Source organism: Ranitomeya imitator, chromosome 4, assembly GCF_032444005.1.
Source record: "Ranitomeya imitator isolate aRanImi1 chromosome 4, aRanImi1.pri, whole genome shotgun sequence".
In the NCBI taxonomy this organism is placed as follows: domain Eukaryota; kingdom Metazoa; phylum Chordata; class Amphibia; order Anura; family Dendrobatidae; genus Ranitomeya; species Ranitomeya imitator.
The window spans coordinates 669,263,380-669,551,737 of record NC_091285.1 but is presented as its reverse complement, the minus strand read 5'-3'; the positions used below and the strand labels follow the sequence as shown (position 1 = coordinate 669,551,737).

Below are 288,358 nucleotides of genomic sequence, written 5' to 3'. Positions count from 1 at the left end.
TGAGGATTCACACGTCTGCAGGCACTGTGTGCTGTGAGGAGTCACAAGTCTGCAGGCACTGTGTGCTGTGAGGATTCACACATCTGCAGACACTGTGTGCTGTGAGGATTCACACGTCTGCAGGCACTGTGAGGATTCACATGTCTGCAGACACTGTGTGCTGTGAGGAGTCACACATCTGCAGACACTGTGTGCTGTGAGGAGTTACGTCTGCAGGCACTGTGCACTGTGAGGATTCACACTGCTGCAGGCACTATGTGCTGTGAGGATTCACACGTCTGCAGACACTGTGCTGTGAGGATTCACACGTCTGCAGGCACTGTGCGCTGTGACTATTCACACTTCTGCAGGCACTGTGCGCTGTGAGCACTCACACGTCTGCAGGCACTGTGCGCTGTGAGGATTCACACGTCTGCAGGCACTGTGCGCTGTGAGGAATCACAAGTCTGCAGGAGCTGCGCGCTGTGAGGATTCACACGTCTGCAGGCACTGCGTGCTGTGAGGATTCACACTTCTGCAGGCACTGTGCGCTGATGATTCACACGTCTGCAGGCACTGTGCGCTGTGAGGATTCACATGTCTGCAGGCACTGTGCGCTGTGAGGATTCACACGTCTGCAGGCATTGTGTACTGTGAGGAGTCACACGTCTGCAGACACTGTGTGCTTTGAGGATTCACACGTCTGCAGGCACTGTGTGCTGTGAGGAGTCACACGTCTGCAGGCACTGTGTGCTGTGAGGATTCACACGTCTGCAGGCACTGTGTGCTGTGAGGAGTCACACGTCTCCAGATACTGTGTGCTGTGAGGATTAACACGTCTGCAGGCACTGTGTGCTGTGAGGAGTCACACGTCTGCAGATACTGTGTGCTGTGAGGATTCACACGTCTGCAGGCACTGTGCACTGTGAGGATTCACACGTCTGCAGGCACTGTGTGCTGTGAGGATTCACACGTCTGCAGACACTGTGTCCTGTGAGGATTCACACGTCTGCAGGCACTGTGCGCTGAGGATTCACACTTCTGCAGGCAATGTGCGCTGTGAGGATTCACACGTCTGCAGACACTGTGTCCTGTGAGGATTCACACTTCTGCAGGCAATGTGCGCTGTGAGGATTCACACGTCTGCAGACACTGTGTGCTGTGAGGATTCACACGTCTGCAGGCACTGTGTGCTGTGAGGAGTCACAAGTCTGCAGGCACTGTGTGCTGTGAGGAGAAAAACGTCTGCAGGCACTGTGCGCTGAGGATTCACATGTCTGCAGACACTGTGTGCTGTGAGGATTCACACGTCTGCAGACACTGTGTCCTGTGAGGATTCACACGTCTGCAGGCACGGTGCGCTGAGGATTCACACTTCTGCAGGCAATGTGCGCTGTGAGGATTCACACGTCTGCAGGCACTGTGCGCTGTGAGGATTCACACATCTGCAGGCACTGTGCGCTGTGAGGATTCACACATCTGCAGGCACTGTGCGCTGTGAGGATTCACACGTCTGCAGACACTGTGTGCTGTAAGGATTCACACGTCTGCAGGCACTGTGTGCTGTGAGGAGTCACAAGTCTGCAGGCACTGTGTGCTGTGAGGATTCACACATCTGCAGACACTGTGTGCTGTGAGGATTCACACATCTGCAGGCACTGTGCGCTGTGAGGAGTCACACCTCTGCAGGCACTGTGCGCTGTGAGGATTCACACGTCTGCAGGCACTGTGTGCTGTGATGAGTCACACGTCTGCAGGCACTGTGTGCTGTGAGGAATCACACGTCTGCAGGCACTGTGCTCTGAGGATTCACACGTCTGCAGACACTGTGTGCTGTGAGGATTCACACTTCTGCAGACACTCTGTCCTGTGAGGATTCACACGTCTGCAGGCACTGTGCGCTGAGGATTCACACTTCTGCAGGCAATGTGCGCTGTGAGGATTCACACGTCTGCAGGCACTGTGCGCTGTGAGGATTCACATGTCTGCAGGCACTGTGCGCTGTGAGGATTCACACGTCTGCAGGCACTGTGCACTGTGAGGATTCACACGTCTGCAGGCACTGCGCGCTGTGAGGATTCACACTTCTGCAGGCACTGTGCGCTGAGAATTCACACGTCTGCAGGCACTGTGCGCTGTGAGGATTCACACATCTGCAGGCACTGTGTACTGTGAGGAGTCACACGTCTGCAGACACTGTGTGCTGTGAGGATTCACACGTCTGCAGGCACTGTGTGCTGTGAGGATTCACATGTCTGCAGGCACTGTGCGCTGTGAGGATTCACACGTCTGCAGGCACTGTGTGCTGTGAGGAGTCACACGTCTGCAGATACTGTGCGCTGTGAGGATTCACACGTCTGCAGGCACTGTGCGCTGTGAGGATTCACACGTCTGCAGGCACTGTGCGCTGAGGATTCACACATCTGCAGACACTGTGTGCTGTGAGGATTTACACGTCTGCAGACACTGTGTCCTGTGAGGATTCACACGTCTGCAGGCACTGTGCGCTGAGGATTCACACTTCTGCAGGCAATGTGCGCTGTGAGGATTCACATGTCTGCAGGCACTGTGCGCTGTGAGGATTTATACGTCTGCAGGCACTGTGCGCTGTGAGGATTCACACGTCTGCAGACACTGTGTGCTGTGAGGATTCACACGTCTGCAGGCACCGTGTGCTGTGAGGACTCACACGTCTGTAGGCACTGTGTGCTGTGAGGATTCACACGTCTGCAGACAGTGTGCTGTGAGGATTCACACGTCTGCAGGCACTGTGTGCTGTGAGGAGTCACACGTCTGCAGACACTGTGTGCTGTGAGGATTCACACGTCTGCAGGCACTGTGCGCTGTGAGGATTCACGTGTCTGCAGGCACTGTGCGCTGTGAGGATTCACACGTCTGCAGGCACTGTGCGCTGTGAGGATTCACACGTCTGCAGGCACTGCGCGCTGTGAGGATTCACACTTCTGCAGGCACTGTGCGCTGAGGATTCACACGTCTGCAGGCACTGTGCGCTGTGAGGATTCACACGTCTGCAGGCACTGTGTACTGTGAGGAGTCACACATCTGCAGACACTGTGTGCTGTGAGGATTCACACGTCTGCAGGCACTCTGTGCTGTCAGGATTCACATGTCTGCAGGCACTGTGCGCTGTGAGGATTCACACGTCTGCAGGCACTGTGTGCTGTGAGGAGTCACACGTCTGCAGATACTGTGTGCTGTGAAGATTCACACGTCTGCAGGCACTGTGCGCTGTGAGGATTCACACGTCTGCAGGCACTGTGCGCTGAGGATTCACACGTCTGCAGACACTGTGTGCTGTGAGGATTCACACGTCTGCAGACACTGTGTCCTGTGAGGATTCACACGTCTGCAGGCACTGTGCGCTGAGGATTCACACTTCTGCAGGCAATGTGCGCTGTGAGGATTCACACGTCTGCAGGCACTGTGCGCTGTGAGGATTCATACGTCTGCAGGCACTGTGCGCTGTGAGGATTCACATGACTGCAGACACTGTGTGCTGTGAGGATTCACACGTCTGCAGGCACCGTGTGCTGTGAGGAGTCACACGTCTGCAGGCACTGTGTGCTGTGAGGATTCACACGTCTGCAGACAGTGTGCTGTGAGGATTCACACGTCTGCAGGCACTGTGTGCTGTGAGGAGTCACACGTCTGCAGACACTGTGTGCTGTGAGGATTCACACGTCTGCAGGCACTGTGAGCTGTGAGGATTCACACGTCTGCAGACACTGTGTCCTGTGAGGATTCACACGTCTGCAGGCACTGTGCGCTGAGGATTCACACTTCTGCAGGCAATGTGCGCTGTGAGGATTCACACGTCTGCAGGCAATGTGCGCTGTGAGGATTCACACGTCTGCAGGCACTGTGCGCTGTGAGGATTCACACGTCTGCAGGCACTGTGCGCTGTGAGGATTCACACGTCTGCAGGCACTGTGTGCTGTGAGGAGTCACACGTCTGCAGGCATTGTGTGCTGTGAGGATTCACACATCTGCAGACACTGTGTGCTGTGAGGATTCACACGTCTGCAGGCACTGTGCGCTGTGAGGAGTCACACTTCTGCAGGCACTGTGCGCTGTGAGGATTCACACGTCTGCAGGCACTGTGCGCTGTGAGGATTCACACGTCTGCAGGCACTGTGTGCTGTGATGAGTCACACGTCTGCAGGCACTGTGTGCTGTGAGGAGTCACACGTCTGCAGGCACTGTGCGCTGAGGATTCACACGTCTGCAGACACTGTGTGCTGTGAGGATTCACACGTCTGCAGACACTCTGTCCCGTGAGGATTCACACGTCTGCAATCACTGTGTGCTGTGAGGAGTCACACGTCTGCAGATACTGTGTGCTGTGAGGATTCACACGTCTGCAGGCACTGTGCGCTGTGAGGATTCACACGTTTGCAGGCACTGTGCGCTGAGGATTCACACGTCTGCAGACACTGTGTGCTGTGAGGATTCACACGTCTGCAGACACTGTGTCCTGTGAGGATTCACACGTCTGCAGGCACTGTGCGCTGAGGATTCACACTTCTGCAGGCAATGTGCGCAGTGAGGATTCACACGTCTGCAGGCACTGTGCGCTGTGAGGATTGATACGTCTGCAGGCACTGTGCGCTGTGAGGATTCACACGTCTGCAGACACTGTGTGCTGTGAGGATTCACACGTCTGCAGGCACCGTGTGCTGTGAGGAGTCACACGTCTGCAGGCACTGTGTGCTGTGAGGATTCACACGTCTGCAGACAGTGTGCTGTGAGAATTCACACGTCTGCAGGCACTGTGCTGTGAGGAGTCACACGTCTGCAGACACTGTGTGCTGTGAGGATTCACACGTCTGCAGGCACTGTGAGCTGTGAGGATTCACACGTCTGCAGACACTGTGTCCTGTGAGGATTCACACGTCTGCAGGCACTGTGCGCTGAGGATTCACACTTCTGCAGGCAATGTGCGCTGTGAGGATTCACACGTCTGCAGGCACTGTGCGCTGTGAGGATTCACACGTCTGCAGGCACTGTGCGCTGTGAGGATTCACACGTCTGCAGGCACTGTGCGCTGTGAGGATTCACACGTCTGCAGGCACTGTGCGCTGTGAGGATTCACACGTCTGCAGACACTGTGTGCTGCGAGGATTCACACGTCTGCAGGCACTGTGTGCTGTGAGGAGTCACACGTCTGCAGGCACTGTGTGCTGTGAGGATTCACACATCTGCAGACACGGTGTGCTGTGAGGATTCACACGTCTGCAGGCACTGTAAGCTGTGAGGAGTCACACGTCTGCAGGCACTGTGTGCTGTGATGAGTCACACGTCTGCAGACACTGTGTGCTGTGATGAGTCACACGTCTGCAGGCACTGTGCGCTGAGGATTCACACGTCTGCAGACACTGTGTGCTGTGAGGATTCACACGTCTGCAGACACTCTGTCCTGTGAGGATTCACACGTTTGCAGGCACTGTGCGCTGAGGATTCACACGTCTGCAGGCACTGTGCGCTGTGAGGATTCACATGTCTGCAGGCACTGTGCGCTGTGAGGATTCACATGTCTGCAGGCACTGTGCGCTGTGAGGATTCACACGTCTGCAGGCACTGTGCGCTGTGAGGATTCACACGTCTGCAGGCACTGCGCGCTGTGAGGATTCACACTTCTGCAGGCACTGTGCGCTGAGGATTCACACGTCTGCAGGCACTGTGCGCTGTGAGGATTCACAAGTCTGCAGGCACTGTGTACTGTGAGGAGTCACACGTCTGCAGACACTGTGTGCTGTGAGGTTTCACACGTCTGCAGGCACTGTGCTGTGAGGATTCACATGTCTGCAGGCACTGTGCGCTGTGAGGATTCACACGTCTGCAGGCACTGTGTGCTGTGAGGAGTCACACGTCTGCAGACACTGTGTCCTGTGAGGATTCACACGTCTGCAGGCACTGTGCGCTGAGGATTCACACTTCTGCAGGCAATGTGCGCTGTGAGGATTCACACGTCTGCAGGCACTGTGCGCTGTGAGGATTCATACGTCTGCAGGCACTGTGCGCTGTGAGGATTCACATGACTGCAGACACTGTGTGCTGTGAGGATTCACACGTCTGCAGGCACCGTGTGCTGTGAGGAGTCACACGTCTGCAGGCACTGTGTGCTGTGAGGATTCACACGTCTGCAGACAGTGTGCTGTGAGGATTCACACGTCTGCAGGCACTGTGTGCTGTGAGGAGTCACACGTCTGCAGACACTGTGTGCTGTGAGGATTCACACGTCTGCAGGCACTGTGAGCTGTGAGGATTCACACGTCTGCAGACACTGTGTCCTGTGAGGATTCACACGTCTGCAGGCACTGTGCGCTGAGGATTCACACTTCTGCAGGCAATGTGCGCTGTGAGGATTCACACGTCTGCAGGCACTGTGCGCTGTGAGGATTCACACGTCTGCAGGCACTGTGCGCTGTGAGGATTCACACGTCTGCAGGCACTGTGCGCTGTGAGGATTCACACGTCTGCAGACACTGTGTGCTGTGAGGATTCACACGTCTGCAGGCACTGTGTGCTGTGAGGAGTCACACGTCTGCAGGCATTGTGTGCTGTGAGGATTCACACATCTGCAGACACTGTGTGCTGTGAGGATTCACACGTCTGCAGGCACTGTGCGCTGTGAGGAGTCACACTTCTGCAGGCACTGTGCGCTGTGAGGATTCACACGTCTGCAGGCACTGTGCGCTGTGAGGATTCACACGTCTGCAGGCACTGTGTGCTGTGATGAGTCACACGTCTGCAGGCACTGTGTGCTGTGAGGAGTCACACGTCTGCAGGCACTGTGCGCTGAGGATTCACACGTCTGCAGACACTGTGTGCTGTGAGGATTCACACGTCTGCAGACACTCTGTCCCGTGAGGATTCACACGTCTGCAATCACTGTGTGCTGTGAGGAGTCACACGTCTGCAGATACTGTGTGCTGTGAGGATTCACACGTCTGCAGGCACTGTGCGCTGTGAGGATTCACACGTCTGCAGGCACTGTGCGCTGAGGATTCACACGTCTGCAGACACTGTGTGCTGTGAGGATTCACACGTCTGCAGACACTGTGTCCTGTGAGGATTCACACGTCTGCAGGCACTGTGCGCTGAGGATTCACACTTCTGCAGGCAATGTGCGCAGTGAGGATTCACACGTCTGCAGGCACTGTGCGCTGTGAGGATTGATACGTCTGCAGGCACTGTGCGCTGTGAGGATTCACACGTCTGCAGACACTGTGTGCTGTGAGGATTCACACGTCTGCAGGCACCGTGTGCTGTGAGGAGTCACACGTCTGCAGGCACTGTGTGCTGTGAGGATTCACACGTCTGCAGACAGTGTGCTGTGAGAATTCACACGTCTGCAGGCACTGTGCTGTGAGGAGTCACACGTCTGCAGACACTGTGTGCTGTGAGGATTCACACGTCTGCAGGCACTGTGAGCTGTGAGGATTCACACGTCTGCAGACACTGTGTCCTGTGAGGATTCACACGTCTGCAGGCACTGTGCGCTGAGGATTCACACTTCTGCAGGCAATGTGCGCTGTGAGGATTCACACGTCTGCAGGCACTGTGCGCTGTGAGGATTCACACGTCTGCAGGCACTGTGCGCTGTGAGGATTCACACGTCTGCAGGCACTGTGCGCTGTGAGGATTCACACGTCTGCAGGCACTGTGCGCTGTGAGGATTCACACGTCTGCAGACACTGTGTGCTGTGAGGATTCACAAGTCTGCAGGCACTGTGTGCTGTGAGGAGTCACACGTCTGCAGGCACTGTGTGCTGTGAGGATTCACACATCTGCAGACACGGTGTGCTGTGAGGATTCACACGTCTGCAGGCACTGTAAGCTGTGAGGAGTCACACGTCTGCAGGCACTGTGTGCTGTGATGAGTCACACGTCTGCAGACACTGTGTGCTGTGAGGAGTCACACGTCTGCAGGCACTGTGCGCTGAGGATTCACACGTCTGCAGACACTGTGTGCTGTGAGGATTCACACGTCTGCAGACACTCTGTCCTGTGAGGATTCACACGTTTGCAGGCACTGTGCGCTGAGGATTCACACGTCTGCAGGCACTGTGCGCTGTGAGGATTCACATGTCTGCAGGCACTGTGCGCTGTGAGGATTCACATGTCTGCAGGCACTGTGCGCTGTGAGGATTCACACGTCTGCAGGCACTGCGCGCTGTGAGGATTCACACTTCTGCAGGCACTGTGCGCTGAGGATTCACACGTCTGCAGGCACTGTGCGCTGTGAGGATTCACAAGTCTGCAGGCACTGTGTACTGTGAGGAGTCACACGTCTGCAGACACTGTGTGCTGTGAGGTTTCACACGTCTGCAGGCACTGTGTGCTGTGAGGATTCACATGTCTGCAGGCACTGTGCGCTGTGAGGATTCACACGTCTGCAGGCACTGTGTGCTGTGAGGAGTCACACGTCTGCAGACACTGTGTGCTGTGAGGATTCACACGTCTGCAGGCACTGTGTGCTGTGAGGAGTCACAAGTCTGCAGGCACTGTGTGCTGTGAGGAGAAAAACGTCTGCAGGCACTGTGCGCTGAGGATTCACATGTCTGCAGACACTGTGTGCTGTGAGGATTCACACGTCTGCAGACACTGTGTCCTGTGAGGATTCACACGTCTGCAGGCACGGTGCGCTGAGGATTCACACTTCTGCAGGCAATGTGCGCTGTGAGGATTCACACGTCTGCAGGCACTGTGCGCTGTGAGGATTCACACGTCTGCAGGCACTGTGCGCTGTGAGGATTCACACATCTGCAGGCACTGTGCGCTGTGAGGATTCACACGTCTGCAGACACTGTGTGCTGTAAGGATTCACACGTCTGCAGGCACTGTGTGCTGTGAGGAGTCACAAGTCTGCAGGCACTGTGTGCTGTGAGGATTCACACATCTGCAGACACTGTGTGCTGTGAGGATTCACACATCTGCAGGCACTGTGCGATGTGAGGAGTCACACCTCTGCAGGCACTGTGCGCTGTGAGGATTCACACGTCTGCAGGCACTGTGTGCTGTGATGAGTCACACGTCTGCAGGCACTGTGTGCTGTGAGGAATCACACGTCTGCAGGCACTGTGCTCTGAGGAATCACACGTCTGCAGACACTGTGTGCTGTGAGGATTCACACTTCTGCAGACACTCTGTCCTGTGAGGATTCACACGTCTGCAGGCACTGTGCGCTGAGGATTCACACTTCTGCAGGCAATGTGCGCTGTGAGGATTCACACGTCTGCAGGCACTGTGCGCTGTGAGGATTCACATGTCTGCAGGCACTGTGCGCTGTGAGGATTCACACGTCTGCAGGCACTGTGCACTGTGAGGATTCACACGTCTGCAGGCACTGCGCGCTGTGAGGATTCACACTTCTGCAGGCCCTGTGCGCTGAGGATTCACACGTCTGCAGGCACTGTGCGCTGTGAGGATTCACACATCTGCAGGCACTGTGTACTGTGAGGAGTCACACGTCTGCAGACACTGTGTGCTGTGAGGATTCACACGTCTGCAGGCACTGTGTGCTGTGAGGATTCACATGTCTGCAGGCACTGTGCGCTGTGAGGATTCAAACGTCTGCAGGCACTGTGTGCTGTGAGGATTCACATGTCTGCAGGCACTGTGCGCTGTGAGGATTCACATGTCTGCAGGCACTGTGCGCTGTGAGGATTCACACGTCTGCAGGCACTGTGTGCTGTGAGGAGTCACACGTCTGCAAGCACTGTGTGCTGTGAGGATTCACACGTCTGCAGGCACTGTGTGCTGTGAGGAGTCACACGTCTGCAGGCACTGTGTGCTGTGAGGAGTCACACGTCTGCAGGCACTGTGCGCTGAGGATTCACATGTCTGCAGACACTGTGTGCTGTGAGGATTCACACGTCTGCAGACACTGTGTCCTGCGAGGATTCACACGTCTGCAGGCACTGTGCGCTGAGGATTCACACTTCTGCAGGCAATGTGCGCTGTGAGGATTCACACGTCTGCAGGCACTGTGCGCTGTGAGAATTGACACGTCTGCAGGCACTGTGCGCTGTGAGGATTCACACGTCTGCAGGCACTGTGCGCTGTGAGGATTCACACGTCTGCAGACACTGTGTGCTGTGAGGATTCACACGTCTGCAGGCACTGTGTGCTGTGAGGAGTCACAAGTCTGCAGGCACTGTGTGCTGTGAGGATTCACACATCTGCAGACACTGTGTGCTGTGAGGATTCACACGTCTGCAGGCACTGTGAGGATTCACATGTCTGCAGACACTGTGTGCTGTGAGGAGTCACACATCTGCAGACACTGTGTGCTGTGAGGAGTTACGTCTGCAGGCACTGTGCACTGTGAGGATTCACACTGCTGCAGGCACTATGTGCTGTGAGGATTCACACGTCTGCAGACACTGTGCTGTGAGGATTCACACGTCTGCAGGCACTGTGCGCTGTGAGGATTCACACTTCTGCAGGCACTGTGCGCTGTGAGCACTCACACGTCTGCAGGCACTGTGCGCTGTGAGGATTCACACGTCTGCAGGCACTGTGCGCTGTGAGGAATCACACGTCTGCAGGAGCTGCGCGCTGTGAGGATTCACACGTCTGCAGGCACTGCGTGCTGTGAGGATTCACACTTCTGCAGGCACTGTGCGCTGATGATTCACACGTCTGCAGGCACTGTGCGCTGTGAGGATTCACATGTCTGCAGGCACTGTGCGCTGTGAGGATTCACACGTCTGCAGACACTGTGTGCTTTGAGGATTCACACGTCTGCAGGCACTGTGTGCTGTGAGGAGTCACACGTCTGCAGGCACTGTGTGCTGTGAGGATTCACACGTCTGCAGGCACTGTGTGCTGTGAGGAGTCACACGTCTGCAGATACTGTGTGCTGTGAGGATTCACACGTCTGCAGGCACTGTGTGCTGTGAGGAGTCACACGTCTGCAGATACTGTGTGCTGTGAGGATTCACACGTCTGCAGGCACTGTGCACTGTGAGGATTCACACGTCTGCAGGCACTGTGTGCTGTGAGGATTCACACGTCTGCAGACACTGTGTCCTGTGAGGATTCACACGTCTGCAGGCACTGTGCGCTGAGGATTCACACTTCTGCAGGCAATGTGCGCTGTGAGGATTCACACGTCTGCAGACACTGTGTCCTGTGAGGATTCACACTTCTGCAGGCAATGTGCGCTGTGAGGATTCACACGTCTGCAGACACTGTGTGCTGTGAGGATTCACACGTCTGCAGGCACTGTGTGCTGTGAGGAGTCACAAGTCTGCAGGCACTGTGTGCTGTGAGGAGAAAAACGTCTGCAGGCACTGTGCGCTGAGGATTCACATGTCTGCAGACACTGTGTGCTGTGAGGATTCACACGTCTGCAGACACTGTGTCCTGTGAGGATTCACACGTCTGCAGGCACGGTGCGCTGAGGATTCACACTTCTGCAGGCAATGTGCGCTGTGAGGATTCACACGTCTGCAGGCACTGTGCGCTGTGAGGATTCACACATCTGCAGGCACTGTGCGCTGTGAGGATTCACACATCTGCAGGCACTGTGCGCTGTGAGGATTCACACGTCTGCAGACACTGTGTGCTGTAAGGATTCACACGTCTGCAGGCACTGTGTGCTGTGAGGAGTCACAAGTCTGCAGGCACTGTGTGCTGTGAGGATTCACACATCTGCAGACACTGTGTGCTGTGAGGATTCACACATCTGCAGGCACTGTGCGCTGTGAGGAGTCACACCTCTGCAGGCACTGTGCGCTGTGAGGATTCACACGTCTGCAGGCACTGTGTGCTGTGATGAGTCACACGTCTGCAGGCACTGTGTGCTGTGAGGAATCACACGTCTGCAGGCACTGTGCTCTGAGGATTCACACGTCTGCAGACACTGTGTGCTGTGAGGATTCACACTTCTGCAGACACTCTGTCCTGTGAGGATTCACACGTCTGCAGGCACTGTGCGCTGAGGATTCACACTTCTGCAGGCAATGTGCGCTGTGAGGATTCACACGTCTGCAGGCACTGTGCGCTGTGAGGATTCACATGTCTGCAGGCACTGTGCGCTGTGAGGATTCACACGTCTGCAGGCACTGTGCACTGTGAGGATTCACACGTCTGCAGGCACTGCGCGCTGTGAGGATTCACACTTCTGCAGGCACTGTGCGCTGAGGATTCACACGTCTGCAGGCACTGTGCGCTGTGAGGATTCACACATCTGCAGGCACTGTGTACTGTGAGGAGTCACACGTCTGCAGACACTGTGTGCTGTGAGGATTCACACGTCTGCAGGCACTGTGTGCTGTGAGGATTCACATGTCTGCAGGCACTGTGCGCTGTGAGGATTCACACGTCTGCAGGCACTGTGTGCTGTGAGGAGTCACACGTCTGCAGATACTGTGCGCTGTGAGGATTCACACGTCTGCAGGCACTGTGCGCTGTGAGGATTCACACGTCTGCAGGCACTGTGCGCTGAGGATTCACACATCTGCAGACACTGTGTGCTGTGAGGATTTACACGTCTGCAGACACTGTGTCCTGTGAGGATTCACACGTCTGCAGGCACTGTGCGCTGAGGATTCACACTTCTGCAGGCAATGTGCGCTGTGAGGATTCACATGTCTGCAGGCACTGTGCGCTGTGAGGATTTATACGTCTGCAGGCACTGTGCGCTGTGAGGATTCACACGTCTGCAGACACTGTGTGCTGTGAGGATTCACACGTCTGCAGGCACCGTGTGCTGTGAGGAGTCACACGTCTGTAGGCACTGTGTGCTGTGAGGATTCACACGTCTGCAGACAGTGTGCTGTGAGGATTCACACGTCTGCAGGCACTGTGTGCTGTGAGGAGTCACACGTCTGCAGACACTGTGTGCTGTGAGGATTCACACGTCTGCAGGCACTGTGCGCTGTGAGGATTCACGTGTCTGCAGGCACTGTGCGCTGTGAGGATTCACACGTCTGCAGGCACTGTGCGCTGTGAGGATTCACACGTCTGCAGGCACTGCGCGCTGTGAGGATTCACACTTCTGCAGGCACTGTGCGCTGAGGATTCACACGTCTGCAGGCACTGTGCGCTGTGAGGATTCACACGTCTGCAGGCACTGTGTACTGTGAGGAGTCACACATCTGCAGACACTGTGTGCTGTGAGGATTCACACGTCTGCAGGCACTCTGTGCTGTCAGGATTCACATGTCTGCAGGCACTGTGCGCTGTGAGGATTCACACGTCTGCAGGCACTGTGTGCTGTGAGGAGTCACACGTCTGCAGATACTGTGTGCTGTGAAGATTCACACGTCTGCAGGCACTGTGCGCTGTGAGGATTCACACGTCTGCAGGCACTGTGCGCTGAGGATTCACACGTCTGCAGACACTGTGTGCTGTGAGGATTCACACGTCTGCAGACACTGTGTCCTGTGAGGATTCACACGTCTGCAGGCACTGTGCGCTGAGGATTCACACTTCTGCTGGCAATGTGCGCTGTGAGGATTCACACGTCTGCAGGCACTGTGCGCTGTGAGGATTCATACGTCTGCAGGCACTGTGCGCTGTGAGGATTCACATGACTGCAGACACTGTGTGCTGTGAGGATTCACACGTCTGCAGGCACCGTGTGCTGTGAGGAGTCACACGTCTGCAGGCACTGTGTGCTGTGAGGATTCACACGTCTGCAGACAGTGTGCTGTGAGGATTCACACGTCTGCAGGCACTGTGTGCTGTGAGGAGTCACACGTCTGCAGACACTGTGTGCTGTGAGGATTCACACGTCTGCAGGCACTGTGAGCTGTGAGGATTCACACGTCTGCAGACACTGTGTCCTGTGAGGATTCACACGTCTGCAGGCACTGTGTGCTGTGAGGAGTCACACGTCTGCAGGCATTGTGTGCTGTGAGGATTCACACATCTGCAGACACTGTGTGCTGTGAGGATTCACACGTCTGCAGGCACTGTGCGCTGTGAGGAGTCACACTTCTGCAGGCACTGTGCGCTGTGAGGATTCACACGTCTGCAGGCACTGTGCGCTGTGAGGATTCACACGTCTGCAGACAGTGTGCTGTGAGGATTCACACTTCTGCAGGCAATGTGCGCTGTGAGGATTCACACGTCTGCAGGCAATGTGCGCTGTGAGGATTCACACGTCTGCAGGCACTGTGCGCTGTGAGGATTCACACGTCTGCAGGCACTGTGCGCTGTGAGGATTCACACGTCTGCAGGCACTGTGTGCTGTGAGGAGTCACACGTCTGCAGGCACTGTGCGCTGAGGATTCACACGTCTGCAGACACTGTGTGCTGTGAGGATTCACACGTCTGCAGACAGTGTGCTGTGAGGATTCACACTTCTGCAGGCAATGTGCGCTGTGAGGATTCACACGTCTGCAGGCACTGTGTGCTGTGAGGATTCACACGTCTGCAGACAGTGTGCTGTGAGGATTCACACGTCTGCAGGCACTGTGTGCTGTGAGGAGTCACACGTCTGCAGACACTGTGTGCTGTGAGGATTCACACGTCTGCAGGCACTGTGAGCTGTGAGGATTCACACGTCTGCAGACACTGTGTCCTGTGAGGATTCACACGTCTGCAGGCACTGTGTGCTGTGAGGATTCACACGTCTGCAGGCACTGTGTGCTGTGAGGAGTCACACGTCTGCAGGCATTGTGTGCTGTGAGGATTCACACATCTGCAGACACTGTGTGCTGTGAGGATTCACACGTCTGCAGGCACTGTGCGCTGTGAGGAGTCACACTTCTGCAGGCACTGTGCGCTGTGAGGATTCACACGTCTGCAGGCACTGTGCGCTGTGAGGATTCACACGTCTGCAGACAGTGTGCTGTGAGGATTCACACTTCTGCAGGCAATGTGCGCTGTGAGGATTCACACGTCTGCAGGCAATGTGCGCTGTGAGGATTCACACGTCTGCAGGCACTGTGCGCTGTGAGGATTCACACGTCTGCAGGCACTGTGCGCTGTGAGGATTCACACGTCTGCAGGCACTGTGTGCTGTGAGGAGTCACACGTCTGCAGGCACTGTGCGCTGAGGATTCACACGTCTGCAGACACTGTGTGCTGTGAGGATTCACACGTCTGCAGACAGTGTGCTGTGAGGATTCACACTTCTGCAGGCAATGTGCGCTGTGAGGATTCACACGTCTGCAGGCAATGTGCGCTGTGAGGATTCACACGTCTGCAGGCACTGTGCGCTGTGAGGATTCACACGTCTGCAGGCACTGTGCGCTGTGAGGATTCACACGTCTGCAGACACTGTGTGCTGTGAGGATTCACACGTCTGCAGGCACTGTGTGCTGTGAGGAGTCACACGTCTGCAGGCATTGTGTGCTGTGAGGATTCACACATCTGCAGACACTGTGTGCTGTGAGGATTCACACGTCTGCAGGCACTGTGCGCTGTGAGGAGTCACACTTCTGCAGGCACTGTGCGCTGTGAGGATTCACACGTCTGCAGGCACTGTGCGCTGTGAGGATTCACACGTCTGCAGGCACTGTGTGCTGTGATGAGTCACACGTCTGCAGGCACTGTGTGCTGTGAGGAGTCACACGTCTGCAGGCACTGTGCGCTGAGGATTCACACGTCTGCAGACACTGTGTGCTGTGAGGATTCACACGTCTGCAGACACTCTGTCCCGTGAGGATTCACACGTCTGCAATCACTGTGTGCTGTGAGGAGTCACACGTCTGCAGATACTGTGTGCTGTGAGGATTCACACGTCTGCAGGCACTGTGCGCTGTGAGGATTCACACGTCTGCAGGCACTGTGCGCTGAGGATTCACACGTCTGCAGACACTGTGTGCTGTGAGGATTCACACGTCTGCAGACACTGTGTCCTGTGAGGATTCACACGTCTGCAGGCACTGTGCGCTGAGGATTCACACTTCTGCAGGCAATGTGCGCAGTGAGGATTCACACGTCTGCAGGCACTGTGCGCTGTGAGGATTGATACGTCTGCAGGCACTGTGCGCTGTGAGGATTCACACGTCTGCAGACACTGTGTGCTGTGAGGATTCACACGTCTGCAGGCACCGTGTGCTGTGAGGAGTCACACGTCTGCAGGCACTGTGTGCTGTGAGGATTCACACGTCTGCAGACAGTGTGCTGTGAGAATTCACACGTCTGCAGGCACTGTGCTGTGAGGAGTCACACGTCTGCAGACACTGTGTGCTGTGAGGATTCACACGTCTGCAGGCACTGTGAGCTGTGAGGATTCACACGTCTGCAGACACTGTGTCCTGTGAGGATTCACACGTCTGCAGGCACTGTGCGCTGAGGATTCACACTTCTGCAGGCAATGTGCGCTGTGAGGATTCACACGTCTGCAGGCACTGTGCGCTGTGAGGATTCACACGTCTGCAGGCACTGTGCGCTGTGAGGATTCACACGTCTGCAGGCACTGTGCGCTGTGAGGATTCACACGTCTGCAGGCACTGTGCGCTGTGAGGATTCACACGTCTGCAGACACTGTGTGCTGTGAGGATTCACACGTCTGCAGGCACTGTGTGCTGTGAGGAGTCACACGTCTGCAGGCACTGTGTGCTGTGAGGATTCACACATCTGCAGACACGGTGTGCTGTGAGGATTCACACGTCTGCAGGCACTGTAAGCTGTGAGGAGTCACACGTCTGCAGGCACTGTGTGCTGTGATGAGTCACACGTCTGCAGACACTGTGTGCTGTGATGAGTCACACGTCTGCAGGCACTGTGCGCTGAGGATTCACACGTCTGCAGACACTGTGTGCTGTGAGGATTCACACGTCTGCAGACACTCTGTCCTGTGAGGATTCACACGTTTGCAGGCACTGTGCGCTGAGGATTCACACGTCTGCAGGCACTGTGCGCTGTGAGGATTCACATGTCTGCAGGCACTGTGCGCTGTGAGGATTCACATGTCTGCAGGCACTGTGCGCTGTGAGGATTCACACGTCTGCAGGCACTGTGCGCTGTGAGGATTCACACGTCTGCAGGCACTGCGCGCTGTGAGGATTCACACTTCTGCAGGCACTGTGCGCTGAGGATTCACACGTCTGCAGGCACTGTGCGCTGTGAGGATTCACAAGTCTGCAGGCACTGTGTACTGTGAGGAGTCACACGTCTGCAGACACTGTGTGCTGTGAGGTTTCACACGTCTGCAGGCACTGTGCTGTGAGGATTCACATGTCTGCAGGCACTGTGCGCTGTGAGGATTCACACGTCTGCAGGCACTGTGTGCTGTGAGGAGTCACACGTCTGCAGACACTGTGTCCTGTGAGGATTCACACGTCTGCAGGCACTGTGCGCTGAGGATTCACACTTCTGCAGGCAATGTGCGCTGTGAGGATTCACACGTCTGCAGGCACTGTGCGCTGTGAGGATTCATACGTCTGCAGGCACTGTGCGCTGTGAGGATTCACATGACTGCAGACACTGTGTGCTGTGAGGATTCACACGTCTGCAGGCACCGTGTGCTGTGAGGAGTCACACGTCTGCAGGCACTGTGTGCTGTGAGGATTCACACGTCTGCAGACAGTGTGCTGTGAGGATTCACACGTCTGCAGGCACTGTGTGCTGTGAGGAGTCACACGTCTGCAGACACTGTGTGCTGTGAGGATTCACACGTCTGCAGGCACTGTGAGCTGTGAGGATTCACACGTCTGCAGACACTGTGTCCTGTGAGGATTCACACGTCTGCAGGCACTGTGCGCTGAGGATTCACACTTCTACAGGCAATGTGCGCTGTGAGGATTCACACGTCTGCAGGCACTGTGCGCTGTGAGGATTCACACGTCTGCAGGCACTGTGCGCTGTGAGGATTCACACGTCTGCAGGCACTGTGCGCTGTGAGGATTCACACGTCTGCAGACACTGTGTGCTGTGAGGATTCACACGTCTGCAGGCACTGTGTGCTGTGAGGAGTCACACGTCTGCAGGCATTGTGTGCTGTGAGGATTCACACATCTGCAGACACTGTGTGCTGTGAGGATTCACACGTCTGCAGGCACTGTGCGCTGTGAGGAGTCACACTTCTGCAGGCACTGTGCGCTGTGAGGATTCACACGTCTGCAGGCACTGTGCGCTGTGAGGATTCACACGTCTGCAGGCACTGTGTGCTGTGATGAGTCACACGTCTGCAGGCACTGTGTGCTGTGAGGAGTCACACGTCTGCAGGCACTGTGCGCTGAGGATTCACACGTCTGCAGACACTGTGTGCTGTGAGGATTCACACGTCTGCAGACACTCTGTCCCGTGAGGATTCACACGTCTGCAATCACTGTGTGCTGTGAGGAGTCACACGTCTGCAGATACTGTGTGCTGTGAGGATTCACACGTCTGCAGGCACTGTGCGCTGTGAGGATTCACACGTCTGCAGGCACTGTGCGCTGAGGATTCACACGTCTGCAGACACTGTGTGCTGTGAGGATTCACACGTCTGCAGACACTGTGTCCTGTGAGGATTCACACGTCTGCAGGCACTGTGCGCTGAGGATTCACACTTCTGCAGGCAATGTGCGCAGTGAGGATTCACACGTCTGCAGGCACTGTGCGCTGTGAGGATTGATACGTCTGCAGGCACTGTGCGCTGTGAGGATTCACACGTCTGCAGACACTGTGTGCTGTGAGGATTCACACGTCTGCAGGCACCGTGTGCTGTGAGGAGTCACACGTCTGCAGGCACTGTGTGCTGTGAGGATTCACACGTCTGCAGACAGTGTGCTGTGAGAATTCACACGTCTGCAGGCACTGTGCTGTGAGGAGTCACACGTCTGCAGACACTGTGTGCTGTGAGGATTCACACGTCTGCAGGCACTGTGAGCTGTGAGGATTCACACGTCTGCAGACACTGTGTCCTGTGAGGATTCACACGTCTGCAGGCACTGTGCGCTGAGGATTCACACTTCTGCAGGCAATGTGCGCTGTGAGGATTCACACGTCTGCAGGCACTGTGCGCTGTGAGGATTCACACGTCTGCAGGCACTGTGCGCTGTGAGGATTCACACGTCTGCAGGCACTGTGCGCTGTGAGGATTCACACGTCTGCAGGCACTGTGCGCTGTGAGGATTCACACGTCTGCAGACACTGTGTGCTGTGAGGATTCACACGTCTGCAGGCACTGTGTGCTGTGAGGAGTCACACGTCTGCAGGCACTGTGTGCTGTGAGGATTCACACATCTGCAGACACGGTGTGCTGTGAGGATTCACACGTCTGCAGGCACTGTAAGCTGTGAGGAGTCACACGTCTGCAGGCACTGTGTGCTGTGATGAGTCACACGTCTGCAGACACTGTGTGCTGTGAGGAGTCACACGTCTGCAGGCACTGTGCGCTGAGGATTCACACGTCTGCAGACACTGTGTGCTGTGAGGATTCACACGTCTGCAGACACTCTGTCCTGTGAGGATTCACACGTTTGCAGGCACTGTGCGCTGAGGATTCACACGTCTGCAGGCACTGTGCGCTGTGAGGATTCACATGTCTGCAGGCACTGTGCGCTGTGAGGATTCACATGTCTGCAGGCACTGTGCGCTGTGAGGATTCACACGTCTGCAGGCACTGCGCGCTGTGAGGATTCACACTTCTGCAGGCACTGTGCGCTGAGGATTCACACGTCTGCAGGCACTGTGCGCTGTGAGGATTCACAAGTCTGCAGGCACTGTGTACTGTGAGGAGTCACACGTCTGCAGACACTGTGTGCTGTGAGGTTTCACACGTCTGCAGGCACTGTGTGCTGTGAGGATTCACATGTCTGCAGGCACTGTGCGCTGTGAGGATTCACACGTCTGCAGGCACTGTGTGCTGTGAGGAGTCACACGTCTGCAGACACTGTGTGCTGTGAGGATTCACACGTCTGCAGGCACTCTGCGCTGTGAGGATTCACACGTCTGCAGGCACTGTGTGCTGTGAGGAGTCACACGTCTGCAGGCACTGTGTGCTCTGAGGAGTCACACGTCTGCAGGCACTGTGCGCTGACGATTCACACTTCTGCAGGCAATGTGCGCTGTGAGGATTCACACGTCTGCAGGCACTGTGTGCTGTGATGAGTCACACGTCTGCAGGCACTGTGTGCTGTGAGGAGTCACACGTCTGCAGGCACTGTGCGCTGAGGATTCACACGTCTGCAGACACTGTGTGCTGTGAGGATTCACACGTCTGCAGACACTCTATCCTGTGAGGATTCACACGTCTGCAGGCACTGTGCGCTGAGGATTCACACGTCTGCAGACACTGTGTGCTGTGAGGATTCACACGTCTGCAGACACTCTATCCTGTGAGGATTCACACGTCTGCAGGCACGGTGCGCTGAGGATTCACACTTCTGCAGGCAATGTGCGCTGTGAGGATGTTAAAAATCGTTATTGCGCAAAAATATCTAATCAAGACTTAACCAGGTGCGTTATTCTTAAAAGAAAAATGTCATGATATTCTGACGAAAGTATAGTGGTTTATTGAGTTATCCACCATCGCAGCAAAAACATAAAAGGTAGATGAAACAATTACAAACAGAGTGTCCATGTGTAGATATCAGCGCTTCTCCTGTTACTCATCTTTCCAGGGTCCTGAATGGTAGAAGTCATCTGTCTGTGTGAAAGTCTGAAGTCATCATGGCATGGAGTAGCTAACAGCTGTTGTTCCTCGTGTCTTGTCTCATGTCCATGGAGAATGATGGTGAAGGAAGGGAGGTGACCGTCCCACGTGACAAAAAGCCCCCACACCCTCCTAAGAGACGTTTATATATGTTCAACACTGATCACGTGTCTTCTGTATATGGAGTTAACTTATACTCTGAGCTACATACACAGAAATAGCTTTTGATAGTGTCAGCAAGAAACCATGTGCTCGGTACAGAATAAAAATAAGAATAATTAATATTTAACAATTCCCCCTTTTGAGGGTGACAGACATTGATTGGAACCCTCAAATTAAAATATTAATAAAATCTTCTTTCTTCTTTGGCAAAATGATGTAATAAATAATATCAATAATAATAATGTTATATGTTCTCAATAATATAATGATATGTAACTTCATGTTATGGTAAGCCGTGATTAATATTTATATAAAATATATATTATTATACTTCCCTATGTCTACTTGAAGCATCTCAGGTCTGATGTCATCTGATCTTCATATTGATGTTTTCTTGGTTCTTTTAAACCAATTTTTAATATAAGTCTTTTGAAATAGATGATAGCATGTAGATATGTAGAGACTGTGTGTCATGTGTCAATCAAAGTCCATAAAATCAAATGTTGATAAGAAAACAAAGTTCATAGATGAAATGTAGCTTTAATATCTGTGCAGTGTCACTTTTAGAGACCTGGACTTACATTGGCTCGCCTTGGAAATCATCTGGAATCCTCATATCATCCGCACTGGTCTTGGGACAGGTGTGACGTCTTTGGTCAGCACAGCAAGGGTTACATTGACTCTTCCTTGCCAAACATAGCACCATAACCAGTCCTTAGTGCACAGGACACATGTCAGGGTTGTAGCGTCCTGACAATTACCTGAGTGTTCACCAGCTTTCATGGAAGTCTTATAGGTGATAGGAAACCACTGGATCGTGATAAGAACGTAATAACACAGTTCATCTTTGATACTGTACTCAGTTGTCAGTGATGGATGCTGTAGTTGTGAATGGTGACATGAATTGTATTTGACACAGTCTATTATTACTCAGAAATCATAGCATTGTTACCTTGTGGAACTTCTGGATAACGGCTTTTCTTCTTGCAACTTTTAAGAATCAATTGAATTTAGAAAAATATAAAATCTTTATTAACATCTTTAGTATCTTGATTGAAGTCTTCATTCCCTATTCTATACCAAATCTGGTAATTTCCCTAACTTATAATATCACAGCGTACCATAGCAATCAATAATATCCATATAATTATTAAATGATATTAATATGAAATTTATATTTAGAAAATAAAATAATAATAATAATAATAATAATAATAATAATAATAATAATAATAAATGATATATTATTTACCATATTCTTCATGTGATTGGACATTTTTATGTCGTAGGTGTAATTTCTTCTTGAACCCATAGATGTCAGTGTGTCTTTTATGTAACAAGTGCTGATATTTATTATTAAAACTTTATTAATTTATGTTCAGTAAACCAATAATATGTAAGTATGTATAGTCATGAACCAAAATAAGAATATATATATATGAATAAATAAATGAATGAATGAATGAATGAATGAATTGTTGTATTTAACTCAGAATTGAAACATTTCTTATATAATGAAACCATATGATCACTATATTTGATAAAGCAATATGCTTGTAGACATTACTCTATTAAATATTGATTTTTCCTTGATGAAAAATACGAATGAAAAATAAAAATTGAAAGAAAAGTGGAAAAAAATGAAAAATAAAAATGAGAATAAAAAATAAAAATAAGGCCTTTATATGTTGATGACAAATGCTGAGATTATGTCTTAGTAACACATTCCCTTAATATTTTCCTCATGTAGATGTTGTCATAACCTTGGATCACCAAAATATTGAAATTATGCAGCTTTGCATATAATACCCTTCATTAGAGAAAAAAATGATATTTATAATATTTATTGTTATTGTACCCAATAATACCTTATTAATATTTCTTCTTTATTAAAATGTGTGAAGAAGAGGTATTGATGAAATGTGATGATGTGATCAGGATCAAAAACACATTTCCCCCTTAATATCAAAAAATATTATTTTATGAAAAAATTAATTTGTAAAAACCCAAGTGAAAAATCATTATTTTTAGAACTGTCATATCAGCTTGTGCCATATATTTGTTTGAAGATGTGTACTCATCTATGTAACTATAAAAAAAAACACTGAATATCATAAAATTATAATTTGGAAAAATTATTCTAAATGTAGGTTTTCTAGAAAAATCATATTGATGTATTATTGTACTTATTAAATAATAATCACCAAAGAAATATATGTTGCATAATAATATTTAAATATATCTTAATATTCTAATAATTTAACTGAATGCTATTATTAAATTAAACACAAAGTTGTTTTTTTTTTTTTTTTTTTTTTTTTTTTTTTTTTTGACATACCATGAATCATGAGGCCTCAGTCAAACTGTGCATCCACATTCCACATTCCACATACCACGCTCTGGTCACTCTTACATCACATCTCATGTCAAATTCACTCAGCAGCTGCTCATATGTTCTCTCACCTGTCACATGTGACTCACATAGACGTTCACAATACATTTCACATACAAAGAATAAAAAACATGTATATTAACCCAAAATATTGTATCCTAATTATCAATCAATGCGCATTGTAATCTATTAAATTTAGTATTCTAATATTTCTTTGAATATTCCCCAAATATTATCTAACAGTAACAGTATGTTTTAAACTATAGAAAGGACTCCTCCATTTACAAGAAACCCGAGTTGAATGTTCCAACGCTATTTCGGTACAGGAATCCATTTGCAAGTAAAGGCTGAGGAAAATTCCTAAAATTAAAAAACAAGGCTATATGATATTTCTTAACTCACATATGTCACACCATGCACCATGCAGTGGGAGGAAAAAAAAACATAATGTTACAGAAAAACATGTAGTACACACATTTTTAGGTTATTAGATATATTATTTTAAGTGTTAAATATATATATATATATAAATCATGCAGTTAATATAGCTTCCTGTGTGAATAAGACATAAATTCATGAAACAGGTATTTTTTGTTCAATCCTCGCTTTGAAAGTAAAATTCTAAGGGAAAATAAAAGATAAAGGTTAATTTCATATTTATTTCAAAACAAAATAATTTAGATATCTTATACATATGTATATATTTAATAAATGTATTTAATTGTAATTCTAAATATTTTTTTACTGGAGTAAATTTTAATTATTTCACTATATATATAAAAATACAGTTAATATAATCTCTATTTATACAAATATGCTACAGTATTTACTGTATACTATATTAATATATAACTGCAGAATTATATTGAATAAAATAATTACATATTAATAAATAATACATTGTATAACTCATCATATAATATAATTACATGTTTAGCCAATTCCTATCCCAAAATGTAACTCTCTGTCGATTATCTGAAATGCTTTATTTAGTAAGGTCAGATTTAACCCTATGGACTCTTTGAAGAGCTGCTGTGATAATGGAGTGTTCAGCTGAGCTCCCCCTGGGATACTCACCTGCTTCCGTCTGTCAGTTTCCGCCATCTTTAGAGACAGATCTGAGCCTTCAGATTTTAAATCTTTCAGAGAAATTTCTTTAATAGACTCCTGAATCTTTTCATACGGTTTGTAACAAATATGTAATTTTCTTCGTAATCATAGATTTGATTTTGGATCAGATTTGAAGATTTTGATTTTGGCTTTTGATAAGATTGAATTCTGACTGGTTTCAAAAACTTAGTAAAATGTGTTTTCCTTTCAAGATTCTCGTGTTTTCTAGAAAAATCAAGGGATTGGGCGCATTCGTATAAAGAATTTTTCTGTGTAGCAATTATACGAGATACAGGATTTAAGAATTTAAACTTGTTTACAAAACAATTTATCATGGATTGTTGATTCAAATTCGTACAGACCAATTTATAAATCCTTTCAAAAATGGACATGAATGTAAAAGTACATTCTTTCTGGCCAATCTTCAATTTTAGAAGAATATCAAGATCTGGATAATTTTCTTTTAATCCACAGAAAATCAAAATTCTTAATCTTTCTACATCAGTCATATTTTCATACTCCTCATTCTGCATTTCTAATGAATATCTTCTCATAAAAGTTACTGGCAGCCAAATTTTAAACAAATTATTTTTCTCCTGATTAGTCAAATCAAACTTATCAGCAAAACTTTCAAATATCTCTGAATTTCTGCACACATGGATTTTGTCATCATATGCAGGAATGATTTTGCATAATTTTAGCAGGATTTTCCTAGATTTAGGTTGGAGCTGTTGGGCCTCTAAGTCGTCTATTTTTAAGGGCAATGGTACATCTGTCCCTCGTAGATCATCTTTGTCAATTGTCATGTCTCCTTCACTTCCTCCATCTTGTTTTTCATCTTGTGTCACAAAGTCAATGTCACTTTGGGTGGTCATCGTCATCACAGATACGTGCGTCACATCTTTCTCACTCTTCTCATTACAATCAATCTTGGGAACATCATTCGTTTCCTTAGAAATTCTTTCTACACTGTCTTTTTTGGACTTCTCTGTCACAAACTCGTTAAATACATACACCATATGTAAAATATTTTTAAGTTGCTCTTTTTCTTTTTTCTTAGACATTAGCTTAGAATCTAACTTCAAATTCAAATTCACTATTCTGCATTCTGCAAATAAATTAGACCAAAATATTTCTAAGCTAGATCCGTACAAACTTACAAATTCTATCTGACTTGATTTAGCATATGAATTTATCAAATCCATTTGTCTTACCTTGAAATCTCAGCTTGTAATCCCTTTGCTTTTACAACGCTGGGCGCCGGACTTCAGCACGGCGATTTTTAGCACATCTATCTTCAGCACTACCAGTGCTTGCTGTCAATCCGTCTGACACCTGTTAAAGTCTTCGTAATTCGTAGGTTCTTGTATGAGTTCTTTGTGACTTGAAGTTTTGAAGTGGAATTCCTGAATACTTGCACAATCTAGCAGAACTCTTCTGTCTTCCCCCGTGTGCAAGAAGAAGGAAATTCACGCAAAAATAGCACAAAAAATCAAAACTGGCTGGCTAGGCCAAATGTTAAAAATCGTTATTGCGCAAAAATATCTAATCAAGACTTAACCAGGTGCGTTATTCTTAAAAGAAAAATGTCATGATATTCTGACGAAAGTATAGTGGTTTATTGAGTTATCCACCATCGCAGCAAAAACATAAAAGGTAGATGAAACAATTACAAACAGAGTGTCCATGTGTAGATATCAGCGCTTCTCCTGTTACTCATCTTTAAAAGGTAGAATGGTAGAAGTCATCTGTCTGTGTGAAAGTCTGAAGTCATCATGGCATGGAGTAGCTAACAGCTGTTGTTCCTCGTGTCTTGTCTCATGTCCATGGAGAATGATGGTGAAGGAAGGGAGGTGACCGTCCCACGTGACAAAAAGCCCCCACACCCTCCTAAGAGACGTTTATATATGTTCAACACTGATCACGTGTCTTCTGTATATGGAGTTAACTTATACTCTGAGCTACATACACAGAAATAGCTTTTGATAGTGTCAGCAAGAAACCATGTGCTCGGTACAGAATAAAAATAAGAATAATTAATATTTAACAGAGGATTCACACGTCTGCAGGCACTGTGCGCTGTGAGGATTCACATGTCTGCAGGCACTGTGCGCTGTGAGGATTCACACGTCTGCAGGCACTGTGCGCTGTGAGGATTCACACGTCTGCAGGCACTGTGCGCTGTGAGGATTCACACGTCTGCAGGCACTGTGCGCTGTGAGGATTCACACGTCTGCAGACACTGTGTGCTGTGAGGATTCACACGTCTGCAGACACTGTGACCTGTGAGGATTCACACGTCTGCAGGCACTGTGCGCTGAGGATTCACACTTCTGCAGGCAATGTGCGCTGTGAGGATTCACCCGTCTGCAGGCACTGTGCGCTGTGAGGATTCATACGTCTGCAGGCACTGTGCGCTGTGAGGATTCACACGTCTGCAGACACTGTGTGCTGTGAGGATTCACACGTCTGCAGGCACCGTGTGCTGTGAGGAGTCACACGTCTGCAGGCACTGTGTGCTGTGAGGATTCACACGTCTGCAGACAGTGTGCTGTGAGGATTCACACGTCTGCAGGCACTGTGTGCTGTGAGGAGTCACACGTCTGCAGACACTGTGTGCTGTGAGGATTCACACGTCTGCAGGCACTGTGAGCTGTGAGGATTCACACGTCTGCAGACACTGTGTCCTGTGAGGATTCACACGTCTGCAGGCACTGTGCGCTGAGGATTCACACTTCTCCAGGCAATGTGCGCTGTGAGGATTCACACGTCTGCAGGCACTGTGCGCTGTGAGGATTCACACGTCTGCAGGCACTGTGCGCTGTGAGGATTCACACGTCTGCAGGCACTGTGCGCTGTGAGGATTCACACGTCTGCAGACACTGTGTGCTGTGAGGATTCACACGTCTGCAAGCACTGTGTGCTGTGAGGAGTCACACGTCTGCAGGCACTGTGTGCTGTGAGGATTCACACATCTGCAGACACTGTGTGCTGTGAGGATTCACACGTCTGCAGGCACTGTGCGCTGTGAGGAGTCACACTTCTGCAGGCACTGTGCGCTGTGAGGATTCACACGTCTGCAGGCACTGTGCGCTGTGAGGATTCACACGTCTGCATGCACTGTGTGCTGTGATGAGTCACACGTCTGCAGGCACTGTGTGCTGTGAGGAGTTACACGTCTGCAGGCACTGTGCGCTGAGGATTCACACGTCTGCAGACACTGTGTGCTGTGAGGATTCACACGTCTGCAGACACTCTGTCCTGTGAGGATTCACACGTCTGCAGGCACTGTGCGCTGAGGATTCACACTTCTACAGGCAATGTGCGCTGTGAGGATTCACACGTCTGCAGGCACTGTGCGCTGTGAGGATTCACACGTCTGCAGGCACTGTGCGCTGTGAGGATTCACACGTCTGCAGGCACTGTGCGCTGTGAGGATTCACACGTCTGCAGGCACTGCGCGCTGTGAGGATTCACACTTCTGCAGGCACTGTGCGCTGAGGATTCACACGTCTGCAGGCACTGTGCGCTGTGAGGATTCACAAGTCTGCAGGCACTGTGTACTGTGAAGAGTCACACGTCTGCAGACACTGTGTGCTGTGAGGTTTCACACGTCTGCAGGCACTGTGTGCTGTGAGGATTCACATGTCTGCAGGCACTGTGCGCTGTGAGGATTCACACGTCTGCAGGCACTGTGTGCTGTGAGGAGTCACACGTCTGCACTGTGTGCTGTGAGGATTCACACGTCTGCAGGCACTGTGCGCTGTGAGGATTCACACGTCTGCAGGCACTGTGTGCTGTGAGGAGTCACACGTCTGCAGGCACTGTGTGCTGTGAGGAGTCACACGTCTGCAGGCACTGTGCGCTGAGGATTCACACGTCTGCCGGCACTGTGCGCTGTCAGGATTCACACGTCTGCAGGCACTGTGCGATGAGGATTCACACGTCTGCAGGCACTGTGTGCTGTGAGGATTCACACGTCTGCAGGCACTGTGTGCTGTGAGGAGTCACACGTCTGCAGACACTGTGTGCTGTGAGGATTCACACGTCTGCAGGCACTGTGTGCTGTGAGGATTCACGTCTGCAGGCACTGTGCGTTGTGAGGATTCACACGTCTGCAGGCACTGTGTGCTGTGAGGAGTCACACGTCTGCAGACACTGTGTGCTGTGAGGATTCACACGTCTGCAGGCAATGTGTGCTGTGAGGATTCACGTCTGCAGGCACTGTGCGCTGTGAGGAGTCACACGTCTGCAGACACTGTGTGCTGTGAGGATTCACACGTCTGCAGGCACTGTGCGTTTTGAGGATTCACACGTCTGCAGGCACTGTGTGCTGTGAGGAGTCACACGTCTGCAAGCACTGTGTGCTGTGAGGAGTCACACGTCTGCAGGCACTGTGCGCTGAGGATTCACACGTCTGCAGGCACTGCGTGCTGTGAGGATTCACACTTCTGCAGGCACTGTGCGCTGAGGATTCACACGTCTGCAGGCACTGTGCGCTGTGAGGATTCACACGTCTGCAGGCACTGTGCGCTGTGAGGATTCACACGTCTGCAGGCACTGAGTACTGTGAGGAGTCACACGTCTGCAGACACTGTGTGCTGTGAGGATTCACACGTCTGCAGGCACTGTGTGCTGTGAGGATTCACATGTCTGCAGGCACTGTGTGCTGTAAGGAGTCACACGTCTGCAGGCACTGTGCGCTGTGAGGATTCACACTTCTGCAGGCACTGTGTGCTGTGAGGAGTAACACGTCTGCAGGCACTGTGTGCTGTGAGGATTCACACGTCTGCAGGCACTGTGCGCTGTGAGGATTCACACTTCTGCAGGCACTGTGCGCTGTGAGCACTCACACGTCTGCAGGAACTGTGCGCTGTGAGGATTCACACGTCTGCAGGCACTGTGCGCTGTGAGGATTCACACGTCTGCAGGCACTGCGTGCTGTGAGGATTCACACTTCTGCAGGCACTGTGCGCTGAGGATTCACACGTCTGCAGGCACTGTGCGCTGTGAGGATTCAGGGTATGTGTCCACGTTCAGGATTGCATCAGGATTTGGTCAGTATTTTACATCAGTATTTGTAGCCAAAACCAGGAGTGGGTGATAAATACAGAAGTTGTGCATACGTTTCTATTATACTTTTCCTCTAATTTTTCCACTCCTGGTTTTGGCTACAAATACTGATGTAAAATACTGACCAAATCCTGATGCAATCCTGAACGTGGACACATACCCTCACACGTCTGCAGGCACTGTGCGCTGTGAGGATTTACACGTCTGCAGGCACTGTGTGCTGTGAGGAGTCACACGTCTGCAGGCACTGTGTTCTGTGAGGATTCACACGTCTGCAGGCACTGTGTCCTGTGAGGATTCACACGTCTGCAGGCACTGTGCGCTGTGAGGATTCACACTTCTGCAGACACTGTGTCCTGTGAGGATTCACACGTCTGCAGGCACTGTGCGCTGTGAGGATTCACACGTCTGCAGGCACTGTGCGCTGTGAGGATTCACACGTCTGCAGGCACTGCGCGCTGTGAGGATTCACACTTCTGCAGGCACTGTGCGCTGAGGATTCACACGTCTGCAGGCACTGTGCGCTGTGAGGATTCACAAGTCTGCAGGCACTGTGTACTGTGAGGAGTCACAAGTCTGCAGACACTGTGTGCTGTGAGGTTTCACACGTCTGCAGGCACTGTGTGCTGTGAGGATTCACATGTCTGCAGGCACTGTGCGCTGTGAGGATTCACACGTCTGCAGGCACTATGTGCTGTGAGGAGTCACACGTCTGCAGACACTGTGTGCTGTGAGGATTCACACGTCTGCAGGCACTGTGCGCTGTGAGGATTCACACGTCTGCAGGCACTGTGTGCTGTGAGGAGTCACACGTCTGCAGGCACTGTGTGCTGTGAGGAGTCACACGTCTGCAGGCACTGTGCGCTGAGGATTCACACGTCTGCAGGCACTGTGCGCTGTCAGGATTCACAAGTCTGCAGGCACTGTGCGATGAGGATTCACACGTCTGCAGGCACTGTGTGCTGTGAGGATTCACACGTCTGCAGGCACTGTGTGCTGTGAGGAGTCACACGTCTGCAGACACTGTGTGCTGTGAGGATTCACGTCTGCAGGCACTGTGCGCTGTGAGGATTCACACGTCTGCAGGCACTGTGTGCTGTGAGGAGTCACACGTCTGCAGACACTGTGTGCTGTGAGGATTCACACGTCTGCAGGCACTGTGTGCTGTGAGGATTCACGTCTGCAGGCACTGTGCGCTGTGAGGAGTCACACGTCTGCAGACACTGTGTGCTGTGAGGATTCACACGTCTGCAGGCACTGTGCGTTTTGAGGATTCACACGTCTGCAGGCACTGTGCGTTTTGAGGATTCACACGTCTGCAGGCACTGTGTGCTGTGAGGAGTCACACGTCTGCAAGCACTGTGTGCTGTGAGGAGTCACACGTCTGCAGGCACTGTGCGCTGAGGATTCACACGTCTGCAGGCACTGTGCGCTGTCAGGATTCACACGTCAGCAGGCACTGTGAGCTGTTCACACGTCTGCAGGCACTGTGTGCTGTGATGATTCACACGTCTGCAGGCACTGTGCGCTGAGGATTCACACGTCTACAGGCACTGTGTACTGTGAGGATTCACACGTCTGCAGGCACTGTGTGCTGTGAGGAGTCATACGTCTGCAGGCACTGTGAGGATTCACACGTCTGCAGACACTGTGTGCTGTGAGGATTCACACATCTGCAGACACTGTGTGCTGTGAGGAGTCACACGTCTGCAGGCACTGTGCGCTGTGAGGATTCACACTGCCGCAGGCACTATGTGCTGTGAGGATTCACACGTCTGCAGACACTGTGTGCTGTGAGGATTCACACGTCTGCAGGCACTGTGCGCTGTGAGGATTCACACTTCTGCAGGCACTGTGCGCTGTGAGCACTCACACGTCTGCAGGCACTGTGCGCTGTGAGGATTCACACGTCTGCAGGCACTGTGCGCTGTGAGGATTCACACGTCTGCAGGCACTGTGCTCTGTGAGGATTCACACGTCTGCAGGCACTGCGTGCTGTGAGGATTCACACTTCTGCAGGCACTGTGCGCTGAGGATTCACACGTCTGCAGGCACTGTGCGCTGTGAGGATTCACACGTCTGCAAGCAATGTGCGCTGTGAGTATTCACACGTCTGCAGGCACTGAGTACTGTGAGGAGTCACACGTCTGCAGACACTGTGTGCTGTGAGGATTCACACGTCTGCAGGCACTGTGTGCTGTGAGGATTCACATGTCTGCAGGCACTGTGTGCTCTGAGGAGTCACACGTCTGCAGGCACTGTGCGCTGTGAGGAGTCACACGTCTGCAGGCACTGTGTGCTGTGAGGAGTAACACGTCTGCAGGCACTGTGTGCTGTGAGGATTCACACGTCTGTAGGCACTGTGCGCTGTGAGGATTCACACTTCTGCAGGCACTGTGCGCTGTGAGCACTCACACGTCTGCAGGCACTGTGCGCTGTGAGGATTCACACGTCTGCAGGCACTGTGCGCTGTGAGGATTCACACGTCTGCAGGCACTGTGCGCTGTGAGGATTCACACGTCTGCAGGCACTGTGCGCTGTGAGGATTCACACGTCTGCAGGCACTGCGTGCTGTGAGGATTCACACTTCTGCAGGCCCTGTGCGCTGAGGATTCACACGTCTGCAGGCACTGTGCGCTGTGAGGATTCACACGTCTGCAGGCACTGTGCGCTGTGAGGATTCACACGTCTGCAGGCACTGAGTACTGTGAGGAGTCACACGTCTGCAGACACTGTGTGCTGTGAGGATTCACACGTCTGCAGGCACTGTGTGCTGTGAGGATTCACATGTCTGCAGGCACTGTGTGCTGTGAGGAGTCACACGTCTGCAGGCACTGTGCGCTGTGAGGATTCACACTTCTGCAGGCACTGTGTGCTGTGAGGAGTAACACGTCTGCAGGCACTGTGTGCTGTGAGGATTCACACGTCTGCAGGCACTGTGCGCTGTGAGGATTCACACTTCTGCAGGCACTGTGCGCTGTGAGCACTCACACGTCTGCAGGCACTGTGCGCTGTGAGGATTCACACGTCTGCAGGCACTGTGCGCTGTGAGGATTCACACGTCTGCAGGCACTGTGCTCTGTGAGGAGTCATACGTCTGCAGGCACTGTGAGGATTCACACGTCTGCAGACACTGTGTGCTGTGAGGATTCACACATCTGCAGACACTGTGTGCTGTGAGGAGTCACACGTCTGCAGGCACTGTGCGCTGTGAGGATTCACACTGCTGCAGGCACTGTGTGCTGTGAGGATTCACACGTCTGCAGGCACTGTGCGCTGTGAGGATTCACACTTCTGCAGGCACTGTGCGCTGTGAGCACTCACACGTCTGCAGGCACTGTGCGCTGTGAGGATTCACACGTCTGCAGGCACTGTGCGCTGTGAGGATTCACACGTCTGCAGGCACTGTGCTCTGTGAGGATTCAGATGTCTGCAGGCACTGCGTGCTGTGAGGATTCACATTTCTGCAGGCACTGTGCGCTGAGGATTCACACGTCTACAGGCACTGTGCGCTGTGAGGATTCACACGTCTGCAGGCACTGTGCGCTGTGAGGATTCACACGTCTGCAGGCACTGAGTACTGTGAGGAGTCACACGTCTGCAGACACTGTGTGCTGTGAGGATTCACACGTCTGCAGGCACTGTGTGCTGTGAGGATTCACATGTCTGCAGGCACTGTGTGCTGTGAGGAGTCACACGTCTGCAGGCACTGTGTGCTGTGAGGAGTAACACGTCTGCAGGCACTGTGTGCTGTGAGGATTCACACGTCTGCAGGCACTGTGCGCTGTGAGGATTCACACTTCTGCAGGCACTGTGCGCTGTGAGCACTCACACGTCTGCAGGCACTGTGCGCTGTGAGGATTCACATGTCTGCAGGCACTGTGGGCTGAGGATTCACACGTCTGCAGGCACTGTGCGCTGTGAGGATTCACACGTCTGCAGGCACTGTGCGCTGTGAGGATTCACACGTCTGCAGGCACTGAGTACTGTGAGGAGTCACACGTCTGCAGACACTGTGTGGTGTGAGGATTTACACGTCTGCAGGCACTGTGTGCTGTGAGGATTCACATGTCTGCAGGCACTGTGTGCTGTGAGGAGTCACACGTCTGCAGGCACTGTGCGCTGTGAGGATTCACACTTCTGCAGGCACTGTGTGCTGTGAGGAGTAACACGTCTGCAGGCACTGTGTGCTGTGAGGATTCACACGTCTGCAGGCACTGTGCGCTGTGAGGATTCACACTTCTGCAGGCACTGTGCGCTGTGAGCACTCACACGTCTGCAGGAACTGTGCGCTGTGAGGATTCACACGTCTGCAGGCACTGTGCGCTGTGAGGATTCACACGTCTGCAGGCACTGCGTGCTGTGAGGATTCACACTTCTGCAGGCACTGTGCGCTGAGGATTCACACGTCTGCAGGCACTGTGCGCTGTGAGGATTCACAAGTCTGCAGGCACTGTGTACTGTGAGGAGTCACAAGTCTGCAGACACTGTGTGCTGTGAGGTTTCACACGTCTGCAGGCACTGTGTGCTGTGAGGATTCACATGTCTGCAGGCACTGTGCGCTGTGAGGATTCACACGTCTGCAGGCACTGTGTGCTGTGAGGAGTCACACGTCTGCAGACACTGTGTGCTGTGAGGATTCACACGTCTGCAGGCACTGTGCGCTGTGAGGATTCACACGTCTGCAGGCACTGTGTGCTGTGAGGAGTCACACGTCTGCAGGCACTGTGTGCTGTGAGGAGTCACACGTCTGCAGGCACTGTGCGCTGAGGATTCACACGTCTGCAGGCACTGTGCGCTGTCAGGATTCACAAGTCTGCAGGCACTGTGCGATGAGGATTCACACGTCTGCAGGCACTGTGTGCTGTGAGGATTCACACGTCTGCAGGCACTGTGTGCTGTGAGGAGTCACACGTCTGCAGACACTGTGTGCTGTGAGGATTCACGTCTGCAGGCACTGTGCGCTGTGAGGATTCACACGTCTGCAGGCACTGTGTGCTGTGAGGAGTCACACGTCTGCAGACACTGTGTGCTGTGAGGATTCACACGTCTGCAGGCACTGTGTGCTGTGAGGATTCACGTCTGCAGGCACTGTGTGCTGTGAGGAGTAACACGTCTGCAGGCACTGTGTGCTGTGAGGATTCACACGTCTGCAGGCACTGTGCGCTGTGAGGATTCACACGTCTGCAGGCACTGCGCGCTGTGAGGATTCACACTTCTGCAGGCACTGTGCGCTGAGGATTCACACGTCTGCAGGCACTGTGCGCTGTGAGGATTCACAAGTCTGCAGGCACTGTGTACTGTGAGGAGTCACACGTCTGCAGACACTGTGTGCTGTGAGGTTTCACACGTCTGCAGGCACTGTGTGCTGTGAGGATTCACATGTCTGCAGGCACTGTGCGCTGTGAGGATTCACACGTCTGCAGGCACTGTGTGCTGTGAGGAGTCACACGTCTGCAGACACTGTGTGCTGTGAGGATTCACACGTCTGCAGGCACTCTGCGCTGTGAGGATTCACACGTCTGCAGGCACTGTGTGCTGTGAGGAGTCACACGTCTGCAGGCACTGTGTGCTCTGAGGAGTCACACGTCTGCAGGCACTGTGCGCTGACGATTCACACTTCTGCAGGCAATGTGCGCTGTGAGGATTCACACGTCTGCAGGCACTGTGTGCTGTGATGAGTCACACGTCTGCAGGCACTGTGTGCTGTGAGGAGTCACACGTCTGCAGGCACTGTGCGCTGAGGATTCACACGTCTGCAGACACTGTGTGCTGTGAGGATTCACACGTCTGCAGACACTCTATCCTGTGAGGATTCACACGTCTGCAGGCACTGTGCGCTGAGGATTCACACGTCTGCAGACACTGTGTGCTGTGAGGATTCACACGTCTGCAGACACTCTATCCTGTGAGGATTCACACGTCTGCAGGCACGGTGCGCTGAGGATTCACACTTCTGCAGGCAATGTGCGCTGTGAGGATGTTAAAAATCGTTATTGCGCAAAAATATCTAATCAAGACTTAACCAGGTGCGTTATTCTTAAAAGAAAAATGTCATGATATTCTGACGAAAGTATAGTGGTTTATTGAGTTATCCACCATCGCAGCAAAAACATAAAAGGTAGATGAAACAATTACAAACAGAGTGTCCATGTGTAGATATCAGCGCTTCTCCTGTTACTCATCTTTAAAAGGTAGAATGGTAGAAGTCATCTGTCTGTGTGAAAGTCTGAAGTCATCATGGCATGGAGTAGCTAACAGCTGTTGTTCCTCGTGTCTTGTCTCATGTCCATGGAGAATGATGGTGAAGGAAGGGAGGTGACCGTCCCACGTGACAAAAAGCCCCCACACCCTCCTAAGAGACGTTTATATATGTTCAACACTGATCACGTGTCTTCTGTATATGGAGTTAACTTATACTCTGAGCTACATACACAGAAATAGCTTTTGATAGTGTCAGCAAGAAACCATGTGCTCGGTACAGAATAAAAATAAGAATAATTAATATTTAACAATTCCCCCTTTTGAGGGTGACAGACATTGATTGGAACCCTCAAATTAAAATATTAATAAAATCTTCTTTCTTCTTTGGCAAAATGATGTAATAAATAATATCAATAATAATAATGTTATATGTTCTCAATAATATAATGATATGTAACTTCATGTTATGGTAAGCCGTGATTAATATTTATATAAAATATATATTATTATACTTCCCTATGTCTACTTGAAGCATCTCAGGTCTGATGTCATCTGATCTTCATATTGATGTTTTCTTGGTTCTTTTAAACCAATTTTTAATATAAGTCTTTTGAAATAGATGATAGCATGTAGATATGTAGAGACTGTGTGTCATGTGTCAATCAAAGTCCATAAAATCAAATGTTGATAAGAAAACAAAGTTCATAGATGAAATGTAGCTTTAATATCTGTGCAGTGTCACTTTTAGAGACCTGGACTTACATTGGCTCGCCTTGGAAATCATCTGGAATCCTCATATCATCCGCACTGGTCTTGGGACAGGTGTGACGTCTTTGGTCAGCACAGCAAGGGTTACATTGACTCTTCCTTGCCAAACATAGCACCATAACCAGTCCTTAGTGCACAGGACACATGTCAGGGTTGTAGCGTCCTGACAATTACCTGAGTGTTCACCAGCTTTCATGGAAGTCTTATAGGTGATAGGAAACCACTGGATCGTGATAAGAACGTAATAACACAGTTCATCTTTGATACTGTACTCAGTTGTCAGTGATGGATGCTGTAGTTGTGAATGGTGACATGAATTGTATTTGACACAGTCTATTATTACTCAGAAATCATAGCATTGTTACCTTGTGGAACTTCTGGATAACGGCTTTTCTTCTTGCAACTTTTAAGAATCAATTGAATTTAGAAAAATATAAAATCTTTATTAACATCTTTAGTATCTTGATTGAAGTCTTCATTCCCTATTCTATACCAAATCTGGTAATTTCCCTAACTTATAATATCACAGCGTACCATAGCAATCAATAATATCCATATAATTATTAAATGATATTAATATGAAATTTATATTTAGAAAATAAAATAATAATAATAATAATAATAATAAATGATATATTATTTACCATATTCTTCATGTGATTGGACATTTTTATGTCGTAGGTGTAATTTCTTCTTGAACCCATAGATGTCAGTGTGTCTTTTATGTAACAAGTGCTGATATTTATTATTAAAACTTTATTAATTTATGTTCAGTAAACCAATAATATGTAAGTATGTATAGTCATGAACCAAAATAAGAATATATATATATGAATAAATAAATGAATGAATGAATGAATGAATTGTTGTATTTAACTCAGAATTGAAACATTTCTTATATAATGAAACCATATGATCACTATATTTGATAAAGCAATATGCTTGTAGACATTACTCTATTAAATATTGATTTTTCCTTGATGAAAAATACGAATGAAAAATAAAAATTGAAAGAAAAGTGGAAAAAAATGAAAAATAAAAATGAGAATAAAAAATAAAAATAAGGCCTTTATATGTTGATGACAAATGCTGAGATTATGTCTTAGTAACACATTCCCTTAATATTTTCCTCATGTAGATGTTGTCATAACCTTGGATCACCAAAATATTGAAATTATGCAGCTTTGCATATAATACCCTTCATTAGAGAAAAAAATGATATTTATAATATTTATTGTTATTGTACCCAATAATACCTTATTAATATTTCTTCTTTATTAAAATGTGTGAAGAAGAGGTATTGATGAAATGTGATGATGTGATCAGGATCAAAAACACATTTCCCCCTTAATATCAAAAAATATTATTTTATGAAAAAATTAATTTGTAAAAACCCAAGTGAAAAATCATTATTTTTAGAACTGTCATATCAGCTTGTGCCATATATTTGTTTGAAGATGTGTACTCATCTATGTAACTATAAAAAAAAACACTGAATATCATAAAATTATAATTTGGAAAAATTATTCTAAATGTAGGTTTTCTAGAAAAATCATATTGATGTATTATTGTACTTATTAAATAATAATAACTAAAGAAATATATGTTGCATAATAATATTTAAATATATCTTAATATTCTAATAATTTAACTGAATGCTATTATTAAATTAAACACAAAGTTGTTGTTTTTTTTTTTTTTTTTTTGACATACCATGAATCATGAGGCCTCAGTCAAACTGTGCATCCACATTCCACATTCCACATACCACGCTCTGGTCACTCTTACATCACATCTCATGTCAAATTCACTCAGCAGCTGCTCATATGTTCTCTCACCTGTCACATGTGACTCACATAGACGTTCACAATACATTTCACATACAAAGAATAAAAAACATGTATATTAACCCAAAATATTGTATCCTAATTATCAATCAATGCGCATTGTGATCTATTAAATTTAGTATTCTAATATTTCTTTGAATATTCCCCAAATATTATCTAACAGTAACAGTATGTTTTAAACTATAGAAAGGACTCCTCCATTTACAAGAAACCCGAGTTGAATGTTCCAACGCTATTTCGGTACAGGAATCCATTTGCAAGTAAAGGCTGAGGAAAATTCCTAAAATTAAAAAACAAGGCTATATGATATTTCTTAACTCACATATGTCACACCATGCACCATGCAGTGGGAGGAAAAAAAAACATAATGTTACAGAAAAACATGTAGTACACACATTTTTAGGTTATTAGATATATTATTTTAAGTGTTAAATATATATATATATATAAATCATGCAGTTAATATAGCTTCCTGTGTGAATAAGACATAAATTCATGAAACAGGTATTTTTTGTTCAATCCTCGCTTTGAAAGTAAAATTCTAAGGGAAAATAAAAGATAAAGGTTAATTTCATATTTATTTCAAAACAAAATAATTTAGATATCTTATACATATGTATATATTTAATAAATGTATTTAATTGTAATTCTAAATATTTTTTTACTGGAGTAAATTTTAATTATTTCACTATATATATAAAAATACAGTTAATATAATCTCTATTTATACAAATATGCTACAGTATTTACTGTATACTATATTAATATATAACTGCAGAATTATATTGAATAAAATAATTACATATTAATAAATAATACATTGTATAACTCATCATATAATATAATTACATGTTTAGCCAATTCCTATCCCAAAATGTAACTCTCTGTCGATTATCTGAAATGCTTTATTTAGTAAGGTCAGATTTAACCCTATGGACTCTTTGAAGAGCTGCTGTGATAATGGAGTGTTCAGCTGAGCTCCCCCTGGGATACTCACCTGCTTCCGTCTGTCAGTTTCCGCCATCTTTAGAGACAGATCTGAGCCTTCAGATTTTAAATCTTTCAGAGAAATTTCTTTAATAGACTCCTGAATCTTTTCATACGGTTTGTAACAAATATGTAATTTTCTTCGTAATCATAGATTTGATTTTGGATCAGATTTGAAGATTTTGATTTTGGCTTTTGATAAGATTGAATTCTGACTGGTTTCAAAAACTTAGTAAAATGTGTTTTCCTTTCAAGATTCTCGTGTTTTCTAGAAAAATCAAGGGATTGGGCGCATTCGTATAAAGAATTTTTCTGTGTAGCAATTATACGAGATACAGGATTTAAGAATTTAAACTTGTTTACAAAACAATTTATCATGGATTGTTGATTCAAATTCGTACAGACCAATTTATAAATCCTTTCAAAAATGGACATGAATGTAAAAGTACATTCTTTCTGGCCAATCTTCAATTTTAGAAGAATATCAAGATCTGGATAATTTTCTTTTAATCCACAGAAAATCAAAATTCTTAATCTTTCTACATCAGTCATATTTTCATACTCCTCATTCTGCATTTCTAATGAATATCTTCTCATAAAAGTTACTGGCAGCCAAATTTTAAACAAATTATTTTTCTCCTGATTAGTCAAATCAAACTTATCAGCAAAACTTTCAAATATCTCTGAATTTCTGCACACATGGATTTTGTCATCATATGCAGGAATGATTTTGCATAATTTTAGCAGGATTTTCCTAGATTTAGGTTGGAGCTGTTGGGCCTCTAAGTCGTCTATTTTTAAGGGCAATGGTACATCTGTCCCTCGTAGATCATCTTTGTCAATTGTCATGTCTCCTTCACTTCCTCCATCTTGTTTTTCATCTTGTGTCACAAAGTCAATGTCACTTTGGGTGGTCATCGTCATCACAGATACGTGCGTCACATCTTTCTCACTCTTCTCATTACAATCAATCTTGGGAACATCATTCGTTTCCTTAGAAATTCTTTCTACACTGTCTTTTTTGGACTTCTCTGTCACAAACTCGTTAAATACATACACCATATGTAAAATATTTTTAAGTTGCTCTTTTTCTTTTTTCTTAGACATTAGCTTAGAATCTAACTTCAAATTCAAATTCACTATTCTGCATTCTGCAAATAAATTAGACCAAAATATTTCTAAGCTAGATCCGTACAAACTTACAAATTCTATCTGACTTGATTTAGCATATGAATTTATCAAATCCATTTGTCTTACCTTGAAATCTCAGCTTGTAATCCCTTTGCTTTTACAACGCTGGGCTCCGGACTTCAGCACGGCGATTTTTAGCACATCTATCTTCAGCACTACCAGTGCTTGCTGTCAATCCGTCTGACACCTGTTAAAGTCTTCGTAATTCGTAGGTTCTTGTATGAGTTCTTTGTGACTTGAAGTTTTGAAGTGGAATTCCTGAATACTTGCACAATCTAGCAGAACTCTTCTGTCTTCCCCCGTGTGCAAGAAGAAGGAAATTCACGCAAAAATAGCACAAAAAATCAAAACTGGCTGGCTAGGCCAAATGTTAAAAATCGTTATTGCGCAAAAATATCTAATCAAGACTTAACCAGGTGCGTTATTCTTAAAAGAAAAATGTCATGATATTCTGACGAAAGTATAGTGGTTTATTGAGTTATCCACCATCGCAGCAAAAACATAAAAGGTAGATGAAACAATTACAAACAGAGTGTCCATGTGTAGATATCAGCGCTTCTCCTGTTACTCATCTTTAAAAGGTAGAATGGTAGAAGTCATCTGTCTGTGTGAAAGTCTGAAGTCATCATGGCATGGAGTAGCTAACAGCTGTTGTTCCTCGTGTCTTGTCTCATGTCCATGGAGAATGATGGTGAAGGAAGGGAGGTGACCGTCCCACGTGACAAAAAGCCCCCACACCCTCCTAAGAGACGTTTATATATGTTCAACACTGATCACGTGTCTTCTGTATATGGAGTTAACTTATACTCTGAGCTACATACACAGAAATAGCTTTTGATAGTGTCAGCAAGAAACCATGTGCTCGGTACAGAATAAAAATAAGAATAATTAATATTTAACAGAGGATTCACACGTCTGCAGGCACTGTGCGCTGTGAGGATTCACATGTCTGCAGGCACTGTGCGCTGTGAGGATTCACACGTCTGCAGGCACTGTGCGCTGTGAGGATTCACACGTCTGCAGGCACTGTGCGCTGTGAGGATTCACACGTCTGCAGGCACTGTGCGCTGTGAGGATTCACACGTCTGCAGACACTGTGTGCTGTGAGGATTCACACGTCTGCAGACACTGTGACCTGTGAGGATTCACACGTCTGCAGGCACTGTGCGCTGAGGATTCACACTTCTGCAGGCAATGTGCGCTGTGAGGATTCACCCGTCTGCAGGCACTGTGCGCTGTGAGGATTCATACGTCTGCAGGCACTGTGCGCTGTGAGGATTCACACGTCTGCAGACACTGTGTGCTGTGAGGATTCACACGTCTGCAGGCACCGTGTGCTGTGAGGAGTCACACGTCTGCAGGCACTGTGTGCTGTGAGGATTCACACGTCTGCAGACAGTGTGCTGTGAGGATTCACAAGTCTGCAGGCACTGTGTGCTGTGAGGAGTCACACGTCTGCAGACACTGTGTGCTGTGAGGATTCACACGTCTGCAGGCACTGTGAGCTGTGAGGATTCACACGTCTGCAGACACTGTGTCCTGTGAGGATTCACACGTCTGCAGGCACTGTGCGCTGAGGATTCACACTTCTCCAGGCAATGTGCGCTGTGAGGATTCACACGTCTGCAGGCACTGTGCGCTGTGAGGATTCACACGTCTGCAGGCACTGTGCGCTGTGAGGATTCACACGTCTGCAGGCACTGTGCGCTGTGAGGATTCACACGTCTGCAGACACTGTGTGCTGTGAGGATTCACACGTCTGCAAGCACTGTGTGCTGTGAGGAGTCACACGTCTGCAGGCACTGTGTGCTGTGAGGATTCACACATCTGCAGACACTGTGTGCTGTGAGGATTCACACGTCTGCAGGCACTGTGCGCTGTGAGGAGTCACACTTCTGCAGGCACTGTGCGCTGTGAGGATTCACACGTCTGCAGGCACTGTGCGCTGTGAGGATTCACACGTCTGCATGCACTGTGTGCTGTGATGAGTCACACGTCTGCAGGCACTGTGTGCTGTGAGGAGTTACACGTCTGCAGGCACTGTGCGCTGAGGATTCACACGTCTGCAGACACTGTGTGCTGTGAGGATTCACACGTCTGCAGACACTCTGTCCTGTGAGGATTCACACGTCTGCAGGCACTGTGCGCTGAGGATTCACACTTCTACAGGCAATGTGCGCTGTGAGGATTCACACGTCTGCAGGCACTGTGCGCTGTGAGGATTCACACGTCTGCAGGCACTGTGCGCTGTGAGGATTCACACGTCTGCAGGCACTGTGCGCTGTGAGGATTCACACGTCTGCAGGCACTGCGCGCTGTGAGGATTCACACTTCTGCAGGCACTGTGCGCTGAGGATTCACACGTCTGCAGGCACTGTGCGCTGTGAGGATTCACAAGTCTGCAGGCACTGTGTACTGTGAAGAGTCACACGTCTGCAGACACTGTGTGCTGTGAGGTTTCACACGTCTGCAGGCACTGTGCGCTGTGAGGATTCACACGTCTGCAGACACTGTGTGCTGTGAGGATTCACACGTCTGCAGGCACCGTGTGCTGTGAGGAGTCACACGTCTGCAGGCACTGTGTGCTGTGAGGATTCACACGTCTGCAGACAGTGTGCTGTGAGGATTCACACGTCTGCAGGCACTGTGTGCTGTGAGGAGTCACACGTCTGCAGACACTGTGTGCTGTGAGGATTCACACGTCTGCAGGCACTGTGAGCTGTGAGGATTCACACGTCTGCAGACACTGTGTCCTGTGAGGATTCACACGTCTGCAGGCACTGTGCGCTGAGGATTCACACTTCTCCAGGCAATGTGCGCTGTGAGGATTCACACGTCTGCAGGCACTGTGCGCTGTGAGGATTCACACGTCTGCAGGCACTGTGCGCTGTGAGGATTCACACGTCTGCAGGCACTGTGCGCTGTGAGGATTCACACGTCTGCAGACACTGTGTGCTGTGAGGATTCACACGTCTGCAAGCACTGTGTGCTGTGAGGAGTCACACGTCTGCAGGCACTGTGTGCTGTGAGGATTCACACATCTGCAGACACTGTGTGCTGTGAGGATTCACACGTCTGCAGGCACTGTGCGCTGTGAGGAGTCACACTTCTGCAGGCACTGTGCGCTGTGAGGATTCACACGTCTGCAGGCACTGTGCGCTGTGAGGATTCACACGTCTGCATGCACTGTGTGCTGTGATGAGTCACACGTCTGCAGGCACTGTGTGCTGTGAGGAGTTACACGTCTGCAGGCACTGTGCGCTGAGGATTCACACGTCTGCAGACACTGTGTGCTGTGAGGATTCACACGTCTGCAGACACTCTGTCCTGTGAGGATTCACACGTCTGCAGGCACTGTGCGCTGAGGATTCACACTTCTACAGGCAATGTGCGCTGTGAGGATTCACACGTCTGCAGGCACTGTGCGCTGTGAGGATTCACACGTCTGCAGGCACTGTGCGCTGTGAGGATTCACACGTCTGCAGGCACTGTGCGCTGTGAGGATTCACACGTCTGCAGGCACTGCGCGCTGTGAGGATTCACACTTCTGCAGGCACTGTGCGCTGAGGATTCACACGTCTGCAGGCACTGTGCGCTGTGAGGATTCACAAGTCTGCAGGCACTGTGTACTGTGAAGAGTCACACGTCTGCAGACACTGTGTGCTGTGAGGTTTCACACGTCTGCAGGCACTGTGTGCTGTGAGGATTCACATGTCTGCAGGCACTGTGCGCTGTGAGGATTCACACGTCTGCAGGCACTGTGTGCTGTGAGGAGTCACACGTCTGCACTGTGTGCTGTGAGGATTCACACGTCTGCAGGCACTGTGCGCTGTGAGGATTCACACGTCTGCAGGCACTGTGTGCTGTGAGGAGTCACACGTCTGCAGGCACTGTGTGCTGTGAGGAGTCACACGTCTGCAGGCACTGTGCGCTGAGGATTCACACGTCTGCCGGCACTGTGCGCTGTCAGGATTCACACGTCTGCAGGCACTGTGCGATGAGGATTCACACGTCTGCAGGCACTGTGTGCTGTGAGGATTCACACGTCTGCAGGCACTGTGTGCTGTGAGGAGTCACACGTCTGCAGACACTGTGTGCTGTGAGGATTCACACGTCTGCAGGCACTGTGTGCTGTGAGGATTCACGTCTGCAGGCACTGTGCGTTGTGAGGATTCACACGTCTGCAGGCACTGTGTGCTGTGAGGAGTCACACGTCTGCAGACACTGTGTGCTGTGAGGATTCACACGTCTGCAGGCAATGTGTGCTGTGAGGATTCACGTCTGCAGGCACTGTGCGCTGTGAGGAGTCACACGTCTGCAGACACTGTGTGCTGTGAGGATTCACACGTCTGCAGGCACTGTGCGTTTTGAGGATTCACACGTCTGCAGGCACTGTGTGCTGTGAGGAGTCACACGTCTGCAAGCACTGTGTGCTGTGAGGAGTCACACGTCTGCAGGCACTGTGCGCTGAGGATTCACACGTCTGAAGGCACTGTGTGCTGTCAGTATTCACACGTCAGCAGGCACTGTGAGCTGTTCACACGTCTGCAGGCACTGTGTGCTGTGATGATTCACACGTCTGCAGGCACTGTGCGCTGAGGATTCACACGTCTACAGGCACTGTGTACTGTGAGGATTCACACGTCTGCAGGCACTGTGTGCTGTGAGGAGTCATACGTCTGCAGGCACTGTGAGGATTCACACGTCTGCAGACACTGTGTGCTGTGAGGATTCACACATCTGCAGACACTGTGTGCTGTGAGGAGTCACACGTCTGCAGGCACTGTGCGCTGTGAGGATTCACACTGCTGCAGGCACTATGTGCTGTGAGGATTCACACGTCTGCAGACACTGTGTGCTGTGAGGATTCACACGTCTTCAGGCACTGTGCTCTGTGAGGATTCACACTTCTGCAGGCACTGTGCGCTGTGAGCACTCACACGTCTGCAGGCACTGTGCGCTGTGAGGATTCACACGTCTGCAGACACTGTGTGCTGTGAGGATTCACACGTCTGCAGGCACTGTGTGCTGTGAGGATTCACATGTCTGCAGGCACTGTGTGCTGTGAGGAGTCACACGTCTGCAGGCACTGTGCGCTGTGAGGATTCACACTTCTGCAGGCACTGTGTGCTGTGAGGAGTAACACGTCTGCAGGCACTGTGTGCTGTGAGGATTCACACGTCTGCAGGCACTGTTCGCTGTGAGGATTCACACTTCTGCAGGCACTGTGCGCTGTGAGCACTCACACGTCTGCAGGCACTGTGCGCTGTGAGGATTCACACGTCTGCAGGCACTGTGCGCTGTGAGGATTCACACGTCTGCAGGCACTGTGCGCTGTGAGGATTCACATGTCTGCAGGCACTGCGCGCTGTGAGGATTCACACGTCTGCAGGCACTGCGTGCTGTGAGGATTCACACTTCTGCAGGCACTGTGCGCTGAGGATTCACACGTCTGCAGGCACTGTGCGCTGTGAGGATTCACACGTCTGCAGGCACTGTGCGCTGTGAGGATTCACACGTCTGCAGGCACTGAGTACTGTGAGGAGTCACACGTCTGCAGACACTGTGTGCTGTGAGGATTCACACGTCTGCAGGCACTGTGTGCTGTGAGGATTCACATGTCTGCAGGCACTGTGTGCTGTAAGGAGTCACACGTCTGCAGGCACTGTGCGCTGTGAGGATTCACACTTCTGCAGGCACTGTGTGCTGTGAGGAGTAACACGTCTGCAGGCACTGTGTGCTGTGAGGATTCACACGTCTGCAGGCACTGTGCGCTGTGAGGATTCACACTTCTGCAGGCACTGTGCGCTGTGAGCACTCACACGTCTGCAGGAACTGTGCGCTGTGAGGATTCACACGTCTGCAGGCACTGTGCGCTGTGAGGATTCACACGTCTGCAGGCACTGCGTGCTGTGAGGATTCACACTTCTGCAGGCACTGTGCGCTGAGGATTCACACGTCTGCAGGCACTGTGCGCTGTGAGGATTCAGGGTATGTGTCCACGTTCAGGATTGCATCAGGATTTGGTCAGTATTTTACATCAGTATTTGTAGCCAAAACCAGGAGTGGGTGATAAATACAGAAGTTGTGCATACGTTTCTATTATACTTTTCCTCTCATTTTTCCACTCCTGGTTTTGGCTACAAATACTGATGTAAAATACTGACCAAATCCTGATGCAATCCTGAACGTGGACACATACCCTCACACGTCTGCAGGCACTGTGCGCTGTGAGGATTTACACGTCTGCAGGCACTGTTTGCTGTGAGGAGTCACACGTCTGCAGGCACTGTGTCCTGTGAGGATTCACACGTCTGCAGGCACTGTGTCCTGTGAGGATTCACACGTCTGCAGGCACTGTGTCCTGTGAGGATTCACACGTCTGCAGGCACTGTGCGCTGTGAGGATTCACACGTCTGCAGGCACTGTGCGCTGTGAGGATTCACACGTCTGCAGGCACTGCGCGCTGTGAGGATTCACACTTCTGCAGGCACTGTGCGCTGAGGATTCACACGTCTGCAGGCACTGTGCGCTGTGAGGATTCACAAGTCTGCAGGCACTGTGTACTGTGAGGAGTCACAAGTCTGCAGACACTGTGTGCTGTGAGGTTTCACACGTCTGCAGGCACTGTGTGCTGTGAGGATTCACATGTCTGCAGGCACTGTGCGCTGTGAGGATTCACACGTCTGCAGGCACTGTGTGCTGTGAGGAGTCACACGTCTGCAGACACTGTGTGCTGTGAGGATTCACACGTCTGCAGGCACTGTGCGCTGTGAGGATTCACACGTCTGCAGGCACTGTGTGCTGTGAGGAGTCACACGTCTGCAGGCACTGTGTGCTGTGAGGAGTCACACGTCTGCAGGCACTGTGCGCTGAGGATTCACACGTCTGCAGGCACTGTGCGCTGTCAGGATTCACAAGTCTGCAGGCACTGTGCGATGAGGATTCACACGTCTGCAGGCACTGTGTGCTGTGAGGATTCACACGTCTGCAGGCACTGTGTGCTGTGAGGAGTCACACGTCTGCAGACACTGTGTGCTGTGAGGATTCACGTCTGCAGGCACTGTGCGCTGTGAGGATTCACACGTCTGCAGGCACTGTATGCTGTGAGGAGTCACACGTCTGCAGACACTGTGTGCTGTGAGGATTCACACGTCTGCAGGCACTGTGTGCTGTGAGGATTCACGTCTGCAGGCACTGTGCGCTGTGAGGAGTCACACGTCTGCAGACACTGTGTGCTGTGAGGATTCACACGTCTGCAGGCACTGTGCGTTTTGAGGATTCACACGTCTGCAGGCACTGTGCGTTTTGAGGATTCACACGTCTGCAGGCACTGTGTGCTGTGAGGAGTCACACGTCTGCAAGCACTGTGTGCTGTGAGGAGTCACACGTCTGCAGGCACTGTGCGCTGAGGATTCACACGTCTGCAGGCACTGTGCGCTGTCAGGATTCACACGTCAGCAGGCACTGTGAGCTGTTCACACGTCTGCAGGCACTGTGTGCTGTGATGATTCACACGTCTGCAGGCACTGTGCGCTGAGGATTCACACGTCTACAGGCACTGTGTACTGTGAGGATTCACACGTCTGCAGGCACTGTGTGCTGTGAGGAGTCATACGTCTGCAGGCACTGTGAGGATTCACACGTCTGCAGACACTGTGTGCTGTGAGGATTCACACATCTGCAGACACTGTGTGCTGTGAGGAGTCACACGTCTGCAGGCACTGTGCGCTGTGAGGATTCACACTGCCGCAGGCACTATGTGCTGTGAGGATTCACACGTCTGCAGACACTGTGTGCTGTGAGGATTCACACGTCTGCAGGCACTGTGCGCTGTGAGGATTCACACTTCTGCAGGCACTGTGCGCTGTGAGCACTCACACGTCTGCAGGCACTGTGCGCTGTGAGGATTCACACGTCTGCAGGCACTGTGCGCTGTGAGGATTCACACGTCTGCAGGCACTGTGCTCTGTGAGGATTCACACGTCTGCAGGCACTGCGTGCTGTGAGGATTCACACTTCTGCAGGCACTGTGCGCTGAGGATTCACACGTCTGCAGGCACTGTGCGCTGTGAGGATTCACACGTCTGCAAGCAATGTGCGCTGTGAGTATTCACACGTCTGCAGGCACTGAGTACTGTGAGGAGTCACACGTCTGCAGACACTGTGTGCTGTGAGGATTCACACGTCTGCAGGCACTGTGTGCTGTGAGGATTCACATGTCTGCAGGCACTGTGTGCTCTGAGGAGTCACACGTCTGCAGGCACTGTGCGCTGTGAGGAGTCACACGTCTGCAGGCACTGTGTGCTGTGAGGAGTAACACGTCTGCAGGCACTGTGTGCTGTGAGGATTCACACGTCTGTAGGCACTGTGCGCTGTGAGGATTCACACTTCTGCAGGCACTGTGCGCTGTGAGCACTCACACGTCTGCAGGCACTGTGCGCTGTGAGGATTCACACGTCTGCAGGCACTGTGCGCTGTGAGGATTCACACGTCTGCAGGCACTGTGCGCTGTGAGGATTCACACGTCTGCAGGCACTGTGCGCTGTGAGGATTCACACGTCTGCAGGCACTGCGTGCTGTGAGGATTCACACTTCTGCAGGCCCTGTGCGCTGAGGATTCACACGTCTGCAGGCACTGTGCGCTGTGAGGATTCACACGTCTGCAGGCACTGTGCGCTGTGAGGATTCACACGTCTGCAGGCACTGAGTACTGTGAGGAGTCACACGTCTGCAGACACTGTGTGCTGTGAGGATTCACACGTCTGCAGGCACTGTGTGCTGTGAGGATTCACATGTCTGCAGGCACTGTGTGCTGTGAGGAGTCACACGTCTGCAGGCACTGTGCGCTGTGAGGATTCACACTTCTGCAGGCACTGTGTGCTGTGAGGAGTAACACGTCTGCAGGCACTGTGTGCTGTGAGGATTCACACGTCTGCAGGCACTGTGCGCTGTGAGGATTCACACTTCTGCAGGCACTGTGCGCTGTGAGCACTCACACGTCTGCAGGCACTGTGCGCTGTGAGGATTCACACGTCTGCAGGCACTGTGCGCTGTGAGGATTCACACGTCTGCAGGCACTGTGCTCTGTGAGGAGTCATACGTCTGCAGGCACTGTGAGGATTCACACGTCTGCAGACACTGTGTGCTGTGAGGATTCACACATCTGCAGACACTGTGTGCTGTGAGGAGTCACACGTCTGCAGGCACTGTGCGCTGTGAGGATTCACACTGCTGCAGGCACTGTGTGCTGTGAGGATTCACACGTCTGCAGGCACTGTGCGCTGTGAGGATTCACACTTCTGCAGGCACTGTGCGCTGTGAGCACTCACACGTCTGCAGGCACTGTGCGCTGTGAGGATTCACACGTCTGCAGGCACTGTGCGCTGTGAGGATTCACACGTCTGCAGGCACTGTGCTCTGTGAGGATTCAGATGTCTGCAGGCACTGCGTGCTGTGAGGATTCACATTTCTGCAGGCACTGTGCGCTGAGGATTCACACGTCTACAGGCACTGTGCGCTGTGAGGATTCACACGTCTGCAGGCACTGTGCGCTGTGAGGATTCACACGTCTGCAGGCACTGAGTACTGTGAGGAGTCACACGTCTGCAGACACTGTGTGCTGTGAGGATTCACACGTCTGCAGGCACTGTGTGCTGTGAGGATTCACATGTCTGCAGGCACTGTGTGCTGTGAGGAGTCACACGTCTGCAGGCACTGTGTGCTGTGAGGAGTAACACGTCTGCAGGCACTGTGTGCTGTGAGGATTCACACGTCTGCAGGCACTGTGCGCTGTGAGGATTCACACTTCTGCAGGCACTGTGCGCTGTGAGCACTCACACGTCTGCAGGCACTGTGCGCTGTGAGGATTCACATGTCTGCAGGCACTGTGGGCTGAGGATTCACACGTCTGCAGGCACTGTGCGTTGTGAGGATTCACACGTCTGCAGGCACTGTGCGCTGTGAGGATTCACACGTCTGCAGGCACTGAGTACTGTGAGGAGTCACACGTCTGCAGACACTGTGTGGTGTGAGGATTTACACGTCTGCAGGCACTGTGTGCTGTGAGGATTCACATGTCTGCAGGCACTGTGTGCTGTGAGGAGTCACACGTCTGCAGGCACTGTGCGCTGTGAGGATTCACACTTCTGCAGGCACTGTGTGCTGTGAGGAGTAACACGTCTGCAGGCACTGTGTGCTGTGAGGATTCACACGTCTGCAGGCACTGTGCGCTGTGAGGATTCACACTTCTGCAGGCACTGTGCGCTGTGAGCACTCACACGTCTGCAGGAACTGTGCGCTGTGAGGATTCACACGTCTGCAGGCACTGTGCGCTGTGAGGATTCACACGTCTGCAGGCACTGCGTGCTGTGAGGATTCACACTTCTGCAGGCACTGTGCGCTGAGGATTCACACGTCTGCAGGCACTGTGCGCTGTGAGGATTCACAAGTCTGCAGGCACTGTGTACTGTGAGGAGTCACAAGTCTGCAGACACTGTGTGCTGTGAGGTTTCACACGTCTGCAGGCACTGTGTGCTGTGAGGATTCACATGTCTGCAGGCACTGTGCGCTGTGAGGATTCACACGTCTGCAGGCACTGTGTGCTGTGAGGAGTCACACGTCTGCAGACACTGTGTGCTGTGAGGATTCACACGTCTGCAGGCACTGTGCGCTGTGAGGATTCACACGTCTGCAGGCACTGTGTGCTGTGAGGAGTCACACGTCTGCAGGCACTGTGTGCTGTGAGGAGTCACACGTCTGCAGGCACTGTGCGCTGAGGATTCACACGTCTGCAGGCACTGTGCGCTGTCAGGATTCACAAGTCTGCAGGCACTGTGCGATGAGGATTCACACGTCTGCAGGCACTGTGTGCTGTGAGGATTCACACGTCTGCAGGCACTGTGTGCTGTGAGGAGTCACACGTCTGCAGACACTGTGTGCTGTGAGGATTCACGTCTGCAGGCACTGTGCGCTGTGAGGATTCACACGTCTGCAGGCACTGTGTGCTGTGAAGAGTCACACGTCTGCAGACACTGTGTGCTGTGAGGATTCACACGTCTGCAGGCACTGTGTGCTGTGAGGATTCACGTCTGCAGGCACTGTGCGCTGTGAGGAGTCACACGTCTGCAGACACTGTGTGCTGTGAGGATTCACACGTCTGCAGGCACTGTGCGTTTTGAGGATTCACACGTCTGCAGGCACTGTGCGTTTTGAGGATTCACACGTCTGCAGGCACTGTGTGCTGTGAGGAGTCACACGTCTGCAAGCACTGTGTGCTGTGAGGAGTCACACGTCTGCAGGCACTGTGCGCTGAGGATTCACACGTCTGCAGGCACTGTGCGCTGTCAGGATTCACACGTCAGCAGGCACTGTGAGCTGTTCACACGTCTGCAGGCACTGTGTGCTGTGATGATTCACACGTCTGCAGGCACTGTGCGCTGAGGATTCACACGTCTACAGGCACTGTGTACTGTGAGGATTCACACGTCTGCAGGCACTGTGTGCTGTGAGGAGTCATACGTCTGCAGGCACTGTGAGGATTCACACGTCTGCAGACACTGTGTGCTGTGAGGATTCACACATCTGCAGACACTGTGTGCTGTGAGGAGTCACACGTCTGCAGGCACTGTGCGCTGTGAGGATTCACACTGCTGCAGGCACTATGTGCTGTGAGGATTCACACGTCTGCAGACACTGTGTGCTGTGAGGATTCACACGTCTGCAGGCACTGTGCGCTGTGAGGATTCACACTTCTGCAGGCACTGTGCGCTGTGAGCACTCACACGTCTGCAGGCACTGTGCGCTGTGAGGATTCACACGTCTGCAGGCACTGTGCGCTGTGAGGATTCACACGTCTGCAGGCACTGTGCTCTGTGAGGATTCACACGTCTGCAGGCACTGCGTGCTGTGAGGATTCACACTTCTGCAGGCACTGTGCGCTGAGGATTCACACGTCTGCAGGCACTGTGCGCTGTGAGGATTCACACGTCTGCAGGCAATGTGCGCTGTGAGGATTCACACGTCTGCAGGCACTGAGTACTGTGAGGAGTCACACGTCTGCAGACACTGTGTGCTGTGAGGATTCACACGTCTGCAGGCACTGTGTGCTGTGAGGATTCACATGTCTGCAGGCACTGTGTGCTCTGAGGAGTCACACGTCTGCAGGCACTGTGCGCTGTGAGGAGTCACACGTCTGCAGGCACTGTGTGCTGTGAGGAGTAACACGTCTGCAGGCACTGTGTGCTGTGAGGATTCACACGTCTGTAGGCACTGTGCGCTGTGAGGATTCACACTTCTGCAGGCACTGTGCGCTGTGAGCACTCACACGTCTGCAGGCACTGTGCGCTGTGAGGATTCACACGTCTGCAGGCACTGTGCGCTGTGAGGATTCACACGTCTGCAGGCACTGTGCGCTGTGAGGATTCACACGTCTGCAGGCACTGTGCGCTGTGAGGATTCACACGTCTGCAGGCACTGCGTGCTGTGAGGATTCACACTTCTGCAGGCCCTGTGCGCTGAGGATTCACACGTCTGCAGGCACTGTGCTCTGTGAGGATTCACACGTCTGCAGGCACTGCGTGCTGTGAGGATTCACACTTCTGCAGGCCCTGTGCGCTGAGGATTCACACGTCTGCAGGCACTGTGCGCTGTGAGAATTCACACGTCTGCAGGCACTGAGTACTGTGAGGAGTCACACGTCTGCAGACACTGTGTGCTGTGAGGATTCACACGTCTGCAGGCACTGTGTGCTGTGAGGATTCACATGTCTGCAGGCACTGTGTGCTGTGAGGAGTCACACGTCTGCAGGCACTGTGCGCTGTGAGGATTCACACTTCTGCAGGCACTGTGTGCTGTGAGGAGTAACACGTCTGCAGGCACTGTGTGCTGTGAGGATTCACACGTCTGCAGGCACTGTGCGCTGTGAGGATTCACACTTCTGCAGGCACTGTGCGCTGTGAGCACTCACACGTCTGCAGGCACTGTGCGCTGTGAGGATTCACACTTCTGCAGGCACTGTGCGCTGTGAGCACTCACACGTCTGCAGGCACTGTGCGCTGTGAGGATTCACACGTCTGCAGGCACTGTGTGCTCTGAGGATTCACACGTCTGCAGGCACTGTGCGCTGTGAGGATTCACACGTCTGCAGGCACTGTGCGCTGTGAGGATTCACACGTCTGCAGGCACTGTGTGCTGTGAGGATTCACATGTCTGCAGGCACTGTGTGCTCTGAGGAGTCACACGTCTGCAGGCACTGTGCGCTGTGAGGAGTCACACGTCTGCAGGCACTGTGTGCTGTGAGGAGTAACACGTCTGCAGGCACTGTGTGCTGTGAGGATTCACACGTCTGTAGGCACTGTGCGCTGTGAGGATTCACACTTCTGCAGGCACTGTGCGCTGTGAGCACTCACACGTCTGCAGGCACTGTGCGCTGTGAGGATTCACACGTCTGCAGGCACTGTGCGCTGTGAGGATTCACACGTCTGCAGGCACTGTGCGCTGTGAGGATTCACACGTCTGCAGGCACTGTGCGCTGTGAGGATTCACACGTCTGCAGGCACTGCGTGCTGTGAGGATTCACACTTCTGCAGGCCCTGTGCGCTGAGGATTCACACGTCTGCAGGCACTGTGCGCTGTGAGGATTCACACGTCTGCAGGCACTGTGCGCTGTGAGGATTCACACGTCTGCAGGCACTGAGTACTGTGAGGAGTCACACGTCTGCAGACACTGTGTGCTGTGAGGATTCACACGTCTGCAGGCACTGTGTGCTGTGAGGATTCACATGTCTGCAGGCACTGTGTGCTGTGAGGAGTCACACGTCTGCAGGCACTGTGCGCTGTGAGGATTCACACTTCTGCAGGCACTGTGTGCTGTGAGGAGTAACACGTCTGCAGGCACTGTGTGCTGTGAGGATTCACACGTCTGCAGGCACTGTGCGCTGTGAGGATTCACACTTCTGCAGGCACTGTGCGCTGTGAGCACTCACACGTCTGCAGGCACTGTGCGCTGTGAGGATTCACACGTCTGCAGGCACTGTGCGCTGTGAGGATTCACACGTCTGCAGGCACTGTGCTCTGTGAGGAGTCATACGTCTGCAGGCACTGTGAGGATTCACACGTCTGCAGACACTGTGTGCTGTGAGGATTCACACATCTGCAGACACTGTGTGCTGTGAGGAGTCACACGTCTGCAGGCACTGTGCGCTGTGAGGATTCACACTGCTGCAGGCACTGTGTGCTGTGAGGATTCACACGTCTGCAGGCACTGTGCGCTGTGAGGATTCACACTTCTGCAGGCACTGTGCGCTGTGAGCACTCACACGTCTGCAGGCACTGTGCGCTGTGAGGATTCACACGTCTGCAGGCACTGTGCGCTGTGAGGATTCACACGTCTGCAGGCACTGTGCTCTGTGAGGATTCAGATGTCTGCAGGCACTGCGTGCTGTGAGGATTCACATTTCTGCAGGCACTGTGCGCTGAGGATTCACACGTCTACAGGCACTGTGCGCTGTGAGGATTCACACGTCTGCAGGCACTGTGCGTTGTGAGGATTCACACGTCTGCAGGCACTGAGTACTGTGAGGAGTCACACGTCTGCAGACACTGTGTGCTGTGAGGATTCACACGTCTGCAGGCACTGTGTGCTGTGAGGATTCACATGTCTGCAGGCACTGTGTGCTGTGAGGAGTCACACGTCTGCAGGCACTGTGTGCTGTGAGGAGTAACACGTCTGCAGGCACTGTGTGCTGTGAGGATTCACACGTCTGCAGGCACTGTGCGCTGTGAGGATTCACACTTCTGCAGGCACTGTGCGCTGTGAGCACTCACACGTCTGCAGGCACTGTGCGCTGTGAGGATTCACATGTCTGCAGGCACTGTGCGCTGAGGATTCACACGTCTGCAGGCACTGTGCGCTGTGAGGATTCACACGTCTGCAGGCACTGTGCGCTGTGAGGATTCACACGTCTGCAGGCACTGACTACTGTGAGGAGTCACACGTCTGCAGACACTGTGTGGTGTGAGGATTCACACGTCTGCAGGCACTGTGTGCTGTGAGGATTCACATGTCTGCAGGCACTGTGTGCTGTGAGGAGTCACACGTCTGCAGGCACTGTGCGCTGTGAGGATTCACACTTCTGCAGGCACTGTGTGCTGTGAGGAGTAACACGTCTGCAGGCACTGTGTGCTGTGAGGATTCACACGTCTGCAGGCACTGTGCGCTGTGAGGATTCACACTTCTGCAGGCACTGTGCGCTGTGAGCACTCACACGTCTGCAGGCACTGTGCGCTGTGAGGATTCACACGTCTGCAGGCACTGTGCGCTGTGAGGATTCACACGTCTGCAGGCACTGTGCGCTGTGAGGATTCACACGTCTGCAGGCACTGTGCGCTGTGAGGATTCACACGTCTGCAGGCACTGCGTGCTGTGAGGATTCACACTTCTGCAGGCACTGTGCGCTGAGGATTCACACGTCTGCAGGCACTGTGCGCTGTGAGGATTCAGGGTATGTGTCCACGTTCAGGATTGCATCAGGATTTGGTCAGTATTTTACATCAGTATTTGTAGCCAAAACCAGGAGTGGGTGATAAATACAGAAGTTGTGCATACGTTTCTATTATACTTTTCCTCTAATTTTTCCACTCCTGGTTTTGGCTACAAATACTGATGTAAAATACTGACCAAATCCTGATGCAATCCTGAACGTGGACACATACCCTCACACGTCTGCAGGCACTGTGCGCTGTGAGGATTCACACGTCTGCAGGCACTGTGTGCTGTGAGGAGTCACACGTCTGCAGGCACTGTGTCCTGTGAGGATTCACACGTCTGCAGGCACTGTGTCCTGTGAGGATTCACACGTCTGCAGGCACTGTGTCCTGTGAGGATTCACACGTCTGCAGGCACTGTGCGCTGTGAGGATTCACACGTCTGCAGGCACTGCGCGCTGTGAGGATTCACACTTCTGCAGGCACTGTGCGCTGAGGATTCACACGTCTGCAGGCACTGTGCGCTGTGAGGATTCACAAGGCTGCAGGCACTGTGTACTGTGAGGAGTCACACGTCTGCAGACACTGTGTGCTGTGAGGAGTCACACGTCTGCAGGCACTGTGCGCTGTGAGGATTCACACTGCTGCAGGCACTATGTGCTGTGAGGATTCACACGTCTGCAGACACTGTGTGCTGTGAGGATTCACACGTCTGCAGGCACTGTGCGCTGTGAGGATTCACACTTCTGCAGGCACTGTGCGCTGTGAGCACTCACACGTCTGCAGGCACTGTGCGCTGTGAGGATTCACACGTCTGCAGGCACTGTGCGCTGTGAGGATTCACACGTCTGCAGGCACTGTGCTCTGTGAGGATTCACACGTCTGCAGGCACTGCGTGCTGTGAGGATTCACACTTCTGCAGGCACTGTTATATTTGCTAATGACAGGTGTTATGAAGGCAATCCAGAAACACAGTGTGCTTAGCGATCAGAGCGCACACAGTGATCTGACAAATACCCAAAAATACAAGAACGAGCTCTGAGACGTGGAAACTCTGTAGACTGCACACCTGATCCTATCCTAAACACAACTAAAAGCGGATGTGGATTGCGCCTAACAACTACCTAGGCAACTCGGCACAGCCTAAGAAACTAGCTAGCCTGAAGATAGAAAAATAGGCCTGACTTGCCCCAGAGAAATTCCCCAAAGGAAAAGGCAGCCCCCCACATATAATGACTGTGAGTAAGATGAAAAGACAAAACGTAGGAATGAAATAGATTCAGCAAAGTGGGGCCCGATATTCTAGGACAGAGCGAGGACAGTAAAGCGAACTTTGCAGTCTACAAAAAACCCTAAAGCAAAACCACGCAAAGGGGGCAAAAAAAAAACACCGTGCCGAACTAACGGCACGGCGGTACACCCTTTGCGTCTCAGAGCTTCCAGCAAAACAAAAGCCAAGCTGGACAGAAAAAAAGCAACAAAAAAGCAAAAAGCACTTAGCTATACAGAGCAGCAGGTCACAGGAACAATCAGGAGAAGCTCAGATCCAACACTGAAACATTGACAAGGAGCAAGGATAGCAGCATCAGGCGGAGTTAAGTAATGAAGCAGTTAACGAGCTCACCAGAACACCTGAGGGAGGAAGCTCAGAAGCTGCAGTACCACTTGTGACCACAGGAGTGAATTCAGCCACAGAATTCACAACAGTACCCCCCCCCCTTGAGGAGGGGTCACCGAACCCTCACCAGAGCCCCCAGGCCGACCAGGATGAGCCGCATGAAAGGCACGAACAAGATCGGAAGCATGAACATCAGAGGCAAAAACCCAGGAATTATCTTCCTGAGCATAACCCTTCCATTTAACCAGATACTGGAGTTTCCGTCTAGAAACACGAGAATCCAAAATCTTCTCCACAATATACTCCAATTCCCCCTCCACCAAAACCGGGGCAGGAGGCTCAACAGATGGAACCATAGGTGCCACGTATCTCCGCAACAACGACCTATGGAATACATTATGTATGGAAAAGGAGTCTGGGAGGGTCAAACGAAAAGACACAGGATTGAGAACCTCAGAAATCCTATACGGACCAATAAAACGAGGTTTAAATTTAGGAGAGGAAACCTTCATAGGAATATGACGAGAAGATAACCAAACCAGATCCCCAACACGAAGTCGGGGACCCACACGGCGTCTGCGATTAGCGAAAAGTTGAGCTTTCTCCTGGGACAAGATCAAATTGTCCACTACCTGAGTCCAGATCTGCTGCAACCTATCCACCACAGAATCCACACCAGGACAGTCCGAAGACTCAACCTGTCCTGAAGAGAAACGAGGATGGAACCCAGAATTGCAAAAAAATGGAGAAACCAAGGTAGCCGAGCTGGCCCGATTATTAAGGGCGAACTCAGCCAACGGCAAAAAGGACACCCAATCATCCTGGTCTGCAGAAACAAAACATCTCAGATATGTTTCCAAGGTCTGATTGGTTCGTTCGGTCTGGCCATTAGTCTGAGGATGGAAAGCCGAGGAAAAGGATAGGTCAGACTGTGGAGACCTGGGTGTCGTAACCAGTGCCTTCCCCCCTCCCATCAATCCCGTAATGAAACACACACAGTCCTAGGTGGGTTGAACAGGTCGGTCACAGTTTATTAATTAAATAATCGGAGAAAGGGCAATTACATATCGTAACGAGCGGCTCGCGCCGAGCTCCTGTCAGTGATCGACAGGGGAATTGGCCCAACGAGCGGTTACGACCTTTGCCCTCCTCCGCTTTTTCCGCTGTGACTTAATAAAGGTTACCAGGGTTAGTTATAACACCATACGTAATAAAAAATTTTTTTTTTTTTTTTAAATCTTATAACATAATTCACACATTTACATTCTCCTGGGGGTTAGTTTAATCATTAGCCTTTAAAAGGGAGGGTGGGTGGGACAAAAGCTTCCAGGTGTCCTGCCGAGAGTGAAAGAGAAAGTTCCTGGCCGGACACCTGGATTTAACCCCTGTAGGAGTGGCCGTAGGACCCCTCCCCTCTAGTGCCCACTGGCCGGCTGGGGGTCTTCCAATTAGTGCATCACTAAGGGGGAGTGATGCTAGTCACTAAGGGGGAGTGATGCTAGGGGGGAACTGGCACTGACAACCTTTTCGTGCAGCTCTCTGTGTGCTCCCCAGTCAGAGACGCGTACCTTAATCAGTACCGCGTCTGCCAGACTGTGGAGACCTGGGTGTCGTAACCAGTGCCTTCCCCCCTCCCATCAATCCCGTAATGAAACACACACAGTCCTAGGTGGGTTGAACAGGTCGGTCACAGTTTATTAATTAAATAATCGGAGAAAGGGCAATTACATATCGTAACGAGCGGCTCGCGCCGAGCTCCTGTCAGTGATCGACAGGGGAATTGGCCCAACGAGCGGTTACGACCTTTGCCCTCCTCCGCTTTTTCCGCCACGGAGGATCCCGTGTATTAACTACGCGGGACTCCGACCCCACCCCTCGATGTTAGGGCCTGTTCAACCCCATCCTGTAAACCAGACAGAAAAATATCGAGGCCAATGTCCGTTAGGTGAACTCCGTCCGGTCTTAATTGTGGCGTGTTATCCCCTTGTAGCGGGTGGTGACGGATCACGATACCGCCTCTTCCTCTCACATATTTTCCAATCCGCGCGTTGAATTTCCTTCTTGTCCGCTCCATGGCTTTTTTATCTCTTACTCCTCGCCAAACGGCCCGTGGTGTTATATCCGACCACACCAGTATCATGTTCCTGAATAGACAGCTGAACCTTTCCATATCAGTTGTCACCCATTTGTACAATTCGGCCACCTTTTGTTTGCCCAGGTCATTGCCACCCGCGTGTACCACCATTATTACCGGGTGTTCCGCCATCCTTGCTATGCCAACCATCTCCTTGAACACCTGTTTCCACTGGAGGCCTCTGACACCCCTCCATTTAACTTTTATGCCCGGGAGGTAAAGATTTGTTCCTCCTGGCCGCAGTTTGGCCCTCTTTTCGGCCCAGTAAACGTAGGAATCTCCTACAACCCAAACATCAACCCCTGAAAGAGACAACACATGTCAATTAAGCAAGTCGGGTCTTATGTATCTGGCGAAGCATGCGGACTTCCAACGACCCATTCTCTGCACTTCGGCCTCTGACACTCCTGCCCTAGCTGCTTCTGTGGCAGCCCCTATGCGGAACGAATGTGTTCCGTACTCTTTTGGATTTGCGCCGGTTTTTTCCAAGCATAGCTTGAACATCGCCTGGAATTGGTACTTGGTCAGAGGGGACCCGTCTGTATGAGTGAAGAAAAATCTACCAGCGTGTCTTATCCCGGCGTATCTTCTAACCATTTTTAGCGGGCAAGCTGGGCCATCTGTGGAGTTAACCAGTACCCATGTGCCCCTACCAGTGGGATCGCATTTGGATTTTCTAACCCTGATGCGCAGGGCGTCACTGCATATAACTATGTCCTCATTAATTAGGCCTCCTTCCGACGCGTTTTTTGACCGCGGTAGCAATTCGCTGATACGCAGCGCTCCGAAAAAGACGGTCGCAAAAGTTGCTGATATGAGGGCCGCCTCATATTGCGATAAGCAGACCGACGGGGATATCGCAATCAGGTCCTGCAATAGTCTCAGAGAAATGGGCGGCGACATTCTTGGCTTGGCTGAAGCCTTTTCCAAACCTTTTATGGCTTGTCTTATGCAAATGGACATAGTTACGTGTACCCAACCCAATAATTGAAAGAAAAATGCTAGCCCCGATAATTACCGTTGTGCCGAGGTGCCCGACGCCCCACTTTCCCTCATCCGTAATAAGAAATCGGTTGTCACCGCGCTTCGTGCTCGGTCGCATTTATCGACTGGCCTACCCCGAATTAGTGAGCACCACTCCTCCCAAGCCTTACCATACACGTGCCAGGTAGCTGGCGAAACGGAGGCCCGGATTAAGGGCATCAATGATTGGCCACTGTGTCCCACAGGGACTGTGGACACCGAATACCCCGGGGGTTGCGCGTTGGGCTGCTGGATTCTGAAAGCCTGCCAATTGGAAAATAACAATGGTTAATGATATTCTCGTCAACCTCCGCCACCACGGTGGCTCTACACCAAATATTGTTTTCAAGGCATATCAGTGCAAGCCGTCGCAAGAGAGCGAGTATGGGCAAGGATGAAGAAGACATGTGATTTAAACTCTTCGCTGTTTTCACATTTTTAGTTTGGAAACGAATGTTCATGTTCCTCAACTGATCGGCCCATATCTCCAACGCTGCTACAACCACAAACAATTCCCATAGGGCCGGGTCTTGCCCCCACATTGTTGTCGTCCATTTCTCTGGCCAACCAGATTTGCACCATTGGTTTTTATAGATTGCTGCGAAACCCTCTTTTTTGTTCCACCCTATTGTCAGCCCTAATTCCTCACATGCGATCTCTCTAGCCATGACGCACGTGTGACCGTTGTACGATTGTAGGAACGTCTGCCATACCAGCAGATCTATGGCCGGGCTGAGAAGCACCTTTTGTTGCCAGCGATATTCTGCGCGAGAATGCTCTGCCGACCGGCATTACCCGGCAGGCGAATGTCAGTAGACCCAATAACGCCTGCATTTGCTGTAGGGTTACCTTGTTAACTTCGAGGAAGCTTTTCAACCTTTGCAGGGTTTTTTGTATTTTATCCTCTGGTAATCAGAAAACCATCATCTTGGTATCTATTTCAATGCCCAGAAAGGGCAATACATTACATGGTCCCTCCGTTTTCTCCGGTGACAAGGGCACGCCGAATTTCAGTGAGATAGATTTGAATTTTTCTAGTAGATTGGTGCAGAGTTTAGGATTTCTGGGGCCGACAAACAGGAAATCGTCGAGGTAGTGAATAAGGGATTTACTGCCCATTTCGTACCGAACTACGTGCTGAATAGCTCGAAATAGTGACATGAGATGGAACATCCCATTGGGAGGCACATGTCGAAGTAATAGTATTGGTCCACTTTGCAGCCCAGAAAGTGGAAACATTCGGGGTGCACGGGTAGTAAACGGAATGCCGATTCTATGTCGGATTTGGCTAGTAGGGCGCCGGGTCCGGCTGCCCGTACTAATTCTACCGCTTTATCGAACGACGCGTATGAGACGGAAGCTTCTTCTGGGAAAATTGCGTTGTTAACCGAATCGCCCTTTGGGTGAGATAAATGATGGATTAGGCGGTATTTACCGGGTTCCTTTTTTGGTATGATGCCTAATGTAGATATTTTAATGTTTTTGAAGGGGAGCGACTTAAAGGGGGCTGCTACCCTACCCATTTCCACCTCCTTGATGATTTTTTGTCTAAGATTTTGGGGGATTCGCGAGCCGATTTTAGGTTATCAGATAGGGTTGGCGTTCTTGTTAACCTAAAGGGAAGAAAGAACCCGTCAGAGAATCCTGCCTGCAACTGCTGAGCCGCTTCCTTATTGGGGTAGAGATTTAGCCAGGGGGCCATCGCGGTTGCGCTCACTGGGGTTCTGCCTTGTAGGCCCTTTGTATGCCTGACAAATGCACCTTGACGCTGGGTGTCCCCCCCCGCAAGCGGAACAGTCATGTCTGAATTTGCATAAATTGTGGAAACGGCAGTTTCCCTCGTTATATAGCCAGCAGGCCCCGGGTTTTCGCACGACCACTGAGTTCTGACCTGCAGTTGTGGACTAATACTGCAAAGGCCTGGAGCCAATTATTCATGGTTAACCCGATTTTTGATCTCCCTCTATCGAAACCCCTTTCGTTAGCTCTATCAACCGTTTGTTGGTCCGTTGATAACAGCGACCAAATATCAATATAATCGTTGTCCCAGATTTTCTGTCTCGTTTCCTGGTCTATATGAGCGCCTAGCGGGTTGATCCCGCAGCAGAAGGCGTCTTTGTGTAGATTAGTGGGCTGTGGTGTTGAATTGTTCACCACATTTCCCCTTGCATGAGTTAATTGTAGGATTATCTCCTTTAACGCTGAAGTTATCTCCATTTCCTTTACATTAACCCCGTAGCGTAACGTTTCCTCGCTATCCTTGGAACACTCAGCGCTGTGTGACTCTGGACGAGTGTACACCGATCCTGGAGGAACCCCCGCAGATGTTGACGGGGGGATGTCGCAGGACGGGGAAACTCTGGCTCCCGCTACAGCGAGGGATTGGCCGATGCACTGATTATCGTGCGTTGGAGCCCGATTACTACCACGTGGTGGTGGATTGATGGCTCTGTCTTCCGTGACTGCGTGGTGGTTGTTGTGGCTGGAAGCCGCGGGGGATTGTTCTCCCCGGCTGAAAGCCTTAGAGGGTAACCGTGATTTAGAGGACTTGCCGCGTGCATGATGACTCCTATCCGGACTTAGCGATACATCGGACCCCTCGGATGTTGCTGATGACAGCCATCCTGTGGCCGGGATCTGCGGCGGCTCCTATGGGAGCTGCGTCTGCGACGGTAGTGGCGTTTAGAGGAGTAGCGGGAACGGCGAAGGGAGTTATCGGAGGAAGATTGGGAGGACGTGCGGCGTCTACGCCTTCGTCCGCCGTTATAATGCGGTGTAATGGGGGGGATTCTATGAGTAGACAGAGGGGGATTATTGGCCGTAGATGGTCCTGCAGTGCTAATTAGAAGGGGGGGGGGGGGCGTAAGGAGGTAACTGTATTCTTCCCTATTGCTGGGATTTGACGGGGCGGTGGTTAACGGAAGATTTTTATTAAGGTTTTGGGCAGTGGGGGGAGGTGAGAATGTGTCTGTGCTTGGTGCGTTTACTGAGATGTCGCCGTGATTCCCGCTTTGCGGCTGTTGAGTGCCTTGCTCGGTCCTAAGGGACCGAACAACGCGCTCTTCAGCCGCCCTATGACCTCTCTGGCCTGACCCCTGATACCCCCGTGCAGGCATCAGTGCTGCGCCTGCCGGGGGTAGGCTAGAGGTCACGCCCGGTGACAAATCAGAACGCTGTTCGGTCGAGTTCGACCGAACAGCGCGCTCTGGGGAACGTGAGGGGTTAAAACCAGACTCCAGGTTACCCCCTGCGGGCAGCGTACATGTGCCATCAGGGAAGGTAATGGAGGACTGGCTAGCGCTGTTCTCCTCGCTGGGATCCGATGACCGGAAGTGGGTGGGCGGAGACAGGAAGTTGGTGGGTGGAGCTTTTCCCCGGTGCCGGACTAAGCCCGAGGAGAGAGCCGGAAGATGCCGGCAGTTGCGAGGCGGTGAGGCCGCCCCCTCCCCGACCTGGAGCCGCTCTGGGGCGCGGAGTAAGCGGACAGACCGCCTTTCCCCCTGTATCGCCCGCAGCGGCCCTGGAGCGGCCGGGGGTTGGGGCGATACCTCTAACCGCCCGGCGCTGCACACCACCGCTGCTGCCCCCGGAGCTGCAGGAGGGGAAAGTGGCGGCGCCGCGGGCAGAACGGCGCGACCGGGGATTGGGGCGAGGGCTCTAACCGCCCGGGGCTGCACGCCGACACACCGCCTGCAGCCGGAGCTGCAGGCGGGGAAAGTGGCGGTGCCGCGGGCGGAACGGCGCGACCCGCCGCCCCCTCTGACAGGGGACTGCAAACATTTCTACGGCGGGTGCGTCGCCCGGCCCTACTCCGCCGCCTATGCCCGCCCCCGGACAGCTGCGGACCAGAGAGGGGCGCAGGCGCAGGTATCCAGGCAGCTCCACCCTCCGTACCCCCGGCACCCATCGCAGAACGACCCGTAGCCGGCGTGCCGATCCGCGGCTAAGGAGAGCCGGACATGGAGCAACCTGAGGGCCCAGGGGAGACGACTCTAGCCGGACCACCAGGTGAGGGGATTGTGAGCAGGGGGGAGGAGAGGGGACAGAAAGCTGAGCCCTGACCCCGGTAAAAATGGCCTGAAGCCAGTGCTCACCTTTCTGTGCCGCTCCCCTCAACAGGGCCGCAACCAGGGGGTCCGACATCACTGCAGGAGTACAGACAAAAGCTTCCAGGTGTCCTGCCGAGAGTGAAAGAGAAAGTTCCTGGCCGGACACCTGGATTTAACCCCTGTAGGAGTGGCCGTAGGACCCCTCCCCTCTAGTGCCCACTGGCCGGCTGGGGGTCTTCCAATTAGTGCATCACTAAGGGGGAGTGATGCTAGTCACTAAGGGGGAGTGATGCTAGGGGGGAACTGGCACTGACAACCTTTTCGTGCAGCTCTCTGTGTGCTCCCCAGAGACGCGTACCTTAATCAGTACCGCGTCTGCCAATGCCCATCCTACCACAAAAGGCTCGCCAAAACCTTGAAACAAACTGGGAACCTCTGTCAGAAACAATATTCTCAGGAATGCCATGCAACCGAACCACATGCTGAAAGAACAAAGGTACCAAATCAGAGGAGGAAGGCAATTTAGCCAAGGGCACCAGATGGACCATTTTAGAAAAGCGATCACAGACCACCCAAATGACTGACATCTTTTGAGAAACGGGAAGGTCAGAAATTAAATCCATAGAAATATGTGTCAAAGGCCTCTTTGGGACCGGCAAGGGCAAAAGCAACCCACTGGCACGAGAACAGCAGGGCTTAGCCCTAGCACAAATCCCACAGGACTGCACAAAAGTACGTACATCCCGTGACAGAGATGGCCACCAGAAGGATCTAGCCACTAACTCTCTGGTACCAAAGATTCCAGGATGACCAGCCAACACCGAACAATGAAGTTCAGAGATAAGTTTATTAGTCCACCTATCAGGGACGAACAGTTTCTCTGCTGGACAACGATCAGGTTTATTCGCCTGAAATTTTTGCAGCACCCGCCGCAAATCAGGGGAGATGGCAGACACAATGACTCCTTCCTTGAGGATACCCGCTGGCTCAGATAAACCCGGAGAGTCGGGCACAAAACTCCTAGACAGAGCATCCGCCTTCACATTTTTAGAGCCCGGAAGGTACGAAATCACAAAGTCGAAGCGGGCAAAAAATAACGACCAACGGGCCTGTCTAGGATTCAAGCGCTTGGCAGACTCGAGATAAGTCAAGTTCTTATGATCAGTCAATACCACCACGCGATGCTTAGCTCCTTCAAGCCAATGACGCCACTCCTCGAATGCCCACTTCATGGCCAGCAACTCTCGATTGCCCACATCATAATTACGCTCAGCGGGCGAAAACTTCCTGGAAAAGAAAGCACATGGTTTCATCACTGAGCAATCAGAACCTCTCTGTGACAAAACCGCCCCTGCTCCAATCTCAGAAGCATCAACCTCGACCTGGAACGGAAGAGAAACATCTGGCTGACACAACACAGGGGCAGAACAAAAACGACGCTTCAACTCCTGAAAAGCTTCCACAGCAGCAGAAGACCAATTAACCAAATCAGCACCCTTCTTGGTCAAATCGGTCAATGGTTTGGCAATGCTAGAAAAATTACAGATGAAGCGACGATAAAAATTAGCAAAGCCCAGGAACTTTTGCAGACTTTTCAGAGATGTCGGCTGAATCCAATCCTGGATGGCTTGGACCTTAACTGGATCCATCTCGATAGTAGAAGGGGTAAAGATGAACCCCAAAAATGAAACTTTCTGCACACCGAAGAGACACTCCAAGAAAAACCCACAACGTTTAGCATAATCCAAATCCATCAGATTCAGGGCAGCGCCCGAATCCACAAACGCCATGACAGAAAACGACGACAAAGAGCATATCAAGGTAATGGACAGAAGGAATTTGGACTGTACAGTACCAATGACGGCAGACCTAGCGGACCGCTTAGTGCGCTTAGGACAATCAGAAATGGCATGAGTGGAATCACCACAGTAGAAACACAGACCATTCAGACGTCTGTATTCCTGCCGTTCAACTCTAGTCATAGTCCTATCGCACTGCATAGGCTCAGGTTTAACCTCAGGCAGTACCGCCAAATGGTGCACAGATTTACGCTCGCGCAAGCGTCGACCGATCTGAATGGCCAAAGACAAAGACTCATTCAAACCAGCAGGCATAGGAAATCCCACCATGACATCCTTAAGAGCCTCAGAGAGACCCTTTCTGAACAAAGCTGCCAGTGCAGATTCATTCCACAGAGTGAGTACTGACCACTTCCTACATTTCTGACAATATACTTCTATATCATCCTGACCCTGGCACAAAGCCAGCAAATTTTTCTCAGCCTGATCCACTGAATTAGGCTCATCTTACAGCAATCCGAGCGCCAGGAAAAACGCATCGACACTACTCAATGCAGGGTCTCCTGGCGCAAGAGAAAATGCCCAGTCTTGAGGGTCGCCGCGCAAAAAAGAAATAATAATCAAAACCTGTTGAATAGGATTACCAGAAGAATGAGGTTTCAAGGCCAGAAATAGCTTACAATTATTTTTGAAACTTAGAAACTTAGTTCTATCTCCAAAAAACAAATCAGGAATAGGAATTCTTGGTTCTAACATAGATTTCTGATCAATAGTATCTTGAATTTTTTGTACATTTATAACGAGATTATCCATTGAAGAGCACAGACCCTGAATATCCATGTCCACACCTGTGTCCAGAATCACCCAAATGTCTAGGGGGAAAAAAAAAGTGACCACAGAGCAGAAAAAAAAAAAAAAAAATGATGTCAGAACTTTTTCTTTCCCTCTATTGAGAATCATTAGTTGGGCTCCTTGTACTGTTATGTTTGCTAATGACAGGTGTTATGAAGGCAATCCAGAAACACAGTGTGCTTAGCGATCAGAGCGCACACAGTGATCTGACAAATACCCAAAAATACAAGAACGAGCTCTGAGACGTGGAAACTCTGTAGACTGCACACCTGATCCTATCCTAAACACAACTAAAAGCGGCTGTGGATTGCGCCTAACAACTACCTAGGCAACTCGGCACAGCCTAAGAAACTAGCTAGCCTGAAGATAGAAAAATAGGCCTGACTTGCCCCAGAGAAATTCCCCAAAGGAAAAGGCAGCCCCCCACATATAATGACTGTGAGTAAGATGAAAAGACAAAACGTAGGAATGAAATAGATTCAGCAAAGTGGGGCCCGATATTCTAGGACAGAGCGAGGACAGTAAAGCGAACTTTGCAGTATACAAAAAACCCTAAAGCAAAACCACGCAAAGGGGGCAAAAAAAACACACCGTGCCGAACTAACGGCACGGCGGTACACCCTTTGCGTCTCAGAGCTTCCAGCAAAACAAAAGCCAAGCTGGACAGAAAAAAAGCAACAAAAAAGCAAAAAGCACTTAGCTATACAGAGCAGCAGGTCACAGGAACAATCAGGAGAAGCTCAGATCCAACACTGAAACATTGACAAGGAGCAAGGATAGCAGCATCAGGCGGAGTTAAGTAATGAAGCAGTTAACGAGCTCACCAGAACACCTGAGGGAGGAAGCTCAGAAGCTGCAGTACCACTTGTGACCACAGAATTCACAACAAGGCACTGTGCGCTGAGGATTCACACGTCTGCAGGCAATGTGCGCTGTGAGGATTCACACGTCTGCAGGCAATGTGCGCTGTGAGGATTCACACGTCTGCAGGCACTGAGTACTGCGAGGAGTCACACGTCTGCAGACACTGTGTGCTGTGAGGATTCACACGTCTGCAGGCACTGTGTGCTGTGAGGATTCACATGTCTGCAGGCACTGTGTGCTGTGAGGAGTCACACGTCTGCAGGCACTGTGCGCTGTGAGGAGTCACACGTCTGCAGGCACTGTGTGCTGTGAGGAGTAACACGTCTGCAGGCACTGTGTGCTGTGAGGATTCACACGTCTGCAGGCACTGTGCGCTGTGAGGATTCACACTTCTGCAGGCACTGTGCGCTGTGAGCACTCACACGTCTGCAGGCACTGTGCGCTGTGAGGATTCACACGTCTGCAGGCACTGTGCGCTGTGAGGATTCACACGTCTGCAGGCACTGTGCGCTGTGAGGATTCACACGTCTGCAGGCACTGTGCGCTGTGAGGATTCACACGTCTGCAGGCACTGTGCGCTGTGAGGATTCACACGTCTGCAGGCACTGTGCGCTGTGAGGATTCACACTTCTGCAGGCACTGTGTGCTGTGAGGAGTAACACGTCTGCAGGCACTGTGTGCTGTGAGGATTCACACGTCTGCAGGCACTGTGCGCTGTGAGGATTCACACTTCTGCAGGCACTGTGCGCTGTGAGCACTCACACGTCTGCAGGCACTGTGCGCTGTGAGGATTCACACGTCTGCAGGCACTGTGCGCTGTGAGGATTCACACGTCTGCAGGCACTGTGCGCTGTGAGGATTCACACGTCTGCAGGCACTGCGTGCTGTGAGGATTCACACTTCTGCAGGCACTGTGTCCTGTGAGGATTCACACGTCTGCAGGCACTGCGTGCTGTGAGGATTCACACTTCTGCAGGCACTGTGCGCTGAGGATTCACACGTCTGCAGGCACTGTGCGCTGTGAGGATTCAGGGTATGTGTCCACGTTCAGGATTGCATCAGGATTTGGTCAGTATTTTACATCAGTATTTGTAGCCAAAACCAGGAGTGGGTGATAAATACAGAAGTTGTGCATACGTTTCTATTATACTTTTCCTCTAATTTTTCCACTCCTGGTTTTGGCTACAAATACTGATGTAAAATACTGACCAAATCCTGATGCAATCCTGAACGTGGACACATACCCTCACACGTCTGCAGGCACTGTGCGCTGTGAGGATTCACACGTCTGCAGGCACTGTGTGCTGTGAGGAGTCACACGTCTGCAGGCACTGTGTCCTGTGAGGATTCACACGTCTGCAGGCACTGTGTCCTGTGAGGATTCACACGTCTGCAGGCACTGTGTCCTGTGAGGATTCACACGTCTGCAGGCACTGTGTGCTGAGGATTCACACGTCTGCAGGCACTGTGTGCTGTGAGGATTCACACGTCTGCAGGCACTGTGTGCTGAGGATTCACACGTCTGCAATCACTGTGCGCTGTGAGGATTCACACGTCTGCAGGCACTGTGCGCTGTGAGGATTCACACGTCTGCAGGCACTGTGCGCTGAGGATTCACACGTCTGCAGGCACTGTGTGCTGTGAGGAGTCACACGTCTGCAGGCACTGTGTCCTGTGAGGATTCACACGTCTGCAGGCACTGTGTCCTGTGAGGATTCACACGTCTGCAGGCACTGTGTCCTGTGAGGATTCACACGTCTGCAGGCACTGTGTGCTGAGGATTCACACGTCTGCAGGCACTGTGCGCTGTGAGGATTCACACGTCTGCAGGCACTGCGTGCTGTGAGGATTCACACGTCTGCAGGCACTGTGTGCTGTGAGGAGTCACACGTCTGCAGACACTGTGTGCTGTGAGGATTCACACGTCTGCAGGCACTGTGTGCTGTGAGGATTCACGTCTGCAGGCACTGTGTGCTGTGAGGATTCACACGTCTGCAGACACTGTGTGCTGTGAGGATTCACACGTCTGCAGACACTGTGTGCTGTGAGGATTCACACGTCTGCAGGCACTGTGTGCTGTGAGGATTCACACGTCTGCAGGCACTGTGTGCTGTGAGGAGTCACACGTCTGCAGACACTGTGTGCTGTGAGGATTCACACGTCTGCAGACACTGTGTGCTGTGAGGATTCACACGTCTGCAGGCACTGTGTGCTGTGAGGATTCACGTCTGCAGACACTGTGTGCTGTGAGGAGTCACACGTCTGCAGACACTGTGTGCTGTGAGGATTCACACGTCTGCAGGCACTGTGTGCTGTGAGGATTCACGTCTGCAGGCACTGTGCGCTGTGAGGAGTCACACGTCTGCAGACACTGTGTGCTGTGAGGATTCACACGTCTGCAGGCACTGTGCGTTTTGAGGATTCACACGTCTGCAGGCACTGTGTGCTGTGGAGTCACACGTCTGCAGGCACTGTGTGCTGTGAGGAGTCACACGTCTGCAGGCACTGTGTGCTGTGAGGAGTCACACGTCTGCAGGCACTGTGCGCTGTGAGGAGTCACACGTCTGCAGACACTGTGTGCTGTGAGGAGTCACATGTCTGCAGATACTGTGTGCTGTGAGGAGTCACACGTCTGCAGGCACTGTGCGCTGTGAGGAGTCACATGTCTGCAGGCACTGTGCGCTGTGAGGAGTCACATGTCTGCAGGCACTGTGTGCTGTGAGGAGTCACATGTCTGCAGGCACTGTGTGCTGTGAGGAGTCACACGTCTGCAGGCACTGTGTGCTGTGAGGATTCACACATCTGCAGGCACTGTGTGCTGTGAGGAGTCACATGTCTGCAGGCACTGTGTGCTGTGAGGAGTCACATGTCTGCAGATACTGTGCGCTGTGAGGAGTCACATGTCTGCAGGCACTGTGTGCTGTGAGGAGTCACACGTCTGCAGGCACTGCGTGCTGTGAGGAGTCACACGTCTGCAGGCACAGATAGGGACACATAGAGAGACTGTAGCCCCAAGCCTGGACATCCCCTTTAAGGGCTCATTCAGATGAGACTCATTGGCCCGTTCGCTATCTGTGTGCAGCTCAGCCCGCACACGGAGCCCTCAGCCACATTATCGCCGGAGCCAGCGCCCAGGACCGGTTCTCCATGGCGACAGACCTGCGCCCTGCTGTACAGACCGGTATACTGGATCATGGATGGCGGCTCCGGCAGCGCCACACTGCAGCCTACAGTACGCTCACTGCGCAGCCGCTGTATCTGTCCTACTACTCCCTGCTTGTTAATAATAATAAATAAAGCTTGTTGAAACGCCCACACTTCTGATTGGTTGACGGCTAACGTCCTTTTGGCGCCAAACTGCGGTGTTGCCGGAAGTGGCGCAGCCGCAGTAACAGCGGAATGGATCTTGAGAAATATGAGCGGGACAATTCCCGGAGCTGCGTTCTGGCCTCTCCGGTACCGGATCAGTGCCGGCAGGAGCCCTGCTGCCTGGGGATAGATGAGGCCGGCCGGGGACCCGTCCTGGGTGAGACGCTGCTCATTACTTATAGGGGGACTACAATCCCCAGCCATCAGTGAGATATCCGAGGCAGGAACGGTCTCCTGCATCTCTAGCGGCAGTGAGCGCGGAGACTGCGCCTTTTGGGTCACCGCCATTAGTCATGTGACTTCTGCCCCCAATGAAGGTGGGGTGTAGGGATAGGAGGGTGGTAGTGGGGTTCAGGGAGGTATAGGAGGGTGGCGGTGGGGACACAGCCCCTGGTGGGGTGCAGAGAGGTATAGGAGGGTGGCGGTGGGGACACAGCCCCTGGTGGGGTTCAAGGAGGTATAGGAGGGCGGCGGTGGGGTCACATCCCCTGATGGGGTGCAGGAAGGTATAGGAGGGTGGCGGTGGGGACACAGCACCTGGTGGGGTGCAGGGAGGTATAGGAGGGTGGCGGTGGGGACACAGCCCCTGGTTGGGTGCAGGGAGGTATAGGAGGGTGGCGGTGGGGACACAGCCCCTGGTGGGGTTCAAGGAGGTATAGGAGGGTGGCGGTGGGGACACAGCCCCTGGTGGGGTTCAGGGAGGTATAGGAGGGTGGCGGTGGGGACACAGCCCCTGGTGGGGTGCAGGGAGGTATAGGAGGGCGGCGGTGGGGACACAGCACCTGGTGGGGTGCAGGGAGGTATAGGAGGGCGGCGGTGGGGACACAGCACCTGGTGGGGTGCAGGGAGGTATAGGAGGGCGGCGGTGGGGACACATCCCCTGGTGGGGTGCAGGGAGGTATAGGAGGGTGGCGGTGGGGACACATCCCCTGGTGGGGTGCAGGGAGGTATAGGAGGGTGGCGGTGGGGACACATCCCCTGGTGGGGTGCAGGGAGGTATAGGAGGTTGGCGGTGGGGACACAGCCCCTGGTGGGGTTCAGGGAGGTATAGGAGGGTGGCGGTGGGGACACAGCCCCTGGTGGGGTGCAGGGAGGTATAGGAGGGTGGCGGTGGGGACACAGCCCCTGGTGGGGTTCAGGGAGGTATAGGAGGGTGGCGGTGGGGACACATCCCCTGGTGGGGTGCAGGGAGGTATAGGAGGGTGGCGGTGGGGACACAGCCCCTGGTGGGGTGCAGGGAGGTATAGGAGGGCGGCGGTGGGGTCACATCCCCTGGTGGGGTGCAGGGAGGTATAGGAGGGTGGCGGTGGGGACACAGCCCCTGGTGGGGTGCAGAGAGGTATAGGAGGGCGGCGGTGGGGACACAGCCCCTGGTGGGGTGCAGGGAGGTATAGGAGGGCGGCGGTGGGGACACAGCCCCTGGTGGGGTGCAGAGAGGTATAGGAGGGCGGCGGTGGGGACACAGCCCCTGGTGGGGTGCAGAGAGGTATAGGAGGGCGGCGGTGGGGACACAGCCCCTGGTGGGGTGCAGAGAGGTATAGGAGGGCGGCGGTGGGGACACAGCCCCTGGTGGGGTGCAGAGAGGTATAGGAGGGCGGCGGTGGGGACACATCCCCTGGTGGGGTGCAGGGAGGTATAGGAGGGCGGCGGTGGGGACACAGCCCCTGGTTGGGTGCAGAGAGGTATAGGAGGGTGGCGGTGGGGACACAGCCCCTGGTGGGGTGCAGAGAGGTATAGGAGGGCGGCGGTGGGGACACATCCCCTGGTGGGGTGCAGGGAGGTATAGGAGGGTGGCGGTGTGGACACAGCCCCTGGTGGGGTGCAGGGAGGTATAGGAGGGCGGCGGTGGGGTCACATCCCCTGGTGGGGTGCAGGGAGGTATAGGAGGGCGGCGGTGGGGACACAGCCCCTGGTTGGGTGCAGGGAGGTATAGGAGGGTGGCGGTGGGGACACATCCCCTGGTGGGGTGCAGGGAGGTATAGGAGGGCGGCGATGGGGACACAGCCCCTGGTTGGGTGCAGGGAGGTATAGGAGGGCGGCGGTGGGGACACATCCCCTGGTGGGGTGCAGGGAGGTATAGGAGGGCGGCGGTGGGGTCACATCCCCTGGTGGGGTGCAGGGAGGTATAGGAGGGCGGCGGTGGGGTCACATCCCCTGGTGGGGTGCAGGGAGGTATAGGAGGGCGGCGGTGGGGTCACATCCCCTGGTGGGGTGCAGGGAGGTATAGGAGGGTGGCGGTGGGGACACATCCCCTGGTGGGGTGCAGAGAGGTATAGGAGGGCGGCGGTGGGGACACATCCCCTGGTGGGGTGCAGAGAGGTATAGGAGGGCGGCGGTGGGGACACAGCCCCTGGTGGGGTGCAGAGAGGTATAGGAGGGCGGCGGTGGGGACACATCCCCTGGTGGGGTGCAGAGAGGTATAGGAGGGCGGCGGTGGGGTCACATCCCCTGGTGGGGTGCAGGGAGGTATAGGAGGGCGGCGGTGGGGACACATCCCCTGGTGGGGTGCAGGGAGGTATAGGAGGGCGGCGGTGGGGACACCCCCTGGTGGGGTGCAGGGAGGTATAGGAGGGCGGCGGTGGGGACACATCCCCTGGTGAGGTGCAGGGAGGTATAGGAGGGCGGCGGTGGGGACACATCCCCTGGTGGGGTGCAGGGAGGTATAGGAGGGTGGCTGTGGGGACACATCCCCTGGTGGGGTGCAGGGAGGTATAGGAGGGCGGCGGTGGGGACACATCCCCTGGTGGGGTGCAGGGAGGTATAGGAGGGCGGCGGTGGGTGTCACATCCACTGGTGGGGTGCAGGGAGGTATAGGAGGGCGGCGGTGTGGACACATCCCCTGGTGGGGTGCAGGGAGGTATAGGAGGGTGGCGGTGGGGTCACATCCCCTGGTGGGGTGCAGGGATAGGAGGGCGGCAGTGGGGTCACAGCCCCTGGTTGGGTGTAGGCAGGGATAGGAGGGCGGCGGTGGGGTCACAGCCCCTGGTGGGGTGCAGGTATAGGAGGGCGGCGGTGGGGTCACATCCCCTGGTGTGGTGCAGGGATAGGGGGGCAGCGGTGGGGGAACGGCGTGGCGGGGTGCAGAGTAAGCAGGTATAGGAGGGTGGCGGTGGGGTCACAGCCCGGGTGGGGTGCAGGGATAGGAGGGCGGCTATGACCGTGTGGGTGAGGGAATGATTGTGAGACCAGCGTGGGCCGTATAATAATGTCCCTACGTGCCCCCGCTGCTGCTGTTATCAGGCAGGGGCTTAGATTTTGGAATTGTCACCGAGCCCCCCTTGATTCTCCAGCTGTGATATCCGGGGGCTGCTCTGCGTTTGAGGAGCCAGCATGAATATTTTGGCAGCGAGTGTCACGATTCCCACCGTGACAGTCACCCCCACGTCACAGATCGGGGTGACTTTAGGCCAACAGACGGCTATCACATGTGCAGGGGGGCTTATCTTAGTTATCCCTCCACTCCACAATGTGATGAAAAAAAAAACACAAGGCTATTGACCTCTTAGTCAAGGGGCTTATTTTAGGTATCCCACTGCTCTGCAATATACCACGAACTGCAGGGATTTATGTATATCCCGCTTACAGTTCCACTTAAAGGGCCACTGTCACCCCCCTCCAGCCGTTATAAACTAATAGAGCCACATTGTGCAGCAGTAATGCTGCAGTCTAACAAGGTGGCTCTTTTAGTTTTTGTTTCTGTTATTCCCACAATAAATGTCTTTATAATTTCGCTGAATTACCTGTCTTTGTCCATGGAGGCGGGTCTGAAGCCTCCTCTTAGAAGCGCCCAACTGCCGTCAGTCATCTCTTGTGTAGATTTTCGCCGCCCCCTCAGCGCTGTTATTGTGTGAATTCCGGCGCCTGCGCTCTGCTCTTCTGCCTTGCGCAGGTGCATAGAGCATTTGCCGTCCTAGCACTGGTGCCGGGTTCCGTTCTGCGCCTGTGTGGGCAGTGCGGCCACCCTGTTACTGAATCCCCGCCCCGCACAGTGTTATGCATTATGCACAGTGCGGGGCTGGGATTCCTGGGCATGCGCACTGTGGTTCTCAGACGCTCCCCAGGTCCCCCGCCTTTCAGCGTTGCCGGAATATACAGGTATCCTTGCCGGCGTTTGGAACAGCTGCACAGAACAACGCTGGAAGGCGGGGGACCTGTGGAGCGTCTGACAAGCGCAGTGCGCATGCCCAGGAATCCCAGCCCCGCACTGTGCATACTGCATAACGCGGGGCGGGAATTCAGTAACAGGCTGTCCGCACTGACCGCACAGGCGCAGAAAGGAACCCGGCACCAGCGCTCGGACGGATAATGCTCTATGCGCCTGCGCAAGGCAGAAGAGCAGAGCGCAGGCGCCGGATTTCACACAATAATAGCGCTGAGGGGGCGGCGAAAATCAACCCAACAGATGACTGACGGCAGTTGGGCGCTTCTAAGAGGAGGCTTCAGTCCCGCCTCCAGGTACAAAGACAGGTATTTCAGCAGATTTATAAATACATTTATTGTGGCAATAACAGAAACAAAAACTAAAAGAGCCACCTTGTTAGACTGCAGCATTACTGCTGCACAAGGTGGCTCTTTTAGTTTATAACGGCTGGAGGGGGGTGACGGTGGCCCTTTAAGACTTGCAGCTCTCTGGTGCCCCCCTTAATCTCAGGTCAGATTAGGTACTGCACCTAGGGTAATTAGTCGCCAGAAAGGCTGCCTGCTATGTACTGGCTATTGGGCACGCTGCAGCAACGCAATTAACTACTCCCACTCAGGCAGGAACAATAATTATCAACGCCGCAGTCGCTACGACACCCAAAGGCCTGCACACGTTAAGCTGCCACCAGCTTCGATTAAACGGGGCCAAAGCTAACCAAAAACAGTAGCGTAATTCCCTTCAGGAGAGAGGGTACATTTTAGAACAGGAGGAACGAATCTAGTATATTAAATATTATACTCCATAAATGATTTTCAGGCAGGGTTTATAAAAAGTTATATAAATATGTTACAATATGAGACAATTGTAAATATGTACAAGGTAATTATAAAAATAACAGGGGTTACATGAGAAATAACACATGTTCAGATCATGTGGGCAACCAGGCTAGTGGTGTTTCCATCGGTCCCAGTGCATCAGGACACTAGTTAGGAACAGCTCTTCAAGTCAGACGCACGTAGGCTCCAGCAGACAGACTCACTGCTGGGGTCTGGCCAAAAACTTATTAAATGCAGCCTGTGACATCACAGAAAGGGCTGGCTATCCCAGACCCTCCTACCTCTTCAGTCTAACTAAATTTAACCTAAATTTGTCTAATGCCTGTAACTCCGCTACAGAACATGTCATAGTCATAACAAACCCAGCATTCATCTCGTATTAACATTGGCATTCTAATGAGATCAAATATGTCCTATTTGTGATGCATAATTACCGAGGAATCCCTACTTTTTTACCTGATGGAGTTAGAAGCTCATGTTTACAGCGGGTGACAGATCTGCCGATGGCCGTTAAGAATAGGTATTCAATATTCTCGTAGCCCACGTCGTTGGCCCAATATCTTATCACATTAGAACAAAGACTCTCATGGATTCTGGAAGCTTCTCTACTAGTTTCAACTAGTGCAGTTGGGAGGGGTACGAGTAACTTTCTTGAGCCTGGAATTTATGGCTAGGGCAATAAAACCCCCTTCTACCATACATTCCGAAGCACACGGAGAAACAAAGAGAGCCAGAGAGAGAAGGGGGGTTTTAGCCCCCAGCATGAGCTGAAGCTACAACATCATATTATATTTCATACAATATTGTGACAGCGAGTGACACAAGTGAGCGCTTAAATTTGTGTTTTTTACAATGAGGAAGGTGACGAAACGTGCTGGAACATTACAGAACCGTGCTGCCTCTTCTACGTGATCTCCTCCTCTGTTAGGGGCAATTTGTCTCTAGTTTCTCCCCTGTGCTGCGCTCAGTGAATTGCTTTTAGGCTATGTGCACACATTCAGGATTTTTTTTTTTTTTTGGGGGGGGGGGGGGTTTCGGCCACTTTCCGCGAAAAAAAAAAAAAAAACCGCTTATATTAAGCATCCCATCATTTCAATGCATTCCGCAATTTTTGTGCACATGCTTCTTTTTTTCTGCAATAAAAACGCATTGCGGTAAACAGGGCAGCATGTTCATTAATTTTGCGGGGTTTTGCCGCTATATTATTGCATTGGGAAGCTCCGGGAAAAAACACAAAATCCGCAAAAAAAAAAACTATTAAAACACAAAAGACCACATGTGGATTTCATGCAGAAAAAGTCTGGTTTTGTTCTGGAAAATCCTGCAGACATTGCTGACTGTGTGCACATAGCCTTACAGGAGCGTGTCCTCACCTCATCACTCCCCTCACAATTGCATCCCACGGCCGACCGGCTACGTTGATGCCTATTTGGACCGGCTGACCGAACTTCCCACACTCCTAGTACGGACAGCATTGGATTGATCTGTGTGCACTGACTGTCATTGTTCTCGGCAGCACATGCTGGTTACATGGGACGATGTGCTGCTGGAGAGCAAGTTAAAAATCTTCCCCCAACGAACGAGTGATTTGTTAATTTGTAAGGTTTCCGCTGAGCGATTATCGGGCAAGCATCCTCTTCGGCATCCAATGTAAATTCACCGAGATGCTACAGGTGGCGCAGTATAAGTTCTTCATGTTATCGTCCTCCCTTGCGCAGCTCTGTTCTGTGACTGTGTCATCTAATTACCCCCTGTAACTAATTAGGACATTTATCGCCACTTTTTATATGCTCAATATGCGGATGAACTCTGCAGATCTGAGCTTTTGTGTAAACTTCTCTCCTTAGATCGGAGTGTGAAGAATTTTAGAGATGCAAATAATTGTCATGAAATGATATCTTATTTGGCCCAGGATAATAAAAACCCTTCTTTCCTTTGTCCAGCACTGACAAGAATTCAGGCTCAGGAGGAAGCCCGCTTTCTTAAAGCCTCAAGGAGAAAGCTAGCATCTAGCTCAGTAGGCCGGGGGGACATCAAACCTTGAACAGCTCAGGGCAGGAAGTCCTGTTGAAGCTAGAGACACCTTCTAGAACATTACAGAAACTGAATTCTATAAGGCATTATGGAGATACTATGTCCTAGACATACATCGTATATATTCCCAAGATCTCCAGAACATGGCGAACGCCTTCCAGGGGCTCTATCTGCTCTAAGACCCCAGGGAGGGGAGATATGTAGAATGTCTAATAGGAACCCGATAGCCAAGATGTGTGTAGTCTCAAAGCGTAGCAGGGGCCCGGCTTGATCCGATGGTGCCAAATCCACCACCCCAGGACTGTCCATTTGAAGAGTTATGACTCCTCTTAGATTTTGGAGTTCTCAGCTGCTAGAGGCAAGGAGAGGGGATTTGGGTTCATCCCAGACTGCATGAGGGGAGTGACCCAAATGGGATAAAGGCTAGTGTAAGGCTATGTGGTTGTCTGTTATACATGCGGTGCACTGTGGAAGGGGAAGTCACATCAAGTAACATGCTGTGAAGCACCTAGGAGCCAGCTGGCAGCCATGTTCCCCCTGCAGCCCAGCACAAACATGGTTGAACATCATCCTGGTAATTGACATGATCCATCTGCTTATCTTATGTCCTACCACTATTTGCATGTGTGACCATTGTATATTTATAACCATTGTGTATATAGTGTTATCTAGTGCGCCCTTAAGGCAGATTAAATATATAATTAAACCTTTTCCTGCTCTTTTATCTCCATCCTCGAATCTACGTGTCTGTTTCTCGGTTTAACCTTTCATGCTGCCGGGGCTGGTTTCTGTCCCTTTATAACGCTGTTAATGGATCAGGCTTATATCAAACGAGGAACCAGAGGCAGTCCTACCGGGCTGGTCGCGCTCTGTTTCACTGATGCTAGTGAAAGGGGCCTGTCAGGGTTATGAGCGAGTGTGGTGCCACATGCTCACTCCCCATGCCTCCCTGGGCTCATGTGGACAGGGGGTGTCTGTAAAACTGTACCAAGCTGACCTTACGTGTCCCCAGGTGGTGTGGAACGTCACGTGGGTGCAGGTGGGGAGGCCGCACTATGTGATCCTTCTGAAGTAATAGTGATGTCAGGCGGGTTCATCGCGTGGAGCGGGTTCATCGCGTGGAATGTTCTCATAAAATGTTAGGGCTGCAGGAAGGTGCTCAGAACTGTCACCTGCTGATTGGCCAAACAGTGCGTCAGGTTACATGTTATAATTACGTTATTTCTACATAATCAGACTTCGAGTGTAAAAATTGTTCTGGCAGCAAAAGGGTAAAAGCTCCAGACTGGTGCCAGATTATAAAATGCTGAATTACTAGAATAGTCCTGGTAATATTCACATTGTCTCTGGTCTCCATCACTGTGTGGTCCTGTTACTTCTCTGCAGGTCCCATGGTGTACGGCATTTGTTATTGTCCTGTTTCTCGGAAGAAAGATTTGGAAGACCTGAAAGTTGCAGGTGACCTTTATTTTATTTATTTTTTTCTTGGGTGTGGGGTCTGACTGCATCTCTTGTAGTAGTATTATTATTTATTGACCGTATGCCTTGGATAAATTTAAAGGGGTTGTCATAGATCAGAAAAAGAGGGCTTGCTTTTATACCCTCCATAAACAGCGCACCTTTGTCCCTGGCATTGTTAGTTATTGCAGCCCTACCTGTTTATTCATATTTCTCAGGAATGAGAGGGGCGCTGCTTCTGTTCGGGGGCGCTGCTTGTGTTCGGGGGCTCTCTTACTTCTCCTGACTGAGTTTAATTCACTTTTTTTTTTTCTTCTTCTCCTTTTAGACTCTAAAACATTGAGTGAAGCTGAGAGGGAGCGGCTGTTTAAGAAGTTGGATGGGGCGCCGGACTTCATTGGCTGGACTCTTCACATACTGTCGCCTAATGTCATCTCTACCAGCATGCAGCAGAGGTGTTGGCTCGGTGACCTGGATCAAATATAGATATTATACATGTCATTAATCACTCTCTCATTATTACACTGTAGTCTCCTTTTTTTTTTTTTTTTTTTTTTTTTTTTTTGAGGCATTCAAAAACTGAGCTTTCAAGCAGAAACGTCTTCAGGAAATTGTAATACTAATTGGAACAATAGAACAAGTCTATGTAGAGACATAACAGGCTGCTAGAAGGTATCCAAATTGTGAAGTGCTAAAATACACTGCTCAAAGAAAAATAAAGGGAACACTAAAATCCCACATCCTAGATGTCGCTGAATGAAATATTCCAGTTGTAAATCTTTATTCATGACATAGTGGAATGTGTTGAGAACAATAAAACCTAAAAATAATCAATGTAAATCACAACTAACATCCCACAGAGGTCTGGAGTTGGAATGATGCTCAAAATCAAAGTGGAAAATGAAGTTACAGGCTGATCCAACTTCGGTGGAAATGCCTCAAGACAAGGAAATGATGCTCAGTAGTGTGTGTGGCCTCCACGTGCCTGTATGATCTCCCTACAACACCTGGGCATGCTCCTGATGAGGCGGCAGATGGTCTCCTGAGGGATCTCCTCCCAGACCTGGACTAAAGCAACCGCCAACTCCTGGACAGTCTGTGGTGCAATGTGACGTTGGTGGATGGAGCGAGACATGATGTCCCAGATGTGTTCAATCGGATTCAGGTCTCGGGAACGGGCGGCCAGTCCATAGCTTCAATGCCTTTATCTTGCAGGAATTGCTGACACTCCAGCCACATGAGGTCTGGCATTGTCCTGCATTAGGAGGAACCGGGGGCCAACCGCACCAGCATATGGTCTCACAAGGGGTGTGAGGATCTCATCTCGGTACCTAATGGCAGTCAGGCTACCTCTGGCGAGCACATGGAGGGCTGTGCGGCCCTCCAAAGACATGCCACCCCACACCATTATTGACCCACTACCAAACCGGTCATGCTGAAGGATTTTGTAGGCAGCAGATCGCTCTCCACAGCATCTCCAGACTCTCTCACGTCTGTCACATGTGCTCAGTGTGAACCTGCTTTCATCTGTGAAGAGCACAGGGTGCCAGTGGCGAATTTGCCAATCCTGGTGTTCTGTGGCAAATGCCAAGCGTCCTGCACGGTGTTGGGCTGTGAGCATAACCCCCATCTGTGGACGTCGGGCACTCAGACCATCCTCATGGAGTCGGTTTCTAACCATTTGTGCAGACACATGCACATTTGTGGCCTGCTGGAGGTCATTTTGCAGGGCTCTGGTAGTGCTCCTCCTGTTCATCTTTCACAAAGGCTGAGGTAGCGGTCCTGCTGCTGGGTTGCTGCCCTCCTTCGGCCTCCTCCACATCTCCTGGTGTACTGGCCTGTCTCCTGGTAGCGCCTCCAGCCTCTGGACACTACGCTGACAGCAAACCTTCTTGCCACATCCTGCATTGATGTGCCATCCTGGATGAGCTGCACTACCTGAGCCACTTGTGTGGGTTGTAGAGTCCGTCTCATGCCACCACCTGTGTGAAAGCACAACCAACATTCATAAGTGACCAAAACATCAGCCAGAAAGCATTGGTACTGAGATGTGGTCTCCACCTGCAGAACCACTCCTTTATTGAGGGTGTCTTGATAATTACCAATAATTTCTATCTGTTGTCTATTCCATTTGCACAACAGCAGGTGAAATTGATTTTCACTCTATGTTGCTTCCTAAGTGGACAGTTTGATCTCACAGAAGTTTGATTTACTTGGGAGTTATATTCTGTTTGTGTTCTCTTATATATTTTTTTTGAGCAGTGTATTATCTATGGAGGCCACTAACCTTGTAGTCCGGCCAGTAAGGAATCTATCAAAATACTGCCACATCACTTCAAATGTGTGACATGAAAAAATGTGTGACAAAAAGGCTCAAAATTCTTCATTGAAATCTTCGTGGTGGAGCTGTCGCAAGAACGACGGCGAAGCCATTTTAGTAAAATTTCTTCCGATGTCTTCCTGAAGCATCTTCGCCTGGAAAACTCTGCTTCTAAAAGACTCTTTGCACATCGCTTTATTCTGATTTTAAAGTTGATAACAAGGCTTTTCCCTGGCTAATGGTTTATTACATTTATATTACATTTATATTCCAGGTTTTATCAGTCACTAAGATTTTCATACACTTTTGCGTTCTTTCAGGGCTAAATATAATCTCAATGCCTTATCCCACGACACTGCAATAGGACTCATTCAGCACGCTCTGGACCATGGCGTACAAGTAACAGAGGTTTGTACAAAAGGGGTCTGGTGTCACAGCAGTAAAGGCAACTGCATGGAAATGAATGACGTGTATAAATGATTGTGAGAATGGGGAAATATAGTTATATTCTTGTGTGTGTATATGTATATATGTGTGTGTGTATGTATATATGTATATATATATATATATATATATATATATATATATATATATATATGTGTGTGTATATATAATATATATGGGCACACACACGATGGTGGCCTGATTCTAACGCATCGGGTATTCTAGAATATGTATTTATGTATGTATATAGCAGTCACATACTATATAGCACAGGCCACCTCATAGTATATAGTACTGCCCACGTAGTACATAGTAGCCATGTAGCACATGCAGTATGTAGCAGTGTGGGCACCATATCCCTTTAAAAAAAAAAGGTTAAAATAAAATAGTTACATACTCACCCCCTGGGATCCAACGGCGCTGTGGCGATGGGCGCGCGGCTGCCACCATCTTCCGTTCCCAGGATGCATTGCAAAATTACCCAGAAGACTTAGCGGTCTCGCGAGACCGCTAAGTCTTCTAGTTAATTTCGCAAAGCATCGCCGGGAACGGAAGATGGTGGCAGGCGCGAGCGGCTCGGCGGACTATGGAGGGTGAGAATAGCAGGTTTTTGTTTTTGTTTTTTTAAATTAACATTACATTTTTTTACTATTGATGCCGCATAGGCAGCATCAATAGTAAAAAGTTGGGGACACACAGGGTTAATAGCGCCGGTAGCGGAGTGCGTTACCCACGGCATAACGTGGTCCGTTACCGCCGGCATTAACCCTGTGTGAGTGGTGACTGGAGGGGAGTATGCGGGTGCCGGGCAGTGACTGCGGGGAGGAAGGACCGGCTATTTTCTTCTGGACTGTGCCCGTCGCGGATTGGTCGTGACTGTTTTGCCGCGACCAATCAGCGACTTGGATTCCATGATAGACAGAGGCCGCAACCAATGAATATCCGTGACAGAAGGACAGAATGATGGAAGAGACCCTTAGACAATTATATAGTGTAGATATATATATAGATAGATACAGTATTATAGTAGTTATATTCCTCTCTCCTACTTTGGGGTTCTGATTTATGAAGCGTGTGTGCTGCCCCCTATAGGTATTTGTGGATACTGTGGGTCCTGCTGACAAATACCAAGAAAAGCTGAAAAAACTTTTCCCTGGAGTGGAAGTGACTGTGAAACCGAAAGCCGATTCTTTGTTTCCTGTGGTCAGTGCCGCGAGTATCTGCGCAAAGGTAAGCGACTGTCACGTCATTTAGGGGGGGGGGGGAATCTCCGTCATAAATGTAAGTAGATGGTTCTGTCTGTTCTCGTCATGGGAGAATTTACTAAATTACTTGAGGCTGTGGTCAAGGGTTTTCAGTTTTATTTATTTTTTTTCCCCATTTGTGGGTTGAACAATAATTTGATTTGTTACCATACAATTAAGGTGGTTTTCAGAAATGAAATCTGGAAAGTTAGCGATAAGATCTGAGAAATAACCTGCACTTTCTGTGCTGCCCAATAGGGGGAGACATCGCCTCTGTTATCTTGCACATAGGTGATTAGTCGTCAGCCTACATATTAAGGAAACACCATCCCCCGGCGGCCGGCTGACTGCTGCCTCGGGAGAGTCCATCATAGACGCAGAGCAGCACACATCACGTCAAAATTCCAGATCTATGTCCCAGCCTAAGTCCATTATTTTTCTGGCCATGCTGCCAAAACATCCTGGTGTTCACCTTAAAGGGGTTATGTCATGCAGGCAATCCCTTTTCAGCCCAATGATCAGTGGCCATGTTGTGATCTGCCAATTATTATGGTATTAAATGCCAGCGCCTGTACCCATCTAAAGAAGGGGGTCTCCTCCATGACCTGGTGCCCCTATCTGCTACTAACTGGAGAATTTTTAGAGATAAACTAACTTGAGTTTCCTTTCATGTTCCCTATTTTTTCAGGTTGCGAGGGACAGAGTGGTGAAGGGCTGGAAGTTCCTGGAGGATTTGGGTGAAATTGATGTAGATTACGGCTCTGGATACCCGAACGGTCAGTTACCCGGAGTGATAAATGTTCTTTACTGTTTATGGCTATAGTTTATCCTTCCATAGGGAAGATGGAGTAAGGAACTTGTCCTGGGTAATGGGCTAGAAGAGTCATCAGCGCTGTATGGAAGCTGTCAGCAATTTTATCCTATAAGTAGGCTGTGGATCCCCCCAGACACCACCGGATGTGGGGGGCACGATAGAGGGGGAAATAGGCTTGAAGCATGAATGCTTTTTTTATCCATTTTTTTTTTTTAACCAATAATCAAACCCCTTGATGTGATTAAAGGCTGTGAGTCAGCAGGTACATACGGCCCAAATCATGGGCATCATGAAGCATTGATGGCGCTGTGACTGGTCCCTGACTGTTTCTCTCCACCCTAAAGGGGAGCAGGCAGAGAGCAGCTGCTTGGGGTGGTCTCATACACTCTGCGGCGTTTCTGGTATAAAGCATCGATGTTTGTGATTCAGTCAGTGTGATGGCTTATATCTGGCCCATGCTGATAATAGCTGAGCAGTGGGGGGGGTGCCGGTGGTTGGACCCCCACCAATCTCGTACACATCACCTACCCTGCGTACAGGTCATCATTGCCGCTGCCCCCAGACAACCCCTTTTAAGAAAATACTAGGCAGCCACTGCTAAATACTTGACTAAGGGTACCGTCACAATATACGATTTACCTACGATCACGACCAGCGATATGACCTGGCCGTGATCGTAGGTAAATCGTAGTGTGGTCGCTGGGGAGCTGTCACACAGACAGCTCTCCAGCGACCAACGATGCCGAGGTACCCGGGTAACCAGGGTAAACATCGGGTAACTAAGCGCAGGACCGCGCTTAGTAACCCGATGTTTACCCTGGTTACAAGCGTAAAACTAAAAAAAAACAAACAGCACATACTTACATCTGGTGTCCGTCACGTCCCTTGCCGTCTGCTTCCCGCACTGTGACTGCCGGCCGTAAAGTGAAAGTGAAAGCACGTCACCGCTGTGCTCTGCTTTCACTTTACGGCCGGCAGTCACAGTGCGGGAAGCAGACGGCAAGGGACGTGACGGACACCAGATGTAAGTATGTGCTGTTTGTTTTTTTTTAGTTTTACGCTTGTAACCAGGGTAAACATCGGGTTACTAAGCGCTGCCCTGCGCTTAGTAACCCGATGTTTGCCCTGGTTACAAGCGAACGCATCGCTAGATCGCTAGATCGGTGTCACACACACCGATCTAGCGATGACAGCGGGAGATCCAGCGATGAAAGAAAGTTCCATACGATCTGCTACGACGTACGATTCTCAGCAGGATCCCTGATCGCTGCTGCGTGTCAGACACAGCGATATCGTAACGATATCGCTGGAACGTCACGAATCGTACCGTCGTAGCGATCGAAATGTTATAGTGTGACGGTACCCTAAATATGTGTAATAGGAAAGTAAAACCGCCATAAACTCCTTGACAGATAAAGATATAATTGTTTATTGACATCGGGGTCCACGTGTGCAGCCGTCTCTGTAACTCCACACGTGGCAAAATTCCCAACTTTTACCCACTATAATAATAATCCTATAAGTTTAGTGTCATCGTAACCATACAGACCAAGAGAATGGTGTTTCCAGGTAGTTTGTACTGCACAATGAACGCCTTAACAAAAGTAAAAAAAAAAAAACACCTGCTAAACATTGGTGGTATTTTATGCTTTTCACCATTTCACCGCACTTGGATTTTTTTCTCATTTTTCAGTACATTTTGTAGTAAAGTGAGTGATGTCATTCAAGACTACACAACTCGTTACTGCAAAAATCGATCAATCTTACATATGGTTCTTGGAAGAAGGGGACAAAAAGAAACCAAAAAAAATGAAAAATCGCCGTATCACTACTGGGGGGATAAAGGACCCCACTAGATAGCGATAGTCAGGTCCAAGCTTCCGTGTTGTGGGATTTGGGTATGCTGAGCGGACCCCACTTACTGGTGACTGCAGAGATGGAGAGTGACCCTCGGCGGGCAGTGCCAGCTCAGCGCTATTCCTCTATTATTATACTGTTTGTTTTTGTCGTCTTATCTTTCGGGATGGTTACATGATTCATCAGCACATTCTTATGTTATCGGAGACACTGACCCCGCAGTGTTTGTTGCATTTCTGTGTTATCGGGGTCCTCCTCCCCGTCGTTGTTGACAAGGGCACATTCGGTAACGTGACCATCACCTGCTATAGATCCTTGTCTTGTTCATTGTTATTATACATGAGATGCGGCTGGTATCATCCAGGAACATGACGCTCATCATTAAAGGGGTATTCCCATCTCAGACATTTATGGCAGACTTACGGGCTCCTAGAGATGATGCGAAAGATTTATGGGACCCTAAAACTCCTCAATTGCTTTATTTTTTTGGAACTCCCATAGGAGTAGAAAGCTTTGTATGCTCTCCGTCCATCTTCCTTTTTCCTGCTGGATCCTGCTCTGGAGACAGATGCAGGTCCCATCTCTATGACCCCCTCCTAATATATCGTAGCCTTAAAATATTCCTTTTAATCTGATGGAAACACCCCTTTAAGGTAATGGCTCTGTGGCAGCAAATCTCTGCATTATTGTAACCTCAATATTTTCCCTACAAGGAGGTAAATCGTATCTTTAAACGTTCTAGAATCTGTTCTCTTCCCCCAGATCCAAAGACTAAGGAGTGGCTGGCGAAACACCTGGACCCCGTGTTTGGATATCCTCAGTTTGTTCGGTTCAGCTGGAGCACGGCGCAGTCTATTCTAGAAAGCAAAGCTGCCCCCGTGCTGTGGTGAGCAATGGTGGAAGGGCAAGGGTGGGGTGTGGGGAGTGTGCATGCTGGCGAGCAAAACTAAGATGTGATGGGCATAAGACTGGAGCAAAAGAAAAGCATGTCGTGTCCTGGCGGAGAGCAGGTAGATCGGGTGGTGTAATAGACCAGGTGGAGGGTGAGGGACCTTCTGCCTCCACGTAGACCGTCTACTAGACTTCAGTGTAGACTTTAATCTGCAGATTTGTACGAGTCGCCAGATTTGCCCACTTTTTCTTTATTTTTTGATTTAGTAGAAGCCCCTGATGTTTTACAAGGCAACGTGACTAGCCATCCTAGGTGGTGTCACCCTTCCCTCCTTGTATCTGTGGCGGCCATGTCACTAGTCCTATGGCTACAGGACTAGCAGGGGGCAGCACAGAACGCGAGGTCCGTCACGGGACCAGCAGGGGGCAGCACAGAACGTGAGGTCCGTCACAGGACCAGCAGGGGGCAGCACAGAACGCGAGGTCCGTCACAGGACCAGCAGGGGGCAGCACAGAACGCGAGGTCCGTCACAGGACCAGCAGGGGGCAGCACAGAACGCGAGGTCCGTCACAGGACCAGCAGGGGGCAGCACAGAACGCGAGGTCCGTCACAGGACCAGCAGGGGGCAGCACAGAACGTGAGGTCCGCCACAGGACCAGCAGGGGGCAGCACAGAACGTGAGGTCCGTCACAGGACCAGCAGGGGGCAGCACAGAACACGAGGTCCGTCACAGGACCAGCAGGGGGCAGCACAGAACGTGAGGTCCGTCACAGGACCAGCAGGGGGCAGCACAGAACGTGAGGTCCGTCACAAGACCAGCAGGGGGCAGCACAGAACGTGAGGTCCGTCACGGGACCAGCAGGGGGCAGCACAGAACGCGAGGTCCGTCACGGGACCAGCAGGGGGCAGCACAGAACGCGAGGTCCGTCACGGGACCAGCAGGGGGCAGCACAGAACGCGAGGTCCGTCACGGGACCAGCAGGGGGCAGCACAGAACGCGAGGTCCGTCACGGGACCAGCAGGGGGCAGCACAGAACGTGAGGTCCGTCACAGGACCAGCAGGGGGCAGCACAGAACGTGAGGTCCGTCACAGGACCAGCAGGGGGCAGCACAGAACACGAGGTCCGTCACAAGACCAGCAGGGGCAGCGCAGGTCGCGCGGACTGTCACGGGGGCAGCACAGGACGTGATGGTTGTCACTTACAGGACCAGCTGGGGGCAGCACAGGACGCGTGGACTGTCGCGGGACCAGCAGGGGGCAGCGCAGGATGCGCGGACTGTCGCAGGACCATCTGCTCCTCTCCCTTTAACTGCGCACACGTGCTGTCACAGTGGGGCAGGAGTTTCCGGCTCAGCCAGCGATGGCCTTGCTTATTGGTAACATTTACGCTGATTAGCAGTGTCAGATTATGACTGACGGTGAAGAAAGACGAGGTCAGACAGACCTTGTGTGCTAGTAAAGAGGATTTAGGTGGACATCTTGTTCTCCCCTCCCCCGTGCTATCCACACGTCTAATTGCCTGTGAGACGAGAGCTGAGCCTTTTCTCCATGTCTGTATATAGCATTTCTAACGTATGTACGTGTTTTGTCTTTTGTGTAGGGGTGACGATGAAGAGGATGCAGGTAAATCTTCCTCACACTCGCTCCTATCCTTCTTTTCTGCATCAAGGGACGCGTCGAAGCCCCAAAGTCACCGGTTCTTCTTGGAGAGACAGCTGGAGCCTCTGGCTGATTTATAGGAAACCCTTGCCTCCAGTAGTCCAATTATTAGAGGGGGAAATCCACTGTAAGTGACTTGGGGTGCTTTCCCATTGCGTTTTTCTCTACAGTTGGGGGTCCCATTGGCGCTTACATCCAAACCTCCGCATAAAACTGGGTCCGGACGTACGCGCATACAAGGGCCGTAGACTATAATGGTGTCGGCAGAGCGAACGTGTGCTCAGACATGCATCATTTTCAACATATACACCTACATGAGGCGGACAGACATGCAGACTCCTCTTGGGCTTTTGGCTGTAGAGTCCATGGTGGTTGACTTTAAGGTGAAGATGAAACCATGTCGGAGAATGTGAGGCCGTCTGCTGTATATGGTGCGGACATGTCATACCTCTTGTGTTGCGTTATTGACTGATGCAAATTTTGGATAGATCTGAATAAATATTATATTATGTGAAACGTGGATTTTATATCTAAACTTCAGAACGCAGAAATCCCATCGAGCATCGGCTTCTGCATCCGGACAGTTGTCAGCAAACCCCGTCATGGCTAAGAAAACCGAAAACATATAATACTTGTGCAGAGGCTACATTTCCTTCTATGTTTGCACTTATGTAGTCACATCAGCTTACATATTTTAGGACGGACAAATTGTTAAACTTTTTTTTGGACATTGAAATAGTAATTTATTCGTTTATATGCTGTGATAAATATAATTTTTTTTTTCCCCCACATGCACTTCAAGAGATAACCAGTGATCTCTCTAGGATAGATATACATACACAGTTGTGTGAAAGTGTTCGCCCCCTTCTTGATTTCTTATTCTTTTGCATGTTTGTCATACTTATGTTTCAGATCACCAAACAAATGTAAATATTAGACAAAGATAGCGCAAGTAATAGCAACTAGGGTTGAGCGAAACTGATCAGACAAATTCCCAAATCGCCGACTTTCGGCAAAGTCGGGTTTCATGAAACCCGATCCTAGTGTGGGATCGGCCATGAGGTCGGCGATCTTCGCGCCAAAGTCGCGTTTCGTATGACGCTTTCAGTGCAATTTCTCACCCAATGAAGGAGGATGCAGAGTGTGGGCAGCGTGATGACATAGGTCTCGGTCCCCACCATCTTTTAGGCTACTTTCACACTAGCGTTTTCTGCAATCCGTCACAATGCGTCGTTTTGCAGAAAAAACGCATCCTGCAAAAGTGCTTGCAGGATGCATTTTTTCCCCCCATAGACTTGCATTGATGACGCATTTGCGATGGATTGCCACACGTCGCTACATGCAACGTTTTTTTTCTCCTGACGGACCGCTTTTTCCGACCGCGCATGCGCGGCCGGAACTCCGCCCCCACCTCCCCGCACCTTACAATGGGGCAGCGGATGCGCCGGAAAAATGCATCCGCTGCACCCATTGTGCAATGCAGCAAACACTAGCGTCGGAATCTCTCCCTGACGCATTGCGACGGGGAGATTCCGACGCTAGTGTGAAAGAAGCCTTAGAGAAGGGCATGACAGTGATTGGCTTGCTTTCTGTGGCGTCACAGGGGCTATAAAGAGGCGTGCACGCTGACCGCCATCTTACTTCTGCCGATTGTAGCATAGGGAGAGGTTGCTGCAGCTTCATCAGAAGAAGGGATATAGTTAGGGAGGGAAGATTAAGTCCCGAAACTGCTTGTGCTGTAGCGATTTCCACTGTCCAACGCCACCTTTTCTTTGCAGGGACAGTGGAGGCTACATTTTTGTGCATCATCTCTGTAGCTTATTAGGCTGCCTTATAAGGCTCACTGATAGCTGTATTGCTGTTTGCATGCCGCTGTGCAAACCAACTGCTTTTTTAAAAGCAAAAATCCTGTTGCTCCTTTCTGCACAGTTATTTTGTCCACACTTTTGTGTGCAGCAGTCCTTTTTATTGCTGCCTGCCATACTTGTCCTGAGATCATTGTAGGGAGATTGAAATTGTACTACAGCCCTTGTATTTTTTTCATATATCTTCAAGCCACTTTCTGCCACTTAGATTGCGTTGTTTTATGCACAGGGCTTGAGTTTTGGTTCAGTCTCCCAAAAAAAAAGGGAGATTTAAATTCTCCACAAGTTTATATACACCTTCTACCTTGTTTTACAGTACCATATAACGGTTGCTGTTTTGGTTATATTTTCCAAAAAATGAGGAAGTCTGGTGGAAAAGGCCGTGGGCGGGCGTTGCCAGCTGGTACTGATGGTAGTGGTAGTGGAGCATCTGGTGGTAGTGGCAAAAGCACAATAGCACCTACGGTAGAGGTGTTGAGCCAGTGTCATCGTCTGGCTACACAAGGCCTCGAAGGCTCCCTTATCTGGGAGTAGGAAAACTGCTTTTAAAGCCGGAGCAGCAGGAAAAAGTTTTGGCTTTCTTTGCTGACTCAGCCTCTAGCTCCTTCGCCTCCTCTTCAGAAAGTTCCAAATCTAAAAGCAGCGAGGAGTCAGTGGATGCTCCCGGTCAGGAACAAGACGTTTCCTTGTGTCCTTCACCCAAACCAAAAGTGAAGGATGCGGCAGGCGACACTACATGTTACTCCATGGAGCTCTTTACACATACCGTGCCTGGGTTAGAACGGGAAATTGTTAACTGCCCATTAAAAGATGAATCGGACATGGAGTGCACTGATGCACAGCCACAGCTAGATTATTATGCTGTTCCATTGACTCAGATCACTACATTGCCCTCGCAGTGTACTGAGCCAGAATCTGACCCTGATGAGACTATAGTGCCCCGTCCCGAACGCTATAGCACCTTACACGTTGACAATGAGGAAGGTGCACATGATATTGAAGAGGCGGTGATAGATGACCCAGTTGTTGACCAAGATTGGCAGCCATTGGGGGAAGAGGGTGCCGCTGCCAGTAGCTCAGAAGCGGAGGAGGAGGAGCCGCAGCAGCCATCTACATCGCAACAGGTTCCATCTGGCAGGCCCGTATCAGGCCAAAAACGTTTGTCAAAAACCGTTTTAGGACAGCGTGGCCATCCGGTGAAAGTAGCACAGCGTGCAATGCCTGAAAAGGTATTCCATAGTAGGAAGAGTGTAATGTGGCAATTTTTTAACCAAGATCCAAATGATCAGTCACAAGTTATCTGTAAGAAATGCTCAAAGACCTTTAGAGGGAAGAATCTTCAAAATCTAAATACAACGTGCATGCTTAGACATTTCACCAGCATGCACTTGCAAGCCTGGACTAGCTACCAAACGTCCAGTACCGTTAGTGCACCTGCTCGGAGTGAAGGTAGTCAGCAATGCTACATTGCTTCCCTCACTGTAAGCCCACCGATTAGGACACCATCAGCAGCAAATGTGGAGGTATCGTTGCAAGGCCAAAGCAGTCAGGGAATCACAAGGTTCTTGGTAGGAAACACTGTATGTAGGCCAACATCAAGAATACCATCACCAACCCTCTCTCAATCTGCCATGTCCACCGGCACCCCCACTAGTTCCACGATCTCCAGCTCTCCTGTCCAGCTCACCCTACAAGAGACTCTCATTAGGAAAAGGAAGTACTCATCCTCTCATCCGCGTACACAGGGTTTGAACGCCCACATTGCTAGACTAATCTCGTTAGAGATGATGCCCTACCGGTTGGTTGAAAGCGAAGCTTTCAAATCCCTGATGGCCTATGCAGTACCACGCTATGACCTACCCAGTCGCCACTTCTTTGCGAGAAAAGCCATCCCAGTCCTCCACCAGTATGTCAAAGACCGCATTGTCCATGCACTGAGGCAATCAGGCCTATGCAGTACCACGCTATGACCTACCCAGTCGCCACTTCTTTGCGAGAAAAGCCATCCCAGTCCTCCACCAGTATGTCAAAGACCGCATTGTCCATGCACTGAGGCAATCAGTCACTGGAAAGGTGCACCTCACAACACATGCATGGACCAGTAGCAATGGCCAGGGACGTTGTGTCCGTCACGGAGCACTGGGTTAATGTGGTGGATGCAGGGTCCACAGGGGACAGCCATAGTGGGACAGTTCTGCCTAGCCCACGGTCTAAGAAACAGTTGGCTGTAGGCGTTCGCCACCCCTCCTCCTCCTCCACCAGAAGGGAAGGCTCGTCCACAGAGCGCAGTCACACGACCACTCCATCCGCAGCTGCCAGTGTTGCACACGAGGTATCCCATTATCGAACAGCTAGTGGTAAGCATCAGCAGGCTGTGTTAGAAATGAAGTGTTTGGGCGACAACAGACACACCGCGGAAGTACTGGCTGAGTATTTGCAGCAACAAACTCAGTCATGGCTGGGCAGTGTACATCTTGAGGCAGGCAAGGTAGTCAGTGATAACGGAATGAATTTTATGGCTGCCATAGCCCTTTCAGAACTGAAACACATTCCTTGCCTGGCTCACACCTTGAACCTGATGGTGCAGTGCTTCCTCAAAAATTATCAGGAGTTACCAGCCCTGCTCCTGAAGATGCGAAGACTTTGCTCGCACATCCGCCGTTCGCCCGTACACTCCAGCCATATGCTGAACCATCAGCGATCGCTGAATCTTCCCCAGCACCACCTAATAATCGACGTTGCAACAAGGTGGAACTCCACACTGCACATGGTTCAGAGGCTGTGCGAACAGAGGCGTGCTGTCATTTATTTGTGATGATACACATACACGGGCAGGCAGTTGGATGGCAGACATGGAGTTGTCAGGTGTGCAGTGGTCGAAGCTCCAAGACCTGTGTCAAGTCCTTCAGTGTTCTGAGGAATGCACACGGCTGGTCAGTGCGGACGATGCCATCATAGGCATGAGCATCCCCCTAATGCGTCTGCTGATGCAAAGTTTGACGCACATTAAGGAGCAGGCGTCTGCAGCCGAGGAGGAGGGAAGCATTGATGACAGTCAGCCATTGTCTGCTCAGGGGACTCTCCAGGACGAGGTGGCGGACGAAGAGGAGGAGGATGATGGGGATGAATATTTATGGGAGCAGGATGCTTCTCGGGGCAATAGAAACTGGTGGCGTTGCAAGGTCAGGTACAGGGTTTTTGCGGGACACAAGTGATGTTGATTTGCAAGAAAGTGCTCCTCAACCCAGCACAAGCAGTGAATTGACACCTGGAACATTGGCCCACATGGCAGAGTATGCCTTGCGTATCCTAAAAAGGGACCCCCGCATTATCAAAATGATGCCCGATGACGATTACTGGTTGGCCTGCCTCCTGGATCCACGCTATAAGGGAAAATTACAAAATATTATGCCACATGAGAACCTTGAGCAAATATTGGCTACCAAACAAGCAACTCTTGTAGACCATTTGGTTCAGGCATTCCCAGCACACAGCGGCAGTGATGGTTCTCACACGAGCCGTAGGGGGCAACATGGCAGAGGTGTTAGAGGTGCACAAATCCGAAGTGGCGTTGGACAGAGGGGTTTTCTGACCAGGTTGTGGAGTGATTTCGCATTGACCGCTGACACGACAGGTAGTGCAGCATCAATTCAAAGTGACAGGAGACAACATTTGTCCAGTATAGTTACGAACTACTTTTCCTCCCTTATCGATGTTCTCCCTCACCCGTCATTCCCATTTGATTACTGGCCATCTAAAATAGACACCTGGCCTGAATTGGCAGAATATGCATTACAGGAGCTTGCTTGCCCGGCTGCTATCAGAAAGAGTATTCAGTGCTGCTGGTTCAATACTTACCGAAAAAAGGACATGTCTGGCTACCCGAAATGTTGATGATCTAACCTTCATTAAAATGAACCAATCATGGATTTCAAATTATTTTGCCCCACCTTCCCCTGCTGACAAGTAGCTTGCCGGAAAAAGTCTTGTTTTTGGCCTCCTCTTACTGACTAAACCAATTCCTCCATTTGCAGCTGCTGAATGTCCTCCATAGGCCATTTTTATACCTCCCTAATTGGGCTGACTCCCCCCACAGGGCTGTGGTCACCACCTGGCGCAAGCACCCATATGAGTGCTGTTTGCCTGGACAGGTGGGTGCGCCCACTCTTGGGAGACGGCACTGGCACAGGGTCCCTCATAGTACAATGAAGTGTCTCTGACGGTCTTGGTGCACAACCAACGTCAGACATTGTAATATGAGGGGCCCTGTGCCAGTACCGCCGGGCACGAGAGAGTGTTCCCCCCAGCTTGAACAGTGCTCTACCACTTGCAATACTTACCTCTCCCTGCTCCACCACTGTGTAGTCTGTGCTGTTAAATCCTTCAATGGCACTGCCAATACAAATTTGTTGAAATGATAGATGATAGTAAAAATATACAGGGGCCCTGCCCTCCATTTAGACCAGTTAATACTGTGTGCGAACTACCACTGTCTACTACTCAGTAGAGGAGCCCACCCCTGTACCTCGCTATGCCGCCTGTTTAGTCCTGTTACCAATTTTGAACTGCATTTAGCCTACTTTATTATTTGGGCCTATATCTGTGTTTCCTCCTCATCCTGCCCATTGCCCAGCCACTGCTAGATGAGTCTGCTGGTACATTGACCCAGACCACTGCATTCCCCTTGCACTCTACACAGCCACATACTATACCACCTTACACGGGGACAAAGAGGAAGGTGCAGATGAAAGTGCAGGTTCCTTCATCAGGTGGGGGGAGGAATACTCGTTGGCACTGGCACAGGGCCCCTCATAGTACGCAAAAGTGTCTCTGCCAGTGGGAGGCGCCACCCGCCGTCAAACACACCGCCGTACTATGAGGGGCCAGTGCCAATGCCAACGAGTGCACCCCCCTGCTTGCTCAGGATCACAGCACTTGCAAAGTTGAAATACCTCTCCCTGCTCCACCGCCGTGACGTATTCCGCGTTTCCTGGGCCCACGAAAATCTTGAGCCAGCCCTACCCCCCACAACTTTAGCCAAATGACCCCCAGTTTTCAATGCCTAACTATTATTATAAAGTAAATTAAGATTGACAAGCTTAAGAAATACGAATTGATGTTTTTGGCATTAAAATGGGCACTGTAGGTGTTTTCCTGTCCTCCACTCACTGCTGACTTTGATTCCCCATTGACTTGCATTGGGTTTCGTGTTTCGGTCGACCCCCGACTTTTTGCAGTAATCAGCCGATTTCACCCGACCCGACTTTTGGCAAAGAGAAACCCGACTCGATCCTAAAAAAAAAGTAAAAGTCGCTTAACTCTAATAGCAACATCACTGGAAAAATAATCCTGTGTAATCATGCTTTAATAAAATGTATTTTCTCATATTTGAAACTCATTCGTGGTGATCCTGGCCATTTTTTGTACACTTTTCTTTTTTCTTGAGTATTAATGGAAAAATAAAAAAGTTATTGCTCTCAGAATAAAGCGATGCAAAAATAATTTTTTTAATGTAAAATTGTGTTTTTTTTCTTGTATAATAGCGCCAAAACTTAAAAAAAATAAATAAGGTATCGCTGTAATCCTACTGACCCGAAGAATAAAACTGCTTTATCAATTTTACAACACGCAGAACAGTATAAACGCCTCCCCCCCCCCAAAAAAAAAAATTAATTAATGAATCGCTGGTTTTTGTTCATTCTGCCTCCAAAAAATCTGAATACAAGGCAATCAAAAAAAAAACACACTTGCCTGAAAATGGTACCAATAAAAATGTCAACTTGTCTCGCAAAAAACAAGACCGTACATGACTGGACCAAAATATGGAAAAATTATAGGTCTCAAAAAGTGGTGATACAAAAACTATTTTTTGCAATAAAATGCGTCTTTCAGTGTGTGACGGCTGTCAAACAAAAACCCGATATAAATAGTAAATCAAACCCCCCTTCATCACCCCCTTAGTTAGGGGAAAAATAAAATAAAAAAATGTATTTATTTCCATTTTCCCCAGTAGGGTTAGTGTTGGGGTTAGGGGTGTGTTGGGGTTAGGGTTGTAGTTAGAATTGGGGGGTTTCCACTGTTTAGGCACATCAGGGGGGCTCCAAACACGACATGGCATCCGATCTCAATTCCAGCCAATTCTGCATTGAAAAAGTCAAACGGTGCTCCTTCCCTTCCAAGCTCTGCCATGCGCCCAAACAGTGGTTTACCCCCACATATGGGGTATCGGTGTACTCAGGACAAATTGGACAACAACTTTTGTGGTCCAATTTCTCCTGTTACCCTTGGGAAAATAAAACAAATTGGCTCTGAAGTAAATTTTTTGTGAAAAAAGGTTAAATGTTCATTTTTATTTATACATTCTAAAAATTCCTGTGAAACACCTGAAGGGTTAATAAACTTATTGAATGTGGTTTTGAGCACCTTGAGGGGTGCAGTTTTTACAATGGTGTCACACTTGGGTATTTTCTATCATATAGACCCCTCAAAATGACTTCAAATAAGATGTCCCTAAAAAATATTGGTGTTGTAAAAATGAGAAATTGCTGGTCAACTTTTAACCCTTATAACTCCCTAACAAAAAAAAATTTTGGTTCCAAAATTGTGCTGATGTAAAATAAACAGGTGGGAAATGTTATTTATTAAGTATTTTGTGTGACATAGCTCTGTGAATTTAAGGGCATAAAAATTCAAAGTTGGAAAATTGCAAAATTTTCAAAATTTTCACCAAATTTCCATTGTTTTCACAAATAAGGGCAAGTCATATCCAAGATGTTTTACCGCTATCATGAAGTACAATATGTCACTAGAAAACATTGTCAGAATCACCAGGATCCGTTGAAGCGTTCCAGAGTTATAACCTCATAAAGGGACAGTGGCCAGAATTGTAAAAATTGGCCCGGTCATTAACGTGCAAACCACCCTTGCGGGTAAAGGGGTTAAGACTTTGGAGTGGCCTAGTCAAAGTCCTGACCTTAAGCCGACTGAGGTGCTGTGGCACGACCTTAAAAAGTCTGTTCATGCTTAAAAGCCCTCCAATGTGGCTGAATTATGACAATTCTGCAAAGATGAATGCTTAAAATTCCTCCAGAGCGTTGTAGAAGACCTAATGATTGATTGCAGTTGTTGCTGCTAAGGGTGACCCAACCAGTTATTAGGTGTAGGGCAATCACTTTCACACAGGGCCCTGCAGGTTTGGATTTCTTTTCCCCTTAATAATAAAGACCTAATTAATTAAAACTGACTTTTGTGAAGTGGAGTCTGACGCTACCTGCGCCTGCTGAGACTTCAGGAGCTATAACACTGCAGAGTTGAAGCTTAGGACAAGTGATGGGCCAAACCGAACAGTAAAGTTTGGGGTCCGTACCTAAAACCCAGTGTTATTGTATGGGCCCTGAACAAGGACTTCTCCTTTGTTCCGGCAGCCCGAACAAATTATATTGCAAGGCTGCCATTATCGCATTTTGGTCTCTGGTTTACATTTGCTGTAGATACTACATACCGGCCTATATAACTCGTGCGACCGCAACAGACAGCCTACTGTGGTCAGTGATGGACTGCAGCGGTCATTTTGGGATATATGACATCTATAGCATCAGCATCTAGACACGAGATCAATGGGGGACTTGAGGGTCTGATATTTTATCTGAGAGCTGTTAATTAAAAGTAAACTGGATAATCCCTTTAAATGATAAAATTCTAGATGCCAGTAGCCTCCACTAGGGGGAGCCCCGGAGCTTACTGAAAGTAGTTCATTCATAAAACTGTCATGGTCTCTCCCTGGTGGCTTTTAATCCAGGCGCAGCCTCCCCTTTAAGAGTTTATGGTGTCCGTGCCGGGATCCCTTCCTTTATTATGTGATATCTTCCACATTTTACTACTGCTTTTTGCATAAATAATACGTTAGACTGATAAATTCTGTTATATACTTATTTATTAATAATAGCTGTGTTGGAGGTATAGACTTCCCAACAAACATCTTCTTATAGGCCATCCCTGCCCGCTGGTGAAAACGGTAGGGTCTATGAGGAATATTTGGTAGGGTCGGGGGTCACACAGGACGGCGGTGGGTATGAGGTAAAGCTCTTTGGCTCAGATTGTGCTTGCAGAGATGTCTCTTGATTTTGCTGTCTGGTCAAGGCCGCCTTGTCTTCAACTTTGGTAACACTTTGGGGTAACGAGAAGCAAGTTTAGAGCGGCTGATAGAGTGATAGGGATGAAGGTGAGACTATATCAAAGCGTTGTTCCCATTAGACGCCATTACCGCTGCCGCTACCATCCAGATCGAGTTGGATACTTCTCTTGCGCAAAGCTCTTCTCTCACGCCTTCTCTTAATACTTTGAGGGTCCTGAAAACATAGCTCTGGATACCCTGATGACTCCTCGTGGGCGTGGCCTAGCTCTGCAGGGGTGGAGCCTTGCTGTGCAGCATCAGCGCCCTCTTCTGGTGGGGTGAAGCAGAAGCACTGCTCGCCCATTGTCACAAATGAATTTTTCCAGATGGTGTCGCACATTTTTACTCCTGATCCAAATTTCTAGAAGAAAATTTTAACAGGTTTGTTAGGGCACAATCACACGACTTTCTTGTGGCCAGATTCTCTCTACTAAGAGTTGTCGGCCGGTCTTCATCCTAAATTCCTACTCCCACGTACCCATTTATACTGAGTTCTGTCAACCCTTTAAGGCATATTTTCACATGGATCGGACATTTTGAAATCCAACACTTCTTTTCCCTGACCTATGCTAATAAGGGGAAAGCTGGGACACGACTATACGCATTAAATTAATAAAGATCATGCTGACTGCCTGCGGCCACCACTAGAGGGAGCATGGGAGCCTGTCTTATTGGGTTCACGGTGAGCTCCCTCTAGTGGTCGCTGGAGGCAGACAGATTATTTATCTAGATCTAAATGGGTTTTCTCACCTCTGTTCCGTGTCACAAAAGCCCAATTAAAAAAAGATTTAAAAAATGTTTTATGTTGTAACTAACACCTATGAACTCATGGCAAACTGGGAGCTGTATTTCCTATTCTGGTCAAATATGCAAAAACCTAAACAGCTGATCGGTCAGGGTGCCGGCCATCATAAACACATTAATCTGAGATGTGTGGCGTCATTAATAACTTAGTTGTGGAAAATCTATTTAAAGGGAATCTGCTTCCCACTGTCCAGAAGGTGAGGTGTGCGGTGACCTTTCACAAGGATGTGGATAGAAGGGGCTTTTGCAGAATATTCCAACATGGTATATTCTGGTATATAGGCAAACAGGATCATGGGGTGCATTAAAAGAGGTCTGGATACACATGATGAGAGCATTATACTGCCTCTGTACAAATCCCTAGTTAGACCGCACATGGAGTACTGTGTCCAGTTTTGGGCACCGGTGCTCAGGAAGGATATAATGGAACTAGAGAGAGTACAAAGGAGGGCAACAAAATTAATAAAGGGGATGGGAGAACTACAATACCCAGATAGATTAGCGAAATTAGGATTATTTAGTCTAGAAAAAAGACGACTGAGGGGCGATCTAATAACCATGTATAAGTATATAAGGGGACAATACAAATATCTCGCTGAGGATCTGTTTATAACAAGGAAGGTGACGGGCACAAGGGGGCATTCTTTGCGTCTGGAGGAGAGAAGGTTTTTCCACCAACATAGAAGAGGATTCTTTACTGTTAGGGCAGTGAGAATCTGGAATTGCTTGCCTGAGGAGGTGGTGATGGCGAACTCAGTCGAGGGGTTCAAGAGAGGCCTGGATGTCTTCCTGGAGCAGAACAATATTGTATCATACAATTATTAGGTTCTGTAGAAGGACGTAGATCTGGGGATTTATTATGATGGAATATAGGCTGAACTGGATGGACAAATGTCTTTTTTCGGCCTTACTAACTATGTTACTATGTTACTATGTTACTATGGTAAGAGGATCAGTGGTCCAGACCTCCCCCCCCCACAAAGGGATAAGTGCCACTCACAGAGGGGATTGGGTCAGGATGATGGGATAATTCGATCCTGTCATTCAGTGGGGTCAGGATTATTGTAAAAATTCCTATGGATGTGATGAGCAAGCTCCCTGCACACAGTAAAATCCTGAGATGGGGAAGCGGAGAGTACGGGTGGAATAGGATTACATATCTAGAGGAGGTACATGCACTCACCTGCTTGTATGTGACGCAGCCTTTGCTGCAATTTCTTTTAAGGTATGTAGTTTGTGAACATATTAAATCTTGTTTGCAAGCATCAAACCTGTATAGAGAATAGAGGTTATCCTACTTACGGTGATATTCCATAAAAACTATTTTCAGGGATTCAGAGAAATCGCATTCCTAACAAACTCTATAATACTCAAATGATGAAAAATAATATAACTACTATAATACTTCCCTTATGTGCATGAATATAACTACTATAATACTGCCCCTATGTACAATAATATAACTACTACAGGTCCTTCTCAAAAAATTAGCATATAGTGTTAAATTTCATTATTTACCATAATGTAATGATTACAATTAAACTTTCATATATTATAGATTCATTATCCACCAACTGAAATTTGTCAGGTCTTTTATTGTTTTAATACTGATGATTTTGGCATACAACTCCTGATAACCCAAAAAACCTGTCTCAATAAATTAGCATATTTCACCCATCCAATCAAATAAAAGTGTTTTTTAATAACAACCAAAAAAACCATCAAATAATAATGTTCAGTTATGCACTCAATACTTGGTCGGGAATCCTTTGGCAGAAATGACTGCTTCAATGCGGCGTGGCATGGAGGCAATCAGCCTGTGACACTGCTGAGATGTTATGGAGGCCCAGGATGCTTCAATATCGGCCTTAAGCTCATCCAGAGTGTTGGGTCTTGCGTCTCTCAACTTTCTCTTCACAATATCCCACAGATTCTCTATGGGGTTCAGGTCAGGAGAGTTGGCAGGCCAATTGAGCACAGTAATACCATGGTCAGTAAACCATTTACCAGTGGTTTTGGCACTGTGAGCAGGTGCCAGGTCGTGCTGAAAAATGAAATCTTCATCTCCATAAAGCATTTCAGCCGATGGAAGCATGAAGTGCTCCAAAATCTCCTGATAGCTAGCTGCATTGACCCTGCCCTTGATGAAACACAGTGGACCAACACCAGCAGCTGACATGGCACCCCACACCATCACTGACTGTGGGTACTTGACACTGGACTTCAGGCATTTTGGCATTTCCTTCTCCCCAGTCTTCCTCCAGACTCTGGCACCTTGATTTCCGAATGACATGCAAAATTTGCTTTCATCAGAAAAAAGTACTTGGGACCACTTAGCAACAGTCCAGTGCTGCTTCTCTGTAGCTCAAAAGTGGCTTTACCTGGGGAATGCGGCACCTGTAGCCCATTTCCTGCACACGCCTGTGCACGGTAGCTCTGGATGTTTCCACACCAGACTCAGTCCACTGCTTCCTCAGGTTCCCCAAGGTCTGGAATCGGTCCTTCTCCACAATCTTCCTCAGGGTCCGGTCTCCTCTTCTCGTTGTACAGCGTTTTCTGCCACATTGTTTCCTTCCAACAGACTTACCATTGAGGTGCCTTGATACAGCACTCTGGGAACAGCCTATTTGTTGAGAAATTTCTTTCTGGGTCTTACCCTCTTGCTTGAGGGTGTCAATGATGGCCTTCTTGACATCTGTCAGGTCGCTAGTCTTACCCATGATGGGGGTTTTGAGTAATGAACCAGGCAGGGAGTTTATAAAAGCCTCAGGTATCTTTTGCATGTGTTTAGAGTTAATTAGTTGATTCAGAAGATTAGGGTAATAGGTCGTTTAGAGAACCTTTTCTTGATATGCTAATTTATTGAGACAGGTTTTTTGGGTTATCAGGAGTTGTATGCCAAAATCATCAGTATTAAAACAATAAAAGACCTGACAAATTTCAGTTGGTGGATAATGAATCTATAATATATGAAAGTTTAATTGTAATCATTACATTATGGTAAATAATGAAATTTAACACTATATGCTAATTTTTTGAGAAGGACCTGTATAATACTGCCCTTATGTACAAGAATATAACTACTATAATACTGCCCCCTATGTGCAAGAATATAACTACTATATTACTGCCCCTATGTACAAGAATATAACTACTATAATACTGCCCCTATGTACAAGAATATAACTACTATAATACTGCCTCTGTGTAGAAGAATATAACTACTATAATACTGCCCCTATGTTCAAGAATATAACTACTATAATACTGCCCCTATGTTCAAGAATATAACTACTATAATACTGTCCCCTATGTACAAGAATATAACTACTATAATACTGCCCCCTATGTACAAGAATATACTATAATACTGTCCCTATGTACAAGAATATAACTACTATAATACTGCCCCATATGTACAGGAATATACTATAATACTGCCCCCTATGTACAAGAATATAACTACTATAATACTGCTCCCTATGTACAAGAATATAACTACTATAATACTGCTCCTATGTACAAGAATATAACTACTATAATACTGCTCCTATGTACAAGAATATACTATAATACTGTCCCTATGTACAAGAACATAACTACTATAATACTGCCCCTATGTACAAGAATATAACTACTATAATACTGTCCCTATGTACAAGAATATAACTACTATAATACTGTCCCTATGTACAAGAATATAACTACTATAATACTGCTCCTATGTACAAGAATATACTATAATACTGTCCCTATGTACAAGAATATAACTACTATAATACTGTCCCCTATGTACAAGAATATAACTACTATAATACTGTCCCCTATGTACAAGAATATACTATAATACTGTCCCTATGTACAAGAATATAACTACTATAATACTGCCCCCTATGTACAAGAATATACTATAATACTGTCCCTATATACAAGAATATAACTACTATAATACTGCTCCTATGTACAAGAATATAACTACTATAATACTGCCCCTATGTACAAGAATATAACTACTATAATATTGCCTCCTATGGACAAGAATATAACTACAATAATACTGCCCCCTATGTACAAGAATGTAACTACTATAATACTGCCCCTATGTACAAGAATATAACTACTATAATACTGCTGCCTATGGACAAGAATATAACTACTATAATACTGCCCAGTATGTACAAGAATATAACTACTATAATACTGCTCCTATGTACAAGAATATAACTACTATAATACTGCCCCTGTGTACAAGAATATAACTACTATAATACTGCCCCTGTGTACAAGAATATAACTACTATAATACTGCCCCTTTGTACAAGAATACAACTACTATAATACTGCCCCTACGTACAAGAATACAACTACTATAATACTGCCCAGTATGTACAAGAATATAACTACTATAATACTGCTCCTATGTACAAGAATATAACTACTATAATACTGCTCCTATGTACAAGAATATAACTACTATAATACTGCCCCTGTGTACAAGAATATAACTACTATAATACTGCCCCTATGTACAAGAATATAACTACTATAATACTGCTGCCTATGTACAAGAATATAACTACTATAATACTGCCCAGTATGTACAAGAATATAACTACTATAATACTGCTCCTATGTACAAGAATATAACTACTATAATACTGCCCCTGTGTACAAGAATATAACTACTATAATACTGCCCCTGTGTACAAGAATATAACTACTATAATACTGCCCCTTTGTACAAGAATACAACTACTATAATACTGCCCCTACGTACAAGAATACAACTACTATAATACTGCCCAGTATGTACAAGAATATAACTACTATAATACTGCTCCTATGTACAAGAATATAACTACTATAATACTGCCCCTGTGTACAAGAATATAACTACTATAATACTGCCCCCTATGTACAAGAATATAACTACTATAATACTGCCCCTATGTACAAGAATATAACTACTATAATACTGCCCCTGTGTACAAGAATATAACTACTATAATACTGCTCCTGTGTACAAGAATATAACTACTATAATACTGCCCCTGTGTACAAGAATATAACTACTATAATACTGCCCCTGTGTACAAGAATACAACTACTATAATACTGCCCCTTTGTACAAGAATACAACTACTATAATACTGCCCCTTTGTACAAGAATACAACTACTATAATACTGCCCCTTTGTACAAGAATACAACTACTATAATACTGCCCCTTTGTACAAGAATACAACTACTATAATACTGCCCCTTTGTACAAGAATACAACTACTATAATACTGCCCCTTTGTACAAGAATACAACTACTATAATACTGCCCCTTTGTACAAGAATACAACTACTATAATACTGCCCCTTTGTACAAGAATACAACTACTATAATACTGCCCCTTTGTACAAGAATACAACTACTATAATACTGCCCCTTTGTACAAGAATACAACTACTATAATACTGCCCCTTTGTACAAGAATACAACTACTATAATACTGCCCCTTTGTACAAGAATACAACTACTATAATACTGCCCCTTTGTACAAGAATACAACTACTATAATACTGCCCCTTTGTACAAGAATACAACTACTATAATACTGCCCCTTTGTACAAGAATACAACTACTATAATACTGCCCCTTTGTACAAGAATACAACTACTATAATACTGCCCCTTTGTACAAGAATACAACTACTATAATACTGCCCCTTTGTACAAGAATACAACTACTATAATACTGCCCCTTTGTACAAGAATACAACTACTATAATACTGCCCCTTTGTACAAGAATACAACTACTATAATACTGCCCCTTTGTACAAGAATACAACTACTATAATACTGCCCCTTTGTACAAGAATACAACTACTATAATACTGCCCCTACGTACAAGAATACAACTACTATAATACTGCCCAGTATGTACAAGAATACAACTACTATAATACTGCCCAGTATGTACAAGAATATAACTACTATAATACTGCTCCTGTGTACAAGAATATAACTACTATAATACTGCCCCTGTGTACAAGAATATAACTACTATAATACTGCCCCTGTGTACAAGAATACAACTACTATAATACTGCCCCTTTGTACAAGAATACAACTACTATAATACTGCCCCTACGTACAAGAATACAACTACTATAATACTGCCCCTACGTACAAGAATACAACTACTATAATACTGCCCCTACGTACAAGAATACAACTACTATAATACTGCCCAGTATGTACAAGAATACAACTACTATAATACTGCTCCTGTGTACAAGAATATAACTACTATAATACTGCCCCTGTGTACAAGAATATAACTACTATAATACTGCCCCTGTGTACAAGAATATAACTACTATAATACTGCCCCTTTGTACAAGAATACAACTACTATAATACTGCCCCTTTGTACAAGAATACAACTACTATAATACTGCCCCTTTGTACAAGAATACAACTACTATAATACTGCCCCTTTGTACAAGAATACAACTACTATAATACTGCCCCTTTGTACAAGAATACAACTACTATAATACTGCCCCTTTGTACAAGAATACAACTACTATAATACTGCCCCTACGTACAAGAATACAACTACTATAATACTGCCCAGTATGTACAAGAATACAACTACTATAATACTGCCCAGTATGTACAAGAATATAACTACTATAATACTGCTCCTGTGTACAAGAATATAACTACTATAATACTGCCCCTGTGTACAAGAATATAACTACTATAATACTGCCCCTGTGTACAAGAATACAACTACTATAATACTGCCCCTTTGTACAAGAATACAACTACTATAATACTGCCCCTACGTACAAGAATACAACTACTATAATACTGCCCCTACGTACAAGAATACAACTACTATAATACTGCCCCTACGTACAAGAATACAACTACTATAATACTGCCCAGTATGTACAAGAATACAACTACTATAATACTGCTCCTGTGTACAAGAATATAACTACTATAATACTGCCCCTGTGTACAAGAATATAACTACTATAATACTGCCCCTGTGTACAAGAATATAACTACTATAATACTGCCCCTTTGTACAAGAATACAACTACTATAATACTGCCCCTACGTACAAGAATACAACTACTATAATACTGCCCCTACGTACAAGAATACAACTACTATAATACTGCCCCTACGTACAAGAATACAACTACTATAATACTGCCCCTACGTACAAGAATACAACTACTATAATACTGCCCAGTATGTACAAGAATATAACTACTATAATACTGCTCCTATGTACAAGAATACAACTACTATAATACTGCCCCTTTGTACAAGAATACAACTACTATAATACTGCCCCTTTGTACAAGAATACAACTACTATAATACTGCCCCTACGTACAAGAATACAACTACTATAATACTGCCCCTTTGTACAAGAATACAACTACTATAATACTGCCCCTACGTACAAGAATACAACTACTATAATACTGCCCCTACGTACAAGAATACAACTACTATAATACTGCCCCTACGTACAAGAATACAACTACTATAATACTGCCCAGTATGTACAAGAATATAACTACTATAATACTGCTCCTATGTACAAGAATACAACTACTATAATACTGCCCCTTTGTACAAGAATACAACTACTATAATACTGCCCCTACGTACAAGAATACAACTACTATAATACTGCCCCTACGTACAAGAATACAACTACTATAATACTGCCCCTTTGTACAAGAATACAACTACTATAATACTGCCCCTACGTACAAGAATACAACTACTATAATACTGCCCCTACGTACAAGAATACAACTACTATAATACTGCCCCTACGTACAAGAATATAACTACTATAATACTGCCCCTACGTACAAGAATATAACTACTATAATACTGCCCCTGTGTACAAGAATATAACTACTATAATACTGCCCAGTATGTACAAGAATATAACTACTATAATACTGCTCCTATGTACAAGAATATAACTACTATAATACTGCCCCTGTGTACAAGAATATAACTACTATAATACTGCCTCCTGTGTAGAAGAATATCCCTACTATCATCCTAGACTATATGAGAGGAGCGGGTGGACATTGTAGTCTTACCATTCACTACAGAAGTTTTCACAGAGGGGGAGCATATGGATTCCAGCAACAGATCCCGGGAGAATCCTCTTAGAGATGTGCGGGGAGCAGAGATACATACACTGGACTCTGCTGACGTATTCCTCGCACCTGAGAGACATAACCAGTGAGCAATGCAGTAAATGACGCGGCCAGTCATTAGAAATGGCAGGAATCTGGTTACCTGGGACTGAGGGATCCACACCCTGCCCACGGGAAGGAGACTGAGGAAGCAGCGTCTATGAGATCCTGGGAACAGCAGGAATCTGAGAGGAAAATACAGAATGGTCACTATGGAGATATTTCGAGCCTTAGGTTCTCCGTAGTGCTGATGCTCATGGCGGGAAGAAAGAGGAGGAACAGGTGCGTATCAGACAAGATCAGGCGCCATTAATTCCGCGGCAGTTAACAGACATTTTCCCTGTCCCCGTTGGGGCTCACAATCTGAATTCCCGATCAGTATGAGCCCATTAACCTTGGACCTTCCCAGCCTGATAATATCAGCTGCCTGCTTTACCTTTGCTGGTTACTAAAAATGGGAGGGACCCACATAATTCTTTTCATTTATTTAATTATAAAAGGCTGTCCAATAAGATCCACAGGGGGTAATTTTGTTATAGTCGGGGGGTTGTGCAATGATATGTCTGTCTATATTATCTATCTCTATAGCATTCACTGCTGTGTGAAAACGCAGCAAATCTGCATGTTAGAGCATTTTTGATTGACCTCATTGAAGTCAATGGGCGACAAAACGCTGAAAGAATTGACATGCTGCAGAATCTGCAAGTCACAAATATCCAGCGTGTGTATGAGACTTCAGGACGCTGATTTTGTCAGAAATCCAAGTTGTCAAAAGCAAATTCCCAAAGTGCATATGGGTACCTCCTGTAGTTCTTTCAACTGAGTGCTGAGCTATGTATAACCCCGCCCACACCACTGATTGGCAGCTTTCTGTTTAAACTGTGCATAGGCAGAAAGCTGCCAATCAGTGGTTTTTTTTTGGGGGGGGGGGCGTGGCTGGATTAAGTGGCTGCAGGTTTACTAGTCCTCTAGTGATAATCTCCTGCTGATAAAATACTGATTTTATCAAAACTACAGCAAGCAGTCAAATAAATGACACATCACAGGAATCAGGGTCTCTGCCCCTACTTCATGCTGCTCTCAAATTAGGTGACAGATCACCTTTAAACTAAATGAAGTGGCCAGGGCTCCTCCAGCCTCTTAGATAAGCACTTTAAGATTTAGCCTGGTTGCACATTGTAAGGCCATGTTCAAACTGACTCTTTTTGCTGAGGTTTTCGGAGCAGAAACTCAGCGGAAAATCAACAGTTTGTGGAGTTTTGAAATCTGCAGTCTTTTTGCACCAAAAACTCATTAAAAAACTTAGTGTGCATCTAAACTATTGGAGATCTGATTCAGTAGAGCCGGAGGAGGGAATACAAAAGTTGTAAACCATTTCTGTCCCCACTACCGTTCCTCTTTATCCTGTCCCAACTACTGTTTCTCTTAATCCTGTCCCAACTACTGTTCCTCTTTATCCTGTCCCCACTACTGTTCCTCTTTATCCTGTCCCAACTACTGTTTCTCTTAATCCTGTCCCAACTACTGTTTCTCTTTATCCTGTCCCCACTACTGTTTCTCTTTATCCTGTCCCCACTACTGTTTCTCTTTATCCTGTCCCCACTACCGTTCCTCTTTATCCTGTCCCCACTACCGTTCCTCTTTATCCTGTCCCCACTACCGTTCCTCTTTATCCTGTCCCAACTACTGTTTCTCTTAATCCTGTCCCAACTACTGTTTCTCTTAATCCTGTCCCCACTACTGTTCCTCTTTATCCTGTCCCCACTACTGTTCCTCATTATCCTGTCCCCACTACCGTTCCTCTTTATCCTGTCCCCACTACCGTTCCTCTTTATCCTGTCCCCACTACTGTTCCTCTTAATCCTTTCCCCACCACTCTTCCTCTTTATCTTGTTACCCACCTTTTGGATGTAACTTGGGTATAACTAGTTCTAGCAGCTCTAAGGGATCAGCTCTACACATGATCAACGTGGCTCATAAGGGTTTTCACATGTAAGCTCTGACAACTGCACATGACAAGATAATGGAGGTCTGCAGTTGTCACCCAGTGGAAGCAACTATAGAGCTATGCAAGAGCCCCAGCAAATTCCTGCAGATAGCTGGAAGATGGTGCTTCTGCATGTCCACGCCAACTTCCAAGAACGTAGAAGACCACACAGCGAATATATGGTGATCAAGCAAATTATTCTGGACACAGCAGACCATAATCACTTGGAAAGATCAGAATAGTGCGAGAGGATGGCCAGTACCAAGACCGGTGGAAGCACTCATAAAATGGAACATGACACGGATGGAGGAGCTTAAAGGGAGTCTGTCAGCAGGTTTTTGCCATGTAATCTAAGAGCAGCTTGGTATAGGGGAAAATACACTGATTCCAGTTATGTATAACTTACTAGGCTGTTTTAATAAAACCAGTGTTTTATCGGCAGGAGATTATCACTAGAGGACTAGGTATCTAGTTACTCCTGGTCCAACCACGCCCCCATCACTGATTGGCTGCTTTCTGTGCACACTTTGCTGCCAATCAGTGGTGTGGGCGGGGTTATTCAGAGTTCCGCATTCTGAGCTCTGTAGCAGAGAGAACTGTGATTGTATCAAGATGACATCATGCAGACCAGCAAGTAACACATCGCTGGAATTAGGGTCTCAGCCCCTACATCATGCTGCTCTCCAATTACATAGCAAAAGCCTGGTGACAGATTCCCTTTAAAGATCAAACAACAGAAAATAAATTCTGGGAGGCTTCCACAAAACCATTGAGGTGGTCACGCTTGAGTAGACATCCCCTCAATATTGAACACTTGTTTAGGATGTCCAAAGGCTCTGGTCAGTGTTTCACTCCATGACCTCGGGCCTCTAAAGCCCATGTGAAAGCAGCACCAGCGATGGCAGCATACCCTGGAAGTTAGGGTAGGGGGTCACCAAGTGATCTACCACTGACTGCACCGTATTCGGGCTGCGATTAACAACTTGTCCAATTTGGTCAAACCAAGTACTTAAGTTGAGCTTGAAAAATTTCCCTCCCGGAACCCAAAAGTTGCAGTTCTGCTCACGGCTGGAGTACTGCTGGCACTTGGTCAGTCCCGGCTCAGGGCTGGCACTCAACTTCTGCTTCTTGTTTACTAGGCAAACGTCTGGAGATCCCGAGGACTGGGAGAATATCAGAAATGAGCCGACGAGGCAGAGGAACAATGGAGACATTCTGTCCTGCGGAAAGATAGAGCGAATAACAAGCACTGCTACAGTAACAGCATACAGTGAGTAACAGTATATCTGTATAACCAGGATACTCGCCCGACTACTACCACTGACAATGCTGAGCCTTGTAGGACACCTCCAACACCCTGAAAACCTGTATTACAGTAATCCTGTGCCGTTATCTCCCTTTGACCAATTTGGACGAAAACACGATATCGATACAACTGCCCTGCTGGAAAGAAGAATCCACCAAGATGAGCTGAACGGTCATTTCCACAATGTATTTCGGTGCTGGACTAGAGTCATTGATAAGTGAAAAAAAAAACAATTGCATCTTCTAATTCCAATAGTTTTTTTTTTTCACTTGTAAAATACGCTAGTCCGGCACTGAAACGCGCTGTGGAAATAAAAACCTTTCAACCCGACTCCTGATCCCCTTATTACCCTGTAACCTCTTATTACAGTAACCCGGCTCCTGATCCTCTTATTACCCCTGTAACCTCTTATTACAGTAACCCGGCTCCTGATCCTCTTATTACCCCTGTAACTTCTTATTACAGTACCCCGGCTCCTGATCCTCTTATTACCCCTGTAACTTCTTATACTCGTGCACTAGCTCCTGATCTTCTTATTACCCTGTAACCTCTTATTACAGTAACCCGGCTCCTGATCCTCTTATTACCCTGTAACCTCTTATTACAGTAACCCGGCTCCTGATCCTCCTATTACCCTGTAACCTCTTATTACAGTAACCCGGCTCCTGATCCTCTTATTACCCTGTAACCTCTTATTACAATAACCCGGCTCCTGATCCTCTTATTACCCCTGTAACCTCTTATTACAGTAACCCGGCTCCTGATCCTCTTATTACCCTGTAACCTCTTATTACAGTAACCCGGCTCCTGATCCTCTTATTACCCTGTAACCTCTTATTACAGTAACCCGGCTCCTGATCCTCTTATTACCCTGTAACCTCTTATTACAGTAACCCGGCTCCTGATCCTCTTATTACCCTGTAACCTCTTATTACAGTAACCCGGCTCCTGATCCTCTTATTACCCTGTAACCTCTTATTACAGTAACCCGGCTCCTGATCCTCCTATTACCCTGTAACCTCTTATTACAGTAACCCGGCTCCTGATCCTCTTATTACCCTGTAACCTCTTATTACAGTAACCCGGCTCCTGATCCTCCTATTACCCTGTAACCTCTTATTACAGTAACCCGGCTTCTGATCCTCCTATTACCCTGTAACCTCTTATTACAGTAACCCGGCTCCTGATCCTCTTATTACCCCTGTAACCTCTTATTACAGTAACCCGGCTCCTGATCCTCTTATTACACTGTAACCTCTTATTACAGTACCCCGGCTCCTGATCCTCTTATTACCCCTGTACCCTCTTATTACAGTAACCCGGCTCCTGATCCTCTTATTACCCTGTAACCTCTTATTACAGTAACCCGGCTCCTGATCCTCTTATTACCCTGTAACCTCTTATTACAGTAACCCGACTCCTGATCCTCTTATTACCCTGTAACCTCTAATTACAGTAACCCGGCTCCTGATCCCCTTATTACCCTGTAACCTCTTATCACAGTAACCCGGCTCCTGATCCTCTTATTACCCTGTAACCTCTTATTACAGTAACCCGGTTCCTGATCCTCTTATTACCCTGTAACCTCTTATTACAGTAACCCGGCTCCTGATCCTCTTATTACCCCTGTAACCTCTTATTACAGTAACCCGGCTCCTGATCCTCTTATTACCCTGTAACCTCTTATTACAGTAACCCGGCTCCTGATCCCCTTATTACCCCTGTATCCTCTTATTACAGTAACCCGGCTCCTGATCCTCTTATTACCCTGTAACCTCTAATTACAGTAACCCGGCTCCTGATCCTCTTATTACCCTGTAACCTCTTATTACAGTAACCCGGCTCCTGAGCCTCTTATTACCCCTGTAACCTCTTATTACAGTAACCCGGCTCCTGATCCTCTTATTACCCTGTAACCTCTTATTACAGTAACCCGGCTCCTGATCCTCTTATTACCCCTGTAACCTCTTATTACAGTAACCCGGCTCCTGATCCTCTTATTACCCCTGTAACCTCTTATTACAGTAACCCGGCTCCTGATCCTCTTATTACCCCTGTAACCTCTTATTACAGTAACCCGGCTCCTGATCCTCTTATTACCCCTGTAACCTCTTATTACAGTAACCCGGCTCCTGATCCTCTTATTACCCCTGTAACCTCTTATTACAGTAACCCGGCTCCTGATCCTCTTATTACCCCTGTAACCTCTTATTACAGTAACCCGGCTCCTGATCCTCTTATTACCCCTGTAACTTCTTATACTCGTGCACTAGCTCCTGATCTTCTCATGTGTCACCTTATTATAATAGTAACCCTTTTCCTCGTATTACAGTGGTCCAGCTTCTATCCTATCCTATGAAGTGTTTTTACAATAACCCTCTTCTTCTTTAGCTATATTTTATATTTTAATAGCCTTATCTCCCCTGTAACCTGTTATAATGGTGACCCGGCTCTGGACGGTCTCGGAAGTGTCACTGTGCGTAATTCCCTGAGTCACATATGACATCACTAATGCCGAACTCTGCCGATATCATCCCCTCAGGCTGTAAACACTTTGTCCTACAGATTAACCCTGGGATTTATTTATACACAGCCTCCCTGCCGTGCGCACATTGCACACTACCTGTCCTTCAGTTGCGCCCAATATGGCTCGAAATAGCACCCGCATATGGTGGCGAATGGGTGATTTTGGATGTCATGGTATAGCAGAATAGCACCTGTTGCTTTGATCCCCCCATCTGCAGTGACTGACGTTTCTCCGCACTCAGAGTATCCTTATATGCTGACTACTTTCCAGAATCCCCTGTCAGGACCCCCATCATCCCCAGTAAGGGTCTCACCTTGATGCGGTGTTGCAGGCTGGTACCTGGCGCAGTCACTGTTCTGTGTCTTCCCTATGCAGTGATTCTGCCTCCTGTATCTAAAGATTTCCTGCAACCTCCCCCTCCCTACATCATATCCCCTTATCTCCTCCCTCCTCCTCCCCTACTGGACCGGCCACTGGATGTCCCCTGCTCTACAGGGTCTCATCTATCCATGTCCCTGGTCAGAGGGTCGCCCAACTATCCGGTATTCTCCATCTGCGCTGTATATACAGTATGTGTGTGTGTGTGTGTGTATATATATATATATATATATATATATATATATATATATATATATATATATATGGATCTACAGTATATTGCTCATAAAATTATGGGAACACTTAAACCACACATGGGATTTTGATGAACAATATAATTAAAATATATATATTTTCTGATATAAATTGTGTGCTTCATTAGTGGCAACCAAAATCGTCAACCAATCGAGGTCCGGATTCAAAATTAGCCCAAAATTCAAAGTAAAGAATTGAAATCACAGAGGGATCTAATTTGCTTCCATTTCATGACTGCGGCTCATAATTTGACCCGTAGTGATGTTTGGCCCCCACATGTCTGTGTGCCCTCGTGATAATGTCTGGGCTCCTGATGAGATGACGGATGGTGTCCTGGGGGATCTCCTCATAGACCTGAATCAGGACATCAGTGATCCTCAGGATAGTTTCTGCCGATACTTGGTCATGTTGGATGCACTGATGCAGAAGTTATCAATCGAATTTAGGTCAAGGGAACGTGAGGACCAGTCACTGGCACCACTGTCTCCATTATCTAGGAACTGCCTACACACTATTTCCGTATGATGCCGGGCAGTGTTGGACTGGGGTGCCAAGGGCCCACCAGTTGCTCACTATCTGCCTGTTGTTCCCAGCACCGATCTCCGATGGCACAGATCGGACATAGATTCCTCCCACCGGCGATTCGCCATCTTTTGTTGATGTCATCTTGATAGAGCAGTGGCTTTTCATCCACTCTGCTCTGTTGATGGGGCGCAACTTCTTACGTCATGCTGATGGATAGCCAGCTCCCCACCGTCTAAATGGAAGTCAATCTAGCAGTCTCAGACCCTGCCAAGCTGTGATTGGCAGTGTTTGAGTGAGAGGAGTGAAAGCTCACAACCCGAAAAAAGACTCATCCAGTTGGACTGCAATTAGAAATTTTACATACTGCACTCTAAAAGCAACAAATGTGAATATCTCTGCAACGGATGGACGCAGCCCAAAATGGAAAACATCATTAGGAGAGCTGTCATGATATGTCAGTCTAAAGAAAGAGAGTGGGGCCTAAAAGTGACCATGGAACTGGGACCCCTTTCCCAGGGGTACTGTTTATGGTAGAGAGGCCTGGGTCTCCAACCTTACTATGCTCCTGTTAAACCCTAATCTGTTCCCTCCCCCACCCCATGTGACAGAGGAGAGAAATGTAAGGGAAACAAGACACAAAGACAGACAGGGGTAGCCAAAAACCACTATCATACAAAACACTCACCAAAAGTAGGGATAAGGAAAAGGAGGAATAAAGAAATGAAGTAGGAATAAGGATGAGGAGATAAGCACTCACGAAACTACTGCACACAGAACACTCCAATAACTACTCTCAACTGTGCAGCTCAACACGTCCAGGAAGAATATTCTTTCACTGGCAAGGAAGAAATGCCCAGAGCTAGAATATGTAGGGAGGGGAAATTATATCAGCAGCTCCAGCTGAGAGCAACTACTCTATATGTTCCCAGCCTTTAAACCTTTCAGCACTGATGGAAAGGAAATTCATTTAAAATAGGACACAAATCACACCGTCTCTAATGAGGACCTGCGATTCATTACCCAATGTGACCTTTTAACTCCAGGTCTTCCAGGGGGACGTGACACCGTCGAGACAGGTCCTCTTTAACAGCAGTCATGCCATTGGGTATTACTCTGACGTTTGTGCTAGCCTCCAAGGATATGCCTCCTAAGACCATTAGTGACCCACCACCATCATGTGGTCATGCTGCATGATGTTGCAAGAAGCATGAAGCTCACCACAATGTCTCCAAATTCTTTATCGCCGCCTGTCACGTGATCAGTGTGAACCTCTGACCTGTAAAGAGAAAGGGGCGTCAATGGTGGATCTGACAATTCTGGTCTTCTCTGTTCAATGCCAAACTACATGGTGCTGGGCTGTGAGCACCGATCCCAATATAGGACTTTAGGCCCTCATGAAGTCCGTTTCTGATAGTTTGGAGACATGCACACAAGTAGTTGAATGAAAGTCATTATGTAGGGCTTTGGCCATCTCCTCCTGTCCCTCCTCGCACAGACACTGGTCCTGCTGCTGGGCTGATGTTCTTCTATGGCCCTTTCCAGCTCTCCTCATGTAGTGACTGTGTCCTGGTATCTGCTCCATGTTGTGGAGACTTATGACAGCAAGTATGGATGTGCCATCCTGGTGCGGCCAGACCACCTGAATGGGCTGCAGGTACCACCTCATGTTACCAGTAATGACCAGAATATGAGGGAAAATCAAAACTAGAGAGGAGCCAGTCAGGAGTGATAAGGAGAGGAATAGTCAGTGTCCACCTCCTATAAAACTATTCCCTATGGGGAGAACAGTATGTAGAGGCATCGTAATGTGATTGACTGTCGGGGACTGTGTACGGGGTATCGTACTGAGTAGGAACACTAACGGGCTTCACAAGGAGCAATATTTCTTGACACTGGTATTGTTGAACCTCCGGTGAAATATCGGCAATATCAGCTCTTATTGTCCCCCACCCCAAAACCCTTCCCCCACTACGATTTACCAATAAAACCATAGCATAAGAGTTTGGATTATTTTGGCCACAGCAGCCTTTATTTAAACAAACAGAAAATAAAATTCAAGGGTCCTTGAAGCTCCAAAATCTGGCGATTTTTCCAAAAACAGAAACCACAAACCATAATTACTCCCAGTCTTTACCCCACTGACTCGCGAGCACCATAACCCGTCCTAAAGTGTTTCACTGGACATTTCAACTTCCAGGGACCTGACATTCCATTGCCACAAGTCCCCTCCATATCATAAAAGCCCCCCAGACCAATTTGGAACTAACTTCAAGGACTCCACAACCGCCAATTGCCTCCATGACCTGAAATTTTCCCAGAATTCAAAAAATCCCCAATGTTATAACTTAAGGGAGGGTCGGCGGAACTACCAATGACCCCTGACAGCGTGATAATAATGGCTCCTCCCCTTCCTGTCCCAATAAATCCCCCAAATCTGGGCCCACCTCTCTCCAGATGATACCCCCATCTCCCTCCAACCCATTGTAATGCCGGCTATGATCTGAATTTAGTGTAGTGGGCTCTGGTCTGGGGTCTGTATTAGTGCAGTGGGATCTGGTCTGGGGTCTGTATTAGTGCAGTGGGGCTCTGGTCTGGGGTCTGTATTAGTGTAGTGGGCTCTGCTCTGGGGTCTGTATTAGTGTAGTGGGCTCTGCTCTGGGGTCTGTATTAGTGCAGTGGGGCTCTGGTCTGGGGTCTGTATTAGTGTAGTGGGCTCTGCTCTGGGGTCTGTATTAGTGCAGTGGGGCTCTGGTCTGGGGTCTGTATTAGTGTAGTGGGCTCTGCTCTGGGGTCTGTATTAGTGTAGTGGGCTCTGCTCTGGGGTCTGTATTAGTGCAGTGGGGCTCTGGTCTGGGGTCTGTATTAGTGTAGTGGGCTCTGCTCTGGGGTCTGTATTAGTGCAGTGGGGCTCTGGTCTGGGGTCTGTATTAGTGTAGTGGGCTCTGGTCTGGGGTCTTTATTAGTGCAGTGGGGCTCTGGTCTGGGGTCTGTATTAGTGTAGTGGGCTCTGCTCTGGGGTCTGTATTAGTGTAGTGGGCTCTGCTCTGGGGTCTGTATTAGTGCAGTGGGGCTCTGGTCTGGGGTCTGTATTAGTGTAGTGGGCTCTGCTCTGGGGTCTGTATTAGTGCAGTGGGGCTCTGGTCTGGGGTCTGTATTAGTGTAGTGGGCTCTGGTCTGGGGTCTTTATTAGTGCAGTGGGGCTCTGGTCTGGGGTCTGTATTAGTGTAGTGGGCTCTGGTCTGGGGTCTGTATTAGTGCAGTGGGGCTCTGGTCTGGGGTCTGTATTAGTGTAGTGGGCTCTGCTCTGGGGTCTGTATTAGTGCAGTGGGGCTCTGGTCTGGGGTCTGTATTAGTGTAGTGGGGCTCTGGTCTGGGGTCTTAGTGCAGTGGGGCTCTGGTCTGGGGTCTGTATTAGTGTAGTGGGGCTCTGGTCTGGGGTCTGTATTAGTGTAGTGGGCTCTGGTCTGGGGTCTGTATTAGTGCAGTGGGGCTCTGGTCTGGGGTCTGTATTAGTGTAGTGGGGCTCTGGTCTGGGGTCTGTATTAGTGCAGTGGGGCTCTGGTTTGGGGTCTGTATTAGTGTAGTGGGCTCTGGTCTGGGGTCTTTATTAGTGCAGTGGGGCTCTGGTCTGGGGTCTGTATTAGTGTAGTGGGCTCTGGTCTGGGGTCTGTATTAGTGTAGTGGGGCTCTGCTCTGGGGTCTGTATTAGTGCAGTGGGGCTCTGGTCTGGGGTCTGTATTAGTGCAGTGGGGCTCTGGTCTGGGGTCTGTATTAGTGTAGTGGGCTCTGGTCTGGGGTCTGTATTAGTGTAGTGGGGCTCTGCTCTGGGGTCTGTATTAGTGCAGTGGGGCTCTGGTCTGGGGTCTGTATTAGTGTAGTGGGCTCTGGTCTGGGGTCTTTATTAGTGCAGTGGGGCTCTGGTCTGGGGTCTGTATTAGTGCAGTGGGGCTCTGGTCTGGGGTCTGTATTAGTGTAGTGGGCTCTGGTCTGGGGTCTGTATTAGTGTAGTGGGCTCTGGTCTGGGGTCTGTATTAGTGTAGTGGGGCTCTGGTTTGGGGTCTGTATTAGTTTAGAGGGTTTCTGGTCTGGGGTCTGTATTAGTGTAGTGGGTTTCTGGTCTGGGGTCTGTATTAGTGTAGAGGGTCTCTGGTCTGGGGTCTGTATTAGTGTAGTGGGCTCTGGTCTGGGGTCTGTATTAGTGTAGAGGGTCTCTGGTCTGGGGTCTGTATTAGTGTAGTGGGCTCTGGTCTGGGGTCTTTATTAGTGCAGTGGGGCTCTGGTCTGGGGTCTGTATTAGTGTAGTGGGTTTCTGGTCTGGGGTCTGTATTAGTGTAGAGGGTCTCTGGTCTGGGGTCTGTATTAGTGTAGTGGGGCTCTGGTCTGGGGTCTGTATTAGTGTAGTGGGGCTCTGGTTTGGGGTCTGTATTAGTTTAGAGGGTTTCTGGTCTGGGGTCTGTATTAGTGTGGTGGGTTTCTGGTCTGGGGTCTGTATTAGTGTAGTGGGATCTGGTCTGGGGTCTGTATTAGTGTAGAGGGTCTCTGGTCTGGGGTCTGTATTAGTGTAGTGGGATCTGGTCTGGGGTCTGTATTAGTGTAGAGGGTCTCTGGTCTGGGGTCTGTATTAGTGTAGTGGGATCTGGTCTGGGGTCTGTATTAGTGTAGTGGGCTCTGGTCTGGGGTCTGTATTAGTGTAGTGGGGCTCTGGTCTGGGGTCTGTATTAGTGCAGTGGGGCTCTGGTCTGGGGTCTGTATTAGTGTAGAGGGTCTCTGGTCTGGGGTCTGTATATGTGTAGTGGGGCTCTGGTCTGGGGTCTGTATTAGTGCAGTGGGCTCTGGTCTGGGGTCTGTATTAGTGTAGTGGGATCTGGTCTGGGGTCTGTATTAGTGTGGTGGGTTTCTGGTCTGGGGTCTGTATTAGTGTGGTGGGGCTCTGGTCTGGGGTCTGTATTAGTGTGGTGGGTTTCTGGTCTGGGGTCTGTATTAGTGTGGTGGGTTTCTGGTCTGGGGTCTGTATTAGTGTAGTGGGATCTGGTCTGGGGTCTGTATTAGTGTAGAGGGTCTGGGGTCTGTATTAGTGTAGTGGGATCTGGTCTGGGGTCTGTATTAGTGTAGAGGGTCTCTGGTCTGGGGTCTGTATTAGTGTAGTGGGGCTCTGGTCTGGGGTCTGTATTAGTGCAGTGGGGCTCTGGTCTGGGGTCTGTATTAGTGTAGAGGGTCTCTGGTCTGGGGTCTGTATTAGTGTAGTGGGGCTCTGGTCTGGGGTCTGTATATGTGTAGTGGGGCTCTGGTCTGGGGTCTGTATATGTGTAGTGGGGCTCTGGTCTGGGGTCTGTATTAGTGCAGTGGGGCTCTGGTCTGGGGTCTGTATTAGTGTAGTGGGCTCTGGTCTGGGGTCTGTATTAGTGTAGTGGGCTCTGGTCTGGGGTCTGTATTAGTGTAGTGGGGCTCTGGTCTGGGATCTGTATTAGTGTAGTGGGGCTCTGGTCTGGGGTCTCTATTAGTGTAGTGGGCTCTGGTCTGGGGTCTTAGTGCAGTGGGGCTCTGGTCTGGGGTCTGTATTAGTGTAGAGGGTCTCTGGTCTGGGGTCTGTATTAGTTTAGGGGTCTAGTAGTTGATTGTGCTAAAGTTGCAGTTGACTGTATTTTAATTACTATACAAGACATTTATTACTTTTGCTTTGCCAGAAATTCATCAGACATTAGTCACGATGTAGTCGACCTAAGGCTTAGGCCGACATACTAGGCCTTGTGGAGATGTTGCCTATAGCAACCAATCAGATCATTGCTTTTATTTTCTAACTTCTACTAGAAAAATGAACGCTTGAATCTCATTGGTTGCTGTGGTTACTCTTTTATCTCTTACCGCCATTATAATAGCCAGCTGTCAGCCATATTTATCAGGGGCCCCTCCTCTGGCGGGGAGCTCTCTGTTATAGTAGGTGATGTTTATTGTATACCTACAACTCCGCAAAATAACGGAGTGACCTTAAGCACCGCGCCATGTGTTAATGCAGCTTAAAGGGGGTTTTCTGTACAAAAAACGGTAAATTAATAATTTATTTCAGACTGGTGTCCGTCAGCCCCCACAAGATTGCTACCTTTGTGGACAAAGACACCATGGCCCTATATACAGTGGGGCAAAAAAGTATTTAGTCAGTCAGCAATAGTGCAAGTTCCACCACTTAAAAAGATGAGAGGCGTCTGTAATTTACATCATAGGTAGACCTCAACTATGGGAGACAAACTGAGAAAAAAAAATCCAGAAAATCACATTGTCTGTTTTTTTAACATTTTATTTGCATATTATGGTGGAAAATAAGTATTTGGTCAGAAACAAAATTTCATCTCAATACTTTGTAATATATCCTTTGTTGGCAATGACAGAGGTCAAACGTTTTCTGTAAGTCTTCACAAGGTTGCCACACACTGTTGTTGGTATGTTGGCCCATTCCTCCATGCAGATCTCCTCTAGAGCAGTGATGTTTTTGGCTTTTCGCTTGGCAACACAGACTTTCAACTCCCTCCAAAGGTTTTCTATAGGGTTGAGATCTGGAGACTGGCTAGGTCACTCCAGGACCTTGAAAAGCTTCTTACGAAGCCACTCCTTCGTTGCCCTGGCGGTGTGCTTTGGATCATTGTCATGTTGAAAGACCCAGCCACGTTTCGTCTTCAATGCCCTTGCTGATGGAAGGAGGTTTGCACTCAAAATCTCACGATACATGGCCCCATTCATTCTTTCATGTACCCGGATCAGTCGTCCTGGCCCCTTTGCAGAGAAACAGCCCCAAAGCATGATGTTTCCACCACCATGCTTTACAGTAGGTATGGTGTTTGATGGATGCAACTCAGTATTCTTTTTCCTCCAAACACGACAAGTTGTGTTTCTACCAAACAGTTCCAGTTTGGTTTCATCAGACCATAGGACATTCTCCCAAAACTCCTCTGGATCATCCAAATGCTCTCTAGCAAACTTCAGACGGGCCCGGACATGTACTGGCTTAAGCAGTGGGACACGTCTGGCACTGCAGGATCTGAGTCCATGGTGGCGTAGTGTGTTACTTATGGTAGGCCTTGTTACATTGGTCCCAGCTCTCTGCAGTTCATTCACTAGGTCCCCCCACGTGGTTCTGGGATTTTTGCTCACTGTTCTTGTGATCATTCTGACCCCACGGGGTGGGATTTTGCGTGGAGCCCCAGATCGAGGGAGATTATCAGTGGTCTTGTATGTCTTCCATTTTCTAATTATTGCTCCCACTGTTGATTTCTTCACTCCAAGCTGGTTGGCTATTGCAGATTCAGTCTTCCCAGCCTGGTGCAGGGCTACAATTTTGTTTCTGGTGTCCTTTGACAGCTCTTTGGTCTTCACCATAGTGGAGTTTGGAGTCAGACTGTTTGAGGGTGTGCACAGGTGTCTTTTTATACTGATAACAAGTTTAAACAGGAGCCATTACTACAGGTAATGAGTGGAGGAAAGAGGAGACTCTTAAAGAAGAAGTTACAGGTCTGTGAGAGCCAGAAATCTTGATTGTTTGTTTCTGACCAAATACTTATTTTCCACCATAATATGCAAATAAAATGTTAAAAAAACAGACAATGTGATTTTATGGATTTTTTTTTCTCAGTTTGTCTTCCATAGTTGAGGTCTACCTATGATGTAAATTACAGACGCCTCTCATCTTTTTAAGTGGTGGAACTTGCACTATTGCTGACTGACTAAATACTTTTTTGCCCCACTGTAGAAGCGCAAGGTTTTTTTTATATAGATCATTTCTGCCATCTAGTGTTCATCTGTAGGATCGCAGGCTCATGTCTTTGGCCTTCTCCATCTAACTATACACATGCATGTTTTGTGGCCCATATTCGACATTCTGACCCCCACGGCTCTCCAGACCTGAACACAACAGTCTCCTTTATGATATTATTTGCTTTTTCGGGGAGAAGATGCAGTGAACAATCACCAAAATGAAAGATAATTCTAGTTTTTCAATTTTTTTTTTTACTTTTTAGACATTTACCTTGCTGGTTAATTAGATTTTGATGAATCAGACTTTTATGAACACTCCAATACCATTTTTTTTCTTTAGTTATTTTTTTACCTAGAAAAATGTTGGTAATTCAAAGTTTTACATATTTTTTTAAAATATTTTTTTCTTCATTTTTACTATATTTTTCAGTTTTCTAAGGGGTCTTGAACCTGTGATCATTTGATCACTTGTTCTATGAACTGTAGCATTGCAGTATATAGCACAAATCAGGGTCTCCTATGCCATGACAACCCACCATCACACCACAATCATGTTGCAAATGGGGGTATCATCAAGTGCTTCTTGAAGGATTTAGTTACTCCTTGTAAATGCTCCACCAGCAAAATGGCGAGAGCAGCTCTGGAGTGGCCGAGTAGTATGGTTATGCTCAACTGCAAGCCTACTGGGTATCCTACACCTTGAGGTTTGCGGGACTCCAGAGGTACCAGCAACCTCAAATACGTTTTTGCTGCTTTGCAGTGGCGTACTACCAATACCACATGGTACACCACTGCAAATCTTACAGCAGACCATTCGGCGACAGTGGAGCCTGTGAGACGGGTGCCCTTTGCTGCTCCGGCAGTGGAGCCCCCCTGCCCATCATCACCCTTTCAACTGTATCAGCATTATGGATGCTGACACAATTGAAAACAATGATGGAATAGGGAAGCTGTCCTCTCCCTCCTCCATCACTCTAACTCTGCGTCTGATGTCGGACGTCTCAGTGTAGCCAGCGCGGTTCCGTCACTACATAGCAATGCATTATACTGCATAGAGGGCAATGTGGAGCCCATTATACTGTATGGAGGGCAATGGGAGCCCATTACTATATGGAAGGCAATGTGGGGCCATTATACTTCATGTGGGGCACATAATACTACATGGAGGAAAATGTGGGGCACATTATACTATATGGAGGGCTATGTGTGGCCCATTTTATCACATCAAGGACTATGTGAGGTGCACTATATGACATGGAGGACAATGGGGACACATCATACTATATGGATGGCAATGTGGGGTCCATTTTACTGTATGGAAGGCTATGGGGGTGCATTATACTACATGGAGGGCAATATGGGGCCAATTATATTGTACGGAATGCAATGGGGGCCCATTATACTACAGGTGGGACCCATTATACTGTATGGAAGGCAATGTGGGGCCCATTATACTCTATGGAGGACTATATGGGGCTCATTATATTGTATGGAAAGCAATGGGGCCCATTATACTACATGGAGGACTATGTGGGGCAAATAATACTGCATGAAGGTCAATTTGGGGCCCATTATACTGTATGTAAGGCAATATGGCCTATTATACTACATGGAAAGCAGTGGGGGCCCATTATTCAACATGGATGACAATGTGGGGTGCACTATACTACATGGAGGGCATGTGAGTCACATTATACTACATGGATTACAATGTGGGGTACATTATACTGTATGGAGTACTATTAGGGGCCCATTAACCCCTTCAAGACCCAGCCTATTTTGACCTTAAAGACCTTGCCGTTTTTTGCAATTCTGACCAGTGTCCCTTTATGAGGTAATAACTCAGGAACGCTTCAACGGATCCTAGCGGTTCTGAGATTGTTTTTTCGTGACATATTGGGCTTCATGTTAGTGGTAAATTTAGGTCAATAAATTCTGCATTTATTTGTGATAAACACGGAAATTTGGCGAAAATTTTGAAAATTTCGCAATTTTCACATTTTGAATTTTTATTCTGTTAAACCAGAGAGATATGTGACACAAAATAGTTAATAAATAACATTTCCCACATGTTTACTTTACATCAGCACAATTTTGGAAACAAAATTTTTTTTTGTTAGGAAGTTATAAGGGTTAAAATTCGACCAGCGATTTGTCATTTTTACAACGAAATTTACAAAACCATTTTTTTTAGGGACCACCTCACATTTGAAGTCAGTTTGAGGGGTCTATATGGCTGAAAATACCCAAAAGTGACACCATTCTAAAAACTGCACCCCTCAAGGTACTCAAAACCACATTCAAGAAGTTTATTAACCCTTCAGGTGCTTCACAGCAGCAGAAGCAACATGGAAGGAAAAAATGAACATTTAACTTTTTAGTCACAAAAATTATCTTTTAGCAACAATTTTTTTATTTTCCCAATGGTAAAAGGAGAAACTGAACCACGAACGTTGTTGTCCAATTTGTCCTGAGTACGCTGATACCTCATATGTGGGGGTAAACCACTATTTTGGCGCACGGCAGGGCTTGGAAGGGAAGGAGCGCCATTTGACTTTTTGAATCAAAAATTGGCTCCACTCTTTAGCGGACACCATGTCACGTTTGGAGAGCCCCCGTGTGCCTAAAAATTGGAGCTCCCCCACAAGTGACCCCATTTTGGAAACTAGACGCCCCAAGGAACTTATCTAGATGCATAGTGAGCACTTTGAACCCCCAGGTGCTTCACAAATTGATCCGTAAAAATGAAAAAGTACTTTTTTTTCACAAAAAAATTCTTTTAGCCTCAATTTTTTCATTTTCACATGGGCAACAGGATAAAATGGATCCTAAAATGTGTTGGGCAATTTCTCCTGAGTACACCAATACCTCACATGTGGAGGTAAACCACTGTTTGGGCACATGGTAAGGCTCGGAAGGGAAGGAGCGCCATTTGACTTTTTGAATGAAAAATTATTTCCATCGTTAGCGGACACCATGTCGCGTTTGGATAGCTCCTGTGTGCCTAAACATTGGCGCTCCCCCACAAGTGACCCCATTTTGGAAACTAGACCCCCCAAGGAACTAATTTAGATGCCTAGTGAGCACTTTAAACCCTCAGGTGCTTCACAAATTGATCTGTAAAAATGAAAAAGTAATTTTTTTTCACAAAAAAATTCTTTTCGCCTCAATTTTCTCATTTTCACATGGGCAGTAGGATAAAATGGATCATAAAATTTGTTGGGCAATTTCTCCCGAGTACGCCGATACCTCATATGTGGGGGTAAACCACTGTTTGGGCACTCGGCAGGGCTCGGAAGAGAAGGCGTGCCATTTGACTTTTTGAATGGAAAATTAGCTCCAATTGTTAGCGGACACCATGTCGCGTTTGGAGAGCCCCTGTGTGCCTAAACATTGGAGCTCCCCCACAAGTGACCCCATTTTGGAAACTAGACCCCCCAAGGAACTTATCTAGATGCATATTGAGCACTTTAAACCCCCAGGTGCTTCACAGAAGTTTATAACGCAGAGCCATGAAAATAAAAAATAATTTTTCTTTCCTCAAAAATGATTTTTTAGCCTGGAATTTCCTATTTTGCCAAGGATAATAGGAGAAATTGGACCCCAAATATTGTTGTCCAGTTTATCCTGAGTACGCTGATACCCCATATGTGGGGGTAAACCACTGTTTGGGCGCACGGCAGGGCTCGGAAGGGATGGCACGCCATTTGGCTTTTTAAATGGAAAATTAGCTCCAATCATTAGCGGACACCATGTCACGTTTGGAGAGCCCCTGTGTGCCTAAACATTGGAGATCCCCCAGAAATGACACCATTTTAGAAACTAGACCCCCAAAGGAACTAATCTAGATGTGTGGTGAGGACTTTGAACCCCCAAGTGCTTCACAGAAGTTTATAACGCAGAGCCATGAAAATAAAAAAAAAAATTATTTTCTCAAAAATGATCTTTTAGCCTGCAATTTTTTATTTTCCCAAGGGTAACAGGAGAAATTTGACCCCAAAAGTTGTTGTCCAGTTTCTCCTGAGTACGCTGATACCCCATATGTGGGGGTAAATCACTGTTTGGGCACATGCCGGGGCTCGGAAGTGAAGTAGTGACGTTTTGAAATGCAGACTTTGATGGAATGCTCTGTGGGCGTCACTTTGCGTTTGCAGAGCCCCTGATGTGGCTTAACAGTAGAAACCCCCCACAAGTGACCCGATTTTGGAAACTAGACCCCCAAAGGAACTTATCTAGATGTGTGGTGAGCACTTTGAACCCCCAAGTGCTTCATAGAAGTTTATAATGCAGAGCCGTGATAATAATAAATACGTTTTCTTTCCTCAAAAATAATTATTTAGCCCAGAATTTTTTAATTTTCCCAAGGGTAACAGGAGAAATTTGACCCCAATATTTGTTGTCCAGTTTCTCCTGAGTACGGTGATACCCCATATGTGGGGGTAAACTACTGTTTGGGCACATGCCGGGGCTTGGAATTGAAGTAGTGACGTTTTGAAATGCAGACTTTGATGGAATGCTCTGCGGGCGTCACGTTGCGTTTGCAGAGCCCCTGATGTGCCTAAACAGTAGAAACCCCCCACAAGTGACCCCATTTTGGAAACTAGACCCTGAAAGGAACTTATCTAGATGTGTGGTGAGCACTTTGAACCCCCAAGTGCTTCATAGAAGTTTATAATGCAGAGCCGTGAAAATAATAAATACGTTTTCTTTCCTCAAAAATAATTATTTAGCCCAGAATTTTTTATTTTCCCAAGGGTTACAGGAGAAATTGGACCCCAAAAGTTGTTGTCCAGTTTCTCCTGAGTACGCTGATACCCCATATGTGGGGGTAAACCACTGTTTGGGCACACGTCGGGGCTCAGAAGGGAAGTAGTGACTTTTGAAATGCAGACTTTGATGGAATGGTCTGCGGGTGTCACGTTGCGTTTGCAGAGCCCCTGGTGTGCCTAAACAGTAGAAACCCCCCACAAGTGACCCCATTTTAGAAACTAGACCCCCCAAGGAACTTATCTAGATATGTGGTGAGCACTTTGAACCCCCAAGTGCTTCACAGACGTTTACAACGCAGAGCCGTGAAAATAAAAAATCATTTTTCTTTCCTCAAAAATTATGTTTTAGCAAGCATTTTTTTTTATTCACAAGGGTAACAGGAGAAATTGGACCCCAGTAATTGTTGCGCAGTTTGTCCTGAGTATGCTGGTACCCCATATGTGGGGGTAAACCACTGTTTGGGCACACGTCAGGGCTCGGAAGTGAGGGAGCACCATTTGACTTTTTGAATACGAGATTGGCTGGAATCAATGGTGGCGCCATGTTGCGTTTGGAGACCCCTGATGTGCCTAAACAGTGGTAACCCCTCAATTCTACCTCCAACACTAACCCCAACACACCCCTAACCCTAATCCCAACTGTAGCCATAATCCTAATCACAACCCTAACCCCAACACACCCCTAACCACAACACTAACCCCAACACACCCCTAACCCTAACCACAACCCTAATTCCAACCCTAACCCTAAGGCTATGTGCCCACGTTGCGGATTCGTGTGAGATATTTCCGCACCATTTTTGAAAAATCTGCGGGTAAAAGGCACTGTGTTTTACCTGCGGATTTTCCGCGGATTTCCAGTGTTTTTTGTGCGGATTTCACCTGCGGATTCCTATTGAGGAACAGGTGTAAAACGCTGCGGAATCCGCACAAAGAATTGACATGCTGCGGAAAATACAACGCAGCGTTCCCGCGCGGTATTTTCCGCACCATGGGCACAGCGGATTTGGTTTTTCATATGTTTACATGGTACTGTAAACCTGATGGAACACTGCTGCGAATCCGCAGCCAAATCCGCACCGTGTGCACATAGCCTAATTCTAAAGGTATGTGCACACGCTGCGGAAAACGCTGCGGATCCGCAGCAGTTTCCCATGAGTGTACAGTTCAATGTAAACCTATGGGAAACAAAAATCGCTGTACACATGCTGCGGAAAAACTGCACGGAAACGCAGCGGTTTACATTCCGCAGCATGTCACTTCTTTGTGCGGATTCCGCAGCGGTTTTACAACTGCTCCAATAGAAAATCGCAATTGTAAAACCGCAGTGAAATGCGCAGAAAAAAACGCGGTAAATCCGCCATAAATCCGCAGCGGTTTAGCACTGCGGATTTATCAAATCCGCAGCGGAAAAATCCGCAGAGGACCAGAATACGTGTGCACATTCCTAACCCTAACCCTACCCCTACCCCTAACCCTACCCCTACCCCTAACCCTACCCCTAACCCTAACCCTACCCCTACCCCTAACCCTACCCCTACCCCTAACCCTACCCCTAACCCTACCCCTAACCCTAACCCTATTCTAACAGTGGAAAAAAAAAATTTCTTTATTTTTTTATTGTCCCTACCTATGGGGGTGACAAAGGGGGGGGGGGGGTCATTTATTATTTTTTTTATTTTGATCACTGAGATAGGTTTTATCTCAGTGATCAAAATGCACTTTGGAACGAATCTGCCGGCCGGCAGATTCGGCGGGCGCACTGCGCATGCGCCCGCCATTTTGGAAGATGGCGGCGCCCGGGAGAAGACGGACGGGACCACGGCTGGATCGGTAAGTATGATAGGGTGGGGGGGGACCACGGGGGGGGGGATCGGAGCACGGGGGGGGGGAATCGGAGCGCGGGAGGGGTGGAACGGAGCGCGGGGGGCGTGGAACGGAGCACGGGGGGGGCTGGAATGGAGCACGGGGGGGTGGAACGGAGCACGGGGGGGGGTGGATCGGAGTGCAGGGGGGGTGATTGGAGCACGGGGGGGGTGATTGGAGCACGGGGGGAGCGGACACGAGCACGGGGGGGAGCGGAGCACTGGATGGAGGGGAGCCGGAGCAGTGTACCGGCCAGATCGGGGGGGTGGGGGGGCGATCGGAGGGGTGGGGTGGGGGCACACTAGTATTTCCAGCCATGGCCGATGATATTTCAGCATCGGCCATGGCTGGATTGTAATATTTCACCCGTTATAATGGGTGAAATATTACAAATCGCTCTGATTGGCAGTTTCACTTTCAACAGCCAATCAGAGCGATCGTAGCCACGAGGGGGTGAAGCCACCCCCCCTGGGCTAAATACCACTCCCCCTGTCCCTGCAGATCGGGTGAAATGGGAGTTAACCCTTTCACCCGATCTGCAGGGACGCGATCTTTCCATGACGCCGCATAGGCGTCATGGGTCGGAATGGCACCGACTTTCATGACGCCTACGTGGCGTCATGGGTCGGGAAGGGGTTAAAGTGTATGGAAGACTATGTGGGACTCATTATACTATATGGAAGGCAATGTGGGGCCCATTATTCTACATGGAGAGCTACGTGGAGCCCATTATACTACATGGAGGGCTTTGTGAGTGGCCATTATACTATTGGTAGGTCTATGTCTGGCTCATTCTACAATATGTGAGGCCATTGTAATATTTGGAGGGCTATTTTGGGGCCACTATAGTATATGAAGGGCAAAGTGGGAGCCTTTATACTTTATGAAGGCTTAAGTGGAGCGCCATTATATGATTTGCAGGGCTGTGTGGGGGCCATTATACTGTTTTCAGAGCTATATAGAGACTATTATACTGTTTGCAGGGCTATGTGGGGGCTATTATACTGTTTACTGGGCTATGTGGGAGCCATTAAACTATATGCTAGCAATTATACATTGTCAAGGATTGTGTGGGGTCTACCATACTGTGTGGGGGCCATTATGCTTTTAGGAGGGCTGTGTGGGGGCTGTTATACTGTTGGGAGGGCTAGTAAGGGCCATCATACACTGTGGAATATTGTTCTGGGTCCATCATACTGTGGGTAGGGTTATGTTGGGTCCATGATACTGAGTAGGGTTGTGTTGGGTCCATCATACTGTGTGTAGGGTTGTGTTGGGTCCATCGTACTGTATGTAGGGTTGTGTTGGGTCCATCATACTGTGTGTAGGGTTGTGTTGGGTCCATCATACTGTGTGTAGGGTTGTATTGGGTCCATCATACTGTGTGTAGGGTTGTGTTGGGTCCGTCATACTGTGTGGAGAGTTGTTGGGTCCATCATACTGTGTGGCGGGCTGTATTGGGGCCATCATACTGTGTGGAGGGCTGTGTTGGGGCCATCATACTGTGTGGAGGGCTGTGTTAGGTCCATCATACTGTGTGGAGGGCTGTGTTGGGTACATCATACTATATAGGGTTGTGTGGGGTCCATTACACTGTGTGTAGGGTTGTGTTTGCTCCATCATACTGTGTGTAGGATTGTGTTAGGTCCATCATATTGTGTGTAGGGTTGTTTTGGGTCCTTCATACTGTGTGTAGGGTTGTGTTGGGTCCATCATACTGTGTGGAGGGTTGTGTTGGGTCCATCATACTGTGTGGAGGGTTGTGTTGGGTCCATCATACTGTGTGTAGGATTGTGTTGGGTCCATCATATTGTGTGTAGGGTTGTGTTGGGTCCATCATACTGTGTGTAGGGTTGTGTTGGGTCCATCATACTGTGTGGAGAGTTGTTGGGTCCATCATACTGTGTGGAGGGCTGTGTTGTGGCCATCATACTGTGTGGAGGGTTGTGTTGGGTCCATCATACTGTGTGGAAGGCTGTGTTAGGGCCATCATACTGTGTGTTGGGTTGTGTTGGGTCCATCATACTGTGTGGAGGGCTGTGTGGGGGTCATAGTTGAGGTATCATACTGTTTAGGGGGTCACCATACTTTGCCAGGGAGTGGGGTTACAGGAGTGTTATCATACTGTGCGTGTAGACAGTACTGTGGAGGAATTCACTTTGGGAGTATCATGCTGTGTTTGGTGGGCATTTTTGTTGGCATCATGTATTATGGTTACCATGAAAGGGGAATCTAGTGGCTTCAGTAGTAGGAAAATTACTTAACATAGTAACATAGTTAGTAAGGCCGAAAAAAAGACATTTGTCCATCCAGTTCAGCCTATATTCCATCGTAATTAATCCCCAGATCTACGTCCTTCTACAGAACCTAATAACTGTATGATACAATATTGTTCTGCTCCAGGAAGACATCCAGGCCTCTCTTGAACCCCTCGACTGAGTTCGCCATCACCACCTCCTCAGGCAAGCAATTCCAGATTCTCACTGCCCTAACAGTAAAGAATCCTCTTCTATGTTGGTGGAAAAACCTTCTCTCCTCCAGACGCAAAGAATGCCCCCTTGTGCCCGTCACCTTCCTTGGTATAAACAGATCCTCAGCGAGATATTTGTATTGTCCCCTTATATACTTATACATGGTTATTAGATCGCCCCTCAGTCGTCTTTTTTCTAGACTAAATAATCCTAATTTCGCTAATCTATCTGGGTATTGTAGTTCTCCCATCCCCTTTATTAATTTTGTTGCCCTCCTTTGTATTCTCTCTAGTTCCATTATATCCTTCCTGAGCACCGGTGCCCAAAACTGGACACAGTACTCCATGTGCGGTCTAACTAGGGATTTGTACAGAGGCAGTATAATGCTCTCATCATGTGTATCCAGACCTCTTTTAATGCACCCCATGATCCTGTTTGCCTTGGCAGCTGCTGCCTGGCACTGGCTGCTCCAGGTAAGTTTATTATTAACTAGGATCCCCAAGTCCTTCTCCCTGTCAGATTTACCCAGTGGTTTCCCGTTCAGTGTGTAATGGTGATATTGATTCCTTCTTCCCATGTGTTTAACCTTACATTTATCATTGTTAAACCTCATCTGCCACCTTTCAGCCCAAGTTTCCAACTTATCCAGATCCATCTGTAGCAGAATACTATCTTCTCTTGTATTAACTGCTTTACATAGTTTAGTATCATCTGCAAATATCGATATTTTACTGTGTAAACCTTCTACCAGATCATTAATGAATATGTTGAAGAGAACAGGTCCCAATACTGACCCCTGCGGTACCCCACTGGTCACAGCGACCCAGTTAGAGACTATACCATTTATAACCACCCTCTGCTTTCTATCACTAAGCCAGTTACTAACCCATTTACACACATTTTCCCCCAGACCAAGCATTCTCATTTTGTGTACCAACCTCTTGTGCGGCACAGTATCAAACGCTTTGGAAAAATCGAGATATACCACGTCCAATGACTCACCGTGGTCCAGCCTATAGCTTACCTCTTCATAAAAACTGATTAGATTGGTTTGACAGGAGCGATTTCTCATAAACCCATGCTGATATGGAGTTAAACAGTTATTCTCATTGAGATAATCCAGAATAACATCCCTCAGAAACCCTTCAAATATTTTACCAACAATAGAGATTAGACTTACTGGCCTATAATTTCCAGGTTCACTTTTAGAGCCCTTTTTGAATATTGGCACCACATTTGCTATGCGCCAGTCCTGCGGAACAGACCCCGTCACTATAGAGTCCCTAAAAATAAGAAATAATGGTTTATCTATTACATTACTTAGTTCTCTTAGTACTCGTGGGTGTATGCCATCCGGACCCGGAGATTTATCTATTTTAATCTTATTTAGCCGGTTTCGCACCTCTTCTTGGGTTAGATTGGTGACCCTTAATATAGGGTTTTCATTGTTTCTTGGGATTTCACCTAGCATTTCATTTTCCACCGTGAATACCGTGGAGAAGAAGGTGTTTAATATGTTAGCTTTTTCCTCGTCATCTACAACCATTCTTTCCCCACTATTTTTTTTAAGGGGCCTACATTTTCAGTTTTTATTCTTTTACTATTGATATAGTTGAAGAACAGTTTGGGATTAGTTTTACTCTCCTTAGCAATGTGCTTCTCTGTTTCCTTTTTGGCAGCTTTAATTAGTTTTTTAGATAAAGTATTTTTCTCCCTATAGTTTTTTAGAGCTTCAATGGTGCCATCCTGCTTTAGTAGTACAAATGCTTTCTTTTTACTGTTAATTGCCTGTCTTACTTCTTTGTTTAGCCACATTGGGTTTTTCCTATTTCTAGTCCTTTTATTCCCACAAGGTATAAACCGCTTACACTGCCTATTTAGGATGTTCTTAAACATTTCCCATTTATTATCTGTATTCTTATTTCTGAGGATATTGTCCCAGTCTACCAGATTAAGGGCATCTCTAAGCTGGTCAAACTTTGCCTTCCTAAAGTTCAGTGTTTTTGTGACTCCCTGACAAGTCCCCCTAGTGAAAGACAGGTGAAACTGTACAATATTGTGGTCGCTATTTCCTAGATGCCCAACCACCTGCAGATTTGTTATTCTGTCAGGTCTATTAGATAGTATTAGGTCTAAAAGTGCTGCTCCTCTGGTTGGATTCTGCACCAATTGTGAAAGATAAGATATCCTTGATCATCGCACCTGGAAGGCAGCATACTTCTCTTGCGGTTATGTCCGGTCTGCAGATGGCTGCTTCTGTGCCTCTCGGTAGTGAGTCTCCCACCACCACTTTGAAGGGACTGCAAAGTCGTGAGATATGCTCTTCTGTGACAATGTGGAATATCATTTATTTTTTATGGAGGCAGGGGGCACATTTCGAATGTCTGCTATGGGGTCACATGATTTCTATGTATGCCCCTACTGCTTCCTCCGATGAATTTGTCTGGAATTTGTCTAATAATAATAGTAATATTTATATAGCACCAACATATTTCCCAGCACGTTACAAGGGAGAGAGAGAGAATCTTTTTTTTTTTCTTGCAAAAGTTTGTTCCTCACTGTTTTAAATGGGTTCTGGTTGAAGTTTGAAAACTTTCAAAAAGAGTTTGGGTAGGGTACCCAAATCTGAACTTCCACAGGTCCGCTCATTCCTATCCGTGAGTTTATGTGAAAAGAACAAAGATGTAATTTTTTTAAGACACTTCCATCCAATTTGCATAATAATTTGGAGTTCCGAGGTGTAATAGTGACACCACCCACCATAGCTGGCGCAGGAGCTTTACCCACTTGGCGACCTCACACCTGGTATATCTACATTATTCAATGTGGGGGAGCCATTATACTATATGAAGGGCTATGTGGGGGCCATTATACTTTATAGAGGTCTATGTGGAGGACCATTACATGGTTTGTAGGGCTTTGTGGGTGCCATTATACTTTATAGAGGTCTATGTGGAGGACAATTACATGGTTTGCAGGGCTATGTGGGGGCCATTATACTTTATAGAGGTCTATGTGGAGGACCATTACATGGTTTGCAGGGCTTTTTGGGGGCCATTATACTGTTCTCAGGGCTATATACAACTCCAGGTGATGGCCATGATTCACATGCCATTAGCAGGTATGTAGAAGTGACAGCTGAGGAGTAATGATTCAGGGAGCAGAGCACGGTCGGTACCTGGGAAGGGGACATTTACAGCTCTGTGAGGGATTGCACTGGTGAGAGAACCGATTAAGCAGCAAATAACAAGGATGAATAAGCGGAAGCGCTCAGCCATGGATCACCGGCCTCCCTCCCGGCCCTCTCTGTCCTTGTCAGTATACAGTATATAGAGAGGACATTGCCAGGACTGTGGGGGGCAGGCGTCTGTAGTAATAAAGGAACCCCTGAAAGGTCATGTGAGGGCACAGAAAGGCTTTAGGCCTCATTCACACTTCTGTACGTGTTCTATCCACGTAGATCACAGACAGAACATGTGACATTAGTCTTTTGTTGCTGTTCACATATCCATGGTATTTCAGAGTGGTCAGCAAAAGAAAAAAAAAACAGAGACATGTCTATCTATGGGTCCGTATGTATCGTCCCAGAGGAAGAAAGGAAGAACTCTAGTGTCACATTTTGGAAGAAGTTGCAATCCTTCAATGGGGTTGTCAACTACTTGGACAACCCCTTCCGAATCCTTACTAACACCTATACTCACCTCCGGTACCGCTGCCGTTCCAGCACTGTCTCTCCCAAGGTCTGCGGCCAATCTGCGCTGGCTTCACTCTCCTTTCCTATGGACGTAATTGTGACTGCTCTCTCACTTCATCCGGATCTCCTGTTGCTGCTTGGAAACCATCAACAAGCAGGATAGAAGAGACTGACAGATCTTACTTTTTGGTTAAGTTCCCTTGATGAGACAAACGCAAGTATTCCACACATGACTTTTTAACTAAAGTTTTGTCAAAACCAAATAACAGGAAATATTAAAAAAAAAACAAACAAAGCAGCTTTATTTAAAAAACATAAAGCATGAAAAACACAATACAAAATTAATGTAAAAAAATGCATGGAAAATAATGCATGATAATTAATTAAGCTAATAGGTGCAGAAATGCTGCCACATCTAAAACTCACCAAATACTCGCTTGGGAACTCGTACTTCCAGTATCGGAGGGTGAGTCCAGGTTCTAATAATGAGGCTGCGCGGGCTTTGCAGGCAGAAATATATGTTGCCTTTGGGAATCCAAACACATGCTGCTGTTGATGGATCTCAACGTGGCTTTAGTCATTCCAAAATTCATTTACTGATAAATATCACATATGAACCCCTGTAATTATACATATATTTCATATGACTAAAACCATGCTAAGATCCGTCAACAGCAGTTTATTCCAAAAAATCAGCAGAAGTTCTTTCTGCAACACAAAATGTGAAAAACACAAAGGCTCATACAAAAAGTGAAAAACAAAAAGGCTCATTTTACACTGGTCAATAATTGGGAACAAGTTCCCAGGAGAGCTTATTTCCTATCCTAAACAGGCCATCAACGACCCCCTGAATGAGCAGAACACTTGTGAGTCGGATGTAATGATACTTAAACTGGCTTAAAAAATCATCGTTCTCGGCAGCATATCCTTTTGTGTAATCAGGCAGTGGTTCGGGGTGAGTTTCAGGGGGTGTCATTCTCCACCCCCTGGGAGCAGGGCCAGTCCAGCTGTGGGCCACATCGACTGTTGACAGCTTAGTGGAGCAGGGAGCTGATGACCATGGGCTCCCTGCTCCATCATTCTAGCACACTACTTCTGGCCTGACGGAGGCCGGCACCATGCTGCGGTGAGGTCACTGGATCACGCCGTCTACCCCCACTGATGGACAAGCCAGAAAAGGTTACAGAAGACTGAAAACAGGGTTGGGGGAATATAAGCTTTTTTTTTTTTACTTAATTCTGCGGTGAACTGTGGTGGCATCATATGAGAGTTTGCACTGTTGAGCCATCATACTGTGCATAGGAGAGCTATGGAGGAATTTGACTATTTATAGGAAGCGGTGGCGACATCATACTATATATAAGAAGCTATGGGGACATATACGATATAGATGGAGCTGTGGAGAACATTATACTGTGTATAGGGAGCTGTGGGGGACTTCATGCTGTATATAGGGAGCTGTGGGTATGATCATACTATATATAGGGAACTGTGAGGACAGCATACTGTATCTATGGAATTGTGGGGGCATTATACTGTATATAGGGGCTGCAGGGCCATCATATTGTATATAGGAGGATATGGGGGCATTATACTGTGTATAAGGGAGCTGTGGGGGGAATTATACTGTGTATAGATACTGTTGGACCTCATAGTGTACATCATAGTGTATATCTACATCATAGTGTATATAAGGGGCTAAAGGGGGATAATACTGTATATAGGGAGCTGTGGATGCCATCATACTATATATAAGGAATTGTCAGCCATCATACTATATTCAGGGTGTTATGGTGGCATTATAGTGTATGTAGGGAACTGTGCAGGACATCATACTGTGTATACGGGGCTATGAGAGAATAGTATTGTATATAGGAGGCTATGGGGCATTGTACTGTGTAGGAAGCTGTGGTGACATCATACTGTATGTAGGGGGCTGTGGGTACTTCATACTGACTATAGAAGGCTTTGTGGGCTTTATAATTTATATATGTGTTATGAAGCATAATAATTTGTGCAGGGCTTGGGACATCATACTGTGTATAGGAGTGCTGTGTGGACCATCACACTGTATGAAGACCTGTGGGGGACATCATACTGTGTATAGGAGGGCTGTGTAGACCATCACACTGTATGAAGACCTGTGGGGGACATCATACTGTGTATAGGAGGGCTGTGTGGGCCATCACACTGTATGGAGACCTGTGGGGGACATCATACTGTGTATAGGAGTGCTGTGTGGGCCATCACACTGTATGGAGAGCTGGGGGGGACATCATACTGTGTACAGTCATGGCCAAAAGTATTGACACCTCTGCAATTCTGTCAGATAATACTCATTTTCACAAATTATTTGTTGTTATTATTATCTTCATTTAATTTGTCTTAAATGAAAAAACACAAAAAGACTTGTCCTAAAGCCAAACTGGATATAATTCCACACCAAACATAAAAAAGGGGTGGACAAAAGTATTGGCACTGTTCAAAAAATCATGTGATGCTTCTCTAATTTGTGTAATAACAGCACCTGTAACTTACCTGTGGCACCTAACAGGTGTTGGCAATAACTAAATCACACTTGCAGCCAGTTGACATGGATTAAAGTTGACTCAACCGCTGTCCTGTGTCCTTGTGTGTACCACATTGAGCATGGAGAAAAGAAAGAAGACCAAAGAACTGTCTGAGGACTTGAGAAACCAAATTGTGAGGAAGCATGAGCAATCTCAAGGCTACAAGTCCATCTCCAAAGACCTGAATGTTCCTGTGTCTACCGTGCGCAGTGTCATCAAGAAGTTTATAGCCCATGGCACTGTGGCTAACCTCCCTAGATGTGGACGGAAAAGAAAAATTGACAAGAGATTTCAACGCAAGATTGTGCGAATGTTGGATAAAGAACCTCGACTAACATCCAAAGAAGTTCAAGCTGCCCTGCAGTCCGAGGGTACAACAGTGTCAACCCGTACTATCCGTCGGCGTCTGAATGAAAAGGGACTGTATGGTAGGAGACCCAGGAAGACCCCACTTCTTACCCTGAGACATAAAAAAGCCAGGCTGGCGTTTGCCAAAACTTACCTGAAAAAGCCTAAAACGTTTTGGAAGAATGTTCTCTGGTCAGATGAGACAAAAGAGCTTTTTGGGCAAAGGCATCAACATAGAGTTTACAGGAGAAAAAAAAGAGGCATTCAAAGAAAAGAACACGGTCCCTACAGTCAAACATGGCGGAGGTTCCCTGATGTTTTGGGGTTGCTTTGCTGCCTCTGGCACTGGACTGCTTGACCGTGTGCATGGCATTATGAAGTCTGAAGACTACCAACAAATTTTGCAGCATAATCTAGGGCCCAGTGTGAGAAAGCTGGGTCTCCCTCAGAGGTCATGGGTCTTCCAGCAGGACAATGACCCAAAACACACTTCAAAAAGCACTAGAAAATGGTTTGAGAGAAAGCACTGGAGACTTCTAAGGTGGCCAGCAATGAGTCCAGACCTGAATCCCATAGAACACCTGTGGAGAGATCTAAAAATGGCAGTTTGGAGAAGGCACCCTTCAAATATCAGGGACCTGGAGCAGTTTGCCAAAGAAGAATACATTTCAAAAACCTGACCGAAACATCCAAACATAGACTAAGTGTGAACAGGTGCTGAACCTAGAGTCGCCAACTAGTATACAGTCAAGTAAATAAGGCAGCACACTGCAGCGCTAAAACATGCAACCATGAAACACGAAAATTGAACTGCATTACTGCACTAGAAATATGAAAAATGAGAGCGTTTAGCGCATAAAAATGGCCAATTTTATGTGTACCTGGTAGCCCCTTTACGGCATCTCTCTTATACCAGGTCCTAAACTTGCCTTACCTCGCTAAGAATAAACGTCTCCATCTGAATGGGTACCTGTGAAACCTCTTCCTAGACTAAAATTCTCTCTCTCTATGGAGGGGTATTGGACCTGCTGTAATTAAAACACCTGTGGCTAGGAGGCGGAGTGCACGATCAGAAGGCTAAAGAGAGTCGCCAACTTATTTACTTAACTATATACGAGTTGGCGACTCTAGGTTCAGCACCTGTTCACACTAAGTCTGTGTTTGGATGTGCAGGTCAGGTTTTTGAAATGTATTCTCTAGCCTTCTGATCGTGCACTCCACCTCCTAGCCACAGGTGTTTTAATTACAGCAGGTCCAATACCCCTCCACAGAGAGAGAGAATTTTAGTCTAGGAAGAGGTTTCACATGTACCCATTCAGATGGAGACGTTTATTCTCAGCGAGGTAAGGCAAGTTTAGGACCTGGTATAAGAGAGATGCCGTAAAGGGGCTACCAGGTACACATAAAATTGGCCATTTTTATGCGCTAAACGCTCTCATTTTTCATATTTCTAGTGCAGTAATGCAGTTCAATTTTCGTGTTTCATGGTTGCATGTTTTAGCGCTGCAGTGTGCTGCCTTATTTACTTGCCAAAGAAGAATGGTCTTAAATTCCAGCAGAGGATTGTAAGAAACTCATTGATGCTTGCCGGAAGCGGTTGGTCACAGTTATTTTGGCTAAAGATTGTGCAACCAAGTATTAGGCTGAGGGTGCCAATACTTTTGTCTGGCCCATTTTTGGAGTTTTGTGTTAAATGATCAATGTTTTGCTTTTTGCTTCATTCTCTTTTGTGCTTTTTCATTTAAGACAAATTAAATGAAGATAATAATACCAAATAATTTGTGTTTGCAATCATTTTCAGGAAGAAAATGCGTATTATCTGACAGAATTGCAGGGGTGTCAATACTTTTGGCCATGACTGTATAGGAGGGCTGTGGGAGCCATCACACTGTGTGGAGGGCTGTGGGGGACATCATACTGTGTATAGGAGGGCTGTGGGGGCCATCACACTGTATTGAGAGCTGGGGGGGCATCATACTGTGTATAGGAGGGTTGTGGGGGCCATCACATTGTATGGAGAGCTGGGGGGGACATCATACTGTGTATGAGTGCTGTGGGGGCCATCACACTGTATGGAGAGTTGGGGGGGGGGGCATCATACTGTGTATAGGAGGGCTGTGGGGGCCATCACACTGTATGTAGAGCTGGGGGGGACATCATACTGTGTATAGGAGTGCTGTGGGGGCCATCACACTGTATGTAGAGCTGGGGGGGACATCATACTGTGTATATGAGGGCTGTGGGGGCCATCACACTGTATGTAGAGCTGGGGGGACATCATACTGTGTATAGGAGGGCTGTGGGGGCCATCACACTGTATGTAGAGGTGGGGGGGACATCATACTGTGTATAGGAGTGCTGTGGGGGCCATCACACTGTATGAAGAGCTGGGGGGGACATCATACTGTGTATAGGAGGGCTGTTGGGGCCATCACACTGTATGTAGAGCTGGGGGGGACATCATACTGTGTATAGGAGGGCTGTGGGGGCCATCACACTGTATGTAGAGCTGGGGGGGGACATCATACTGTGTATAGGAGGGCTGTGGGGGCCATCACACTGTACGTAGAGCTGGGGGGGACATCATACTGTGTATAGGAGGGCTGTAGGGGCCATCACACTGTATGGAGAGCTGGGGGGACATCATACTGTGTATAGGAGGGCTGTGGGGGCCATCACACTGTATGAAGACCTGTGGGGGACATCATACTGTGTATAGGAGGGCTGTGGGGGCTATCACACTGTATGGAGAGCATAATACTGTGATTCCCATAATACTGAGTATATGGGTCTCTGAGGCATCATTTTAAGGAGGTACAACGGAGGATCACTATAGGGAAGTACAAGGGTATACATTTTATTTAAAAAATGGGTTTATGGTTTATGAGGGCAAAAGGTGAGGAGGTTATAGTTTGTAAGGATGAACGGTGTGATGATTACACTGTTTTACATATTTTAAAAAGTTGTGAGCTTCAGTTATGAAATGAGCCATTTCTTAATGATTTTGACCTCCTGAATTCAAATCTGACAATGAAAATGTTGAGTTGGCTCTTGTTTCTATGACATCAAAGAGTTTTTCTTTTGCTGCTACATATAGTTAATGCTTAAAAGTTTCAGTACTTTCAAACAGTATTATTTTTGCAAAAATAAAGATGCAAAATATTTTGTTTTGCCAATTTTCTGAGATTTATTTAAAGGAAACTTAGCAATAATTTAAATAACTAAATCATGTCTAAGCACTATTGCGAGTTATAAACATTGCTGATATTGCTCTACTAAATTTGCTCCTCATTCCGTGACAACTCTTTTTTTGCTTGTCTCTTGTACTCCTGCATCGGATCATCTCTTACAATTGTCCAACAGTAGTCTGCAAGCATTGATGGATTCCATTTTCCTTGATATCTTTTCTCCGTAGACGCAATATCTTGGTGAAATCTCTCACCACGCTCGTTGCTCACTGCTCCGCAGTTTGGTGCGAGGGAGATGCGAGGGAGATGCTTCTTGACACCAAGCGCCCTCTTCTTCATCACTTGACTGAAAATGTTTCTGGTGCTTTTGGAACCGGCAGTCCTTCTGTATGTGGTGCTGGGTGTATTGCCGATGGAAGGTTTGGATACTGTAAAGTCCAATTCTTCTTCCTTGAAACTCCTTTTCTAATGGAGGCCACCAAGCAAATATAGCAATTGTCTTTGCAATCGGTTGGCTCTCTCCAGATCATTGGGACTGCAAAAGGCATAGATTACCTCTTCCCATGAAACACTGGGTAAGATGTGATCCACATCCATTGCAACCTATGTGTGGAGCCCAACTCTTGTCCTGATCTCCCAGTCTGCAGCCAATATACAGGTTGTAGGCTTTCCTTCTCATGGTAGTCAAGTTTCGCCTTTATGATGCAAAAATGACTTCTCTCCATATATAGCAAAAACTATCTGGTTTGTTAATGTAAGAACGATGCACATTTGTCAATATGCTAAGAAACTAAGTTAATAAATCCTAAAGCTGTATACCTTACACAGAGAGCATTTATAAAAGTAGGTGATGCCACTGTAATTAGGATTACGTGATGGGAGCTGGGTTGGCGTTTTCTGATTGGTCGCCCTAAGATGATAGAATATCGAAGGCTCAATAGACTAAGTAGACAAAGTAATAGACGAGCTACTAACAATGCAATAATGATGAGGAAATGTTAAAGACGCATGAAAGGTGTCATAAGGAATGACAACTTCCTCTGGATCTTGAAAATTAGAGCCAATCAGCAAATTTTAAACATGTGAACACTGTTAAGTTATGACCCCCCTGCTGTGAACAGGCAATTGAAGTGGGTCATCTGATGGAGAACAAACACAAAGTCTGTAAACCAGGGGCTGGGAGGCAACAAATTTATCACCTCCAGAGAAAGCAATGCGTGCGCTGGGGGGATACAAAAGTCTGTAGTCGCACAGAGTGACTGCAGACTTTTCATTTGAGACCAGACGGTATAGTCCTCCATACTGTATTATGGGTACCACATAATCTTTAATACAGTATTATGGGCACCACAGTCTTCCATACAGTAGCATGGGCACCACATAGTACTCTATACAGTATTATAGGTCCGATATATTGCTTCATACACTATTATGGGCCCCGTATATTGCACCATAAAGTATAATGGGCCCCATATATTGCTCCATACAGAATCATGGGCCCCATATATTGCTCTATACATTATAATGGGCCCCATATAATGCTCCATACAGTATAATGGGCTCCATGTAATGCGCCATTCAGTATAATGACTCCATATAATGCTCCATGAAGTATAATGGCCCCATATAATGCTCCATGCAGTATAATGGCCCCTTATAATACTCCATATAGAATATGTTGGCCCCATATATTGTTCTATACAGTATAATGGACCCATTTATTGCTCCATACCGTATAATGGCCCCATCTACTATATAATTGTCTAAGGGTCACTTCCGTCTGTCCTTCTGTCTGTCACGGTTATTCATTCGCTGATTGGTCTCGCCAGCTGCCTGTCATGGCTGCCGCGACCAATCAGCAACGGGCACAGTCCGGAAGAAAATGTCCGCTCCTTACTCCCCGCAGTCAGTGCCTGTCTTCCGCATACTCCCCTCCGGTCACCGCTAACACAGGGTTAATGCCGGTGGTAACGGACCGCGTTATGCCGTGGGTAACGCACTCCGTTACCGCCGCTATTAACCCTGTGTGTCCCCAACGTTTTACTATTGATGCTGCCTATGCGGCATCAATAGTAAAAAATTTAATGTTAAAAATAATAATAAAAAAAAAAACCTGCTATACTCACCCTCCGTAGTCGCTCGCGCCGGCCGCCATCTTCCGCTGCAGTTTCCGGTGGCAAAGATGGTATGGGAGAAGGACCTGCCATGACGTCACGGTCATGTGACCGCGACGTCATCACAGGTCCTACGCTCTGATACCAACCCTGGGACCGGAAGCTGCCTCGGACTACAAGGAGCCCTCGGAAAGGTGAGTATATGTTTATTTTTTAACCTGTGACAAACCTGGCTGGGCAATATACAACGTAGCTGGGCAATATACCACGTGACTGGCCAATATACTACGTGGCTCTGTGCTGTATACTACTTCGCTGTGCAATATACTACGTGGCTCTGTGCTGTATACTACGTCACTGGGCAATACACTACGTCACTGGGCAATATACTACGTGGCTGCAGAATATACTACATCACTAGGCAATATACTACGTAACTGGGCAATATACTACGTGGCTGGGCAATATACTACGTCACTGGGCAATATACTACGTCACTGGGCAATATACTACGTGGCTGTGCAATATACCACATGACTGTGCAATATACTACATGACTGTGCAATATACTACGTGGCTGGGCAATATACTACATGGCTGGGCAATATACTACATGACTGTGCAATATACTACATGACTGTGCAATATACTACGTGGCTGGGCAATATACTACATGGCTGGGCAATATACTACATGGCTGGGCAATATACTATGTCACTGGGCAATATACTACGTGACTGGGCAATATACTACGTTGCTGGGCAATATACTACGTCACTGGGCAATATACTACGTGGCTGGGCAATATACTACGTGACTGGGCAATATACTACGTGACTGGGCAATATACTACGTGACTGGGCAATATACTACGTGACTGCAATATACTACGTGGCTGGGCAATATACTACGTGGCTGGGCAATATACTACGTGGCTGGCCAATATACTACGTCACTGGGCAATATACTACGTGGCTCTGTGCCGTATACTACGTGACTGGGCAATATACTACGTGACTGGGCAATATACTACGTGACTGGGCAATATACTACGTGACTGCAATATACTACGTGGCTGGGCAATATACTACGTGGCTGGGCAATATACTACGTTGCTGGGCAATATACTACGTCACTGGGCAATATACTACGTGGCTCTGTGCCGTATACTACGTGACTGGGCAATATACTACGTGACTGGGCAATATACTACGTGACTGGATAATATAATTCGTGGCTGTGCAATATACTACGTGACTGGGCAACATACTACGTGGCTGGGCAATATACTACATGACTGGGCAATATACTACGTGGACATGCATATTCTAGAATACCCGATGCGTTAGAATCGGGCCACCATCTAGTATATTCAGAATCCCCTACATACAGTATAATAGGCCCCATGTAGTGCTCCTTACATAAAAAAAAATCAAATACTCACCTTTCCCCATTATCCCCTGCTTTGGTCTCTTCAGCATTTTCTGGCACTCTGTCATTGTGCCCTCTGCCTTGAGACATCACAGAGACTCAGAAGACGCTGAAGATACTGGAGCTACGGGGAGAGGTGAGCATTTGAGGAGGGCTGGTGACAGCGCTGGCACCGGGCTCCCCCGATTCACGGGCCCCTTTGCATGCCGGTGTCCGCTATGGTGAGTGGGCACCTCGTTTGTCCAGGGCCCCAGCACTTGCCCAGGTGCGCCGGGTGGTGCCGCCGATCATGCTTCTGGTCTTCAAAGTGAATTGTAACAGACTCTTTGGAGCCGGATTTCAGTTATGAATATTGTTTTATTTTGTGAGAGGCGTAGGTCCTACAATTATGGGAGACATATTTTCATTGTTGTGACGATGTGGCAAAGGTAACACATTTACTTACATCACTGCGCATCAGTCCCAAATTAATATCGGACCGATGGATAACAAAATATATATATAATGTTTCCTATTTATGGAAAGCTAAAGTCATGATAGGAAATATGGCGTTAATATCTCCCGCCTGGAACATCCAAGTTGGCAAATATCCTGGAAAATGGGGCTTTTACAATTTTTTGGAACCCTAGCCACACCCCATTGACCAGCCCCTATATGAGCTCACCTAGGGGAAGTATGTGGGAGTCACTTTTACTTAATAAATACAGATTGGTATAATCTTTTTCTTCTTGAATACTATAAAGTACAACCTGTTCTCACATTCCCGAATAGCTCAGTGTGGTGTTAGGTTGATTTCTAAGAGAAAGGTGGAATTGAGAAGTCATGAAGAAGATTCCGCAAGAAAAGAGAAACGACATAATCCATCTTGGTCTCTTGGCCAAGAAAATTGCCAAACTGCATCATGTGAGCGCCATGACAGCTGGAAGAATACGAGATGAAGTCCATCCATTCAGAAGCCAAGAGGTGGACATCCAGGCAAAATATCAGAGCCAACAAGTCGGCTCATCCCAAGGTCTTTCAGCGGAGGTGGCTCGTAGGCTTCGTAATAGTGAGATCACAGACGTCCATGGAAGAACTATGCGCCGCACTTTACACGAGTGTGGAGTGGTGGCCTGAAAAAAGGCGAAGAAGGCTCGATTTCAATATCGTTATAAGAGGTATCGGCTCAAGTTGGCAAACAAGTGCGAAAAGTAGACAGTAGAAAATTGGAAACGGGTAACTTGGAAAAAAGGGGCTAACGGATAGAGAAATGTGAAGGAACTGTCAGGTTCGGTGGAGGAAGCCTGATATGAGGTGGCTTCAAAGCCAGAGGTGTTGGCTACTTGACCGGGATCGATGGTGGTCTCAATAATAATAATCTTTATTTGTATATAGCGCTAACATATTCCGCAGCGCTTTACAGTTTTGCACACATTATCATCACTGTCCCCGATTGGGCTCACAATCTAGAATTCCAATCAGCATGTCTTTGGAATGTGGGAGGAAACCGGAGTGCCCGGAGGAAACCCACGCAAACACGGAGAGAACATACAAACTCTTTGCAGATGTTGTCCTGGGTGGGATTAGAACCCAGGACCCCAGCGCTGCCCCGCTATATGTGAGTGTCCTACAAGACAAGTTATTTCCTACACTCCAGTACTATGGGTATGAAATTATTTGGCTAATCTATATAACTATATGATTTTATACAAGTTTCAATAACATATGTTTTATTAAAAATAAACTTTCTTTACCTTGGTTATTTGAATATACTTTTTTTCTGTATGATTTTGCATTTTTTTGCTTAACCAAATGACTAGTCCTACAATACAGAGTGCACAATTTTTATTAGTATTCATTATTTCTCACTATCACGTTTGTGCTCATGCGGGGTGCTAATATTTGCTTGCTGCAATTAGTCCGGATCTAAGGCTGGTTTCACATTTGCGTTTTTTGCCGCTGCGTTTTAACGCAAAAGAACGCATGCGTTTTTTCCCTATATTTAACATTAAAAACGCATGCGTTTTTTTTTGTATGCGTTTTGCCGCATTTGACGACGCATGCGTCGTTTCTATGCTTGCGTTTTGTTGCGGATATGCAACATGTAGTAATTTCTAGAGGCGTTTTTTTGCGGCAAAATAAACGTATTGATGTCTATGTAAACGCATGCGTTTTTAAGCACATGCGTTTGGTTGCGTTTTTTAACGCATGCTTTTCCATAGAGAAAAACAAGTCTACACACTGATAAGCCACCCCCCACCATCAAGGTGATAAAGGGATCCAAACCCTAAGCCTAACCCATCAAGGTGATAAAGGGATCCAGACCCTAACCCATCAAGGTGATAAAGGGATCCAAACCCTAACCCTAACCCTAGGGATCCAAACCCTAACCCTAACCCTAGCCATTTCTATTTATAGTGGGTTTTCTAGTTGATTTTTATGATTCGCAGCTGTCACACACTAAAGACGCTTTTTATTTAAAAAAATATTTTTTGCGTTACCACATTTTGAGAGCTACAATTTTTCCATATTTTGGTCCACAGAGTCATGTTAGACGCCCTCTGTAGTCCCATTGGCGGTGTCTGGATCTTGATTTTTTTCTTGTGAAATTTCTCATCATGGGTTTAAAATATGCAAACGCGGTAAAAAACGCATGTAAACGCGTAAAAACGCGGCATTTTTTTACCGCATACGTAAACGCATGCGTCTACAAAACGCAGCGTTTGAACGTGTTTCCATGCGTTTTTTTCACCACCTGCGGATGCGTTTTTAATGCTGCGTTTTTTAATGCAAATGTGAAACTAGCCTAAATCCCATTGATCACCTGTGGAGAGATCTTCCAATTGCTGTTGGGAGAAGGCGCCTTCAGATATAAGAGACCTGGAGGAGTTTGTAAGAGGAGAGTGGCCCAAAATCCCAGGCGAGAGGTGCAGGAACCTTGGCGATGGTTATAGGAATAGATTGATTGCAGTTAATTATTCCAAAGGGGGTGCAACCAAATATTAAGCTGAGGCTGACAACAATTTTGCCCGGCCTATTTTTTGGGTTTGTGTGAAATTATGTCCAATTTGCGTTTTTGTTTTTTTTTTTCTTTTTTGTGTGTGTGTTATTCTAGTGCACACAAAATAATTAAACATGTAATTGTAATAATTTTCTGGGAGAAATAATTCATTTTCTGGAACAATTTCCAGGGTGCCAACACTTTCGGCCTTGACTGTATCTACACTATCTGTATTGTGGGCCCTTCCCTGCAGCCTGCTGTATATATTTGGGCTCAGCACCGGGGACAGCTCCCTGATGTTTGGGGGGCAGGATGCTCTGTCCCCTCCTCACCCTGTACCTGTCCCATATAACAGGATCCTCCTGTAGCGCTGATTCCGGTGTATTTGGGGTCTCCCTCCCTCGGGGACACAGGAGGGCGCTGATCTTTTGTGTGGCTGTATTAGCGGAGCTGTGTCAGGCTCCTTCCTCCCACCCCTCCCCGCTCTTCTCCTCCCTCTTCTCTCTCTTGCTCTCTCCTTTCCTGCCTGTATCTTCCCCTCCCTGTCTCATTCTCTCTGTTCCGCACTCTCCATATGACATGGATGATTCTGCCATCATCAGACGCAGGAGGCTGCAGGTACAGTGCCGCTCCACGCTCCTATCTACCCCTATTGTCTGTAGCTCTTATGGTGGATACTGTGTCATGTAGGTCTCACATCTGTAATGCTCCATCATTTTATGTCTCCTGACATATCTTCACTGCCACCCTACAGCACTACTCCTCCCTCCATCCTATCTGCTCCTCACCCTCTCCCCTCCTCTCTACTGGGGCCATACCTACATGTATCCCATATGGGTGTGTGATATGTACCTGTCATATGTAAGCACACCCGTCCTATCACTGCCCGCAAACCCCATCCATATATCCTCCACTATAATCCTCCTATTACTCCATATATCCCCTATATCTCCTCCTATTACTCCATATATCCTCCCTATATCTCCTCCTATTACTCCATATATCCCCTATATCTCCTCCTATTACTCCATATATCCTCCCTATATCTCCTCCTATTACTCCATATATCCCCTATATCTCCTCCTATTACTCCATATATCCTCCCTATATCTCCCCCTATTACTCCATATATCCTCCTATATCTCCTCCTATTACTCCATATATCCTCCCTATATCTCCTCCTATTACTCCATATATCCTCCCTATATCTCCCCCTATTACTCCATATATCCTCCTATATCTCCTCCTATTACTCCATATATCCTCCTATATCTCCTCCTATTACTCCATATATCCCCCTATATCTCCCCCTATTACTCCATATATCCTCCCTATATCTCCTCCTATTACTCCATATATCCTCCTATATCTCCTCCTATTACTCCATATATCCTCCCTATATCTCCTCCTATTACTCCATATATCCCCTATATCTCCTCCTATTACTCCATATATCCTCCCTATATCTCCTCCTATTACTCCATATATCCTCCCTATATCTCCTCCTATTACTCCATATATCCTCCTATATCTCCTCCTATTACTCCATATATCCTCCTATATCTCCTCCTATTACTCCATATATCCTCCTATATCTCCTCCTATTACTCCATATATCCTCACTATATCTCCTCCTATTACTCCATATATCCTCCACTATAATCCTCCTATTACTCCATATATCCTCCTATATCTCCCCCTATTACTCCATATATCCTCCTATATCTCCTCCTATTACTCCATATATCCTCCTATATCTCCTCCTATTACTCCATATATCCCCCTATATCTCCTCCTATTACTCCATATATCCCCCTATATCTCCTCCTATTACTCCATATATCCTCCCTATATCTCCTCCTATTACTCCCTATATCCCCCCTATATCTCCTCCTATTACTCCATATATCCCCCTATATCTCCTCCTATTACTCCATATATCCTCCCTATATCTCCTCCTATTACTCCATATATCCTCCCTATATCTCCCCCTATTACTCCATATATCCCCCTATATCTCCCCCTATTACTCCATATATCCTCCCTATATCTCCTCCTATTACTCCATATATCCCCCTATATCTCCTCCTATTACTCCATATATCCTCCTATATCTCCTCCTATTACTCCATATATCCCCCTATATCTCCTCCTATTACTCATATATCCTCCCTATATCTCCCCCTATTACTCCATATATCCTCCTATATCTCCTCCTATTACTCCATATATCCTCCTATATCTCCTCCTATTACTCCATATATCCTCCCTATATCTCCCCCTATTACTCCATATATCCCCCTATATCTCCCCCTATTACTCCATATATCCTCCCTATATCTCCCCCTATTACTCCATATATCCTCCCTATATCTCCTCCTATTACTCCATATATCCCCCTATATCTCCTCCTATTACTCCATATATCCCCCTATATCTCCTCCTATTACTCCATATATCCCCCTATATCTCCTCCTATTACTCCATATATCCTCCCTATATCTCCTCCTATTACTCCATATATCCCCTATATCTCCTCCTATTACTCCATATATCCTCACTATATCTCCTCCTATTACTCCATATATCCCCCTATATCTCCTCCTATTACTCCATATATCCTCCACTATAATCCTCCTATTACTCCATATATCCCCTATATCTCCTCCTATTACTCCATATATCCCCCTATATCTCCCCCTATTACTCCATATATCCTCTTATATCTCCTCCTATTACTCCATATATCCTCCACTATAATCCTCCTATTACTCCATATATCCCCTATATCTCCTCCTATTACTCCATATATCCTCCTATATCTCCTCCTATTACTCCATATATCCTCCTATATCTCCCCCTATTACTCCATATATCCTCCTATATCTCCTCCTATTACTCCATATATCCTCCCTATATCTCCTCCTATTACTCCATATATCCCCCTATATCTCCTCCTATTACTCCATATATCCTCCTATATCTCCTCCTATTACTCCATATATCGCCCCTATATCTCCTCCCATTACTCCATATATCCCCCTATATATCCTCCTATTACTCCATATATCCTCCTATATCTCCCCCTATTACTCCATATATCCTCCTATATCTCCCCCTATTACTCCATATATCCTCACTATATCTCCTCCTATTACTCCATATATCCTCCCTATATCTCCTCCTATTACTCCATATATCCTCCTATATCTCCCCCTATTACTCCATATATCCTCTTATATCTCCCCCTATTACTCCATATATCCTCACTATATCTCCTCCTATTACTCCATATATCCTCCTATATCTCCCCCTATTACTCCATATATCCTCACTATATCTCCTCCTATTACTCCATATATCCCCCTATATCTCCTCCTATTACTCCATATATCCTCCTATATCTCCCCCTATTACTCCATATATCCTCCTATATCTCCCCCTATTACTCCATATATCCTCACTATATCTCCTCCTATTACTCCATATATCCTCCCTATATCTCCTCCTATTACTCCATATATCCCCCTATATCTCCTCCTATTACTCCATATATCCTCCTATATCTCCCCCTATTACTCCATATATCCTCACTATATCTCCTCCTATTACTCCATATATCCCCCTATATCTCCTCCTATTACTCCATATATCCTCCTATATCTCCCCCTATTACTCCATATATCCTCACTATATCTCCTCCTATTACTCCATATATCCTCCCTATATCTCCTCCTATTACTCCATATATCCTCCTATATCTCCCCCTATTACTCCATATATCCTCTTATATCTCCTCCTATTACTCCATATATCCTCCTATATCTCCTCCTATTACTCCATATATCCCCTATATCTCCTCCTATTACTCCATATATCCTCACTATATCTCCTCCTATTACTCCATATATCCTCCTATATCTCCTCCTATTACTCCATATATCCCCCTATATCTCCTCCTATTACTCCATATATCCTCCTATATCTCCTCCTATTACTCCATATATCCTCCCTATATCTCCTCCTATTACTCCATATATCCTCACTATATCTCCCCCTATTACTCCATATATCCCCCTATATCTCCTCCTATTACTCCATATATCCTCCTATATCTCCCCCTATTACTCCATATATCCTCACTATATCTCCTCCTATTACTCCATATATCCTCCCTATATCTCCTCCTATTACTCCATATATCCTCCTATATCTCCCCCTATTACTCCATATATCCTCTTATATCTCCTCCTATTACTCCATATATCCTCCTATATCTCCTCCTATTACTCCATATATCCCCTATATCTCCTCCTATTACTCCATATATCCTCACTATATCTCCTCCTATTACTCCATATATCCTCCTATATCTCCTCCTATTACTCCATATATCCCCCTATATCTCCTCCTATTACTCCATATATCCTCCTATATCTCCTCCTATTACTCCATATATCCTCCCTATATCTCCTCCTATTACTCCCTATATCCTCCCTATATCTCCTCCTATTACTCCATATATACCCCTATATCTCCTCCTATTACTCCATATATCCTCACTATATCGCCTCCTATTACTCCCTATATCCCCCCCTATATCTTCTCCTATTACTCCATATATCCTCCCTATATCTCCTCCTATTACTCCATATATCCCCCTATATCTCCCCCTATTACTCCCTATATCCCCCCCTATATCTTCTCCTATTACTCCATATATCCTCCCTATATCTCCTCCTATTACTCCATATATCCCCCCCTATATCTTCTCCTATTACTCCATATATCCTCCCTATATCTTCTCCTATTACTCCATATATCCCCCTATATCTCCTCCTATTACTCCATATATCCCCCTATATCTCCCCCTATTACTCCCTATATCCCCCCCTATATCTTCTCCTATTACTCCATATATCCTCCCTATATCTCCTCCTATTACTCCATATATCCTCCTATATCTCCTCCTATTACTCCATATATCCTCCTATATCTCCTCCTATTACTCCCTATATCCCCCCTATATCTCCTCCTATTACCCCATATATCCTCCCTATATCTCCTCCTATTACTCCATATATCCTCCTATATCTCCTCCTATTACTCCCTATATCCCCCCTATATCTCCTCCTATTACTCCATATATCCTCCCTATATCTCCCCCTATTACTCCATATATCCTCCTATATCTCCTCCTATTACTCCATATATCCTCCCTATATCTCCCCCTATTACTCCATATATCCCCCTATATCTCCCCCTATTACTCCATATATCCCCCTATATCTCCTCCTATTACTCCATATATCCCCCTATATCTCCTCCTATTACTCCATATATCCCCCTATATCTCCTCCTATTACTCCATATATCCTCCTATATCTCCTCCTATTACTCCATATATCCTCCTATATCTCCTCCTATTACTCCATATATCCTCCCTATATCTCCTCCTATTACTCCATATATCCTCCTATATCTCCTCCTATTACTCCATATATCCTCCCTATATCTCCCCCTATTACTCCATATATCCTCCCTATATCTCCTCCTATTACTCCATATATCCTCCCTATATCTCCCCCTATTACTCCATATATCCCCCTATATCTCCCCCTATTACTCCATATATCCTCCCTATATCTCCTCCTATTACTCCATATATCCTCCTATATCTCCTCCTATTACTCCATATATCCTCCCTATATCTCCTCCTATTACTCCATATATCCTCCCTATATCTCCTCCTATTACTCCATATATCCTCCTATATCTCCTCCTATTACTCCATATATCCCCCTATATCTCCTCCTATTACTCCATATATCCTCCTATATCTCCTCCTATTACTCCATATATCTCCCTATATCTCCCCCTATTACTCCATATATCCCCTATATCTCCTCCTATTACTCCATATATCCCCCTATATCTCCCCCTATTACTCCATATATCCCCCTATATCTCCTCCTATTACTCCATATATCCCCCTATATCTCCTCCTATTACTCCATATATCCCCCTATATCTCCCCCTATTACTCCATATATCCTCCCTATATCTCCTCCTATTACTCCATATATCCCCCTATATCTCCCCCTATTACTCCATATATCCTCCCTATATCTCCCCCTATTACTCCATATATCCCCCTATATCTCCTCCTATTACTCCATATACCCCCCTATATCTCCCCCTATTACTCCATATATCCTCCCTATATCTCCTCCTATTACTCCATATATCCCCCTATATCTCCTCCTATTACTCCATATATCCTCCCTATATCTCCTCCTATTACTCCATATATCCTCCCTATATCTCCTCCTATTACTCCATATATCCTCCCTATATCTCCTCCTATTACTCCATATATCCCCCTATATCTCCCCCTATTACTCCATATATCCTCCCTATATCTCCTCCTATTACTCCATATATCCCCCTATATCTCCTCCTATTACTCCATATATCCTCCCTATATCTCCTCCTATTACTCCATATATCCTCCCTATATCTCCTCCTATTACTCCATATATCCTCCTATATCTCCTCCTATTACTCCATATATCCCCCTATATCTCCTCCTATTACTCCCTATATCCCCCCTATATCTTCTCCTATTACTCCATATATCCTCCCTATATCTCCTCCTATTACTCCATATATCCTCCTATATCTCCTCCTATTACTCCATATATCCCCCTATATCTCCTCCTATTACTCCATATATCCTCCCTATATCTCCTCCTATTACTCCATATATCCTCCTATATCTCCTCCTATTACTCCATATATCCCCCTATATCTCCTCCTATTACTCCATATATCCTCCCTATATCTCCTCCTATTACTCCATATATCCTCCCTATATCTCCTCCTATTACTCCATATATCCCCCCTATATCTCCTCCTATTACTCCATATATCCTCACTATATCTCCTCCTATTACTCCATATATCCTCACTATATCTCCTCCTATTACTCCATATGTCCCCCTATATCTCCTCCTATTACTCCATATGTCCCCCTATATCTCCCCCTATTACTCCCTATATCCCCCCCTATATCTTCTCCTATTACTCCATATATCCTCCCTATATCTCCTCCTATTACTCCATATATCCTCCTATATCTCCTCCTATTACTCCATATATCCTCCTATATCTCCTCCTATTACTCCCTATATCCCCCCTATATCTCCTCCTATTACCCCATATATCCTCCCTATATCTCCTCCTATTACTCCATATATCCTCCTATATCTCCTCCTATTACTCCCTATATCCCCCCTATATCTCCTCCTATTACTCCATATATCCTCCCTATATCTCCCCCTATTACTCCATATATCCTCCTATATCTCCTCCTATTACTCCATATATCCTCCCTATATCTCCCCCTATTACTCCATATATCCCCCTATATCTCCCCCTATTACTCCATATATCCCCCTATATCTCCTCCTATTACTCCATATATCCCCCTATATCTCCTCCTATTACTCCATATATCCTCCTATATCTCCTCCTATTACTCCATATATCCTCCTATATCTCCTCCTATTACTCCATATATCCTCCTATATCTCCTCCTATTACTCCATATATCCCCCTATATCTCCCCCTATTACTCCATATATCCCCCTATATCTCCTCCTATTACTCCATATATCCCCCTATATCTCCTCCTATTACTCCATATATCCCCCTATATCTCCTCCTATTACTCCATATATCCTCCTATATCTCCTCCTATTACTCCATATATCCTCCCTATATCTCCCCCTATTACTCCATATATCCCCCTATATCTCCCCCTATTACTCCATATATCCCCCTATATCTCCTCCTATTACTCCATATATCCCCCTATATCTCCTCCTATTACTCCATATATCCCCCTATATCTCCTCCTATTACTCCATATATCCTCCTATATCTCCTCCTATTACTCCATATATCCTCCCTATATCTCCCCCTATTACTCCATATATCCCCCTATATCTCCCCCTATTACTCCATATATCCCCCTATATCTCCTCCTATTACTCCATATATCCCCCTATATCTCCTCCTATTACTCCATATATCCTCCTATATCTCCTCCTATTACTCCATATATCCTCCCTATATCTCCCCCTATTACTCCATATATCCTCCCTATATCTCCTCCTATTACTCCATATATCCTCCCTATATCTCCCCTATTACTCCATATATCCCCCCTATATCTCCTCCTATTACTCCATATATCCCCCCTATATCTCCCCCTATTACTCCATATATCCCCCTATATCTCCCCCTATTACTCCATATATCCCCCTATATCTCCTCCTATTACTCCATATATCCTCCCTATATCTCCTCCTATTACTCCATATATCCTCCTATATCTCCTCCTATTACTCCATATATCCTCCCTATATCTCCCCCTATTACTCCATATATCCTCCCTATATCTCCTCCTATTACTCCATATATCCTCCCTATATCTCCTCCTATTACTCCATATATCCCCCCTATATCTCCCCCTATTACTCCATATATCCCCCTATATCTCCCCCTATTACTCCATATATCCTCCTATATCTCCCCCTATTACTCCATATATCCTCCCTATATCTCCCCCTATTACTCCATATATCCTCCCTATATCTCCTCCTATTACCCCATATATCCTCCCTATATCTCCTATTACTCCATATATCCTCCTATATCTCCTCCTATTACTCCATATATCCCCCTATATCTCCTCCTATTACTCCATATATCCCCCCTATATCTCCCCCTATTACTCCATATATCCTCCTATATCTCCTCCTATTACCCCATATATCCTCCCTATATCTCCCCCTATTACTCCATATATCCTCCCTATATCTCCTCCTATTACTCCATATATCCCCCTATATCTCCTCCTATTACTCCATATATCCTCCCTATATCTCCCCCTATTACTCCATATATCCCCCCTATATCTCCCCCTATTACTCCATATATCCCCCTATATCTCCCCCTATTACTCCATATATCCTCCCTATATCTCCTCCTATTACTCCATATATCCTCCCTATATCTCCTCCCATTACTCCATATATCCTCCCTATATCTCCCCCTATTACTCCATATATCCTCCCTATATCTCCTCCTATTACTCCATATATCCTCCTATATCTCCTCCTATTACTCCATATATCCTCCCTATATCTCCTCCTATTACTCCATATATCCTCCCTATATCTCCTCCTATTACTCCATATATCCTCCTATATCTCCTCCTATTACTCCATATATCCCCCTATATCTCCTCCTATTACTCCCTATATCCCCCCTATATCTCCTCCTATTACTCCATATATCCTCCCTATATCTCCTCCTATTACTCCATATATCCTCCTATATCTCCTCCTATTACTCCATATATCCTCCCTATATCTCCCCCTATTACTCCATATATCCCCCTATATCTCCCCCTATTACTCCATATATCCCCCTATATCTCCTCCTATTACTCCATATATCCCCCTACATCTCCTCCTATTACTCCATATATCCCCCTATATCTCCTCCTATTACTCCATATATCCTCCTATATCTCCTCCTATTACTCCATATATCCTCCCTATATCTCCTCCTATTACTCCATATATCCCCCTATATCTCCTCCTATTACTCCATATATCCTCCCTATATCTCCCCCTATTACTCCATATATCCCCCCTATATCTCCCCCTATTACTCCATATATCCTCCCTATATCTCCTCCTATTACTCCATATATCCTCCCTATATCTCCTCCTATTACCCCATATATCCTCCTATATCTCCTCCTATTACTCCATATATCCCCCCTATATCTCCCCCTATTACTCCATATATCCTCCCTATATCTCCTCCTATTACCCCATATATCCTCCCTATATCTCCTCCTATTACTCCATATATCCCCCTATATCTCCTCCTATTACTCCATATATCCTCCCTATATCTCCCCCTATTACTCCATATATCCCCCCTATATCTCCCCCTATTACTCCATATATCCTCCTATATCTCCTCCTATTACTCCATATATCCTCCCTATATCTCCTCCTATTACTCCATATATCCTCCTATATCTCCTCCTATTACTCCATATATCCTCCCTATATCTCCTCCTATTACTCCATATATCCTCATATATCTCCTCCTATTACTCCATATATCCTCCCTATATCTCCTCCTATTACCCCATATATCCTCCTATATCTCCCCCTATTACTCCATATATCCTCCTATATCTCCCCCTATTACTCCATATATCCTCCCTATATCTCCTCCTATTACTCCATATATCCTCCCTATATCTCCTCCTATTACCCCATATATCCCCCTATATCTCCTCCTATTACTCCATATATCCTCCCTATATCTCCTCCTATTACTCCATATATCCTCCCTATATCTCCCCCTATTACTCCATATATCCTCCTATATCTCCCCCTATTACTCCATATATCCTCCCTATATCTCCCCCTATTACTCCATATATCCTCCCTATATCTCCTCCTATTACTCCATATATCCTCTCTATATCTCCTCCTATTACTCCATATATCCCCCTCTATCTCCCCCTATTATTCCATATTTCCTCCTATATCTCCTCCTATTACTCCATATATCCTCCCTATATCTCCCCCTATTACTCCATTATCCCCCTATATCTCCTCCTATTACTCCATATATCCTCCCTATATCTCCTCCTATTACTCCATATATCCCCCCTATATCTCCTCCTATTACCCCATATATCCTCCCTATATCTCCCCCTATTACTCCATATATCCCCCTATATCTCCCCCTATTAATCCATATATCCCCCTATATCTCCTCCTATTACTCCATATATCCTCCTATATCTCCTCCTATTACCCCATATATCCTCCCTATATCTCCCCCTATTACTCCATATATCCCCCTATATCTCCCCCTATTAATCCATATATCCCCCTATATCTCCTCCTATTACTCCATATATCCTCTCTATATCTCCTCCTATTACTCCATATATCCTCCCTATATCTCCTCCTATTACTCCCTATATCTCCCCCTATATCTCCTCCTATTACTCCATATATCCCCCTATATCTCCTCCTATTACTCCATATATCCTCCTATATCTCCTCCTATTACTCCATATATCCCCCCCTATATCTCCTCCTATTACTACATATATCCTCCTATATCTCCTCCTATTACTCCATATATCCCCATATATCTCCCCCTATTACTCCATATATCCCCCCTATATCTCCTCCTATTACTCCATATATCCTCCTATATCTCCTCCTATTACTCCATATATCCTCCTATATCTCCTCCTATTACTCCATATATCCTCCTATATCTCCTCCTATTACTCCATATATCCTCCTATATCTCCTCCTATTACTCCATATATCCTCCTATATCTCCTCCTATTACTCCATATATCCCCCCTATATCTCCTCCTATTACTCCATATATCCTCCCTATATCTCCTCCTATTACTCCATATATCCTCCTATATCTCCTCCTATTACTCCATATATCCTCCTATATCTCCTCCTATTACTCCATATATCCTCCTATATCTCCTCCTATTACTCCATATATCCTCCTATATCTCCTCCTATTACTCCATATATCCCCCCTATATCTCCTCCTATTACTCCATATATCCCCCCTATATCTCCCCCTATTACTCCATATATCCTCCTATATCTCCTCCTATTACTCCATATATCCTCCTATATCTCCTCCTATTACTCCATATATCCTCCTATATCTCCCCCTATTACTCCATATATCCTCCCTATATCTCCTCCTATTACTCCATATATCCTCCCTATATCTCCTCCTATTACTCCATATATCCTCCTATATCTCCTCCTATTACTCCATATATCCCCCCTATATCTCCTCCTATTACTCCATATATCCTCCCTATATCTCCTCCTATTACTCCATATATCCTCCTATATCTCCTCCTATTACTCCATATATCCTCCTATATCTCCTCCTATTACTCCATATATCCTCCTATATCTCCTCCTATTACTCCATATATCCTCCTATATCTCCTCCTATTACTCCATATATCCTCCTATATCTCCTCCTATTACTCCATATATCCTCCTATATCTCCTCCTATTACTCCATATATCCTCCCTATATCTCCTCCTATTACTCCATATATCCTCCTATATCTCCTCCTATTACTCCATATATCCCCCCTATATCTCCTCCTATTACTCCATATATCCTCCCTATATCTCCCCCTATTACTCCATATATCCTCCTATATCTCCTCCTATTACTCCATATATCCTCCTATATCTCCTCCTATTACTCCATATATCCTCCTATATCTCCCCCTATTACTCCATATATCCTCCCTATATCTCCTCCTATTACTCCCTATATCCCCCTATATCTCCCCCTATTACTCCATATATCCTCCCTACATCTCCTCCTATTACTCCATATATCCTCCTATATCTCCTCCTATTACTCCATATATCCTCCTATATCTCCTCCTATTACTCCATATATCCCTCCTATATCTCCTCCTATTACTCCATATATCCTCCCTATATCTCCTCCCATTACTCCATATATCCTCCTATATCTCCTCCCATTACTCCATATATCCTCCCTATATCTCCTCCTATTACTCCATATATCCTCCTATATCTCCTCCTATTACTCCATATATCCTCCTATATCTCCTCCTATTACTCCATATATCCCTCCTATATCTCCTCCTATTACTCCATATATCCTCCCTATATCTCCTCCCATTACTCCATATATCCTCCTATATCTCCTCCTATTACTCCATATATCCTCCCTATATCTCCTCCTATTACTCCATATATCCTCCCTATATCTCCTCCTATTACTCCATATATCCTCCTATATCTCCTCCTATTACTCCATATATCCTCCTATATCTCCTCCTATTACTCCATATATCCTCCTATATCTCCTCCTATTACTCCATATATGCTCCTATATCTCCTCCTATTACTCCATATATCCTCCTATATCTCCTCCTATTACTCCATATATCCTCCTATATCTCCTCCTATTACTCCATATATCCCCCCTATATCTCCTCCTATTACTCCATATATCCTCCCTATATCTCCTCCTATTACTCCATATATCCTCCTATATCTCCTCCTATTACTCCATATATCCTCCTATATCTCCTCCTATTACTCCATATATCCTCCTATATCTCCTCCTATTACTCCATATATCCTCCTATATCTCCTCCTATTACTCCATATATCCCCCCTATATCTCCTCCTATTACTCCATATATCCTCCTATATCTCCCCCTATTACTCCATATATCCTCCCTATATCTCCTCCTATTACTCCATATATCCTCCCTATATCTCCTCCTATTACTCCATATATCCTCCTATATCTCCTCCTATTACTCCATATATCCCCCCTATATCTCCTCCTATTACTCCATATATCCTCCCTATATCTCCTCCTATTACTCCATATATCCTCCTATATCTCCTCCTATTACTCCATATATCCTCCTATATCTCCTCCTATTACTCCATATATCCTCCTATATCTCCTCCTATTACTCCATATATCCTCCTATATCTCCTCCTATTACTCCATATATCCTCCTATATCTCCTCCTATTACTCCATATATCCTCCTATATCTCCTCCTATTACTCCATATATCCTCCCTATATCTCCTCCTATTACTCCATATATCCTCCTATATCTCCTCCTATTACTCCATATATCCCCCCTATATCTCCTCCTATTACTCCATATATCCTCCCTATATCTCCCCCTATTACTCCATATATCCTCCTATATCTCCTCCTATTACTCCATATATCCTCCTATATCTCCTCCTATTACTCCATATATCCTCCTATATCTCCCCCTATTACTCCATATATCCTCCCTATATCTCCTCCTATTATTCCCTATATCCCCCTATATCTCCCCCTATTACTCCATATATCCTCCCTACATCTCCTCCTATTACTCCATATATCCTCCTATATCTCCTCCTATTACTCCATATATCCTCCTATATCTCCTCCTATTACTCCATATATCCCTCCTATATCTCCTCCTATTACTCCATATATCCTCCCTATATCTCCTCCTATTACTCCATATATCCCTCCTATATCTCCTCCTATTACTCCATATATCCTCCTATATCTCCTCCTATTACTCCATATATCCTCCCTATATCTCCTCCTATTACTCCATATATCCCTCCTATATCTCCTCCTATTACTCCATATATCCTCCTATATCTCCTCCTATTACTCCATATATCCTCCCTACATCTCCTCCTATTACTCCATATATCCTCCTATATCTCCTCCTATTACTCCATATATCCCTCCTATATCTCCTCCTATTACTCCATATATCCTCCCTATATCTCCTCCCATTACTCCATATATCCTCCTATATCTCCTCCTATTACTCCATATATCCTCCCTATATCTCCTCCTATTACTCCATATATCCTCCCTATATCTCCTCCTATTACTCCATATATCCTCCTATATCTCCTCCTATTACTCCATATATCCCCCTATATCTCCTCCTATTACTCCATATATCCTCCTATATCTCCCCCTATTACTCCATATATCCTCCCTATATCTCCTCCTATTACTCCATATATCCTCCCTATATCTCCTCCTATTACTCCATATATCCTCCCTATATCTCATCCTATTACTCCATATATCCTCCCTATATCTCATCCTATTACCCCATACTATTACCCCATACTCTAGATTTTCTCCCTTTATATAGCTCTGTAACTGTTACTTGGAAACCACTGCATCATTATATTCTAGTATGAGAGATGCTAAGGATTTTGTGTCATAGTGTTCTGTCCAGTGCAGTGCATTCTGGGTCATATAGGCCTATCCAGAACTGTGCATTCTGGGTCACAGAGGCCTGTCCAGTGCAGTGCATTCTGGGTCACATAGGCCTGCCCAGTGCAGTGGATTCTGGGTCACATAGGTCTGTCCAGTGCAGTGCATTCTGGGTCATAGAAGCCTGTCCAGTGCAGTGCATTCTGGGTCATAGAGGCCTGTCCAGTGCAGTGCATTGTGGGTCATAGAGGCCTGTCCAGTGCAGTGCATTGTGGGTCACAGAGGCAGTGCAGTGTCATACCTCCCAACTTGTAAAGAAGGGAAAGAGGGACCAGTTTTGCGCCTCTGACCACACCCATTTTGCAACTAGTCACACCCATATCCACGCTCCAACCACACCCATTTAGCACTGCTGATCACATTGTTTCATAAACAATAACTTTAAACAAAAAAATATGGACACAGTTCTCCATACTGTATAATGGCCACACATGATGTTTAATACTGTATAATGACCACACATGATGCTTAATACTGTATAATGGCCACACATGATGCTCAATACTGTATAATGGCCCACATGATGCTCCATACTGTATAATGGCCACACACGATGCTCCATACTGTATAATGGTTGCACATGATGCTTCATACTGTATAATGGCCACACATGATGCTCCATACTGTATAATGGCCACACACAATGCTCCATACTGTATAATGGCCGCACATGATTCATACTGTATAATGGCCACACATGATGCTCAATACTGTATAATGGCCACACATGATGCTTCATACTGTATAATGGCCACACATGATGCTCCATCCTGTATAATGGCCACACATGATGCTCCATACTGTATAATGGCCACACATGATGCTCCATACTGTATAATGGCCACACATGATGCTCCGTACTGTATAATGGCCCCACATGATGCGTACAGTATAATGGCATCACATGATGCTCTATACTGTATAATGACCGCACATGATGCTCCATACTGTATAATGACCGCACATGATGCTCAATACTGTATAATGGCCACACATGATGCTCAATACTGTATAATGGCCACACATGATGCTCCATACTGTATAATTGCCATGTCATGATCTATTTCAGAGTTTAGTCTTGTCTGCTCTTTCTCTGGGTGGATCATGTCAAGGGTTAACTTTGCTCTGCCTCATTCTGGGCTCGGTTTTGCTATTTAGCTTCCAGGTATCCTGAGGGTGGTGTCAGCTATAGCTCTGTCTTTGGCGTGTGAACCTGACTCTGGAAGCCCTTGATTTGTCCTACTGTGAACCCTGACTTGTCCTGTGTCTGTTATCTCCCCCTGCCTACCCTTTCCCAGTGTCTCTTTGTTTGTCTGTATATCTGCTTGACTCCCTAGTTCTGATCTCTTTGCTTGGCTTTTTGACTCCATTTCAGTTTGTCCCTATTGTACCGTATTTTGCCCGTCCTGGTTTACTGATCCCTTGCTACGTCCTGACTATCCATTCTGTCTAAATCCTTTTATACTGTTGTGCTCTGACTTGGAACTAGGTGGCGTCTGTTCAGTTGCTCAGTGTGTGCAGTCTGGCTTCCCTACCAGGCTCCCCCTGGTGGAGGTACTGCACTGCAGCTGCATGACAGGCCACACATGATGCTCCATACTGTATAATGGCCACACATAGTGTTCTATACTGTATAATGGCCCCACATGATGCTGCGTACAGTATAATGGCCTCACATGATGCTCCATACAGTATAATGGCCTCCCATGATGCTGGGTACAGTATAATAGCCCCACAGGATGCTGCGTACAGTATAATTTCATCACATGATGCTCCATACAGTATAATGGCCTCACATGATGCTGCGTACAGTATAATGGCCTCACATGATGCTGCGTACAGTATAATGGCCACACATGATGCTCCATACAGTATAATGGCCCCAAATGATGCTGGGTACAGTATAATGGCCCCACATGATACTGCGTACAGTATAGTGGTCACACATGGTTACCCCACCCCATCATTGCCTTCTCCATCACTACACACACCCACACACACACACCTTTCAATGCACTCCTTTGCAGCAGCCGGCAGCTTTCACTCCCGCGGCGCTGAATGATGTCATCCAGCCACACCGCGCCGCTGACTGCTCACGTAGCTGTAGCTCTGGTACGCCACTGATAAAGACCTCTCCGTGTCTCCTGTGCCAGTCAGTGTCAGAGCGAGGAGCAATATCTGCTCCGACCCGACACAGCTAGCATCCGCTCCGTAGACCTCGTACACACGCGGTTCCACTTCGTACACTTACACATGACTCCGCTCCGTACACCTTGCACACACAACTCCTCTCCGTACACCTTGCACACACGGCTCCGCTCCGTACACCTCATACACACGCTGCTCTGCTCCGTATACCTCGTACACAGATGGCTCCGCTCCGTACACCTCGCACACACATGGCTCCGCTCCGTACACCTCGTACACAGACTGTTCCGATCCGTACACCTCGTACACAGACGGCTCCGCTCCGTACACCTCGCACACAGATGGCTCCGCTCCGTACACCTCGCACACACACGGCTCCGCTCTGTACACCTCATACACATACGGCTCTGCTACATCCACACTGTAAATACCTCCTGACCCCACATATAAACTTACCCTCATCCAGCATCATGACAACTAGCAGAGTCCTCCTGCATACATAGACTGAGGTCCCGATCATGTGACCCCCTGCCTCCTCCCCTCTGTGACCTCATCACAGGTCCTGTGCGCACAGAGCAGCCATATATGTGGTGTGATGTGCTGATCTGCGGGTGGAGGGATCAAGATGAGACTAACAGTGCAGCCAGTGTGGGAAAAATAGTGTCCCGCCCATGACTGCGGGGCAGACTGTCAAAATCGGGACAGCCCCGCTGCATCCGGGATGGTTGGAAGGTGTGCAGTATATTCTGGGTCACGTAGGCCTGTTGATCGCAATGCATTCTGTGTCATAGAGACCTGTTCAGGGCAATACATTCTGGGTTATACTGGCCTGTCCAGTGTAGTGCATTCTGGGTCACATAGGCCTGTCCAGTGCAGTGCATTCTGGGTCACATTTACCTGTCTAGTGCTGTGCAGTGCTTTCTGGGTCACAGGTGTGGCCACTGCAGTGTATGGCCTGTCCAGTGCAGTGGTTCTGGGTCACAGAGGCCTGTCCAGTGTAGTGAATTCTGGGTTATATAGGCCTGTCCAGTGCAGTGGGTAAAAGCACTACTAAAAAGAACCCAGAAATAAATACCTACTTAGGTCCGTTCCTCCAATATACAGGACACCCCGACGCGCGTTTCGGACGCTAATCCTTCATATTTTTTTACATATTTGTCCTCCATATTTTTCTGTTTAGGTTTATATTATTCTGGGTTCTTTTTAGTAGTGCTTTTACCTATTATCCCGAGTGGTCAGCCACTCTTCGTTCTTGTGTATAGGCCATATCTTAGTATATTAATATATATATACCTGGTGATTATTATTTATTTACTATTTCATTTGGATTGGCTTGGTACGCTTTTGTTCAACTGTCCAGTGCAGTGCATTGTGGGTCACATAGGTCTGTCCAGTGCAGTACATTATGGGTCACATAGGCGTGTCCAGTGCAATGCATTCTGGGTTATATAGGCCTGTCCAGTGCAGTGCATTCTGGGTCATAGAGACCTGTTCAGGGCAGTGTAATCTGGGTCACATAGGCCTGTCCAGATCAGTGCATTCTGGGTCACATAGGCCTGTCCAGATCAGTGCATTCTGGGTCACATAGGCCTGTCCAGTGCAGTGCATTGTGGGTCACATAGGCCTGTCCAGTGCAGTGCATTCTGGGTCATATGGGTCTGTCCAGTGCAGTGCATTCTGGGTCACATAGGTCTCTCCAGTGCAGTGCATTCTGGGTTATATAGGCCTGTCCAGTGCAGTGTATTGTGGGTCACATAGGCCTGTCCAGTGCAGTGCATTCTGGGTCACATAGGTCTGTCCCGTGCAGTGCATTGTGGGTCACATAGGTCTGTCCAGTGCAGTGCATTGTGGGTCACATAGGTCTGTCCAATGCAGTGCATTGTGGGTCACATAGGCCTGTCCAGTGCAGTGTATTGTGGGTCACATAGGCCTGTCCAGTGCAGTGCATTCTGGGTCACATAGGTCTGTCCAGTGCAGTGCATTGTGGGTCACATAGGTCTGTCCAGTGCAGTGCATTGTGGGTCACATAAGTCTGTCCAGTGCAGTGTGGGTCACATAGGCCTGTCCAGTGCAGTGCATTGTGGGTCACATAGGCCTGTCCAGTGCAGTGCATTCTGGGTCACATAGGCCTGTCCAGTGCAGTGCATTCTGGGTCACATAGGCCTGTCCAGTGCAGTGCATTCTGGGTTATCTAGTCCTGTCCAGTGCAGTGCATTCTGGGTCACATAGGCCTGTCCAGTGCAATGCATTCTGGGGCTGCTGGTCGATATGATGACCTGTGCATTTCCTCCCCTTTCTCTGTATATTCCTATGGCTGCTTCATGCATGGCTGACTCCTCGCTATGATGTTTATTTATGAATGTGCAATGCACTGTGGGTAGCTGTCGGAGTCAGGGATGTAGCAGTGCCGAATGTTACTTAAAGTGACAGGTTATTAATAATATCAATAGACTTTGTGAAGACGACTCATTTGGATATTTCACACTCGCCCGTGAACGCATTACGGGCATTGACGCCTCAGTTTACATCATCACTTACTCATCACGGCTTCACCATAACTCCTGATTTTCCTTTTTTGGGCTTTTGTATTTCCTGCTTCCAAGAGCCATTACTTTTTTTTTTTTTGCTGTATGCAAAATGTCCGATGTTTTGATCACTTTTTATTGCAATATTTGTGTGAAGTGTGTAGACCGAAAATCGGCAATATTGGCTTTTTCATTTTTTTTTCTTCATTTTTAGGGTTCTTTTTATAAATATTTTTAACTTTTAATAGTTTGTCTAACTATACACAGCAGTAAAAACTAGGTTGTTTTTTAATTATTTTTTTAAGGGTCACTATTTACAGTAGTCATATAATGCAGCGATTTGTACTTTAAGTTATAATTAATAAAAATATTTTTTTCCTCTTCTTTTTTTTAATCCCTTAACCCCTGGAGCTTTTTTGGTTTTGCGTTTTCGTTTTCCTCTCCCCTTCTTCCCAGAGCCATAACTTTTATATTTTTCCATCAATATGGCCATGTGAGAGCTTTTTTTTTGCGGGGCAAGTTGTACTTTTGAAAGACACCATTGGTTTTACCATGTCCCATGAAAAAAAAATTCCAAGTGCAGTGAAATTGCAAAAAAGTGCAATCCCACACTTGTTTTTTGTCTGACTTTTTTGCTAGGTTCATTAAGTGCTAAAACTGAGCTGCCAATATGATTCTCTGGGTCCTTACGAGTTCATAGACACCAAACATGTCTAGGTTCTTTTTTTATCTAAGTGGTGAAAAAAATCCAAACTTTGTTAAAAAAAAAAAAAAAAACGCCATTTTCCGATACCCATAGCGTCTCTATTTTTTGTGATCTCAGGTTGGGTTAGGGCGTATTTTTTGCATGCCGAACTGACGTTTTTAATGATACCATGTTGGTGCCGATATGATCTTTTGATCGCCCGTTATTGCATTTCAATGCAATGTCGCGGCGACCCAAAAAATGTAATTCTGGCTTTTTGACTTTTATTGTCTCTACGCCCTTTAGCGATCAGGTTAATCGATATTGATAGATCGGGCGATTCTGAATGTGGTGATACCAAATATTTGTATGTTTTATTTTATTTTATTTTTTTTATTGTTTTATTTTGAATGGGGCGAAAGGGGTGTGATTTTAACTTTTATATATTTTTTATATTTTTATGTGAATATTTTTCTGCCCAATGATGACAGAAATATTCTAGCAGTGATACCTTTATTGGCTAACCAGAAAAATTATATTTTTAAAAACCTTTACGGGGTTAATTAGTCCCCGTAAGGAATTTGAACCTGTGATCTATTGATCTCCTATTCACTACACTGCAGAACTATAGTTTTACAGTGTATTGTGAAATTGCCAATGAATACAGCCAGCATCCGCAGTTTAGGGTGCGAGCTCAGCTCCTGAGCCTGCTCCATATACTGATATCGCACATGACCACCATTAAAGGGGTTAAATGACTTTTGAACTAAGAAATGGTGTTCTACGTGTGGTCGGTGAAGGTGCAAGCTTCTCTACTTGACCAGAATAAAGATTTCTGGTGCCTGGTACTGCAGCCGAGACTTTTCTTCATCGATCTGTGGAAGTCCCAGGGGTTTCACATCCACTTGTCACTGGGATACCATGAGAAAGAGGGGCCAGAAGATTGCAGCATCTGGTTTCACGAACTCCAGCATTGATTTGAACCGCTTCACTATCCTATTAAAAAATGCAGTTCAGTTGACCTGTATTGTCTCAGCTGTTCAGTGTTGGCCACTCCACTCTGCCATATATAGCTCGCCACTTGCACTTGGGAATTGTCAGTGATAGTTCTTACTGTCTGGTTAGGAGTTGGAGGTGAAGTTTGTGTTTTGAGTAGGTGTTTGGAGAGTTGTTCAAGAGAGAGTTGCGTGACGTTTGTGTGTTCATCTTCGTCCTCTACTATTTAGTTTCACCTTCCTGTACCTCCCCTGTATTCTACTTTGTTGTTTGGTGAGTGTATTTTGCATGATTGTAGTTTCATTTATCCCTGTCATTCTTCCCTTGTTTGCCAAGGTTGTGTAATCCTATACACTTCAGCCTCACATCTCCCTGGTTGGGGGAGGGAACAGATAAGGGTTAATATAGGAGTAAAGCAAGGCACGTGACCCTGGCCTCTCCACGTTCAGGACTAATCAGGGGTACAGGGATAGACTAGAGCACCCCTAGTTTGAGGGTTTGAGTAGGCATCCACAGTTTATAGCAGAGGTCTCAAGCTGCATTCCTCAAGGGTTGCAAACAGGTCATGTTTTCAGGATTTCCTTGTATTGCACAGGTGATAATTTAATCACCTGCACAGATAATGATTCTAGCACCTAGTGCAATGCTAAGGAAATCTTGAAAACACGCATGGTTTGCCGCCCTCGAGGAATGCTGTTTGAGACCCTTGGTCTATAGTCACTACCAGACATTATCACTGGCTATACCTTTTTGGATCCATGATGGATCCTGTGGTGGCTCTGCCAGGGCCGCTACAACTAAGCTTGAAAGTGGCAGACTTACGCTTTGCAGCGTCCATTGACTCCAGGTTTTGAGCCCGCGGATCCTGGGCAACCCCTGGAGGAGCCCAACATTGGGCCGTGGGTCAGCACACATTTATGGTCACAGGGAGGCCTGCAAACTTTAGGTTACGTCTTCACTCTTCGGGTTCCGAGGAGCAACAGGTGGAGGGGTTTAATCTGGTTGACATCTAGTTCATCCAGGAACTTATTCCTAATGAGTTGTCAAGACCTATTGAAATACTCGCAATAGATTCTGCACCCCAGGGGCAGGGGCATTTCACTCAGGTCATTCAGGATATACATCTTCAGGAAGGGGCCATGCACACTGAATCCACAAAATGTTATGTGTTAGAGGGCTTTCCCTCCCTGGTGGTTCTAGGCCTACCCTGGCTGACATTACATAATCCTGTAGTGGAGATAGTGAGGTGGAGGAATTATTGCCAAATTAACTGCATGTGACTTGTTAACTGCATGTGACATGGTAGTTACCATGTTTATCCATGGTATCTACCAGGTCTGTACTGGAATATTTGTCTGATTATGGGGATGTGGTTTCGGGAAAAGGGTGTCAAGAACTACCACCTCACCATCCTTATGATTGCTCAGTGGATTTGATTCCTGGGGCTAAGTTGCTTAAGAGCAGGTTGTTTAACCCCTTTACCCCCAAGGGTGGTTTGCACGTTATGGACCGGGCCAATTTTTACAATTCTGACCACTGTCCCTTTATGAGGTTATAACTCTGGAACGCTTCAACGGATCCCGGTGATTCTGACATTGTTTTCTCGTGACATATTGTACTTCATGATAGTGGTAAAATTTCTTTGATATTACCTGCGTTTATTTGTGAAAAAAATGGAAACATGGCAAAAATTTTGAAAATTTCGCAATTTTCCAACTTTAAATTTTTATGCAATTAAATCACAGAGATATGTCACACAATATACTTAATAAGTAACATTTCCCACATGTCTACTTTACATCAGCACAATTTTGGAACCAAAATTTTTTTTTGTTAGGGAGTTATAAGGGTTAAAAGTTGACCAGCAATTTCTCATTTTACAACACCATTTTATTTTAGGGACCACATCTCATTTGAAGTCATTTTGAGGGGTCTATATGATAGAAAATACCCAAGTGTGACACCATTCTAAAAGCTGCACCCCACAAGGTTCTCAAAACCACATTCAAGAAGTTTATTAACCCTTCAGGTGTTTCACAGGAATTTTTGGAATGTTTAAATAAAAATGAACATTTAACTTTTTTTCACAAAAAATTTACTTCAGCTCCAATTTGTTTTATTTTGCCAAGAGTTACAGGAGAAAATGGACCCCAAACCTTGTTGTACAATTTGTCCTGAGTACGCCGATACCCCATAAGTGGAGGTAAACCACTGTTTGGGCGCATGACAGAGCTTGGAAACGAAGGAGCGCCATTTGACTTTTTAATGCAAAATTGACTGGAATTGAGATGGGACACCATGTTGCGTTTGGAGAGCCACTGATGTGCCTAAACATTGAAACCCCCCACAAGTGACACCATTTTGGAAAGTAGACCCCCTAAGGAACTTATCTAGAGGTGTGGTGAGCACTTTGACCCACCAAGTGCTTCACAGAAGTTTATAATGCAGAACCGTAAAAATAAAAAATATTTTTTTTTTCACAAAAATTATATTTTCGCCCCCAATTTTTTATTTTCCCAATGGTAAGAGAAGAAATTGGAACCAAAAAGTTGTTTCACAATTTGTCCTGAGTACTCTGATACCCCATATGTGGGGGTAAACCACTGTTTGGGCGCATGGGAGACCTCGGAAGGGAAGGAGCTCCGTTTGACCTTTCAATGCAAAATTGATAGGAATTGAGATGGGACGCCATGTTGCGTTTGAAGAGCCACTGATGTGCCTAAACATTGAAACCCCCCACAAGTGACACCATTTTGGAAAGTAGACCCCCTAAGGAACTTATCTAGAGGTGTGGTGAGCACTTTGACCCACCAAGTGCTTCACAGAAGTTTATAATGCAGAACCGTAAAAATAAAAAATAATGTTTGTGAAAAAAAAAAGATCTTTTCGCCCCCAATTTTTTATTTTCCCATTGGTAAGAGTAGAAATTGGAACGAAAAAGTTGTTGTACAATTTGTCCTGAGTACTCTGATACCCCATATGTGGGGGTAAACCACTGTTTGGGCGCATGGGAGAGCTCGGAAGGGAAGGAGCGCCGTTTGACTTTTCAATGCAAAATTCACAGGAATTGAGATGAGACGCCATGTTGCGTTTGGAGAGCCACTGATGTGCCTAAATATTGAAACCCCCCACAAGTGACAGCATTTTGGAAAGTAGACCCCCTAAGGAACTTATCTAGATGTGTGGTGAGCACTTTGACCCACCAAGAGCTTCACAGAAGTTTATAATGCAGAGCCGTAAAAGTAAAACAAAATTTTTTTTCCCACAAATATTATTTTTTAGCCCCCAGTTTTGTATTTTCCCAAGGGTAACAGGAGAAATTGGACCGCAAAATTTGTTGTGCAATTTGTCCTGAGTGCGCTGATACCCCATATGTGGGGGGGAACCACCGTTTGGGCGCATGGGAAGGCTCGGAAGGGAAGGACCGCCATTTGAAATACAGACTTAGATGGAATGGTCTGCAGGCGTCACATTGCGCTTGCAGAGCCCCTAATGTACCTAAACAGTAGAAACCCCCCACAAGTGACCCCATATTGGAAACTAGACCCCCAAAGGAACTTATCTAGATGTGTTGTGAAAACTTTGAGCCCCCAAGTGTTTTACTACAGTTTCTAACGCAGAGCCGTGAAAAAAAAAAATTCCCCCCAAAATTATTTATTAGCCCCCAGTTTTGTATTTTCTCAAGGGTAACAGGAGAAATTGGACCCCAAAATTTGTTGTCCAATTTGTCCTGAGTGCGCTGATGCCCCATATGTGGGGGGGAACCACCGTTTGGGTGCATGGGGGGGCTCGGAAGGGAAGGAGCGCCATTTGGAATGCAGACTTAGATGGAATGGTCTGCAGGCGTCACATTGCGTTTGCAGAGCCCCTAATGTACCTAAACAGTAGAAACCCCCCACAAGTGACCCCATATTGGAAACTAGACCCCACAAACTTATCTAGATGTGTTGTGAGAACTTTGAGCCCCCAAGTGTTTCACTACAGTTTATAACGCAGAGCCGTGAAAATTAAAAAATCTTTTTTTTCCCACAAAACTTATTTTTTAGCCCCCAGTTTTGTATTTTCCCAAGGGTAACAGGAGAAATTGTACCCCAAAAGTTGTTGTCCAATTTGTCCTGAGTACGCTGATACCCCATATGTTGGGGTAAACTCCTGTTTGGGCACACGGGAGAGCTCGGAAGGGAAGGAGAACTGTTTTACTTTTTCAATGCAGAATTGGCTGGAATTGAGATCGGACGCCATGTCGCGTTTGGAGAGCCCCTGATGTGTCTAAACAGTGGAAACCCCCCAATTATAACTGAAACCCTAATCCAAACACACCCCTAACCCTAATTCCAACGGTAACCCTAACCACACCTCTAACCCAGACACACCCCTAACCCTAATCCCAACCCTATTCCCAACCGCAAATGTAATCCAAACCCTAACCCTAACTTTAGCCCCATCCCTAACTGTAGCCTTAACCCTAACTGTAGCCTTAACCCTAACTGTAGCCTTTACCCTAACTGTAGCCTTTACCCTAACTGTAGCCTTTACCCTAACTGTAGCCTTAACCCTAGCCCTAACCCTAGCCCTAACCTTAGCCCTAACCCTAGCCCTAGCCCTAGCCCTAACCCTAGCCCTAACCCTAACCCTAGCCCTAACCCTAACAATAGCCCTAGCCCTAACCCTAATGGGAAAATGGAAATAAATACATTTTTTAAATTTTTTTTATTTTTCCCTAACTAAGGGGGTAATGAAGGGGGGTTTGATTTACTTTTATAGCGGGTTTTTTAGCGGATTTTTATGATTGGCAGCCGTCACTCACTGAAAGACGCTTTTTATTGCAAAAAATATTTTTTGCGTTACCACATTTTGAGAGCTATAATTTTTCCATATTTGAGTCCACAGTCATGTGAGGTCTTGTTTTTTGCGGTACGAGTTGACGTTTTTATTGGTAACACTTTCGGGCACGTGACATTTTTTGATCGCTTTTTATTCCGATTTTTGTGAGGCAGAATTAGCAAAAACCAGCTATTCATGAATTTCTTTTGGGGGAGGCGTTTATACCGTTCCACGTTTGGGAAAATGGATAAAGCAGTTTTATTCTTCGGGTCAGTACGATTACAGAGATACCTCATTTATATCATTTTTTTTATGTTTTGGCGCTTTTATACGATAAAAACTATTTTATAGAAAAAATAATTATTTTTGCATCGCTTTATTCTGAGAACTATAACTTTTTTATTTTTTTGCTGATGTTGCTGTATGGCGGCTCGTTTTTGCGGGACAAGATGACGTTTTCAGCGGTACCATGGTTATTTATATCTGTCTTTTTGATCGCGTGTTATTCCACTTTTTGTTCGGCGGTATGATAATAAAGTGTTGTTTTTTACCTCGTTTTTTTTTTTTTCTTACGGTGCTTACTGAAGGGGTTAACTAGTGGGCCAGTTTTATAGGTTGGGCCGTTACGGACGCGGCGATACTAAATATGTGCACTTTTATTGTTTTTTTTTTTTTTATTTAGATAAAGAAATGTATTTATGGGAATAATATATATATATTTTTTTCATTATTTAGGATTTTTTTTTTTTTTTACACACTTGTAAAAAAATGTTTTTACTTTTTTACTTTGTCCCAGGGGGGGACAATACAGATCGGTGATCTGCCAGTTTGCACAGCACTCTGACAGATCACCGATCTGTCAAACAGCGCTGCAGCGTTACCAAGTGCCTGCTCTGAGCAGGCACTTGGTAAGCCACCTCCCTCCCTGCAGGACCCGGATCCGCGGCCATCTTGGATCCGGGACTTGCTGCAGGGAGGAGGTAAGAGACCCCCGGAGCAACGCGATCACATCGCGTTGCTGCGGGGGTCTCAGGGAAGCCCGCAGTGAGCCCCCTCCCTGCGCGATGCTTCCCTGCACCGCCGGCACATCGCGATCATGTTTGATCGCGGTGTGCCGGGGGTTAATGTGCCGGGGGCGGTCTGTGACCGCTCCTGGCACATAGTGCCGGATGTCAGCTGCGATAAGCAGCTGACACCCGGCCGTGATCGGCCGCGCTCCCCCCGTGAGCGCGGCCGATCGCCTATGACGTACTATTCCGTCCTTGGGAAGTAAAGCCCACCCCACATGGATGGAATAGTACGTCTAATGGCAGAAAGGGGTTAATATTTCTGGTCCTGAGAGGCAGGCCATGAAAGATTACGGTATATTATGAAGAGCTTGGCCAAGGGACATGTCAGACCTTCCTCACCTCCGGTGGCAGCTGGATTTTTCTTTGTTAAGATAAAAGATGGGGGGCTGCGCCATATCCACCCCCTCTTGTTTGAGATCTGCAATCAGATCGTCGGGGCTAAATGGTTTTCCAAACTAGACCTTTAGGGGGCATATGATTGCATCCATATATAGGAGGGGGTGAGTGGAAGACTGCTTTTAATACGCCAGTAGGACATTACAAATTATTTTTTAGGACTTTTGGGTTGAGTAATGCTCCCGCCATTTTTAAATTCTTTGTACATGACATTTACCACCACCTGGCCGGTAGATTTGTAGTAGTCTATCTTGATGACATATTTAGTTATTCGCCTGACATCGAGTCACATCAGATACATGTCAGGCAAGTTTTACAAATACTTAGCGACAATAAATTATAAGTCAAATCAGAGAAATGTATGTTCTCGGTTCAGGAGATCCCTTGTCTGGGATTTTTATTATTTTCCACCGGTTTTCGTATGGATCCAACGAAAGTCTGGGTATTACTGGATTGGGATCGTCCTGAAAACTTAAAAGCTTTACAAAGGCTTTTAGGGTTCGCTAATTATTACCGTAAGTTCATCAAGAACTTTTCAGTAGTGGCCAAACCACTGACAGATATGACCAGGAAAGGGATGGACTTTTCTTAATGGTCCAGTCCGGCCAGTGAGGTGTTTGCTACTTTAAAGAGATGTTTTGCTTCTGCTCCAATTCTTATACTGTTCTGACGTCCCTCAGCCATTCATTGTAGAGTTTGATGCATCAGAGGTGGGGCTATATTGTTGCAGGGTTCATCACCAAGTAAATGGTGTCCGTGTGCATACTTCTCCAAGAAACTATAATCCGCTGAGAGTAGCTATGACTTTAGTCTTAGAGAACTCTTGGCAATAACGTGGGCCTTTAAGGAGTGGTGTAATTTTTTGAAGGGGCAGTATATCAGGTCATGGTAATCAGCGATCATAAAAATCTTTTGTGTTTGAAATCTGCCAAATGTCTGACACCTAGACAGGCAAGATGGTCATTGTTCTTCACCATATTCAACTTTGTTGTGACTTATAGGCCGGGGGATAAGAACATTAAGTTGGATGTTTTATCTTGTTGTTTTCTGGGGGGAGGAGTAATTGCGACCCGGTTCCTAAATTACAGAAAGGTGTAGTTATTGCTTCTATATGTTCTGATCTGGGGCAGGAGGTCATATAGGCTCAGGGGAACACCATGCTGCCTATCCTTCAGGTAAACCTCTGCCTTAAAGTCTTGAGGGAACATCATGATTCGGTCTTGGCTGGGCATCCTGGTAGTAAAGCCACCACAGATCTTCTTGCTTGTCATTTTTGGTGGTCTATGGTGCATCAAGATGTTCTGGATTATGTAGCTGCCTGCAGTACTTGCGCGCGTTCTAAGACCCCACATACTCGTCCGTCCTGGTCTCTTCAACCGTTGGCGATTCCCTGTAGACCATGGACTCATTTGTAGATTTCATCACAGCAGGTAACACTGGAATATTGGAAGTGGATAGGTTCAGCAAGATGGCTCATTTCATTGCGCTGCCTGCGTTACCAAATACCAAGCCTTTGACTAAAATTTTTATTAAAGAAATCGTAAAATTACATGGGATTCCATCGGATATTGTTTCCGACCGTGGGGTTCAATATTTTTCCAAATTTTGGAAAGCATTTTGTGCTCACTTGGGGATTCATCTTTCATTTTCATTCGCCTTTCATCCACAGCCTAATGAGCAAACTGAACGATTGAACCAGAATCTTAAGACATATCTTAGGCGCTTTGTGTCCGAGAATCAGGAGGAATGGGTTTCTTATTTACCTCAGGCTGAGTTCACCGTGTATATCCGTTGTCATAAAGCTACTGGCAAGTACCCGTTCTTCAGGGCATACGGTTTTCATTCTCAATTCTGTTCCTTCAATAGGAATTGTTCTTCAGGAGTATTTGAGGAGGAACGTTTTTCTTCGCCTATTACATCAGTGTGGCAAGGTTTTCTTAATAAGTTAAGGAGGATGGGGCCCAGATACAAGAGTATGGCTGATCGGAAATGATTAGTGGGTCCGTACCTGAGTGTTGGTGATTTGGTGTGGTTGTGTTCAAAGAACATTAAGTTGAAAGTTCATTCTTGGAAACTTGGCCCCTATAAAATAATTGCCTCAGTTAATCCAGTAGCATTTTGCCTTGCTTTACCACCTACTTTCAAGATAGTTTCACCAATGACGTCTCAAGAAATATATTGCATCCTCTGAACCATTGTCACCACTACCTTCCAGAGTCATTGTTGATGGGAGTCTGGAATTCCAGATAGCAAATATTATCGATTCTTCTTTCTCTATGGAATTGCCGGAAATTGACAAGTGCAGTATTCGCCTGTCTCCGGCAGTTCCATAGAGAATGAATGGAATAGAGGAGAACATGCTTGACCTTCGCTACATTCACCCATGGCTCAGCAAAACCAACGTTCGGACCCCAACGATCAATAAGTTATCGTGTATCTATAATGTATACTTGACATAACCCTTTTTAAAGCTCCAGTTGTAGCTAAGTAAAGCAGCAAACACCAGGATTGCTCTGTGTATCCGCTCTACGAGAAGCTGTCGTATGTTCCCCTGAAGCTATTTTGTTACTACGAGAGTACTTGGCGATTCTTAGCCTCCGGGGAGTCTGGGTCTTTGCTTTTATCAAACAATGATGGCTGGGTTAGGAAGATGCCAGAAAAATCACTGGAGGACAACGAAAAAAGTTCAGAGCACAAATCCTGATGTGTGGATCATTAAAGTGATTGTCCAGGCTTCGGTTTCAAGTCTGAAATCACTCTATGTGACTTCAGAATCGTGACTGTAGACTTAAGACCCAAGCCTGGACAACCCCTGTAATGACACAACGCTACCTGAGATGTAAGTAAGGGAGGTATAGAGGGCAGGGAAGCATGGTAGAACAGGAAGGGGAGAAGAACATAGACGGGAAGAAGAGAAGCAAGGCAGAGGAGCAGGATAGAGGGTAGAGGAGCATAGCAGAACAGGAATAGAAAAAGCACAAAGAGGGCAGAGGAGCAGGACAGAACGGGAAGAGAAGAAGCACATAGAGGGCAGAGGAACAGGACAGCGGATAGAGGAGCAGGGCAGAATAGGAAGAGAAGAAGCACATATAGGGCAGAGGAGCAGGACAGAGGGTAGAGGAGAAGCATAGAGAGGGAAGATGAGCAGGGCAGAACAGGAAGAGGAGGAATAGAGTAGCAGGGCAGAAACAGAGACGGCAGAGAAGCAGGACATATCGCTAATAAGCAGGACAGAGAAGAAATGAGTATCACAACAAAGATGGATGATGAACAGGTCATAGAAGGAAGAGGAGCAGAACAAAGAAGAATGTAGAAGTTGAACAGAGAGGAAAAGAGAAGCAGGACAAAGAAATAGAACATGGAGAAAAAAAGGAGAAGGAGGGAAGAAGAGCAGCACAGAGAGGGAAGAAGAAGCAGGACGGTTTTGTGTTGCTCCTCTTCCCTCCCTTTCCTTTTTCTCTTTTTCTTCTAGGACAAAGGGGGAAGAAGCAGGAAACAGAAGGAAGAGAAATAGAGTAAATAATAAGAGAAGCAGGGCAGAGGGAAGAGGACCACAACAGAGGAGGAAGAGAAACAGGGCAGAGAATTAAAGAGTCTCAGGGCAGAGAAGGAAGGATAGAATGGCACAGTGAAGCACCTCATGCCTGACAGAGAGGACGAGAAAAGCAGGACATAGCGGGAAGAGAACCTGGATAGGGAGGAAAAGAAAAGCTGGACAAAGAGGGAAGGGAACCTGGACAGGGATGAAAAGATAAGCAGGACAAAGAGGGAAGAGATCCTGGACATAGAGGAAAGGTAAAGTAGGACAAAGAAGGAAGAGAGCCTGGACAGGGAGGAAAAGAGAAGCAGGACAAAGAGGGAAGAGAACCTGAACAGAGAGGAAAGGAAAAGTAGGACGGAGAGTCAAGAGAACCTGGACAGGGAGGAAAGGAAAAGTAGGACAAAGAAGGAAGAGAACCTGGACAGGGTGGAAAGGAAAAGGAGGACAAAGAAGGAAGAGAACCTGGACAGGGTGGAAAAGAAAAGCAGGACATTATGGGAAGAGAATGTGGACAGGAAGGAAAAGAAAAGTTGGATAAAGAGAAAAAAAACTGGTCAGGGAGGAAAAGAAAAGTAGGACAAGAGAACCTGAACATGGAGGAAAAGAAAAGTGGGACAAAGAAGGAAAAGAACCTGGACAGGGAGGAAAAGGAAAGTAGGACAGAGATGAAAGAGGTGTGGAACAGAAAGGGAAGAAAGGCAGGATAAGGAGGAAAAGAGGAACAGAATAAACAGAGGAAAAGAGGCATGACATCGAGGAAGAAAGGAAAAGAAACTCAGAAAATAGAGGAAAGAAGTTGTATATTGATTTAGAAGCATAGCCGAGTTCTGAAGTCAGGGAAGGTGTAGCCTCTTCTCACTCAAATGACTGTGCCTTAATGCTCCTGACATTATTGATATGGCGTGGGCATTTGGTTTGTTTGTGCCCTAGTGTAGGAGCAGCATATTTCTGTCTCACATTCACAACGACCCTCCTACTAAGCAGCGATGTGATGCGCATCCCAAAAGGGAGACTCTGACTGCCACCCTAATATCTTTCTGAGCAGTGACTGTGACCTGCGTGTGAACACGTGCCTGTAGCAGCCAGTTGGCATGGCTATGGGCGTCATATACCAGCCAACCCTCTGCAATTTGACAAATGGCTGTGTCTTGCACATTGTTTCGGACCACTCTCATCACAGAGTCGTTAGGTCATCAGCACTCTCAAATTAATGAATGGAGAAGCAGAGGCTTTGTTGGCTCCATTCACACAGCGATGTTCAGAGCCCTGGCTTTTGGGATCAGCGGGGACCCAACCCCAGTGATTGGGAAGTTATCCCCTGTACCACGGGGGTAGTATTGTCCAGGCGACATGTCATTCTTCAGCATACCTAGCCTAAAAATTCCCCATCTGTCCCGCTCCTCTCTTCTAAATAGGGGTCAGTCCACCTGAAATGACCTCACTGTGGTCCGCCTGAAAAAATAATTTGGGAACCACTGGTCTGTGTAGTGTTGAGGTGAGAATGCGGCACCAGCCTCCAGTCTGCACACCCCCCTCCAATGAAATCATGGTTAATAATTAATTGTGAATTAAAAAAAAAAAATTCTGACATCTTCACGTGATGTGAAGCAGGTAGCCAGCCACCATAGACGAGCTCTGCCGGCAGCTATAAAAACTACATTTCCCATGAGAGGCAGCCGGCTCGCTCTGGTCTCTCAGCGTGATCACATGAATATGCAGGAGGCTTCTTGCCGCCATTGTAGGCCATCCATATGCAATGAGTCTAGGTAATGATGTGCAGGATGGGTGGCTGCTTTCCGCTGCACTGGCCTCCGTCATCCCGGATCATGTGGAGCTGTCCGCGATCCACGTCTAGCTGTCAGTCAAGCCTGATAATGCATTATCAACAAATGTATTCTGTGCGCTGATACCTGAGGCATCCCGAATTTACATATTGATAGGCCTGATGGGAGCCGGCGGAAAATAATTCAAGTGCATAATATAGATGGAAGATAACATACAAGCTTTTGTGTCTGATCTGTATACAGAAATAGGAAATTCTGCCCCCAGGAGAATATATATATATGTATATATATATATATATATATATATATATATATATACTCCACTGAGGACCACGGAGCTTTGTGATAAAGCTCTGCTTTCATTAACTATTGGGATAAAGATGCTCTTTTTTTTCCTTAAAAGGGCTCTCCACCAAAATACTTCTGTGTAGCATCAATCAGACGGGCCATAAAATTGTGATTGTTGGATTAATTATTTCGCTCCGGTCCATCAAAGTCAAATTTGCAGAGATCCATGCAAACTATGGGAAAGAACTAGCGCTACAGAGCTTTTCTAGGAGGTTACCTAGATGGCGCCACCGACTTTGACATCACTTCCTGCTCGGCAGCTATTGGATAAAGACTCCCTTTGCCCGCCCCTTACAGGAAGTCTGCACCAGAGGTGGACATAAGCATTGGTACACAGGGGCCCAAGAGGTAAAGGGCCCACCTCCACCTCCAAAGCAGCTTCTATGACCGACATAAAGGGGTGCATCACAATAAGATATTGGACTCCAATGGGCCCATAGGCTGTTGTTGCACAGGGGTTCGCTTCTGCCTACGTCCCGCCCCTACGCACGTAATGACAATACTGTAATAATTTATTGGTTTTCTTTTCAATCCAAATACAAGAGGACGCTCCTAAAATAAATCAGTGACTTCCAGTGTTAAGTGCAGAGTATCAGCAGGAAGTGCAGAATTGTGCAGCCTAAGCTAATAGCTGCAGAGCAGGAAGTGATGTCACAGAGTGGGCGTGGCTGTGGCACATTCTGCTGTAGAGCTCAGTAGCTTGCAGCGCTAGTTGCTGTCTGTGGTATTAAGGACTTGTAGTGCCCACAGCACCTTGGAAACTTGCATAATTAAAAAAAATGAATGGCTCTGGTTTGTCACGTGAGCTTAGATACTGAATATTACTATTAATTGTGAAAATGACATTTTACTTTAAGTTGTCCTTTGATAAATGTTGTCAGCTGACAAGACTGGGAAAAAGGGTAATAAGGGGGCAGTCAACTAGGGCTAATGGGGACACTGTGGGTGCTGCTGATGGGGACACTGCTGGTGGTGCTGATGGGGACAGTGTGGGTAATGCTGATGGGGACACTGGGTGTTGCTGATAGGGACACTGCAGATGGTGCTGATGGGGACACTGTGGGTAGTGCTGATGGGGACACTGTGGGTGGTGCTGATGGGGACACTGCGGGTGATGCTGATGAGGACACTGCGGGTGATGCTGATGAGGACACTGCGGGTCGTACTATGGAGAAACAGCGGATGGTGCTGATGGGGGCACTGTGGGTGGTGCTGATGGGATCACTGCAAGTGGTGCTGATGGGGACACTGTGGGTGGTGCTGATGGGATCACCTCAAGTGGTGCTGATGGGGACACTGGGTGGTGCTGATGGTGACACTGCAGATGGTGCAGATGGGGACACTGGGCGGTGCTGATGGGATCACTGAAAGTGATGCTGATGGGGATACTGCAGGTGATGCTGATGGGGACACTGTGGGTGGTACTAATGGAGACACAGCGGATGGTGCCGATGGGGACACTCTGGGTAGTGCTGATGGGACACTGCGGGTGGTGCTGATGGGAACACTGCAAGTGGTGCTGATTGGGACACTGCAGATGGTGCTGATGGAGACACTGCGGGTGATGCTGATTAGGACACTGGGTGGTGCTGATGGGGACACTGTGCGTAGTGCTGATGGGGACACTGTGGGTGGTGCCGATGGGGACACTGCGGGTGGTGTTGATGGAGACACTGCGGGTGGTGCTGATGAGAACACTGCGGGTGGTACTATGGAGACACAGCGGATGGTGCTGATGGGGGCACTGTGGGTGGTGCTGATGGGAACACTGCAAGTAGTGCTGATGGGGACACTGCAGATGGTGCTGATGGAGACACTGTGGGTGATGCTGATGAGGACACTGGGTGGTGCTGATGGGGACACTGTGGGTGCTGCTACTGGGAACACTGCGGGTAGTGCTGATGGGGACACTGCATGTGGTGCTGATGAGGACATTGTGGGTGATGCTGATGAGGACACTGCGGGTCGTACTAAGGAGAAACAGCGGATGGTGCTGATGGGGGCACTGTGGGTGGTGCAGAAGGGATCACTACAAGTGGTGCTGATGGGAACACTGTGGGTGGTGCTGATGGGATCACTGCAAGTGGTGCTGATGGGGACACTGGGTGGTGCTGATGGGATCACTGCAAGTGATGCTGATGGGGACACTGCGGGTGGTACTATGGAGAAACAGCGGATGGTGCTGATGGGGGCTCTGTGGGTGGTGCAGATGGGATCACTGCAAGTGGTGCTGATGGGCACACTGTGGGTGGTGCTCATGCGATCACTGTAAGTGGTGCTGATGGGGACACTGTGGGTGGTGCTGATGGGATCACTGCAAGTGCTGCTGATGGGGACACTGTGGGTGGTGCTGATGGGATCATTGCAAGTGATGCTGATGGGGACACTGCAGGTGGTGCTGATGGAGACACTGCGGGTGGTACTAATGAAGACACAGCAGATGGTGCTGATGGGGACACTGTGGGTGGTGCTGATAGGAACACTGCAAGTGGTGCTGATGGGGACCCTGTGGGTGGTGCTGATGGTGACGCTGCAGATGGTGCTCATGGGATCACTGCAAGTGGTGTTGATGGGGACACTGTGGGTGGTGCTGATGGGATCACTGCAAGTGGTGCTGATGGGGACACTGTGGGTGGTGCTAATGGGATCACTGCAAGTGGTGCTGATGGGGACACTGTGGGTGGTGCTGATGGGGATGCTGGATGATGCTAATTGGGTCACTACAGGTGGTGCTGATGGGATCACTGCAAGTGGTGCTGATGGGGACACTGTGGGTGGTGCTGATGGGGATGCTGAATGATGCTGATTGGGACACTACAGGTTGTGCTGATGGGTACACTGCAGCTGGTGCTGATGGGGACAATGCGGGTGGTGCTGATGAGAACACTGCAAGTGGTGCTGATGGGGACCCTGTGGGCGGTGCTGATGGCGACGCTGCAGAAGGTGCTGATGGGGACACTGTGGGTGGTGCTCATGGGATCACTGCAAGTGGTGTTGATGGGGACACTGTGGGTGGTGCTCATGGGTACACTGCAGGTGGTGCTGATGGGGACAATGAGGGTGGTGCTGATGGGAACACTGCAAGTGGTGCTGATGGGGACACTGTGGGTGGTGCTGATGGGGACGCTGGGTGGTGCTGATGGGTACACTGCAGGTGGTGCTGATGGGGACACTGCGGGTGGTGCTGATGAGAACATTGCGGGTGCTGCTGATGAGGACACTGTGGGTAATATGTGGATGTCAATTTCCAATGAGAGACATCATGTCTGGCAGCAATGACTGCTTTTTATAGGGGCACTGTGTCATGACAGCATCCTGTAGTGGAGCGGCAGCCATTGTTATAGGGTCACTGTGGATTACAACTCAAGGACTTCTATCCACTACAGAATTTACTTATTTAAAAGATAAATGCTCGTCACTCAGCTGCTAGCAGGAGCAGTATGCGTGCAGCTACAGAGAGACAGAAGTGTAATAGTGAGGTAGGCGCAGTGCTGCGCTCCGCACATTCATGCTCCGCAGCACATTCTTGTAAACAGGCAGAACGCTGCTCTCCTGGGCAGGAGGTAATAGGTATTCTGCTGCAGCCCAGGAAATTGGCAGGGGAGGAAAATCTACCACTGGCAAATATTCTCATGGAGATAGAAGAGACTGCACCAGCTGCCAGCTGACTCTGTGACCGGGCCAATGGAAGGCAGAGAGGTATTGATCCACCAGGATTATTGGTCTCTTGTCATAGGGGGAAGGTGGTGCCATGAGGTTCATTTATGTTCAACCTTTTTTAACCCCTTTACCCCCAAGGGTGGTTTGCACGTTAATGACCGGGCCAATTTTTACATTTCTGACCACTGTCCCTTTATGAGGTTATAACTCTGGAACGCTTCAACGGATCCTGATGATTCTGACATTGTTTACTGAGACATAAAAATACACAAAGAAAATGGGAGACGTCTATTAGCATCCTGGATAGGACCTGTGCACAGTATATACCATATGAGAATAACCATACTAGAAATAGGAGGAAACCAATATGGCTAAATAGAGCTGTAAGGGGCGCAATAAGTGACAAAAAGAAAGCATTTAGAGAATTAAAGGAAGTAGGTAGTGATGAGGCATTAAATAAATACAAAAAAAATAAATAAATTCTGTAAAAAGCAACTCAAGGCAGCAAAGATTGAGACAGAGAGACTCATTGCCAGAGAGAGTAAAAATAATCCCAAAATATTCTTTAACTACGTAAATAGTAAGAAACTAAAAAATGATAGTGTTGGCCGCCTTAAATATAGTCTGGGTGAAATGGTGGATGAGGATGAGGAAAAAGCCAATATGCTAAATGACTTTTTTTCATCAGTATTTACACAAGGATATTCCATGGCAGACAATATGATCAGTGATAACAAAAATTCCTCATTAAATGTCACCTGCTTAACCCAGCCGGAAGTGCGGCGGCGTCTAAAAATCACTAAAATTGACAAATCTCCGGGCCCGGATGGGATACACCCCCGAGTACTGCAGGAATTAAGCACAGTCATTGATAGACCATTATTTTTAATCTTTAGAGACTCCATAATAACAGGGTCTGTACCACAGGACTGGCGTATAGCAAATGTGGTGCCAATATTCAAAAAGGGGACAAAAACTGAACTCGGAAATTATAGGCCAGTAAGCTTAACCTCTACTGTGGGTAAAATCCTGGAGGGAATTCTAAGGGATGCTATACTGGAGTATCTGAAGAGGAATAACCTCATGACCCAGTATCAGCACGGGTTTACTAGGGACCGTTCATGTCAGACTAATTTGATCAGTTTCTATGAAGAGGTAAGTTCCGGATTGGACCAAGGGAACCCAGTGGATGTAGTGTATATGGACTTTTCAAAAGCTTTTGATACGGTGCCACACAAAAGGTTGATACATAAAATGAGAATAATGGGGATAGGGGAGAATATGTGCAAGTGGGTTGAGAGCTGGCTCAGGGATAGGAAACAAAGGGTGGTTATTAATGGAGCACACTCGGACTGGGTCGCGGTTAGCAGTGGGGTACCACAGGGGTCAGTATTGGGCCCTCTTCTTTCTAACATATTTATTAATGATCTTGTAGGGGGCATAGAGAGCAGAATTTCAATATTTGCAGACAGGGGTGAACCTAGCCTCTCTGCTGCCTGAGGCGAACGGTAAAATGGCGCCCCCCCCCCCCCCTTAGTAAAATCAGTACAAATAAATCTGGTTTACTCTTTACTAGCCTAACCTGACGCACATGGAAAATACATACACTTTTCAATAGGAATATATTTGAAACATCGATCTTTACACTTCTTCAGGGACTAAATGCCGCCTGAGGTGAAGTGATCAACTTGCTTTATTTTAAGTGTGCCCCTGATGCCGGTAGCCGCAGCTCATAAACGATTTTTGGGGTAACAGACGCCCTTTAAAAAGGTACTACTGGCCTCTCAGATCCTCAATATTAATCTGACCTGATAGCAAAATGACTATAGGATATGTCCTCCACTTGCCCAAGTAAGTCACAATAACATGTATGGGTATAACATCCTTTTCTCATAAGCACCACTTATTTGTACCATATAAATGAGATCATGTATATACTATTCATCCCCTGGGCAAATATAGTCATTTTGCTATCAGGTCAGATTAATATTGAGGATCTGAGAGGCCAGTAGTACCTTTTCAACACCCCGCCCCTTTTTCTGTTCGTTGGTCATAGGGAAAGGAAGAACAGATAGAGAAAAAGACAGAAAGAAAACAGAGAAAGAAGGAGGGGAAAGAAAACAGAGAAAGGAGGAGAAAGAAAACAGAGAAAGAAGGAGGGGAAAGAAAGAACAGAGAAAGAAGGAGGGGAAAGAAAGAAAGAAAGAAAGAAAGAAAGAAAGAAAGAAAGAAAGAAAGAAAGAAAGAAAGAAAGAAAGAAAGAAAGAAAGAAAGAAAGAAAGAAAGAGAGGAAAGAACAGAGAGAAAGAGAAAGAAATAGGAGAAAGAAAGAGGGGAATGGCAGAAAGAACAGAGAGAAAGAAAGAGGGGAAAGAAAGAGAGAGAGAAAGAGGGTAAAGAACAGAGAGAGAGAGAGAAAGAAAGAGGGGAAAGAAAGAAAGAACAGAGAGCCAAAGAAAGAAAGAAAGAACAGAGAAAAAAAGAGAGGAAAGAAAAAAAGATTAAAGAGGGAAATAAAGAACAGAGAGAGAAAGAAAGAAAGATTCTATAAAGATACTATAGCGGCCCGACTCCCATTGTAATGCCCATTGAACATCCCGCTGCAGGACATATCATGATCCGCTCACATGGCCGGCATCCCCGATTCCAAGGCAATCCTGCTGTCCGCGCTGTCGGAGGAGGACACCGTGATGGATCTGAAGCATTCCCTGAAGTGCCTCCATGGTTCCGTCACAATCTCCTCCCGAAATTACATAATTTCCGGTCAGCTTCCAGCACATCACTTCCGGTGGAACGTCACGTGCGAGTTTTAAAGTGCACCACGGGGCTCCGCCGTGTACCCCTGTGTCCACAGGAAAACTAAGCTCCCGGCCGGGACAGCCTCTCAAAATCGGGACTGTCCCGCTGGATCCGGGACGGTTGGGAGGTATGAAATTTGCTCCCCACCATACACCGACATCGTACACGCACGGCTCCACACACCTCATACACGCACGGTTCCGCTTTGTATGCCTCTTACACACACGGATCCGCTCCGTACACCTCACGCACACACACGGCTCCACTCAGTACACACGTGGCTCCACTCCGTAAACCTTGTACACATGCGGCTCTGCTCTGTACACCTGGTACACACGCGGCCACGCTACGCACACCTCCTACACACATAGCTCCACTCCGTAAACCTTGTACACATGCGGCTCTGATCCATACACCTCGTACTCATGCTGCTCCGCTCCGTACACACACGGCTCCACTCTGTACACCAAGTACACACATGGCTCCGCTCCATACACCTCGTACACACACGGCTCCACTCTGTACACCAAGTACACACACGGCTCCGTTTCATACACCAAGTACACACACGGCTCTGCTCCATACACCAAGTACACACATGGCTCCGCTCCATACACCAAGTACACACGCGTCTCTGCTCCGCAGAGATCGCACACACATGGCTCCACTCCGTATGCCTCATACACACACGGCTCTGCACCGTACACACCCGGCTCTGTTCTGCACACCTCGCACCTCGTACACACGGCTCCGCTCCATATACCTTGTACACACACGGCTCTGCTACATCCACCCTGCAAACCCCTCCTGACGCCACACATCAACTTCCCCTAATCCAGCACCATGACAATCACCACAGCAGAGTCCTGCATACAGGAGGACCCTGATCATGTGACCACTGATTCCTCCCCCTCCTGTGACCTCATCACAGGTCCTGTGTGCACAGAGCAGCCATCCATGAGCAACCCGAGGAGATGCATGGAGAAGAGCGACTTCAGCGTCAGGACCTGTGATGATGTCACGTGAGTTGGGGAGGGCTGGATGAGGAGATCCAGGACGGAGCCCTGAATAGACTCAATAGCATAACAGAAAAAAACAAAAAACTGACAGCACTCACAGTACTGGGGCGCCCGTTCAGCATTTGGGGAACCGTCCCGAATATAGCCAGATCAATCAAAGAAGAATGAACAGTGCTCCATCCAGGTGTAGAAATCTTGAAAATTAGCTTTATTAAGCCATGACACAGCAACGTTTCGACCACCACTTGGTCTTTGTCAAGCATACAATACAGCATAGGGGGCCATCTTAAATAGTGTGGATGCCACACAGTGCACCAATCACCACCAGATGCCACCCACACAAAACAATTAACAAAAATCACATAGAAAAACAGACATCGGTAATCTATAAATAGCAACATTATCAACGAACACCCTTATTGAAGATAAAAAATCCCACTCTTCACCATAAAAATGCACCGATCTTCTTGTAATCTTCATGGATCGGCGAACCGCTGCTTCCTGTATCTTCATCACCATGGGAAAACTCGGCCAATCGGATGAATCGGACTATCCCGGTATCCAATCCAGGAGTATTGCGCCAGAGTGAAGAAGCACCCTATCACGCCTTCCGGTACATATCGTCCCACAAAAACCGCCCAATCCAAAGTGCACTACTTTCTAAACAATCCCAGTACCCGTATATTACTTCCGGGTTCCTGGGGTTCACCTAGCAAGACGTGGGAGAGCGCAGGCGCATAGAACACAAGGCGAGCCACCACCACATGACCGCGGCCGGGGTCCGCCCCCACGACAACATGCGCACGCGCAACCTCCCGGCCACCCAAAGTATAGGCGCCGTAGAGGCGCGCAGGCGCACCACGTCCGGGACAAGCCACCGCCGCAGGACCGATGCGCCGGCCCGCTCACGTAATCCAACGCGCAGGCGCAGTCCATCACACTATACAGCGCCCTAACAGTAAGTGCACAGGGAGCTACTGCACTAACGCGCAGGAGCATCAAAGCCAGGAGAAGACCCAAAAAGGGGCTCCTCTTAGAGGCCCAGACGCGCGAGCGCAGATACCGCAGGCTTCACCCATACACCTGTAAGGGAAGATACATATATGCAAAAGAGATATCCATCCCTATTAACAATATAACATATAGAAAAAACCTATTACCCCCACGTAATGCGGTATACTTTGGGTGGCCGAGAGGTTGCACGTGCGCATGTTGTTGTGGGGGTGGACCCCGGCCGCGGTCATGTGGTGGTGGCTCGCCTTGTGTTCTATGCGCCTGCGCTCTCCCACGTCTTGCTAGGTGAACCCCAGGAACCCGGAAGTAATATACGGGTACTGGGATTGTTTAGAAAGTAGTGCACTTTGGATTGGGCGGTTTTTGTGGGACGATATGTACCGGAAGGCGTGATAGGGTGCTTCTTCACTCTGGCGCAATACTCCTGGATTGGATACCGGGATAGTCCGATTCATCCGATTGGCCGAGTGTTCCCATGGTGATGAAGATACAGGAAGCAGCGGTTCGCCGATCCATGAAGATTACAAGAAGATTGGTGCATTTTTATGGTGAAGAGTGGGATTTTTTATCTTCAATAAGGGTGTTCGTTGATAATGTTGCTATTTATAGATTACCGATGTCTGTTTTTCTATGTGATTTTTGTTAATTGTTTTGTGTGGGTGGCATCTGGTGGTGATTGGTGCACTGTGTGGCATCCACACTATTTAAGATGGCCCCCTATGCTGTATTGTATGCTTGACAAAGACCAAGTGGTGGTCGAAACGTTGCTGTGTCATGGCTTAATAAAGCTAATTTTCAAGATTTCTACACCTGGATGGAGCGCTGTAGACTCAATAGCATAGCGTAGTAACTGAACCTGCGTCTCCAACGCAAATCCAATCACTACACCGACAGAATCTGCCGCCCCCTCTCTTCACGGACGACAGTGCCGCCTGAGCCAAAGAGCTCAACTCGCCTCATGGTAGCGGCGCCACTGTTTGCAGATGACACTAAACTCTGCATGTTAATCAATACAGGGGAGGACAATTTTATATTACAGAATGATTTATGTAAACTAGAAGCTTGGGCTGATAAATGGCAAATGAGCTTTAATGGGGATAAATGTAAGGTCATGCACTTGGGTAGAAGTAATAAGATGTATAACTATGTGCTTAATTCTAAAACTCTGGGCAAAACCGTCAATGAAAAAGACCTGGGAGTATGGGTGGATGACAAACTCATATTCAGTGGCCAGTGTCAGGCAGCTGCTACAAAGGCAAATAAAATAATGGGATGCATTAAAAGAGGCATAGATGTTCATGAGGAGAACATAATTTTACCTCTATACAAGTCACTAGCTCGACCACACTTAGAATACTGTGCACAGTTCTGGTCTCCGGTGTATAAGAAAGACATAGCTGAACTAGAGCGGGTGCAGAGAAGAGCGACCAAGGTTATTAGAGGACTGGGGGGTCTGCAATACCAAGATAGGTTATTACACTTGGGGCTATTTAGTTTGGAAAAACGAAGACTAAGAGGTGATCTTATGTTAATGTATAAATATATGAGGGGACAGTACAAAGACCTTTCTGATGATCTTTTTAATCATAGACCTGAGATAGGGACAAGGGGGCATCATCTACGTCTGGAGGAAAGAAGGTTTAGGCATAATAACAAACGCAGGTTCTTTACTGTAAGAGCAGTGAGACTATGGAACTCTCTGCCGTATGATGTTGTAATGAGTGATTCATTACTTAAATTTAAGAGGGGATTGGATACATTTCTGGAAAAGTATAATGTTACAGGTTATATACACTAGATTCCTTGATAGGGCGTTGATCCAGGGAACTAGTCTGATTGCCGTATGTGGAGTCGGGAAGGATTTTTTTCCCCAAGGTGGAGCTTACACTTTGCCACATGGGTTTTTTTGCCTTCCTCTGGATCAACATGTTAGGGCATGTTAGGTTAGGCTATGGGTTGAGCTAGATGGACTTAAAGTCTTCCTTCAACCTTAATAACTATGTTACTATGTTAGTCGAGACATATTGTACTTCATGATAGTGGTAACATTTCTTTGATATTACCTGCATTTATTTGTGAAAAAAATGGAAATTTGGCGAAAATTTTTAAAATTTCACAATTTTCCAACTTTAAATTGTTATGCCCTTAAATCACAGAGATATGTCACACAAAATACTTAATAAGTAACATCTCCCACATGTCTACTTTACATCAGCACAATTTTGGAACACATTTTATTTTTGTTAGGGAGTTATAAGGGTTAAAAGTTGACCAGCAATTTCTCTTTTTTACAACACCATTTTTTTTAGGGACCACATCACATTTGAAGTCACTTTGAGGGGTCTATATGATAAAAAATACCAAAGTGTGACACCATTCTAAAAACTGCACCCCTCAAAGTGCTCAAAACCATATTCATTCAAGAAGTTTATTAACCCTTCAGGTGTTTCACAGGAATTTTTGGAATGTTTACCAAAAAATGAACATTTAACTTTTCTTCACAAAATTTTTTACTTCAGCTCCAATTTGTTTAATTTTACCAAGGGTAACAGGAGAAATTGGACCCCAAAAGTTGCTGTACAATTAATTTGTCCTGAGTGCGCTGATACCCCATATGTGGGGGTAAACCACTGTTTGGGCGCATGGGAGAGCTCGGAAGGGAAGGAGCGCCATTTGACTTTTCAATGCAAAATTGACTGGAATTGAGATAGGACGCCATGTCGCGTTTGGAGAGCCCCTGATGTGCCTAAACATTGAAACCCCCCACAAGTGACACCATTTTGGAAAGTAGACCTCCCTAAGGCACTTATCTAGATGTGTGGTGAGCACTTTGACCCACCAAGTGCTTCACATAAGTTTATAATGTAGAGTCGTAAGAATAAAAAATCATATTTTTTCACAAAAATGATCTTTTCGCCCCCAATTTTTTATTTTCCTACGGATAATAGAAGAAATTGGACCACAAAAATTGTTGTGCAATTTGCCCTGAGTACGCTGATACCCCATATGTGGGGGTAAACCACTGTTGGGGCGCATGGCAGAACTCGGAAGGGAAGGAGCGCCGTTTGACTTTTCAATGCAAAATTGGCTGGAATTGAGATTGGACGTCATGTCGCATTTGGAGAGCCACTGATGTGCCTAAACAGTGGAAACCCCTCAATTCTAACTGAAACCCTAACACAAATACACCCCTAATCCCAACCCTATCCATAACCCTAACCACACCCCTAATTCCAACACACCCCTAACCCTAATCCCAACCATAACCCTAACCACACCCCTAACACTGAAAAACCCCTGACTGTAATCCCAACTGTAAATGTAATCCAAATCCTAACCCTAACTTTAGCCCCATCCCTAACCCTAACCTTAATGGGAAAATGGAAATAAATACATTTTTTTTATTTTATTATTTTTCCATAACTAAGGGGGTGATGAAGGGGGGCTTGATTTACTATTTATAGCGGGTTATTTAGCGGATTTTTATGATTGGCAGCCGTCACACACTAAAAGACGCTTTTTATTGCAAAAAAATTGTTTTTGTGTCTCCAGATTTTGAGAGCTATAATTTTTCCATATTTTGGTCCACAGAGTCATGTGAGGTCTTGTTTTTTTGCGGGACGAGTTGACGTTTTTATTGGTAACATTTTCGGGCACGTGACATTTTTTGATCGCTTTTTATTCCGATTTTTGTGAGGCAGAATGACCAAAAACCAGCTATTCATGAATTTCTTTTGGGGGTGTGCGTTTATACCGTTCCACGTTTGGTAAAATTAATAAAGCAGTTTTATTTTTCGGGTCAGTGCGATTATAGATCCCTCATATCTTTTTTTTATGTTTTGGCGCTTTTATACTATAAAAACAATTTTATATAAAAAAGAATAATTTTGCATTGCTTTATTCTGAGGACTATAACTTTTTTTATGTTTTCGCTGATGATGCTGCATGGCGGCTTATTTTTTGCGGGACAAGATGACGTTTTCAGCGGTACCATGTTTTTTTTATTTCCCTCTTTTTGATCGCGTGTTATTCCACATTTTGTTCGGCAGTATGATAACAAAGCGTTGTTTTTTGCCTCGTTTTTAAATTTTTTTTTTTACAGTGTTCACTGAAGGGGTTAACTACTGGGACAGTTTTATAGGTTGGGTCGTTACGGACGCGGCGATACTAAATATGTGTACTTTTATTGTTTTTTTTATTTAGATAAAGAAATGTATTTATTGGAACAATATATATATATTTTTATTTTTTTAGGATTTTTTTTAATTTTTTACACATGTAAATATATTTTTTTACTTGTTTACTTTGTCCCAGGGGGGGACATGACTATATAGTGTCAGATCGCTGATCTGACACTTTGCAGTGCACTGTGTCAGATCAGCGATCACACAGGCACTGCAGGAGGCTTGCTGGCGCCTGCTCTGAGCAGACGCTTGTAAGCCACCTCCCTGCAGCCCCGTGGCTATTTTGGATCCGGGGCCTGCAGGGAGGAGGATGGAGGAGACCCTCGGAGTAACGCGATCACATCGCGTTGCTCCGAGGGTCTCAGGGAAGCACGACGGGAGGCCCCCTCCCTGCACGATGCTTCTCTATGCCGCCGGAATGCTGCGATCATGTTTGATCGCAGTGTTCTTGGGGTTAATGTCCCAGGAGCAGTCCGTGACCGCTCCTGGCACATAGTGCTGGATGTCAGCTGTGATAGTCAGCTGACACCCGGCCCCGATCAGCCGCGCTCCCCCCGTGAGCGCGGCTGATCGGTGATGACATACTTTCCCATCTGTGGTCATACGGGCCCATACCACCTCGACGGGATAGTACGTCATGTGTCAGAAACAGGTTAATATCTGGCTGACATTTTCCTTACAAGTTACTTAGAAATGTGGTCTTGATTATATGGTGTCCATACTCCATACTGAATAAAGTTGTGCAAAAATGTTGCGTCTTTGGTGTTTTTACACCAGTCTCAGCTCCTGTTAATGAACAAGATGCAACTTACTCCACTACACCAATTCATTAAGACTGGCGCACAAATTGGCCTATTCATGAGAGCCCACCAGCCACGACAAGGCGTACTTTTGTTTGTTGGGACTCTGACCCAATATTTATCAAATAGGCCTGCAATATTAAAGCACAGCACTAAACAGAATTATCCTTAGACATATTCAATATTTTCCTATTACTTGCACTCATTGGTATGTATGTACTGCAATCACAGCATCCTGCACCCGTTCACAATTGATTCTTTCAGTTAGGTGGTGCTGATCACATTTGTGATGACCATGACCTTGTCAGGCTGAGCACTCCTCCATCATTCTCAGGACGTTTTTAATTTTTGCTTGCTAGATCCTATCTGTCCTTTAAATGTCATGGTTAGGACATGGTTAATGTCCTGTTCTCTCAGGGTTAATTTTGGTGGCCTCCCTTTCGATTTGGGAGGGGTGTTTATACTGACTCCAGACTAGGATTCGCTGTCAGCTATACTTTCTGTTCTAGTCTGTGTGCCTGACCTCTGGAGTGTGTGCTAGGTTTGCACTTGTTTTCCTTGCTCTCCATGCGCTACTCTGTTTGTTCTTCTGGATTTCTGACCTCTGGCTTCACTTCTGACAATCCCCTGTCTCACCCCTTTGGTACTTCATGATCTCCTGGCTCCGATCTAAGCTTGTTCGACTACTCTCTTGTGTTTATCCTTTCTCTGTTCCCTGGCATCTGGCTCCACCCCTGATCACCTCCCACTCTGTCACATGTTTCAGGTCCTGTTTGTACCTGGTTAGTAACCTGGCGCTTTGCTCAGCTCACTTGCTGCTGTGTGCAGCGTTTCCCACAGCAGTATTACCTGGGAGCCATGACATTATAGCTGACCATACAGTCTTTTACCTGGTGGGGGGTGTTGGTATGCCATGCATCCGGTACAGGCTCTCATGGGGCAGCTTATGCAGAAACTGTCCATGGAGCAGCAAGCCCTGTCTCACTCACACCAACAGGTGCAGAGAGATGTGGCAGGTGCTTTAAAGAGGTCTGCTCTGTTGAGGTTCCAGGAGGGGGCTCACTGATGTATTCCTAGTAGACCCCGAGCCACCGGTAAAGTTACCCGACAGTTTTTCCGGAGATAAAAATTGTTTAGGGTCTTTAAGGAGGGATGCAAGTTGTTCTTTGAATTGCGTCCCCGGGCCTCTGGAAATGAAAGGCAGAGGGTAGGGATCGTAATGTTAAGGGGGGCTCCACAGGCATGGGCTTTCTCTCTCTTCCTCTGCTCCTGAACATATGTCTGTGAACCTGTTCTTTGAGGCTCTGGGGCACATTTATGATGAGCCTGATAGAGTGCGTCTGGCAGGGGATAGGGTGATGAGTGTGACACAGGGGAGGCACTCCGCTGAGTGGTTCTGTTCGGAGTTTAGGCGTTGAGCAGCTGAAGTATCTTGGAAAGACACCGCCCTGAGGGGGTTGTTCCGCAAGGGTCTGTCTGACCGTCTGAAGGATGCCCTGGCACTTCATCCTCCTCCTGATACCGTGGAGGACGCCATGATGCAGGCGGTCCGGATGGACTGGAGACTCCATGCAAGAGGAATGATGCAACAAGAGACTCCCTTGTACTCCAAATTGTGTGACTCTGCACCTGTATCTGGGCCCATTGAGATTGGGTCAGTCTCGGTTATGGAGAAAGAGAGAAGGCACCATAGACAACTGTCAGGAACATGAGGTATTTCATTGTGTACTATCACACACTGAGCTCTGTTAAGTCCCTTAAATCTGAGCGACACACGCTGCGGGCCATCCCGACCGCCCCTCTTCTCACTCTGCCTGCTTGTGAGTGTGAATCCTAAACCCCTATCAAAAGAATGCTTATTGCTTTTAGCTGCAAATAGCAGACATCGCCCTAAAACTACTCATTCCCCATCCCATCGAATACAAGCCAAAACTGGTGTAGAAGCCCTGAGTTCCTTTGTTCTATTAATGTGATATATATGGGCACCGACCTGAGCTAGGGTTATAAGAAGTATATATTCCGGATGTCCATTGATAAAACTATCACTCACTGAAAGCGCGAGCAGCTAAACGCAACGAGTGCAGATTTCTCAGTAAGCAGTTCAGGTAACTGCTCCGTATTTACACTTAAAAGAATGTCCCTGACGTGGGGAACATCATGAGCATGGTGTCGTCCTTATGCAAGGTTCACACAGCAAGTTATGCATAAAAGATAGTTTTCATATCTTAAGTAAAGGGGAGGTGTCAGCCCCTAAGTGATGTCACCACAGGGGGTGTGCCTGGGTTTTGGGCTAGAATAACTTAGCAAGACCACCATTCTGCAGCATCTTGTGTTCGGGGGCCAGCTGCTCTCTACATGTGTGCTATGCATCTAGATGTTTTTATACTCCTAAGCCACAGGCCAGCCAAGATGATACCATGACATAACGACCTGTAAGCGTTTTTTTCTCATTTAATCCCATTTTATTTGTAATCTGTAATCTGTTTACATTATAAACACTGCCTACCCTTTTTATGGAGTAAAATGTATAATTTGCTAGTTTGTCTCTCCGTGCTCTATAAACGAACTGTCGCTTCCTCTAAAGTGAATTACGCTACTGATTTGGGCTGGCTCCGGACCCGTTGATCCTTTGAAAGTCAGAGCTGTTGGCAGTATACTTTGTCCTGTGCGATTGGGAATCTTTGTAGCGATGGCGGCATTGATAATTATTGTTCCTGCCTGTGTGGAAGTAGTTATATTGCCCTCGCTGCAGTGTGCCCAATAGCCAGTACATAGCAGGCAGCCTTTCTGGCAACTAATTACCCTAGGTGCTGTACCTAGTCTGACCTGAGGGTAAAGGGGACGCCCGAGAGCTGCAAGTTCCAGACCGGAACTGGGAAGTAGGATACAGATAAATCCCCTTCAGAAGGTACCAGGGGAAGCCAAACCACCCCGTTTTGTGACAAATTGGTGTGAGTAGTGGGGACGATAAAGGTATCTGTGATGCCCCAGGGTCCTGGTTGTCACAGTGGCATTGCTTTTCTCACGGGGAGAGTGATGTCACGCTTGGAAGCGATGAAGGATTCCTTTTATCAGGTAATCACATACACACAACATGTTCATACTTCAGGCCAGAAGGGGGAGCTGTGAACCCAGATTAAGTGGAACTTCCCTATATTCTGGGCTGGAGAGAAATCTGTCAGAGGACAGAGAAGAAAGCGGTCATACTTTCAGTGTCCGAAGGACTGAAGGGACTGTGTAGCCAGAGTTGCTGTTGCTCCTAGAGGAAGAGAACTAAGAATGGACAGTTTGTAGAAAGTGCGCAGGAGAGCAAAGCACAGGAGAGAGACACCAGGGGAGGACAGCTGCGACTGGGCTACCTCTCTGGAGAGCTCAGATTCCAGTAGCCGGAAGACTGAGGTTGTGTCGGACTCTAAGAGGCACAGCAAAATCCGACAGGACAGCTGAACTGCAAGTTACCTGTCTGCCCTAATACCCAGGAGGAACAGTGGCACATAGAGCCCGGGTCGTGATAGAGACCCTATAAAAAGGATCGAGCCACCTATCACACGGGTTCGTGTCATAACCTATATGGAGGACAGAGAGGAACTGTGAGGACCTTATCAGAAGCCATAGGCAGTAAGGGACTACAACACCACTGCGCTTTGAGGAAGGCTTTCATCTCCACCTGGTAAAGGGGACTCTGGATTCGCTTCCAAGCCGGACGGACCCTGCCTGTACCTGTGATCTGGTGCCCTGGATTGCGGTTGTCTGAAGCTACAGTAAACCAGGTAAAGAGACTGCAAACCTGTGTCCTTGTTCTTTCTCCATCACCATTCAACATCTCCACCTATACACCGGGAGCCCTGAGGACCTACTTCACCTATGGGAAGTTATACCATCTAGCTGCCATACCATCACTCCAGAGGACCCCTTTAAGCAGCGTCGGTCCCTACTGACCGAATACCACAGGTAGCATCACGAGCAATAGACTGTATTTACAATTCCCCTTTAAAGACCTTTCACTTTAATTGGGTGCCCAGGGCTACGGACCAGGTCGCAGCCACCATGACATCTCCTCTAAGTGCCAAACCGAGTACCCTACGGCCCTGGCGGGCGACTCATATCCTCCCCGGAATCCCTGACATATATTTGGGATCCATGACCTATTGTTGGCAGCACGGTGTGAATCGTGACAACAACCAACTATGCTTTTACTGAGGAGCCTCCGGACATTGGAAAAGGAACTGCCCCTCTTGTCCTTCTTCAGTGAAACAGTCAGAGAAACGACTGAGTCTGGGCAACAATCGATGAGGTTGTCTAGACTCCCATGTACATTTTTTCATGCTTGCAAAAATTGTGCTGCAAGTGGAATTGGAACTTGCTGGCAGTCCTGTGGTGACCACCGCCTTTGTTGACTGCGGTTCTTCCATTAACCCCTTAACGACCGCCGATACACCTTTTAACGGCGGCAGTTAAGGGTACTTAAACCACAGCGCCGTTAATTAACGGCGCTGTACAAAAAGTAAATAGCGCCCCCCAGAGTCCGATTTTCTCCGGGGTCTCGGCTGCCGGGGGTAGCCGAGACCCCAGAGAACATGATTTGGGGGGTTTGTTACCGACCCCGCTTTTGCGATCGCCGGTAATTAACCGTTTACCGGCGATCGCAAAAAAAACAAAACGCGATTTCTTTTTAATTTCTCTGTCCTCCGATGTCATCGTACATCAGAGGACGGAGAAAAGGGGTCCCACATAGCCCCCCGATACTCACCTGTCTCCCCTGGTGCTCCTCATGGCTCCCGATGGGCGCCGCCATCTTTTTCCGGCAAAAAAATGGCGGGCGCATGCGCAGTGCACCCGCCGGCCGGCACCGGGAGAATCTTTGGGGTCTCGGCTGCCGGGGGTAGCCGAGACCCCAAAGAACATGATCGGGGTCGGTTTTACCGACCCCTGTTTTGCGATCGCCGGTAATTAACTGTTTACCGGCGACCGCAAAAAAAAAAAAAAGTAATGTGCAATTCTCTATCCTCTGATGTGATCACACATCAGAGGACAGAGAAATAGGGGGATTCGGGGACCCTATTATACTTACCGGTGTCCCTGGGTCCTCCTGCGTCCTTCTGCGTCCTTAGCAGTTGGGGCTAAAATTAGGGTTAGGGCTAGGGTTTGGGCTAGCGTTAAGGCTAGGGTTAGGGTTGGGGCTAAATTTAGGGTTATGGTTGGGGCTAAATTTAGGGTTAGGGTTGGGGCTAAATTTAGGGTGATCCAGTGCACGACGGACGCGACGTGTGGCCATCCGTCACGATCCGTCGGCAATACAAGTCTATGGGCAAAAAACGCATCCTGCGGGCAAATTTTCAGGATCCGTTTTGTCCAAAACGACGGATTGCGACGGATGCCAAACGACGCAAGTGTGAAAGTAGCCTTAGGGCTAGGGTTAGGGTTGGGGCTAAAGTTAGGGCTAGGGTTGGGGCTAAAGTTAGGGTTAGAGTTGGGATTAGGGTTAGGGTTTGGATTAGGGTTGGTATTAGGGTTACGCTTGGGATTAGGGTTAGGTTTGGGATTAGGGTTAAGGTTAGGGTTGTGATTAGGGGTGTATTGGGATTAGGGTTAGGTTTGAGGTTAGGGTTGAGATTAGGATTAGGGGTGTGTTGGATTTAGGGTTTTGATTAGGGTTATGGTTAGGGTTGACATTAGGGTTGTTTTGGGGTAAGGGTTGTGATTATCGTTAGGGTTAGTGATTAGGATTATGGATCGGGTTGGGATTATGGTTAGGGGTGTGTTGGGGTTAGGGTTGGAGCTAGAATTGGGGGTTTCCACTGTTTAGGTACATCAGGGGGTCTCCAAACACGACAGCCAATTTTGCGCTCAAAAAGTCAAATGGTGCTCCCTCTCTTCTGAGCTCTGCCGTGCGCCCAAACAGTGGGTTACCCCCACATATGGGGCATCAGCGTACTCGGGATAAATTGGACAACTTTTGGGGTCCAATTTCTCCTGTTACCCTTGTGAAAATAAAAACTTAGGGGCTACAAAATCTTTTTTTGTGGAAAAAATTTTTTTTTTTATTTTCATGACTCTGCATTATAAACTTCTGTGAAGCACTTGGGCATTCAAAGTTCTCACTACACATCTATAAAAGTTCCTTGTGGGGTCTAGTTTCCAAAACGGGGTCACTTGTGGGGGGTTACTACTGTTTAGGTACATCAGGGGCTCTGCAAACGCAACATAACGCCCACAGACCATTCTATCTAAGTCTGCATTCCAAAATGGCGCTCCTTCCCTTCCGAGCTCTGCCGTGCGCCCAAACAGTGGTTTACCCCCACATATGGGGCATAAGCGTACTCAGGATAAATTGGACAACAACTTTAGTGGTCCAATTTCTCCTGTTACCCTTGTGAATATATAAACTTGGGGGCTACAAAATCTTTTTTGTGGAAAAAAAATATTTTTTATTTTAACGACTCTGCATTATAAACTTCTGTGAAGCACTTGGGCATTCAAAGTTCTCACCACACATCTAGATAAGTTCCATGGGGGGTCTAGTTTCCAAAATGGTGTCACTTGTGGGGGGTTTCCACTGTTTAGGCACATCAGGGGCTCTCCAAACGCAACATGGCATCCGATCTCAATTCCAGACAATTCTACATTGAAAAAGTAAAACGGCGCTCCTTCACTTCCAAGCTCTGCGGTGCGCCCAAACAGTGGTTTACCCTCACATATGGGGTATCGACATATTCAGGAGAAATTGCACAACAACTTTTGTGGTCTAATTTCTCCTGTTACCTTTGTGAAAATAAGAATTTGTGGGCGAAAAGATCATTTTTGTGTAAACAAATGCGATTTTTTATTTTCACGGCTCTACGTTATAAACTTCTGTGAAGCACTTGGGGGTTCAAAGTGCTCGCCACACATCTAGATAAGTTCCTTAAGGGGTCTAGTTTCCAAAATGGTGTCACTTGTGGGGAGTTTCCACTGTTTAGGCACATCAGGGGCTCTCTAAACGTGACATGGCGTCCGATCTCAATTCCAGCCAATTCTGCATTGAAAAAGTCAAACGGCGCTCCTTCACTTTCAAGTTCTGCGGTGCGCCCAAAAAGTGGTTTACCCCGACATATGGGGTATTGGCGTATTCAGGAGAAATTGCATAACAAAATTTATGGTTACATTTCTGTTTTTACACTTGTGAAAATAAAAAAAATGGTTCTGAATTAAAATGTTTGCAAAAAAAAGTTAAATGTTAATTTTTTCCTTCCACATTCAGTTCCTGTGAAGCACGTAAAGGGTTAATAAACTTCTTGAATGTGGTTTTGAGAACCTTGAGGGGTGCAGTTTTTAGAATGGTGTCACACTTGGTTATTTTCTATCATATAGACCCCTCAAAATGACTTCAAATGTGATGTGGTCTCTAAAAAAAAATGGTGTTGTAAAAATGAGAAATTGCTGGTCAACTTTTAACCCTTATAATTCCCTAACAAAAAAAAATTTTGTTTCCAAAATTGTGCTGATGTAAAGTAGACATGTGGGAAATGTTATTTATTAACTATTTTTCGTGACATATCTCTCTGATTTAAGGGCATAAAAATACAAAATTTGAAAATTGCAAAATTTTAAAATTTTTCGCCATATTTCCGTTTTTTTTTCTTCATAAATAATCGCAAGTAATATCGAAGAAATGTTACCACTATCATGAAGTACAATATGTCTCAGAATCAGCGGGATCCGTTGAAGCGTTCCAGAGTTATAACCTCATAAATTGACAGTGGTCAGAATTGTAAAAATTGGCCCGGTCATTAAGTACCAAATTGGCTCTGTCACTAAGGGGTTAATTTGATTGATGCCCAAGTTGTGACTCTTAATAAGATAGGGACAGTCAGGCTGAAAGACCCTGTTAAGGTTGTGGCTGTTGATTCATCCCCTCTTACCCAGGATGGAATTTCAGGACTGATGTTTTTTCTCTGAATGTGGGTTCCACTCACGTGGAAAAATTAAGTTGTTTTGTTATGAATAATCTGCGTGCAGGACTGGTACTGGGGATGTCCTGGCTGCAACGCCACAATCTTGTCATTAATTGGATGGCGGGGGAGATCACTCAATGAGGATGTAAGGGTAATGGTCCGTGTTGTAACCTGGGACCTTTTGTTAACCCGGTAAAGTCTGTATGTGTGTCGTCTGTCGGTCTGGAGGGTATTCCGGAGTACCTGAAAGACTTCGAAGACATGTTTTCCGAAAGCGAGGCTGAGGCGCTTCCACCACATCGACCTGGTGATTGTGCTATTGATTTAGTCCCTGGAGCCAAATTACCCAAGGCTCGTCTGTATAATTTGTCCGAGCCTGAGCGCCAAGCCATGAAAGAGTACATCACAGTCTCCGCAAGGGGGATATTCGGCCCTCTGTCTTTAAAAAAAAATACAAGAGCTGTTTGGGGCTGGATTCAGTTATGAATATTGTTTTTTGTGACAGTCATTGATTTTATAGTTATGGGAGACATATCTTCGACGAAGTGGCGGACACAATGCGTTTACTTGCATCACCCTGCAATCTGCTGATCAGTCGTAAAATAATATCGGCCAGATGGACAAAGTTGGATCTGCCATGTCTCCTATCTATAGAAAACTAAAATTGTTATAGGAAATATAGTATTAGTATCTCTCGCCTGGGACCTCCAGGGGGGCAGATATCCTTAAGATCATTGATCTCGTACTTTTTAGTACCTGAGCAGCATCGTATATACCAGTCCCCATGTAAGGTCACCAAGGGCAGTGGCTTATACCTACTGAAAGCCGATTCTAAGTAGGATTGTACCATATCCCGATCGGAGAGCTCCCCTCCATAAAGACCGGCGCCATTTCTGTGACATCAGGTCTAGTAATTTTCTTTTGTTTAGCATTTTTATTTTTATGTGATGGTATATGCTGTATTGTTTTGTCCACTTTGTAAGATCTTTTATAATATATTTTTGTAAATTCTGACTAATTTTTCAGATGAAATATGTAAAATTTTATAGTGGGATATCTGCGTGATCCTTGGCTGTTCCCTGACAAGCACTACCGCTGTATTTATTCTTATGGAAGTGCTGAAGACGAGCTGAGCTGGTGCCTATATAATCACAATGAATGGGTACTGTCCACCCACACTGGGTATTTTTTCCCAATTTTCCGCATTAGACTCATTTACTGCCAACCTCTGTTTTGTTTTGTTTTCTTCTATCAGCCCGACTTACCAGGAAACTGACAAAATAGGTGTCTGTATTGTGACTGACCGTCTGTGATGTGTCTGCGCATCTCCATATGGCAGCTCATTCTCTGATATTTCCGGACTGTACAGCAGGACCACAGAGCTGTCAATCACATTTTAGAAACCCTGCCCACATCCAGTCTCTTACACTGCAAACATAACACCCTACCTGCCAATTCCCATTGTCACAAAATCAGACTTAATGAGGTACACATTTTTATGCACAGAATTTCAAATACTTGCGATTACCATGTGTCCTATTATTTTGGTTAATTTTCATTGACGTCAAGTTTTTTTTTTCCATATAAACAGAACATAACATTGAATTTATTTTATAGGTAAGTTGTTTTTTTTTGCGTCTGTACTGAGTTCCAAGTGTAAAAACCTTAAGTTCTGTCATTTTTTTTACACATTTTTTAAAAGGGTCAAAAATTTCCAGCTTTTAGCCTTTTATTTTATTCTGTTCTTCTGAGTATTCCGGTTTTTGTTTTTTTTAAATCCGCCATACGGTTCCAGAGATATGGGCTTCTTTATTTACCTACACTTAGTGGGTGTGGCTCACATGATCCTCTGGGGCGTGTCTGTATAATTACACTGTCAACCACGCCCCCTTGTCCAGCGCATCAAAAGTAGCACTAAATAAAAAGGCCTCATATCTCTGGAACCGTATGTCGGATTTTTGAAAATAAAAAAATGTAATACTCAGGGGAACAGCGAGAATAACATAAGAGTAAATCTTGGCCACTTTTAATCTGGTGACAGGTCCTCCTTAAATTACTTATTTTTATGTTATCTTTTTACTAGACATCTTTATAAGTACAATATTTCTATTATATTTTTGGTTGTTTTATTGCTATTTTTTTTTTTATAAATAATACTGTAAAAAGAAAAAATCTCATAAAAAAAGGAAGTTTTTGGTAAACTTTAGTAAAAGTAATTGTACCTAGAAATGCACAAACGTAGCAGCAGCAGCTCGGGAACAGAAATGTTGCGTGTGGCTATTTGCTGTGTAATACTACTTTGTGATTTTCATCAGTATTTGGTCCGTGTCAGTTTTTACCATCAGTGATTTTAGCCGTGTGCATAAAAAAAAATAAAAGTCTTTATAAAATTCTTCTGCCCATTACATTGTTAGAAATGGATTATGCCCAGATGGCAATGTGATGTCCGTGATTTTATCGGACCCGTACACTCGGATAGGTGTTTTTGATTCCTGATTTTAAAAAAATGGACGTCTCCGTGATTATTTTAAAAATACAAAATCTGTAAAAAAAAAAAAATAATAATCATGGACTTGTGAACGACCATAGACTATAATGGGAACGTGATCTAGCTGTGAAATATGGGTGTCTGAATGAGGCCTTATTTGCGGTAACTGTTCAGACGTTGTTTATTAAACCTCCGTGTGCAAAGCTGATAGCATACAGACCGATGCAAGGCGACACGTTACACACAGAGCATCGCACTTCTTAGATCCATATTTCGGATCGGATTCGCCCATTAAAGTGTAATGGATGCAAAAAAAAAAAACAGGTCACATGCGGGTCACCATCCATCTGTCATGCATTGTTTTACGGATCCATTAATTATTAACATAGGAGACTGTATGCGACTAATATTATTTACTGCATTGATCATGCAAAAAATGGTGACACAAAGCACTAAGCAATCAGTAAACAACGGACATACGGGTGAGATACGGCTGATAATACGACATACGGGTGAGATACGGCTGAAAAAAGGACATACGGGTGAGATGCGGCTGATAATACGGACATACGGATGAGATACGGCTGATAATACGGACATATGGGTGAGACACGGCTGATACTACGGACATACGGATGAGATACGGCTGAAAAAAGGACATACGGGTGAGATACGGCTGATAATACGGACATACGGGTGAGATACGGCTGATAATACGACATACGGGTGAGATACGGCTGAAAAAAGGACATACGGGTGAGAGATGGGTGAAAAAACAGACATAAAGATGAGATACAACTAAAAAAAGGACATACGGGTGAGACACGGCTGATACTACGGACATACGGATGAGATACGGCTGATAATACGGACATACGGGTGACATACGGCTGATAATACGGACATACGGATGAGATGAGGCTAATAATACGGACATACGGATGAGATACGGCTGATAATACGGACATATGGATGAGATACGGCTGATAATGCGGACATATGGGTGAGACACGGCTGATAATACGGACATACAGATGACATACGGCTGATAATACGGACATACGGATGAGATGCGGCTGATAATACGGACATACGGATGAGATACGGCTGATAATACGGACATACGGATGAGATACGGCTGATAATACGGACATACGGATGAGATACGGCTGATAATACGGACATATGGGTGAGACACGGCTGATACTACGGACATACGGATGAGATACGGCTGATAATACGCACAAAGGAGTGAGATACGGCTGATAATACAGACATACGAGTGAGATACGGCTGATAATAAGGATGAGATACGGCTGATAATACGGACATACGGGTGAGATACGGCTGATAATACGGACATACGGATGAGATACGGCTGATAATACGGACATACGGATGAGATACGGCTGATAATACGGACATACGGATGAGATACGGCTGATAATACGGACATACGGATGAGATACGGCTGATAATACGGACATACGGATGAGATACGGCTGATAATACGGACATACGGATGAGATACGGCTGATAATACGGACATACGGATGAGATACGGCTGATAATATGGACATACGGGTGAGATATGGCTGATAATACGGACAAAGCAGTGAGATACGGCTGATAATACGGACATACGAGTGAGATACGGCTGATAATAAGGATGAGATACGGCTGATAATACGGACATACGGATGAGATACGGCTGATAATACGGACATACGGGTGAGATACGGCTGATAATACGGACATACGGATGAGATACGGCTGATAATACGGACATACGGATGAGATACGGCTGATAATACGGACATACGGGTGAGATACGGCTGATAATACGGACATACGAATGAGATACGGATGATAATACGGACATACGGGTGAGATACGGCTGATAATATGGACATACGGATAAGATACGGCTGATAATACGGACATATGGGTGAGATACGGCTGATAATACGGACATACGAATGAGATACGGATGATAATACGGACATACGGGTGAGATATGGCTGATAATACGGACATACGGATAAGATACGGCTGATAATACAGACATACGGGTGAGATACGGCTGATAATACGGACATACGGATAAGATACGGATGATAATACGGACATACGGATAAGATACGGCTGATAATACGGACATACGAATGAGATACGGATGATAATACGGACATACGGGTGAGATACGGCTGATAATACGGACATACGGATGAGATACGGCTGATAATACGGACATACGGGTGAGATACGGCTGATAATACGGACATACGGATGAGATACGGCTGATAATACGGACATACGGGTGAGATACGGCTGATAATACGGACATATGGATGAGATACGGCTGATAATACGGACATACGGGTGAGATACGGCTGATAATACGGACATATGGATGAGATACGGATGATAATACGGACATACGGGTGAGATACGGATGATAATACGGACATACGGGTGAGATACGGCTGTTAATACGGACATACGAATGAGATACGGATGATAATACGGACATACGGGTGAGATACGGCTGATAATACGGACATACGGATGAGATACGGCTGATAATACGGACATACGGGTGAGATACGGCTGATAATACGGACATACGGGTGAGATACGGCTGATAATACAGACATACGGATGAGATACCGCTGATAATACGGACATACGGATGAGATACGGATGATAATACGGACATACGGATGAGATACGGCTGATAATACAGACATACGGATGAGATACCGCTGATAATACGGACATACGAATGAGATACGGATGATAATACGGACATACGGGTGAGATACGGCTGATAATACAGACATACGGATGAGATACGGATGATAATATGGACATACGGGTGAGATACGGCTGATAATACGGACATACGGATGAGATACGGATGATAATATGGACATACGGATGAGATACGGCTGATAATACGGACATACGGATGAGAGATGGCTGATAATACAGACATACGGATGAGATACGGATGATAATATGGACATACGGATGAGATACGGCTGATAATACGGACATACGGATGAGAGATGGCTGATAATACGGACATACGAGTGAGATACGGCTGATAATACGGACATACGGATGAGATACGGCTGAAAATGCGGACATACGGATGAGATACGGCTGATAATACGGATGAGATACGGCTGATAATACGGACATACGGGTGAGATACGGCTGATAATACGGATGAGATACGGCTGATAATACGGACATACTGATGAGATACGGCTGATAATACGGACATACGGATGAGATACATCTGATAATACGGATATACGGATGAGATACGGCTGACAATACGAACTTACTGATGAGATACGGCTGTTAATATGGACATACGGATGAGATACGGCTGATAATACGGACATACGGGTGAGATACGGCTGATAATACAGACATACGGATGGGATACGGCTGATAATACGGACATACGGATGAGATACGGCTGATAATATGGACATACGGGTGAGATACGGCTGATAATACAGACATACGGATGGGATACGGCTGATAATACGGACATATGGGTGAGACACGGCTGATAATACGGACATACGGGTGAGATACGGCTGTTAATATGGACATACGGATGAGATACGGCTGATAATACGGACATACGGGTGAGATACGGCTGATAATACAGACATACGGATGGGATACGGCTGATAATACGGACATACGGATGAGATACGGCTGATAATATGGACATACGGGTGAGATACGGCTGTTAATATGGACATACGGATGAGATACGGCTGATAATACGGACATACGGGTGAGATACGGCTGATAATACAGACATACGGATGGGATACGGCTGATAATACGGACATACGAATAATATACGGCTGATAATACGGACATACGGGTGAGATACGGTTAATAATACGGACATACGGATGAGATACAGATGTATGAGTGAGATACAGCTGATAATATGGACATATGGGTGACATATTATTTCTGGATGGATAACGGACGATATTGCAGACACTCTTAGGCCGGCTTCACACTCAGCGTATGAAAATACGGTCCGTATATTACGGCCGTAATACGCTGAAAAGTCCCGAAAATAGTGGTCCGTAGCTCCTCCGTAGGCAGGGTGTGTCACCGTTTTTTGCGCATGGCATCCTCCGTATGTAATACGTATGGCAGCCGTAATGCGTGGTTTTCTCGCAGGCTTGCAAAACCAACATACGGCTATACAAGGGATCCATGTGTAAAAAAAAAAAACCCATATATACTGTCTATATATATATATACAGGTCCTTCTCAAAAAATTAGCATATAGTGTTAAATTTCATTATTTCCCATAATGTAATGATTACAATTAAACTTTCATATATTATAGATTCATTATCCACCAACTGAAATTTGTCAGGTCTTTTATTGTTTTAATACTGATGATTTTGGCATACAACTCCTGATAACCCAAAAAACCTGTCTCAATAAATTAGCATATCAAGAAAAGGTTCTCTAAACGACCTATTACCCTAATCTTCTGAATCAACTAATTAACTCTAAACACATGCAAAAGATACCTGAGGCTTTTATAAACTCCCTGCCTGGTTCATTACTCAAAACCCCCATCATGGGTAAGACTAGCGACCTGACAGATGTCAAGAAGGCCATCATTGACACCCTCAAGCAAGAGGGTAAGACCCAGAAAGAAATTTCTCAACAAATAGGCTGTTCCCAGAGTGCTGTATCGAGGCACCTCAATGGTAAGTCTGTTGGAAGGAAACAATGTGGCCGAAAACGCTGTACAACGAGAAGAGGAGACCGGACCCTGAGGAAGATTGTGGAGAAGGACCGATTCCAGACCTTGGGGAACCTGAGGAAGCAGTGGACTGAGTCTGGTGTGGAAACATCCAGAGCCACCGTGCACAGGCGTGTGCAGGAAATGGGCTACAGGTGCCGCATTCCCCAAGTAAAGCCACTTTTGAACCATAAACAGCGGCAGAGGCGCCTGACCTGGGCTACAGAGAAGCAGCACTGGACTGTTGCTAAGTGGTCCCAAGTACTTTTTTCTGATGAAAGCAAATTTTGCATGTCATTCGGAAATCAAGGTGCCAGAGTCTGGAGGAAGACTGGGGAGAAGGAAATGCCAAAATGCCTGAAGTCCAGTGTCAAGTACCCACAGTCAGTGATGGTGTGGGGTGCCATGTCAGCTGCTGGTGTTGGTCCACTGTGTTTCATCAAAGGCAGGGTCAATGCAGCTAGCCATCAGGAGATTTTGGAGCACTTCATGCTTCCATCGACTGAAATGCTTTATGGAGATGAAGATTTCATTTTTCAGCACGACCTGGTACCTGCTCACAGTGCCAAAACCACTGGTAAATGGTTTACTGACCATGGTATTACTGTGCTCAATTGGCCTGCCAACTCTCCTGACCTGAACCCCATAGAGAATCTGTGGGATATTGTGAAGAGAAAGTTGAGAGACGCAAGACCCAACACTCTGGATGAGCTTAAGGCCGCTATTGAAGCATCCTGGGCCTCCATAACATCTCAGCAGTGTCACAGGCTGATTGCCTCCATGCCACGCCGCATTGAAGCAGTCATTTCTGCCAAAGGATTCCCGACCAAGTATTGAGTGCATAACTGAACATTATTATTTGTTGGTTTTTTTGTTTGTTATTAAAAAACACTTTTATTTGATTGGATGGGTGAAATATGCTAATTTATTGAGACAGGTTTTTTGGGTTATCAGGAGTTGTATGCCAAAATCATCAGTATTAAAACAATAAAAGACCTGACAAATTTCAGTTGGTGGATAATGAATCTATAATATATGAAAGTTTAATTGTAATCATTACATTATGGTAAATAATGAAATTTAACACTATATGCTAATTTTTTGAGAAGGACCTGTATATATGTGTCAGTAGACACATATATGTATATATATTAATATTTCATCCAGCGCGATATAGCAGAAAGCCGGTAATTCAATTGCCGGCTTTTGCTTTCTCCTTCCTAAAACCCGACATGATATGTGACATGGTTTACATACAGTAAACCATCTCATATCACCTTTTTTTTTGCATATTCCACACTACTAATGTCAGTAGTGTGTCTATGCAAAATTTGGCCGTTCTAGCTAGTAAATTAAGGGGTTAAATGGCGGAAAAAATTGGCGTGGGCTCCCGCACAATTTTCTCCGCCAGAGTGGTAAAGCCAGTGACTGAGGGCAGATATTAATAGCCTGGAGAGGGTCCACGGTTATTGGCCCCCCTGGCTAAAAACACCTGCCCCCAGCCACCCCAGAAAAGGCACATCTGGAAGATGCGCCTATTCTGGCACTTGGCCACTCTCTTCCCATTCCCGTGTAGCGGTGGGATATGGGGTAATGAAGGGTTAATGCCACCTTGCTATTGTAAGGTGACATTAAGCCAAATTAATAATGGAGAGGCGTCAATTATGACACCTATCCATTATTAATCCAATACTAGGAAAGGGTTAAAAAAAAAACCACACACATATTATTAAAAATTAATTTAATGAAAAAAACACAAAGGTTGTTGTATAAATTTATTCTACGCCCAATCCACTCACTGAAGACCCTCGATCTGTAAATGAAAAAAAAATAATAAACCAAAAATATACATACCTTCCGAGGATCTGTAAGGTCCAACGATGTAAATCCATCTGAAGGGGTTAAAATATTTTGCAGGCAGGAGTTCTGCTAATGCAGCGCTACTCCTGCCTGCAAAACCCCAGGGAATGAAGGTAAAGTAGGTCAATGACCTATATTTACCTTCATTTGCGGTGAGGCGCCCTCTGCTGGCTGTTCCTATATCGTGGGAACTTTCCTAGAAAGCTCCCAGGCTCGAGTTCATATGAGGACAACCAGCAGAGGGTGCCCTCTTATGATCTCGAGCCAGGGAGCTTTCTAGGAAAGTTCCCACGATCTAGGAACAGCCAGCAGAGGGCGCCTCACCGCAAATAAAGGTAAATATAGGTCATTGACCTACTTTACCTTCATTCACTGGGGTTTTGCAGGCAGGAGTAGCGCTGCATTAACAGAACTCCTGCCTGCAAAATATTTTAACCCCTTCAGATGGATTTACATCGTTGGACCTTACAGATCCTCGGAAGGTATGTATATTCTTGGTTTATTAATTTTTGTTTCATTTACAGATCGAGGGTCTTCAGTGAGTGGATTGGGCGTAGAATAAATTAATACAACCTTTGTGTTTTTTTCATTAAATTAATTTTTAATAATGTGTGTGTTTTTTTTAACCCTTTACTAGTCTTGGATTAATAATGGATAGGTGTCATAATTGACGCCTCTCCATTATTAATTTGGCTTAATGTCACCTTACAATAGCAAGGTGACATTAACCCTTCATTACCCCATATCCCACCGCTACACGGGAATGGGAAGAGAGTGGCCAAGTGCCAGAATAGGCGCATCTTCCAGATGTGCCTGTTCTGGGGTGGCTGGGGGCAGATGTTTTTAGCCAGTGGGGGGGGGCAATAACCGTGGACCCTCTCCAGGCTATTAATATCTGCCCTCAGTCACTGGCTTTACTACTCTGGCGGAGAAAATTGTGCGGGAGCCCACGCCAATTTTTTCCGCCATTTAACCCCTTAATTTACTAGCTAGAACGGCCAAATTTTGCATATACACACTACTAACATTAGTAGTGTGGAATGTGCAAAAAAAATGGGGATATGAGATGGTTTACTGTATGTAAACCATGTCTCATATCATGTCGGGTTTTAGGAAGGAGAAAGCAAAAGCCGGTAATTGAATTACCGGCTTTCTGCTATATCGCGCTGGATGACGTAATAATATATATACATATATGTGTCTCACTGACATATATATATATATACCTATTCTATGTGTACACATTTATTCTACCTATTCTTCTGTAACCTGTCAGTGTGATTTTACTGTACACCGCACTGAATTGCCGGCTTTTCTCTCTAACAGCGCTGCGTATTCCTCGCAAGTCACACTGCTGGTCCGTGTGTAATCCGTATTTTTGGGGCTTCCATAGACTTTCATTGACGTTTTATTTGCGCAATACGGTGACAAACGCAGCATGCTGCGATTTTCTACGGCCGTAGAAAGCCGTATAATACTGATCAGTTTAATACGGCAGATAGGAGCAGGGGCATAGAGAATAATTGTGCCGTATGTTTTGCGAGTTTTACGGACGTAGTTTCTGCGCTCTTACGTCCGTAAAACTCGCAAGTGTGACGCCGGCCTTAGGGCTTGTTTCCATTTGCGAGAAACACGTCCGTGTCTCGCATGTGGAAACGAAGCTCTGGCGCCGGCACTCCAGAGCGGAGCGTGCGGCTGCATGTGTTGCTATGCGGCCGCACGCTCCGCTCCACAGTGCCGGCACCAGAGCTTCGTTTCCACATGCGAGACACGGACGTGTTTCTCGCAAATGGAAACAAGCCCTTAGACTTAGGGCCCCTTTCCACTTGCGAGGAAAACGGACGAGTGCAATCCGATAAAAAATCGGATTGCACTCGGACCAATGTTATTTAATAGGTGTCTTTTCATTTGCGATTTTTTTCTCAGCCGAAATCCGACTGAGAAAAATCTGTGTCGGCTGAGAAAAAAATCGCAGCATGCTGCGTATTGCTGCGATTCTCGGACGAGACTCGCCAATGCAAGTCAATGGGTGCGAGAGAAAAAACGCACAGCACTCGCACCATGCAAGTGCTGTCCGTTTTTTATGCACTGGTGTCCTTTGAAAAGCCGGCAATTCAGCGCAGTGTACAGTAAAATCACACTGACAGCTTAGATTAGAGTAGATATAAACACACAGAATAGGTATATATACATATATATATGTCAGGGAGACACCTATATATATATATTTATATTTAATGCAGCGCTAGATAGCTTTAAAGCCGGTAATTCAATTACCGGCTTTTGCTTTCTCCTTCCTAAACCCGACATGATATGAGACCTGGTTTACATACAGTAAACCATCTCATATCACCTTTTTTTTTGCATATTCCACACTACTAATTTTAGTAGTGTGTCTATGCAAAATTTGGCCGTCCTAGCTAGTAAATTAAAGGGTTAAATGGCGGAAAAAATTGGCGTGGGCTCCCGCGCAATTTTCTCCGCCAGAGTAGTAAAGCCAGTGACTGAGGGCAGATATTAATAGCCTGGAGAGGGTCCACGGTTATTGCCCCCCCCCCCCCCAGCTAAAAACACCTGCCCCCAGCCACCCCAGAAAAGGCACATCTGGAAGATGCGCCTATTCTGGCACTTGGCCACTCTCTTCCCATTCCCGTGTAGCGGTGGGATATGGGGTAATGAAGGGTTAATGTCACCTTGCTATTGTAAGGTGACATTAAGCCAGATTAATAATGGAGCGGCGTCAATTATGACACCTATCCATTATTAATCCAATACTAGTAAAGGGTTAAAAAAATACACAAACACATTATTAAAAATTAATTTAATGAAAAAATCACAAAGGTTGTTGTATTAATTTATTCTACTCTCAATCCACTCACTGAAGACCCTCGATCTGTAAATCAAAAAAAAAATAATAAACCAACAATATCCTTACCTTCCGAGGATCTGTCACGTCCAACGATGTAAATCCATCTGAAGGGGTTAAAATATTTTGCAGCAAGGAGTTCTGCTAATGCAGCGATGCTTCTTGCTGCAAAACCCCGGGGAATAAAGGTAAAGTAGGTCATTGACCTATATTTACCTGCATTTGCGGTGAGGCGCCCTCTGCTGGCTGTTCCTAGATCGTGGGAACTTTCCAAGAAAGCTCCCTGGCTCGAGATCATAAGAGGCGCCCTCTGCTGGTTGTCCTCATATGATCTCGAGCCTGGGAGCTTTCTAGGAAAGTTCCCACGATATAGGAACAGCCAGCAGAGGGCGCCTCACCGCAAATGCAGGTAAATATAGGTCATTGACCTACTTTACCTACATTCTCCGGGGTTTTGCAGACATGAGCTGCTGCATAAGCAAAGCTTGTGGCTGCAAAATATTTTAACCCCTTCAGATGGATTTACATCGTTGGACGTGACAGATCTGCAGTAGGTAAGGATATTGTTGGTTTATTATTTTTTTTTTATTTACAGATCGAGGGTCTTCAGTGAGTGGATTGAGAGTAGAATAAATTAATACAACAACCTTTGTGATTTTTTCATTAAATTAATTTTTAACAATGTGTTTGTGTGTTTTTTTAACCCTTTACTAGTATTGGATTAATAATGGATAGGTGTCATAATTGACGCCTCTCCATTATTAATCTGGCTTAATGTCACCTTACAATAGCAAGGTGACATTAACCCTTCATTACCCCATATCCCACCGCTACACGGGAATGGGAAGAGAGTGGCCAAGTGCCACAATAGGCGCATCTTCCAGATGTGCCTTTTCTGGGGTGGCTGGGGGCAGGTGTTTTTAGCCAGGGGGGGGCCAATAACCATGGACCCTCTCCAGGCTATTAATATCTGCCCTCAGTCACTGGCTTTACTACTCTGGCGGAGAAAATTGCGCGGGAGCCCACGCCAATTTGTTCCGCCATTTAACCCTTTAATTTACTAGCTAGAACGGCCACATTTTGCATAGACACACTACTAACATTAGTAGTGTGGAATATGCAAAAAAAATGGGGAGAAGACATGGTTTACTGTATGTAAACCAGGTCTCATATCATGTCGGGTTTAGGAAGGAGATAGCAAAAGCCGGTAATTGAATTACCGGCTTTAAAGCTATCTAGCGCTGCATTAAATATAAATATATATATATAGGTGTCTCCCTGACATATACAGTTAGGGCCAGAAATATTTGGACAGTGACACAATTTTCGCGAGTTGGGCTCTGCATGCCACCACATTTGATTTGAAATGAAACCTCTACAACAGAATTCAAGTGCAGATTGTAACGTTTAATTTGAAGGGTTGAACAAAAATATCTGATAGAAAATGTAGGAATTGTACACATTTCTTTACAAACACTCCACATTTTAGGAGGTCAAAAGTAATTGGACAAATAAACATAACCCAAACAAAATATTTTTATTTTCAATATTTTGTTGCAAGTCCTTTGGAGGCAATCACTGCCTTAAGTCTGGAACCCATGGACATCACCAAACGCTGGGTTTCCTCCTTCTTAATGCTTTGCCAGGCCTTTACAGCCGCAGCCTTCAGGTCTTGCTTGTTTGTGGGTCTTTCCATCTTAAGTCTGGATTTGAGCAAGTGAAATGCATGCTCAATTGGGTTTAGATCTGGAGATTGACTTGGCCATTGCAGAATGTTCCACTTTTTGGCACTCATGAACTCCTGGGTAGCTTTGGCTGTATGCTTGGGGTCATTGTCCATCTGTACTATGAAGCGCCGTCCAATCAACTTTGCAGCATTTGGCTGAATCTGGGCTGAAAGTATATCCCGGTACACTTCAGAATTCATCCGGCTACTCTTGTCTGCTCTTATGTCATCAATAAACACAAGTGACCCAGTGCCATTGAAAGCCATGCATGCCCATGCCATCACGTTGCCTCCACCATGTTTTACAGAGGATGTGGTGTGCCTTGGATCATGTGCCGTTCCCTTTCTTCTCCAAACTTTTTTCTTCCCATCATTCTGGTACAGGTTGATCTTTGTCTCATCTGTCCATAGAATACTTTTCCAGAACTGAGCTGGCTTCTTGAGGTGTTTTTCTGCAAATTTAACTCTGGCCTGTCTATTTTTGGTATTGATGAATGGTTTGCATCTAGATGTGAACCCTTTGTATTTACTGTCATGGAGTCTTCTCTTTACTGTTGACTTAGAGACAGATACACCTACTTCACTGAGAGTGTTCTGGACTTCAGTTGATGTTGTGAACGGGTTCTTCTTCACCAAATTAAGTATGCGGCGATCATCCACCACTGTTGTCATCCGTGGACGCCCAGGCCTTTTTGAGTTCCCAAGCTCACCAGTCAATTCCTTTTTTCTCAGAATGTACCCAACTGTTGATTTTGCTACTCCAAGCATGTCTGCTATCTCTCTGATGGATTTTTTCTTTTTTTTCAGCCTCAGGATGTTCTGCTTCACCTCAATTGAGAGTTCCTTTGACCGCATGTTGTCTGCTCACAGCAACAGCTTCCAAATGCAAAACCACACACCTGGAATCCACCCCTGACCTTTTAACTACTTCATTGATTACAGGTTAACGAGGGAGACGCCTTCAGAGTTAATTGCAGCCCTTAGAGTCCATTGTCCAATTACTTTTGGTCCCTTGAAAAAGAGGACGCTATGCATTACAGAGCTATGATTCCTAAACCCTTTCTCCGATTTGGATGTGGAAACTATCATATTGCAGCTGGGAGTGTGCACTTTCAGCCCATATTACATAGTAACATAGTAACATAGTTAGTAAGGCCGAAAAAAGACATTTGTCCATCCAGTTCAGCCTATATTCCGTCATAATAAATCCCCAGATCTACGTCCTTTTACAGAACCTAATAATTGTATGATACAATATTGTTCTGCTCCAGGAAGACATCCAGGCCTCTCTTGAACCCCTCGACTGAGTTCGCCATCACCACCTCCTCAGGCAAGCAATTCCAGATTCTCACTGCCCTAACAGTAAAGAATCCTCTTCTATGTTGGTGGAAAAACCTTCTCTCCTCCAGACGCATATATAATTTTATTTCTGAACATGTTTTTGTAAACAGCTAAAATAACAAAACTTGTGTCACTGTCCAAATATTTCTGGCCCTAACTGTATATATGTATATATACCTATTCTGTGTGTTTATATCTACTCTAATCTAAGCTGTCAGTGTGATTTTACTGTACACTGCGTTGAATTACCGGCTTTTCAAAGGAGACCCATGCGTAAAAATCGGACAGCAATACGGATGTCATACGGATGTTGTGATAAAAAAATCGCATGACACTCGCATCACACTCGCATCACACTCGCATGAGACTCGCAGACGTTACATCCGTTTTTTCGGTCCGTAATTCGGACCGTTTTTTTCTCACACAAGTGGAAAGGGGCCCTTAGAAGTTGACACGAATGTCTGCCAATTCGCGGCGTTTCCTCCAGAAGATGTCTGACCGTTCTCCGTCCGTCTCACATCTCTCTGGCAGTTTTTGACATCTGTTCTTATAGATCAATAATTACAAGGTTCCACAATTCTTCTGTAAATATTCGCAATGGACACCCCGTGGACGGTGTCCTTTTTCTGGCCATGCCTTTTGTGCGACCATTAACATATACGGGTGAGGCTCTCGAAAAAACGGATCAGACTGCGATTTTCTTTTTGTTTTACCGCAGACCGTTGGGTCCGTGTGAAGAAACATTGATGTGAACTAACACATAGGGTGGCGTTGGTCCGTGTGGGCACTAGAGTCCCTGCCCCCACTATTTATAGGGCCCAGACCCCGAGGCCCGGCACTGACAGGATTTGTCCCTCGGCCATTCTGGTTTCCCGCCATCTCCATGGTGCACCTTACTGACGCTGCCACACATCTCCACATGACGGGCAGATTCTTGTTCTCCTCGGTGCTATGGTCGCTCTGTGGGGCCTGTCAGCGTTTCCTGTGCTGCTCGCCCGTCTCCCTAGAAACAGGGATCCCATACAGCACGGTCTGGGAATATGGGAATATTACACATGAAAGATATTTCTGTCTGTCTGGATCCACTGTAAGGTTTATGCTGCGATGACACCTGTATATGTGTCGCTAGACGATGACTCGATCAAATATCACATAATAAACCCTATTATATCATTATTATCATGTAGATGGAAAAAAAACCCTGGAGGATTTGCTTCTGTGTGACTCATCAATTAATATGTAAAAAAAAAAAATTTAACTTTTTATATTGGCCACTAGATGTCAGCACTTCAGCAGAAAAACAACTTGCTTTACAGCCTGCAGTGAAAATGACTCTTAAAGTTCAATAGACAGAGAGTGACGTCTCCATTATACAGTGGAGCCTTGAGGACTCAGATTTTTTTCATTATCTTGAAAAAATAAAGATGCACTTCATAAAATAGGAAGATTAAGATGAGCAGAGCTTTCTAGGAGAGTGAGGGAAATGCTGCCATCTTCAGGCACTTGTATTATGAAGTTCTCCAGCGCAGTCATCTTGTAGGCTTGTATAGTGGCACGGTCCGCTGGGGCTAATTTGGGCTACATGGGGCAACCTGGTAACCTAATGACTGTAGGACTTTATATTTATATATTGATTTTTTTCGATAATTTTTGCAATCTTCTAATTCTAGTTTTTTTTTTGTCTCCACAGGATCTGCCCCTGCCCAGAAAGAGCAGCGGGTAAGTACCTCAGATCTACAGTATATCCGTATGAGGGGTGTTTGTAGTGAATGGAAATATTAGGAGTACATGGGGGGCATGTATGTATATAATGTATAAAGCTGGGTATGAAGGTATATAGGGTATAGAGGTAAATATAACTGGCGCCAGCTAGTCCCTGTACGCTTACTGATACAGGGAAGGATGTCAGTCACTGATTAGGACCTTGGGACCGCCCACTGGACTCCTAAGCCCAGAATGAGTCCCTTTAAGGGACTGTGTAGAAGACAGCACTGCTGGTAATAGTGGTGCACAAGTGTAGGGTCCTAGTATTCTAAAAGAACTTGGCACTCGAAGATGATTAGCAGAATTTTTATCTTTTTTTTACTGTAGTGCAATCCAACAATTATGATGTTTCGGCCTAAAAATTAGACTTTCTTCAGAAAAAATATGGCACAATGAATTGATTTAAATCAGAAAAATATTAATATAGCTAACAAAAAACAACAAAAAAAGGCATATTCAGGAGAGTGGAGTGAATAAAATTAAAGCAAAACTGAAAACTGCAAGTGGAGCGCCCGCTAGGGCCGTTGGGTACTCGGGCCAGGTCGGACAGTTCTTTAAGGGGATGTGTCACAGTGGCAGTGACCCGGTCCGTGGCCCTGGGCGTCCAGGAAAAGGGGGATAATGAAAATGGAAAGAGTCTCATGTAGTAGTGTTCGTGACGCCACCTGTGCTACTTGGCCAGGGGTGGCCGTCGCTGCTTAAAGGGGTCCTCTGGGGATGATGGTATTGCAGTAGAGATGGTGTAGTTTCCCACAGGTAGAACTTAGTCCCCAGGGCTCCCGGTATAGTTGGTAAGGATGATAGATGGTGAGGTACAGGAAAGAATTAGAGGACACAAGGTTGCATTCTCTTTACCTTTTACTGGTAGAATGCAGCCACAGTCCAGGGTACAGGTAACAGGTGATGGTGTGGTCTGGGCAGCCTGGAAGCGATTCGGAATCCCCCTAACCAGGTGGGGTTGGAAACCTTCCTTTCTGCGCTGTGTTCTAAGTCCCTCGCTGCCTGAGGCTTCATACAAGGTCCTCTCTGTCCTTTTAGGTGGACACTACCCGCATGGCAGGCAACTCGAGCCTTTTTACAGGTGTCCCTTCTCGTGGTGACTCCGGGCTCTATCTGCTGCTGTGCCTTCGGGTGTTAATAGTGGCCAGGAGACTTGGAATCTCTTGCCCGCCGGTTTCTGCTGTGGGGCATACAGTTACCCCCACAACTTCGGAATTCCGGCCTCCGGTATTCTCGCTCTGATTCTGGAGTGAGCCCACTCGCAGCTCCACTCCCAGTGTCTCTCCTCTCCTTTGCCTCTTCTCCCCTCACAGTCTCTTAGGCTTCTTTCACACTTCCGTTTTCAGCTAACCGTCACAATGCGTCGTTTTGTGAAAAAAAACGCATCCTGCAAAGTTGCCCGCAGGATGTGTTTTTTTCACATAGACTTGTATTACCGACGCATCGCGACGTATGGACATACGTCGTGCACTGGATGCGTCCATATTTGGCGGGCCGTCGTATCGAAAAAATGTTCAAGGGAACGTTTTTTCGTACGTGCGTCCGCTGCTCACGTCACTCAAAATTTCACACACTTCCGTCGGTACGTCGCACCGACGCTTCATGACGGCCCCGTACCGACGGAAGTGTGAATGCAGCCTAACAGTCTGACTGACTCCTGTCAGGAGCTGCAGAACCTCGTGTCTGCACGGCTCCAGCTCTCCTCTTGACTGACCTCCTAACTCCTCCTCCAGCCAGAATATATAGGGAAGCTACCCTCAAACCGGGTCTAGCGCTCCCCTTTCTGGCCTGGAGTCAGAACAGTGTTGCGTGTACGTGTTACCTCTTAAAGGGATCCTTGTCGCCTCCAGGCATGGCATCACCTCCCCCGTAAGGAAAGCGAGACCGCTGTAATAACCGGTTTCCTGGGGTGTTACACAAGCTTGTGACCTGGTGACTAATCCTAAGTATGTGATCATTATTAATCAGGAGCATATGCAATTTATTTACTATGAGATTCCATCTTGACAAGTTATTATTGCCTTTGTCTATCTATACCTGCCATACTAAGGCTTATTGCAGCTATGCCATTAATAATCTTTTTGTGTTACTATTATTATTTTTTTACTTACAGTAAATCAATTTGTTTTGCCACCATTTATCTGAAGAAGGTCTAATTTTTTGGCTGAAATGATAATTTTTGGATTGCACTACAGTAAAAATATAAAGATTCTGCTAATCTTCCTTGAGGGCCAAGTTTTTGATGAATGCTAGATTTCCTTTAAGTTGTGTGACACAGCAGTAAGTGCACACATACAGTCTCGGCCAGTCACACATCAGTATTTGCACACATACAATACCGTGACAAAATTTTAGGCAGGTGTGACAAAAATGCTGCAAAGTAAGAATGCTTTCAAAATTAGAAGCGTTATTAGTTTTCTTTTCTTTCCCAAAATTAATTAACTAAAGAGAAATCTAAATCACATCTATAATTGATATGATCTTTGTCTTGATCGGTTCTTTAAGATACACTTACGCACAGATTTTGAAGGAACTCGGCAGGAGGTTGTTCCAAACATCTTGAGTTCTGACCCCAGATCTTCTGTGTATGAGGCTTGTGTGGATCCTTCTGTCTCTTCATGTGATCCCAGACAGACTGGATGATGTGAGGTCAGGGCTCTGCGGGTCGGATCATCACTTCTAGGACTCCTTGTTCTTCTTTACTCTGGAGATTGTTCTTAATGACATTGGCTGGATGTTTGGGAACTTTTTCCAGCTTCAGAATAAATTTGGAGCCGATCAGACGCCTCCTTGGTGCTACTCAATAATGGAGAATTATCTACCTGGGTTTCTCTATTGAGAATACTACTAATCTTCACCATATTCCCATCTCCATTTCCACAATTCTTCCATGAAAACCACTTGTGGCCAGAGTTCTCCGAACAGTAGACAGGTGTAGCTTGGTCCCGATTTTTGCTGCTAGTTCTGAGTTGATGGCACTGCTGGACATCTTCTGATTTGGAGGGAAGTAATCATGATGTTATCTGCTGCACTAAGTTTCCTTGGCCGACCACTGCATCTACTTTGCCCATTTCATGGTGCTTCAATAACACATCTTGAAACCCCAGTTGGCTTTGAAATATTTGCTTTGGACAAACCTTGCTGATGCAGTATGATGAACTTGTGTCTTTTTGCTGTGCTCAATCTTGCCATGGTGTATGATCAGTGACATGAGAGAACAGAGACTTTGAAGTGATGGCCGGCACCCACAGAGCCTTGATCTCACATCTTCCAGTCTGTCTGGGATTATATGAAGAGACAGAAGAATCTGCACAAGCGACATCCACAGATCTTCTGTGGTCAGACCTCCAAGATGATTGGAACAACCTCCTGCCGAGTTCCTTCAAAATCTGTGTGAAAGTTTAAGAACTGATGGAAGAACTGATGTATTGAAAGTGAAGGGTGGTCACTAAACATTGAAGATCTCTCTTTTGTTCATTCACTTTGCATTTTGTTAATTGATAAATATAAGCCTTTAACTCTTCTATTTTTCAAAACCATTCTTACAATGCAGCATTTTTTCAGCATCTGTCTAAAATTTTTGCACAGTACTGTATACTCTACCTCAGTGACACAGCGGTATGTGCACACATACAGTGGGGAAAAAAAGTATTTAGTCAGATACACCAATTGTGCATGTTCTCCCACTTAAAAAGATGAGCGAGGTCTGTAATTGACATCATAGGTAGACCACAACTATGAGAGTCAAAATGAGAAAACAAATCCAGAAAATCACCTTGTCAGATTTGACCAGATTTATTTTGCAAATTATGATTGAAAATAAGTATTTGGTCACCTAAAAACATGCAAGATTTCTGGCTCTCACAGACCTGTAACTTCTTCTTTAAGAGGCTCCTCTGTCCTCCACTCATTACCTGTAGTAATGGCTCCTGTTTGAACTTGCTATCAGTATAAAAGACACCTGTCCACAACCTCCAGCAGTCACACTCCAAACTCCACTATGGTGAAGACCAAAGAGATGTCGAAGGACACCAGAAGCAAAATTGTAGTCCTGCACCAGGCTGGGAGGAATGAATCAGCAATAAGCAAGCAGCTTGGTCTGATGAAATCAACTGTGGGAGCAATAATAAAAAATGGAAGACATACAAGACCACTGATAATCTCCCTCAATCTGGGGCTCCACGCAAGATCTCACCCCGTTGGGTCAAAATGATCACAAGAACGGTGAGCAAAAATCCCAGAACCACATGGGGGGACCTAGAGAATGACCTGCCTAGAGCTGGGACCACTGTAACAAAGGCTACCATCAATAACACACTACGCCACCAGGGACTCAGATCCTGCAGTGCCAGACGTGTCCCACTGCTTAAGCCAGTACATGTCCGGGCCCGTCTGAAGTTTGCTAGAAAGCATTTGGATTATCCTGAAGAGTATCGGAAGAATGACATATGCGCTAATGAAACCAAAGCAGAACTGTTTGGTAGAAATAAAACTTGTTTTGTTTGGAGGAGACAGAATGCTGAGTTGCATCCAAATAATACCATACCTACTGTGAAGCATGGTGGTGGAAACATCATGCTTTGGGGCTGTTTCTCTGCAAAGGGACCAGGACGACCGATCCGTGTACATGAAAGAATGAATGGGGCCATGTATCGTGAGATTTTGAGTGCAAACCTCCTTCCATCAGCAATGGCATTGAAGATGAAACATGGATGGGTCTTTCAGCATGATAATGATCTCAAGCACACCGCCAGGGCAACGAAGGAGTGGCTTCGTTAGAAGCTTATGAAGGTCCTGGAGTGGCCTTGCCAGTCTCCAGATCTCACCCCCATAGAAAACCTTTGGAGGGAGTTGAAAGTCTGTGTTGCCCAGCGACAGGCCCAAAACATCACTGCTCTAGAGGAGATCTGCATGGAGGAATGGGGCAACATACCACCAACAGTGTGCGCCAACCTTGTGAAGACTTACAGAAAACGTTTCACCTCTGTCATTGCCAGCAAAGGATATATTACAAAGTATTGAGATGAAATTTTGTTAATGACCAAATACTTATTTTCCACCATAATTTGCAAAATAAATCAGGCAAGGTGATTATCTGGATTTGTTTTCATATGTCCTATGTCGGTCACACAGCAGTACATGTACACATATGTCCTATGTCGGTCACACAATAGTACGTGCACACATATGTCCTATGTCGGTCACACCGTAGTACATGTATACATATGTTCTCGGTCGGTCACACAGCAGTACATGCACACATATGTTCTATGTCGGTCACACAGCAGTACATGCACACATATGTTCTATGTCGGTCACACCGCAGTACATTCACACATATGTTCTATGTCGGTCACACCGCAGTACATTCACACATATGTTCTATGTCGGTCACACAGCAGTACATGTACACATATGTCCTATGTCGGTCACACAATAGTACATGCACACATATGTCCTATGTCGGTCACACCGTAGTACATGTACACATATGTTCTCGGTCGGTCACACAGCAGTACATGCACACATATGTTCTATGTCGGTCACACCGCAGTACATTCACACATGTTCTATGTCGGTCGCACAGCAGTACATGCACACATATGTTCTATGTCGGTCACACAGTAGTACATGTACACATATGTTCTCGGTTGGTCACACCGTAGTACATGTACACATATGTCCTATGTCGGTCACACAATAGTACGTGCACACATATGTCCTATGTCGGTCACACCGTAGTACATGTACACATATGTTCTCGGTCGGTCACACAGCAGTACATGCACACATATGTTCTATGTCGGTCACACAGCAGTACATGCACACATATGTTCTATGTCGGTCACACCGCAGTACATTCACACATATGTTCTATGTCGGTCACACCGCAGTACATTCACACATATGTTCTATGTCGGTCACACAGCAGTACATGTACACATATGTCCTATGTCGGTCACACAATAGTACATGCACACATATGTCCTATGTCGGTCACACCGTAGTACATGTACACATATGTTCTCGGTCGGTCACACAGCAGTACATGCACACATATGTTCTATGTCGGTCACACCGCAGTACATTCACACATGTTCTATGTCGGTCGCACAGCAGTACATGCACACATATGTTCTATGTCGGTCACACAGTAGTACATGTACACATATGTTCTCGGTTGGTCACACCGTAGTACATGTACACATATGTTCTATGTCGGTCACACAGTAGTACATGTACACATATGTTCTCGGTTGGTCACACCGTAGTACATGTACACATATGTTCTATGTCGGTCACACCGTAGTACATGCACACATATGTTCTATGTCGGTCACACAGCAGGACATGCACACATATGTTCTATGTCGGTCACACAGTAGTACATGCACACATATGTTCTATGTCGGTCACACCGCAGTACATGCACAATATTTTCTGTGCCGGTCACACAGCAGTACATGCACACATATGTTCTATGTCGGTCACACAGTAGTACATGCACACATATGTTCTATGTCGGTCACACAGTAGTACATGCACACATATGTTCTATGTCGGTCACACAGCAGGACATGCACACATATGTTCTATGTCGGTCACACAGCAGAACATGCACACATATGTTCTGTGCCGGTCACACAGTAGTACATGCACACATATGTTCTATGTCGGTCACACAGTAGTATATGCACACATATGTTCTATGTCAGTCATACAGTAGTACATGCACACATATGTTCTATGTCGGTCACACCGTAGTACATGTACACATATGTTCTATGTCGGTCACACAGTAGTATATGCACACATATGTTCTATGTCGGTCACACAGCAGTACATGCACACATATGTTCTATGTCGGTCACACCGCAGTACATTCACACATGTTCTATGTCGGTCGCACAGCAGTACATGCACACATATGTTCTATGTCGGTCACACAGTAGTACATGTACACATATGTTCTCGGTTGGTCACACCGTAGTACATGTACACATATGTCCTATGTCGGTCACACAATAGTACGTGCACACATATGTCCTATGTCGGTCACACCGTAGTACATGTACACATATGTTCTCGGTCGGTCACACAGCAGTACATGCACACATATGTTCTATGTCGGTCACACAGCAGTACATGCACACATATGTTCTATGTCGGTCACACCGCAGTACATTCACACATATGTTCTATGTCGGTCACACCGCAGTACATTCACACATATGTTCTATGTCGGTCACACAGCAGTACATGTACACATATGTCCTATGTCGGTCACACAATAGTACATGCACACATATGTCCTATGTCGGTCACACCGTAGTACATGTACACATATGTTCTCGGTCGGTCACACAGCAGTACATGCACACATATGTTCTATGTCGGTCACACCGCAGTACATTCACACATGTTCTATGTCGGTCGCACAGCAGTACATGCACACATATGTTCTATGTCGGTCACACAGTAGTACATGTACACATATGTTCTCGGTTGGTCACACCGTAGTACATGTACACATATGTTCTATGTCGGTCACACAGTAGTACATGTACACATATGTTCTCGGTTGGTCACACCGTAGTACATGTACACATATGTTCTATGTCGGTCACACCGTAGTACATGCACACATATGTTCTATGTCGGTCACACAGCAGGACATGCACACATATGTTCTATGTCGGTCACACAGTAGTACATGCACACATATGTTCTATGTCGGTCACACCGCAGTACATGCACAATATTTTCTGTGCCGGTCACACAGCAGTACATGCACACATATGTTCTATGTCGGTCACACAGTAGTACATGCACACATATGTTCTATGTCGGTCACACAGTAGTACATGCACACATATGTTCTATGTCGGTCACACAGCAGGACATGCACACATATGTTCTATGTCGGTCACACAGCAGAACATGCACACATATGTTCTGTGCCGGTCACACAGTAGTACATGCACACATATGTTCTATGTCGGTCACACAGTAGTATATGCACACATATGTTCTATGTCAGTCATACAGTAGTACATGCACACATATGTTCTATGTCGGTCACACCGTAGTACATGTACACATATGTTCTATGTCGGTCACACAGTAGTATATGCACACATATGTTCTATGTCGGTCATACAGTAGTACATGCACACATATGTTCTATGTCGGTCACACCGTAGTACATGTACACATATGTTCTCGGTCGGTCACACAGCAGTACATGCACACATATGTTCTATGTCGGTCACACAGTAGTACATGTACACATATGTTCTATGTCGGTCGCACAGCAGTACATGCACACATATGTTCTATGTCGGTCACACAGTAGTACATGCACACATATGTTCTATGTCGGTCACACCGCAGTACATGCACAATATTTTCTGTGCCGGTCACACAGCAGTACATGCACACATATGTTCTATGTCGGTCACACAGTAGTACATGCACACATATGTTCTATGTCGGTCACACAGCAGGACATGCACACATATGTTCTATGTCGGTCACACAGTAGTACATGTACACATATGTTCTATGTTTGTCGCACAGCAGTACATGCACACATATGTTCTGTGCCGGTCACACAGTAGTACATGCACACATATGTTCTATGTCAGTCATACAGTAGTACATGCACACATATGTTCTATGTCGGTCACACCGTAGTACATGTACACATATGTTCTATGTCGGTCACACAGTAGTATATGCACACATATGTTCTATGTCGGTCATACAGTAGTACATGCACACATATGTTCTATGTCGGTCACACCGTAGTACATGTACACATATGTTCTATGTCGGTCACACAGCAGTACATGCACACATATGTCCTATGTCGGTCACACAGTAGTACATGCACACATATGTTCTATGTCGGTCACACAGTAGTACATGCACACATATGTTCTATGTCGGTCACACCGTAGTACATGTACACATATGTTCTATGTCGGTCACACAGCAGTACATGCACACATATGTTCTATGTCGGTCACACAGTAGTACATGCACACATATGTCCTATGTCGGTCACACAGTAGTACATGCACACATATGTTCTATGTCGGTCACACAGTAGTATATGCACACATATGTTCTATGTCGGTCACACAGCAGTACATGCACACATATGTCCTATGTCAGTCACACAGTAGTACATGCACACATATGTTCTATGTCGGTCACACAGCAGTACATGCACACATATGTTCTATGTCGGTCACACAGTAGTATATGCACACATGTTCTATGTCGGTCACACAGTAGTACATGTACACATATGTTCTATGTCGGTCACACAGTAGTACATGTACACATATGTTCTATGTCGGTCACACAGTAGTATATGCACACATATGTTCTATGTCGGTCACACAGTAGTACATGCACACATATGTCCTATGTCGGTCACACTGTAGTACATGTACACATATGTTCTATATTGGTCATACAGCAGGACATGCACACATATGTTCTATGTCGGTCATACAGCAGTACATGCACACATATGTTCTATGTCTGTCACACCGTAGTACATGCACACATATGTTCTATGTTGGTCATACAGCAGTACATGCACACATATGTTCTATATTGGTCATACAGCAGTACACGCACACATATGTTCTATGTCGGTCACACAGTAGTACATGTACACATATGTTCTATGTCGGTCACACCGTAGTACATGTACACATATGTTCTATGTCGGTCATACAGCAGGACATGCACACATATGTTCTATGTCGGTCACACCATAGTAAATGCACACATATGTTCTATGTCGGTCACACAGCAGTACATTCACACATATGTTCTATGTCGGTCACACAGTAGTACATGCACACATATGTTCTATATTGGTCACACCGCAGTACATGCACACATATGTTCTATGTCGGTCACACAGTAGTACATGTACACATATGTTCTATGTCGGTCACACCGTAGTACATGTACACATATGTTCTATGTCGGTCATACAGCAGTACATGCACACATATGTTCTATGTCGGTCACACCATAGTAAATGCACACATATGTTCTATGTCGGTCACACAGCAGTACATTCACACATATGTTCTATGTCGGTCACACAGTAGTACATGCACACATATGTTCTATATTGGTCACACCGCAGTACATGCACACATATGTTCTATATTGGTCACACCGCAGTACATGCACACATATGTTCTATGTCGGTCACACAGTAGTACATGCACACATATGTTCTATGTCGGTCACACAGTAGTACATGCACACATATGTTCTATGTCGGTCATACAGTAGTACATGCACACATATGTTTATGTCGGTCACACCGTAGTACATGCACACATATGTTCTATGTCGGTCACACCGCAGTACATGCACACATATGTTCTGTCGGTCACACCGTAGTACATGCACACATCTGTCCTATGTTGGTCACACAGTAGTACATGTACACATATGTCCTATGTCGGTCACACAGTAGTACATGCACACATATGTCCTATGTCGGTCACACCGTAGTACATGCACACATATGTTCTATGTCGGTCACACAGTAGTACATGCACACATATGTTCTATGTCGGTCACACAGTAGTACATGCACACATATGTCCTATGTCGGTCACACTGTAGTACATGCACACATATGTTCTGTGTCGGTCACCCCGTAGTACATGCACACATATGTTCTATGTCGGTCACACAGTAGTACATGTACACATATGTCCTATGTCGGTCACACCGTAGTACATGCACACATATGTTCTGTGTCGGTCACCCCGTAGTACATGCACACATATGTTCTGTGTCGGTCACACCGTAGTACATGTACACATATGTCCTATGTCGGTCACACAGTAGTACATGTACACATATGTCCTATGTCGGTCACACAGTAGTACATGCACACATATGTTCTATGTCGGTCACACAGTAGTACATGTACACATATGTTCTGTGTCGGTCACCCCGTAGTACATGCACACATATGTTCTGTGTCGGTCACACAGCAGTACATGCACACATATGTTCTGTGTCGGTCACACCGTAGTACATGTACACATATGTTCTGTGTCGGTCACACCGTAGTACATGTACACATATGTTCTAGGTCGGTCACACAGTAGTACATGTACACATATGTTCTATGTCGGTCACACAGTAGTACATGTACACATATGTTCTATGTCGGTCACACAGTAGTACATGCACACATATGTTCTATGTCTGTCACACCGTAGTACATGTACACATATGTTCTGTGTCGGTCACACCGTAGTACATGTACACATATGTTCTAGGTCGGTCACACAGTAGTACATGTACACATATGTTCTATGTCGGTCACACAGTAGTACATGTACACATATGTTCTATGTCGGTCACACAGTAGTACATGCACACATATGTTCTATGTCGGTCACACAGTAGTACATGCACACATATGTTCTGTGCCTGTCACACCGTAGTACATGCACACATATGTTCTATGTCGGTCACACAGTAGTACATGTACACATATGTCCTATGTCGGTCACACAGTAGTACATGCACACATATGTTATATGTCGGTCACACAGTAGTACATGCACACATATGTTCTATGTCGGTCACACCGTAGTACATGTACACACATGTTCTGTGTCGGTCACACCGTAGTACATGCACACATATGTTCTGTGTCGGTCACCCCGTAGTACATGCACACATATGTTCTATGTCGGTCACACAGTAGTACATGTACACATATGTCCTATGTCGGTCACACCGTAGTACATGCACACATATGTTCTGTGTCGGTCACCCCGTAGTACATGCACACATATGTTCTGTGTCGGTCACACCGTAGTACATGTACACATATGTCCTATGTCGGTCACACAGTAGTACATGCACACATATGTTCTATGTCGGTCACACAGTAGTACATGCACACATATGTTCTGTGTCGGTCACACCGTAGTACATGTACACATATGTTCTGTGTCGGTCACCCCGTAGTACATGCACACATATGTTCTGTGTCGGTCACACAGCAGTACATGCACACATATGTCCTATGTCGGTCACACAGTAGTACATGTACACATATGTCCTATGTCGGTCACACAGTAGTACATGTACACATATGTCCTATGTCGGTCACACAGTAGTACATGCACACATATGTTCTGTGTCGGTCACACCGTAGTACATGCACACATATGTTCTGTGTCGGTCACACCGTAGTACATGTACACATATGTTCTGTGTCGGTCACACCGTAGTACATGTACACATATGTTCTAGGTCGGTCACACAGTAGTACATGTACACATATGTTCTATGTCGGTCACACAGTAGTACATGTACACATATGTTCTATGTCGGTCACACAGTAGTACATGCACACATATGTTCTATGTCGGTCACACCGTAGTACATGTACACATATGTTCTGTGTCGGTCACACCGTAGTACATGTACACATATGTTCTAGGTCGGTCACACAGTAGTACATGTACACATATGTTCTATGTCGGTCACACAGCAGTACATGTACACATATGTTCTATGTCGGTCACACAGTAGTACATGTACACATATGTCCTATGTCGGTCACACAGCAGTACATGTACACATATGTTCTATGTCGGTCACACAGTAGTACATGCACACATATGTTCTATGTCGGTCACACAGTAGTACATGCACACATATGTTCTGTGCCGGTCACACCGTAGTACATGCACACATATGTTCTATGTCGGTCACACAGTAGTACATGTACACATATGTCCTATGTCGGTCACACAGTAGTACATGCACACATATGTTATATGTCGGTCACACAGTAGTACATGCACACATATGTTCTATGTCGGTCACACCGTAGTACATGTACACACATGTTCTGTGTCGGTCACACCGTAGTACATGCACACATATGTTCTATGTCGGTCACACAGTAGTACATGCACACATATGTCCTATGTCGGTCACACAGTAGTACATGCACACATATGTTATATGTCGGTCACACAGTAGTACATGCACACATATGTTCTATGTCGGTCACACCGTAGTACATGTACACACATGTTCTGTGTCGGTCACACCGTAGTACATGCACACATATGTTCTATGTCGGTCACACAGTAGTACATGCACACATATGTTCTGTGCCGGTCACACCGTAGTACATGCACACATATGTTCTATGTCGGTCACACAGTAGTACATGTACACATATGTCCTATGTCGGTCACACAGTAGTACATGCACACATATGTTATATGTCGGTCACACAGTAGTACATGCACACATATGTTCTATGTCGGTCACACAGTAGTACATGTACACATATGTCCTATGTCGGTCACACCGTAGTACATGCACACATATGTTCTGTGTCGGTCACCCCGTAGTACATGCACACATATGTTCTGTGTCGGTCACACCGTAGTACATGTACACATATGTCCTATGTCGGTCACACAGTAGTACATGCACACATATGTTCTATGTCGGTCACACAGTAGTACATGCACACATATGTTCTGTGTCGGTCACACCGTAGTACATGTACACATATGTTCTGTGTCGGTCACCCCGTAGTACATGCACACATATGTTCTGTGTCGGTCACACAGCAGTACATGCACACATATGTCCTATGTCGGTCACACAGTAGTACATGTACACATATGTCCTATGTCGGTCACACAGTAGTACATGTACACATATGTCCTATGTCGGTCACACAGTAGTACATGCACACATATGTTCTGTGTCGGTCACACCGTAGTACATGCACACATATGTTCTGTGTCGGTCACACCGTAGTACATGTACACATATGTCCTATGTCGGTCACACAGTAGTACATGTACACATATGTCCTATGTCGGTCACACAGTAGTACATGCACACATATGTTCTGTGTCGGTCACACAGTAGTACATGTACACATATGTTCTGTGTCGGTCACACCGTAGTACATGTACACATATGTTCTAGGTCGGTCACACAGTAGTACATGTACACATATGTTCTATGTCGGTCACACAGTAGTACATGTACACATATGTTCTATGTCGGTCACACAGTAGTACATGCACACATATGTTCTATGTCGGTCACACCGTAGTACATGTACACATATGTTCTGTGTCGGTCACACCGTAGTACATGTACACATATGTTCTAGGTCGGTCACACAGTAGTACATGTACACATATGTTCTATGTCGGTCACACAGCAGTACATGTACACATATGTTCTATGTCGGTCACACAGTAGTACATGCACACATATGTTCTATGTCGGTTACACAGTAGTACATGCACACATATGTTCTGTGCCGGTCACACCGTAGTACATGCACACATATGTTCTATGTCGGTCACACAGTAGTACATGTACACATATGTCCTATGTCGGTCACACAGTAGTACATGCACACATATGTTATATGTCGGTCACACAGTAGTACATGCACACATATGTTCTATGTCGGTCACACCGTAGTACATGTACACACATGTTCTGTGTCGGTCACACCGTAGTACATGCACACATATGTTCTATGTCGGTCACACAGTAGTACATGCACACATATGTTCTGTGCCGGTCACACCGTAGTACATGCACACATATGTTCTATGTCGGTCACACAGTAGTACATGTACACATATGTCCTATGTCGGTCACACAGTAGTACATGCACACATATGTTATATGTCGGTCACACAGTAGTACATGTACACATATGTTATATGTCGGTCACACCGTAGTACATGTACACACATGTTCTGTGTCGGTCACACTGTAGTACATGCACACATATGTTCTGTGTCGGTCACACCGTAGTACATGCACACATATGTTCTGTGTTGGTCACACCGTAGTACATGCACACATATGTTCTGTGTCGGTCACACAGTAGTACATGTACACATATGTTATATGTCGGTCACACCGTAGTACATGCACACATATGTTCTGTGTCGGTCACACAGTAGTACATGTACACATATGTTATATGTCGGTCACACAGTAGTACATGCACACATATGCTCTATGTCGGTCACACCGTAGTACATGCACACATATGTTATATGTCGGTCACACAGTAGTACATGCACACATATGTTATATGTCGGTCACACAGTAGTACATGCACACATATGTTCTGTGTCGGTCACACAGTAGTACATGCACACATATGTTCTATGTCGGTCACACAGTAGTACATGCACACATATGTTCTGTGTCGGTCACACCGTAGTACATGCACACATATGTTATATGTCGGTCACACAGTAGTACATGCACACATATGTTATATGTCGGTCACACAGTAGTACATGTACACATATGCTCTATGTCGGTCACACCGTAGTACATGTACACATATGTTCTGTGTCGGTCATACAGCAGGACATGCACACATATGTTCTATGTCGGTCACACAGTAGTACATGTACACATATGTTATATGTCGGTCACACAGTAGTACATGTACACATATGCTCTATGTCGGTCACACCGTAGTACATGTACACATATGTTATATGTCGGTCACACCGTAGTACATGTACACATATGCTCTATGTCGGTCACACCGTAGTACATGCACACATATGTTCTGTGTCGGTCACACAGTAGTACATGCACACATATGTTCTGTGTCGGTCACACCGTAGTACATGTACACATATGTTCTGTGTCGGTCACACCGTAGTACATGTACACATATGTTCTGTGTCGGTCACACTGTAGTACATGTACACATATGTTCTAAGTCGGTCACACAGTAGTACATGTACACATATGTTCTATGTCGGTCACACAGTAGTACATGTACACATATGTTCTATGTTGGTCACACAGTAGTACATGTACACATATGTTCTGTGTCGGTCACACCGTAGTACATGTACACATATGTTCTGTGTCGGTCATACAGCAGGACATGCACACATATGTTTTATGTCGGTCACACCGTAGTACATGCACACATATGTTCTATGTCGGTCACACCGTAGTACATGTACACATATGTTTTGTGTCGGTCACACCGCAGTACATGTACACATATGTTCTGTGTGGGTCATACAGCAGGACATGCACACATATGTTCTATGTCGGTCACACCGTAGTACATGTACACACATGTTCTGTGTCGGTCACACCGTAGTACATGTACACATATGTTCTGTGTCGGTCACACAGTAGTACATGCACACATATGTTCTAGGTCGGTCACACAGTAGTACATGTACACATATGTTCTATGTTGGTCACACAGTAGTACATGCACACATCTGTCCTATGTCGGTCACACAGTAGTACATGTACACATATGTTCTAGGTCGGTCACACAGTAGTACATGTACACATATGTTCTATGTTGGTCACACAGTAGTACATGTACACATATGTTCTATGTCGGTCACACAGTAGTACATGTACACATATGTTCTATGTCGGTCACACAGTAGTACATGTACACATATGTTCTATGTCGGTCACACAGTAGTACATGTACACATATGTTCTATGTTGGTCACACAGTAGTACATGCACACATCTGTCCTATGTCGGTCACACAGTAGTACATGTACACATATGTTCTAGGTCGGTCACACAGTAGTACATGTACACATATGTTCTATGTTGGTCACACAGTAGTACATGTACACATATGTTCTATGTCGGTCACACAGTAGTACATGTACACATATGTTCTATGTCGGTCACACAGTAGTACATGTACACATATGTTCTGTGTCGGTCACACCGTAGTACATGCACACATATGTTCTATGTCGGTCACACAGTAGTACATGCACACATATGTTCTGTGCCGGTCACACCGTAGTACATGCACACATATGTTCTATGTCGGTCACACAGTAGTACATGTACACATATGTCCTATGTCGGTCACACAGTAGTACATGCACACATATGTTATATGTCGGTCACACAGTAGTACATGCACACATATGTTCTATGTCGGTCACACAGTAGTACATGTACACATATGTCCTATGTCGGTCACACCGTAGTACATGCACACATATGTTCTGTGTCGGTCACCCCGTAGTACATGCACACATATGTTCTGTGTCGGTCACACCGTAGTACATGTACACATATGTCCTATGTCGGTCACACAGTAGTACATGCACACATATGTTCTATGTCGGTCACACAGTAGTACATGCACACATATGTTCTGTGTCGGTCACACCGTAGTACATGTACACATATGTTCTGTGTCGGTCACCCCGTAGTACATGCACACATATGTTCTGTGTCGGTCACACAGCAGTACATGCACACATATGTCCTATGTCGGTCACACAGTAGTACATGTACACATATGTCCTATGTCGGTCACACAGTAGTACATGTACACATATGTCCTATGTCGGTCACACAGTAGTACATGCACACATATGTTCTGTGTCGGTCACACCGTAGTACATGCACACATATGTTCTGTGTCGGTCACACCGTAGTACATGTACACATATGTCCTATGTCGGTCACACAGTAGTACATGTACACATATGTCCTATGTCGGTCACACAGTAGTACATGCACACATATGTTCTGTGTCGGTCACACAGTAGTACATGTACACATATGTTCTGTGTCGGTCACACCGTAGTACATGTACACATATGTTCTAGGTCGGTCACACAGTAGTACATGTACACATATGTTCTATGTCGGTCACACAGTAGTACATGTACACATATGTTCTATGTCGGTCACACAGTAGTACATGCACACATATGTTCTATGTCGGTCACACCGTAGTACATGTACACATATGTTCTGTGTCGGTCACACCGTAGTACATGTACACATATGTTCTAGGTCGGTCACACAGTAGTACATGTACACATATGTTCTATGTCGGTCACACAGCAGTACATGTACACATATGTTCTATGTCGGTCACACAGTAGTACATGCACACATATGTTCTATGTCGGTTACACAGTAGTACATGCACACATATGTTCTGTGCCGGTCACACCGTAGTACATGCACACATATGTTCTATGTCGGTCACACAGTAGTACATGTACACATATGTCCTATGTCGGTCACACAGTAGTACATGCACACATATGTTATATGTCGGTCACACAGTAGTACATGCACACATATGTTCTATGTCGGTCACACCGTAGTACATGTACACACATGTTCTGTGTCGGTCACACCGTAGTACATGCACACATATGTTCTATGTCGGTCACACAGTAGTACATGCACACATATGTTCTGTGCCGGTCACACCGTAGTACATGCACACATATGTTCTATGTCGGTCACACAGTAGTACATGTACACATATGTCCTATGTCGGTCACACAGTAGTACATGCACACATATGTTATATGTCGGTCACACAGTAGTACATGTACACATATGTTATATGTCGGTCACACCGTAGTACATGTACACACATGTTCTGTGTCGGTCACACTGTAGTACATGCACACATATGTTCTGTGTCGGTCACACCGTAGTACATGCACACATATGTTCTGTGTTGGTCACACCGTAGTACATGCACACATATGTTCTGTGTCGGTCACACAGTAGTACATGTACACATATGTTATATGTCGGTCACACCGTAGTACATGCACACATATGTTCTGTGTCGGTCACACAGTAGTACATGTACACATATGTTATATGTCGGTCACACAGTAGTACATGCACACATATGCTCTATGTCGGTCACACCGTAGTACATGCACACATATGTTATATGTCGGTCACACAGTAGTACATGCACACATATGTTATATGTCGGTCACACAGTAGTACATGCACACATATGTTCTGTGTCGGTCACACAGTAGTACATGCACACATATGTTATATGTCGGTCACACAGTAGTACATGCACACATATGTTCTATGTCGGTCACACAGTAGTACATGCACACATATGTTCTGTGTCGGTCACACCGTAGTACATGCACACATATGTTATATGTCGGTCACACAGTAGTACATGCACACATATGTTATATGTCGGTCACACAGTAGTACATGTACACATATGCTCTATGTCGGTCACACCGTAGTACATGTACACATATGTTCTGTGTCGGTCATACAGCAGGACATGCACACATATGTTCTATGTCGGTCACACAGTAGTACATGTACACATATGTTATATGTCGGTCACACAGTAGTACATGTACACATATGCTCTATGTCGGTCACACCGTAGTACATGTACACATATGTTATATGTCGGTCACACCGTAGTACATGTACACATATGCTCTATGTCGGTCACACCGTAGTACATGCACACATATGTTCTGTGTCGGTCACACAGTAGTACATGCACACATATGTTCTGTGTCGGTCACACCGTAGTACATGTACACATATGTTCTGTGTCGGTCACACCGTAGTACATGTACACATATGTTCTGTGTCGGTCACACTGTAGTACATGTACACATATGTTCTAAGTCGGTCACACAGTAGTACATGTACACATATGTTCTATGTCGGTCACACAGTAGTACATGTACACATATGTTCTATGTTGGTCACACAGTAGTACATGTACACATATGTTCTGTGTCGGTCACACCGTAGTACATGTACACATATGTTCTGTGTCGGTCATACAGCAGGACATGCACACATATGTTTTATGTCGGTCACACCGTAGTACATGCACACATATGTTCTATGTCGGTCACACCGTAGTACATGTACACATATGTTTTGTGTCGGTCACACCGCAGTACATGTACACATATGTTCTGTGTGGGTCATACAGCAGGACATGCACACATATGTTCTATGTCGGTCACACCGTAGTACATGTACACACATGTTCTGTGTCGGTCACACCGTAGTACATGTACACATATGTTCTGTGTCGGTCACACAGTAGTACATGCACACATATGTTCTAGGTCGGTCACACAGTAGTACATGTACACATATGTTCTATGTTGGTCACACAGTAGTACATGCACACATCTGTCCTATGTCGGTCACACAGTAGTACATGTACACATATGTTCTAGGTCGGTCACACAGTAGTACATGTACACATATGTTCTATGTCGGTCACACAGTAGTACATGTACACATATGTTCTATGTCGGTCACACAGTAGTACATGCACACATATGTTCTGTGCCGGTCACACCGTAGTACATGCACACATATGTTCTATGTCGGTCACACAGTAGTACATGCACACATATGTTCTATGTCGGTCACACAGTAGTACATGCACACATATGTTCTATGTCGGTCACACAGTAGTACATGCACACATCTGTCCTATGTTGGTCACACAGTAGTACATGTACACATATGTCCTATGTCGGTCACACAGTAGTACATGCACACATATGTCCTATGTCGGTCACACCGTAGTACATGCACACATATGTTCTATGTCGTTCACACAGTAGTACATGCACACATATGTTCTATGTCGGTCACACAGTAGTACATGCACACATATGTCCTATGTCGGTCACACCGTAGTACATGCACACATATGTTCTGTGTCGTTCACCCCGTAGTACATGCACACATATGTTCTATGTCGGTCACACAGTAGTACATGCACACATATGTTCTGTGTCGGTCACCCCGTAGTACATGCACACATATGTCCTATGTCGGTCACACCGTAGTACATGCACACATATGTTCTGTGTCGGTCACCCCGTAGTACATGCACACATATGTTCTGTGTCGGTCACACCGTAGTACATGTACACATATGTCCTATGTCGGTCACACAGTAGTACATGTACACATATGTCCTATGTCGGTCACACAGTAGTACATGCACACATATGTTCTATGTCGGTCACACAGTAGTACATGTACACATATGTTCTGTGTCGGTCACACCGTAGTACATGTACACATATGTTCTGTGTCGGTCACCCCGTAGTACATGCACACATATGTTCTGTGTCGGTCACACAGCAGTACATGCACACATATGTCCTATGTCGGTCACACAGTAGTACATGTACACATATGTCCTATGTCGGTCACACAGTAGTACATGTACACATATGTCCTATGTCGGTCACACAGTAGTACATGCACACATATGTTCTGTGTCGGTCACACCGTAGTACATGCACACATATGTTCTGTGTCGGTCACACCGTAGTACATGTACACATATGTCCTATGTCGGTCACACAGTAGTACATGTACACATATGTCCTATGTCGGTCACACAGTAGTACATGCACACATATGTTCTGTGTCGGTCACACCGTAGTACATGTACACATATGTTCTGTGTCGGTCACACCGTAGTACATGTACACATATGTTCTAGGTCGGTCACACAGTAGTACATGTACACATATGTTCTATGTCGGTCACACAGTAGTACATGTACACATATGTTCTATGTCGGTCACACAGTAGTACATGCACACATATGTTCTATGTCGGTCACACCGTAGTACATGTACACATATGTTCTGTGTCGGTCACACCGTAGTACATGTACACATATGTTCTAGGTCGGTCACACAGTAGTACATGTACACATATGTTCTATGTCGGTCACACAGTAGTACATGTACACATATGTTCTATGTCGGTCACACAGTAGTACATGCACACATATGTTCTATGTCGGTCACACAGTAGTACATGCACACATATGTTCTGTGCCGGTCACACCGTAGTACATGCACACATATGTTCTATGTCGGTCACACAGTAGTACATGTACACATATGTCCTATGTCGGTCACACAGTAGTACATGCACACATATGTTCTATGTCGGTCACACAGTAGTACATGTACACATATGTCCTATGTCAGTCACACAGTAGTATATGCACACATATGTTCTATGTCGGTCACACAGTAGTACATGTACACATATGTTCTATGTCGGTCACACAGTAGTACATGTACACATATGTTCTATGTCGGTCACACAGTAGTACATGCACACATATGTTCTATGTCGGTCACACAGTAGTACATGCACACATATGTTCTGTGTCGGTCACCCCGTAGTACATGCACACATATGTTCTATGTCGGTCACACAGTAGTACATGTACACATATGTCCTATGTCGGTCACACAGTAGTACATGTACACATATGTCCTATGTCGGTCACACAGTAGTACATGTACACATATGTTCTGTGTCGGTCACACCGTAGTACATGTACACATATGTTCTGTGTCGGTCACACCGTAGTACATGCACACATATGTTATATGTCGGTCACACAGTAGTACATGCACACATATGTTCTATGTCGGTCACACAGTAGTACATGCACACATATGTTCTATGTCGGTCACACCGTAGTACATGCACACATATGTTATATGTCGGTCACACAGTAGTACATGCACACATATGTTCTATGTCGGTCACACAGTAGTACATGCACACATATGCTCTATGTCGGTCACACCGTAGTACATGCACACATATGTTCTATGTCGGTCACACAGCAGTACATGCACACATATGTCCTATGTCAGTCACACAGTAGTACATGCACACATATGTTCTATGTCGGTCACACAGTAGTACATGCACACATATGTTATATGTCGGTCACACAGTAGTACATGTACACATATGTCCTATGTCAGTCACACCGTAGTACATGCACACATATGTTCTATGTCGGTCACACAGTAGTACATGCACACATATGTTATATGTCGGTCACACAGTAGTACATGCACACATATGTCCTATGTCAGTCACACCGTAGTACATGCACACATATGTTATATGTCAGTCACACAGTAGTACATGTACACATATGTTCTGTGTTGGTCACACCGTAGTACATGCACACATATGTTCTGTGTCGGTCACACAGTAGTACATGTACACATATGCTCTATGTCGGTCACACCGTAGTACATGCACACATATGTTCTGTGTCGGTCACACAGTAGTACATGCACACATATGTTCTGTGTCGGTCACACAGTAGTACATGCACACATATGTTATATGTCGGTCACACAGTAGTACATGCACACATATGCTCTGTGTCGGTCACACAGTAGTACATGTACACATATGTTCTATGTCGGTCACACCGTAGTACATGCACACATATGTTATATGTCGGTCACACAGTAGTACATGTACACATATGTTCTATGTCGGTCACACCGTAGTACATGTACACATATGTTCTGTGTCGGTCACACCGTAGTACATGTACACATATGTTCTGTGTCGGTCACACCGTAGTACATGTACACATATGTTCTGTGTCGGTCACACCGTAGTACATGCACACATATGTTCTATGTCGGTCACACCGTAGTACATGCACACATGTTATATGTCGGTCACACCGTAGTACATGCACACATATGTTATATGTCGGTCACACAGTAGTACATGCACACATATGTTATATGTCGGTCACACCGTAGTACATGCACACATATGTTATATGTCGGTCACACAGTAGTACATGCACACATATGTTATATGTCGGTCACACCGTAGTACATGTACACATATGTTATATGTCGGTCACACCGTAGTACATGCACACATATGTTATATGTCGGTCACACAGTAGTACATGCACACATATGTTATATGTCGGTCACACAGTAGTACATGTACACATATGCTCTATGTCGGTCACACCGTAGTACATGCACACATATGTTCTATGTCGGTCACACCGTAGTACATGCACACATATGTTATATGTCGGTCACACCGTAGTACATGCACACATATGTTCTATGTCGGTCACACCGTAGTACATGCACACATGTTATATGTCGGTCACACCGTAGTACATGTACACATATGTTATATGTCGGTCACACCGTAGTACATGTACACATATGTTATATGTCGGTCACACCGTAGTACATGTACACATATGTTATATGTCGGTCACACAGTAGTACATGCACACATATGTTATATGTCGGTCACACCGTAGTACATGCACACATATGTTCTATGTCGGTCACACAGTAGTACATGCACACATATGTTCTATGTCGGTCACACAGTAGTACATGCACACATATGTTCTATGTCGGTCACACAGTAGTACATGCACACATATGTTCTGTGTCGGTCACACAGTAGTACATGCACACATATGCTCTATGTCGGTCACACCGTAGTACATGCACACATATGCTCTATGTCGGTCACACAGTAGTACATGCACACATATGCTCTATGTCGGTCACACCGTAGTACATGCACACATATGCTCTATGTCGGTCACACCGTAGTACATGCACACATATGTTCTGTGTCGGTCATACAGCAGGACATGCACACAGTGGCAGTATAAAGCACATCTGCAGACGCACACCTCTCCATCTTCCCGTCTGCTCCCCCTCCCATCCTCCGATCTCTCTGCTGTTTCCTTTTTCCTCCGCTCGTCCTCAGAATATCCTTGTCATCTCTCTCCTTTCGTCCCTCGCTCTCCCCTCTGCAGATTTCTTCCTTCCCGGATCTCCCCCTCCTCAATCCTCTTTATTATCCGTTTCCTGAGGATCTAATCCTATCCTCCACCTGCTCACCTTCCCTGCTCTCCTCCGCGGCTTCCTCCCCTCCTCATCCCTGCATCCATTATCCCTCCTGCCCTCTCACATCCTACCGTTATTCTCTCTTTTTCCCCCCCGCATCACTTTTGATCCTTTTACGAAGCCCCCCTGTCTTCCATCTCCTTAGCCCACCATGTCCCTGCTAATCTGTCTCTGATCACCGTGTCCCATCCCCCTCCAGCTGTGATCCTTACACTCACCTGGACGAGGTCACCTACCCGCCACAACCTCCGCCATGTTTAGACGAACCAAGAGGTAATCAGGGCGTGGGTGCGGGATGAGCAAGGGGTTAAATCTCCGGAGACAGGGGGCTTATATGGGAGACGTATGTGCATGTGGCCACATACCTGCATGTTATATACCGTAACTATGCGACAACAATCCAGTGATCCGCATGGAGGAACCTATACTGGGCTGAAGAGCGAACACCTAGGTAATGAAATCTAGGCCTGACATCATTAATGCTAAACACTCGCATCAGAGCTTACACTCTAATCAGGCCATAAGCTATACCGCCAAACCGGGCAGATACCATCCATCAGATAAGTGTCACAGCTCCGCTGATAGAAGACATCATTGAATGTGCGGATCAAAACGCGCTGGGTCTAAGGCCAGGTAATCGGCCGACGGCCTGCTCATTGGGGATCCAGATAAGATCCAGCTAGGGGGGATCAGAAGAGCTGACGCTCAGTGTGACCGTGTGGCTCAGCAGCCGGTGTGTCATGTATTATTCATCGCTGTCTGCGGTTGTGTGTGCGCCCGCCATACTACACGTATGTGGGAGTGTAAGCGTGGCCCGGGTCTCCCTTGGGGTGTCACGCTGTGACTCGGATCTGACAGCCGAGCTGTCTCGTCTGACTCTCCAGTCTGCCTGCGCTCATCTCCCAGCACTGTGTGTCAGTCAGCTCTTTGTTCCTCCGCTGGTACCTGCCATGCAGGCTTGGACTGGCCCACTGGAGAACAGGAGACTCCTCCGGTGGGCCCCTGTGCAGGATTGGGCCGCCACCCTCTTATACGACACTATATACATGTATCACTATGAGGCGGCATCTTATTCATCTAACAATCTGCCCGGCTCATTGCTATATAGGTCTGTGATTGAGGATGATGTCACATGTGCATGTAGCTGAATGTGGGGGCCCCGGAGCTGGTTACTGGTGGGCCCCTGGCTCCCCAGTCCGACAGCGCTGCCATATACTACTGTACGTACAGTCGGAGATACAGCGCGCTAATCACACGTCTCCTGTAGTTGTAGGAGCAGCAACCGGAAAAGTTTAATCCTGACAAGCAGCAGCTCTCCCACCCTCCCCCGACCGCACTCCCCCCTGCCCGGGCACATAGGTAAGTGGTCATGTGATCCGCAACCATGCTGGTATAACCTGGGTATAATTATATGTACAGCTGGTATAACCTGGGCATCTCCTGTATATAATATATATGTACAGCTGGTATAACCTGGGCATCTCCTGTTTATAATTATATATGTACACCTTGTATAACCTGGGCATCTCCTGTATATAATATATATGTACAGCTGGTATAACCTGGGCATCTCCTATATATAATTATATATGTACAGCTGGTATAACCCGGGCATCTCCTGTATATACTATATATGTACAGCTGGTATAACCTGGGCATCTCCTGTATATAATATATATGTACAGGTGGTATAACCTGGGCATCTCCTATATATAATTATATATGTACAGCTGGTATAACCTGGGCATCTCCTGTATATAATATATATGTACAGCTGGTATAACCTGGGCATCTCCTATATATAATTATATATGTACAGCTGGTATAACCTGGGCATCTCCTGTATATACTATATATGTACAGCTGGTATAACCTGGGCATCTCCTGTATATAATATATATGTACAGCTGGTATAACCTGGGCATCTCCTATATATAATTATATATGTACAGCTGGTATAACCTGGGCATCTCCTGTATATACTATATATGTACAGCTGGTATAACCTGGGCATCTCCTGTATATAATATATATGTACAGCTGGTATAACCTGGGCATCTCCTATATATAATTATATATGTACAGCTGGTATAACCTGGGCATCTCCTGTATATAATATATATGTACAGCTGGTATAACCTGAGCATCTCCTGTATATAATATATATGTACAGCTGGTATAACCTGGGCATCTCCTATATATAATTATATATGTACAGCTGGTATAACCTGGGCATCTCCTGTATATAATATATATGTACAGCTGGTATAACCTGGGCATCTCCTATATATAATTATATATGTACAGCTGGTATAACCTGAGCATCTCCTGTATATAATTATATATGTACAGCTGGTATAACCTGGGCATCTCCTATATATAATTATATATGTACAGCTGGTATAACCTGGGCATCTCCTGTATATAATATATATGTACAGCTGGTATAACCTGAGCATCTCCTGTATATAATATATATGTACAGCTGGTATAACCTGGGCATCTCCTATATATAATTATATATGTACAGCTGGTATAACCTGGGCATCTCCTGTATATAATATATATGTACAGCTGGTATAACCTGGGCATCTCCTGTATATAATATATATGTACAGCTGGTATAACCTGGGCATCTCCTATATATAATTATATATGTACAGCTGGTATAACCTGGGCATCTCCTGTATATAATATATATGTACAGCTGGTATAACCTGGGCATCTCCTATATATAATTATATATGTACAGCTGGTATAACCTGGGCATCTCCTGTATTTAATTATATATATACAGCTGGTATAACCTGGGCATCTCCTGTATTTAATTATATATATACAACTGGTATAACCTGGGCATCTCCTGTAAATCATTATATATGTTATTATATATGTTATTGTTATGTTATTCATTATATATGCTGCTATAACCTGGGTACCTGGGTGTACTCTGCTATATAGGACTATGCCAGTATAACCTGGGTATACTCTGATATATAGGACTATGCCACTATAACCTGGGTATACTCTGATATATAGGACAATGCCAGTATAACCTGGGCATACTCTGATATATAGAACAATGCCGCTATAACCTGAGTGTACTATGATACATGGGACTATTCTGGTATAACCTGGGTGTACTCTGATATATAGGACTATACCACTATAACCTGAGTGTACTCTGATATATAGGACAATGCCGCTATAACCTGGGTGCCTGGGTGTACTCTGATATATAGGACTATGCCACTATACATTTTGGCCCCCCGATTAAGCCAAAAGCAAAACGCGCGTAGGGGCGCGTGTGTGCACCAATGGATACGGATGTGGGTAAGAGTACATGATTGGAACACTTGTTCCTGTTACATAAGATTATTACTATGTGGTCATTGACCAGTTTTTGAAGTGAGGGATAGTTGCATCCTTATACCTATGTAATAGTTGGGTAGGTTAACCGTCTTATAAGTTTTTAATTGGTGTTTATATTAAACCCCGTTGTGATACTTCTGTACGTATACCCTATCCCTATGGTGCAGCACACGTTTCTATGGGTGCACCCGCACTGTATATTCAGATGGCTCTATTCATGATACTAAGGTTTAAAATGTAATTGACCGCATTTTTTATTGTAACGCTTTTTGTAAATATAGCATACCCCTTTTTCTTGTATAGTTTTTGTGATGAATATGCTTCAGTCTTTTGGTTTATACTCTCCCTATAGAGGGTGCAGTACAGTCCTCTATCTCTATAGGGGGTGCAGTTCAGTCTTCTCCCTAAAGGGGTGCAGTCCTCTTTCTATAGGGGTGCAATCCAGTCCTCTCTCTATAATGGGTGCAATGCAGTCCTCTTTCTATAGGGGGTGCAGTGCAGTCCTCTCTTTATAGGGGATGAACTGCAGTCCTCTCCCTATAGGAAGTGCAGTGTAGTCCTTTCCCTATAGGGGTGAAGTGCAGTCCTCTATCTATAGGGGGTGCAGTCCTCTCTTTATAGGGGATGCACTGCAGTCCTCTCCCTATAGGGGGTGCAGTGCAGTCCTATATCTAATAGGGGGTGCAGTAAAGTTCTCTCTAGGGGTGCAGTCCTCTTTCTATAGGGGTACAGTCCAATCCTCTCTCTATAGGGGGTGCAGTCCTCTTTCTATAGGGGTGCAGTCCAGTTCTTTCTCTATATGGCGTGCATTGCAGTCCTCTATAGGGGGTGCAGTGAAGTTCTCACAATACTGGGTGCAGTTCAGTCCTCTTGCTATGGGGGGAGTGCAATCCTCTCCCTATATTGGGTGCAGTGCAGTCATCTCCCTATAGGGGGTGCAGTGCAGTCTTCTCCCTATAGGGGGTGCAGTGCAGTCCTGTCCCTATAGGGGGTGCAGTGCAGTCCTCTATCTAATATTGGGTGGAGTGAAGTTCTCTCTATAGGGGGTGCAGTGCCGTCCTCTATCTATAGGGGGTGCAGTGAAGTTCTCTGTATAGGGGGTGCAGTGCAGTCCTCTCCCTAGAAGGGGTGCACTGCAGTCCTTTCCCTTTAGGGGGTGCAGTGCCTTCCTCTATAGGGGGTGCAGTTAAGTTCTCTTTATAGGAGGTGCAGTGCAGTCATCTCCCTATGAGGGGCAGTACAATCCTCTCCCTATAGTGGGTGCAGTGCAGTCCTCTCCCTATGGTGGGTGCAGTGCAGTCCTCTCCCTATGGTGGGTTCAGTGCAGTCCTCTCCCTATGGGGGGTGCAGTACAGTCCTCTCTCTATAGGGGGTGCAGTGCAATCTTCTCCCTATCTGGGGGTGCAGTCCTCTCTCTATAGGATGTGCAGTGCAGTCCACTCTCTAAAGGGGTTGCAGACCAGTGCAGTCTTCTCCCTATAGGGGGTGTAGTGCAGTCTTCTCTCTATAGGGGGTTCAGTGCAGTCCTTTCCCTAGAGGAGGTGCAGTCCTCTTACTGTAGGGGTGCAGTGCTGTCCTCTACCTATAGGGGGTGCAGTGCAGTCCTCTCTCTACAGTGGGTGAAGTGCAGTCCTCTCCCTTTAAGGGATGCAGTGCAGTCCTCTTCCTATAGCGGGTGCAGTGCAGTCCTCTCCCTGTAGGGGGAAATGCAGCCCTTTTTCTATAGGGGGTGCAGTGCAGTCCTCTATAGGGGATGAAGTACAGTTCTCTCTCTATAGGAGGTGCAATTCAGTCCTCTCCCTATAGGGCGTGCACTGCTGTCCTATCTAAAGGGGGTGCAGTGCAGTCCTTTTCCTATAGAGGATGCAGTGCAGTCCTCTCCCTATACGGGGTGCAGTGCAGTCCTCTCTGTATAAGGGGTGCAGTGAAGTTCTCAGTATAGGGGGCGCAGTGCAGTCCTCTCCCTATAGCGGGTGCAGTGTAGTCCTCTCTCTATAGGGGGTTTAGTGCAGTCCTCTCTACAGGGGGTGCAGTGCAGTCCTCTCCCTATAGGGGGTGCAGTGCAGTACTCTCCCTATAGGGGGTGCAGTGCAGTCCTCTCCCTATAGGGGGCACAGTGCAGTCCTCTCTCTATAGGGGGCGCAGTGCAGTCCTCTCCCTATAGGGGGCGCAGTGCAGTCCTCTCCCTATAGGGATGTGCAGTGCAGTCCTCTCCCTATAGGGGGTGCAGTGCTTGCACCAGTGTGATATGGAGGCGTATTATTATTATTATTATTTATTGTTATAGCGCCATTTATTCTATGACGCTTTACATGTGAGGAGGGGTATACATAAAAACAAGTACAATAATCTTAAACAATACAAGTCACAACTGGTACAGGAGGAGAGAAGACCCTGCCCGCGAGGGCTCACAGTCTACAAGGGATGGGTGAGGATACAGTAGGTGAGGCATATAAAAGTAATGATGGGGGTCTTTCTTTCCTGGTACATTCTGCATGTCTCATTGTAATTGGGGATCTCTCTGCTCCATCGCTGGGGGACATGATCTTATGCCGACCTCCTCTGACCCTGGCTCCTGTCTGATTTCAGGGGGCAGCCCTATGGACAGTCCCAGGAACTTTTCCCCGAGTGCAGCCGCACACTTCTCTTTTGCATCTTCACGCAGGTAATGGGGGGTTCACAGTACACGATCATTAGAGATCAGGGGTTGTGCGCTCGTGGACGCCCTCTCCGTGGTTTGTACATGTGTTCTTCTTTCAGCAGGACAGATGGCCGCCGCTGGTCTCTTGCTTCGCTTCCATCATCCGGATATGGGACGAATACTCCGAGCTCCACCGTATCGGTGAGTGGGGACTGTGCCTTTATGGAGCCCGGCTCTGTGCCTCGGTGGCTCTGTGCTTCGGTGACTCGTCACCGTAGACTAAAGCTATGAAGAAGGGGTCTTCCAGTAGCGGATGCCCCTCTCAGTCACATCTCCCACATTTCCTCATTAACCGCCATCTTGTTTCTTTCTCTTCTCTGTATCCCACTCTCTTTGTCTTCCTTGGGGGTCCCCTCCATTTTTCTTCCCGCAGTCGTCCTCCTCTTCTCAGGAACGCCTTCACCAGTTACCATTCCAGCCCACCTTGGATGAACTCCACTTTCTTTCCAAGCATTTCGGCAGTACAGAGAGTATCCCCGATGATGACGGTGGTCGCAGGTCACCTGCAGTCAGACCACGATCTCGAAGTCTAAGGTCAGTCCGCTACCAGAGGTAATGATTATCCCAGCGTGTTAGTGACCGGGGTGGTGGTCACCGTTAGTAGCCAAAACAATCAAATTGGTATGTAAAGAGACTCCAGTTCTTCCATAAGGCAGAAAGATGGCAGTGGAGCAGTACTGAGCATGTGCGACCAGACTGGAGCTAGAGCAGTGAGTGGTCGCACATGCTCAGTAGCGCTTAATTCATACAGAAGGCTTTGGGGTGTGTGGGGTTTCTGTCGGGTGAACCACCAGCGATCATACACTTATAGGACAACCCCTTTAGTAAGTAATACGCTCCTATAAGTGGAGATGTCTGACTTTGTTATTCACCACGGTCACTCAGTACCGTTTTCTATCCTCAGCCCCGGACGATCGCCTTCCTCTTATGATAACGAGATTGTGATGATGAACCATGTGTACAAGGAGCGGTTCCCCAAGGTAAGGAAGGAGCACCCAATAATGCCTGGTAATTATCACCCTAAGGGCTCCTTCTCACTTGTGTGAAATACGACCGAGTCTTGCATGGTAACACCCGTCTCTGCCGCCGGCACTTGGGAGCAGAGCGTACAGCTCCATGTATTGCTATGCGGCCGCACGCTCCGCCCTGGAGTGCCAGCGGCAGAGCTGGGTTTTAACCTGCGAGACTCGGCCGTATTTCACGCAAATGAGAAGGAGCCCTTACACACATGGTACTGTGACTAAAGAAGCACTCCGGCTAATTCCGGAAGACCATGTAATACTAATGCCACATGTAAAGATAGAAGGCATACACAGTATGATGCAGGATCCACCATTCACAACAGGTGATGTCACAGCTCACCTCCTCCTGTACAATGACTGATAACACCTCTATATACAGTAGATAACACAGGATCCACCATTCACAATAGGTGATATCACAGCTCACCTCCTCCTCCTGTACAATGACTGATAACACCTCCTACATACAGTAGATAACACAGGATCCACCATTCACAATAGGTGATGTCACAGCTCACCTCCTCCTCCTGTACAATGACTGATAACACCTCTATATACAGTAGATAACACAGGATCCACCATTCACAATAGGTGATATCACAGCTCACCTCCTCCTCCTGTACAATGACTGATAACACCTCCTACATACAGTAGATAACACAGGATCCACCATTCACAATAGGTGATGTCACAGCTCACCTCCTCCTGTACAATGTCTGATAACACCTCTATATACAGTAGATAACACAGGATCCACCATTCACAATAGATGATGTCACAGCTCACCTCCTCCTCCTGTACAATGACTGATAACACCTCTATATACAGTAGATAACACAGGATCCACCATTCACAATAGGTGATGTCACAGCTCACCTCCTCCTTCTGTACAATGACTGATAACACCTCTATATACAGTAGATAACACAGGATCCACCATTCACAATAGGTGATGTCACAGCTCACCTCCTCCTCCTGTACAATGACTGATAACACCTCTATATACAGTAGATAACACAGGATCCACCATTCACAATAGGTGATGTCACAGCTCACCTCCTCCTTCTGTACAATGACTGATAACACCTCTATATACAGTAGATAACACAGGATCCACCATTCACAATAGGTGATGTCACAGCTCACCTCCTCCTCCTGTACAATGACTGATAACACCTCTATATACAGTAGATAACACAGGATTCACCATTCACAATAGCTGATGTCACAGCTCACCTCCTCCTTCTGTACAATGACTGATAACACCTCTATATACAGTAGATAACACAGGATCCACCATTCACAATAGGTGATGTCACAGCTCACCTCCTCCTCCTGTACAATGACTGATAACACCTCTATATACAGTAGATAACACAGGATCCACCATTCACAATAGGTGATGTCACAGCTCACCTCCTCCTTCTGTACAATGACTGATAACACCTCTACAGTAGATAACACAGGATCCACCATTCACAATAGGTGATGTCACAGCTCACCTCCTCCTCCTCCTGTACAATGACTGGGGAAGTGAATTGGGGAAAATACCCTTAAAGGGGCGTTATCCTGGATCTAATTGTAATTTTTTTTTTATAAAGGTAAGTGATGATCACAAATATAAACCTGAAAGCATCATTTATTCCTTCCAGGCCACAGCTCAAATGGAGGACCGGCTCCGAGTATTTATTTCTAATTTCTCCCCTGAAAACATCCTTCCTCTGGCGGATGGCGTCCTGAACTTTATCCACCACCAGATTGTGGAGCTGGCCAGAGACTGCCTGACGCGGAGCACCGAGGGAATGATCACCAGCCCCTACTTCTACCAGCTGCAGGACAACCTGGACAAGCTGCTGCAGGACGTAAGGGGCAGAGCAATGGTGGGGGATCATTCTGGGGGACCATTCTACTATTGTCCAGGGTAATAGAGAGCTGACGTCTCCGGTGTATTATAACTTTCTGGCTGCGACGGTCACCACTAGGGGGAGCTCAGCAGCTCACTGCATACTGTTCACACTCCGCAGTAAAGCAGCATGCAGTAATCCTGGGGAGAAGATAAGGGAATAACCTCCTCTGTGCTCTGCAGGCAGTGGAACGCTCGGATGGATCGGAGGTGGCTTTTATCGCCCAGCTGATGAAGAATCTGCTCATTATCATCTCGCGGCCGGCCCGTCTACTGGAGTGTTTGGTGGGTCAATGATCTAGCAGATAAGTTTACAGACCATGAGCGGAGCGCCCCCTTTTCTAACTCAACATTTGGAGCTATGATTGCACCAAACAGGATCTGTCAGGACTCAAGAAAATAGTGGGGGAAAGACGTGAGCGCAGAGATGTGACGTTACAGACGGTTTGATTCAGTATTTTCTTATAAAATTATGTTTACATGCTGTTTCCCCTGTCCACTCATAGAGAAAGGCTGTGAGATTTGCTTCCCACTGCCACTCAAATCAAAAGCATGTGAGTCGTCCTGCTTCTCACACCCAATTATAGAGAGAGTCTGTGAGTCCTGATTCCCCTGCCCACTTACAGAGAAAGCCTGTGAGTCCTGCCTCCCACATCCACTGATGACAAAAGCCTGTGAGTCCTGTTTCTTCCACTCACTTATAATGAAAGTCTGTGAAACCTGCTATATACATGCACTTATAGCAAAAGTCTGTGAGTCCTGCTTTTTCCACCCACTTACTTTCCCTGCCCACTTATAAAGAAAGCCTGTGTGTCCTGCCTCCTACACCCACTTATGACAAAACCCTGGGGGTCTTGCGTCTTCCACCAACTTATAGAGAAACTCTGTGAGTCAAGCTTCTTTCACCCACTTATTGAGAAAGTCTGTCAGTCCTGCTTCTTCCACCCACATACAGAGAAAGTCTGTGAGTTCTGCTTCTGGTGCCCACTTACAGAGAAAGCCTGTGAGTCCTGCTTCTTCCACCCACTTATAGAGAAAGTCTGTGAGTCCTGCTTCTGCCGCCCACTTATAGAGAAAGTCTGTGAGTCCTGCTTCTGCCGCCCACTTATAGAGAAAGTCTGTGAGTCCTACTTCTGGTGCCCACTTATTGAGAAAGTCTGTGAGTTCTGCTTCTGGTGCCCACTTACAGAGAAAGCCTGTGAGTCCTGCTTCTTCCACCCACTTATAGAGAAAGGCTGTGAGTCCTGCTCCTTCCACCCACTTACAGAGAAAGTCTGTGAGTCCTGCTTCTGCCGCCCACTTATAGAAAAAATCTGTGAGTCCTGCTTCTGCCGCCCACTTATAGAAAAAATCTGTGAGTCCTGCTTCTGCCGCCCACTTATAGAGAAAGGCTGTGAGTCCTGCTTCTGCCGCCCACTTATAGAGAAAGTCTGTGAGTCCTGCTTTTTCCACCCACTTATAGAGAAAGTATGTGAGTCCTGCTTCTTCCTCCCACTTATAGAGAAAGGCTGTGAGTCCTGCTTCTTCCACCCACTTACAGAGAAAGCCTGTGAGTCCGGCTTCTGGTGCCCACTTATAGAGAAAGTCTGTGAGTCCTGCTTTTTCCACCCACTTATAGAGAAAGTATGTGAGTCCTGCTTCTTCCTCCCACTTATAGAGAAAGGCTGTGAGTCCTGCTTCTGCCGCCCACTTATAGAGAAAGGCTGTGAGTCCTGCTTCTGGTGCCCACTTATAGAGAAAGTCTGTGAGTCCTGCTTCTGGTGCCCACTTATAGAGAAAGGCTGTGAGTCCTGCTTCTGCCGCCCACTTATAGAGAAAGTCTGTGAGTCCTGCTTCTGCCGCCCACTTATAGAGAAAGTATGTGAGTCCTGCTTCTGCCGCCCACTTATAGAGAAAGGCTGTGAGTCCTGCTTCTGGTGCCCACTTATAGAGAAAGTCTGTGAGTCCTGCTTCTGGTGCCCACTTATAGAGAAAGGCTGTGAGTCCTGCTTCTGGTGCCCACTTATAGAGAAAGGCTGTGAGTCCTGCTTCTGCCGCCCACTTATAGAGAAAGTCTGTGAGTCCTGCTTCTGCCGCCCACTTATAGAGAAAGTATGTGAGTCCTGCTCCTTCCACCCACTTATAGAGAAAGTCTGTGAGTCCTGCTTCTTCCACCCACTTATAGAGAAAGTCTGTGAGTCCTGCTTCTTCCACCCACTTATAGAGAAAGGCTGTGAGTCCTGCTTCTTCCACCCACTTATAGAGAAAGTCTGTGAGTACGGCTTCTGCCGCCCACTTATAGAGAAAGTATGTAAGTCCTGCTCCTTCCACCCACTTACAGAGAAAGCCTGTGAGTCCTGCTTCTGCCGCCCACTTATAGAGAAAGTCTGTGAGTCCTGCTTCTTCCACCCACTTACAGAGAAAGCCTGTGAGTCCTGCTTCTTCCACCCACTTACAGAGAAAGCCTGTGAGTCCGGCTTCTGGTGCCCAGTAATAGAGAAAGTCTGTGAGTCCTGCTTCTGCCGCCCACTTATAGAGAAAGTCTGTGAGTCCTGCTCCTTCCACCCACTTACAGAGAAAGCCTGTGAGTCCTGCTTCTTCCACCCACTTACAGAGAAAGCCTGTGAGTCCGGCTTCTGGTGCCCAGTAATAGAGAAAGTCTGTGAGTCCTGCTTCTGCCGCCCACTTATAGAGAAAGTCTGTGAGTCCTGCTCCTTCCACCCACTTACAGAGAAAGCCTGTGAGTCCTGCTTCTGCCGCCCACTTATAGAGAAAGTATGTGAGTCCTGCTTCTTCCACCCACTTACAGAGAAAGCCTGTGAGTCCTGCTTCTTCCACCCACTTACAGAGAAAGCCTGTGAGTCCTGCTTCTGGTGCCCAGTAATAGAGAAAGTCTGTGAGTCCTGCTCCTGCCGCCCACTTACAGAGAAAGCCTGTGAGTCCTGCTTCTTCCACCCACTTATAGAGAAAGGCTGTGAGTCCTGCTTCTTCCACCCACTTATAGAGAAAGTCTGTGAGTCCTGCTTCTGCCGCCCACTTACAGAGAAAGCCTGTGAGTCCTGCTTCTTCCACCCACTTATAGAGAAAGGCTGTGAGTCCTGCTTCTTCCACCCACTTATAGAGAAAGTCTGTGAGTCCTGCTTCTTCCACCCACTTATAGAGAAAGGCTGTGAGTCCTGCTTCTGCCGCCCACTTATAGAGAAAGTATGTGAGTCCTGCTCCTTCCACCCACTTACAGAGAAAGCCTGTGAGTCCTGCTTCTGCCGCCCACTTATAGAGAAAGTCTGTGAGTCCTGCTTCTTCCACCCACTTACAGAGAAAGCCTGTGAGTCCTGCTTCTGCCGCCCACTTATAGAGAAAGTCTGTGAGTCCTGCTTCTTCCACCCACTTACAGAGAAAGCCTGTGAGTCCTGCTTCTTCCACCCACTTACAGAGAAAGCCTGTGAGTCCTGCTTCTTCCACCCACTTACAGAGAAAGCCTGTGAGTCCTGCTTCTGGTGCCCAGTAATAGAGAAAGTCTGTGAGTCCTGCTTCTGCCGCCCACTTACAGAGAAAGCCTGTGAGTCCTGCTTCTGGTGCCCAGTAATAGAGAAAGTCTGTGAGTCCTGCTTCTGCCGCCCACTTACAGAGAAAGCCTGTGAGTCCTGCTTCTGGTGCCCAGTAATAGAGAAAGCCTGTGAGTCCTGCTTCCCCCCCATACAGTAACGGAATTTCCTATCACTCTGTACAGGGGTTGTGTGTAGTTTTGACATTTTTGTTCCAGTGAAAGGCAAAATAAAAAAACAGCAATTCCTTTTTCATATAGTGTTCACCGTACAGATTATATTACACGATAATTTCATAATTTGTGTAGTTTTTCCGCTCCTGGTGGTAATAAATACATGTATTTTTTATATTAATTTACATAATACTGCAATTTTAGGCGGCATTTTATTTTAGTCGCACTTGGGGTGATGATCTTGATCAACAATATAACAGTCTGAAATTGTATGGTGTCATAGGATGGGAGACAAATAAGGTGACAATGGAGCCCACTTCCATTTGTCGAACTGTTTAGATGCCGTATTCACTGTTGATCGCGGCATCTAAGGGGGTTATACAGCTGGAATTGGAGTTATCCCTGATCCCGGGTTTTGCAGCCATGTGCCGTAAAGTATCATCCTCTGTGGATGGTGCGGATTCAGCACCCGAGCCTGCACCATCGTAGTGCTGTACATGGCTCATTTAAAGGGCCAGTACTGCAAAGGATTTTATTTGTCTTGATCACGCGAAGATTTGTTGATGTTTTCTGAGATCTAACAGAGAATGCAATAATATTTGGGCAATTTTTCATTTACAGGAGTTTAACCCTGAGGAGTTTTATCACCTACTGGAAGCAGCCGAGGACCAGGTGAAGGAAGGGAACCTTAAGACGGACATACCCCAATACATCCTGCGCCAGCTGGGACTGACAAGAGACCCGTTCCCAGGTAAAGTCCCTTTCGCGGTCTCCATTACTGTTGTGTACTGCGCAGTTTATTCTATAACCAGAGGCGTATAATTCTGCAGAGGTAGCTGCTGAAGAACCTCTTACCTTGGAAACACACACACCAGAGAGTGAAGATATTGGAGAGGTAAGAAACCGTATCCCGCTCCGTCGATGCTTCATTAAATGATGTAGACAACTTTTTGGGGATTTTTTTTTTACTTAAATTCATGTATTTTGTGCTAAAATAATTTTTGCAATAGGGTCTCATTAAAAATTTGGCAGCAATTGGCTTTTACATTCTTATTTCTTTCCCTGCTCATTGCCGGCTGCAGAACGAGTTAACTGAGAATCTATCAGTGAGCTTTAGGAGTTCGTAACGCATCTATCTGTCTTTGCTGGTTTATGAATACAGACCAAATCAAAGTGGCGTAGTCATAAATCAACTGTCAGGAACTCAGAAAAAGACAGATAAAAGAGTTACAAACGCCCAAAGCTCACTGACAGATACTCAATGAATTCATTCTGCAGCCTGTAAAAGCCAAACGGTGCAAAATGTCTGGAAACCCAATTGCAAAACTGATATTTAGCATAAAATGCACACAGGTAAGTAAAAAAAAACGCTTCTTATGGTGTCCATATTAATTAAGTACTCCCTACCTCCAAATACGCATGTTTAACACACCGACTTTCTTACTTTATTTAGGGAAAAGGAGCCTCTAAGCCAATAAGACCCCCCGAGGAGAGCGATTTTGAAAACATTAAACTTATCAGCAATGGCGCCTACGGGTGAGTGGATCAGGAATGACCCCTCATGTAGAAATGGAGAACATAGAAAAATGAGGGTCACTCGGTAATACCACCTTCACATTGACCACAGCAGCTGATTAGCCGACTGCTGAGACTTCCTGCTGAGAGAGGGGGGAAAGGGCTGCCTCCTTCACAGGCGGGACACATAGTATGCCCTATAACTGCTACTAGGGCTTCACACTGTAAGATAGTGATAAAAGAAACAAAAAACTCTAGGATAGTCCTCATAAATATTACATTAAAGGGGTTGTCCGAATTTGGAAACTTTTTTTTATTTAAAGGGAACCTTTCATTGCCCCAAATTAATTAATTAATAGCGTTACAATGCTCCTTACTGGGAGGAAATGAGCTTTGTTCCTCCTGAGACCCGCTGGCCTTCAGTTATAGAGATGGTGGCATTGTAGCACTATTTACCTACTGATTCACCCCATATCTGCAGGTTAATAGCAACTAGAGACATGACATGTTTCCTTTAAATGCATGAATTTGGTGTTAAAATTCATTTTTTGCAATTGGGTTTCATTAAACGTTTTACTTAATTTGCCGCCCACATCCTCTGTGTTGCACTGTCTATTGCTGACTGCAGTATGAGTAAACTGAGAATCCATCAGTGAGCTCATGCTAGCAGGAAAGTTTCCAGCTCTTCTATTTCTATTTCTGACCTCCTCTGAGCAGATTTATGGCCACATCAAAGTTGATTGTGTAGGGAAACATAGGCCCGATTGATCAAGCAAGTTTTAACGTTTTTCTGGTGTGAAATTGCTTTCTAACTTTTATGAGCAACACGTAATGGTGCAAAAGTTTTGTGACTTTGCGACATCAGTGTACTCCAGCTTCTGACTACCGTGCATTTCTTGCAGCAGCGCACGCCTTTTAATGAATCTGCGCACCTTGCTCCAGCCCACGGTGCATAACTCCAGTCTTGATGAATCCGAAAGAGACTGGATGAGTCAAACGGTCAAAATTTTTAATTAAACCCAATGGCAATTATTATTTTTAGCCCATTTTAAGTGCTAAAACAAAGGACCTCAAAGGTGGATGACCCCTTTAACTGTGTGTTTACAAACTCAATGTATTCTGGACCTTCCTACTAGGTCAGCATCTGTAAGATACCACGCTCTATGGGCCTGAGCTCAGTGATACAAGCAGGGAAGATATGGCAGCAGGTTGACATTTAGGTGGATTTGTTATTTTTCTGGCTGCGGGTCATGGTCTTTCCTCTTACAGAGCTGTGTATCTGGTCCGGCATCGGGAAACCCGCCAACGATTTGCCATGAAAAAAATCAACAAGCAGAACTTGCTGCTGAGGAATCAGGTGCACCAGGCCTTCGTTGAGCGGGACATCCTGACGTTCGCACAGAACCCATTTGTGGTCAGCATGTTCTGCTCCTTTCAGACTCGGAGACACCTGTGCATGGTCATGGAATATGTGGAAGGTGAGACATACAATGTTCTGGACATTAATAGAAATATTTTGGTTCAGCGGGCCGTAGACGTATTGGAGGTACCCGGAGGGAAACCACCTTGATACTTACCACCCCCCTGTCCCTTCCCTACTGACATAATGTAAGGCATGAAGAAGCAGTTTGGCAGACACTTCCACCTACTGGTTCTCAAGCCACCTCTGCCTTCTGCTTCTCAAGACACCTCAGCTTCCTGGTTCTCAGGACACCTCTACCTCATGGTTCTCATGACACCTCTACCTCATGACACCTCTACCTCCTGGTTCTCACAACACCTCTGCCTCCTAATTCTCACAACACCTCTGCCTCCTGGTTCTCAAGATACCTCTGCCTCCTGGTTCTCCGGACACGTCTACCTCCTGATTCTCAGGACATATCTACCTCCTTTTTCTCACAACACCTCTGCCTCCCAATTCTCACGACACCTCTGCCTCCTGGTTCTCAGGACATAGTAACATAGTTAGTAAGGCCGAAAAAAGACATTTGTCCATCCAGTTCAGCCTATATTCCATCATAATAAATCCCCAGATCTACGTCCTTCTACAGAACCTAATAATTGTATGATACAATATTGTTCTGCTCCAGGAAGACATCCAAGCCTCTCTTGAACCCCTCGACTGAGTTCGCCATCACCACCTCAGGCAAGCAATTCCAGATACTCACTACCCTAACAGTAAAGAATCCTCTTCTATGTTGGTGGAAAAACCTTCTCTCCTCCAGACGCAAAGAATGCCCCCTTGTGCCCGTCACCTTCCTTGGTATAAGCAGATCCTCAGCGAGATATTTGTATTGTCCCCTTATGTACTTATACATGGTTATTAGATCGCCCCTCAGTCGTCTTTTTTCTAGACTAAATAATCTAAATATCTACCTCCTGGTTCTCACAACGCCTCTGCCTCCTAATTCTCACAACACCTCTGCCTCCTGGTTCTCACAACACCTTTACCATCTACCACCTGGTTCTCAAGACATCTCTGCCTCCTGGTTCCCACAACACCTCTACCTCCTGGTTCTCACAACACCTCTGCCTCCTAGTCCTCAGGGCACGTCTACCTCCTGGTTCTCATGACACCTCTATCTACTGTTTGAAAAGACACTTCTACCTCATGGTTCTCACAACACCACTGACTCCTGGTCCTCAGGACACCTCTGCCTCCAGGTTCTCACGACACCTCTACTACCTGGTTCTCATGACATCTCTGCCTCCTGGTTCCCACGACACCTCTACCTTCGGGTTCTCATGACACCTCTACTACCTGGTTTTCATGACACCTCTACCTCCTGGTTCTCACGACACCTCTTCCTCCAGGTTCTCACAACACCTCTACCTTCTGGTTCTCACAGCACCTCTGCCTCCTAGTCTTCAGGGCACATCTACCTCCTGGTTCTCATGACAACTCTACCTACTGTTTGAAAAGACACTTCTACCTCATGGTTCTCACAACACCTCTGCCTCCTGGTCCTCAGGACACCTCTACCTCCTGATTCTCACAACACCTCTGCCTCCAGGTTCTCATGGCACCTCTACCTCCAGGTTCTCATGACACCTCTACCTCCTGGTTCTCACAACACCTCTACCTCCTGGTTCTCACAACACCTCTACTTCCTGGTTCTCCCGATACCTCTGTCTCCAGGTTCTCCCGAAACCTCTACCACCTGGTTCTCATGACATCTCTGCCTTCTAGTTTCCACGACACCTCTACCTTCTGGTTCTCATGACACCTCTACTTCCTGGTTCTCGTGATACCTCTGCCTCCTCTTTCTCACACCACCCCTGCCTACTGGTTTTCATGACACCTCTACTACCTGGTTTTCATGACACCTCTACCTCATGGTTCTCACAACACCTCTGCCTCCTAGTTCTCAGGACAGCTATACCTCCTGGTTCTCACGACACCTCTACCTCCTGGTTCTCATGACATTTCTGCCTCCTGGTTCCCACGACACCTCTACCACCTGGTTCTCATGACATCTCTGCCTCCTGGTTCTCAAGATACGTCTGCCTCCTCTTTCTCACAGCCCCTCTGCCTCCTGGTTCTCATGACACCTCTACCTCTTGGTTCTCGGGACACCTCTGTCTCCAGGTTCTCACGAAACCTCTATCACCTGGTTCTCATAACATCTCTGCCTCCTGGTTCCCACGACACCTCTACCTTCTGGTTCTCATGACACCTCTACTTCCTGGATCTCATGATACCTCTGCCTCCTCTTTCTCACAACATCTCTGCCTCCTGGTTCTCATGACACCTCTACTACCTGGTTTTCATGACACCTCTTCCTCCTGGTTCTCATGACAACTCTGCCTCCTAGTCCTCACGACATCTCTACCTCCTGGTTCTCATGACACCTCTACCTACTGTTTGAAAAGACACTTATACCTCATGGTTCTCACAACACCAGGTTCCCACAACACCTTTACCACCTGGTTCTCATGACTTCTCTACCTCCTGGTTCTCATGACACCTCTTCTTCCAGGTTCTCACAAAACCTCTACCTCTTGGTTCTCACAACACCTCTGCCTCCTAGTCTTCAGTGCACATCTACCTCCTGGTTCTCATGACAACTCTACCTCCTGGTTCTCATGACACCTCTACCTACTGTTTGAAAAGACACTTCTACCTCATGGTTCTCACAACACCTCTGCCTCCTGGTCCTCACGACACCTCTGCCTCCAGGTTCTCATGACACCTCTGCCTCCTGGTTCTCACAACACCTCTGCCTTCTGGTTCTCAAGATACCTCTGCCTCCTGGTTCTCCGGACACGTCTACCTCCTGATTCTCAGGACATATCTACCTCCTTTTTCTCACAACACCTCTGCCTCCCAATTCTCACGACACCTCTGCCTCCTGGTTCTCAGGACATAGCTACCTCCTGGTTTTCACAACGCCTCTGCCTCCTAATTCTCACAACACCTCTGCCTCCTGGTTCTCACAACACCTCTGCCTCCTGGTTCTCACAACACCTTTACCACCTACCACCTGGTTCTCAAGACATCTCTGCCTCCTGGTTCCCACAATACCTCTACCTCCAGGTTCTCATGACACCTCTACCTTCTGGTTTTCATGACACCTCTACTTCCTGGTTCTCCACGACACCTCTACCTTCTGGTTTTCATGACACCTCTACTTCCTGGTTCTCATGATACCTCTGCCTCCTCTTTCTCACACCAACTCTGCCTCCTGGTTTTCATGACACCTCTACTACCTGGTTTTCATGACACCTCTACCTCATGGTTCTCACAACACCTCTGCCTCCTAGTCCTCAGGACAGCTATACCTCCTGGTTCTCACGACACCTTTACCTCCTGGTTCTCACGACACCTCTGCCTCTAGGTTCTCACGACACCTCTACCACCCAGTTCTCATGACATTTCTGCCTCCTGGTTCCCACGACACCTCTACCACCTGGTTCTCACGACATCTCTGCCTCCTGGTTCTCATGATACCTCTGCCTCCTCTTTCTCACAACACCTCTGCCTCCTGGTTCTCATGACACCTCTACCTCTTGGTTCTCACGACACCTCTACCTCCTGGTTCTCATGACACCTCTACCTCCAGGTTCTCACGACACCTCTACCTCCTGGTTCTCACAACACCTCTACTTCCTGGTTCTCAGGACACCTCTGTCTCCAGGTTCTCATGAAACCTCTACCACCTGGTTCTCATGACATCTCTGCCTCCTGGTTCCCACGACACCTCTACCTTCAGGTTCTCATGACACCTCTACTTCCTGGTTCTCATGATACCTCTGCCTCCTCTTTCTCACAACACCTCTGCCTCCTGGTTCTCATGACACCTCTACTACCTGGTTTTCATGACACCTCTTCCTCCTGGTTCTCATGACACCTCTGCCTCCTAGTTCTCAGGACACCTCTGCCTCCTGGTTCTCACGACACCTCTGCCTCCTGGTTCTCACGACACCTCTGCCTCCTGGTTCTCATGATACCTCTACTTTCTGGTTTACATGACACCTCTTCCTCCTAGTTCTCACTCTATGTCTTCCCATCTTATGCCCGACAGGAGGTGACTGTGCCACTCTCCTGAAACACATTGGTGCTCTCCCTCTGGAGATGGCGCGCTTATACTTTGCTGAGACGGTCCTGGCCTTGGAGTACCTACATAATTACGGGATCGTCCACCGGGATCTGAAACCAGATAAGTGAGTAGAGCTGTGTTCACACATACAGCTAATGAATACCTAAGGCTGGTTACACACATCACCCTTTTTACGGCATGACTACGGGCTGCTATGTCCAAGCGGTCCATGGGTCTACTGCCCTGAAATCAACAGCCTCATAGGTCTACATGATATGACATAATTGGAGAGCTCGGGTCAGAAGACCGTTGGTCGGCCTATCTTGAAACCATGAAATGCAGACGTGTGAAACTGGCCTTAGTCATTTGGGACAGACTGCCTGACAACCTTCTTTGTTACAGTATATGAGGTTGTCGGGCAGCAGTTCTCTAGCAACGAGTCTACGTCCTGTGGGTCATGTCTTCCTTGTACAAATCTCCTTTTGTGGTTGGCTCTTTGGTGTCTTCTTTTCTGTGCCGTAATGTTTTTTTCCTTCTCGTTTCATCCTCACAGCCTCTTAATAACTTCGATGGGCCACGTGAAGCTCACTGACTTTGGCTTATCTAAAATGGGGCTCATGAATCTCACTACTAATTTATACGAAGGACACGTTGAAAGTGAAGCTAGAGAATTCCTGGACAAACAGGTGAGTCTGGTGTGTGTATCCCCTCCGGGGTGTCACCCTGTGGTGGGAGGAGCAGACTCCATGTCACATAGCTCCTCCCTCCTGACTGTCACCCTGTGGTGGGAGGAGCAGACTCCATGTCACATAGCTCCTCCCTCCTGACTGTCACCCTGTGGTAGGAGCAGACTCCATGTCACACAGCTCCTCCCTCATGACTGTGTCACCCAGTGGTGGGAGGAGCAGACTCCATGTCACATAGCTCCTCCCTCCTGACTGTGTCACCCTATGGTAGGAGGAGCAGACTCCATGTCACATAGCTCCTCCCTCATGACTGTGTCACCCTGCGGTGGGAGGAGCAGACTCCATGTCACATAGCTCCTCCCTCCTGACTGTCACCCTGTGGTAGGAGGAGCAGACTCCATGTCACATAGCTCCTCCCTCATGACTGTGTCACCCTGCGGTGGGAGGAGCAGACTCCATGTCACATAGCTTCTCCCTCCTGACTCTGTCACCCTGTGGTAGGAGGAGCAAACTCCATGTCACCTAGCTCCTCCCTCATGACTGTCACCCTGTGCAGGGAGGAGCAGACTCCATGTCACATAGCTCCTCCCTCCTGACTGTGTGATCCTGTGGTGGGAGGAGCAGACTCCATGTCACATAGCTCCTCCCTCCTGACTGTGTCACCCTGTGGTGGGAGGAGCAGACTCAATGTCACATAGCTCTTCCCTCCTGACTGTCACCCTGTGGTGGGAGGAGGAGCAGACTCCATTTACCGTAGATCCTCCCTCCTGTCCATGTCACCCTCTTGTAGGAGAGCAGACTTTATGTCTTCCTTCCTCCTATGTATCACCCTGTTGTGGGAGGAGCAGAGGCCATGATTTTCCTCTTGTAAATCTTCTAGGTGTGTGGGACACCGGAGTACATAGCACCAGAGGTAATCTTGCGTCAGGGCTACGGAAAGCCGGTGGACTGGTGGGCTATGGGCATCATCTTGTATGAGTTCCTTGTGGGTTGTGTCCCGTTCTTTGGCGACACCCCCGAAGAGCTGTTTGGTCAGGTGATCAGTGGTGAGCATATAGACTGATTTCTATGGGTTTGTAGCCCCATAATGTAACTGTCGTCCATTGCCCACATGTCTGTACTCCCTCTCATCTAGATGACATTGTCTGGCCGGAGGGTGAGGAGGCCTTACCACCAGATGCCCAGAATCTCATCTCCAGCCTGCTGCAGACGGACCCCTTACTCCGGCTCGGCACAGGTGAGACGTGCAGCTGTACACTCCCTCTAGACACCACTGATAATTCAGCTCCGCAAAAGTCAGCAAATTCTAAACATCTTTCCTCGGATAGAAACTTCTGCTCATAATTAAATTCTGCAAAGTGAAATTTCCATTTTGCATGAGTGTGCAAGGTTGGAATTATAAAAGTGCTGGAACTGCACTGTTACGGCACAATCGCTATAATCCTGCATCATCGGGGGTCATGCTGAAGTATGAGCCAGGTGCAGAAATCCCTGCACTTACAGCCTCGGCTGCTATCACTTGTCTGAGGAACGTTGTGCCACGGTGAATGTACTTGGGCAAATCATCAAGATCCTACACTGGCAGCTCCTGTGTAATCACCGACCAATGACGTCCCCGGGGTGCGCCATGGGAAACCAGGCGTTCAACACAACAGTGCCAGGCCGCATGTTGCTCGTGCTACTGTGTGCAGCTTGCGTGGCCTAAACGTGCCCCCATGCCTAGAGCATCTCCGGAATTGTCTCCTATCGAGCACATCTGAGACCTGAGGGTCAAAGGGAGGAGTGCAGTGTCAGAGCAGAGGGAGCCACATCCTCCAAACTAGCTATACAATAGCTCTGACACTGCACTCCTCCCATTGACCTGCAGGTGTTCTCAACCAGTTCTACTTGCCCATTCAAATTGTCGGCTTGCAGCCCAGGAGAGAAATGTTTGTCCATTATTGTAGGCTTTTTAGCCCGAAAGTGGCATGTACAGTAGGATAGGGAAGGGTTATGGTAGGACCCATCAGAGAAGTGTCACCTTGTCGTGGTTGATGGGCTCACATGAATTGGCCAATTTATGCGCTAAGAACCTTCTCTTTTTTTGTAAGTGCATCTTGCTGAGGGACAATGCAGTTGGAAGTTATTATTTCCATTGACACTACACACGTGGTCAAAATTGTTGGTGCCCCTCGTTTAATGACAGAAAAACCCACAATGGTCACAGAAATAACTTGAATCTGACAAAAGTAATAATGAATAAAAGATCTATGAAAATGAACAAATGAAAGTCAGACATTGCTTTTCAACCATGCTTCCACAGAATAAAAAATAAATAAAACTCATGAAATAGGCCTGAACAGAAATGATGGTACCCCTGAAAATAATGTGACAAAAGGGACATGTTAATTCGCGGTTTGTCCACTAACTATCATCACAGGGGTCTACAATTTTGGGATCAGTGAGTGGCCGGTATATAGGGCTACAGATACTCACTGTGCTGTGTGGTGACATGGTGTGTATCACACTCAACATGGACCAGAGGAAGTGAAGGAGTTGTCTCAGGAGATTAGAAAAAAAATCCTAGACAAACATGTTAAAGGTAAAAGTTATAAGACTATCTCCAAGCAGCTTGATGTTCCTGTGACTACAGTTACACATATTATTCAGAAATGTAAGATCCATGGGACTGTAGCCGACCTCCCTGGACGTGGCCGCAGGAGGAAAATTGATGACAAATCAAAGAGATGGATAATACGAATGGTAATAAAAGGGCCTAGATAAACTTCTAAACAGATTAAAGGTGAACTTCAAGCTCAAGGAACATTAGTGTCAGATCGCACCATGCGTCATTGTGTGAGCCAAAGTGGACTTCATGGGAAATGACAAGGAGGACACCATTGTTGAAAAAAAAATCATAAAAAAGCCAGACTGGAAGTTGTCAAACTACAAGTGGACAAGCCACAAAGCTTCTGGGATAATGTCCTATGGACTGATGAGACAACAATGGAACTTTTTGGCAAGGCACATCAGCTCTATGTTCACAGACGGAAAAATGAAGCATATCAAGAAAAGAACACTGTCCCTACTGTGAAACATGGAGGAGGCTGTTATGTTCTGGAGCTGCTTTGCTGCATCTGGCACAGGGTGTCTAGAATCTGTCCAAGGTACAATGAAATCTCAAGACTATCAAGGGATTCTAGAGAGACATGTGCTGCCCAGTGTCAGAAAGCTTGGTCTCAGTCGCAGGTCATGGGTCTTGCAACAGGATAATGACCCAAAACTCACAGCTAAAAACACCCAGGAATGGATAAGAGGAAAACATTGGACTATTCTGAAATGGCCTTCTATGAGCCCTGACCTAAATCCTATTAAGCATCTTTGGAAAGAGCTGAAACATTCCGTCTGGAGAAGGCAACCTTCACACACGAGACAACTGGAGCAGTTTGCTCTTGAGGAGCGGCCAAAATACCTGTCGAGAGGAGCAGAAGTCTCATTGACAGTTACAGGAATCGTTTGATTGCAGTGATTGCCTCAAAAGGTTGTGCAACAAAATATTAAGTTAAGGGAACCATCATTTCTGTCCAGGCCGATTTCATGAGTTTTATTTTTTTTTTTAATTCTGTGGCAGCATGGCTGAAAAGCAATGTCTGACTTTCATTTGTTCATTTTCATAGATCTTTTATTTATTATTACTTTTGTCAGATTCAAGTTATTTCTGTGACCATTGTGGGTTTTTCTGTCATTAAACGAGGGGTACCAACAATTTTGACCACGTGTGTATATGTCTTGGCATTCACAGAGTGCTGCTGTGCTTTTTTATACATATTTTGCAGTCACTACAGCTTGAACCTATTCACACTTGGGAGGTGCATTGGCCTATTTTCTTTCTTGTAATGTTATAAGTGTAAAAAAATGACAATATATATTATTTTTTGCCTAAACTACAAAGGAAATGTGTCATCTTTAACTTTAGACCATCTAGAGATCATTTTATCTTCAACATTGCTTAAGCGTTCACAATGACAAAGTTTGACCAAGGGTTCAGAAACTTTTATACACCACTCTATCTATCTATCTATCTATCTATCTATCTATCTATCTATCTATCTATCTATCTATCTATCTATCTATCTATGGTACAGAAAGTATTCAGACCCTTTTAAATTTTTCACTCTTTGTTTCATTGCAGCCATTTGGTACATTCAAAAAAGTTCATTTTTTTCTCATTAATGTACACTCTGCACCCCATCTTGACTGAAAAGTAACAGACATGTAGTAATTTATTTTTTGCTAATTTATTAAAAAAGAAAAACTGAAATATCACATGGTCATAAGTATCCAGACCCTTTGCTCAGACACTCATATTTAAGACACATGCTGTCCATTTCCTTGTGATCCTCCTTGAGACGGTTCTACTCCTTCATTGGAGTCCAGCTGTGTGTAATTAAACTGATAGGACTTGATTTGGAAAGGCGCACACCTGACTATATAAGACCTCACAGCTCACAGTGCATGTCAGACCAAAGGAGAATCATGAGGTCAAAGGAACTGGCCAAGGAGCTCAGAGACAGAATTGTGTCAAGGCACAGATCTGGCCAAGGTTACAACAGAATTTCTGCAGTACTCAAGGGATTTCTGCAGTACTCCAACCAGGGATTCAAGCTTCAGGAGGCTAATTTGCATATTCCAGGTGCCTTCTGGGAGAGGCGAAGTCTCCCTAAGCTAGAAGATCGTTGGGTACAGCCGGGACCAGCTGCTTCGAAAGCATCACCAAACCAGGGATTCAAGCTTCAGGAGGCTAATTTGCATATTCCAGGTGCCTTCTGGGAGAAGCGAAGTCTCCCTAAGCTAGAAGATCGTTGGGTACAGCCGGGACCAGCTGCTTCGAAAGCATCACCAAACCAGGGATTCAAGCTTCAGGAGGCTAATTTGCATATTCCAGGTGCCTTCTGGGAGAAGCGAAGTCTCCCTAAGCTAGAAGATCGTTGGGTACAGCCGGGACCAGCTGCTTCGAAAGCATCACCAAATTTTTGCCTGTAGGACATTATTGCAAGAGAGCTTGGCTGAGTAGATTACACAAGAAGGAAAACACACAGCAAGTCAGCAGGATCTAGGAGCAACATGGCAGATGTGACAACCTACATGGTGAGCTGCAGCATGTGCTACATGTTCACAGATCGACCAGAAGAAGAATCAAATTTCACCTGTCAGAAGTGTAGACTAGTGGCCCTTTTAGAAGAAAAGGTGCGGGGTCTGGAAGAAAGAATAGCAACTTTGAAACTCATCAAAGAGAATGAAGACTTTCTAGACAGAACAGAAGCATCTCTACTGGTCACAGAAGGTGCAAAAAGTGTCAGAGAACCTCCAAAAGCAGATGAGTGGAAGCATGTGACCAAAAGAAGCAAGAAGACCATGGAGAAATCACCAACCACACAACTGAAGAACCGATATCAAATCTTTGTAGAGGATGAAGATGGCACACCTAAGAATGAAGCAATACCAGCAAGCAAAAAAGAAAAGGGCACACAGCAACAAGTGACAGCAAAAAGTACAGCCAAGAAGCAACGAAGAGTGGTGGTGGTGGGAGACTCACTACTGAGAGGCACCGAAGCAGCCATCTGCAGACCGGACATAACTGCAAGAGAAGTATGCTGCCTTCCAGGTGCGATGATCAAGGATGTGACCGATAGGATACCAAAGCTCTTCAGCTCCAAGGACGTCCACCCATTTCTTCTGATACATGTTGGCCCCAATGACACGGCAAGGAAGGACCTACCGACAATCTGCAAGGACTTTGAAGAGTTGGGGAAGAAAGTAAAGGAACTGGATGCACAGGTAGTTTTTTCTTCTATCCTTCCAGTAGACGGGCATGGCACCAGGAGATGGAACAGGATCCTTGATGCAAACAACTGGCTAAGACGATGGTGCAGACAACAAGGATTTGGATTCCTGGACCACGGTGTGAATTACTGGTATGATGGACTCCTCGCCAGAGACGGACTACACCTCAACAAACCTGGGAAACACACATTCGCCAGAAGACTCGCTACACTCATCAGGAGGGCGTTAAACTAGAAGAAGAGGGGACGGGAAGAAAAACATTAGACTCGAACAAAGACGACCCAGGAAAACATACTCAGAAGGGAGGTAAGAACATTTCTAAAACAATCCACAGTGAGGAGATTGGAACAAAACAAAATCCTCTAAACTGCATGCTCGCAAACGCCAGAAGCCTGACAAACAAGATGGAAGAACTAGAAGCAGAAATATCTACAGGTAACTTTGACATAGTGGGAATAACCGAGGCATGGTTAGATGAAAGCTATGACTGGGCAGTTAACTTACAGGGTTACAGTCTGTTTAGAAAGGATCGTAAAAATCGGAGAGGAGGAGGGGTTTGTCTCTATGTAAAGTCTTGTCTAAAGTCCACTTTAAGGGAGGATACTAGCGAAGGGAATGAGGATGTCGAGTCCATATGGGTTGAAATTCATGGAGGGAAAAATGGTAACAAAATTCTCATTGGGGTCTGTTACAAACCCCCAAATATAACAGAAAGCATGGAAAGTCTACTTCTAAAGCAGATAGATGAAGCTGCAACCCATAATGAGGTCCTGGTTATGGGGGACTTTAACTACCCGGATATTAACTGGGAAACAGAAACCTGTGAAACCCATAAAGGCAACAGGTTTCTGCTAATAACCAAGAAAAATTATCTTTCACAATTGGTGCAGAATCCAACCAGAGGAGCAGCACTTTTAGACCTAATACTATCTAATAGACCTGACAGAATAACAAATTTGCAGGTGGTTGGGCATTTAGGAAATAGCGACCACAATATTGTGCAGTTTCACCTGTCTTTCACTAGGGGGACTTGTCAGGGAGTCACAAAAACATTGAACTTTAGGAAGGCAAAGTTTGACCAGCTTAGAGATGCCCTTAATCTGGTAGACTGGGACAATATCCTCAGAAATAAGAATACAGATAATAAATGGGAAATGTTTAAGAACATCCTAAATAGGCAGTGTAAGCGGTTTATACCTTGTGGGAATAAAAGGACTAGAAATAGGAAAAACCCAATGTGGCTAAACAAAGAAGTAAGACAGGCAATTAACAGTAAAAAGAAAGCATTTGCACTACTAAAGCAGGATGGCACCATTGAAGCTCTAAAAAACTATAGGGAGAAAAATACTTTATCTAAAAAACTAATTAAAGCTGCCAAAAAGGAAACAGAGAAGCACATTGCTAAGGAGAGTAAAACTAATCCCAAACTGTTCTTCAACTATATCAATAGTAAAAGAATAAAAACTGAAAATGTAGGCCCCTTAAAAAATAGTGAGGAAAGAATGGTTGTAGATGACGAGGAAAAAGCTAACATATTAAACACCTTCTTCTCCACGGTATTCACGGTGGAAAATGAAATGCTAGGTGAAATCCCAAGAAACAATGAAAACCCTATATTAAGGGTCACCAATCTAACCCAAGAAGAGGTGCGAAACCGGCTAAATAAGATGAAAACAGATAAATCTCCAGGTCCGGATGGCATACACCCACGAGTACTAAGGGAACTAAGTAATGTAATAGATAAACCATTATTTCTTATTTTTAGTGACTCTATAGCGACAGGGTCTGTTCCGCAGGACTGGCGCATAGCAAATGTGGTGCCAATATTCAAAAAGGGCTCTAAAAGTGAACCTGGAAATTATAGGCCAGTAAGTCTAACCTCTATTGTTGGTAAAATATTTGAAGGGTTTCTGAGGGATGTTATTCTGGATTATCTCAATGAGAATAACTGTTTAACTCCATATCAGCATGGGTTTATGAGAAATCGCTCCTGTCAAACCAATCTAATCAGTTTTTATGAAGAGGTAAGCTATAGGCTGGACCACGGTGAGTCATTGGACGTGGTATATCTCGATTTTTCCAAAGCGTTTGATACCGTGCCGCACAAGAGGTTGGTACACAAAATGAGAATGCTTGGTCTGGGGGAAAATGTGTGTAAATGGGTTAGTAACTGGCTTAGTGATAGAAAGCAGAGGGTGGTTATAAATGGTATAGTCTCTAACTGGGTCGCTGTGACCAGTGGGGTACCGCAGGGGTCAGTATTGGGACCTGTTCTCTTCAACATATTCATTAATGATCTGGTAGAAGGTTTACACAGTAAAATATCGATATTTGCAGATGATACAAAACTATGTAAAGCAGTTAATACAAGAGAAGATAGTATTCTGCTACAGATGGATCTGGATAAGTTGGAAACTTGGGCTGAAAGGTGGCAGATGAGGTTTAACAATGATAAATGTAAGGTTATACACATGGGAAGAGGGAATCAATATCACCATTACACACTGAACGGGAAACCACTGGGTAAATCTGACAGGGAGAAGGACTTGGGGATCCTAGTTAATGATAAACTTACCTGGAGCAGCCAGTGCCAGGCAGCAGCTGCCAAGGCAAACAGGATCATGGGGTGCATTAAAAGAGGTCTGGATACACATGATGAGAGCATTATACTGCCTCTGTACAAATCCCTAGTTAGACCGCACATGGAGTACTGTGTCCAGTTTTGGGCACCGGTGCTCAGGAAGGATATAATGGAACTAGAGAGAGTACAAAGGAGGGCAACAAAATTAATAAAGGGGATGGGAGAACTACAATACCCAGATAGATTAGCGAAATTAGGATTATTTAGTCTAGAAAAAAGACGACTGAGGGGCGATCTAATAACCATGTATAAGTATATAAGGGGACAATACAAATATCTCGCTGAGGATCTGTTTATACCAAGGAAGGTGACGGGCACAAGGGGGCATTCTTTGCGTCTGGAGGAGAGAAGGTTTTTCCACCAACATAGAAGAGGATTCTTTACTGTTAGGGCAGTGAGAATCTGGAATTGCTTGCCTGAGGAGGTGGTGATGGCGAACTCAGTCGAGGGGTTCAAGAGAGGCCTGGATGTCTTCCTGGAGCAGAACAATATTGTATCATACAATTATTAGGTTCTGTAGAAGGACGTAGATCTGGGTATTTATTATGATGGAATATAGGCTGAACTGGATGGACAAATGTCTTTTTTCGGCCTTACTAACTATGTTACTATGTTACTAAGGTTCCTAAGAGCACAGTGGCCTCCATAATCCTTAAATAAAAGAAGTTTGGGACCACCAGAAGTCTTCCTAGATCTGACCGTCCAGCCAAACTGAGCAATCGTGGAAGAAGAGCCTTGGTGAGAGAGGTAAAGAAGAACCCCAAGATCACTGTGACTGAGCTCCAGAGATGCAGTAGGGAGATGGGAGAAAGTTCCACAAAGTCAACTATCACTGCAGCCCTCCACCAGTCAGGCCTTTATGGCAGAGTGGCCTGATGGAAGCCTCTCCTCAGTGCAGGACATATGAAAGCCGCATAGAGTTTGCTAAAAAACACATGAAGGCCTCCCAGACTATGAGAAATAAGATTCTCTGGTCTGATCAGACGAAGATAGACCTTTCTGGTGATAATTCTAAGTGGTATATGTGGAGAAAACCAGGCACTGCTCATCACCTGCTGTTACGCCCACAGGGCATGGGGAAATATAGTGGACTCACTAGACCACTGATGGAGCAGTGGCAGCTGTATACCCGGTACACAAGAGACAGGAGAATGGCTTCAAAATGCAAAGGTATTTAATTAAATGAAGTTTTAAACAAACAGAAAGAGGTGCCTGAGAGAAGAACCCTCTGGACCACAACACTGAACCACGTAGTGGAGCACCGGGCAAGGTGTACCCCTATACAGGGATTCCCCCATCACAACACCAGATGGCCTAAATGCCGCAGTACCCGGACCAGAGGGACGACCCGTACAGACCATATAAACAAGACGGTGGAATTCAAGCTCTATCAGTGAAGAGGATCCTGGAAGCTCTGTGTAGTTTCGGAAAGGCTGATCCAGCCGGCAGCAATATCAGGATAGTTCTGCGAGGAGCAGCTCAGTCAGCCTGGAGTGGAAACCGGGGAGCCCAGAAGGATCCAGAATAGGGAACTGCCAGCGGAGGATACTGAGGAGACAGAGGGATTAGAAAACCAAAAGTAAACTACACTTTGCAGAGCAGAGCACAGCAGAGTGTGGACTGAGCAGAGGGCCATAAACAATAGAATGAACACATTGTCCAGGCACCTCCCATAATGGGAGGATGCCTTTTATGCACAGAGCATCATAGCACAGAGAGCCTTAATAGAGAACAGGTGTTCTGCTGTTTTAAGTATGTGCAGGAAGCGGGGCGTGCCTCCTAAGAGTATTTCCAGGAGACCTGCCAAGAGGATGCAGGTTCTTAGCAGAGAAAGGAGCCGCTGATCGTCTGGAGCCACCGACAGGGTGAGTAGTACCAGTGGAGCTGTGTGAAAGGTGCTGGTCTCCCTTCACAGCAGAGACCGAACCTGCAGCTGAGGGCATGATACCTGCCCAATACAATCCCAACAATGAAACATGGTGGTGGCAGCATCATGCTATGGGGTGTTTTTCAGCTGCAGGGACAGGACGACTGGTTGTCATTGAAGGAAACATGAATGTGGGCAAGTACTGAGATATTCTGGATGAAAACCTCTTCCAGAGTGCTCTGGACCTCAGACTTGGCCGAAGGTTCACCTTCCAACAAGACTTTAATCATAAGCACACAGCTAAAATAACAAAGGAGCGGCTTCCGAACAACTCTGTGACCATTCTTGACCGGCCCAGCCAGAGCCCTGACCTAAACCCAGCTGAGCATCTCTGGAGAGACCTGAAAATGGCCGTCCACCAACATTCACCATCCAACCTGACGGAACTGGAGAGGATCTGCAAGGAAGAATGGCCGAGGATCCCCAAATCCAGGGGTGAAAATCTTTCCCAAGAAAACTCATGGCTGTACAAGCTCAAAAGGGGCTTTTCCTCAATACCGAGCAAATGGGCTGAATACTTATGACCATGTGATATTTCAGTTTTTCTTTTTTAATAAATTTGCAAAAATTTCTACATTTCTTTTTTTTCAGTCAAGATGGGGTGCAGAGTGTACAGCAATGAGAAAAAATTAACTTTTTTGAATTTACCAAATGGCTGCAATGAAACTAAGAGTGAAAAATGTAAAGGGGTCTGAATACTTTCCGTACCCACTGTATCTCTCTATCTAGTATCTATCCATCTATCTATCTATCTATCTATCTATCTATCTATCTATCTATCTATCGATCTATCTATCTATCGATCTATCTATCAAGAACTATACGCAGTTTAATAACATATTTGTAAATTTATAAATCCATAAAAGGCAGACACAAACCTTCCATTAACAATAAAAACAAAACTCCAAAAATCAATTCATTGAAATAGATCCTAATTCTCCCCCCTTTTGGCCTCTAGGTGGCGCTATTGAGGTGAAGGCTCACAGGTTTTTCACAGATCTGGACTGGAACGGCTTGCTGAGGCAGAAGGCAGAATTTATTCCCCATTTGGAGGCTGAGGACGACACCAGCTACTTCGACAGTGAGAATAACAATTTTGATATGATTTATATATACATCTACACTGTGGTACTGATTCTCCTAGTGGAGATCCAGTAAAGTAGAGCAATGGATTCTGGGTAACAATATATATAATATCTTTCCGCTATGAAATAAAAAAAGTGTCTCTCTGGCACCACCTATAGGTGGCAAACCTGTAAATCAGGGTGACAGAATTCTTTTTGCATTTGCAGCTCGGTCAGATCGTTATCAGCACATTAATTCCTACGATGAAGATGATACAAACGATGAAGATTCTGTGGAAATCCGGCAGTTTTCATCCTGTACTCCGAGGTTCAGTAAAGTAAGTGCCCCCTTATGTATATATCGTACATGTGACAGTAGTGCTTTTTATATTTTCACTCGCTGCGTGGCTTCTCTTCAGGTTTACAGTAGCATGGAGCAGCTGTCCCAGCTGGAGCAGAAGCCCTCCACCCCAGTCCAAGACTCCACCAAGCAGGAGCGGTCCGAGAGGACGAGCAAGAGAGAGACCCTTGGCGGGGTGACCCTGAGAGACCGCTGCTGGAGGACCGTGTCTCCAGAAATGTGAGCCTGTGGTTAACAGACAACCTCCCCTCTTCAGGCTCTTAGGGAAGACCTTGTCTTTCCTATATCTCTGCTTTCAGTCAGTGAATGTGCCCATTCATTTCTGGATTGTCAGGAAGGATAACACTGTATGCAATGTCGTTCTTCTTGTCAAAATTTTAGACAGCACATCCGACATCGACAGACTCTATAGTAAGTGATGGGTGCAGGCGAACAATGCTCTGCGAGCAGCACGCTCTCCTGTTTTGATAGATTGTTACATTGTATCAATGCAGGTGTAATGCATGAGTCCACACTGTTTAGCTCATAGAGCATTGTCTAGATTGGATACCATTGCAACAAACCTTCTGCTGCAAGACTCAAGAGTTATGGCTCTCATGGTACAGTGGATTCGCTAAGCTCTAGGTCTGAATCTGCTGCTCAGATCGAAGGCGTTGGCTCAGCGAGATATGATCGAATGGGATGAAACATACAGAATGTGGAACCGCAGACTGGGATTTGCATGTCAGCACCCGGAGCAGTGTGGTACTGTAGAGCTCAATATTATGGACGTTATGTGGAACAGCGGAGATTGATGTGCTTAGACGGCACGTGGAACAGCAGAGCTGCATTTGCAGGTTGACACCTGTAGCAGTGTGCTCTGTGGAGATGGATATGCTGGACGGCATGTGGAACAGTGGAGTTGGATGACACGTAGAACAGCAAAACTGGATTTGCAGGTCAGCACCCGGAGCAGTATGCTACTGTATAGTTCAATTTTGTGGACGGCATGTGGAACAGCAGAGCTTGATATGCTGGATGGCACGTGGAACAGCAGAGCTGGATTTGCAGGTCGACACCTGGAGCAGTGTGCTACTGTGGAGCTCGATATGCTAGATGGCATGTGGAACAGTTGAGCTGGATATACTAGATGGACGTGGAACAGTTGAGCTGGATATGCAGGATGGTATCTGAGACTGCAGAGTTGGATATGCAAACAGGCATACCTTAAAACAGCAGAGCCGAGTGTGCAGGCAGGCAACTTAGGACAGCAGAGACGAAAGAGAGAACAGATACAGTGGAACAGCAGAGGAGAATATGAGACCAGGCACCTTGGAACAGTAGAAGAGAATGTGAGAACAGGCATTTTAAAACAGCAAAGTAAAATGTGAAGACATTCACTTGGGAATAGCAGAGGCGAGTGTGAGGGAAGGCACCTTGGAACAGCAGAGTAGACTATGCGGACAGGTAACTTGATACAGCAGAGCCGAATTGAGGCATCTTAGAATAGTAGAGCCGTATTTGTCAAGTTACACAAGGACGTGTTAAAAAGCATGGACGCTGCACGGCGTGAATACCTGCAGTGACATTCGGGTGCATGCTGGATTACCATGAGAGCAGAAGGAGCTGGATACTGGGGAGGGAAGACGCAAAGCCTGGTGCTGGAGCCAGGACAGGTGAGTAACACATAGAAAGTCTGCACAAATAAAATAACGTTCCTATTCACTGTGACAGCAAGCAGCGAATCATGGATAGATCTCAGTTTGGAGGTAGGACTCTACAGCTTTACATATACATTGAATATCTGTATTGCAGGAAGCATTTTTCGGATGCCACCGACGCTGACTCCAGCCCCCCATTAGCCGCCAGGCGCCGATTCTCGGCTTTGGTGGATACAGCTCGTTTTGTGGCTCCTCTAGAAGGAGAAGGAGAGGGAAGAGTTAAAAGCAGCAGCGGGACTCAGCTGGGTCAAAGCAAAATCCCTCTAGGAGAGCTGGAAGGAGGTGAGTGATCCCACCCCATGAACCTGTTATGGTGGGAGAGATAAATCGTGGCGTTACCCTTTGTCACATTCACCCCGTGCAGACAAGTCTTCAGAATCACAGATGCATCAGGACACAGACTCGTCTCCCCGCGCCACCAACGACCTCGTCCTGCGGAGAGCTCGCCACCAGCATCTCTCCGGGGACAGCGACCGCAGGAGAACCGGAGGGAAGGTCATCAAGTCCGCCTCCACCACCGCGCTGTCAGTCATGATCCCTACAGGTGAGCCCCGTCCTATAGTCCAGGTGTCATCATACAATGAAGGGGCGTTTGGCCTTTACGTTTTCAGGCCTCCCCAATAATTGCAATAAAGCATCGGCGGTGGTTTCTAGGGATAAATTCTGCTGCCAGGTTCCCATAAAGGTGCTCAGTGTGACAATTTTTGTAATTTTTTTTTCTCCCCGCAGTCGAGCAGCACACCAGCTCACCCCTGGTCAGCCCCATGTCTCCCCGATCCCTCTCATCCAATCCGTCCTCACGAGACTCGTCTCCCAGCCGCGACTACACCCCGGCCGTCAGCAGCCTACGCTCCCCCATCACCATCCAGCGATCGGGAAAGAAGTACGGCTTCACCTTGAGGGCAATTCGAGTGTACATGGGGGAGAGCGACGTGTACAGCGTCCAGCATATAGTGTGGGTAAGTCCGAAAATCGGGGCCACATTAACATACAGTCATTTATTTTTTATACTTTACACTTAGGCATATTTTTAAAATAATTTTTCTTTTTGTATAACTTTTTTTTTTTTTGGCAGCAAAGATATATGGAGGCGCTTGTTTTTTAGGGGGGAATTCTAATTAGGAGTAAATACAACTTTTTTTTTATAACTTTTTATTGCAAGTTTTGGGCTGGGTGGGTCAACAACAAAAAAACCCCAATAATTATCATATTTTTTATATCAATATACATAATAAAATTACGGGTAGTTTTTTTTTTTTATTTTTCCTCCCATGTTTTGTAAAGCACTTTGGAAGGGAAAAATAATTTTTTTTCTATTTTTCTCAATACTTTGTTGATGGTTTTAATGCTTTTTTAAAGCCTTTTCTATACTCTCATCCTTACCATGATTAGTGTGCTGTGCTGTTAGCATTAGGCCAAGTTGACACCACCATATTTTTGGTCTGAGCAATGTTTACGGACTAATGTTATTCAATGAGCAATTTTTTTCACGGTCCTAATCTGAGCATTGAAAAAAATCGCAGTGTGCGCTAGTGTGTCGGATGAGACTCGTCTATTGAAGTCTATGGGTGCTCCTAAAAAAATAGAAATTTTGTATGGAGCCAACATATAGCACCTGACAGATTTGTACGTGATCAAATCTGAACTGCAAACACGTGAACCTAATTTGTCCTAATTTTCCCAGGGAATAACCCTTCCCGCTTCTGTTTTCCCAGCATGTAGAGGATGGAGGTCCAGCTCATGAGGCAGGGCTCTGTGCCGGTGATCTTATTACTCATGTTAATGGAGAACCAGTCCACGGGCTGGTGCACACAGAAGTGGTGGAGCTGATCTTGAAGGTAGGTGTCTTGTGGAGTAGTCAAAAACATTGGTCTTCAGGGGTTCAGCTAATGCCAAAAAGCACAGATGACCGACAATGTTATTCCCGCAGAGTGGTAACAAGGTGCTGGTCACCACAACACCTTTTGAGAACACATCAATCAGAACTGGTCCAGCCAGAAGGAGCAGCTACAGGTCCAAGATGGCCCGGAGAAGCAAGAGGAGTATGGGAAGAGAAGGGCAGGAGAGGTAAGACCTGTAGAAGCAGAGTGAGCAAAAAACATCCATAGATCTATGAAAGGTAGAGAAGAAATACAGGGAATGGGGGAATAACTGCAGGACAACAATCCATGGGGTGCACCTTAGTGACAGAAACCATGAACCGCTATTGTGAAGCATGAAGACCCAAACAGAGGTTGGGTTCACCAAAAGTTTATTTTAGAGGCAAATTTTGGGTAAGGGGTCATCTAGAATTTCTTCTCTTTTTTTCCATTCCTTTTTCTTTCTGTCCTGTCTCTCTCTTTCCTTAACAGCAAGAAGCGCAGTTCTCTCTTTCGTAAGATCACCAAGCAGTCCAATCTCCTGCACACCAGCCGCTCTCTCTCTTCTCTCAGCCGCTCTCTCTCCTCTAGTGACAGTCTGCCAGGATCTCCTACTCACAGCCTCTCTGCCCGTTCTCCAACTCACAGCTATCGATCAATGGATTCTGCATATCTAGGTAGGGTTGATGCTCTCTAGGTATTAGGGGGTTGCACTGGTCTCTTTGCAAGGTGCAGAGGACTTTATACTTTTTTGAAGACCAAACTAATATTCTCCTCTTTCTTGTTCTTGTACAGGTGCATCTTCACAAGGCAGCTCCCCTTCTTCCAGCACTCCTAATTCCCCTGCACCTCCACCTCCATCTTCCTCCACATCTTGTGCCTCCACATCCTCCTCCACATCCTCCCCTGCACCACCCTCTCCCCACATTCGCCCCAGTACACTCCATGGCCTGTCCCCGAAACTTCATCGCCAATACCGATCTGCACGTTGCAAGTCAGCTGGTAACATGCCGCTTTCTCCTCTAGCTCATACTCCTTCACCCACTACGGCCTCCCCTCCTCTGCTTCCAGGCCACAGCGTAGGGAGCAGCCTTACCACACAGAGCTTTCCTCCAAAGTTACATCCTTCCCCTCCTGTCTCACGTCCACGTCCTAAGAGTGCTGAACCCCCACGTTCCCCGCTCCTGAAGAGAGTACAGTCCGCAGAGAAGTTGGGAGGAGGGGGTAGTGGCGGTGCACCTAGGAAACAGGAGCCAGGAGGTGGCAGTGGGACTCCAGATGGAGAATTAGGAGAAACCCTTGGCGGTAGATCACAAGCAGTTAGAAGAGTAGGTAGACAGGAGTCCCCACGGAGCTTATGTGCAAGTGATCTTCTAGTAGACAATCTAGAGAGACTGGAAGGAGACCTGGGGGCAGGAATATTACTACAGACAGACGGACATAAAAATACCGAGGGTAAGGTTCAAGTAGTAGGAAAATTAGGCACGGTAGTGCGAAGCCCTGCTACATTTTCACCACAAGAGCCTTCATCTACTTCAACGTCTGCCCTTCCACCACAAGGTGACCCTTCCCACTCCATGGTGGGTAGATGCCAAGTGAAGACTCTGAGTCCTGTACAGGAACACGAGGGCAGAAGGGGTGAAGGGGAAGAAGGTGTAGGAGAAGGAGAAGGAAAAAAAGGGGAAAAGGGAGAAGAGGATGAAGAAGATTGTGGAACCATGAGAGAACGTTGGTATTTGGAAGTGGTGGAAGAGTTGACTACAGTTGGAAAAAGTGCACCCCATGTCACCACGAAAGGAACCCACTCCCATCTTACAGACTGTTCCCATCCGGTCAGGTCCAAGAGTGTTGAAGTTGACCACGTGAAGAGCGCATCCACTTCTTTTCCTGATGTCTTGCACTTTGCAAAGAATAAAGACCATGGGGTTACCTTGGTGAAGGCTTCAACACCTAAAATGTCAACTACATCAACTCAGCAAGCAGAAATAAAGCGGCCTGACCCCAACAATACAAAATGTGATCCGATCTGCAGTATTAGGGATGAGAAGCCAGTGAATGACATGGCAAAATGTCCATCTCGATCCAATGGAAAACACCCTGAAACATTCCAGTCTGCGTCTTCCCATCCTGTAAGATTAAGGGAGGATTCAAAGGTTTCCACCTCCAGCACAAACATTGTAAAGCCCGGACCAACTCAGACCGTCAGTCTACTCCCGGGTAAGTCCAGTGAACCTGCAAAATCTCCTCAGTCTATTTCCAAGGAAAACATGAAAGGAACCGGGTTGACAGCTGAGATGCCTCCGTCCCTTCCGCCTGGTCCACCAGCTGTTTCTCCCATAAGTATCCAGATAACCAAAGCTGAAAATGAACAAATACGAGGGACTACAACAGTGACTAATATTATCACTCTGGCTGGGAAAGAAATGAGTCAGCCCAAGGTGACCAACATCCTCCCGTCTGTTAAAGTGAATGAAGGAGAAGGTAAAGTGGTGTCCAGCCATACTTCTCCAATGACTCCAAGTGCAACTGAGAAGAACCAGGGGAGCAATACCACAACCAAAAGCAAGACAAGCGGTCCAGAAAGTGAGAAGACCAAAGGGGCAATGACTACTTCAGCAACTAATAAGGTCATTTGTACCGAAGCTGGGCAGACCGCCTTTACCAATAACACCCAAGGTATAAGTAAACCTTCAGGAACAGAACATGACAAGAATAAGGGGACCACCAGGCCATCGAGTACACTGAAGACTAACGAAGAAGCACATGCCCAGGCAAAGATGCCCACAGCTGCTTCCGACAGTAGCATCAGCAAAATTCTGAGCGATCAGTCTAAGAAGGCCACCATCTCTCCAAGCTTTGATAAAGTAAGCATGGTGGACACCAGCCAAGCCAAGGTTCCTCCTGTGCTACCGTGTAATAAACTTGCGACCGGAGTAGGTGACCAGATGACCAAAACTGTTTTGGGAAGTTCTGACACCGAGAAAAAACAGAGTAAGATGTGCGCAGCCTCTGCTAAGACGACAGAAGGAGATCACCCAAAGGAGTCGTCAGTAACAATCAGGATCAGTAGGGCCGAGAGCGATACCCAGAGCCCAACTGCGAAATCTCCAAATTCCCAGATGGCGACACCAGTCACAAGTCAACGCCGCTCCTAAGGAAAGCAGTTTCTTGTCTTCGTCAGGGTGAAAGACTAATGATGATATTATGAAATTAGCCCGTCTGTATTCAGGAGAGAGTAATGGCAAAGGGGTCGGGAGTCCTATCTGACCCCACACTGGATTCTTGAAATGAGCCTTATTGCCCCCTCTACGGCCTCTGAGAGAGGTGGGGGCTGCACAGGCGTGTATGTGTGTGTCTGTGTGTGTGTCTGTGTATCTGTGTGTTTGTGCTGTGCCTTAATTGTTATTTAGTTGGGAGAGGGGGGGAAATATTAAAAAAAATAAAGTTACCGCACATACACACACTTAGCGCTAGAAACTAAAGAAATCATAGAGTGACACTCCGCAGGTCCGTCCATGGAGGTCCAGCAGGTAGAGACACTATAAATGGACCCATTGTCAATAAACATTGGAGGCAGAGATCTTGGTTGCCAGAAAAGAGTGGCAGCATCGCTCCGCTAAATGGCCGCCTCCTGTCCTTGTTAGTGACCAGTCCCTCTAAAGAGGGGTCAACAGATTAACGAACTGCAGGTGTCTGCCATGCCCCCCTGCATGACATCACTGCCACCACCATTACCCTTTTCCTGAGACCTCATTCTGTGCTCAAACCGTCCAATCTATGACATCAGCTCCCAGCCGATGATGTCATCATGAGCCTGTGCCACGTCTGGTGATGTCCTGCCATGCCTTGTCTTATCTACATATAGAAACATACGTCTATACATATGGAGTATATTTATCTGGACGCACTATATATACAGATCTATATAAATATATAAATATATTGTCTATAGGGGCTCCACTATTTCTATGCAAGAAGATTTATGGTAAATTAAACCCCGTCAGTTCCTGGCTGGCCGCTTTGGTTTGCTGTTGGCACTGCGGAGGTTAGTTTGTGAACTATTGTAATTTTTTTTTTTTATTTATTTACTTTTGTGTATTTTTTTAATCAATAAAGCTCTGCCCCGCTACCTTTATGTCCCACTCACATTTATTCTATGAATTTTTGGATATATGCTTCCTGGATTGCCTTACTTTCCCCTCAGGGGCTGGCTGTAGGCATCTCATTGGCCGATTTTAAGCGGGAGTGTGGCTTTTTTTTACGCAAATTGGTAAATGGTGACCACTGTTGCAAAGAGAACATCATTTGGGCACCATCACCAATATGTAACCTAGGGTTAGGTCACAGGGGTGCAAGAAAATCCTGACATTACAGCAACTTGAGCTGCAACGGCTCTGTTATCTAAGGAAAATATGGCTCATGCCACTGTCGCAAAAATTCAAAGGCGTGGAGATGTGTACAATACAATCAGTCCCATATCACCTGCTGTTTCCGATATTGGGCTTACTTCTATGTACAAAACGGACTATTTTGCGCTCCATACAAAATATTTTACTTGGTGGGCCAGAGCTTGGGATAAGCCTGTCCAAGCCTGTCACCGCAATGACATCACATCACCTGCCAAGAAGTAGGTGACTCTCAGGGATTTGTTTTTTTAGTTTTTAGTACAGCAAGAGGGCACAAGATGACACAGGGATGGTGGGGCTTTGCCACTGTACAGAGGACAATAATAAAAATAATTTTATTTCTATAGCGCCTACCTTCTTCGCAGCCCTTTACATTTCAGAGGGGACGTGCGCAGACAATAAAGACATAACAGAGTAACACATAATTCAACAGATACCAAAAGGAATGAGGGTCCTGCACACAAGCTACAATCTATGAGGGGAAAAAGGGAGACACGAAAGGTGAATGGTAAAAAGTGCATGTACTGTATTGTGGAGGCTACATTCCTAGGTGGAGGCACAGAGGTCGATGCGAAAAGGAGGAGAGACTTGGCGGAGCACGCAGCACGCAGGCCCATGCTATATTATCCCTGCTGCCACTTACAGACACTGTGACCGGAGAACTGTATTTTGCCTGTCGGCTCCCACTACTCCAGGTACCCGACGCTACGTGCCAGTAAATAATGCACGCATGCCGCTTAAGAAACCCCGGGTGACTTACTGAGAACTGTTCCCTTTCTCACCCGCCTATTTCTGCCGAGCTGCGTTAAGCCCTGGCAGTGATGGAGACCGCTCTTCACTCTCAACCCACATCCTGGACCCTGGACCACGTGCAAAACATCAAGAACCCATTGCCAGAAACCGGATCATTAACGCCTGCAGGACGACACCGGATTCATCACGTGCCAACCGCGTGGGCACCACTGTTAGAACCTAAGACTCTGCAGTCAGGAAGCCGTCACACTAATAAGTTTACCCTTTACGAACAGATGTTATAGTTTTACCCTCGTTACCTCACACCTATTGTGCTCCAATCACCTGCCATACCCCTGTCTCTACTTTCCCCTCCCTGCATAGAGTATACCCCTGTATCAGTAAAGTTAACTTTAACCCTTGTTCTGCCTCCTGTCCATTACTGCATCCCGCAACCTGCTCACAGAGGCACAGAGGTGGGAAATATTCCTAGATGCAAGCACAGAGGTGGGCAATATTACTAGATGGAGGCATAGAGATGGGAAATATTCCTAGGTGGAGACACACAGGTGGGTAATATTCCTAGGTGCAAGCACAGAGATGGGTAATATTCCTAGGTGGAGACACAGAAGTGTGTAATATTCCTAGGTGGAGATACAGAGGTGGGAAATATTCCTAGGTGGAGATACAGAGGTGGGTAATATTCCCAGGTGGAGACACAGAGGTGGGAAATATTCCTAGGTGGAGATACAGAGGTGGGTAATATTCCCAGGTGGAGACACAGAGGTGGGTAATATTCCTAGTTGGAGATACAGAGATGGGTAATATTCCTAGGTGGAGACACAGAAGTGTGTAATATTCCTAGTTGGAGATACAGAGGTGGGAAATATTCCTAGGTGGAGATACAGAGGTGGGTAATATTCCTAGGTGGAGACACAGAAGTGTGTAATATTCCTAGGTGGAGATACAGAGGTGTGTAATATTCCTAGGTGGAGACACAGAAGTGTGTAATATTCCTAGGTGGAGATACAGAGATGGGTAATATTCCCAGGTGGAGACACAGAGGTGGGAAATATTCCTAGGTGGAGATACAGAGATGGGTAATATTCCTAGGTGGAGACACAGAAGTGTGTAATATTCCTAGGTGGAGATACAGAGGTGTGTAATATTCCCAGGTGGAGACACAGAGGTGGGAAATATTCCTAGGTGGAGACACAGAGGTGGGAAATATTCCTAGGTGGAGATACAGAGATGGGTAATATTCCTAGGTGGAGACACAGAAGTGTGTAATATTCCTAGGTGGAGATACAGAGGTGTGTAATATTCCCAGGTGGAGACACAGAGGTGGGAAATATTCCTAGGTGGAGATACAGAGATGGGTAATATTCCCAGGTGGAGACACAGAGGTGGGTAATATTCCCAGGTGGAGGCACAGAGGTGGGTAATATTCCCAGGTGGAGGCACAGAGGTGTGAAATATTCCCAGGTGGAGGCACAGAGGTGGGTAATATTCCCAGGTGGAGGCACAGAGGTGGGTAATATTCCCAGGTGGAGGCACAGAGGTGGGTAATATTCCCAGGTGGAGGCACAGAGGTGTGAGATATTCCCAGGTGGAGGCACAGAGGTGGGTAATATTCCCAGGTGGAGGCACAGAGGTGGGTAATATTCCCAGGTGGAGGCACAGAGGTGTGAAATATTCCCAGGTGGAGGCACAGAGGTGGGTAATATTCCTAGGTGCAAGCACAGAGGTGGGAAATATTACTAGGTGGAAGTGAAGCGATGGCCGGGGACCACCACGGTGCAGGAAGACTACCGTACACAAGATGAGGTGCAAACAACAAAGGGTAGATTTAGGGTATGTGCACACGATGCGGAAAACGCTGCAGATCCGCAGCATTTCCGCAGCTGCGGGTCCGCAGCAGTTTCCCATGAGTTTACATTACAATGTAAACCTATGGGAAACAAAAAACGCTGTGCACATGCTGCGGAAAAAAACGTGCAGAAACGCTGCGGTTTACATTCGCAGCATGTCACTTCTTTCCGTGGATTCCACAGCAGTTTTACAGCTGCTCCTATGGAAAACCACAGTTGTAAAACCGCATTGAAATCCGTATAAAAACCGCTGTAAATCCGTAGTAAATCTGCAGCAAAAACGCAGCGTTTTTGCCCTGCAGATTTATCAAATCTGCTGCGGAAAAATCCGCAGTGGCCCATTATACGTGTGCACATAGCCTTATTGGGAGGCAAGGAATGAAGTGGCTGAGAAAGATGCAAACGGGTATGCAATGGCAAAAGTTAATTTACAAGAGTTATATTCTTTAGCTTGTCCATAAAATAGCACGGTGCTCCAATCTGTTACAGACTCAATATATGTCACACAAGTAAATGCAAACAATAAACAGAGAATAATGCTGCTCTACGTATAACCTCCCTGGCCTTTACTAAGCAGGCCACACAGATACCATGTACTGACTATTGAAGCCTACACTAGGCCCTAACGTGCACAAAATAGGAACAAACTCACGGTGATGTTGGTGACTCAGATCCAGTCCCATGGGGCCCCCCAGCAGTCTAGTACAGTGGTGCGCACAGCTTTCTGCCATCTCCGTGAAATGTGGTCTTCTCCTTGCTTCGGGGTCCTGGAGGTGCTCCTGGAAACTGTAAATCCCTTTCTCGGTATCTCCGTGGCTTCTCAAACTCACACAGGTCAGCCACTCTTGCAGCACCCGGAAAAGTCTGTCAAATTTCACAAATTCACTCGTTACAGGCTGTGGGTCCTCTTTTGCAGCAAACAGCA

At 46.5% G+C, this 288,358-nt stretch overlaps 3 protein-coding genes across 4 annotated transcripts; 2 read left to right on the top strand and 1 right to left on the bottom strand.

Moving 5' to 3' along the window:
• Window positions 1-71,449: 71,449 nt before the first annotated feature.
• Window positions 71,450-89,692, top strand: RNASEH2A (ribonuclease H2 subunit A). Its single transcript, XM_069767236.1, has 8 exons — window positions 71,450-71,633; window positions 79,874-79,945; window positions 80,274-80,400; window positions 82,586-82,673; window positions 83,802-83,939; window positions 84,642-84,729; window positions 87,387-87,510; window positions 89,118-89,692. The coding sequence occupies exons 1-8, from the start codon at window positions 71,507-71,509 to the stop codon at window positions 89,254-89,256; spliced, it is 903 nt and encodes a 300-aa protein (XP_069623337.1). The 5' UTR covers window positions 71,450-71,506; the 3' UTR covers window positions 89,257-89,692.
• A 9,264-nt stretch (window positions 89,693-98,956) lies between these two features.
• On the bottom strand, window positions 98,957-116,902 carry LOC138674674 (riboflavin-binding protein-like). The gene is made up of 7 exons (XM_069762488.1): window positions 116,730-116,902; window positions 116,455-116,512; window positions 111,312-111,465; window positions 108,362-108,443; window positions 108,160-108,288; window positions 101,202-101,289; window positions 98,957-99,575 (listed from the first exon to the last, which is right to left on the bottom strand). The coding sequence occupies exons 1-7, from the start codon at window positions 116,900-116,902 to the stop codon at window positions 99,291-99,293; spliced, it is 969 nt and encodes a 322-aa protein (XP_069618589.1). The 3' UTR covers window positions 98,957-99,290.
• Window positions 116,903-148,949: 32,047 nt separating this feature from the next.
• Window positions 148,950-284,554, top strand: MAST1 (microtubule associated serine/threonine kinase 1). 2 transcript variants are annotated; one of them, XM_069767234.1, is made up of 27 exons: window positions 148,950-149,028; window positions 219,896-219,924; window positions 245,881-245,972; window positions 250,575-250,650; window positions 250,749-250,827; window positions 251,060-251,220; window positions 251,591-251,666; window positions 253,361-253,570; window positions 253,795-253,896; window positions 257,930-258,059; window positions 258,139-258,203; window positions 258,762-258,844; window positions 260,093-260,301; window positions 264,349-264,487; window positions 264,917-265,049; window positions 265,930-266,095; window positions 266,185-266,286; window positions 276,399-276,521; window positions 276,733-276,842; window positions 276,924-277,084; window positions 278,660-278,847; window positions 278,930-279,109; window positions 279,295-279,524; window positions 280,281-280,403; window positions 280,496-280,632; window positions 280,917-281,101; window positions 281,220-284,554. In XM_069767234.1, exons 1-27 carry the CDS (start codon window positions 148,990-148,992, stop codon window positions 283,577-283,579), a joined length of 5,688 nt encoding a protein of 1,895 aa, XP_069623335.1. In that variant the 5' UTR covers window positions 148,950-148,989; the 3' UTR covers window positions 283,580-284,554. The 2 variants fall into 2 exon arrangements, with proteins under 2 accessions (XP_069623335.1, XP_069623336.1); XM_069767235.1 differs by lacking the exons at window positions 148,950-149,028; window positions 219,896-219,924 and adding an exon at window positions 244,466-244,886.
• The last annotated feature ends 3,804 nt before the right edge of the window (window positions 284,555-288,358 follow it).

Coding starts and splice junctions, on each gene's coding strand:
- RNASEH2A (XM_069767236.1), top strand. CDS start 71,507: ATGGATCTTGAGAAATATGAGCGGGACAATTCCCGGAGCTGCGTTCTG. Junction 79,946..80,273: donor GGAAGACCTGAAAGTTGCAG/GTGACCTTTATT, acceptor TTCTCCTTTTAG/ACTCTAAAACATTGAGTGAA. Junction 83,940..84,641: donor CCGCGAGTATCTGCGCAAAG/GTAAGCGACTGT, acceptor CTATTTTTTCAG/GTTGCGAGGGACAGAGTGGT.
- LOC138674674 (XM_069762488.1), bottom strand. CDS start 116,902: ATGAGGTGGTACCTGCAGCCCATTCAGGTGGTCTGGCCGCACCAGGAT. Junction 111,466..116,454: donor AAGAATTTGGAGACATTGTG/GTGAGCTTCATG, acceptor ATCTTTCCGCAG/GACAGAATGTCTCCATTGTT. Junction 99,576..101,201: donor GCTGCGTCACATACAAGCAG/GTGAGTGCATGT, acceptor ATTTTCTTCTAG/AAATTTGGATCAGGAGTAAA.
- MAST1 (XM_069767234.1), top strand. CDS start 148,990: ATGGATGATTCTGCCATCATCAGACGCAGGAGGCTGCAG. Junction 250,828..251,059: donor CTCCGAGCTCCACCGTATCG/GTGAGTGGGGAC, acceptor TTCTTCCCGCAG/TCGTCCTCCTCTTCTCAGGA. Junction 276,843..276,923: donor GTACTCCGAGGTTCAGTAAA/GTAAGTGCCCCC, acceptor GCTTCTCTTCAG/GTTTACAGTAGCATGGAGCA.